This window comes from Chiroxiphia lanceolata, chromosome Z (genome assembly GCF_009829145.1).
Source record: "Chiroxiphia lanceolata isolate bChiLan1 chromosome Z, bChiLan1.pri, whole genome shotgun sequence".
Taxonomy (NCBI): Eukaryota; Metazoa; Chordata; class Aves; order Passeriformes; family Pipridae; genus Chiroxiphia; species Chiroxiphia lanceolata.
This window is the reverse complement of record NC_045671.1, coordinates 62,856,622-63,144,979: the sequence shown is the minus strand read 5'-3', so window position 1 is coordinate 63,144,979 and position 288,358 is coordinate 62,856,622. Positions and strand designations below refer to the sequence as shown.

Sequence of the window (288,358 nt, the reverse complement as noted above, 5' to 3'; positions counted from 1 at the left end):
AAAAAAAAGCATTAATTTAAGTAAAATACAATCACAGTGTACAGGAAGGAACCACAGTGGGTGGTGCAGGGGCAGAAATGTTTCTACTAGAAAACTCAATCTTCATTTTTCCAACTGCCCTGATTTTAGCTAGTGTAGAGTTAATTTCTAGGGGGGATTGAACAAGCAGGTGCATTGTGCTTTATCTCAGCTGGGCTTAAAATATGACACCAAATTATAAAACTGAATAATTTAACCTTACAGTTCTTTTCTGATAGCTTATATATAATATTGCATAACCAGATACATGCCAATTTGACTTACTCTAAATTTTCATAGAAAACGTAAAAATACAAAGTTTGAAGGAATCCAAGAAAGACATACTTCTGTTCTGAGACAGAATTAGATATGACTAAAATAATCTCTCACAATCAGATGTGCCATGTGAGTCATTTTCCCTTTAAGAATGTCTCAGAGTTGCTTTTCCTTTCTGGGTTTTAAAAAATAAATAAATAAATCAAGAGAGAGAGAAATCATAGGAAGAAAAATACATTCCCCAATTTTTAATAGAGAATGGAGAGAAGATAACAACAAATATTTGGTGTGAATACTCCCTACCAATGTTCCTTTCCTTTAAAAAAAACCGTGTGGGACAGAGTGAAATCCAAATTACCTCTTTAAAGAAAATTCTCTAGAGACTTCAATCAGCTATCAAAATCTTAGGGAATTGAAAGAAATAGAGCTAGAATAGCATAAATGGTTTACACTGTAAATATGTAATTTTCTTTTAAAATTGTCTATATATGGTTATTAGTTCTTCACGTCAAAAAAATCAAGTATAGTAGAACACACTTTATATGCTTATTTATAGAAGAGAGGTGAATATTTAAAGGAGGGTAATTACAGAAGAATAAATCAAGATTATTTACTACGGTTTGTGAAGGAAAATTTGGCTAACAATACTATACCTTTAGGAAAAAAAATCAGGATGTTATTTAAAATATGGCTATTATTCTTTATCAATGATGAGCCAGAAGAAAAAAAAAAAAACACAAACACAATCCTTGCTTCAGAAGACTGCAACATAAATTAAACTACAAACAGTTACATGGGAAGAAGAGGAGAGGGAAGAAACCTGTAAAACCCTAGATCTAAGACTTTTACATTTTTTTCTTCTGCGTATATATATATATATATATATATATATATATATGATCATCTACTACATACATGTACATGAAAATAAAACAGATTACATAAGACATACAGATAACATAAGAGTCCATCTATTTTAAAAGAGAAAACTATATATGAAAGAGCATAGTAGAGTTCACAGTTGAATAATTTCAAGTAAGAATTTACTTTGTTAAAAAGTCTCTCTCCAAAGTACCATTATTTTGTCAGAATTATTACAAGTTACATGGAAGAGATGCGGAATACAGACATTGTATTTTCTTTTAGTTTAGAATTTTTTATTTGCTCTGTTTTCTCAGCCATTCGGTAGATTTCTTGTTATGAAAAAGCAAATCCAAAGTACCATAGCCTTCACCTATCCCTGCTCTTTAAGGTACTTACAAAACTCCCAAGGAGACTGAAGATAAGAGCATGTTTCCAGTTGTCCTGGTTAAGTGCTGGCAATACCACCACAACTGGCCACAATCAGAGGTGCAAGGGCGTTTTCACATCCTGGCCACATAAGAGAGGAGTAGGGCTCTACAGGTGTTCCTAATACTCTCCTGTCCCCAGGTGGAAATGCACGTCCTAGTTTTCCTTGCTGAAAATAAAGTGTATTTCAGATTAAAAGTCACTGAATTAGGTTAGTACAATAAGAAAAACAGTAAGAAATACTAAGTCATGTCAGAGATATCAAAGTGACTGGCACATTCTACTCTTTTGAGCCCCACATTTTGCAAAGTTACAGCAGTTTAATATCTCACTGCTGTTGAAAACAATAAACAAAGACAATTACATGCACGGACAACATTGATCTTACCCTCCCCACACACAGTATTTAAACTGGAACTACCATCTTTCTCAGCCTTCCCAAAGGAAGGTTAATAAATGAACATAAGGGCTCAGCTCTACTTTACAGTAATTGTGTTTTATGGTTTCAAGGGGGATACAGAGAGGCAGATACCTGGCTAACTAGGTACTTTAGAACTATGGTGATCTTTACCTATTGGACCACAAAATTATTAGGAAGGAACAAAATCCTTTCCCTCCAAATAGACAAACAAGTAAGCAATAAGTTTCCCTCTATTGAAGCATCATAAAAGAAATACACTGCAAATCGTTACAGCAGTTCAGCAAGTACATCTCTCATGATTCAGAGGTCACAAAGAATAAAATCTTTTCATGACCATGCTTATCAATAAACCAAATCCTAAAATTCTATGATAGTCATAATGGGAATATTAGGTGGCCATAATGATGAAGAGGGTACTTTTTTTCTGCCGCCCTCTTAAATAAATGTGTAAAACACCATCAGCTTTGTTTTCATTAACCAGGTGTTGTATAAAAGGGGAGAGAAGCTGAAGCAGAAGGGTGAACAGATATATATATTATTATTGTAATCTTTACCAGAATGTAGAATTTGGTTCAGAGGGTTGCATTGGTTCATTAGAGACATAAAAGCCTGATATAAAATTTAGGTTTCTCAACACCCATACAGAACTGAGCAATATAGTTTTCTTTCCATCCCATTTATGCCTATTCAATGAAGTGTAAGGCCTTCCATTACATACATATATAGATACTCTGTGTGTCTGTAAATGCTGATGAATATAGTGGTCACACAGTTACAATTTGGTTTAATAGGAGCCATCAGGAGTGCTCGCTGATTATGAAATCAAGATCTATACAACTTTTATCAATACACAGGACTGACAGATCTGTTTCTTTAATGCTGATATACTATATGTATACTATTTATTTACACTTAATCATTCAGTATTACATTAAAAGCTTAGAACAGACATAATTATTTAAAATAACAACTCACAGCTAAGAATTTTAATAGTAACAGCAGCGAAACATGGCCACCAAAATTTGTTTAAACACATGAATTCAAACCACAAGTTTTATAATACCCCACTTAGGCTGTACAACACTTTCAAGCCTCAGCAGATACAGTCTCAAAAGACAACCCTAACCTTTAGGAATTTCAGAATAATTTTTAAAAGAGGTTAATCTAAATATCGGAACAAAGATGCCACCACGCATAATGTCCTACCAGTAGTGATTTTTGTGTAATTCAACATCATTTAAGTGATCTGTGTCTCCAACTAGTATCTGAAACTCTGCCCAGATATTTGCCAATAGACAAGAGAACAGATCAAATGGGTTGCTATCCTGGCAGTGCACTAAAGAAATTGAGTAATGCATTTAACACCAGCTTCCACTTCTGGATGAACTCAGGGCACTGGCTCAAAAAATGCACATTTAAGGTAACTTAATTTTGAGAAAGAGAAGGTCACAGCCTACTACTCAGTCTCTGATGGCCAAACAGTCGACCTTGCTGCTAAAATAATGCAGTAACGTAAATGCAAGAGATGATCTGAAACCACTGCTAAATTCCAGACTGAGCAACTCTTTGAGTTATTGAACACCTTGATCTTCATACAGCTGTGTTGTGCAGAAAACAGGTAAACTCTGTGTCAGTACCAAAAGAGCATTTGGTTCCACCCACAATGGGACCAAATGAGGTTGCCTACCTCATTTGACTTACATGATACAGTCTCGAATTTGGATATCATTTACATGCTAGACATGCTGTATTGTCTTGAACTTATTCAGTTATAACAGGAAGGGCAACATGATGCAATATTGTGATGTGAGGCACTTTTCAGGGCTCCTGTGGGTAGCAAAACAGGATTTGGATAGACTGGTTACGCTGTACCACTGAAAGAAGTAAAAGACAGTCTTGTCTTCATGAACTAAAGGCTGAATGGACATTCTGGATACTAAATCATCATTCATTACCTTCCAACTGATTTTGCCACAAGTATTTTGGGCCCAACTTGTTTACATTATCATTGCTTCAGATAGGCTTGATTTTGTATGTATGAGAATTCAGTGCCCATAATAACAAACACAGAATAAGATTTTATGAATGCTAAAATAAACATGCCAGAAAAATGCTCAACTCACTCAAACCAGTCTCTCAATTTTGACAAAATCAAAACTAGAAAAGATTAAACCCACAAACTTGTCATTCTCCTCATGGTTGCCAAAAGCTTCCTGTTCTCAAATAGTAATGCAAGGTGATGTCTGTAGAAGTCCCTGTCAGTCATGGAGACATATGAATCCATATATATTCAGGACACTCAAGTTACACTAAAATGGGAACATTTTAAAAGCAATATTTGCTTTTAATCTTCCAACATAACAATACCATATCATGACTGTTTTGTGGTGAAATTCTGCCTCCCTCTTTCTCACCCACAATGTTTTTCCCTCATGTGTTTTTGCATTATAATTTACAATGAAGTTTCCCAAACCTACCCCTAAAACACACAAGTCCACCCACTGGCTTCTAAAATTAAGGAATACCTGTTCTAGTCCTCAGTAATTTCCAACTTTAGCAATCAAGGCAATTGAAACCACACCAGTGCATAAAGGCAGACACCTAAGCCTACACAGCAGGGTTTTGGAAGCTCTCAGTACTTTCTTTCAAACTACCTATTGAGCAGAAAGGTACAAGTGAGGAGTTAAGAGGTTGTAGTGCTGTGAAGGTGCCAACCCTGCAAGATCAGGGTATGTAAGAAGTGAAACATTCGAAAGACTTCAGATGCAAAGCAGAAACTAGTACAGTGCTCTCAGAAGGTGGGAAATTTGCCAAGCAATTTTGTTCATTTTTTTATACTCTTGAGGCAGAGTTTTGACAAATTCGTTATCAGTTGAGGAAGTCAAAAGATCAATTTATAGTGAGGTTGATGTAATCCTACCTGCATGTGGTGAGTGCACAGACTAACATAATTTTTCTTATCGTTGTTGGAGAAATAGAAGACACATGCTATATATACTCTCTGCGTGAAATTCGAACATGCACATTTTGGTGCCTCTGTGATACTTGAACAAATAAGAATGTAGCTCCACTCAATTCCGTTTGACTGAGCTAAGTCCTTCCCCTGTAAAGCACACAGTTCTCACAATTGTTATTGTTTAAGAAGCCCGGTAAAGTTCATTAATTCAGCTGTCGAATATTAATGTATCATCAACTGACTAAAGGTTATGTAAAAGTGCTGTTTACCAGCTAAGTAGCTCAGAGAAGCCCTTCTGTTGACTGCTGTTGGCAGAAATCCATGCTAAAAGAGTACTGCCTGCTAAAGACTATCGTTGCCTTTGTACTTTGGCTGCCATGGAGAGTGACAGATTGAACAAGTAAAAGCTAGGTTCACAAAAGACTTTCTGGAAGAAAGAAGAAGAGCCATGCAAAGAACTTTACTGAAATGTGACATACTAACTTTGCTCTTCCTTGACCTTACCCTTTTTCTTCTCTCCTCCTCTGTCTCCTCCAGAAAACTGTGACTTGCCTTTCCATCAGGGACGTTCTTCTAGAACATAATATTTTTCTTTCTTCATTTATGAAGAAGTAGATGTCTCTTCCACACACTTCCTCACTGGTTTTCAGATTTCATAAAAGATTAATTTCCTTTCCTCTCAATGTCTTTCCTTTGTCTGTGATTTTTCAAAATTTAAAACAAGGAGTTTTCTCTCCTTGAAATGCAGGACAAAGTATGCAGGATTCATCAGTCAGGAAGCTGCTATCAATAAATGCCAACACAGGCACATAAGCACCTTCTTGCTTGGAAAATAAATCCTGATCTGGAAGGTTTCAGTGATACACACAGGTCGTCTCCAAGAGTAGAGACATCAAGGCTTTATTCTGGCAGAGCACAACTACCTGGGCTTCCAGAAGCCAGTTTTACCCTACAGATTGTGTCAGAGACCATCTGCACCCTCTCAACACAGCAGGCAGGACAAATTGGTCATGGGCACCTGGATCCTTAACAGGGCAGTGCATCTTCTTGTTTACTGACACTAATAATCTAATAACTGAGTAAAATATAGAGGTCCTTGATCAGTTTCCATCTGATCCAATCTTCACAAAGGCCAGTGGTAGGATGTCAGAAGTTCAAAAGCTGCATATCTTGGTATACGGCCAAAACCTCAAAACCCCATTCATTATGTTTTTACAAATATCACGTTTTCTCTCAGCATGCAACTCTTGTCAATGACAATAGTGCTCACAATTATTCAGCTGGCTACCAGTGAGCTCCTAAGCATAATGATGTGATTTACACTTGAGGTAAAGAGAGATGACATGCACTCAAATGAGATAAAGTCCATCCCACCCATTTGCTACTCATAGTAAGGAAATCTAAAAGAAAGCAATAAAGACTGTGGAATAAAAGATAAGGAACAAGTGCAATGGATCAAACCAGTAATATCAGGAAAGCAAATTATGAGTGTTTAACAGGTCACATTTCAAACTATAAATCATGATGTTCTGCAATTCAGGCCAATTCACAGTTCTCCCCTGACAGATTGCGTTTAGTTAAAGCTGTCCAGTTATTAGGTCTCACAACAACCTTACAAAGAGAACACTGCCCTATAATTTAACCTAATTATGGGCATGCAGATGGATCCTGCTCATTCTATGATATTTATTGATTGGGATTTCTGATTCAGAGCTGAACATGATGCTCAAGTAAACATCACAAGAATCACAGTTTGATTAGTTACATCATCCGCCTGTTTAATCTGCAGCCTGGCTTCACATTTTCCTTCTATGATTTATAATGCATATTACAAATCATAAGATTTGCCTCTGGTTACATTAAGCAGATATTACAAATGTTGCTTCTCTGCTTGCTTTGTCAAATGGCCGTCAGCAGACAGACAGGAGGCTTTAGACATGGTTAAAAAGAAATTAGAGAGATGCTGGGTATAAAATTTCAGTGACTGCATCTCTGCAAATAGCTGAAGGGGGGTGGATTTCACTTCAAATATTTTCAGTTCCAGAGAATTCTCTGGAGTACCATTTACTCCCAATAGTTTGAAAATGGCTCAAACCCAGTAGTTAATAGTCTTCTTCCATTCATGTGTTGAAAAGAAATTAAATTTTTGCTTTAGTGCAGAACTTTGTGTAATGCCATGTCAATAGACACATCAGGAAGAGGCTGAGTGAGAAATAACATGCAATTTTTACATCACATTTGTATTTCTGCAGTTGCTGGGTCTTTCACCAGAGGCTACTGGAGAGGACCCAGAGGAGGTCTGACAACTGGTTGGCATTGCTCTGTGTCCATCTGTTAGGCAGTATGGTAAAATAGTCCTGAATGAATACTGGTGACTGCAGAAGGAGGGCAGCAATGACATAAAGACAACATGGAAACAAAGACCTGAAATGCTGCTTTGGCAGCCCTATAGATTTATAGAACTTCACCAAAAGTTGCTAAAAACACCTCCAAGACTGATAAGGTACTTAAGGAGCTGATTGTTAAATAGTTCAACAAGACCAAATGCTGGGTCCTGCATGTGGGTCACAACAGCCCCAGGTAGCACAACAGGCTTGAGGAAGAGTGGCTGGAAAGCTGCCCAGCAGAAAAGGACTGCAGGTGTTGATTGACAGCCAGCAGTGTGCCCAGGTGGGCAAGAAGACCAGTGGCATCCTGGCTTGTATCAGAAATGGTGTGTCTAGCAGGACCAGGGCAGGGATTGTATTCCTGTACTTGGCACTGCTGAGGTCACACCTCGAATCCTGTGTTCAGTTTTGGGCCCCTCAGTTCAAGAAAGGCATTGGGGTTCTGGAGCAATTCCAGAGAAGGGCAACTGAGCTAGTGAAGGGTCTAGAGAGTAATTCATATCAGATGCTGCTGAGGGAGCTGGGGTTGTTTATCCTGGAGAAAAAGAGGTTCTTTGGAGACCTCATCACTCTCTACAACTACCTGAAAGGTGGTTGTAGCCAGGTGGGGGGCAGTCTCTTCTCCCAGGCAACTAGTGACAGAAGAAGACATAGCTTTGAGTTGCAAGAGGGGAGGTTCAGATTGGACATCAGGAAGAATTTCTTCACAGAAAGGGTTGTCAAGCACTAGAACAGGGGACCTGGGAGACTGGTGGATTACTTCATTCCTGGAGGCATTCAGGCAGTGACATTTAGGGACATTTAGCTATGGTCTAGTTGACAAGGTGGTGATCAGTCAAAAGTTGGACTCAGTGATCTTGGAGGTGTTTTTCAACCTAAATGATTTTATGATCCTTTGATTTATTTCTTCCCTACCGTATTTCACAATCTTAATGCTATGCTCTTTCTCTGAGCTCTTGATCTACAACCCATTCGGTACTTCCTGACACGACATCTTCTGAGTATACTTACTATGAAACCTTGTTTTGAGATCAGATTAATCTTGAAAATAACATAGAAGATGAAGTGGGCAAGGTTACAAAATCCAAAATATAATTCCAAATGGACCTCTGCAAAAAGCAGATATTCATTTGTAGATAATGTGAAGAAAAATAAAAAGAGCAAACAATGTATATTTTTATTGCAAATAGGTTGTTTAACTGTAACTATGACTACTACCTGATGGCTACAATAGGAACAGAAGGAAAATCCAACTGCAAAAACACATTAGATCTTATTTTTTTTTCAGAGATCAGATCATCAAATTTGCCAGCAAAATCTGGTTGAGTTTCAAAAGCATGTGCAGAGTTTTAGAAAGACAAGTCCTTTCATTTTTTTGTGAAGGGAGCTCTGTATATAAATTTCTATGCACCAGGCAGAAAATATGCTTCACAAATCACATCGTTCAGTTTTAACAGAAGTCACTGTCCCAACTACTTATATACTCTGTAAATCTATCCCAATCAGTTAGTCACAATATCTGACTATATGCCTTTTCAAATGTTAATTTTAGCTATTCTGCTTTATGTATGACCTATTAAAAAGTGGTCTTGAAATTCAATAAAGGATTAATAAAGAAAAACTTAACAATTTCTAGGAAAATCTAGAAGAGTTTGTGTTCAAAGATGCACAAAGTATTTCAATCAGTTTTCTCAAAATGTACCATTTAACTCAAAGATGAATATTTTTGCCATCTTTAAATATAAGGATTCAGTAAGGATACAAATTCAGAGGTCTTTGCAGAGCAGGTCCCCTAGTCATTCTATTAGACATTCCAGAGAATGCCAGATGATCTTCTAACTGAATCAGTGGCAATTAAATTTGACATTTTCCATTGGCCTAAAGCTAAAATATATGCAGTAAAATACTGTATGAAAATAAACAAACTAATAAAACAAGCATGTTTCCATCATTTATTTATAATAGGAGAAAAAAACACAAGGTCCTGGCTATCTAGCCGTCTTGGGTAAACTGATTGAAAATTTTACCAGCATTTTTTATTTTTACAAATAGGTAGCATGGCAAATATTTTCAATTGGCAAACTTATTTGAAAGAGAAAAGAGTCCTAACAATAGTTACCCCTTTTTTCCGTAGCTAACATCTCATCTCCATTTCTTACCCTTAAGCAGTTACTTAATGGTTCCCTCAGGCCTTAAAGGTCTCTTTTTCTCACTCTCCTGAAGAGGACTATTTGTCAATCTGAAGAGGACTGGCTTAAATATAAATGATTGTTTTGTCTCTGCACTTAATCTTGATAATTTGATTAATAACTTAAAAGTGCCCATTTTTCCTTTTTCCTGTTAACCCATCTACTGTAATGTTAGTCCCATCAGGGTTGACCTACATAAACCCTATAAAAAAAGAAGACACTATTTTGACCATCATTTAGCTAAAAGTTTTCCCTGAACCCTAAGACACAGAACATAACCTTTTTGCCAAGAAGAAATGAATGACTCATTCCAGACACCTATGCAGTGTGGTTGAGGCAGACCTGAGTGTTTCTGCCAAGATACTCTCCTTAACCATGAAAAATTCATTTACATTACAAACATCCACTTTACATCCAGTCGGAATCTCCAAGAACTGTTCATTGGAACCATCATCAAAATTGTCCTCAGCAACATTTTTGCCGATTTTTGTATCATTCTAGGATGCAATTTAAAACTGTTAGTTTTTGAAAGTTCATTCTAGCATATGTTCTTGATCCATTTCTCTTAGTTGTTCCTCGTCAGTCCATTTTTGTAAAACATTATATGCTGCAACATTGCTCTTCCTTTATAAAACATTTACTGAATACTCTTTTTTTTTTTTTCTACTCACAGTCTCATTTTAAATGTTTCAAGGGAGCAGATTTCCTCTATTCATTGACCCTATCTTATTTTGTTCGGAAGTGGAAGAAGATAAATATATGTATTATTTAACTCTCACTAAACAGTTTAATCCTGGAACACATAAACACAGCATACTCTTGAAAATCTCTCCGTAAGCCGTATGAAAATTACTTCTTTTTTTTTATTATTAGTGTTAATGTAATAAAAATTCAAGAAAGTGCTTCAAACTCAAGCACTTTTCAAGGTGAATAATGTGTCTGACAGGGAAGCAAAAGACTTGGAGGAGTGCTATGAACTTATTTCTCTCTATCACCTAATTTTCTTATTTTTCTCTATGCCATTGACACATCATATGACTGTGGTAATTCATCTTTTCTGTATCTTGCAGTATGGCATTTCTCTCCCTGCACATGACCAACAAAATAAAGTAGATTAAAAGAGTTTATTGTTACAGACTTGAATTTGCTCATAAAATAAAGAAATACTACCCCCAGTTACAACTAGTCACAAAAGCTGAAATCATGCTGATTATGTTTGTTTGAATTTTCGCTAGAAATTTCAAAATAAATCCAGGTATACTTTAGGAAAAGAGAAATTCTTCGTATGGGGAAAAAAAATTATTTGAAGGTTGTCATGTTTCAATTCTAGAGAAATCAGAAAAAACTCTAAAGTAACTACAAGTTTCCTACAACATAGAGCTGAACATGTTATCAAAACAAGAAATAAATAATGAGAAAAATATATGCAATGATCTTATTATTTCCAATCAGAGCAGAGAGCTTCATGCAATTCTACAGTGATATGTTTTGTAGCTCTGTATTTTTTTTCTAAAGTAAAGTTAGTCCATATTTACAATACTTTATATTAGTGACAGACAATCTATAGGACTGCTTTGTAATCAAAAACATAAGTAAGTTTTCTCATTGCATAACTTTCCAGATTTTGAATAAGGATTAGAAAAATATTTTCAGATTTTCAGAAATGATTTTCAGAAAGGAAAATGATTGTCTAGGAAATAGTATTTTTTGAGGAACATTAAAGTTCTGAGATTTCCACTTTCAGAAGTTATATTTCTAAAAGAACAAGCAAAATCTGTTCTGTAAAAAAGTTAATTTTATGCCCTACCTTTTTTTGAAACATCGACTACCTCACTAGAGAAGCTAAAAAGCCAATGACATGTGTAGGTTGGCCTTAAACCAAACTATAAACAGCATTAGATCATCAGTATGAGTAAATCTTATCTGCCTTGGTCATTAATCTTAATTTCATTAATCAGATTTGAAGCTGCGATTTTGTTTGTCTGTGTCTGGATGGTCAAAAAATCAGCCATAAAGATGACAGTAAGCAGATTTTTGAGCTGAAAACTTTGGAGTCATTATATGGACTTCCCTAATAAGGATGTCTTTAATTAACTCAGTTCTTCTACAGGAAACTAAGAATGATATAATGTTATAATCTTACTAAAAATAAATGTCACTGTTTCTTTTAATGAATACTGCTAAAGCAAAATGTCAGAATGTAGGAAGTTCTATGTTTTCGTTTTTCTGACCCAGTTTAAAAAGTAAAAGTTCTGCAACAACCCAGTAAATTGATATAAAATATCAATTGATACAAAATTGATATAAAAAATATTTCTGTCAACATAGCTTTTGTAATTTTGAAACTGCTATGACATATATGCTTACAAAATATCTTTTTACCACTATATAGTTATAGCGTAATATCAATATTAGGGCGTGTCAATAAGCTGTAACAGTAAAAAATGGCACACTCAATCTGTATTTTTTTACAGAATATAAGGTGGAAAACTTCTAACTTACTGTCACCACCTTTTTCTGTAACAATAAGACCAACAATGTTTTTCCACAGTGTATTATAGTCACTTAATGTACCAGAAATCCTTTACAAAAGGAGTAATTAAACATGGATGGTAATGGTTGAGTTACCTCAAAGTGCATTTCTACTCTACAAAGAGTCACAAAAAATAGCACCATAGCATTTGTATGTTTACTGATTTCCATATATAGCTTGCCTTTGTGAATTCCCTTGTGAAGGATTTTTTTTCCCTCCTGCATTCTCCTGCTACCAGCTCATAAAACTCAAATATTACTCAGAAAATTTAGCTAGCTTTTTTGGCTTTGGTTTTGTTTGGGGTTTTATGTTTCTGGGGGAGGGGAGTTGTTCCCATGATCTCAACAATGGTAGCAATTGTGGTCCAAGCTATGTTCTCAACAGTTTCATATGAGTGCTAATCTTCTTGTAGAAACTGCAGTAAAAGAATGCAATAAATCCTCTTAAACCAATACACATGATACCATATACACAGAGTTACATATGTGTATACAGCTATTTCATTCACATACACTCTGAGCTTTACCCTCCTCACAGCTACCGAGAAGGCCCAAAAATATTGGATGTGGCTGTAACATAGCAGAGAGCTTTCTGGGAAAGCAGACAAATGCAACCACTCTTCTCAATTCATCAAGGTTCCAGGTCACACACAGTGATTGTCAAAAAAAAGTAAGTTCCTATGTCTAGCTTAACAGTGGTTCTGTCCACTGGGTAGAACTGTAGCTTTTGAAAGGTTTATCTGGCCATTTCACTGCCTTGGGGATTGTCCTGAACATAAGTACCAGACACAGAAAAACTGTAGATCACCATGTGTGTCGCTCTTGTGTTAACCTCTCAAAACAAACTGAAGCTTTAGTTTTCTACGTCCAACTGTTTTCTGTTCCATCATGCATTATTTATTACCTTCTCTGATTCTTAGATTTTTCTTAATCCACAAGGAAGATTAATTGCTTATTTTGCTCTGTACCCAGTGAGTCCTAAGTCCTAAGGAGGTCAAGGATATGGGCATGGGAATCTGAGACCAAGACTGCTGAAAATTTGTGTTTTGAACATCTACATAACTAGGTATAGACAACATATTGCCTTTCTCACCCTACAAGCAGAAAGTATGAATGTCGCTTTCTTTTCTGCCTTGCAACTCTGTCCTTTAAGTACAGGTTATGCAGGTAGACAGTCTATATGGACAGCTGTCACTGTCACCAGCATGGCTCCACATTAGGTTTAATTATCCAAGTTTACATTACTCCCTACATAGGTTTCCAGATTCATGAGCCTAACAAATCACAGCTAATTTGTTAGTTAAACATAAAGAAAAATCATCACTATTTGAAGGAAGACATATTTTTTCTCTGTGGACAATTTAGTAATAATAAATTTCTAACAATTTACACAAGTAATTTAGTCACAAGTAATTGTGACTAAAGTAACCAAGGACATGCCACCAGGTAAAAGTTCAAAGATAATGAAAACAATAATGAGACACAGAAATATAAAGGAATTGTCATTTACTTCATTCCTTCCTGTTGTCCCTTATAAACTTAACTTCTTAATGTCTCTGTTACTGCTGTCATTAAGCAAAACCTTGCTTGTGGTAAAAGAGGGAAATTACAATGAGATATTTTCTGGCCTTGGCGTTGCTTGAAAGTGTAATGCCATTGAGAAATCCAGCTTGCAGAGGGTAAAAAAAACAAAAGAAAACAGCACCTCTTAGTGGAGGGCATACAAGAAAACAAATAAAATTAAATCATTTTAGCTTTCAATGCCATTAATTAATATATTAAAACCTTGACACAGAGAAATCAAGTTTTCCCTTATAACAATTACATTTGAATTCATAGAGACCAGCATCTGTTAACTAAGCAAGCCATTTTATTTTATTTCATCTTCAAAAGTATTACCATGTAGTCCTGACAACACCTCTGTTACCACAAAAAAAATCTATTTTCTGATCCCTGAAATGGCCAAAACTTATATATTTTTGTAAAACAACATGAGTCAAGTCAGCAAGACACATGCATGTACAAGATTTTGAGCAGATGTACAATCTTGTTTTCTTTTATGGGACTTGACAGTTCATGTGCCATTTAGCACATTACTGACAAAACAGAAGTTTTCTTTTGTAATATTGCCAAGTTCAGAAGTACAATTATAGATTAAATCTTAGTTTCAAAATAAGTGTTCATAAAATAATGACACTTCTAATTTTTTATTTTTTTTTTTTTATATTGTAACAAATTTTGTGGAAATATTTGTCCTTGACCAGTACCTCATACCAGGACCAGTTCAGTACCTTGACCTGAACTACTGCTTCCATCATGCTGAAGCACATCTCTAGGTTCATTTTAATTTGTACATTCTGTATTCAGTTAGATATATACAAGCACCAAGTTAAAAACCCAAATTGTGAAATCCGAAGGAAGAATATGCCTCGAAGTAAGACAATCAATTTAAATATACACATCTGAATTATTGTCTGAATAGGCCTCATTATTGTGGTGGAGGCTCAGTTTATGCAGATCATGTGCAAAGTGCCATTTTATGTTTGTGTGTAAAATAACTCAAGGAGGACCAAAGAAAGATGTCAGTAAGATGTCTTGTATTTGGATCATATCTTTTATTATACAATGAGATCATTTGGGGTTTGTAGACACAGCAATAACATTGCCCAGTCACTGAATAGAACCCATTTCTACTAATGCCAGGAAAAGGTAACGTTCACCTAGAAATCCTCAGAAAAACAAAGTTTCTGTTTGGTGATGCAATACTTTAGCAATCTCTAAATAATATATATCAATAACTTACATAAAGTTCATGTCTCCCTACGTGAGATATACAAAAGCCAACAGAAATTAATATATACTTCTGTCTCTTTTTCAGAATTTTTCTACCAATTTCTGGTATTTAAACAGAAAATTATATTCCTACTTAAGGATTTCATAGGCAGCAAAAAAAATTAAATTAAAACTAATTCTGTGTTAAATTATTTAGCACTTCACAGAAATTGCTTTAAAACTCATTAGATTTCTCTACAAGCTTTCTTTTTAATTCCATTCAATTCTACAGAATCTTCCAGAAAAGTATTGCTTTTGGCAATACAAGAAATGAAAAAGTTCCAGAGAAGGAACTCCTTTGGGGCCAGAGACAGAGAAAATACGTATTCATCTGAATACAAAGAATCAGAACACAGTTCTGTTCACTATTTCTTTTCCCTTCTCTCAACTGCTAGAATGGAAATGTGAGCTATTTCCATAAACTTGCCAGCATCTTATGATCTAAAAAGTTATTTTTGAATTTATTTCTCACTGAAGAAAACCTACATCTTCCAATCTAAAATTAGACTGTGAGACTGTCTTATCCTGCAGCCTATGTAAGGTAGGTGCTCAAATAAAAATGAGAAATCTGAGAACTCTAAAATCATTAGAAGTAGGTCACAGGGAGCCTTACCCATGCTTAAGAGAAACTTTCAGTAACAAAGGTATTCTTGTTAATGAGCTGTAATTTAATCAGCTTTTCCATGAGAAAAAATTGGCTCCATGTAAGCTGCAAATTGCCCCATCCAGAGCCAATTAATGAAGCTAGATGGTTTTTTATGTGCCCTATCAAACAAACTTATAGGAGAAGTCCTTGCATGTGGAGCAGTTCTCATCTCAGGTGCACATTAGATATTGCTGGTTCTACTGAGCTGCATTAGATTTAAAGGAAGGTGTTAAACTTCCATCAGATTAGTAGAGAAACACCGGTTCAGTGAATGACCCGCTTAAGCCATTTAGAAATGGAAAAGAATCACTAACTGGTGTCTTAATTGCACAAGTTTCATTTCTACAAACCTGAGACTATGGCAGCACTGCATCTGTTCCCTTTTTTTTCTTTTCAAATGAGGAACCAAGTGTAACATGGTATCTATTTTAAATTAAAAAGTACCAGGAACTGCAAAGATGTGGAGAATGCCCTGGTAACAGCACAGACTAGTGTAACACCTTTTCTTATTCTGAATCTTTTCCAAGTCTGAAAAGACAAAACCTGCCTGCAGGAACTGAAGGGCTGTTGCACACTCTTGACCTTAGCAGCTGTATTTCTACATTCAGGGGTCAATTTGGAGCTCATTTTCTAGCAATATCTGCCAAGATCTCAGGTACATTTGCAAGGCCCTTGGTGTTACTTCACTAGTTAGCTGTCAATAGCAGGAGGTGCTACTTCTGATTAAATTCAGACTAAAAGTTATGTGGGGATTACAATGTGCTTTTGCACAGAGGGTAAAGACTTGGGGAGAAATGATGAGCTACAGACTCATTCTTTCAGAATCATGAACAACATAGAAAAAGCAAATGCTCATGCTTAAAAAAATTGCATTTCCTAAAATTTTATAGACAGAGGTGAGGCATTAATTTTCTTCAGTGATTTCAAACCACTTAACTATACTCTTCCATTAAATTTCTGAGTTCTTTGCAGTGTTTGTAACACTTTTTTTGGCCTAATTCATCATTAGCAATTCTTTCGCAGCCTATACTAATTTCTAATCTAGATACTTAGTGTGCCTGTGTCTAATTTGATATTTATTTTGACATATTACTTGAAGAACAACATCCGTATCGCCTATAAGAGGTTTATTATACCATTATTTTTCAAATCTAATTATCAGACATTTTTAAAAGTCCTTTTTTTTTTTTGCACTTTCTATTTTGCAATATGGTATTTGTCTAGAGAAATCAAGAATTAATGCAACTCTATACCGTTAGCAAAGACCACTACGTTTTTAGCATTCAGTTGTACTTGCACACAATTAAAAATTTTGGTGTAATACCTATATGGGTGAAGGAAAAACTGTATGATTAAATGGAAGTGTTGATATTTCTCCTAGGATACTTAGATATACAGGGGAAATTCTTGCTATTTTTAAAGACTAATGACATAACTGCATTTTCAATTACATGAACCACTAAGTAAATTTGCTACTTCCCACTGCCCTAGTCACTTACATTGCCCTTATAAAAGCATTTCTTTATTTCTTTCCTAATTCTTGTTATTTCGACACAGGGAAAGCATTGTGCTACATATTTCAAATACTTTCATTTAAAATTTATTTGCTAATAATAGCACATTTAATGTACAGTTGTATTTAGTAGGCTTTCATGCACCATATTAAATAATAATAATACATATTAAAGAATAAGTAACTGCATTCATCCTTTACTCTTAGACATAATACTGTGTAGTACAATTTCACTTCTGAAATCCCCATGCACCCACTCTTTAGTCATTTCAGGATGTTTTTAGTGGTTGTTTTCTACCAAAAATATACAGTAAATAAAATATTGCTATTTCCTGAGAGTCTTTAGGCACTGAATTTCTGAAACAAATTTCAAAAACACATTCCCTGTAGCTGACCTCTACAGTAAGTCTCGTGAGAATAGATATCATGAACATCACACTGTAGCCATTATATAAATATAAATATTAATATAATAGTTGTACCATTATAGTATATTGAGATACTAATGAGGTCAATAGCTTAGCCATTTTCTTTTAAGAAATACTGAAATTGCATATTTTTATAAATAAGTAATGGCAATTGTCAAAGCTACACATATTAGTGCCTGATAACTTGGATTTTCTGATGCATAACCTTTGAGAAGGAGAACATTAAGAGAATTTTTTTTTTTAAATATCTAGAAAAAATAAGTTATAGAAATTCAAAAGGGCACAGGATAATGTGTCCATCTCAGGCTAGGAATTTTTAAGAGCCTACAAAACCTTGTCTGCTTAAGGTCATAATCTTATTACCACATTTCAGTTCCAAGAATTTTACAACATTTTTTCTTGATTCTAAGCCATTTCTGTTTAATTTAAAATATCTTTGTAAGGGGTTTTTTCCCCCATCAGTCTCCTTTGCCACTTAAAATACTACTCCATCACACTCAATTAGCTGATGAAAACATAGTATATAGACTTAGTCACAGACAGTGCTTGCTTTGTTCACTTTTTATGTAACAACTGCATTTCTCTTTTTCCCGTCAACTAGAATAATGGAAAATTTGCTTACAAAGGTACATGTCTCATGTCTCATACTTAGCATTAACCTTTGCATGATTGGATTATGGAAGAAATGGTGAAATACATTTCTGTGATAAACATTTTTGTTTCCAGGGGTTTTTTGTGGCATTTATGGAGCAATCAAATTTGGGGTTGTGTCTTCATTTCTATTTTGTGGCTTTATCTTCAAAAGATAAAGCACTGATCTTCAGAGAAAGAGCTTGCCTGTTGGGACTGTCAAACAACTATTTTGTAAATGGTTCATTATCAAATGGGTCCATAGGTACCAGATGGCAAAAGGAAAAAAAAAATCAAGTAGTTTCACTCTCTAGAGATAAGGATTTTTCTGTTCGTTAGTTCAATACTAAGTTTACATTCACTTACAGACAGCACAATTAAAGCTCTTCTTTGAAGTGATATCTTACAGAAATGGGAGAAAACATCCGAGGTGAAGATTTCCTCTTATGCAGGCAGAACATTCCCACAGCCTTATATATGCAAATACTTATAGCTCTTTTGTAGAGGTGAGAGCCATGTGATAAATTGCACAGTCATGTGATAAATTACAGAACCATGTGATAAAGTGATTTGTCATGTACCTCTGACTGCCTTACCTGCCCCTTACCCACTAATCTATCTTCTGGGACCTTCTTTAGCATTCAAAGCCCTAAACAGCTTCCGATATATGCCATCCTAGTTCTAAACCAGCCAGACAGTAAAAAAGAAATTTCTTCTTACTATTTCTAGCCAGAAAAATTAAATAAATCTACTATGAGTCACTGAGTATGATTTTAACTTCTTGTGTCTGTGGTATTTGGAAAGAAAAACATAGGTATGAGTGCCCATGTATACATCTATATGTATAAGAAACTAATTTTTCCAATTTTAAAATCTTCTAAAATAATTTATTCAAATTGTCTTGAGTCTCCACTGATATGTGATCAGTACAACAACTTTCAGAAGTGGAGACCTGCAAGTCATCAAGACAGAATGTCGCTAATGTGTGATACATTCCTCCATTCTAAAGGCCCACGTGCATTGTCCCAGACACATAGTGTAGTGCTTCAAGGATGAACAGCTGGTGGTGAAATTGGCCTGTACCCAGAAGAAATGCTGCTGGAATGCAACTGCTCCTGGCTTCACTGAGATCTCTGTGATCAGCTGCCAAATTCTGTAAGGGACCAGCCAGGCTTTAAAAGATAACATCTCTCCTGGAACATTCTCAGGTAAATATGTAGCCCCCTCATTATACTGTGACTACCTCAAATTAAATTCTGCTCCTCTCCTGTCTTTGCAGCACTTTGTAAATCCCTTAATGAAGAGAAATGCTGAGATTTTCTTTAGCAAATCTGGAGAGGGACTTTCATAACACACCTGCTGTAAGGGTTCTTCACAGTAGCTATCTCGTCATGTGCATATGCAACAGGGAGAATAAAAGACACAGCTAAGGTCCTCTAAGGCCAGGTTTCCTGCTGCTACATAGTGGATCCATCAACAAAGGCCATTGGATTTTTCTGACTAGGTGACTGAGCTGGCACTAATGGCTACCCGTACACCTAGCTGGGATTGCAACTGTTCTTGTACCTCTGTTTATTTCCAGCATTACCTTTCCTACATAAATTTTTATGGACAAATAAGATAAGGATAAGTGGCAGCACAACAGTATAAATTCTAAACCAGTTGTGTTGTTGCATCATACAATTCCCAAGGGCCTTGCTTTCCACACCTTCACAGTCAGTTCAACAACAACAGCTGTTGACAACAGTTCAACAACTGTTGTTGAACAACAACAGTTCAACACCTAAGGTACATCAGCAAAATAATTCACCTGTGGCAGGGGAATGATAAGAATGCAAGACCTCTGATACTTAATTCAGCTTTTACTACATTGCAGAAAGAATGAAATGTGGGAAAGCAGGCCAACACAGAGATTTTGTTTGAAATGAGGTTTGCTGATATCACTTGCCTTGTGGGCTGACTTTTCTAGACTGAAGAAATGCTGAAAATAAATTAAAATCAAGAGGTGAAAGTTCACACAGAAAAAACTTAGAAGTTTTACATTAACTGTTGCTAGTTTTTATTATTATTGGCGTTACTGTGATGTTTCTGCTTACACGTTACTTACTTATAGGTAACTGACCGTGAATAGTTTTCTCTAACACGGATTTGGCATTTGAGAAGGCACAGTTCACTGAAAACTGCAGTATTGTAAGAGCAACTAGTTCATTTTTTTAAAAATCAACAAGTTTTCAAAAAGTTTTCTTTGCTTATTTGCAGAGGAGACAGTTGAGCTGATGAACATTTAATAAATATCCTTATAGTGAATCTCTGTTATAGAACCTCCTAGATGACAACAGCAAAACACTCTTGGGTGTTATAGAAAAGTCTGGCAAATTTAGCCTGCCTGGACCATTTTCTTAGGCGGTTCTACCGTCATGATAAGGAAGTCAAGGCAGAGCTTGAAGGTTTTCCTTAAGATCACAGTACAAGCCTGTAGCAGGAATCTCCTTAATCCCATTCCAATTTTGGTTTTGTGTTTTTGTGGGTTGTATTTGTTATGCTTGTTTTATTTTTTTTTGGAAGATAATATGACAACCAAAACAGTAGGTAATATTTTCAGTGCCAACATTATTTTAGCAGTGATTTTGTCCAACTTTCTGACAAGCCAAAAATAAGAATCATGAAAACATTTTCAGTAGTTTAAGGACTTAAAATAAGGTATTGGGCTTAATTCACAGTATATGAGTAGGGCTGTGCATCAGTGAGGTCTACATTATGCCAGGAGATTTTCAGAGAAATATGACTGGTGGCATTTCTTAAACCTTAAAAATGAACGGTGAACAGAGAAATTTAATCAAAAAAACTTAGCTCATCTCACCTTTTGTTTAGGCTTTGATATGAAGAGGAAACAGAGGCATCTTTTATGGAAACATGAAGTATCACTTATGTATGTGCAAGCTTTCTTAGCTGACCAGGGTGGAACAAGAAATCTTCAAGCAAAGGAGTACAGGTGACAAACAAATTTTCTAAACTTGTTCTGTAGACAAAAGTGCCGTTCTGATAATTTGTTCTGTCCTATGCTAGTGTGCTACTTTTTTCCTAACCACACAGTGCTAGCATGTTGAATCAGTTTTCAACTCACAGGAAAGGACGATTCGTTTGCAATAGAAGCAAGGTGAAGGACCCCCAAACCACAACCCAATACTTGCTTTCATATGCAAGGTTCTTTACCAGTTTAATAAGAGGCTAATTGTGAGGATCCTGTCTAAAAACTCTCCATAGCTAAAGTCTATTCAGTCAACTGCTTCCCTGAATTCATTCATGATGCCAAATCACCTTGCTACATGCCTTAGCTCTGCTGATTGCGATAGGAGCTATTCTCTGAGGGGAACAAGCATTGGAAAGAAGAAAAAAAAGCCACTAGACAAAGAATACTTTCTCTTCCTTAATTTCTGATAGCACCTACATTCTGTCAATACATAGCATTATTTACATGTCGATAATGTCTAAAAATTAGTGCCAAATTGACTTGGAAAAAAATCCACAACCCATTTACTAGCCAAAGCTTTTGATACTTGTTTCATTTGCATTGAACTTGTGTACATAGAATACAATAAGCAATTCCATGTTTATGCGTTAAAATATAGTCAATTCTGTTTAAAGTGAATTTAAAGACAATTTATGGTGAGTTAAAACTAATGACAGACAAATTAAGAAGAACAACTTTTTGGCAAAGCTGAATAGGCTCAAAATAAATAAAGTACTTAGTGAAGTGAGTGGGAAAATTACACTAAATGATTAAGTGTTGAATCATCATCCTATTTATCTCACACTGCCATTTTTAAAAATAGCTTTCAGGGTACATGTTTGCTATTTTTCCTACTGTAGGAACATTGCGTCATATATTTTTGAAACACATTCTTTCTATTCACCGGACAAGAAATATCACTGTTAATCATAGCTTTGATCCATCTCTGAGACTACAGTTCCCTTCCACACAAGGGCCATAATTGGTGTAGTCTCACAATAATTGAAACACTTCAGTGTTCCTGGTAAAGTAGTGTGAACTCTCAATGCATCATCTGTGCTGTACCTACTGTAAAATATAGACTAGAAAGGTTCTCCCGACTACCTCTGCTCTATAACAAGCTCAAGCCAATCAATCACCTCACACATTACAAAAATATTTTTTATTTAAAAAAAAAATCCTCTTTTTTATTATTTTTACCTGACAGCTTGTCCTATAATACATGTCACCGTCATTTATATAAATGTTGGATTAATGTAGCCTGATACCACTGACCCTAAGGGGAGATTGGAAATGCTAAATTATCTTCAGTTTGTATTTTTAAACACAATTATGATAATAATATTTTGTGTCAATATTGCCATAGAGTTAAGCCTGTAGAGAAATTGAGCTCATTTTCTGGTCTTTTTTCCCTAGTCCATCAATGGAGGGAATGACCCATACATCTACAATCCATGTACAAATATCTAACAATCTGGATCATGTTCTGTTGGCAAAAATGCTTCTCATTTCATGCATTTCACATTCACTCAAACAATAGTTTTCAGAAAGGACACATTGCAGTCTTACTGAAGAAGGATCTATCATTCCTGAGCTCAGAAGAGAGGACTACAGAGAAATTGTAAACTAGAATAAAGATTACTGTGGATGGTTCTTGAATTCTTTGTGTCTGCTATGGCTTTATTAGGAATATACCACTTGCTTAAGACAAAAGTTGTATGTTGAAGGAACTCAACAATTTTTTATCTGTAAATATAAATTACTTAAAATCTGACATTCAAAGGAAGAAATTTCAAGAAGGGGTTTATGGAAAATGTTACCATTTTAGGCAGGTACTTAGAAAAGTTTAATGGTATGTAATAGAGATGTAGAGCTGTGTAAGTATCTGGTTAGCAAGAAGTCGACAAAATTTGAGTTATGTTAACACTATGCAAAACAAGGACAGTGTCCTATCATGGATGCTGACATTAGCTATGAAAAAAATCATCTCCCCTGCTACTTCTCCAAAGGAAAGAAATTTATAAGAAGCTGTTTAAATGGAAAGATGAGTGTCTGCCAAGAAATACAAATTATTATGCATCGTACAACAGAATAAATAGTTTGGTCTAAATTTATTCTAAGGAAAATTCTATTACCTACTAAAGAGTTACCAAGAATGTATAAAGCCTGCTCATTGTTAATATCTTTAATATATACTCTATTAGTATTTTTCATGTACATTGTTAGTTTTATGTAGTCATAGATGACTATGTAATTTCCTGCTGCATAAGACTGAAAATCAGATACCTTACCCTCACACGCTCATTGGTCTAAGTTTGGCCCTGTATGCACTTGCAGTTTTAGGGTTTTCCTTTGTATAAACTACTTCTTGGCACTACCTGAAAACAAAAATGAAACAGCTTTTAAAATTCTGCAAAAGTACAATGAAAGAACAAAGCATTTCTTGTAAAAGGATCTGTCATTACAGATATGTCTGGCACTATCTAAGCATATTTAAGTTTCACTTAATATCCAGAAATCTTGTACAATTTTATGCCCTCACATTTGCTTCGGCATTAACTGAAAAAAACCGCAACGAAATAGAACAAAATATTTCACAAAGAGTTCAAGGGGCTACAAAGTGCACCAGAGACAACTTCTCTAGTATTACATATTACTTTGGTTCCCTTAACATTGTAGCTTTTACCTTCTCTTAATAACCACAACAATTTGTGTAAAAGTTTGTCATGATCAGGAACTATGCAATTTAGAGTAAATGCTGTTTATGCATTACAGTGTCCCAGATTTGAATCTGTAAAGATCAGCATGGAGCTTAGCAGCATGGATTGCACAGGGATAATTTTGGAAAAGGCGCTGAGAGGCCTGTGTGGATTCTGCTGGATAGAAAGATAATGTCAGCTTTAATATTATCTCCAAAATATTTCTTAATTAAAACTATTCTATCTCAGAAGTGCAGAACACTTCCAATTTACTACTTAGTGCCTGACACATGAAAGAGAGCCATGGTCTCACAGAAGCACAGGGAATGCACTTACCCAATAGGAGGGAGGGGTAAGAACAGTTAATTTTTAAAAAAATTAATTTAATAAATAACAAAAATAGCTCATTTCATGTGCTTGTCAAAACAAGCAAAGAAAAACCAAGCAGAGTTTTGAGCTCCTGTAATGTCACTCCCTCAAAAATGAAATTATTACTTTTCAAAGAAAAACTAAATCAACATTTTACCAGCTTCCGGAAGAAGAAAAGAAAAACATGTTAACACCATTTCTGGATAAATCTCTGTTTGAGTTAGAGAAACACCAGGATATGTACCCTGGCTCAGGCTAGGATTCCCAGTGTACTTAATCAGACACACAACAGTAAGCATATGAATGGCTCCATTTAACCCTGTGAAAGTATTCATAAACTTTAAGATATGTACATACTTCAGTACTTTGTAGGTAGAAGCCTAAAGTCCTGCTCCCATGTTAAACACACTGTAGGAGAGAAGTGCTGAGGAACAAATTTGCTCTTTTAAAGCTGCTCTTGTGCTATTGAGAATCTTCCTTGACTGGCAGACTCGATTGACTTTACTAAGAACAGCATAGTTTTCCCCCAAAAAAACCTGATTGCTGCCTAAATACTCCCCAAATGTCAGTTTCATTGTTATGCTAAAGGTAAAGTTTTGTTTTCTGACAAATAAAAATTTTAAAAAATTAAATATGTAAGTAAAATAAAATATAATAAAAACAATTAAAATTGACTACAAAAAAACCCCACAAACAAATAAAATGCTATTTACCTAGAAAACATACATACAGAACTGAGTTCCCATCTCAGGTATTTCCATATACATTCAAACCCCATGATTAATGAATTATAACAGCTTTCAAATTTGGCTTTTTTTTTAGTTTCATGCATATTTAAAGTGACATATAACTAGAAAAGATACTTCTATCTGTAATTGTTGTGTATGAAGAGAGACCTATGGTAGGAAGGTATAAGCCATCTCGTATCTTCTGTTGACTAAATGAGAAAGAAAATGGTATGTACCCACCAAAGCAACCAAAAATTCAGAAACTCTTAATGGAGTGGTGTAATGAATTAAGCTTCACAGAGGTGCAAAATAAAGCCTAGGGAATCCCAAAGTATTTAATACTTTTATGCAAGACTTCTAGCAGAATGGTTGCAGAGAGGTGTGCGGTGGTCATGGAAACAATCACTTTGCCATTCTCCATTTTCGTAGTCATGTAAAGATTTTTCTGCTTTATACTCTGCCTCTCCCTCCTCCTCCAAAGGGACCTAAGCTGAGTAACAGAAAGTTTATATTGAATTTCTTTATGGATCACATTTTTTTTAATAAGTCAATAAATCCCCTTCCTTCATGGAGTGTCTCTAACCATACTGATGGGTGTTCATTTTTCTCTTGATATTACTGTGACTAACTCTCTAAGCAACACAGTAATTTCTTCAAAGCTTCAGAACTGAGCTGTAATTGGAGAAAAAATAATACTTTTTACATAGATGTGTGCTCTAAAAATATTCAGCAAGTCTGCATAGACAGCACCAGACACTGTGTTCTACTTACAGCTCAACATATTACACACCAAAATATAAAGAAAGGGAAATCCAACAGGAAATCTATGACTTAAAATGCAACACAGAAAACATTAATGTAAACTGCTCTCAGAGAACACAGAATTTATTACACTTTATATTGGAAGCACATGTTCAAGTGGAAATTCATCATACCTGAAATAAAAATTTTAAATATAGACAAACCTTCATTAATTGCAAAATAATCCTCTACCACTTTGTTCTGCACACTTCCGTTGCATATAACAGCTATCTGCAACTAAAAATAAAATAAATAACAATGCCAGTCTTTTTGTAAGGTTCAAAATGAAAAATTGTTAAGATTCTGTGAAATTTTGTAAAGATGCTGTAACTGTTTTCTCTTTATTAGGATACCTATTTTTTATTAGCTTTAAATTATACCATTATCTCACAGGGACTCTGCAACTAATTCTGTTGTCAGGTCATGGGTGTGACAATACATTTGTTGTCCACAGAAAACCATAAGTGACTTTATCTCATGGCTAGAGATAGTGTCCAAGACTCAGGACTTCTGATATCCATACCTGTCACTGCCCTTGCTCTCCTCTGCACCCAGGTTACCTTGTTATGATAACAAGGTTATCATAAAAATACAGTGTGTGGATGTACCAGGTTAATGTCTTCAAAGTGTCAATATAAAGTGTCCCTAAGTGAAAGATCACTAAAAGAGCATATTCTACTGACAAGTAGTATGATTTTACTTGTTTAGACTTAAATCAATCATTTAAATCATACAAAGTACCAATAAACAGCACAGTTAATATTTAATCTACTGTAAAAAGATTCGGAACATGTTCAGGAAAAAAATGAACTCAGAATAGGGTCGCATGAAGGCTCCAATTACTGCCTAGGTTCCACTTTCATTTTCTGTAGAACTATTTTGTGAGTCCCTAGGAAGTATTTAATCACCAGCTGTGATGATGTCACTCCATTTATGTGCCATCTCCTATCAGTACCAAGTCACATGGTACGGAAGGCGTACAATATCTCCCATAGGTTCAGATGAAAAGAAAAATTTTCTCTTGTATTTTGCCTTTGAATGATGTAAAGCAGGTCAAGTTCTTCAAAGATGTCTTCTGTATAATTCAAAGCAAAAGGGAGGGCTCAGATTGGATTTTTGATAGAAACTTCTTTTTAAAGAGCCCCCTTATCTGAAAAGACTGGTATTCACCAGGCTTTCAAACATATTTTGATGTCATCTCACCTCAGTATTGATGGTGTTTTGACTGCTGCAGGAAAAAAGAGAACAATTCACAGTATTTCAGCTAGATTTTATTGACACATTTGACTGTGCTTGGAGTTTTAAAGAGAAAGAAAAGTACTGAAGAGTTACAAGCCTCCCCTGTACATACACTGCTGATCAATAGTCTTTCTTGCAGTAACATCACTTGCTAAAAAAAGAGGAGAGATCAACAATGGGAATCAGAGTGACTGCAACACAAATAACTGTGGAACAGTACAAAAGGAGACTCATACGCTAAACTTGTGTTGACTGTCTCTGATTCCTTCCAGTCTGTGGGTTCTTAGTGGAGGTGAATTCTTAGTATAGCTGTTTGGAAGTCAGAGGTAACCCCCCTTTCGGAAGGAGCTCAGCTATGGTATTCACTTGGTAAGATGCTATTGCCTCTGCACTCACCGGAAGGCATCTGGAGACACAGATGAAGCTGCCACAAAAACATGCAGCTGTCTGGGTGGGCATCAGGCTGCAGGGAGTTCCAGAGCTTGGCATTAGTGTTGGATGTCAGTGGAGACAATAGCTGTGTGAGGCGATACCAGGTCCATGATCTGTTCAGCAGGATGGCATAGCTAAGAGAGGAGGTAGAAAGGTTAAGAATTATCAGGGACTCAGAGGAGATTGACTGATTTAGTCACTCCCTACCACCCCCGAGGCAAATATCTCAGCCAGTTGCATCACAAGAAGTGAAAGATCCCCTACCAGACAGAAGGGGAGGACTTAATGGATGGGGAGGGTGAGGGGGCAGTGAGAGGGTTTCGAAAAAGACCCAGTTAATCAGATTTCAGCTCAGGGTAGCACATGTATTCCCTTCCAGCCTCTGTGGTGCCCTGCTACGATACATAAGAACTTCTGGAACCGGAGGGCCTGGCACACAGCAACATGGACAAAGTTGCATCCAGGTTGTAGGGGCTGCCTAGGGTGAGTCAGTCTATCCCCACTTCTGTCAAGAAAAAAAGGAGGGTGGTAACTCCCTTCTAAGGGGAAAAGAGAGTCCAGCTCAATGTGCCAATGGGACCCAACCCATAAGTTGACTGCCTTCTTAGCGCCCAGGAAAAGGATGTTACCAAGAAACACTCCAGGCTGGTACAGCCCTCTAATTGTTATCCATTACTGTTTTTTCAGATGGGTAGCGATGAAGTTCCTACAAGAAGTCTGAGGACTTTCAAGAGGCACCTCAACTCCTAAGGATGAGTAGTTGAGGGACCTGGGACACATGGTGGGTTATCCTCTTTCCTACCGGTTACGGGGAATGACACGGGTAGAACCAAGAAAATTATACAGATTGATACTAACTCTGAGCTTGGAGCCCCCAGCAGATTTTGGGAGGTTTTGGTCATGGATTGGTTTACACAACACCAGGTCTGCTGGCAGCAGATGGGGTACAGCTCCCTCAAAGAGGGAAAAGAATCCTTGCTCAGGAGTTAGCAGGGTTCATTGAGAGAACTTTAGATTTGAAGGAGGAATATAATAATATCAGGACCATTGGAGATAAAACGGGAAGTGGTATTTCACTCTTGGAGGGACAGTGTGTTAGTGAGGTCCTTCGGTCTGCTGTCTCACTAGAAGTAGGGGCTGGAGATCCATGTGGCAGCAAAGATTCAAAGGTTAATGATGGAACCATCTGAAACAGTAATGCAGGAATCAATGTTTTCCCACTGAAAAGGCAGTGGAATTGATAACCCAGTTAAGTGTATCTATACTAATGCATGCAGCATGGGCAAAAACCAGAAGGAACTGGAAGCCCTGGTGCAATAGGAAAACTATGACATAGTTGACATCACAGAGTCTTGGTGGGATGAGTTACACAGCTGGAGTGCTGCAATAGATGACTATAAGCTGTTCAGGAGGGAAAGAGAGGCAGTGGGGTAGTCCTGTATTATAGAGATTAATGATGGTAATGCTAGAGTTGAGTGTTTATGGGTAAGAATCAGGGGACAGTCAACAAGGCAGACATCTTGATGGGATTCTGTTATAGACCAGCCAACCACGATGAAGAAGAAGAAGAAGAAATACTCTATAAACAGGTGGGAGAAGTCTCACAATCAGTAGCTCTTGTTCTCATGGGGGACTTCAACTTTGTCATATGTCTGCTGGAAACACATCACAGTGGAGGGGAAACAGTATAGAAAGTTACTGGAATGTGTGGAAGACAACTTCCTGGCAGGCATTGGTGAGTGAGCCAGCTGGACCTTTCTGTTTGTGATCTGAAAAAGACTGGTGGGTAACGGGATGCTTGGAGGACATCTTGGGCTCAACGACCATGAAATGATGGAGTTTCTGTCTCTTGGAGAAGTAAAGAGAGGGATCAGTAGAACCATCACCTTGGACTGTCAGACGACTGTTTGGGAGACTGGTTGAGAGTCCCTTGGGAGGCAGTCCTGAAGAGCAACAGAGTCCAGGAATGTTAGACATGTTTTAAGAAGGAAAGCTTTGAGGTGCAGAAGCAGGCTGTACCCATGTGCTGGAAGATGAGACAGCAGGGAAGAAGGCTGGACTAGATGAAGAGAGAGCTTGGGCTGGAACTTGGGGAAAATAAGAGTGCATCTGGACTAGATGAAGAGAGAGCTTGGGCTGGAACTTGGGGAAAATAAGAGTGCATCAGCTATGAAAGAAGGGGCAGGCAAATCAAAATGATTACAAGGATTTTGTGAGGATTTTCAGGGAGAAAATTAGAAGGGTCAGAGTCCAGTTAGATCTTCATCTGGTTACCAATATAAAAGACAACGAAAAACGGTTTTACAAATACATCAGCAACAAGAGGAGGGCCAAGGAGAATCTCCCATCCTTTGTTGGATCCAGAGGAAAAGACAGTGATGAAGGATGACGAAAGGGTTGTACTTAAACGCCTACTTTTCCTCAGTCTTTCATAGCAAAACCAGTTGTCCTCAGCGTACCCACCCAGACCCCCTGAGCTGGAACACATGATGTAGATGAATAGCAAAAATTAAGACTCCATAATGAACTAGAAAATGGTTAGCAAACTGCTATGCAACTGAGACACCACAAACCTATGGGGCTGGAAAGGATCTATCCAAGAGTACTGAAGGAGCTGGCCGAGATGTTCACTGAGCCACTTCCCATCATTTACCAGCAGCCTTAGCTCACTGGGGAGGTCCCAGTTGAATGGAGCTTACCAAATATGACTGCTCACCTAAAGAAAGGTTGAAAGGAGGATCCAGGGAACCATGGGTTCAACAAGAAGTGCTGGGTCCTGCATTTGGGTCACAACAACCCCAGGCAGTGCTACAGGCTTGGGGAAGAGTATCTGGAAAACAGCCCATCAGAAAAGGAGCTGGGGGTGCTGGTTGACAGCAGCTGAACCTGAGCCAGCAGTGTGCCCAGGTGGCCAAGAATCCAGTGGCATCCTGGTTTTGTATCAGCAACGGTGTGTCCAGCAGGACAGGAATTTGCCCTCTGTACTTGGCACTGCTGAGGCCACACCTTGAATTCTGGGTCCAGTTCTGGGTCCTTCACTACAGGAAAGACACTGAGGTGCTGGAGCACATCCGGAGAAGGTCAGCAAAGCTGGTGAAGGGTCTAGAGCACAAGTCTTATAAGGAATGACTGAGGAGCTGGAAGTGTTTAGTCTGGAGAAAAGGAAGCTGGGGGGGGATCGTATTCCTCTCTACAAGTACCTGAAAGGAGGTTGTAACAAAGTGGAGCTCAGTCTCTCCTCCCAGGTAAGTGACAGGATGAGAGGAAATGACCTCAAGCTGTGACACAGGACTTATAGGTTAGGTTTTAGGAAAAAATTTCTTCACTGAAAGAGCGGTCAGGCGTTGCAATAGGCTTCCCAGGGAAGTGATGAAAATCAGCAATTGGTGGAAATCTTCCAAAGGAGTGTGGATTTGGCACATGGGGACATGGTTTAGTTGTGAACATGGTGGTGCTATATTAATGGTCAAACTGAATGATCTGAGAGGTCTTTTCGAGCCTGCAAAGAGCATTCTCTTAGTGCTTGCATTTTGACTTTTCACTCAGAATGAATAGTAGGTTGACATTTTTTGAAAGCAATGTCTGATGCAATACAATACAGACTGCCTTGAACTGATATCCCTCAAGTTGTATCAGTCAGATGAGAAAGCTTGAAGAAATATGAAATAGAATTACACTGTCTTCAAAAGCAAGATAGCTTTCTGTATAAATGGTAGAAGAAAATAAATAAACTGGTATATATATTGTTCTGAACCTTTGTTTTCAAAATTCCCAAGTTTAAATCATGGATTTTTCACCTAATCTGACATAGAGTGTACAATCAACTCTCTAGAACTGCTGAGTGGTCTGAAAATCTCTCTGCAAAATCAGGACACTTAGAGAAACCAGCAGTCATCAACAACATGAAAAATGTATAAGATTAATATGTTTCTGTATATATGTATACAGATATAAATACAAACTGAAAAACGTGTATATATATATGCATGCATGTAAAATACTTTATGCGTGCTAGTTCAATAGTTACTGAAATTGATATGTTCTCAAGACTGCTATTTTGATGTTTGCCATGGAAAGACAGCAAAAGTAGTTAAGTAATAAATACTGGTATATTACAGCTATGTACAAGAAGCAAGTGCCGACTAATCTCAGGTAATCAAAAAACACATTACAGAGATTTTCAAAGTATTTCTCCAATTTTAAATGTAAAACTTTTCTAACTTTAGTAACATGTTCTAATTATATGGATAGATATGCATTTTCTATCAATTTATGAGAAAACAGATCTGCAGATATTTCCTTTTTTTAAATCTGCTTGAAATTCAATGGAAACAATTGTCAGACACTGGGCATTCAGCACCACTAAATGAGCAACACAGTAAAAACTAGCACAAGGACAAAAGGTAAAAGTAAATTGTTGCTATCATTGTGGGGAAAAAGAAAATATGTGTGCACATTCAAAGTCATTAGGAGAAAACGCTGTTATTACACTTTACCTAAGAAAGATTCTATAGGAAAATATTTGCAGTAATATTTGTCATACCAAAAATCACCTCTCAATTTTGTGCACATCCTTACACAAACTTCAATTTCACACAAGACCTGCCCTTCAGGCCCAATATCCTACCCATGATAGCAGCTCATAACACCATATGCTACAGGAAAAGGTGTCATAGCCCTGTAGTAAGCATATGTAGGATAATCTGTTTCCCCAGATAAACAGCTATAGACTCAGAAGGGTGAATGTTACAAGAATATCTTATGTAAATAATCAACATAAAAATCAGAATTTGGAAGACTGGCTGTTTGCCATTTGAATTCTGCATCTCTGCTTCTCTTCTTGTAACATTGCTAGAAAGGACGTTGCCTTATTTTGCAGTATTGCCAAATGTCATTGCATAAAGCACAGCAAGGCAACTATTTCACATTTTTCTTGTGTGCTTGCTTTGACAATCCCTGCAGACTATAAAGAGCAATTGTTTAAGGTGATTTGTATATTAGCATTTACTGTGTATTCAGCCCACTCCCTTTGTTCCATTACTAATATCTGCTTTAGAATGTAAAAGCATTTCCTAATCAAGTGAGAACAATACTCTAAAGTTGCAGTTTGATTTTTTGCAAATAGCAAATTATGCTATTTAAATAGCATAATTCAATAACATTATGTAATGCTGGGCTGTAAAAGAACAGAGAAGACAGTGTAAGACTTAGATTCACTTGAACATTATTAATATTTTTATTTATTTTTATTGGCATAAAAATAACCCAATTAAATAAACACTAAGCCAACATTTTTCCAGTAGTTAACCTCATTAATTCACACTACTCTAAAAATTAATTCCATGTCATTACTAAAATATTTTGATGATGTCACTGAGAATAAACTTACCCAGTTTTATATATGACCCAGGCAAGTTAATCAAATTAACCCTCTGCTCTTGTAATATGCATAACAAAGTCTGGGGTGGTAGGTGCATCCTACACAAATTATAAAACTAACATGCATCATCTGCTGATGATGTTGTGGTTGTGACAACAAGTGACAGGGTAGTCCCAGACCACTTGCCTCTCAGCCACACTGCTATCAAAGGGTCAGATCACTGACAAAAGGGATCCTGATTGTTGTGGTCTAGGCATGTGTTTTCTAGCAAATTCAATGAAAGAAACAGATTAAAAGCACCATTCGTGTTTTCTGGAGAACAAACAAACAAACCCCAAAAACACAAACAAAGAATAAAAAACCCCAAAAACCAGGAGATTCTAATTGATCTTGACCCAAAAAAGGACATTAAAAAGAGAGGTAAGGAAAAGTAAATGGCTTTGCATAGGCAGAAAACTTATGTTACTGAGTAGGTGATACACACTGCTGTAATCATGCCATCCAGAGATTATTGAATATTAATAAAACATCTATAAATTCTTATCAATTTATAATACTGTGATTTCAAAAAGATCTTGGAAAGAGGCACAAAATAATCCTTGTCACTACAATATAAGACAGCATGTCATTCCCTTTTATTACAGAATTTGTCATTTAGTTACCATTAAGAAAATTGCTTGTGGAACTCAATAGAAACTGAGCAAACAGCAGTATAAACAAGGTAAAAGAAAGGAATATTATGAAATCACAGACATTTTGGAGAAAAGAGACAAATATAAATAAATTATATTTCCAATTGCTGTATTGCTAATTCCTAGAAAAAAATACATTTCACTATTTCAGTATCTTCCATGCCTACAAAGGGGGGGGGAGGGGTGTCCCTAAGCAGGCAGAAAAAGAAAATGTTATAATTAAAAGTGCATTTGTATAAAAGAAGGAATCATGACAAATCTCCCATGAAAATAAAAATCCAGTAGGCAGAATCTGCCCAATACACTCCAGAGGTTTATTGGGAAAACAAATAACTTTACCTGAAAATTGTGTTTTGCATTTATTGATGTGATGAAGAGTGAGGATTCTGGCCCTTTTTTGCAGTTGTACTGAGTTGTATTATGAATAAAACTTGTACTGAGTTTATTAAGAATTTTGTTACTTCTCATGAAAACTTCAGGAGAAGAATAGACAAATCCAAAAAAATTTTTAGAAAAAAAATATAACAAAGGAAAATGCCTTTTCTGCCAAGCAACTTCCCTTTGTCCTTTCCTGCCCTCTTCCCACTCATGTTTGAATGTTCTAGTTTTCCGAGGTTATTAAAATGTCTGCTCTTCTTTCCCCCTTACCCCAACTCAAGGCAACTTATACTTCCTATTTCTTATTTAGAGGGAACAAGATGGGAGGGAGAATAATTAACTTCTCAATTTGTGTAATCCAGTAACAGATGAAATGTAACTCTGCTAAGTTACAACAAATCGAAGTTAACAATACAAATTCTTAAAATACAGTGTTGCTATAAGAAACATACATGATTGAATGTTTTATATATATATATATATGTGTATATGTATATCTATATCTATCTATATATATGTATATATGGGGGGATCAGTTGCTCACATTTATTGAATTTGGGCTAACATCAAGGCTTGACCTGCCAAAGGAATTATTTTCTTTTTATAATTTAATATCAGGGCAAATTAAACAAGCATTTTCTAAGTAGTAAGAAACCAAAAGTCATGTTTACTTGCTTTGGTCCAACACAACAACGCATTTCTCTGCCTGGAAAACTAAGGTTTTCTTACAGTAATAGAGGGACTTTGTTAATAATCAAATATACTTTAGGATTTTTTTATGATATAGTTATAGAATACCTGGAGGCAGAACTGACCCATAAGGGTGATCAAGTCCAACTGTCGTGGTTTAGAAATGGTATTCCCTAACTTAGTGTTCCCATTGAAACACTCCAAACCACACTGCTGCACACTCGCTCACCCGCCCCCCTCTCCCATGAGGTGGTGTGGTAGTTTGGTCTAGGCCTTCCTTGGTGACCAGTTTGTAGCCAAGGGAGGGCCCAGATTTACCCAGTATTCCCTACGATTTGTACGTAAATCAGACTATAAGAAGAAAGGAGGAGAGGCCTTCACTCTCTTTCCTTCCGGCAGCTTGGAGGTGCAGGTTCCCTGCTGTTGAGTCTGCCAGGTTGGGGAGCGAGGCCTGGTAAGGCCTTGTCGACCTTGGGAGGCGGAAGTTGCCGGCGATCGTCCCAGAGCGACTCTCGGTTGTCCCAAGGAGAGTAGTGAGATATTTATTTGCTAACTCTTTTAGTGGATAGATATTGGACTACTAATTGGGATATATATACATATATTTTATTTTGGTTTTGTTCCTTTTCCCTTCCCCCTTCCCCCTTCCCTTTCCCTTGTGAAATTGTATGTATTTCAATTGTATATAATTGTAACATAAGTATAAATATATTTATATATATCACTTTAGCTGTCTCTCTCTCGTTTCGGGTTTTCTTAGTTGTTTTTTCTCCCTCTTCTCCCTGAGGTTTGGGGGGCGGGGCTTCTTGCGGTAAGGTTTGGAGACTTTATAGGGAGCCAGCTTCAAACCATATCAGGTGGAATGGAGAGGAGAATTGGAGATACAAAAGGTAAAGGTTTTGGGTTAAGAACATTTACTGGAAACAGCAAGGAGATAAGAAAATGAATGGTAACAGCAACAATATCAATAGCAGAGCAAACAAGAGACGTAAAGGGTTCGCATACAGTCAGTCACCACACAAACGAGCATCACCCGACTGCTCCCTCTGTCACGCCTACTCAACCAGAAGGGACACCTTCCCCCTGCCCCATCGGCAATGACATGAGGTGGTATGGAATAACCTCCATGAGATGGTATGGAATAACCTCCAGGTCCTGGCCATCCCCTCCTGGCTATTGCAAAAATTAACCCTGTCCTGGCTGGAACCAGGATACCAACTCAATGCCTGTTGGATTTAATTCAGTTAGTTATGGTTGGGGGTTTAATTCTTTCTTGGTTGCATTAGAAACTTTTATGACTATACATCTAAAATCTTAGGACATTAAAAATTGGGAAGCTGAGAGTTACAGTCATCCACTTCTTTCCACATACTTTGGGTAAATCACAACGTTCAAAATTTCTAAGATATCTGCTAAGTCTTTAAGTTGTGGAGGTGTTGTCACATCTGCTGATGTTGCTCCCTCTACTGCTTTCTCCCTCGCCACTTCTCCACATATTATTTAATAAGCATCCTGTCTTCCAGGCTGCTGACTGGAGGGAGAGTACTGACCGCTACTTTATACTTGCACTCCACATATCCTACCAATGTCCACACTTCTCACAGCTCATAAACAGCTAGTACAAATTTAAATATCCATGATGTTATATAGAAACAGCCATTCTGTCCTTTCTAAGTAAGTATAGATTAAATTTGGCAAGGAAACCACTTTTCCTTGATCCTTCTATGGCTATGTTTTCATTTTGTACTTCAGAAGTTTGAATGCCAATGAAATTTGTTTGAGTGAAAATATTAGTTTAGTGAAACTATAAACCTTATTTAACGGTACGTAGGACAAGAACCACTGTATAAACTGGGGGGAAGTTACCCAGAAGAGAGGCCGATCTGGGTTAAGGAGGGGGATCTGGCATCAGTCAGCAGGTGGTGAGAAATTGTACTGTGCATCACTTGTTTGGTTTTTTCCTTTCCCCTTTTATTATCATTATTAATATCCCTTACCATTATTACTGCGTTTTACTTAATTTTCAATTATTAAACTGTTTTTACCTCAAGCTACAAGTTTTACTTTGATTCTCCTTCCCATTCCACTGGGGTGTTGGGAAGAGAGAGAGGTTGAGCGTGCAGCTGCTTGGTGCTTAATTTCCATCTGCTCTTGAACCACGACACTTCACTAAGTCCTTTCTAGGAACCTCTCTAGACATGAGATCTTTCTAGAAACAAGCAAGTGAAGCATGGTTAATATGAAACTACTGTGGGACCAAGTAAAACTTTCAGACAGACTGGAGATATGTAGTTATCAGTGGTGTATTATAAAATGTGAAGCAAAATTTAATCTTCTGCAGGTTTATGTTTGATATTATGCAATTTCTTAATTAAAATGTGCTTATTAAATTCACAGAGCGCAGAAGGACTACACACACTTCGAGCAAAACAGAATTAGAAATCAAAATTATCGTGAGAAATTGGAGAACAGATCTGACAGAATAAGACTAACATGAAATTCATACCTGGACAAGTGATCAATCCTGAAGTTGACAGATAGGGAAGAACTGATTGAACAGATCTGCTGAAGAAGATACAGAAGTTATAGTAAATTGCAAATTGAAGAACAAGTCAACAATGATGTGCTATTTAAAAAAAAAAAAAAAAGGTAAATATCAAAGGAAGATATATAGAAAGATGAGGAGAATTGGCAATAATACGTGTAAAGCAATCTTCCACTCTACTCGGAAATGGCAGGGGCTCAAACAGAGCAGAATCCACAGAATACATTCCATCAAATGGAAATGATCCAGAGAAAACTAACGTTCTAGAAAACATGAGGTAGGCAAAAACACTGAAGGAAGTAGAAATCTCTGGTTCATAGAAGTAAAAAGGAGAGGTATACATTTGTCAATGAAAATACGCAAAAAGAAATTGTAAGAAAAGGAGGAAAACAATTCTGCTCTCTTCTTTTACAGAGACCAGAAGTAATGGGCTTGGATTGCAATGCATGGTTGAAGCTTAGCATCAGGAAAAACTTTTAGTGATAAAAGATACTCAAGCATAGGCCTAAGTGGATTGGGAGATCTGCAAGCTGTACCAGTGACATTCCAGAAACCTGCCTTGGACCTGTCTTGAAAAAGATGAACTACAGCACCTCTCAAGGTCTTTTCCAAAAGGTCCTTTTCTGATTCTGTGATGAAATACACATGAAGGCTTCAGTAGCAGATAAATCTTCTAGACAGGTATGTCACTGGAGTTCTTCCCATAAAAAGGGATGGTGTGCTTTTATGCACATAGAGCAAATGGTCATTTGGGGAGCTTCTGATGAATTTAGATTGTAAGCCAAAACACATACTCTGGATCTATATCCTCTGTCACCACAAAAAGAGTGGCAATGACTGAGCTGATAACCATTCTTATAGAGATGGTGAAATGACCATGCCTCAAACTATCCATACAAAATATCTTATAATACAAAAAATCCTGGATATATCCTACTCGCTGAGATTGCCTTCATCTATATTTGTCTATACATGTTCCTCAGGGGAATAGTAAATAGGTAATTAAAAAATGTCTATTCTCATACTACTGGATTTGCCAACTCCTTAAATGCTGTTAATTGTGAAGTACTGTTGACTTAGTTGAAAACTCTGCTAGGGGTGTCCTAGTTGGAACAGCTGGGACCGATTCATCACTGGATGGGTGTAGCCCAAAACTGTGTATTCTATAGCCTTCCATGCCATTTCCCAGAAACTGTTATCAGTAGAGGCCTGCGAAATAGAAAGATGTTCCTGTCCTCATAGCTTTTATGGAATTCCCAGCTCTGAGGGAAGAACTGAGCATTCCTGCTTGAACTGGAGAATATATGAACTTGGAGTTTCCGAACCTTTTCCCACTCGTGGGATCCAGAGGAGGACTGCAGGCCACTGCTCTCAGCCAGACTGCAGACCACCACTCTCGACTGGACTGCAACCACCACTTTTCAACCAGACTGCAACCACCACTCTTGCCCAGACTGCAACAGCAGAGGTTTTTTCCCTCTCCTTTTACTTTGGACTCAGGGGGGCCCAACGAACACCACTCTGTTCATGCCCCAGGGTGCTGGGCTATATATTTGGGTTTTGTGGGTTAAAACCAATTCTTTGTCTGTATAATTGTACTTATTGTGTTATTTTATTAAATTGTTATTCTGACTTATAATCTCTCTTTTGAGTTGAGTTCATTTCCCCTGCTGGTTTACCTTTAAACCAGCACAAGGGGTTAACACAACTGTCTTTCAGTAAATTTATTCTTTTCTCTCCACAGTCTTCTGTCCAATTATTTTTCACTGTGAGTTCTGTATCATTTATCTGAGGATCTACTGGATATCATCTGTCTACCTCTGTGTCTGTAAGGTCAGTAATATTGTTAATGAAAAAAAACAAACAAAAAAAAAAGAAAGAAAAAAAAACCAAACAAAACCAATCAAAACAAAACAAACAAACAAACAAAACAAAACAAAACAAACAAACGAAAAAAAGACCAACCAAAAAAAAGAAACAGCCAACCAAAATCAAAGTGAGGACAAACTGAGAAAATCCTCTACATTTGGAAACACCCATTTGTCTGGGACAAAATGGGGTATCCATTGCCTTGTACATTCTGTTGTCTACTATTAGCCTGCATAGAAGACCTGTAACATGATTAAGGAAGAAAATTTTTTCCTTGTTATGTTATTATGATATAACAGCAATTTAAATAACGCTACTTAATTGTAGTGCCTTACATAGTGCCTTAGAAGCACCAGTGCCTGCATCAGAACCTGATACATTAAGCACAAAGGAAAAATTCCCTGGTTTCCTTAAAGTCTGTACGTTCTTTAAGACTTTCTACCCAAAGAAATATGAACATGCAGTTTACACATATATCTGGAATTAATCTGTAGACTACATTAAGCAAAGGAATAAGGAATCTCATTGCACTGAGTTAAGTCTCTGACTTCCATGTTTTTGAAAGGTAACCCGAAAGCAAGCAGTAAGTCCATTTTTCACCAAGACTCCAGGGCTCAGACTGCATAAAAACAGATTTCAGCCTTTTTTTTTACTTTAAATGTCATGATTTGTGCAGGTCTTAGGATGAAAAATATGTCAGATGAGAAACTTAAAGCACAGATTACAGGCATTTGCAGAGATAAAAACCAGCGGAGAACGCAGTTAAGCTTTGGATAGCGCCATGATGTGAACTCTTCATCTCCTGTTTCTTTCCTAACAATTTGCAGTCTCCTGATCTCCCTGGTGATGAGTAAACTGAAGCATATTGCTCTCTCCTCTCTTGTCTTCCTCCAGCCACTGCAGAAAAAGCAATGCACCATGCAGAGCTGTACTGATCAAGTATTTGGTTCTGAAGATGCTCTGCTGGAAATGTACCAAAAAAATTTATCAGTTCTATTCAGACACGACCAGTGTACAAAAGGTGCACTATGCAATTCTTGCTTGCTGCCAGCAACCTGTATTGTTGGCAGTGTACAAAGGGACAGGCCTATGATCCCATCTCTTCCCTATCTTATTTCAAAGAGCTCAATAAGAACAAGGAAGTAAAATGGCCTTAGCTGTGCTCTTCATTTCTGCAGTATGGCTATATATAAAGGACAAGGAATAAAACAGCAATTTCTAAACATACAACAGTTGTTGACCCAACAGTTTCAGAGAGGTACCACAACCCTGCAAGTGTTGAGCCATCATACATCAAAAGACAATCTAGAGCCTTTGAAGGTCAAAGGCTCAAGACATTTACTTTGTGATAAATTAATGTTACACAAAAAAGAAAGGACCTGCTAACAATATATGCAGATCAAACAGCAGTTTCCAGTCCTGCAAGATCTCTACTACAACTTTCAGATCATTGGAAGGACTATGGGATACCATTATTTAAAATACCACTTTGCAAGTTTTAAGAACTAGAATTTATTCAAACACTGATAGGAGGGAAAAAAATGCAGATAGGTAATTTTTGGGTATTTTTTGACCAGCTCTATTTCTAAGCAACTTTTTTTTATTAAAATGTCTGTTGAGTGTAGAGCATCTATTAATTTTTCATAAATGGTCACTGAACTGAAGCCACAAATTCTGCAAATAAACTTGTTCCAAATATAGCTCTGTGTACAGAAGAAAACTGATTTATTCATGATATTTGGCTGCTTAGAAGTGCTAGGACACCCGGGAGTGATGTTTCTCTTTAGCCAACAGCTATTGGGCTCTAGCTGTACCAAGCATTCCCTAGTCACAGCCATCTGTGTCAATCTCAGGCAAATGTTTTAAGATACAAAACCATTATGGCTTATCAATTATTAATTTTATTACAAGAATTTCATGAGTAATTTTATATATGAAGATTGGAAGGCTGAGTAGTTTGGGCACCTTTCCCACTACGGAAACATTCAAGTTTCCAAATACCTTTTTTTAGCTTGATTAGTGTTTTCTACAATATTGTAAAATACCCATGATGGTTCTATTTTTATCAGGATTTTTACCTCCAACTGTATTTGGTTTCATATATTCTAATGAGATTCACTTCTTCTAGGAGGATAGTAGCTTCTTGCCCAGGGATAACAGTATCATTGCTGAGATAGCAGGTTTAATTTTTATTGCAATATTTTAAGAAAATCATATTATTGATCCTCCCAACCAATCAAACACAACATTCTCTGTCCTCCCCTCAAATCTAACTAACCACATGCACTCGACCCCTCAATGCTGTTCAGCTCTCCCCACTCACACACCTTGCAGAATCTCACAGAGAAGAGTTCAGAATTCCTGCTCTGCTGAACAAGTTCATTCCAATGGTTCCAGAATTCTTGCCTGAAGAACTGATTTCTCATCACCTTTGTTAGGCACATCTCTGGGCACAGCCCAACACACTGCCCTGCTAGCATAGATTCCCTGAAAACATGTAAGCAGTAGACACCTGAAGATGTCTCCTGTACAGAGAGCATCAGAACCTAACCTCCACCACTCAGGAAAACCTACAAAACTGTCCAGAACCAATGGCCAGCCCCTTAAAGTTCATCTTCTCCGTGTCTCTGCAAGAACTAAAAGGAGATGGAGATTCATCAGCAAATAACTTGCATTTGAAGAGGAAATAAGCACTGGAGTGCTCTGTATACTGATGCTTAGCCCCGCTGTAGCCGAGGGAGCAATCAGTTCCTAATAATAGCTTTTGACTGGTGGCCAAGTATCCAGAAATATGGTTCAGCAAGGAGTAAGTGAGAAGTTTCATATCAGATAAAACAGTAAGTTGTATGGTTGTGTACATCTTAATTTGCTTACAATGAGAATACGAAAAATCCAGCACTAAAAACACTATTGAAAACAGGGGAGATACAAATTAACAATGTGATGTAAACTTTCATCCTTCACAATAACATATTTATCCTGGAAGAGTTTTGCCTTAATATCATTATTCCATACACTGTCAAAAGGACATTTCCCCAGATTCCCTCCAGTTTCTCTCAAGTCAAATGTGAGTGTTTGTGAGGGTTCATCACTGTTGCCTGACTACAGTAACTCACATGAGTTTCTGTCTCCAGAAAAGGCAGGGCTGACGTATAATGAGGGGTTAATGAACCCTCACCCTCACCTTGGAGTCAGGGCTGTGACATGGCCCTAATGATCCTCTGTCAGAGCTCAACTAATGCCAGCAGCCTATGCCATTAGCTGCTCCAGTTTTCAGATGAGGTTCAAGATGCCAGAGTATTGGTAGTGCTACATTTCTATTTCAAGTCCCATGATATCTGATGCTGGTTTTAATATCCATCCCATGCCATTGTGTAATTCCATGAGAATCTCTGCTTTCATTTTCAAGAAGGCAAGTTTCTAATCTGTTTAATTTTGAGGAAAACTTGAACACATACCTCAAGTGCATCTTAAAAGCCCAGAAGCAGGAAGGCTGCATTATGTAATCAATTAAGAAAAGAGGCTGACAGAAGTCAGGGGGCTTATGAAAGACAGGAGTGTACAGAAAATGGGGAAGAGATAAAGCCACCATTTCAAATGCACCTCCACGTTCTTATAACAGAGCTAAACGAGAATATGCCAACATATGGAGTGTTTTGACTGCATATGGAAAATTTAAAGACATTACTGTGAGTGATCTTTTATTAATCTTGCCAGTGAAGTTATTTTTTGAAACAATATGTTTGTGGACCAGATCCTCAAGAGATCTTAAAGACATTGTTTCAGGGAAGAAAGATGAACTACAAATAGGTAGATAGATTAGCTGTAGGACAAGGTCCTCTGGTCTTGTCATATTCATAGCTATCTCTGCAACAAAGATTGCTAGCAGAAGTCAGTTTAAAATTACAGAACAAAGTTTTAGGAAAAAAGGGGGCAGCAGGAGGGTCTAAGATGATCCAGGGGAAGTAGCCTATGGCCAGCTATGCAGGGAGCAGTCTGCATCTGGGTCGAGATTGCCCTTCCTTCCTGGGGCTTTTCAGGACACAGCAAAGGCATTTGGGAGAAGAGCAGGAAAGGTGCCGTGAGGCTTGTGGTTTGGCCTTGGAAAGGCAGTTCCTCTCTGCGTGTTCCTGCCTCTCTGCCTGCAAAGCAAAAGAAAAATCAATGGCTACTTTCAAGTTCTCTGAAGCTGGCAAGAAAAATACTTTTTCAGAGAACTAATTATAAAGGCTGCATTCAAACCATGAATTGTGCTGACCTTTGTCCATCATATTTCAGAAAAGGATGCCACAGCAAGACTTATTTAAGGTACCTTTTTCTACTGCTAGATAACCAAATCACCACTTGGACCTAGAGTGAATTGCACCATGTCCAAGCCTGAATTCAGTACTGATCTTCCAAATGGTGATTTGAACCTAAGGTTGCCAACAAGAAGTGAGCTGAGGAGATGAACCTTCAGGATAAAATTGAAAAGCTTAACAAATTGAACACGTTTCTACCTTGTCCACCAAACCACAATAAGAGCAAAGCTGCTGGGATGACAACTAACTGATGTAAGGGGAAGCCTTTTCTGTTTATAGAAGTAATATCTTGAGCTAGGTCTGCTAGCTGGGCCTGGAGGGTACTCCATAATACATGCATGCCTCCTCCTGTTGTGTCAGAAGGTCTAATAGGTGGTGCCTCTTCTTGAACTACACTCCTCCTGTTCTCCACATTATTCTTTTCTGCAATGCCTACAACAGTGACACAAACACTACTGGTAGGAAATGGCCCTACATTGGTGTTCCCTGATTTGAACTTTTTCCTCTGTGCAAGGGAGAGTGGCAGGCTCATCAGTAACAGCAGTGACTTCACTCCTTGACTTTTAACAGTGTCCCTGTGGAGAGAGACAGATGTGGGAAATATTACAGGGGTCATTGCAATATTCAAGCTCCAGATTTTAAGGCTCATTTCCAAATGCAAGTCCGCCTCCACCTCTCTGCCTAAAAACTCAGTCCATCTGTCTGTCTTTCCTAATGATCACTCATATTTTTATTTGTTTTTACTTCTAAAGTAGCTGGTGGTACAGAAAACAAAATATGTAAGGAGAGAGTTGGTTTGGGGATTTTTTTTGCTTATTTTTTTCTCCATCTCTCTTTCATTCTATCTGTGAACTTGCTCTAAGGCATTGGCTGAAATTGTTGCTTTTAAGTTTGGGTTGTGAAGAAGGATTTCATGATTCCTGGCCCCCAGAGAATTTTTCTTTACCCTAACACTTTTTTCTGCCATCTGGCATGTTTACTTGAGTAAATGTGCAGGGTCAGAGGCCAATGCGGACATGTGGAGGGACAGCTTTGTCATAAAAGCTGTAAGGAATGAGTGGGTGCTTCTGAATATAGCAGTGTGCACTTTATTCAGCTGTTGTACACAAAGAAGTGAGGTTAGTCATATTGCTGAAAGGAAATAAAGAAAACCAAACAGACAAGGAGAGCGTTAGATTTTAAAACATAGGTTAGTCAGTCCTTTTTACTTGCTTGTTTGTGTTTTTTTTTCTCTAAGCTTTTCTGGGCACATTTCCAAAAACTATGGCAAAGGGGACAATAAAATCTCCCTCTCTGCAATCTTTTGGCAACAGGGTTTATACAACAAGTTCAGTAGTGGCCTAGCGGCCTTGAACTGCTGCAGGTTCAGGTAGGCAGGCTGCAACAAGTGCCAATACCCATGTTCCAGCTGTCAAGCCACCATCCATTCAAATGCAAAATTCTGATTATGGCATCTAAAGACAGGAATTAATTCAACACAACTTAGAGGAAGGAAGGAACAAAGTTGAGTGGGCCATATGAATGCAGTTGTTTAAATGAGGGTGATCGTGCACCATGTGAAGGTTTCTAGGTAGAAGGGATAGGTCTGGGAAAGCCACAGACACCCTTGCTTTTTTCATTGCTAACTTTGTCCAGAGTGGGTCAGATTTGTTACTCCTATGTGTGTAGTACTATGTTAGCTCAAAGTCCACTCCCTCAAAGATTTTCTGCTTTCATGAACACTTCCCTATCAAACCTCATGGCATCTCTACTACAGAATTCAGAGCTGATTTTGTTGTTGCCTAGAGAGTGCCAGTATCCCCAAGAAAACCTACTTCGACTTGGGATCTTTTTGTGTGGAATTTAATCAGCAGCTTTAAGAGAAAGAGGTTTACTTGGAAGTGGTCCCCTCTGAGAGGTGAAGTCTTCTATGTGGCTTCAGTGGGGGTTGGTGGCAGCAGAGATGGGATTCTCAAACCCTAGTGAAAGAGTGGCATTGGGGTTAGATCACAAAACTGACCCCTTAGAATCCATCCCTGGGTCCAGCAGAGATGTTCAGCCTTCAGGGCAGAGGATAAGATCTGCCTCAAGATCTGCCTTCTTTCATCACAGGGTAGGTGCCAGACAAGAAAGACCTGCAAGACCTGTTTGACCTGCAGGATCTGCAAGGTTTATTCACTTCTACAAACAGGAGAGCAGAGACTGATTGTGGTGACCTCTCTGCACAAAGCCTTCCCACTATGAAAAGAGAGGAGGCTGTAACCACGGAAAGGATAGCACAAATTATTACTCTCTGAGAGCAAAGGGGAGCAGGAAAGGATACCACTCAGAAGTACAGCCACGAGCACTGCCCTTTATGAAGATTACTGGGTGAAAAAAAAATTCATCCGGCAGATTTCACTGCACAGCATAACGTCACTACATACTGTAAAGGGCCTTCAAAAGAGCAAAACCATCTGTCTAAAATTACTCCAACTACTTTCAGACGATATCTAAATCTGACCATATAGCAAATAACACACAGCTTAATACTGACATCTTATTGATGGATCCCTTTTTGAAGCTATGACATAATGTAATCGCTGAATCAACTTTACTGCATAAAGTCCCTTTCATTTATGTTTAATACATGAGCTCTATTAAAAGTTTGTATTAAGCCCAGACAATGAACAAATGGAAAATTTCATCTGAGATTCTATCAAATTATCCTTGGAAATAGATCAATCAAATAAACAACAAATGCAAAAAAAGCCCAAGCACTATATGTTTTATCTATATCAGCCTGAATGTTGACATCACTGTGAAGTAATAGCTTTTTCTTTTGGCTCCTAGTCGAAACTCTTTCCAGGTTTCAGACCACTTGTCTCACTGCAGTTCCTTTTTCCCTCTCTATCTTAACATATGTTGGTAACATGTTAAAAAAAAAAACCACCATGGACTGTTTTCTTTGAGGCATGATGGAATTAGAAGAGCCAAGTGATTATTCTGATACAAACCTGATATTCAGACAAGTAAAAGCATGCCTCTCTAGAGGCTAACCTACCTCTTAGAAGGTATAGCACAAGTTCTCCAGAGATAGATGGATCTATCACTACAAGGAAATTAAAAAAAAAAAAAAAAGCAAGTGTACGAATACAATTATATTAAATAGGTATAAATATTAACAAAGGTACACTAGTCCTCTCACGATAAATGTTACAAGAAAATCCAGGAATAAAAATTAATAGAGTGACTGGACATTTACAGTGGAGAAAAGAAATAGATGTACCTTTACACTGAGAAAGTACTAAACGACTGTTCTATTTGTGACTTAAAGTAAAAGACTAATTTCAGAAAAACAGCTTCAAAACCCCGCATTTCCATCAATTTGATCTCTTTGGGTACTTTCATAAGAGTAATTGTTATTGAACCAAGATGAGTAGGGAAAAAAAAAGGGAAAATATCAGTATTTTTTATAAACAAGTCCCAAATACATTGCAGGGAGCACATTAACTCCCTCAAAGATATGCCCTCCTGGTTTCAGGTGGGATATAGTGTTAATTTTCTTCTTAGTAGCAGGTACAGTGCTGTGTTTTGGATTCATATTCTCAGTATGATTCATATTCTCAGTATGAGAGTAATGTTGAAGACACATTGATGTTTTGGCTGTTGCTGAGCAGTGCTTACCCTGAGTCAAGGACTGCTCAGTGTCTCATGCTCTGCCAGCAAGCAGGTGCACAAGAAGCCAGGGGACAACATGGCCAGGACAGCTGACCTGAACTGGCCAAAGGGATATTCCATACCACAGAACATCATGTCCAGTACATAAACTGGAGGGAGTTGGCTGGAAGAGACCAATTGATTTTTGGGCATTGGATGAGCATTGATCAGCAGCTGGTGAACAGTTGTATTGTGCCTCACTTGTTTCTCTTGGAGTTTATTTCTCTCTCCCCTTTACTATTATTATTATTGGTGTTGGTGTTGTTAGTTTTGGGGGTTTTTTAATTATTAGACTGTTCTTATCTCCACCTGTGAGTTTTTTCTGATTCTCCTCTTGACCAGGACGGGGTGGAGTGAGCAAATGACTGTGTGGTACTTGGACATTGGTTGGGGTTAAACCACATCAGGAGTGGTTCACTTGTCTGCCTACACAGGAATTACATCATGGGTCCACCCCTACGTGTGTCATCTCAAATGAAATGTCAGCCTAACACATTTGTATTTGGGAATCTGAAGCACAATCCTAAAGAAGAGCTACTCTTCAAAACTTCTACACTGGGGACTTAGAAGTTGGTACATCAGATCTTGCTTACTATTTCATGTTTTCTTCTGAAATTCCTTCTATAACCTTTTGCAAAGTCTATCAGTAAATAGCTTTGTCTTAAAAGTGTATCTTCAGAAATCAGCCACCAATTTTGTGTTGGGCTAACTTTAACCTCACCTAACAGTGGTACTGGCAGTATATAAGCATGAGACACCAAAAAACCTTTTCAAGAAGCTTTGGACACTTCTGTCACTATGTCAGTGGCAGAACTGATTCAGTACCATTGCGACTACAGACATGCATGTAACTCTTGGATCACTTATTCCATTTGCAAGTCTGTGATGAATAGAAAGCAGGTTCTTCCTAATTCTATTTAGAACTCTAATTGGGTTGCACTGCCAAGGGACTTCAGTGACCAAACTTGCACATGTGGGGTAAAAAGGCAGAAGGAATCAAGTTTACTCATCTGAAAGAGTCTCAAGTATAAGATTGTCCCAATACCACTCTGTATTGACAGTTAATGTTTCACCTATTGGTGAATACTAATCCAAATGGATTTTGCCAGAACAACGCTCAGCATATGCAAACATCAGAAGGACAGTGAGGTAGCACCAAGGAGCAACCTCAGGAGGAGCCAGAAACCCATGGCAGCCAAGTAGGCTCCAGGGAGAGCAAGTGACCCAGAATGTGGGAACAGGAGCAGGAAAACAGGGCAGTGCACAGCAGTTCATGCAGAGTGAGAAGGAAGGGCTCCTCTCTGACCTTCCAGGGGCAGCCAGTAGAGGTAGAAAACAGACTGTAGCAATAAAGGAAGAGCAAAGATCCTTTCAGTCCCAGTCTTATTAGCGTATTAGTTAAAGCTTCCTCAGTTATGGTTTTGACTCTCCTTAAAGCTCAGTCCTCTGTAGCTGGAAGAGTCACTGTACTAGCTGTCAGAGGCCTCCAGCCAGACAGATCTGCTGATGGCAGATGCAGCTCTCCAGGTCACAGATTGCCAGGAGCACCTGATGCCTCTTTGGATAAACACATCATGCAGTAGGTGAGCAATTGGCTCATGGGTCAATCACAGAGGGTTATGGTCAATGGGGTAATATAAGACTGGCAACCTGTGGGGTTCCACAGGACTCCATTTTAGGTTCTGTTGCAGGACTGGAAGGGATACTAAGCAAGTTTGCAGACAATACAAAACTGGGAGGAGCTGTTGACTCCCTCAAAGGCAGGGAGGCCCTGCAGAGAGACCTCGACAAACCAAAGGACTGGACATTCACCAGCTGTATGAAGTTCAACAAGAAGTGCTGGATTCTGAACCTGGGATGGGGCAACCTGGATGCATATGCCAACTGGGGAATGAGACGCTGGAAAGCAGTGCCACAGAAAAGGACTCGGGGTTCCTGATCAATGGCAAGTTGAATCTGAGTCAGCAGTGCCCTCGCAGCCAGGAGGGCCAATCGTGTCCTGAGGGGCATCAGGCAAAGCATCACCAGGCAGTCAAGGGAGGGGATTGTCCTGCTCTACTCTGCACTGGGGCAGCCTCACCTTGAATATTGTGTGCAGTTTTGGATGCCACAATATAAGATACTAAGCTATTGGAGAGTGTCCAAAGGAGGGCAATGAAGATGGTGAAGGGCCTTGAGGGGAAGCCGTGTGAGGAGCAGCTGAGGGCACTTGGTCTGTTCAGCCTGGAGGAGACTGAGGGGAGACCTCACTGCGGTTACAACTTCCTTGTGAGGGGAAGAGGAGGGACAGGCATTGATTTCTCTGTGGTGACCAGTGACAGGACCCAAGTGAATGGCCTGAAGTTGTGTCAGGGAGGTTTAGGTTGGACATTAGAAAGAGGTTCTTCACCCAGAGGGTGGTTGGAACAGGCTCCCCAGGGAAGTGGTCACAGCACGAAACCTGACAGAGTTCAAGAAGTGTCTGGATGATACTCTTGGGCATACGGTGTGACTCGTGGGGATGGTCCTGTGCAGAGCTAAGGGTTGAACTCGGTGATCCCTGGGGGTCACTTCCAACTCAGCATATTCCATGCTTGTGTGACTTTGTTGGGTATCAGCAAATCAAATGCACTTTGCATAAGCATTCATATCAACAACTTTATTTTAAAATTTTAGCCTTTGTAGTCAATGTTAAAACAGTATCACAAAGTCAGTCATTTCTCTTAAGTAGTGCTTTGAATTTTCTATATCAATAGGCAGTTAGAAATGTGTGCTATTTGTTCATAAAAACGAACACAAGAAAATGAACTGATATCTATACAATAATTTATTTCAAATTGTTCAGTTAATTCTATAAAAATGCTCATATATACATGGAAACGTACATGCTGTCTCATATACTTACTCCTGCAGAAGTAAACAGAGACTTGTCCAGCAATTTATAACAGTATTTTACAACATCTTTAAAATATATAGCTTAGCTACTTAGTTCTGTTTTTTAAATGTTCCCTTTATCATTATTAGACAGTAATGATATTTTAATTACAGTAATTTTTATGTTTTCTTTTTATGTCTTGCTTACTCTTCAGTGATTGTGGAGAAATGGGGTTGTCATAGTGTTTAAATGTGGTATGAAAGAAAAGATAGTTCTGGAAACCATGATAGACACTCTGATAGACAAAATGCTGGATGTGAGCATAAGCAGCTAGCTCTCCCTATTATGCTGCTAGTTTGGGCTATGCATAAGAGTCAAGATCTTAATAACCTGAGTTTAGTTAAATATCACATCTCTGCAATTGCAAAATGAATATGTAACAAGCATGGCCTTGTTCCATTGTCATGATTAATACACATCAAAAGGGATCTATATTACTGTCCGGTGGAAATCCACATGACAGGCTAAAGGTCCAGGACTAAATTTCTGCTGACAATAGTGTTTGCTTATAATCTTGATGTGTATGTATGCAATAAGCCTTACCTTGTAATATTAATTTAATACTGCCTGGGGTATAAAGTACACAAACTGTGAAGGACAAAGGCATCACAGGGCAGAGATTTTCCATTAGATTCCTTTTTTTTTTTTTTTTTGTAATTTCAGTTGAGGAAGTTGAACAGCTCTGATCAATGATCCACCTCGAGTCTTGCCAACACGCAGAAGATTGAACCACTTCAATTTTAGTTGTTTTTCTAGTAAAATTAAATAAATGAATACTAGCTTGTTGGTAAATATCTCTTAAGAAAAAAATTTGCACCCATTTAGCTGAACTTAATCATAAAATACTTCTATTAACAGAAATAACACATTTGATTTCAGCCAGCTAATTTAGCTCTATTTATTAGTTAAGATCAGCATGTAATTATATAGACAATGATACATTAAAGGTACAGAGGTTTTCTAAAAATAATAAAAACCCAGTTCAAAGAGAAATTGCCACAATGTATACTGAAGAAGTAGTTTACATTCTTTGGAATCAGCTGAAGTGTTTGACAAAGAAGTACAAAAGTTAGCAAAGTTAGAATTTCAGAGTAAAAATGAAAAACAAGCTTCCATGAGGCATCAGAACATAACCTACTGATCACTACTGATCATCCGTTTCTCCACTTCAACTTTATGTTCAGTCCACTAAGTGCATGACAAAATAAGAGAATTTTGAGGATAAAAGACTGAATTGTATGTCTGATTGGCCTATGCCTCTAAATACCAAACACCATAAGGTAGCAACTTCAACCTCAGGTTTTTACAAGTGCATTCACAACTTGCAGCACATGTGCATGGAGGTCAATCTAACCATGTAAGAATGATTTGAGGTAGATTTGGTGCTTTAAGTGTTTGATCCTGTCTGAACTTTAACTCAAACCAAGTTGGAGTGGTCCAGACACTGCAAAAGTCAAAGAAAACCTTACTAAGGTTTATAATAAAGAGTAGAAATCATCTTCAAAGTGCCACAGTTTAAAACAACTCAGTTGCTCTCCCTCAATATCTTAGTTGAGTAAACACATACTGCAACAGAGCCCCGATATGTCTTAGATGAGAAAATCCTTCAGCCAAATGACTATCACTCTGTGTTATGATCTTTCATTTTAAAAAGTCTGGCATCGGAAAAATAGTTATATCTACCTCTGTACAGGCATTAAAGTTCCAAAAGATATGAAAATAATGGTGCCCTGAAGAATTAATCTCGTGGTCAGATCTATCCAGATGGACTCTTGCTCTCATCCAGACTCAATAGCAAATGTTCAGGCTTAAAAGCATAATTGCCATAATTTTATGCACAGTCACATCAAACTAAGGAAGTCATGTGTCATAGCCATTTCTGGCTCAAAATGGATAAATATATTCATAGAGTTGTCTTACAAATCTAGCTTGTAGCTTTTTGCATTTCACAAAGATAATAGCATTGTTTAGATTTGAAAAGACCTTGAAGATCATCAAGCCCAACCATTAACCTCACAGTGCCAAGACTAACACTATATCATATCTCTAAACTCCACATCTACACATCTTTTAAATATCTTCAGGGATGTTACCTTCCCTGGGCAGCCTGTTCCCATGTCTTAGAACCCTTTTGGTGAAGGAATTTTTTCTAATATCCAACCTAAAACTCCTCTGGCACAACTTGAGGCCATTTCCTCTCATTCTGTGGCTTGAAAGAAGAGACTGATAACCATCTCATTATAACCTCCTTTCAGGTAATTGTAGAGAGTGATAAGGTCTTCCCTGAGCCTCCTTTTCTCCAGACTAAACACAGCTTCCTCAGCTGCTCCTCCTAAGACTTTTACTCCAGATACTTAACTGGCTTTGTTGTTATCCTCTAGACACACTCCAGCACCTCAATGGCCTTCCTGAATTGAGGGACCTAGAACTGGACAAAATATTCAATGTGGGGCTTCATCAGTGCCAAGTACAGAGGGATGGTCTCTGCCTTGGTCCTCCTGGAACACACCACTGCTGATATAAAACCAGGATGCCACTGGATTCTTGGCCACCTGGGCACACTGTTGGCTCAGGTTCAGCTGCTGTCAACCAGCACCCCCAGCTCCTTTTCTGATGGGTTGTTTTCCAGATACTCTTCCCCAAGCCTGTAGCACTGCCTGGGGTTGTTGTGACCCAAATGTAGGACCCAGCACTTCACTTTGTGGGACCTCATAGGACTGGGCTCAGCCCATTGATCCAGCCTGTCCAGATCCCTCTGCTGAGCCCTCCTACCTTCCAGCAGATCGACACTCCCACCCAGCTTGGTGATATCTGCAAAGTCACTGAGGGTGCATTTGATTCCCTCATCCACATCATCAGTGAAGATATTAAACAGGGCTGGCCCCAATACTGATCCCTGGAGAATACCACTAAAGACAGGCAATGAAGGTATAAGTACCACAGACTTTTCCTCATTCTTTGTCAGTGTTTCCCTCTGCATCCAATAAAAGATGGAGATTCTCCTTAGCCCTCCTTTTATTGCTGATATATTCATAGAAACTTTTTTTGTTTTCTTTTATGACAGTAGCCAGATGAAGTTCTAGCTGAACTTTGGACTCCCTAATTTTCTCCTTTCCTGACCTCACAACATCATTGTAGTCCTCTTGAGTTGTCTGCTCCTTCTTCCAAAGACCTTATCTGATGCTAGAAACTACAGATAACACAAATTATTTATTTCCAGTTTTAATGTTACCTAACTCCACTCTATGCAAAAGTTCACTGTCTAACAAAGTAAGAATCAACCTCAAACTGATATTGATCCTCTCTGAAGGCAGAACTGAAGTTTTCAATACTCTTAGGTGAAGTAATAATGAGAGAGTTGAGTATATTAGTCTTTTCTTTAGACTCAAAAGTTTATTAATAGTTATTAAAAAATAAAGATGATACTTAAAATGAACATCAGAAATACATTATAGTGGTTGGACATTCATGTTGCTATAGCTTCAGCTTTCAATAACTCCTTTTTTACAGTATCAAGATAAACACACACAATTTCCTCTTCCCCTCCCCTTCATACTTTACTTTATAACCTCAGGTTCTGCATCAGAGACCTGTATTTCTGTTTTGATTCCCTTGCCACACAGGTAAACATTGTACTTTTTATTCAATATATGTCATTAAAGTCAGTAAACAGCAAAAATGAATAAAACAGCAACTCGTGTATTTTTAACACCTCTCTGTTAAAACCACTTTGCAATAGGGAAGAAGAACAGATGCTCATTTCTAAATGCTAAAGCCACCAACTGGGAATATGCCAGTTGTAACTGCTGCCATCTGTTTTCAACTGTTCTTTTTACCTAGCTTGCTGAGATTCATATCCAAATTCACAACCATACGTTCCACTAGGAAAAGGGCAGTGGGAATAGTATAAGCAGGATTTTTCCCATGTGCTCTCACCTGCATTAAAGAAGAACTTTTGGTAATTACTGGTCTGCAAGATCACTATGAAATGATAAATCGAGGGCACTTTTTTCAAGGATTCTATGGTGATAGCAGTTGTTTAATAACAATTTTTCATTACTGCTTTCCCACATTTCATATAACTTGTTTACTTTCCCACTGCTGCTGTTCATCTTCCTAGCCTCTCCCTAGTCAGGTAGAAGTATATATACTTTATATATATATTTATTTATATAGCTCTAGGCTTTTATAGGGGCAATCCAACTCCTGCTGGAAACAAAGCACCTTGTGCATAACCAAGTATCTGTTACAGAACCAAGTTACATTGTGCAGTTAATACCTATTTTTTGTGTAAACACATTCAGATATCCCTTAGGTGCATGTATTCATAGTTTCTGCAGTGTCTGAGACAGACTATGGAAATATCAAATTGACATAAGTACACTATGACATATATAATTAAAAAAAAGCCCAAACCTCCCATTAACACCAGCAAAACCCCTTTGAAGTGCCCAAATGTCCTTTTGTTAGTTAAAAAAAAAGTATATCCATTATTATTTCTTCTATTGATTCCCACACATATACAATAAAAAGCAAAAGAAAAAAAAATTCTTCATCCCCTCCTCACCCTCAACACCATTACTGGATAACTATTTGAAAGATTGTATGTCATTATCTGGGCTGTTCATTGCTGACCTAGAGTGTATCACTATTGGATATTTTATATATAAGGGTTTGCAATTAGTCTACAAAAGATGTGTGTCTGCAACATCTCCAGAGTGATTTTTGTTTTTCAGGGGAGCTGCTGCCTTAGCCAACATAGCTACTGAATCAGGCTCTTCAGGAGTAAACCACTAGAGATGCTGATATTTGCACGAAAAAGCCAAGACCTGTAGCTGGCCTCTGCTACAGACTACATCTCCACACCTCAGACAACTTTTCTGAGGTGTTTTCACAGACAGGCTGTCCTGGGATTCTGGCAGCATCTTCATTTTTCAATAAAAGATGCTGCTGTAGGATTCTATCAATGTTTACTGACCCATGTATCTTTTTAAAAGGTGGGGATCTCACCTCTCAAAAATGTAAGCAGTTTTCAGCAACATTGGTGGTATGAGCAATACTGAACTTCTACCTGCAATCAATCTGATCATTATCTTCTGTTTTCTCTCTCCATCATCAATTTATTGCAGTCTTACTAGTCATTTTAATGAGTAAACTTTGAGCTGTAACAAAACTGCCACTCCACCTGAAGGTGGAAGAGGTGGATAGAAAGGACAAAAATGATGTAAAAACCATGGGTCAAAGTAAGGTATTTCTCAAGACAATATGAATATGAAGGACGTCATCTCACTTAGTCTTTGCTTCTCATGACCATTTTTATCCTGAATGTTAAAGACACACAATTGAAAAAAGTTCTACCTAACTATACTTTTGCTTCCCTTTTATAGGATTATCACCTAAGAATAATAAAATTTAAAATTGTCAGAAGAAAGAAGTATTTTTCTCTTGAGTTCTGTTGTTACATTTAGTGCCTTTGACAGCACTTTGTTCCTCAATACCTTGTTTTGCTAACAAAAGTGTATCAAAAGAGAATGCAACATTTTGCACTCTACTTTCCTATTTTTAACGTGCTACAGTGAGCACCAAAAGGAGGAAAGGGTAAGTGCCACTTTTATTGAGCTACATCAGAACTGGTAGAAGTCTGTGGACCATAAGGAACAGTAGAAATCCTGTAAACAGATACAAAATGCACACTCTTACCATCTTTTCAACACACACTCTCATGTTCCTGTTTTGTAAACAATGTGGTATCATGTCTTAAAAAATAATTATATGAAAACCAACACTGATGTGCACAGTTCATGAGTCAAGTTACTGTGATACAGAGCTTTGGGGTCTGGAAGCCTCTGGAACAGTGGGTTCAACAGCATAGCACAAAGCAGGTGATTTTTGTAATGATTCTGACCTCATATCCCTCTCTGTAAAAAGGCTCTACTCTGCATCTTTTGCCATCCTATTTAATCTCAAATAACACTTTTGGGGCATAGACAATAGATGTGCATGGTATTCTAAACTTGTCTAGAGCTTCCAGACAACCTGTACAATACAAACAACAGCTAATTCCTGCTCATCTTTCTGATCAAGTCAACCTTTTATTTCATTGGTCTTTCAGGGGTTATCCTTTTTGTATTAAACAATGATGAAACAGTGAAACCCAAAAAATCTTCCTCCACCATCTGGAGAAAATCAAAACCCTTCATTATGCAAGAGCCTCAGCAGCAGTGTGGGACTGGTCAGTATGAGTTTATCATAAAACCTGGCATGCTAAAGGAGTGGTCTCAGAGTGTCACTGAAGACTACATACTGTATGGTTTGCTTTTCCTTCTGAATATTCCAGGAGAAAGGGGAGAAGGGAGACAGGGGTGAGTCTGTTGGACAGACAATGACAACGAGACAAAAGGAAAGGAAAAAAAGATATTTTTACAATTTCATTACTAAGTTCAGAGAGAGTTTAAGTGTTGTTTTTTACAGCTGCTTTTGGCCCCTGCATGACTTTTCTGAAAATTCATATTAAAGTGTTTAAAGGTTAACCACCACAAATGAATTTACCTCATGATAATTGAAATGTCAAGAAAAAGAACTAAATTAGGAGAGATGTCCCTCAGTAGTCAAAGTCATACCTTGCACTACCAAACAGATCTTACCAGCTCTAAATATCTTCTCTTTATTCTCAAAATAAGTTCAGAGCAAGACAAGACATGAAAGGGAAAGAATGTGAAAAGCTAATAATAATTACTAATCAATAGTTCTCTTGAAAAGAAGTCAGTGCATACCAAGAGCAAGGTACCAGATAGCATATTTACTAACTACAAAAACTTAATGTGAAGAACATGAGGGCTTCTTTATTGGTTTGAGTAAATTATTTCAAAAGTGGTATGCCCTTTAAGATGAAACTTAACTTTTTTTAATCGAAAAAGAAGATTTAAAAAGTTCATGTATTACAGTATCATGAGAAAATATATATAGAAGACATATCACTTGGGAAATCAGTTTCTGAAATGGAACTGCTTTGTAATTAGTATTTGGAAAAAGACCCCAAAAACTCACAACTCAAAACCAATCAAACAAAACCACCAAAACCAACCAAACTTAAACAAATAAACTAAAACCAACCAAACAAACAAACAAAAAAAAAACCCCAAAGCAGAACTAAAGAGGTGAAAGATGTACCAAGATCAGGAAACAGCCACTGTCATGGGAAATGTCAAAAAGGACTCAAGGCTGGTGAGCCAATGAAGACACAGGGAATGATTTATGGGCATTCCTAAATAATGCTATTGGCATCTTGAGGCAGACACCAATCTATATATAGACCTGGAAAATTTCTGTTAGTTCCCCGGCTAAGAGGCAGAAGCTCTTCCTGCTTTTTTCCCATGAGAAAAAGTGTCAGGACAAGCACCATCCTTCTGCAGAGAGCAGCTGACAGGTGGAGCGACTACAGGTAGTAGCAACACCACTAATTCCATGCCACTGACACCATGGCATGGCACACTTTTCCTCTGATGGTAACAGTAAGAAGCCACAAAAACGTCTGAGGAAAAGTAGCTGAAAATAGGAATCCCCTTATAAATGTTTTCTTCTTTCTCACTTTTTTGCAGATGGTGGTCCCGAGTAGGGTCTTTCCATATTGCCAGGTCATTAGCGAATGAGAGCAGTAGACAACAGAGAAAGGGGCAGAGGGATTAAAATCCAGGACAGAGCCCAGGAATTGCTCAAACAGAGCTAGCAGTGCAAATTGACTCAAGTAAATCCGAATCTAGGCTCTGAAGTTTGATGAATTTGCCTGGATTGCCAATGGTGTATGAAGAATGATTTAAAAAGCTTTCAACAGATGTCCTCACTGGGAACTGTCTCCTCCACAAAAGTAGCTGTTCTAGATTTTTTCTTCATCTGCTTTGGTCTAGAATACCTATAAAATATTTTTTTTAATATCAGCATCTGTGTATAAAAATAGGACTTTTTGTCTCCTTCTTGTGTCTGAGCACATACACTAGTTTTCACACACCAACCTCCAGCTCCACAGGCGAGCAAAACACTTCAGAAAAAAAATAAAATCTAAAGGTTTTCTTTAAAAGTATATGTGAGATTGAGACACCATTTCTTCAGACATAACATTACAACTGTTGTTTAACTTACTCCCCTCTTCAGAAAAATGTTTTATTATCGTCTTCACTGGCCCTTATGTGCCAAATGTTACCAGCCTGACCATGATCTAGAGTTGAATAATGTCACTAATGCTTCAGGCTTTTATTACAAACATAGAATTGATGGCTGAGGTTTTCAAAAGTTAGAAGTTAAATTTAGGGTCTTTCTTGCATATTTTATTATTTTAATAAATGGTTAGTTACTGATTACTGCTAATCAGCCAGAATTTTTGCTTTAACCAAGATTCTAAGTAGTGAGTATTACAAACATAGTCCAAGTATTAAAATAAATGTGGTGATTTCAAGCTCACAGTGTTTCTTTTCCATCTTGTAACAGGGAAAACAAATCTTGCTGAAACTGCCCTGAATTGCACCAGGGCAATTTCATGCTTGTGTATTTCATGAATTATTTACCCATATACAGTAAAAATGTGAATCATTCTCTCTTTAATTGCCAATATGTCACTGCTAAGTGTACATATGCAGCTGACAGACTGGCCCAACATTTGCTGCAAGGGGACAGTGTTGAGAAGGCAGCTGTCATGGTGATATCAGTGCTCTGGTCAGGCAGAGCAAGCAGACCAGGAATGCACAGATTCCATTATTTTAGCCTTATTCTTAATCCTGCCACCCTACAGAGAAGGGTTGTTACAGGCTCAGCAAGCAACGGCCTCAGCTGCAGTCTCCTGTTAGCTACTGGCCATAGTAGCCTCTCTGGGGAACTGCTAGTCCACTGCTTTCATCTGTAGATGTTAAATGCTTTTCAAATCTTTGGCATGGATTCCCTGGGGACTTACCAACTTGTTTTTATCATGTTTTTAAAGATTTCTCTTCAGGACATGTTTGACTGTACTTCTTTTCTACAGTTAGCTGAAATTCAGGAGGTTCATAGGTTCTGTATGGTCAGGATCACACAAAAAGGTGGGGAGCAGGGTATTTGGTAGCATTTATTGAATATTTTTCATTAAGGGAGCCTGGCAGCTTGAGGGATTGCAGGACAATTGGATCAGATAGACTACTGTGTTCACTTGGTTTTTTAAAAATCCCTTTAGCTCTGGAGTTGATGCATCTAAAGTACTGTTGCAGCCTTCTAGCAGTTATAGGTAAAGGATCTGCATAGCCTCATTTAATTTCTTTACTTCAGAGATCTGCATACTTTTATCAACTCCATTACTTTAGGGGCTGTGATTGGATTTCACTTCCTGCACACGAAATCAGTGTCAGCTGTTATTCTTTGTATATATTTGTTAAACTCAGTCTGATCCATATGGGGCTATGAGGCAGAGACATAATAGGTATATTACAGCTTACCACAGAAAGACTAAAGGACCTCAGATCTGGAATGATTGTTCAGATAAAGACAACTAAGGTCGTATTTTTACTGCAGTGCTTTTAAAGGCTGATATAATCGATGTAAGCCTCTACAGCCTACCCCTCCAAGTGTTAGGAATGGTAAGCGATACAGAACTTTCTCACGCTGAACTGATGTCTTTTTTCCCCTTAGTGCCCCACTGCTCCCCTCCCTTCAATATAATACCAGTGAGTTTGTGGATGATGCTGGGTTAGCATCTCTGGAAAAATATGGGTTTTGTCTAGGAAATAGGCATAGCAAAGACAGAGAGAGAAACTGCAGAGTAGATTCTACAACACACATAATTTTTCCTGAGCACCTTTTTTTTTTTTTTTTTTTTTTTTACCAAAAGAAGCTTAGGTCCAGGTATCATTGGCTTCCTAGCAAGGATTTCTGCTCTACTACTGGACTCCTAAATGGCTTGCTGACAAGTCACCAAAGCTTGCAAACACTTTTTGTAGTTTTACTTCTATTACATCTTCAATAATATGAAAATTGCTGGATTTTTAAGATAATTAATGTGTCAGATAAAATATTATTTCCAACTAACTTTCCTGAAATTCTTCTGATGCACATACATTGCCCAGCTCTGTTTGTTACCCTTTTCTGCCATCTGACTAGACTAACTTTCCTCCCATCCCATGCTTCCTGCTGAGCAAGTACAAGGATCATAAGCCTAGTCACATCTGATGGGCCTTCATGAGAGACTGGTGGTATGCAACACTTTCAAAACAGAAGTTAGGAACTCCCTTTCTTTTTCTGTGGCAAAATTAAAGAAATGGGATGTTATCTTACTCTGTGTGCTACTACTAGGAATAACTGAAACATGGTGGGACAATGCAGATGACTGAAGGATCACAATAGGGGGCTACAGGATGTTTAGTAAAGACAGGCAGTGAGGAAGAGTAGGAAGAGACATGCTCTATGTCATTAAGTAAAACCTGGAATGCATAGAAGTCAACTCTGGTGATTGTGGAAGCCCTATCAAATGCTCCCGGGTTAAGATCAGAGCAGTAGTCTTCAAGAGAGATCTTACAGGAGGTATCTGTTATTGACCTCAAAACCAAGATGATAAGGCCAACAAAGCAATATTTAGGTCACTTCAGTATGCTTCAGATCAACACAATCTGATTTTTATGGGCACCTTCATTTACCCAGACATTTATTGGAAGAACAGTGGAGCAGCTCACATGTCATGAAGTTCCTGGAACACATAGAAGCCTGATTATTCATTAAAAAAAAGGAGGGACTGGAAAGGAGGGACTGCTGGACTTGTTACTCACAAACCAAGAAGACCTGCTTTCTAATATCTTGGCTAGTGATAGTCTTGGCTGCAGTGATTACAACATTGTGGAGCTTGAGCACATTGAAGGTTTTAGATTTTAGAAGACCAAACTTGAGCTAGCTCAGAGCTCAGTTGGGAGAAATTTCCTGGAAAGACACCATGGAAGACAAAGGACCTGGTGAGTGCTGTGCATTTTTCAAGAGGTTCAGCAGGACAGGTGAATTACCCAGTCACCAACAATGCTGAAAAGACAGATGTTCTCAACACTTTCTTCATTCTGTCTTTACCACCACTGTTGGGCCCCAAGCCTTGGTACAAAATATCCAGGTTGATGCAAACACAAACCCGTGGCCAGTGAAGAAATAGTGGGCATATGAACTATTATAGGAGCTGAAAATATCCACCTGAAGGCGTTAAGAGAGCTGGCTGACGTCATTGCAAGGACTATCTCCACAATCCTTGAGAAGTTGTGGAGATCAAAGGACATCCCAGAAGTCCAGAAGAAGGTCAATATCATTCCCATCTACAAGATAGGCTTAAAGGAAGATCCAGGAAATTATAGGCATATCAGTCTTACTTCAGCCCCTGGGAAAGTTATGCAACAAGTCCTCCTGGGAGCTGTCACAAGTCAGACGAAGGACATGAATGTGAAAATCCAAGACAGACCTGACTTCTAAGACAAAGTAACATGCTCAGTTGATGTGGGGCGAGCAGTGGACATTGTCCATCTGGATTTCTCCAAGGCTTTCCATACAGTTTCCCACAGCTTCCACCATGAGAAACCGATGTGTGACAATGTAGACAAGTGGTCTGTGGGGTGGGTGGGGAACTGACTGATGGGCTGCATCCAGCTCCTTTTCAAGCTGGTGACTTGTCACAAACGGAATCCTCCCAGGATAAATATTAGGCCCAAAGCTGTTGATTACCTTCATAAGGGATCTGGACAATGGGATCAAATGTACCCTGATGAAGTCTGCTGATGATACCAAACTGAGTGGGGAAATAGGTGCTTTCAAAGAGAGAGCCATCCTGCAGGAAGACCTGTATGAGCTGGAAGAGTGGACCAACAAGAACCTTATAAAGTTCAACAAGACAAACATAAGGTCTTGTACCTGGGAAAACATAATCCAAGAGTGCAGCACAGACTGGGATCTATGGAGAAGGGGAAGATCTCTGTGGAAAGTGACCCAGAGGTCCGGGGGGACATCAAACTCAGTGTGAATGAACTGTGAGCTCCTGTGGCAAAGAGAGCCAATGGGATGCTGTACTGCATCACCTACAGAGGTAAAGAGGCCATTATCCCACTCCACTCAGTGCTTGTCAGGCCACACCTGGAATACTGTGCTCAGTTTTGGTCCCCGGTATTTGAGAAGGCTGGAGGGAGTCCAGACAAGGGCCATAAAGATGATCCAAGGACTGGGAAACCTGCCACGTGAGGAAAGGCTGAGAGAGCTGAGTTTATTCAGTGTTGGGAAAAGAAGGCTCAGGGGACACCTTGTCACCATGTTCCGTATTTAAAGGGTGGCTACAAAGAAGATGGAAACTCCCTTTTTGGAGGGAGTCAAATGGAAAAGACAAGGAATAATGGATACAAGTTACTCCTGAGGAGGTTCTAATTGGATACAGAGGAAAATTTTTCACAATGAGAACAATCAACCATTGTAATTATCTCCTCCACAGGGAAATGTCTACCAACACTGGACACTTTTAAGATTCAGCTGGACAGCGTGCTGGGCCACCTTGTCTAGACTGTGCTTTTGCCAAGGAAGGTTGGACCAGATGATCCTTGAGATCCCTTCCTAACCTATATTCTATGATTAAGCACATTTCCTAGTCATTTGGAGCCATCTTAAACATGTAACAGTCTAGAACAATGTTCTCACAACCATGGTTTATCAAGTCCTGAGATTCATTAAATAGAATTCAATATTCATTATACAACTGAAACCAGTCATTTGTATTCTGCAAATATGATTTGTTTTGATTTTAAAATGAAGATTTATAAAGGATGTGCTGTGGTTGAGAGAGATGTGTGAAAAGTCAGATTACAAAGTTTACATATCACAAAACTGTGTAGGTCACAGAAAAACTTTACACAGTCCACCAAAGCCTGGCAACCAGATAGGACAATGACAAATGAACCACAATGCTGAGAAATATAGGGTAGCATATATCAGGAGCAATTTTCACACGTATATTGCAAAATATGAAATGAGTTTTCACTATTCAGGAAGATGTACTGGGTACAACTGAGTATGCAGTGCACAATGCTTCAAGTATATTATAAAAGTATGGAAATGTTTACCAATTACAATGCTTCATCACCTGTCCTGAGAAAAGTGCAGAAAAGGGATTTGTTAATGTTTGGTCATTTATCAGTTAATTACAAAGGAAGAAATCTCAGTTTATTTTCCTGAAACAAACTCTTTCCCTAGTCTGCCACATGGTTGTACTGGCTGACCTGTTCAGGACTGGCAGAACAAGGAAGCAGTGGGAGCCTCTCTTCTGTGGCTTCCCTGGAGCTACCCTTATTGCAGAGCCTGCAGAGACTACGATGATATCTTAATCCATCCAGCTCTCAAGTTAGACCCCATTTCAGCATATGAATGGCTTTGAATGGCTAACTCAGCTCATCCTAATTGTAGAAACCACACTGTTATATTTTTATTTGTATGTTTCCAGCTCTAGGACACGGACAACACCATGTATCTTACTTACCTTCCCATAGCCTCTATACGTTGATATAGAACACATTTAGATTACTCTTTGATTCTTTTTTCATAAAAATGTGATGAAATTAACTATTTCTGTCATACTACGAAGGTTTTTGTTATTACCATTTTTTTTTGGCACACATAAGAGAATGCATCATGCATGCCAGCACCCATGGTTTGCTTTTGCAGCTGTGAGGTAAGCTGAAAAGGGATGATGCATACTTCTTTTCTTTGTTAAAGAGTAAATTGTATTTTAGAAAATTTGTTCTGATGTTATGGTTTAAAATGTCAAAAGTGGAGATATTCCCAATCAAAACTGAAAGTAAAAGGTAAAGGAGTTGGGTTGTGAAGGTTATAATATGCTATCTGTCATACCACCAAACACCAGAACCCTTTTCCAGTCCTGCAGTTCCTCTCCATTTTGGTCAGATATTCAACAGTGCAAGCACAGCAAACTATTGAAATAATACTTTTTTACTTCAGGGTGGAAAAGAAAAGACTTCTAGTTATCCCTTTAGCTGCTGATATATTGATGAATAAGTTAGGGCTACTAATCTGATAAAGGGACCCAGAAATGAGACTGATGAGATCGAAGGGGAGTGGTTTTTCAGGAAGGCTCATAATTTCTGAGCCTTGTTAAGATGTCTGAGTGAACACGGGGAGAGAAAAAAATCATTTTATGTGGAAACCTGGAGCAGTATTACTGGTTTCTGACACTGCTAGTTACATCTGTTGTCATTGCTGATTCCCAGATGTGGAATGCAACCTGTGGCAGAGGCATCAACAAGAGAAAAGCAAAGAAAGTACCTGACAAACAACTGAGGCAAGAGATAAAGAAGCTGAGACATACAATGAAGCTGACTCCTGCTTTTACCTCCATTTGTTGATTCATCCTTTCTTAGGACTGAGGTTACTACCTTCAAATAGTTCAGCTTAGTCTTGCAATCCTTGGATTTTCACCACTGCAGGGTACAGTGTGAGCTCTGTCTAGCAATGCAGGCATCCTCAGATGAAGGAGGTATCTGCCAAAGGCTTTCTGCTATCCTGACCACTGCCTGACTGCTACAAGGCCTGCAGAAGATTAAATGCCAGTCAGTCTGGTGATACTCCTGAGACGGCATAAGCAAAAGCAATCACACTCACAGACTTTTTTGCCTACCTTTCCTTCTGTTTCTGACGCCGGAAATAAGCAGCAGTAAATCCCAACCAAGTGTTTCACCTGAGGGACGTAACTGGCATGCTGGCTGGAGAAAACAGTTCTGCAGCAGAAGGCTCCGTGTTACCAGTTAAGAGCAAATCAAGTGTCAAACAAAAAGGTGCCTGAGCAGCATTGGTTAATTACTTACTGAACAGCATCTGCAAAGACTGCTGCCCTGTATTCACTTTCTGGGCCGAGAAGTCTTGTAGAGCTTGAGCAGTTGCATCTCTACTGCAGGGTAGATGTGCTCTGTGTTATATCCTAACTGCATTCCAAACCCCAAGTAGAAAGAAACCTGAGTACACACCTGAGAGGAAGCCAGGCTGTACAAGCTTTGTAAAGCCCCTAGGGAGTTCCCTACCCCTGAAGGTCAGGGGACTGGGCTGTGAGTTGTCTCCTACAGAACTCATACTGAAAAATGCTTATAGCAAAAGCACTTGATATTAACTTCTTTTACTTGAGTTAAACTAGAAAGGGGTAAAAAAGCCAAGGACTTAGTTGGGCTATAAAGTGTCAGAATTTAAGTTTCAGTGCATCTTTGTTCAATCCCCAAAAGACAACAATTTTAAGGCTATAGACTCACAGACACATATAAACAAAACATATTCCTTAAAAAATTAATAAACATAAATAAAATGCTCTTTTCTGGAACACGAATAATTGCATAAGTTACTTGTTCTCCTCCCAGTGGTGTTACCAATGGTCCTGTTCTGAAAAAGCTCAAATGCTGCTTGTTGGTGTGAGGAGAGATATTCTATTGTTCGATCTTCTTTTAAACTTCACAGTCCTGTCCTGAGAGATAGCACTGCCAAAATACCTCCTTCCTTCGGATTTTTTAAAGCTACTGCATTTTAAACTTTTCAAGATAAGAATTTTGTAATAAAGAGAGCTGCAATGTCTTCTCTAGAGAGAATGGAAGCTGGATTTCTCTAACCTGCATTGTGAATCATTTTAGTTTAAACTGGCCTGTGGGCTTAAATAAATAGCTGTATTGATTTGCCTCCTTTCAAAACAAGCTGCATTGTTTCACAGTAAGGCATGCCCCAGTCTTGTTCTCTTATCTCTTGTCAAAGCCTGAGAGTACACTACTGCAGAACAGACTGTTCAGAATACTGCAGAAGAAAAAATTGGTTATTGATGATATCTTGGGCTTGTTTTGTGCCATCGAATTAGAGAGAACCATGCTTGAAATCACAACCTTTGTTCAACTTTAGGTAGCATGAAAGAAAACTGCACTTCAGGTACTTCAGGATAAGTATTAACCTTTGGACAGTCAGACAAGGTCAAACCAATTTGGAAGAAATAGCTAACAATAATAAGAAATATCTAAAGGTCAGTTACCTCACCTTTACATTATTGGGTAAGGTACTAATAACAGCAGCAATACAGATGTGCTGTTTAAAGGGGTTTATTTGTACCAGAATTGAAGAGATTTCTCTTGTTTTGGCTTAGAGCTGTCTGGGACTTTAAGGGGAAAAAAAATACCACTTGGATGAGATATATTGGGCTACAATTCTGAAAGTATTTTCCATTTATTGTCCATGAAAGAATTTTAAAAGTATGAACTAAGTCACAAAAGACTATTTGGCTTTAGGAAATATGCAGTTTTAGGAAAAAAAACCAAAACAAACCACAAAACCAAACCACCAATCACAAAACCACCAAAACTGGGTTCCTTGTGGTCCTTTCGCAGTTCCATTTACTTTTCAGGTTTGTATTTTCAAAGTTCTCGAATTTTCAAAAATTTTCTTTAACTGAAGTCGGTGCACTTTGCACCTTAAAAATTGTAGAAATATTAAGAAATGTGGAAAATTTGCAATACAGCTGATTTCAATTCCACTACAGGTAATTGAAAGAAATTACTAAGTGAATCATACGAAAATATGATCCAAGAGCAATTATGAGATGTAAAAGATCATCCACATGTCTAAGATTTTAAAATTCTAGGACTTTGTCACTATGGCTATTAAATCAACCCCAGGATATTCACATCAGCATAATAAGTTTTCTGGAGAGTAAATCATTTGTCTCTATAGGAGAAGAATGATATTCACAGGTGCACATTCTGTGGACATGTTTGTATGTTTGAATGACCTTTTTTGCTGCTGTTTCTCACTTAATCACAGAAAATCTTCATAGCAGGGATAAGATACTATATGTCAGGCTATGAACTAAATACAGAATGGTATCATGCTGCTACTTGGATCAGTCAGAGATCCATAAGATACTCCTAAAGGTATGATACTGATTTCAACTTTTTGGCTAGCTAGCAATATTATTCTTTCTGTGGGTGTAATGTCAGGTAGCCATGACCTTGGGAGAAGAAATCTGTATGTAAATAGCTTAAAGGACAGACACCAAAACAAACAAATAAATACATTAATTATGAATTCAATTACACAGTTGCTTATGTAAGGTATAGAGGGGAATGTAAATTGAATTGTTGTTCCTTGTCTATCTTTACATGAAACAAGTCACAATGCTTATGTTGTTTGCCCTAGATCTCTTTCCAGCAGGCAGTCCTGAAACATGAAGGCACAGTGAGAAGCTGGGACACTTAGTATCCGGAAAGCTCCTGTGAACCTTGACCACAAGTTTCATATTATTGACAGGACTTTTTTCAGCAGCCAGTTTGTTGTTTTGCTGGTTAGAGAGTTTAAGGAATATGCTGAAATAAATTCATTGTCCTGTTGGAGGTAGCAAGGTAATTTTTTCCCTTTCCCACAAGACTTCAAGTATTCCTGTCTTTTGTGATGCACTACAGCAGGTCTCTCCATCTGTTTGGCGAGACCCTTGATGTTTGAAACAACCTGCAAATTTGCATAATTTTTTTGATTTGTGGTTGTAATAAAATTAAAATAATCCCTCATGCTCAGTGCAATCCCAGTGATCTCTGAGGATTGCGGACTACCCGTAGAGAACTGTTAAAAATAGGGAACTGATAAAGAGTAGCCTGTTTTGCCATTGCCTCAGCTCCATCGAAAAGACTTGGGGTTAGACAACAGTTGCAAAAACAGGATGTTTAGTTAACCACAACTTACTGGTTTTGTGTGCCAGAGAAGGTGTAGCATGTGAATGTCACGTGGATAGCAACACTTCAGCCTACAGACTTTAAGCGCATTATGTGAACGTGGTGTGAACACGAGTGCCTGCCTGCAGTAAACGCCTGTAGTGGTTTGGACCTTGTTTTCCCCCAGAGGCTAAGAAAATGGTAAATCCCCAAGGGGTGGAAACCCCTGGAAGTTTTGAAGTTTTGTCCAATGGGTGCTCCTGCGAAATGTAAACATACCACAAGCAAATGGAAGAGTTGTAGTTTTTTGGTTGTAGAAGAAGTGGTCATGTTGTAGGAGCCATGAGGAGAGGGCAGGAGCCCTCTGGGGGGCCTCTGCCCCCACCCCAGCCCCAGTTGGGGGCTACAGAGCCTTGGAACAGCGTTAAGCTGGACTATGTGTCTGTAGCTGTGAGCTGGGGGATGTTTTCCCACCATGAGTGAGCAGAGACAGAGCAGAAGCGGCGGCAGCGTCCAGAGGTTATGGTTAAGAGCCAAGAGATAACTGTAGAAGCAGCGAAACAGCATGCAGCCAAGGAAGACTCAGAGTTGCTCGAGCCGAGATAGAGAGCTGGCAGCAGAGAGACAGAGTTTTTGGGGTAAGAGCTGAACCAGACCCCCCCCAAAACCCTTGGAGACCCCTCCTAGAGAAGAGGAGTAGATGGACTCCTATTTGAGAGGAGTCCTGGAGTACAGCAGTACCGGAGAGAGAGGAGCTGAGAAGCTCAAAAGCGTCCTGAAGCTGGACCGGGACGGCCAGATGGAATGCAGGGAGAGTTGACCTTGGCCCCCCCGTTGCTGCTGACAAGCCTGGCAGCCTGAGACGGAGCACAGGAGCTCTGGTAGAACTCTTGAGCCAAAGGCTTGCAACTGAATGCTGCCCAAGATGTTCTGACTCAGGGGTGAACCCCTGAGGAAGGGACTTTCATGAAGATGCCCCTGCATTTCGTGATATACCTGTGGTGAAGCGAGTCTTGTTCCTGCTGGCAGTCCACAGGTGAGACCTTTGCTTGGACCGAAGGAGAGCCGAGGGGCTTGGAGACCCCTTTGTGTGTATTGAAAAGGGATCCAGCTACAACAACCAGTTGCAACTGCTGCATGGAAGACAGATGAGGAGAACCTGCTGCCTTAGAAGATACTGCTGTTCAGAGACTGGAAAGGGATCTGTCCTTCTTCCCACCTGGACTTTTATTTGGAGGGGAGAAGAGATCTGATCCATTGTAAATACATATATCATGGTAGAGATAGTTGTGATCGTGTGTATAATGTATTATAATATTTATTTGTATAGCCATTGTAATATATTCCCTTTTCCCCATTCTGAGTCTGGTGTGTTTTTGTCTGGGAAACCCATCTCACGTTAGGTTGAGATGTGGAAGGGGGCTTAGACTAGGGAATTAGGATTTTGGAGAAATCTCAAACCATGACAACGCCATTGCTGGCTGACTACATGGCAAGCATGCTGCCATCACCTGTCTCAAAGCGTGCCACTCAGACTCTATAGAGGTAAGTTCCCAATGTGCTCAGATGGAGATCTCCCCCTCTGATGGACAGAGGAGGGACCGCATGGGACGCTGCTGGATGGTGGTGACTATCCTTTACTTTCTGTAATTACTCTTTGCTTTTTCCTACTTTTTTCTCCTCTTTAATAGAGAATAAAAGTGAATTACTGTTTTGGTTACCAACATCTGACCTCGTTTGTGTCTTAATCTCTCTTCAGGTATATTCGAACTTTTCTGCTTTCCGCACTTGCGTATTGAGACAAAATTTGCCTCTCCGCACTCTGTGGATTGGAACATCACCCTGCAAGAGGTGATCAGCATGAGTCCTCTTCTGATTGTTTCCTGACTCGGATAGTAACAGCCCCATGAGGATGAAGACAGCTGCCTCTCTGCAGCAGCTGGAGTCAGACTAGAAAATGAGAGGGAGGAAAGACAAACACGTTGCTGTCAGCAGCCAGACTTCACTAGGACAAAAATTTTATTTCTGGACAAATTCTTTATGTCCACACTTGACTTTACCAGGTAATCAAGTGCAAAAGCAAACACACAGATCAGTGACTATCTACAGGCCGGGAAGAAGAGAGATTTTCTCTGCATGGGCATGATTTTGCACTCCAGCAGATCAACACTGCCTCAGAAGACGAAGTAGAGGGTTACGCTGAATCACAGAAATGTTAGAAGGTTATAAACACTATGAGAAGGAATAGTTAGAGTCAGATCTCAGCCTCTGTAGTAGCACCTAGACTCAGCAATCAGGCAGCAAGGGCTAGCGATACGAATTTCATATCAACCTTTAGCTAATGCAGATAAGAACCCAAAGCATTTGGTATTGATTTGAATACAAATAGGAACAGGCCTAGAGAAACAGCTATGAAATCACCTTACGTCTTACTGGGATGAAAAAAGCTTAAATTTAACACAGGAAGATAAAGAAAAGTCACCAGCCTTTATTTGACTGTGGAAGAATGACTCATTTCTAGCTCAATTAAAATAATAAATAATGTTACAGTTGGATAAGAAAGAGGCCAGTGGTCTGGTAAGCTATTTAACACCAGTTTTCATGCACTCCACTGAGCCGGCAATAGAAAATTCAGACTTTAACTCTGTGTAATGACTGTTCTCAGAGGGTATCACCAAAAAAAAATGAAATTCTAGTGCACTTTAGCAGAGGAAATAAGTAATAACTCAACATCAAACAGGAAACTATTTATAAAATGACTAAATGAAAATGGATGGCTTAGACATAAAGAGAGGGCCTGTTTAATGGGTTGGTGGCTGTATTGTGTTTTTCTAGACTGAAGATCTTTTCTTGTCCAAACCAGCAGAGGATTCCAGTTTTATGGAATTAAGGTGTCCAAGATAAAAATGAAAGTTAAAAGTATTGAATTAGCTGCAATACTGACTGCCAGAGAATGAGAGACTACAAGCTAATCAAACAGAACAATTTACATTCTATTTTTTATCTACATGCCAAAATGCAAAGAGTTTTTTTCTCTGTTCCATAGACAGGGAAATTGAGGCATAAACAAATCAAGGGATTTGTCCAGAGAAATATTATTACAAAAGACTTGTACTCAAATCTCCAACAGCAGGGACAGTTCTGGAAAGGGAAGAACAATATGTGAAAAAAAAAAAATTTTAAAACCAAGGTAGCTGAAAATTAAAGATGTAGCTACTTTGTTCAGATCTTATGTATGCAGTTGTTAGTTGGATAGGCTAGAGGAAACTGAGCAAAGCAACAGATACTGTATAGAATTGATACATGTACATCTTTTCTTACTCTATTTGTTCTCAGCAGTGGAAATCATAGTGATGTATATTACCGATACTTTTTGGAAGAGAAAAGGTGGCTAAAACTTTTGCAAAGACTCCTTCCTCTGTAATACCAGATATGTTCGTAACAGTTAGAACCATCTTTTTGCATCAGAGAAGAGGTCTGCAGATATAAAACCAGAAAAAGGTGTTTTTATGTGTATACTCTGGAAATATTTGCCATGAGAAATGAATTCTTTTCTCAAAGTTGAGGCAGCAAAGAGGCATATTATTTTTCAATACTGTCATGGTGACAGCCATCTTTTCAGGTTCTCACATAATCCCAAGAAATACTGAATGTTCTCTTCGCTGGCTCCAGCCAACCAGTTACTGTTCTTCCTCCGATTTAGCAAAGTCACGAAAGCCTCAAGCTATTGTCTTCTGTTTCTACTTTAGAATCCTCATCCATCTATTTTAGTGTCCAACTATATTGAAAGCAGACCTCTCTTAGCATAGTAGATACCCACTTTTCAGTTACAAAAGTTGCAAGTGGTTGTACAAATGATAATTCTAGTGTTCTTATGCAATTATGCAGAAGCTGATGGTACCAGATCGTGGTTTCCCAGTTGGCATCTAAGCCCCACATCGCCACTCAGTCACTTCCACACCAGCAGGATCAGGGAGAGAATTGGAAAGGTAAAAGGTAGAAACGTCTCATTTTGAGATAAAAACAGTTTAATAGGGAAACCAAAAGCCACACACACAAACAAAGAAAAAAAAGAATCGCTTCACTGCTTCCCATGAGCAGGCAGGTGTTCAGCCATCTCCAAGAGAGCAGGGCCCTATCACACGTTAACGGTGACTTGGGAAGACAAACAGCATCACTTTGAATACCTCCCCATTTTTTACTGCTTCCCCCCAACTTATGTACTGATCACGATGTCATATAGTCTGGAATAACCCTTTGGTCAGTTTGGGTAACCTGCCCTGGCTGTGTCTCCTCCCATCTCCCATGCATCCCCAACCTCCTTGCTAGTACAGCGGTATGGAAAGCAGAAAAGGCCTTGGCTCCATGTAAGCAAAGCAAAACCAAAGACATCTCTATTATCAACACTGTGTTCCTCTCAAATCCAAAATACATCCCCATACTAACGGCTCTGAAGAAAGTTAACTCCACTCCAGCCAAAATCAGCATACACCATTGTATCAACTTTCTGACTGTAAAATTATGACTCTCCTAAGAGAATAAAGTCATACCTTATCAGACTTTACAGCTTACAGCTACATGACAGCTTAGCCTAAATTTACCATTATAGAGCGGTGCCTTCAGATATCTTCTGTGGCCCTGTTCAGAGTTCAGCTAAAGCAGCCTGAAACCTTGCTCCATTTTATGATTGAGTTGATCACACTGAAGTAAAAATAAAAAATAAAGGGGCAGAGGGAGAGAAGAGTGCTGTGTTGATTTTAGTATCGGTGGAACCTTTATTACAGTGAGAAATTGCAAGAGTTCCTTGAACTGAAGGAAGGCTCTATGATAATAAGGGCTTTAAGAACAGTTTAATGTAACAGAATTAAAGCCACACTGTTATCAGAAACCTTCTCAAATGTGAAAAGCAGATCCAAAACCACCCACTTTAAGATTTGATCTGAATTCTGACCTGTACTTTTTGTTATTTATTAGACTAGGAATTATGAAACACTGTAAAATGAGTACAATAATTTTTCTGTCCCCTTCTGGCAAAGTATGGCCTTTCCTGCTGTAGTTGTAGCTACAGACCCTAGAATTAGAAAATAAGAAAGCAAGAAATGTTTTGACATTTAAATGTTATTTCATATATTCTGGATTGACAACATGGACAGGCAGACAATTGTATTTTGAAGCCGTAACTATTAAAATTATTACAAAGTCTTGAAAGAAGTTCTATGTCAAGAATAAAGAACACCATGCTGCTGTTTCTCGAGAAAAACACTTTTGAAAATTTTGAAGCTTTGAAAACATAATTCCCCCCTCTCTGGGTTTTAGTTGCTTGGGTGGGTAGGCAGGTTTTATGGTGTTTTACTTTTTCCTGTGAGAAAGCCAGTCACCATTAGCTTTCATGATCCCCCCCTCTTCCTGCACCTTCTTGTTGCTCTTGTTAGTGCACAATGACAGGTTTATATGTTCATATCACTACTTATCACTACAGCAGTTGGCTGAGGTATGTCCCTAACTCTGCCTGGCTGCTTGGCACCTCAAAATTGCTACTGGAAGCCTCAACATTAAAACATAATATCAGTTTGAGGTTTGAAGGCAAGAGGCCTCTTCAGGATTGCATGCCAAAGTGTTCTTCCAAGCTCATCTGTGAACAGGCCAAAGTCGAATCTCCTGAAGCCCAGGGTTGTGGTCATTCTTTTTTACCCTGAACTGTCCTCTCAAGAACACTGAACACTGTGTCCCATGGTTCCTGCTGACTTAACAGTTGCCCTATCTACCACATCTCCAAACAGGTCTTCAGAGTTTTTAAGTTTGAGGTACAGAAGTACATTTTCCCTTGTTGACTCCATGATCACTTGTCATGGAGTCAGGGATCTGCTGTCAGTATACTCCAGAAACCTACTTTGACCAGCTGTGTTGTCACTCCAGAAGACACTGGAGTGGTTCAGGTCCTCCAGGAAAACCAGAGCCTTCAGACCTGAAGCTCTGCCAAGATGAGTTTGAAGAAGATCTCATCCATTTTCTTCTTGACCAGATGGTCTGCAGCAGAGACTCAAGACAACATGACTCATGTCGATCTGCATTAATCTTCACACACAGGCTCTGAGCTGGTTCTTCATTAATCCTAAATTAGAACTCCATACATCTCAGTTGCTCTCTCACACAAAGAGCGTTCCCCCTCCTCACAGTCCCATCCCGGGTTTCCTAAAGCACCTGTATCCATATATGTCAGTTCACCACTTGTGCAAGCTATCCCACCATATCTTCATGATCTCCGTAAGTTCACAGGCCTGCAGCTGTATGCAGACTTCTAATTCTTCCTGCCTTTTCCCTTTGCTGCATACATTAGTAAAGGCACTTCAGACAGACACAATCTGTTGAAAAAGGTGCTTTTTCTCCGCTTCTTCAGTTGGATCCTGCCTCTTCCAAGCAGCAGTTAATCTCAAAGATCATGGTCACAGAAGTCAAAACCCCATTGCAAACACCAGGTGCACAATCAACTGTTGACTTACTAGAACTAAACCATCCTCCTCAGGTCCTTCCCCCTCTCCAGCAGGATCAAGGGAACACCAGCTGATCCACCATGCCCTTGATCACTGCCTATAGAGCCCTGTAGTCACACTTGATACTTCCCAGGTTATCCCTGGAAGTATCACTGGGGGAAAACCAATAGACAGTCATAATCTTGAGAGCTGCACCATCCCCAGCAGCCTCTTCCAAAAACAAATCCACAGCAAGCAGCAGATCTCCCTAGATGACAAAACAGGCAGACAGATGGGGACCTCTGTCCTCTGCAGCAAGGAGTCTCCTGCTGCTATGACATGCAGCTTCTTCTTGATGCTCCTGAGCAGCTCAGGCTCAGCCACTGAAGATGCACATTGGATGGCACTTACAGCTCCTAATCAGTTACAAGGGTAGTGAACCTTTCCATAACTGCATGTTTTCAGAGGGAGCAGGAACTTGCAACTTTCATCATAGTTGGAATTTTCACTTTCCAACTTCATAGTCAGAGACTCTTTCTGCCCTTCTGCTATAGCTGGAGGGCTGGGCTTTTGAAACTATGGGCACTCGGAGGAGACTCAGTCAGTCTCTTCCTTGTCCTTACTGATGCTCTGCACGTTGCTGACCTCTTCCCCCCTCTTCACTTGGTGACAAAGCTCCTCAGCAGCTGCTGACCTCCTCCAGGCCAGAAGATCCTGTGTCTCAGCCGTAGCAAGAGGGTTGACTCTCTGTAATCAGGGGTCAGCTAGCACAAAGGCTGCAAGCATCCTTTCTGACATAGTCCATTAGAATACACTATGTGTTACTCTGTTGTTACCTTAGCTTTATTTCTATCTTTATCTGGCTGCAGGTGGAGCCTTTCAGTTCTTCAGAGGGATGCTAAGAATACTCCAGTCATCCCATACAAAGTGACCGGAAGCTCAAGAAGGTCTCAAGAGGATCTCAAAGAAGTGGAGTACAAAAACTGCAGTGCAAACTGCTGCATCTGTCTGGGACATTTGATCTCTAGTCAAGTTATGACCATTGGGATCTGTGAAGACACTCCACCACCAGGAAGTCCCCCCCTTAGATCCAAGTGGTGAGAAGGGGTAGAATGCCTGAAACCATGTCCCTTTGGACCTAGCTCACTTTTCTTTAATATGTATGAAACACTCTATGGCATCCTGAAAAATGTACTTTCTGCACTCAAAGCAAAGTAAACAATGCATTTACAATAATCAGGTCACACAAAGCTTACGTGGAAGAGAAGGGTAAGGATACACCCTGGATTTAGCCAATGAATTGACTACAGCTTGAAAGATACACATCATAACGACATAAAAACCAATCAGGGTTCCCAGTTGACTGACATTTAGGAGCAGTGTTCTTATAGGGCTATTTAGATTTTGGTATATTACAGGGACTGACATTACACTTATCAACATAAGGCTCATAACACAAAATAAAAGGCTTAATATCCACTGTCATCATGTTCCCAGACAAGTCTGCACTTTGCAAATGGGTTTGCTTACATAGATCCAACTCCAAGACCTAATCCTGAACATTTGCAGACAGGACTATATTCTTTGTTTTCACTGCTGCACTATTTTCCCCGCTGCATCTGGGAATAAAAGGTTCATGGGAAGGTTATGGCACTGTCTGTAAGTCATCACTGCAAATTCAGTAGTAACTCACAGGTTCCAAGGACGGAAGGGTAGATGGGGTATACCCATGTGGAGACAGCACAGCAGGTTTTGATCTTTTTTTAATTCACTTCCAATACCTTCCAGGTTTAATTTATTTCATTTCATTTATTTGTGGGAACAGATATTATTTGAAAAGTCTTCCAATTTTACCATTACTTCATGAGCAGATGTAGTGTGGAGCTGGATTTTTTTTAGATGTGCTTGCTCTCAATTTCATATACTACTCCTGAACTGGCTGATATCAGCCAGAGGTCCTGCACCTCCACCTCTCAAGTCATTTGATATCATCAAACAAAACAGACAACAGACTCCCAAAGACTTTCTTTCAGTGCTGTGACTTAGAAACAAGGCAGTTAAAAGCCTCGGAGAAAGGCAGGCAGTACTTTTTGTGTGCAAAAGCACAGGGAATGCAGAAAGATTATGTGATCCATTGTAAAAAACTGGAATTTCTTAAAAGGTGTTTCTGTAATTTGCATCTACTCTTTGAAATCCTAATGGAAAATTGAATGTAAGACATTGGAGCACAGCCCACCAAACATACAGATATTATGTTGTACTGGGTTTGGACTTGGTATCCTATGAGTACTCTGAAATTGTTGAAAATTTCAAACTACGAAATGTGTCCAAATACTACTCCTAAAAATCTGAATTAATTCAGATTCTGAGTAAGCAATAAACATGAACAACCATATTCTGCTCAAGAGCTATGAAACAGAAAGTTATTGCTGCACTACACATGAAATTAAATAAAGTTATCTTTCAAATACAATGGACTCCTATAGGCAAGAGCTTATTCCTCTACTGGTCAATAACAACATGTGAAGATTTAATTATTAGTTTATGCTATTTTAGTATTTATACACATACATGCATCTATTTATATTTATTTCAAGTATATTTATTTGTTTGTATAACTGAGATTAAAAAAAATCATCACTATTTGTTTGATGAACATCCCTGGTCTTCTGAAATGTATTCAGAATGACTTCACAGCTTTGGCATTAACACATAGTATTGATTATAATTTTCTCTTTGTGAAGTGAGAAGTTAAATCATGGCAAGAGTTTTCTACTTCTGTTGGAAGATCCTTTGACCTCTCTCTGTGTCTACAGGTATATATACTGGAACCCAGCCAGTCCTGGTTTTGATCTTTGATTTTCTGTCAACATACAGCATGGGCTCCTGCAAACTATCATACTCTTACTCAACCTGTGTCTAGAATCTGTGGATAATGATAATTAGCTCTTTTATGCACATCATTTAAGTGAGAAAAAGAATTAAAAATGTTAAGATTTATGTAATGCCACTTACAAAATACATTATGTCAGGGAAATATATTCCTACATCTTTCTTAATTTATTTATCAGGCAGAGATTGGGAAAATAAACATGAGTTTATAGACTGTACATATTGAAAATAGCACAGCCTCCCATTTGCAGTCTCTATGTTGCTCTTTTTCCTTTTTCAATAAGAATTTCATTTCTATATTCAGATTGACATTTTGAATCAGAAGATTATAAGATTTTCACTGTATGGGAAAAATTAAGTGATTGACTATCTCAACATTTTCATTTTACAAATACAAAATGTAGATTTCACAGATAAAGCACTAAAAGCACTGTTGAATCTAAGTAGTATTTTCTTTCTACATTTTCAAAACAGGAAGGAAAATTAACTGCAGGTTTGTGTGGCACACAAGTGAGCACAAATAAGGAATATATATTGTTGTCTCCTGAATAGACTTGTCATATTACTATTCAAAGCTTTTGTCTAGTGACAGTGGAATATCAAAAAGATACTGAAAAATACAGCAAAACTCTATTGTGCCATGAGATCTAATCTTTGTCTGCATGTAATTGCCTTATTAAAAGATTTCCAAGCTTCCTCTTTCCGTGATTCTGAAGGAACTCAAAAAAACTTGTGTTTTTTAAAAAAATAGCTAAAGCTTCTGAAACTCCAGTCCCTGTGATATGACAATACTGTGTAACTTAAACTGATAATAAAACTACAGCCCTCTAGTACTATTGCAATGGTAAAGATGCTTCCAGTGCTGCAATTATCATCAAAGGTAGGAATGGCACTTTGCCACCTTCCCCCCTCACCCCATCTCCTCTGTGAGTCTCATGGGCAGTGCTGCAGGAGCTGTGTATGTAAACTTGACAGTCCCATTTATTTTGTAATATGTGTTATGTGGCACCTCATATTCTGACTGCTGCTTTGTCCCTGTCTGCCACAGCTCACAGAGCACAGATAGGACAGGACTCCCCAAATTTCTCAACTACTCCCCAGCTTCCTGCAGTGTCACAACCCAGAAGCAGAAGAGAAGTAATTGCACCTTTCTGTTGCCAACATCCATTACAAATTGTCAGCTTTCATAAATAGTATGACTGGATGAAACATTTCTTTCTGCCCTTCAACCTGTTTCCTTTTATTTATTGTGATGGTTTACCTTTTGATTGTATGGAAGGCATGGGATTGCTACCCTTAGCAACCAAAATGACTGCTTTTTTTTATCTGCAGATAAGGCAGCAAGGTATAATGCAAGTTTCCATACGCAGAGCTGTGTTAATTCAACTCATGTTTGGCCTGGACACACCGTTCTATTTAGCCAAGAGAGTAAAAGCCAGTTTAGTTGTTCTCGCTGTCCTAGGTGTTATTTCAGAAACAGCAGTTGCTTTACAGCTTTGCCTTCTGCACTTGATTTTCAACTTCAGAACATAAAAGCATTGTTTTGGCAGTGGTCACATATAGAAATTGTGGCATTATTATAGAATCTAGCCTGGGAACATTTTACTCCTTGATAACTATATTTTCCCTTTAAGATAATCAAGACAAACTAGATAAAGACTTGTGAATACCTAATCCCATGATTTAACAAGACAGTGAACATCTACTTCCAGGATCACAAATATGTACCCATGACTCAAACACGATGAAATTTGAAAATTAAACATAAACGTCTAATCATTAAACGTGGTTAATCATTTAAACTTCCTGCCATCCCATTCAAACTAAAATGATACAGGTATTTTTTTGTTCCAAAATTTTTTCCTTGTATTTTTAATATAACGAAATGCAAGCTGAGCCAAATGTCTAATTCACACAATGAGAACTGGGTAAACAAAAGAGATTAAACGTAGGTGCAATGGCATATCTTATTGCATATAGATGATGTGAAATTTGAAGTGCTTTTAAAAAAACCTGATAATCTTACTTTAAATTTGATACCTAAAATCTACTTTTAATTAGTATCATTAAGAGGAAGTTGAATAAAATATAATCGTAGATGTTATTTATAAGTCATGCAACCTACACTAGCAAAGGTGCCTTTTTATGGCAAGAAATTGAATAAACTGTAATGAAAAGTTCATAGATATATTTTTCTTTATTTGCATTCCATGTGACTGTGCCATTTGTAGACTACCAAAACATATAAAAGTCTACCAACAGTAACCAGCAGCTATGTAAGCTGCATAAAGAATGGGTGCTTTAAAGCAAAGTTTTCATGGGCAATGCAGTTTTCTCATGTCAAGGTAGAAGACGAAAAAAACATTCCTGTGGAAAAGAGTTTGAATCTTTTTGCTACTAAGCTGGAGCAGGTCTGGATGTGATTTATCCATATTTTTTTGCAATAACAGATATTGGCTGTTGTGAGGAAAGTGTGATTGCTCTGCTTTTCAGCCCAAGTCTTTGATATACAATGATAAGAAAATCCTTCATTAAGGGTCATTTTCTATGTAAAACTGGTATGAATTTTACAAAACTAAAAGAATAAAATAAAATTTCTCTCTCATATTTCATCCATGCATGTTTCCACCATGTGCTTCTCTGACAGAAGTATCAGGTGTTGCTTGGGGAGCATCATCACTCAGGTGTTTTCTATTGGAAAGAAGAAAAAAACTCTACTTATAAAACAATTTAGAAATTATGCAGGTTTGATTCATGATACTTTGATATCAGAGTGTTATTATCTCTGTTAAATCAAGACATGGTGTATATGATGAAATGGAGAATAAATGAAATCTGCAGAATTTGTCTTTCTACAAATCCATCACTCACAGTAGTAAAGATCAGTTCCAATTACTTTCTTTTGAGTAATTACCAATATGCAGAAATAAAAATGTCCGTTGAGATCATAACAAATTAACAAATCCTCTGGAAATTGCAGGGGTCTGACACTGCAACAAATTTCCTGGGAAACTTGCAGAAACTAGAAAGTCTAGAAAAAAGGACAGTTCCCAGGCCTTTAGACTGATTGTCCTTCAGGGTGTAGCCCCAAAATGGGAAGAGAAATGAAGAATTTCAAAAGTTTGGATTTTTCTTTGAAATGGAATAAAATCTTTTTTCTTCCTTTTTTTTTTTTTTTTAATAATAACCAAACATTCATCACTCACCTTTTTGCACTGACACAACAGATATATGATAAGAACACAGCCAAAAATCAAAGTCCCAGAGCTGTCAGTGGACCAGTGCCAGTGTCAGTGAACAGTAAAACTGGCAAGAACTTTGTCTGAGAAAAGTAACCAGAACACATACAAGCAGTCTGGACAAAAAAAAAAAGAAATTGGTTTTACTGTGTAATGATGAGGCAGTAAGGTCAAAAAACCCCCAAAACTCCTGAGCTCAAAGTCCTGACTTCTGGTCATGATTCTGCTCTGTTCTGACATGACTAAGGACAAGTCAATATTCATGGTACTATCTTGGTACTGTTCAACCCTTTTGCAGAAGAATTTGTCAAAACTTGTGGTCAGAGTCTTTGCTGCCAGACCAGGAAAACTGAATACCAGGAAGCAAATAAGTGAATGAAAGGTCTCTCTTTTTTATTATTTTATTATACTTTATTTTTATCATATTCATATAGCAGCCATCTCTCCAACAACTATAATTATCACCCAGGCAGATATGATATGCTTGGGGACAAATAACTGACATTTAAATATCTCATCTTCTATCATCAGAAATTTACTGACTTTCATTACCATTAAAAATAGTAATAATATAGTGCTAGCCTTTAGCTGTCATTTAACATTTTAGAGACCACCTTCCTCATTTACAAAGTTGTGTTGTTGAATATTCCTTACTCGCTTTTGAAAGATTGCCCTCTTTTTCCTACAGCAAGTTAACGCAGATTTTTTTTTTCTGTAGAGGAAAAACTACACCGAGAAAAGATGAAAGTCCTTTGGTTTACATTTATTCATCCAACCCTCAGGAATATACAGCTGTAGAAAAGCAAATTAACAAACTGCTTTGTCAACCTATGCGACCAGGAGAGCAAAAGTCTAAGATTTGCTAAGCCAAAGTCCTGAACAGCAACCAACATAGAAAACAAGTCTATTTTCAAGTGGCAAAAAATCTTTTATGCTGAAAAAGCTGAAGGTTTGACCCTCAGCCGGTGTAAACCGGGTAACCAATGCCTGAGAAAGCCAAGTTCTGATGCAGAGCATGAGCACAGGGAAGGGAAGAAGGTAAGAAGAGGTGCAAGTGATGGAGTACAGCAGCTGCTCACATGCAGGGCATCCACTGGTATCTGGGAACCTTTGAGAAAACTTTTACATTTTCATTTATCGGTGGTTTTTGAAGAGAAAGTTAGGAGTGAGTGCCCCTGGAGTTTCCTGGTCACAGAACTGTTATTTCTACAGTCTTAACCTATTGATGTGAGCAGGTGGGTGTCCATGTACAAAGATGAAGTATTAAAATAATAAAAAAGGTACAGGTCTTCTTTTTTCTCAGTGCGGGAAGGCATGTCGAATGGCAACAGCTTGAAGTACTACACTTGGATAAAACTATATTTAAACAGTAAAAATGCTCACTTGATTCTAGTATCTAAAAATTTAGAACAATCATTCATATTGCAGCACCTGGGGAAAGCAATGATGATTCACTTCCACGTATTTTACATCTGTCACCTTGTTAACCCCTGTCAATTCCAAATTTTATTATTTTCCTTACATCCTTTTTGTGTCCCTGCAGCTTACAGTTTGATGCACTGCGTCTTGACTTTGAAAGGACTGTCAGCTTTTCGGAGCGGACATAATGTGTTTCTCTGTGCTTAATGTAGATCATGTTTTCAAGATGGGTGCACATAGCAGAGATGTGCCCCTCTTCATCGTACCATATTTAGGAATTTCAAACTATGTTCACCGCTACTGCAGTGGCTCAAGTAAACTTTGGTTACTCGAGATTCAGCTTTGAAATCTCCCTTTTAATAACTTTATTTAAGAACACATCAAACATCAGCTTGCGTGTAGCAGGTGTCAGAGTATCACAAGTATTTCAAAGTACCAACTGTAAATACATAGACTTTTCTTTAATAGATTTAGGATGAATCTAACAGCACCAGAGAAGTGGCCTGAAATAAGCTCAGCTCCACAGGAGGTGGATGTTAAAGTTTTTGTTTTGGGGGGACACAGAGCCATGGTAATTCTGAACGTTTCTCAGATGCAAACTGTAAAAGCAGAGAGTTTATATCTGTGATATGAATGAAAGGATAGATCTGGAAAGTCATATAAAATCAAATCTGTAGGAGCAGCCACTGCCTAAATGGGTTTAGAGTCTGACTTTCAAAGGTCATATAGACCTACAGAATCTGCAGGTATTCAGGGCTTTGGAAAAATAATGACCTCTGAGCTTCAAGTCAGAAATAACCATAAAAGAGAGGACAAACACTCAACAACGGATCAAAAATGTGAGCCCAACTAGGTATTTCACAGTTTCAAGTAAAAAAATACTAAGTCTCTCTGGTACACTGCAATGCTTGATTTGTGAGAAAGTGCATCTTTATGACCCTCTAAGAAAGAAGTAAGACTAATAAATAACGTTGGAGGGTTTTCCATCAATTATAGTGCATTCTTTCAGGCTACAGAGATAACTAGAGGATATTTCCTATAGTCAGCAAAGGTTTCTTGGCATCTATTCAGCTATGTTAAGGGAGATTGCAGGTTTGTTTTATTATCCATCTTGTGTTATTCTTTCAGGATTTAATGTCTGACTTGTTACATGGTTTTGAAACAGGGATATATATACCAGAAGTATTTTACTAGTATAACATATGGTGAGGATACAGTTTTAATTTTAATCCTTATTTTTTCCCATGCTAATGATTTTTTTGTTGAATATGATTGAAACTATATTTATTCAAAACTATAACCTATTGGGATACTGAATGTTGTACAAATTCATGAAGCTGTAACTAAGACCAGAGTGACACAATCGCGTAGAAAGTGGTGTAAAAAAACCCTTCTGTCTCTAATGGGTACATTTCTACAATATTTCTCAAATAAGCATGGAGTTTTGAATTGACAGAGAGGTTGCTCGCCAACTCTAAATATGTCAAAATGTAAATTCAGACACATTTAAATAAATATGATTTTTAGTATCTGTTTCAAGTTACCATCACCAGTTTGGATGTCAGCAACAACATATGAGCCAAAATAAAAACAGTGGGTAGAATAAAATCGGTGCAAACAGATTGGCATCTACCAACTTGCAGATGCTGTAGTTTGCTAACTATCCGAATATTTTGTAGAACATGGCACATATTCAACGTAAACTTTTTTTTAAAAAGACAAACAAACAAACAAAATGCAGAGCATAATGAAAGACCAAAAAACATGTAGTCCATATCTCTCCTACTGTTCAGAAGTCTCTTTCTTCTACAGGGACATCAAGACATTTATCTTTTAGAGAGAGTAAAAACTATCTCTAAAGCTACCTCTTTATGTGCACCTTGAGTTGTTCTGCAAAAGACCAGAAGCTTTCAAAGATACTACTGGTTGCATCCTACAGTTAATATTAAAGCAATATCAAGAGTAGAGAAAGAGGAATTTCTAAAGGTATGACTTTTCTGGATTATATCTAAACATGGCTACAGCCCTTAATGAAGTCATTTTGAGCTGTTCAGATCTGCCCATTACAGGAGGAGCTCTGAATGACTTTGGTAGATTAAGCTGTTTCATTTAAGAGCAGTCATAAATCTACTAAAATACACAATCAGCACAGTAAATAAAGAGGGCATCCACACTGCTCTTTAGCCCTTATGTCCTTAACCTCTCAACCTTTGGTGAATTATGACCAAATCCTCATGGAAGAATTTTCCTAGGAATTACTATCCTCAATCAAGCGAGCAAAAGCAGCAGCTGATTCATTCCTCACATTGTGTGCACCACCCGTTCTACAGCATGGAATGACAGAAGACGAAGTAAACTGCTGAAGTGAAATCACATCTCTGCAGGGTTTGCACATTCACAGGGTTAAATCTATATTTACACTGGGTCCTTTGTAAAAGGCTGAGTTAAGTTTCATTGCTCCAGGGAAATAAATACCACTACGGAAATTGAAAGACAGCAGTTGTCCACAGTGTACTCATTCAAATCTTAAGAAGGAAACCATAATTTCTGAAACAGACTAATATTATTTCATCTTCAGAATACATAAAGCAACATAAGTGATTGAAATGGGATCAATTCAGGGTTTTTTTGGATTCCAACATAACTTTATTGAAAAGTTGATGGACTAGGATTATTGTACCGCTTCAACCTTTGTTCCAACAATGAGACAGTATAAAATGCATCAGCTGAAGCAATGAAGTGCTAAAGACAACAGAGGAGAAATACATATTTCATGCTGTATCAAAAAAAAACACCAAGTATTTTTTATTTTTTTCTCTTGATAAGGACATTGACATTTGATCATCATTTATAATACACATGCATATGTGTATTATGTGTACAAAGAAATCATAAATCAACAGGAAACTGTGTAGGATGCCGGAAATCATCTTAAGTGTAATTAACAAGAACCTCTTCAGAGTAATAAAAGAAAGATAAATATTGAACAGCACACTCTAAACCACACCCTAAAACTGAACTCTGTAAGAACAGGTGCTCTCTGCCATATACTTTAAACACGCACAAGAACTGGGGCTCCGCTGAGGGATAGAGAAGGAAACTCTGGGAAAGCGACCCATTGCAGAACTTGTCCCATGTCTGAGTATTCCAGACTGACCAGCAAAAGCAATTCTGCATGTGCTCCTTACTTATGCAGAACTCATGCATTTGGTCCTGTTCTGTTTCATAAAATTTCTTAGCTGAACTGGAGAATTAAGAGGATTATTAGAACGCAACAATTCAAAATTCAACCTGCATCCTTCCACTCTTTTTGATATTAAATTCTGAAATAATTCTGATATTGTTAGTGGCTGTTTACTTTAAATTTGTAGAAAATTTAGAAATTTTTTATTATTATTACTTTTATTATCTGCTTTCCAAACATGTAGTGAAAGAATACCACAAATATTGGCTTAGAGAATACATTCAGGTGAGGTAGAAGATCATGAAAACATAGACTGGTAGTACTGCTGACAGTTAGTGAGTTCTAAAGCAATTAAGTTTCTAACAGAGAAGGATAACGTTTAGTGTGCCTCCTTCTAAACTATTTTGGGACACTTTTTTTCCATTTTCATTTTGTTATAGCTGAGACCATCCCTTTAAATCATTGTCTTACCTTTCCTGCCAAAACGCACTTTTACAATCTTTTGTTTTCTAACTGAATCTGACTGAAGAAATATTCAGACATTCAGACTCTTGAGAACTGAACACCATTTAAACTGTTTCTGCAGCAGTAGATACAAATCAGGGATGGTATCAGTAGCTAAATCCTAACACAAACCTTTTAATTTCCCCTTGGCAAATATCATAGAAGGAGGGATTTGGATTACTCAGCAGAAATGGAAGCAATTCACCTGCAAATGCTTATCAAAAAGGTGAAGTGGCATTGGTATCTCTTGCCCAGAAGACAGAAGAATCATGGTCAGTAGTGAAGGTAATAAAATTATTCTGGTGTTATTTGAACAAAATTAATGTAAAAACCTAATTCTAACCATTGATCACAGCAAAGTTAATGAGCACTTAAAAATTTAAGTAAAAAGTAAAAAAAAAATAATTAATAAAGTCCTTCTCAGTCCTAAAACCAGCTTTCATTGCATTTTGAGTTCACCTTTTTTTAAAATCAAGTTTTTGCCTCGAGATTTGTAATCAGACTCCATTATGCTATTCAGCTCTTGCCAAATACTTGTTTGGAGCATTTTCTTAAAGAAATAACATTCTGTCTTCTGCTTTGCACATACACGTTTATACTCCTTACACATGTGAAGGTTCACACCTTCACTACTGGGATCTCAAAGCCTCTAGCAATGGCTTAATTTGAATTTAATTGAAGTTACAAAGGGGAATCTCTTACATTTCCTTAAATGGATGGGAGTTGCAATGGTGAATTATAGAGTTTCTTTATCCATCAGAGAAAGAGCTATTACTGCTATGTACACTAACCAGAATGTTTACAAATTTGAAAAATCTTGTATACACTATGTAACATCATTCTTATTGAGAGCCATAAATATTCATAAGCTACATAAAATTTCTCCAATGAAGAAATTGATCAAAGAAAATTTATAAAAGACACAACTGCAAATTGACTAAAGAACTGGTGGTTTGACCCTGGCTGGATGCCAAGTGCCCACCAAAACTACTCTATCAGTCCCCTCCTCAGCTGGACAGGGGAGAGAAAATACAACGAAAAGTTCATGGATCAAAGTAAAGACAGGAAGATCATTGAGCAATTACCATCATGGGCAAAACAGTCTTGACCTGGGAAAATAGTTTAATTTATTGCCAATCACATCAGAGTAGGATAATGAAACAAAAAATCAAATCTTAAAAACACCCAATCCTCCCTGCTTCACAGCCTCAGATTCACTACCTATTTCTCTCCCTTCTTCCTCTCTAGTGGCCCAGAGGGATGGAGAATGGAGGCTGCAGTCAGTTCATCACAGGTTGCCTCTGCTGTTCTTTTCTCCTCAGGGAATTCTCTCCTCAGGGATTCTTCACACTGTTCCTCTGGTCCAGTGTGGGGTCCCTCCCACAGGAGACAGTCCTCCATTAACTTCTCCAGCTTGGGTCCTTCCCATGGGCTGCAGTTCTTCACTAACTGCTCCAGCATGGGTCCCTTCCGTGCAGTGCAGTCCTTCAGGGGCCCCGGGGGTTACAAATCCTGCCAGCAAATCTGCTCCAGCATGGGCTCCTCAATCCATAGGTCCACAGGTCCTCCCAGGAGCCTGCTCGAGTGTGGGCTTCCCACAGGGTCACAGCCTCCTTCAGGCATCCGCCTGCTCTGACATGGGATCCTCCAGGGTCTGTAGAGGTGTAAGGAATCAAAGAGCACAGCTGCCTGTTTCAAACACTGTTAAGGCCACAGAGATAAGCACAGAAGGGAGGGACAGGATGGCACTAACTCCAGGTCTGGTAGAGGTGAGATCTGGTTAGCACATCCTGCATAATGCATCCAGACAAAAATTCCCACTGTGGCAAACTGTGCAAAGAAATAACTGCTCATACACATATCACAGGTCAAACAAAGACCACTCCTAGCTATGGGACAGACGGCATCTGAGACCATCAACGACCACCGAAGATTGCCCGAATATGCCTCCGTGGATACCTGTAACTTGGACTGTAAATTAAGCCATCCTGAGGGGAACTTGAGATAAGATAAAGGTGGTACCATTGTCCAGGTGTTATCTCAGACCTAAAGGAAGATTAAAAAAGCTTAGGGAGAAGAATGTATCACTGATAAAGGACACAAAAAACACAGAATTTACAGGCCACAAGGAAAGACAACTCAGCAGCTGTGCTGAAATCAGCTCTGACTGGGTAGAAGGTAATTCCAGCAGGGAGAGATCATGACCGCCAACCCAAGAAACCCACCAACTCAAGAGAAAAGAAAGACTGAGCATGTGGACTAATTACCATGAGAACTGAGGGAATCATTTAACCAACAGAATAAGAGAATCGTGTAGCCAATGAGCATTAATTCCTTTGTTTGCTAAGATGTACAAATAGTGAAAAGTTTGAATGACCGGGGAACCCCCACCATCAAGAGGCCAGGGTGAAGAAGGACCACTGGGATGCTGCTGGACCCACAGGTGGTGACTATCTCCTGCTTGATCTCTACCTCTCTCTCATCTCTTTTCTATTTCTTTCTATCTACCTGACATTCCTTGTTAAATAAAATCCATACTATTGACATTGGCATATGGTCTCATTTGCACCATAATTTGGGTGGAGGCATCTCTCACTGACTGGATCTTAACAGGAGGGACAGCCTGCCTCACCATGGTCTTCACCACAGGCTGCAGAGGAATTTCTTCTCTAGAGCACTTCCTCTCCCTCCTTATTCACTGGTGTTGGTGTCTATAGGACTGCCCCACTCACATATTCTCTCCTCTCTTCCCAGGCTGCAATTTTCTTCTGTCCTATAACTTTATTTCCTTCTTAATTATCTTATCCCAGAGGCAACAACACTGTCACAGATGGGCTCAGCCTTGGCCAGCGGTGGGTCCATCTTGAAGCTGATTGGCATTGGCTTTGCTGGGCATGGGGGGAAGCTTGTAGCAGCTTTTCACAGAAGCCACCCCTACAACCCCCTCTACCAAAACCTTACCACACAAACCCACTATAATAATGTCCGTATTGGAAAAGTCAAGAATGTATCATTTTTATGCAAAATTATATGACCTGCACCACTGAGATTAGCTGTTGTTTGATGGTTGCTGGTTTTGCCTCTTTTTTCCTTCTACTTAGCATTATCCTTTCATTTTACTTATCATTATTTCTGGGACAATGTTCAGTATTTAAATCTTGTTATAATGATCAACTGTTTCCATATCAACACTAGTTCAATTGTCACTGCTCTGTTTAGTGGGACATTTTGAATAACAAGAATGTTTTCAACACACCATTCATCCTACATATTTGCATAGGCCATAACTTAATGGTGCCACTCACACACAAGGCAACCTTATGGTCGTCTACTACTACTACTACTACTACTACTACTACTACTAATTGAAATGAACAGGAGAGGGAGAGAGAAATAAAACACAAGAAAGACAAGTGATAAACACAATTGCTCACCATCAGCTAATCCCCAAGGAGTGACCAGCCACTCCTGGTCAACTCCTCCCTGTTTATATACTGGGCATGACATTATATGGTATGGAATATTCCTCTGGCCAGCTTGGGTTCCCTGTCCTGTCCATGTTGCCCCCCGGTTCCTTGTGCACCTTCTCGCTGGCAGAGCATGAGACACTGAACAACCCTTAATTCAGGGTAAGCACTGCTCAGTGTGTGTTATCAACATTATTCTCATACCGAATCTGAAACACAGCACTAAGTACCTGCAACTAAGATGAAAACTATCCCACTTGAAATCAGGAGGACAGGTATGTTGGTCATCTCTGAGTAAATACTGATTTCAGTTAGACACCTGTGGACCTTACAAGGACAGGAACACCTTGGGGAATGTGATTATAAGAAAGAAGTGGTAGCTTAAAAACACCCAAAATTAATCCAAATCCAAGGAGAATGCTAGTGAAAACTACATTTTAGTGCCCATTACAAAGTTTGGTGCTCATACTAAAATCTCACTAAAGGTCTGTGGCTTTTTAATGGAAATGTAATTGTGTTGTGAATTTGTGCATTACCAGTTCCATTACATTTCCTAAAACCTAAATCATTCAAAATATTAATTAATTATTAAAATGTCCGTTAGCTATAAGAAAGAAGAAAGAGAAAAAAAAAGCATTCTGGATAGAGAAAATGTCCTTATTTTAAGAAGTCCAAACTGTGCAACCAGAGTGCTGAAGCATCAGTAGGCCATTGATCTGAGGTGAAAAAGAAAAATTTGGTCTCTAGGGAACAGTACAGTATTTATGTTAACGCAAAACCACAAAGAGTCAGAGAATGGAACCTTCCATATGTGCACAGCAAGCTCACTGTCCTTCAAATTAAGCTACTTTTCCAACATGCTGTGAAGAGTGCTTTCCGAGTTTTGTAAAGCATTCCAGCTTAGGAAACAAATCTTGTAGTCCACAGAGAAAAAAATTGATTATCCCTCCTTTCTGTTTTACCTGTGAATATGATTTCTGAATTAAATATAATCACAGACTTGGTGTCTGAGGTGAGAATGGAAATTAATAGCTCTTGTTATTGATCCTTCACACTTTGTAACCATTCACCAGATTGCTCACAACATCATTGCTTGGCTGTCAAGTCCCGCTGCAGCCAGACTCTCACATAAAACCCAACACTAGCTGCAGTGTGCTGCATTCCAGGCAGCAATTTACCGGCACACAGTTTTACTGTGGCTTGAAATGCAAAGGCCTTGTGACAGTCAGCCAGGATGTTGTCAACAGATTGTGAGGGCATGGGTTCATTGAGCTCTTCCTGCCACCAACCTTCTTATATCAAGATAAAGTCAAATTAAAGCTAAAGGGATATCAAGTCAAATTTTTATGTGGCACATGACCACCATGCATTCTTTCAACTTTTTCTCGATGACTATTCTAACATTAAAACATCCCGCAGAGAAATTAACTATGTATGCTCATACAATCTTTCTACATATTTCTTAGTTTTCGCCTCCTCAAAAGCCTGGTCAATCAGTATAAAATATAACCAAAAGCTGACTTCAGCAAAGTGACCTCTGTCAGAACAAATCACCAAATTAAGTTGCATCAGTAATAAATAATAGACATTTTAAATACGTTTAATTTAAAAGTAAGGCTTTTTCTGAAGAACATGAGGTACCTGTAATTCGAGTGGTAATCTTTTTTGATGCTACATCAAAGACTTCAACACACAGTACAAGTTTATTGCTATTAGCTGTAGAAATAAATGTATGAGATAGAAAGGTTTAGACACATACAATTTTGCACATGTGTCCTGGTACTCACCTTTGGTAGGAACTTCTGTCACTCAATTCATTAGCTAAATTAACAAATGTATCAATAGCAGGGTTTGTATATATTCTATTTGTTTCTTTTTCTTCATTTACTGTGCATATTGATGAAGTCTTTAAGTATGTCCGACACCTACTTTAGTTAGTGATGGGAACTGGCATGGAGGGAAGAGAGAATTTGTGTTTGAAATGAAGTACATCTGCAAAGACTTCTTTTTTTCACATTTTTTGAGTATATAGTAAAATCACTTTTTCAGATTTTCATGTTTCATGATAGAAATTTTAGTGATGATGATGAAACTAGACTTTTTCATGCATTTTGACTTGGTTTACACATTTACAAAATGGACTGTAAAAATGCACTTATCTCACAAGAGCAAGAAGACACCAAATTAAATTAATTCTAAGATGTTTGAGTGAAAGGTACTTTGAAAATAAAAAATGGTTTTACATTAGAAACAAATCTCTTGAACTGTGTTACCAAAATAAAACAAATACGCCAGTGTACTGATCTGTCTTTAAATCTTTCTTTGCCTAAAGGCAAGGACTTGTCTTCCAAAAACCTATCTTTCGTCAAAGTGTTTGTAAGTTTATCTCCTTCTAAAGGAAATAATGGATGCCCATATTCCCCCTAAGATTACAAGTTAGTGTGAAAAACAGGGTAAATTTCGTCTAGCACCACAGAGTGTCATGGTGATGACCGTACACATACTAATGCCCATATCTAACTGCAGTTCTCCTAATGAGCCTGCTTCATCTTCTGTTCTGTGACCAGACTCCAGAGTGGCTTAAGCAATTCCTAAAAGAGAGGAAAAGCTCTTTGCCATGTAAGTAGATAAAAAGGAGTGAACCACATACATTCAATAGAATGAAAAGCATTCCCATAAGGTGTTTTTTTATCTAATGGATGGAGAGTAAAAGGGGAGGAGAAATAAAGGCAAAGTTGTTTCTCAAATGTAGTGGTGTGATTCACATGCTTCTTGGTCGTTGTTACAACGGATAAATAATGCAACCCTTCAAAGTGTCCACAATTTGGATGTGCAGACATTTTATCAGCCATCAGCTACATAATCTCTTATCACAACTCTTGTCTATTCCCTTTCTGAGTGAAAAGTTCTTTTTTATAATTTTATACTCCGGTGATTTTTAACTACATCTTTGTGTTTTCTCATTTAGTGGGGTTCTTTTCATTTCTTAACTGAATCCAAAACCTGCGAGGATGGCTGTCATGGACTGACATAGAACATCAGCTGGAAGGACCAAAATGAAGGTTAACACATTTCCTACTCAGGTGCTCCCAAGTGAAAATAGGTACGACCTTCTAAATGAGCAACTCTAAATGAGTTGCTGAATTTCCACCCCCTCCCCCACATTTCCTTAAATACTAACTTTGCAGGGTGGACTATTCACAACAGTAGCTTTTGTAACATCACACAACAAACAGAGATATCAAATACTTTCAGCAAGAGGAGCGAGAGGAAAGATGGCATCTCTCTGACCATCATAAGGACATGAAGTGTGGTGAATCTCAGTGCATTTTAACCACTGGACTTGGAGTGAAAGGAGTGGAAACTAAATAATGTTGTATCTCTATCATTAAGCTGAGTAAGTATATTATAGCAATGTCTAAAAATGCTGATGCATCACCACCTATTGGCACTAATGCAATGGTTTAATGATTTTGTGGCTCTCTGTAGTACTGTTTGATGACACGATGACAGAACTCCTACTGCTCAAGACTGAGTAGCTCTCTGTTTAGAATAAGAAATTACACTTGTAATAAACAAAATTTACATATTTTATTCTGACTCTGCTTTCCAGATGGTACCTAATATGACCAGGCCCCAGAGCAGGAGAGAAAATTTAAAACTGCATATATAGAATCCCAAAATTAAAGACAGAAATAAAGAAAAAAGACAACTCCTGTCATTTCAGTTAGGAGACTCACACTCTTTTCTGCTACAGATGTGTCTGTAACTTAAGTGGGCATTTCACTTACACTAGGGATGGTAAACCAAAGTCACCTCAGGTACCAAGAGACATATAAAGCAAAAAGCCTAAGTCATCTCATCTGGGCAGAAAGCCAAGACCAAACATTTCTAATTTATTAATATTCACTTTCCAGAGTCCTGAATGAAGACATATTTCCACCATAATCCACAACGAACATTGTAAGGCTTAGATATATATTTTTTTAATAATGCTATTACTAAAGCACTTGAGTATTTACAGAACTAAGAGATATTCAGCAAGTTAGATCTAAAAATAAGTTCATACACATGAACTGAAATGACAAATATTTGCCATTTTCTTAGAGGATATAATGAGAAAAACATAGCAAATGGATTATATTCTGATGATATATCCATTGTTTGATTAAAATCTGAGAGCATGATATTTGCCTAGCAGCTAATGAAAAACTAATTGTTCTTTGTTTATCATATGTTCCATAAATAACATTGACCTAAAACTACAGATTTTGAGACCATAAAATCTGTTGAAACAGTGAAGACAGATATCCAAACGGGAGATTTTGGCTTTGAAATATGTCATAATCAAACATTGTAATGACCCAAGAGCTGAAACCTTATATCTCTACTTCAGTCAGATTCAGCTACCTGTAATCTGGTATAAAATCCAGAAAAGAAGGCGAGCAAGAACAATCTCCAGTAAGAAGACCAAAAAAACCCTCTCAGTCAGAAAGCCACGTGATCTATAGTAATCAATATAGCGGCATATTGTTTTAATTTTTATTCTCAGACACATTTATCAATACATTGGTAGGCTAAACAAAGAGAAATCTTTACCACCTACTATAATGTTATGCATTAATTAATTTTTTTAGTTTTTTATTCATTACATATTTGGAGGCACAGAAATATTGTTGGTGTAAAGGATGCATCTTGATCTCCTTGCATTCCTGAAAATATTGAGGAAATGCACTAATTTTCCAACTGTTTTCAGTAACTTAAAACTGGGTGAATATAGAAGCAGAATAGAACAGAGTAAAGAAACGTTACATTCAATTAAACACCCATTGCGGAGTACAGCAATCTCTCCTTTGACTTAATAGCTAACAGGACAGACCATCAATGAAGCAGAGTGCTTGTAAAAGCTGCAGAGAAATTAGGGACATTATAAATAGGCAGAGGAGGAGACATGGCTTTCAAAAATCAGTTGTCCTTGCAAGTACTACAGGACTCTTGCCTAGATGGTCTTTTGGAGCCAACATAACCAGTATATACTTTCTAAATAAAAAATAAAAAGCAGAGTATTGCTCAATATAGCTTCCATTTTTTTCATACTTTTAGAATTTCTTCCATCATGAATTCTTCTCTCCTTTCCCACATCTCTGTACAAACACTGAACACAACAACTTTGTGGCCACTAAATGCTTAAGGACTTTGCTGAGGGCTTTGTTCCTCCTAACATTCCATAACAAGCTATCATCCCCTTTCAGTGTGCACCAGGCCTCAAAATACAGGAGCAGAGCACCATTTCTGCGTGGGCTACGGGTAGAATGAGCCTTCCTCCAAACACAAACCTCTCTGTCCATGGGTGTGGGTTTCTGCAGAGATCAGTATAATGACTTACTGTGAAAACATTAAACTTGACTCTCATCTCTCAATTTCCCTGGCAAAACTGGGGTCCAAAACCCTAGCTGTGTCTCAAGCATAGTTGTCATACAGCCTATGCATAGTATATATATTTATGCATGAGAAAAATGCTAATTTTTAAGTATGCATTCTGTGTATATGATTTTTGGAAGAAAAATGGTTGAGTTTGTTTGCTTGTTTGTTGTATTCTGCTCTCCAGCTCAGGCATACAGAAATGCAGCTAATACCCACAGACTGTCCTTTCTTATTCTTCCCTAGATTCAAGGATCTCAGCAAGGTTAATAACAGAGTATTTGTTGTGCCCGTCATAGCTGGGGAAACAACAGAGAGAAGACAAGCTAAGGTAAATAAAGAACTTTCAAGAATTTCAACTCCTTTTGATTTGATTTATCCAAACTGGCCCATCCAAACTCCCACCATGAAGCAAGGGAATGAAGTGTGCCCTTGTGCCAGGACAGGGCTTGCCTACAGAGGACCTTGGGTCTTCGGTGGACAGCCCAGGGGCATGAAAGGAAGTTGTTGAGTGAAGGAGGAGGAGGCAGCAGAATGAGTTCAGGATGTGCAGGGAAGACAGAGGAGGAGGCAGTATTTTCCAGCCATGGGCTCCATAGCTCCATGAGCTAATAGACTGCTTGTAACAGAGTGCTGCCAGTCTCTAGGAAGGAAAGGACAAACAGTGTGTGAAGGGCGGGGGGGGGGTCAAAGGAGAGTGTTTTGCAGAGGTAAAAGTTTGTGTGGATGTGAATGTTGACCATCAATATTCCACCATGGCATTTGACAATGCGAAATCCCTCCTGCACCACATGCCCAAGCAGTATCTTCCTGGAGAGGTATCCTGGACGAGATTCACTGAACTGTTGGTGTCACACTTCCCAACCTCCAGCGGCAGAGACAGGTGCAGACGAACAGTTTCGGGCAAAGGGCAGAAGGCAGCCATCACAGGTCACCCAGGACAGGGGACGCCAGTCCCGCCGGGGCAGCGGCGCAGGACAGCGGGTCGCTGGTGATGCTGTTGCACCACATCAGTTGCATGGGAGAAGACGAGGAGATCAGGGGAGTAACTCTAGAGGCACTCTTAAGTAACCGGGGATGCTCAGATCTGCCGAGGTGACCCGCAGCCCGCCCGCTGGCTGCGCGGCGGGGACGCTGCGCCCCGACGGGGGTGCGGGCTCTGCCACCTGCGGGCTCCGCCAGCATCACCCCCAGGGCTGGACCGCTGCCCGCCCCGCACGCCGGCGGCTTTCCTTTTTTTTTTTTTTTTTTGATAAGGCGGATGTTTCCTTTAGTCGGATGGGAGAGTGGGTCCCTCCCCTCTACCCACGCCTCTCCACCCACCTTCCTCGCTTTCCCAGTGTGGTCTGTAGGGGCGTGGGGGAGCGTTCGGTCCGGGCCGCGTGGCTCGCCCTCCTTTTGTGCGCTGGTTTCTGGGTGTCCTCCGCCGCGCAGCAGTTTCCCCCCATCCCCTTTGCGACAGCTGTTTCGAGAACGCATAAATACGCGCGCGTGTGTGTGTGTGTGTGTGTGTGTAGATGTGTCTGTGGGCTTTTTTCATAAGCCCATGACAAAGCACTATGAGGTCAAAATGGTAAGTGTATTTTTTTTTTTTTTTTAATTATTGAAATGTCTTCCGGAATCGGGGTTAAAAAAGAAAAAAAAAAAGCGGCAGAAAGCACCGTCGGTGGGGGCGGGCGGAGGAGAAAATCCTCGCACGTAACATAAACCTCGTGTACAGGCGAGGCGCAGGCGGGGATGCTCCGCGCTGCTCCGCCGGGCCGTGGGCGGTGGGACGGGGGGCGGCGAAGCCGGCAGCAGGAGATGTACAGCAGGGACAGCGGGAATGCGGCGGGTGCCAAGGCAGCTCCGCGGCTCCCGGGACACGCCCGGAGGGTCGGCGCGGCCCGGGGGGGCGGTCCGGTCCGGTCCGGTCCGGTCCGGTCGGGTGCCGCCTGCAGGCGACCTTCACAGCGCCCGGTGCCCTCTGCAGAGCGCTGCGAAACAGCACCTTGGCACGCCGAGGCAGAGAACCCCCCAGCTCCCTCCCGGGGAGCAGCAGCTCACGAAACGAGCCGGGCAGTGCAGTGTGAGGGCTGATTTATTTATTTATTTATTTATTTAATCGTTCGAATTGATTTTATTTTTTTAAGGGATGGATACTTACAGCTGCTTGAGCCAGCTAAAGGAGTAGTAAGTTTCCTCGCTTCATGATTACCATAGGTAACTTTGCTCATTGCAATATTTAGCAATCGGTTAGAATTTTATGTCGGATGATAGGCAGTAGTAGTTAACTTGCACCGACCTTGTTCTGTGGATATCAGAATAATAGAATGATTTCTGTGGAAAGTAGCAGTAAGTCAGTGTGACTTAAAGCAATACAGATAATTTTCAGCAGTTATAAATCTAGTCACTGTTCTGATTACACTTTTAGGCAATTGAGTGTTGTTGAAAGGATCAGAACTTGCTTGTAGTCTAAAGAGAACTATTCCAAAGTGAGTCTGACATGGGTAAGGAGACTCCAAACTATAGACTTTTAGCTGTAGCTACAGTCCAGCTTGGTTTTTTCTATGATCATTTTATCTTTAATAAACAAATTTTTGGTTATTTTATTTTATTTTACTATCTATACAAAGGCAGTAATGTTTAGGTTAATATTTTCCACAATTACAGTTAGGTGAATGTGCAGGTGATGCAGTATTAGTTTTCCTTGAACTATCTTCTTTTCAGAAATACTCTTCTTCCTCTGAAGAAGGCAGTAACCTGTGAAATATAAGTATATGAGCATATTCAGGAATAGTAATTTCTGGAGAGTTTGAGCCTGCACTGGTGGCAGTTAGCTAAACCATTTGGATAAACTGCAGGTGGTAAGCTGTACACATTTCTGTACCTATATTTCTGTAGCCAGGCTTTTTTAAATTCCTATCAGAAAGGTTGTTTCTCCAAGGAAACTGAATCCTCCATGTGTGTTAAAATTTTCCTTTTATAGCAACCACACAGAATTTAAGTGCTAAAAGTATTTATAATTTTGTTGTCTTCACTAATGGCTCATTTACCTTTTATTTTCATCATATTTTAAGCTCTATGCAGGAAAAAAGTGGTGAACATGGAGAGGAAAAGATGTTGAATTTATCAGGAAACTCCTCTAACTCATCTAACTCACTTTCCTTGCATATAGTCTCCCCAAATGCCATTAAGTTCACGGGAGGGAATAGATAGATTTACCTGTGCCCATATTTATTCTGGTTTTGTATCCCCTCTCAGACAGAAGCAGTCAGACACAGTGGCAGCAGCCACCCTTTTGTGCTCTCTGCCCAGAGCCCACCTGTTCTGCAGCAGTGTCGTGGCGCAGGCAGTACCTTCATTTACCCTCACCTGCATCTGGTTGTGGAGATATCACAGGTGATGCATTAGTGACTCTGGACATTAAAAAAAAACAAACACAACACACCACCACCAAAAACAAACCAAACCAAAACCAACCAACCAACCAAAAAAAAACCCACCAAAAAAGCTAAGAAAGCTGTAGACCAAATTTAACCCAAACTGCTGATAAAATACTTTGGCAACCAAGAAAACTGGAAGACTTGAGGATGCAAGATTTGACAGAATTATCTTGCTTGACAATGGCTAAGAATTCGATTGTGTAGATGACTGTAGAGGAAAGATTTTATATTCTTCAGTGATTAGAAATACCTAGGAACAAAAGTCTGTGTGCTCGTGCAAACAAATAGTGTGTACTGCCTTCCTGAAGGATATGTGGATTGATGTTCCTGATGAAAATATTGCTAAAAATTAGTGCAGCAACAGTGAACAAAATGTACACAGGGACTTATGTATGAAATTACAGGGAGCTGGGTGGGAAGCCCATGTACACACCTTCCAGCAGGCAAGTAGGAAATGAATTTAAATTCTTCTGATGTCGTACTTTCTAACTTCAAAGTCCAGCTTTAGTGTGAAAAATGAGAGTAGAAATTGAAGGGCAATTGTAAAAGTACCAGAACTGCATCAAATAGGAAAGATTTTCTTGAAAATTTAAAGGTGATTGTCTGGAGCTTCCTGGTCACCCTCTTCTGCTTCCCCGTGAGTTTTTAAATGACGTGTTGGGATTATTTCCTTACCAAATCACTTAAAATCTGTGAAAATCCCTGGGAATTGCTGGATGCCAAGTTCCAAAAATGCACAGAAGGCATGCAATGTTTATTCTGTTAGAAGAGTTAATTGCAACAATTGTTTTATACTTAGGACACTTAACAAAACAAAGTAACAAGCACCTTTTATTTTAGCACCTTAATATAATTAAAAATTAAAAGTAAGCACAGTTCAATTTATTTCCTTTCTGCCAAAGTGTTTGTATGACTTCATTAGATCTTGATTTGTAATACTTTCCAAGTTTCTATTTAGAAGATTATATATAATCAAAACATGATTTCATATTGAACTACTTACTGGTTCAATTACTAATTTTCAGTAATGATTCTGCTCCTCAGAAAAGAGTTTGAAATTTTGGGAATCAAAATTCTAAATGGCACTGCCTTACCTATTTCTACAGAACAGATTGGAAGTAATGGAAAAATAAGATTGCAGTTATTGCAGGGTTTCCATATTCAGATAGTGCAGATGTTTATTAGTCAGAAGTGTAAGAATCATTTGAGAATTGCTCAGTTTCATTCAGGAAGCCAGTGCAGCACCTTAAAAATTTTAACTTAGTTAATAGCATGCTTAAGTCTTCCATCTTCTAAGATTTCACATGCAGGAAAATTAAAAACAAAAATAAAAAATCACATTGATTTGTTTAGGAGGTACCTGGGTCTTTTTGGACAAATACTATTCATGACAGTTAATTTTCCTAATCAGAATGTTTGGTGATTCTTGTAAGGAAAGCTGTTGACCCAAATCCTGCAAATAATTTGGCATGCCTATAAAGTAAAAAAAAAAAAGCTTTAGAAATGCTCTTAGAGAAATCTTTGATTCTCCTAACAATACTTGTAGGTAACATGAATCTGCTTCCATTCTGTAATAATAATAGGATATTGGTGGACACACTTACATAGATATGTGCCTCATATTTATTACAGAGAACTAAGCATTTGTAATTTTGCCTTGTCCTTGAAATTAAATCTTTAAGCGTCATAAAAGTGCAAAACACATTATAACAAATACTTAAGAAACTATCCTTTAAGTCACCAAGTCTCTTAAAACCTCAGTGCTTGAAACTTTTGCTTTTTTATGTATTGGTGATACTAAGATCAGTGCTTCAAATTTCAGGCATTCAGAGACCCCTGGCATTAGAAGAAAATGTACTTAAGTTTCTGTGAAGAAGAATAGGTATGGAAATGAAACTATTTAGGTGGTAGAGAGTGGCATTCATGAGAGCTGTGTTTTTCTTGGAAGTTCACAAGTTGTGTTGCTTGCCCTGGGTGTCAGTTGGTGACAAAAATGTCAGCCTAATCTAGCTTAGCAGAAATAGAGTATTTGTTAGAAATTGCAGGTATAAGAATAGGGTTAATGTGGTCAATGTGTTATTCTACTGAGTGGACAGCAAATAGTTTTACAGCTAGACAAGTTCTTTCTGTGAATTGCAGAAGGTGTGTTGAGAGTGTTGTGATGCTGTGCTTCTCTCAGAGTTGTGAGAAGACTCTCTTCCCCTATCACCTGATCCTTATGTTAAGTCTGAGAATTAAGACTTACTTCTCTTCCAGAAATTAAATCCTCACAGTCATCTGTATTTATGGCCACAGACATGCAAAATTGACACATTTCTGAGAACTATCTTTTTTTAAAAATATGAGATCTGAATACTTAATGTCATTAGCAGTGTCAAGAAATAAGGCCACATGTGGCCTCAGCATAAGGTCAGATCTACAAATATTCCAATTTCAAACACTTTCTCACCCCCTCTGCCCAACAGCTCAATTTAATGTGTATAAAGTATTTGCTGCTTGAGTGACTACTTTTTCTACGGTGTGTCTTAGCTGCTGGGATCAGCATGGTTTGAAATAAAGCTGGTTATTCCCTCTAGGCATGATTTCACACTTTCTTGTTCCTGTAGCCCTATTGACCATTCAGACAATCCACAGAAGTGATAATTTATAAACAGAGTGGCAGGAGTGGGCATTGAGACCCAGGGAGTACAGGATTCTTATTTTTAGCCAATATTTACCAGTCAATCAAGGTTTTGGTTCTGAGCTGTATGAAGATCTTAATGCCTGTTGAGTTCACTTTGTCTTTTATTTATTAAAACAGGCTGGGATACTAAACCCAGATGATGTAAAATTTAAATTAAAAAAATTACAAGGCAAATTGGGAGGGGAGAGGGGGAAACAGGTAAAATAAGTTCCCTGATTATTGTCTCACCTTCAGTTATGATTTCTTTAAAAGTGAGTGACCACTGGATTCCACATTAAACTGAATGTGCTGTGATGGGTTTTTACGTCCCATGGCACACTATGTTGTTCAAAACATGCAGAATATGAAACAGATGGCTTGGGAAGACTGTCAAAAAAACCTGCTGGGCCTTCTCTGGTATTACCTTAAAGCAAGAGAGAGGATGAGTAAGTGTGCTGTAATTTTTGGCCTTAACACAGCATTCAGGAAGCTTGGGCTTCCGAAGACATGCTTTCTCAATCACAGTAACATGTATAAAAACAGATATCTGTTTGAGGATAATGGAGCAATAAAAATTCCTTGCAATTGTGAGGATGAAGTAATGGAAAATTGCAGTGGGGGAGGGGAGGAGGGCAGACATTTGGTTCAAGGTGCTCATTGCAGGGCTAAGCAATGCAGACGAATTTATTCAGGAGTTTCACAGGCCATCTTTAAATATTTTTGTATATGATAGAGTGGAAGGTAAATCCAGCAATCTCTAGTTCATTTTTTAGAATTATTATTTCAGAGGTCTCCTTATGGAAATAACAGTTGTGCCTTCAAGACCTGCTTGGTTTTGGTTTCAAAATCTCTAAGCATGTGGAATCTTCTAACCAAAGGCAAACAATGTATTTTATACTAGAGACATGAAAATCAGACCCTACTGTATAAATGTGAATCCACAAGACAGTGTCTTTTTAGGAGATATTTCATGTACTGATAATATTATAAATATAAGCAACCCAAATTCCTAATCTTCTTGTCCTCAATAAATTTTTACAAGAAGCTGAGATACTGTCTTATTTAACCTTCAGTTAGAATAGCTATACCTAGTATTTCAAGTCAAAATTACTAAAAGTAATACATATTCAGTGGTATTAAAAAAGAATTCCATCTTTGAGTTCACAGTTTACTGAAATTAAGATTTATTTCCATAAGCTAATATTATGAAGTTAACAGTTCAAAATGTGGACATTGCAGCATAAGGAAAACAATTTTCTTTACTCATTGCTGAATCTCTGTTAACTATAGAAATGATTGTCTGAAACACTGGAAGTTTCACAGCTATTGTCATTTTTTGCAGCTTATTATTTTGTCGTTGGTTTCTTTTGGGTATTATCATTGCTCAGTTGTCTGATAAAGCTGAAATATGTAACACTGTCTCAGCTGTATTTTTATTTTTCAGCTCTGAAATATAGCGCATGACTTAGCAATACAGTTAAGTCAGAGCTTTGGGAGATTAATACCTGCTAAAATGATGGTTTAATACTTAAGTTTATCTGTTATTTTGAAAATGCACCTTTAGCCTATTTTTACTTAGTCTCTTTCTTGACGATGGGTTTTCATTTCCATGTTTTAGGAAAATCCTATAAATGTTGTTATGTTACTACTTCAGAAAGGGAAAAAAGGAAGAAACATGTGAAATACTCTTGTACTCATTTTGCTTGTGATTTTGAATAGCTTTCAAATTAGAATGATTTTCCCAGATTTTTATAGGCTTGCCCAATCCAGCTGTATATTTTATATGCTAATTTAAGTTCTATTTTTGTTCCTCTTGGGATTTTAAGTGATTATAATTGTTGCTCTTCAAAAGCCAAACAGATGATGATTGCTGCTTCAGGAATATACCAAAAGAAACCGGCTTTCATTAAACCTGCTCATCCACTTCATAATTATCTCCATTTTTTCTCAGTAAGAAGCAGGAAAATGGCAACTACAGTTCATTGAAACCAGTTCAGTTATTTAAACATCACTTTACTGAGATAACAGGAGGTGTTAAAGCGGAGAGGTTTTTCAAATGCTGAGATGTAGCCAGTTACTGCAGGGTTGCCAACTGAGAGATGAGACCCTTCGTGTCAGTTTGATATACAATGCTAGAGGCTAGATTCAGCAGAAGTTACTGTGGTCTCTGCTGTGGCTGGGACCACTGCTGGAGGACAAAATGTAAATTGGCAGTGATTTTGCCAGGCATCTGATGGTCTGACTGCTCCGGAAGAAATGAGAAGTAAGAGCAAGCAGAAACATGGGAGAGGAGAGAGAAGGTTAAAGCAGGCACAAGCATAGAGGCTAAAGAAGATAATAAATGGGGAAATAATAAGTTGGGAAATGATCATAGATCATGATCAATGGTCATAGGTTCACTTTTGATATCAGCCCTAGTGAGGTTTGGAATGAGCCAGGCTAGACCAGAAGGTTTCTCTAGAACTTTTCAGCAATAAATTTCAGTTCAAATCCATATTAAGAACATTCATAGGGAAGTTTTGCTGTGAAGATCAATGCTGGAGAGGAACAAATCCCTGTGAATTGCAACAAGATGCTGCAATGTCTGTTAACCCATGAACACTGGCATAAACAGGAGTAAAAAGACACAGAGGTTTCTTAAGACCTAGAAATATGTAAACAGTTCTTTAGTTCACATAATTGATTAAAAACCTCACACATTTAAATTTTTGCAAGTATCTTCTGATGTTTTCCTTATCTTACAAATGTAAACAGTGTTGCTGGGTTTTTTTCTACCTGCTTTGTGAAGTTTGACTCCTGCAATTTACAGAAAGAAGTCTGACCATATGTGTTGCCATTTGTCCTCTGCTGCTTTCTTTATGCAGGGAATCAGTGGCAGCGTCTCTGTATAAATCACAGCTTACCACTCAAGAGGGCCTGTAAAAAACCAGTTCCATCAACAGTTGTTTTTTTTTCAAAGACAGACTGCAGCAGCTGTCTTAAAGCATGGTTCTTTCATCAGAGAAAGCAAGAATCTTTTACAATTTTAGTCCCCCATATGACTCATTTAGGCAAAGGAGATGTCCAGGAAAAAAAGAAGGAATTCACAAAGGGATGAATTTGGGTTTTTATTTCTTAAACTTAAATGCCTGTATGAGAGCAGAGGTTAAACTTGGCCAGCCATCAGAAACTCCTTTCCATCAATTATAGAAACAAAACTTCTGTCAACATCATCTTTCTATTTTACCCAGAATGTTCCTGAGCTTTGGCTGTAGTAGTGTAAGCTGAGAGAAAAATGACGTGGCCTATAGACTGGAGGGGAAAAAAAGGTCTTTCAAATAGAGCTGTAACATTCACTGAGTGCAGTTTTGTTGGTACAGCCTGGGGATTCAGGCAGTCACTCTTGTAAACTAGCAATTCCTTGTAAACATCAGCAGTATGCTCCATATCTCCTTGAGACCAAAAGGCAGAGGATGCAATCCCAGAGCACAGGCAGCAGACTGCCAGGAATGTGGCTTGCTTTCTCAATTCCCAAGCAGCTTTGTTCAGTATGACCAGCAGTTTTGGATCAGTTTCATCTCCAGCTAGAGTGTCTCATAGAACCAGGCTGAGCATCCCTTGTTTCAGCACAAGTTTTGTCTGAACTGAGCTGTGTTTTCCTCCCTTCTTCGCCCACTGGGGCAGGAGGATTCCAGACGCTGCAGCAACGCTCTTCCTTGCGCAGCTGCTCAGGGAAGTGAAGTGGGTTGCCAGAAGAGGAACGGTGACACAGAGGTCAGTCCTATCTGTAAGGCAAGTAAAGAATAGGTGAAAAGCAGCTAATGCAAGAGTTTATCAGAACTATTGCCTACTTTTCATTCATTATCAAGAGGTGATTTATCGTGTCACCGCTGCCTAAAAATCAGCACTCAGTCCAGAACAATGGGGGTCAGGAGATCCTGAGCTGTGAATCCTGTCTCCATGTTTTAACTTCTTTGTTTTGCTTTCCGTCCTCACTTGCCTAATATGAATTTATATTACATCAAACTCTAAGTGTATTTAAGACTTAGTTTTCCCACTGCTGCTAATTCAGATTTGCGTTTGCAAAAATGTCGTGCACTTAACGAGAAAGGGAGCAGGAAGTAGCTTTAGAAAAGCAGATGGTAGAAAGAGAATTTTGTATTAATTCTTTTTATAAATGGTTTATTAAACAAACCACTATATCTAGGTTCTAAATTTATTACCTTGTCTGAGGTAGCTTCATTACATATCTGCTTCCTGAACTATTCAAGACGCGTTTTTGCGCTAGTGAGTTTATGGCACAACAACGTACATTTCGTTCTCAGACCAAGCTCTTTGCAGATGGTGCATTTTCACAATGGCAAATGGTGCGTCATAGTCCTCATTGCAAACTAGCCACCCTGCATACTTCTGGTAACAATGTTCTTAGATTCTGCAGCTGGAGAAGTATTTAGGCAGCTTCTGTTACTACTTGCTTATATTTCCTTCTTATTACATTATCATTCAGAATAAGCATCTTGAGCCAAATTAACATGGAAGGTATTGAAAACATATGCAAAATAAGCATTGACAGAAAACAGTGCAAAAGTAGAATATTTCATAATGAATCAAAAAATATAATATTTCATGTTAGGAGTACCTGAACAAAATGGAAACAACTGTAGTTTGTAGTTGGCTTTCTTTGCATTACTTTTCAGGTTTTTGTTTTATTTGTGCTAGATACCTGATCTTATCCCCACGTAGTCTGCTTCTGTTGTGATTTCCTTTTTTAATTAAGAAACAAAATTTGTAGAATTAGAAAACATTCTTAGAGAACCAGAAAGCACTAATAAATTAGCTGTGATGTTATACAGAAATTGATGAAGATGATGCCTCAGTACTTGACAATTATGAATATAAATTGACTAGGTACGTTGACGAGGAAGGTTTATTTTAAAAATATGATATTTTTATTTTTAAGATGTTTTTGCAGAGTTCTATAAATTGAAAAAAAAAATCAGAGAAAATTAAAGTCTACTGTAGATAATAGCAATGAAACCAAGGCAAGAAGAAAGAAAAGGCTTAACTGAAAATTCTTGGCATAATAGGAGTTAAAAGATGTAAGACTAGAAAGGATTCTTCTTTGTTCTGTAACCTAAGGGCAGCACAGTAAGAATAAAAAAGATGTTCCATGGTATATAATGTCAGAATAATTAATGAATATATCTGTTGCTACTCAAATAATATTAAAACATCTTCATTACATTTTACATTAAGGCAATTGACTTATGATTACTAAAGAGGTTCCTAAAGCAACAATAATATTTATTTCACATATGAAACTGCAAAATTAAGTAGGTGGTACATTTGATGTACATTGCTATTCCATTTGAGAACAGCTCTTACGAAGAGTACAAAAATTATCTCAGGCAAAATGGTGCATGTATAAGATATGTGTGTTAAGCAATAAAAGTTCCTAAACATTAAATATATGAGAATTGTTCTACACATTTGATTTCACATGCTATAAATATTTCCATTTATCTCGGTAAGATTACCATAACAAGGAGATCAAACTATATGTTGAAGCTACCACAGTATTATGGCTCTGTATCACTACTCCTAAGCCTTACCCAAATGGAAATGACGAAAGTCATTTTCCACAACAGCAGCAAAACTTAAAGACAAGAAAGAAGACATTCTGTCCACTCACTGGGTCTATGCAAACATTTTCTGGATTTGTAACTTCGTTTTTAAGGAAAAAGAAAAAAGCATAAAATTCTGTAGTTTACTCTTCTTTCTGTTCAGAGCATTTTGGTTTATCCAGACAATACTTGGGTGTGGCTGAATCAGCACTTTACAGTCAGAGCTGGGAGAAGCAGAAATTATGTAAAGACTAACCCCAGCTCTGTTATTTTGAATAACCTTGTTTCTCCTTGTCTCAGTATTATCAAGAACCAGAAAGACATAGTCTCATGGACTGATGGGAGATGTTAGGGAAGATGTCTCCAAACAGCAGAACCTGATCAGTTATTATGTGTTGTGGAGATGAAAGAAGGGCATCTCTCTCTTGTATTAGCTTGAGGATGAAGTTCCAGGGGAAAATACCTGTTCTGAATTCAGTGTGTACTTCCCCACTTCCCCTCCAAAGCTTTACTGAGGTAACAACTGTCTTTTTGTCTTGTTATCTGGCTCCTTATATGTCCAGAGTCTCAGTTTCTTGCTTTTCTTGCGCATAAAAAAGGTAGTATTTCCCAATTCAAATACCTGCAGCCTAAAATACTTTCTTCACTCGCTTCTTTCCCTATTCTTTAATCCCTCAGTTTTCTCTCAATAGAGAAGACATGGAATGACCTCACACACAACCACACTACTGTCACTTGTTTTCTACAGTGACAGAGGTTGATGCAACATTGCCACAAGTTAGCACCAAGTTATGGCAAACTGGGTGGTAATGCTGTAGAACCTGCTCTAATGAGAAACCTTTTTGCTTGTGACTTTAATAGCCTTTTTATCCCACAATGTGAAAGTGGACAGTACTTTAGTAAACCATCTTCCTCAGGGTATGCAATTAAATACTGATTCACTTAACCTGTATATATCTTACTTGTATATATCTAAATATCTATCTGTCTATCTGTCTTATGTATGTATCTTAACACACACTATATTGAAACTGTGGTGATTCCACGCAGGTACAAGCTATAAATAGTTCATCCGTCCATCTTAGTCTTTCGTGGAAAATGCAATTATTCCAAGCAGAAAAGGCTGCAGAGTAAGTGACTGTCTGAACATTGCATTACACAATGTATTTGCATGGCATAAAATGCTCATTTGCATAGTTATTGCATAGTAGGTTTTTCAGGCCTTAAACACTCAGTCAAGATAGAAAAACACAAAAAAGTATTAGCCTGTTTGAACACGCTAAAAAAATATGGGGGATCTGAATCCATAAAACAAAGACTGGGAGAAATAATAAGATCCCATTTGAGGGCAAATAAATATCACATATCAGACTGTTACAAAGTGAGAAGATGGCTGTAAGTTTCACAATTCATTTAGCTTACTGTTGTTCTGCGTGCTCAGCGACAGTTATAGGGATGTTTACAGGGATTAAGGAGGAATTGTAGCCAAAAAAATATTAAATGATTGGAGTGTTACCTGATATTTACCTTTTTTCCTTACTGTATCATGTAGGAACACTGATGAAGTGGTAAGTAGAATAAATATATCTGGTATGAATCTTGTAAATTTCCAGATTTTCCATGCAGGGAAAAAGAGGAAAAAGGCTGTGGATGGAAAGACTAAGTAAGCCTTTTTATAGGATTTTTAATAATTGTGGCTTAATTGCTTTTGTTGCTTACATCCTCTTTCATGCACATTGGAAATGTGGATCTTATGTCTTTCAGAACAGCAGTATGTTTCCAGAATCAAAAAGCAATATCCAGTCATCCTATAATGCTAATTCTCCTTTTTCTCACTGTCAGTGCATTGAAAAATTAAAAAAAAATAAAAAAAGGGAAAAAAAAGAAAATGAAAGAAGAAAATTAAGTTCTGTATGGTTAAAGGTGAGTTGAAGGAGGAAGGCTAGTCTTAGGTTTGCAATGCAAATTTGAGTAGCAAGAGAGATATTTTACAGCTTTTTGAACCATGACATGACTTTGTTTTCTGTTTTGTGTTAAGTATCGCATGGTTTAAATCAGCTTTAAGTCTCATAATGTATCTTCATCATTGAAGATACATTATGAGACTATGAGCATGACTGGGGAAACATTGTGAAGATCTAGTAGAATTTTGCACTACAGTGGAAGCACTGTTCAACACCAGTTCCCATCATTAGGAGCTATTTCTAGATCATGAAAATTGAATCCTGGCCCTTAATCAAATATTTTCCAGGATTTTGCTATTTGAAGGTAAAAACCAGATTTCTTACTGTAGTTTCACTTTGTACAGATTACAGGTACATCTCTAGCATTGTTGATCATGTCTGATAATGATGGCTAAAATGCAGTTTTTCTTCTCATAGAGAAGGAATTTGGTGTGTGCATTTATGCTTCTGATGCAGTTTTTTTTAGCCCGAAGTTCTCATTAATAAGTTAATATGTCACCATTTTAAGTGCCCAAATAGGAATTATGAAAGGATGCATGATTTTTCAGAATGCAGATTGTCTGCAGCTAGTTTAATTGTGGATTCCCAAGTTTCACGTGGACCAAAAAAAAAAGCAAATTGAGAGTCAACAGTCAAATGCTGGAAGGCACTTTGAAGATAGAGGTCTGGAAGATTTTTTAAAAAAAAAATCAGTCTTTGAATTTGTCTGGAAAAAAATTCTAGAATGCAAATAGCTTTGTTCATCAGACTCTTATTTGCTTGGTTTCAATGCTTATTGACAAAAGCAGAAACAAGTATAGAGAAGTTGTTTAGTACTTTACCACTTCTTTTCCTAGTGTCTCAGATCTATTTCTTTCTTGGGGTGTTTTTTTGGTTTTTTTTTGATCGGTGGATTTTTTTTTTGGGTGGTCTGTTTTTGTTTTTTGGTGGCTTGGTTTGGGGTTTTTTTGTGATTTTTTTTTCTCAGACGTTCAACTTATTTTAAAAGACAAAATGGAAAAAAGCACTATTTAGAACTTTAGTCATTTTGGTGGTGGGAAATTATACCTGATTGATATAAAGATCTTATTGTCCAAGGGAAAATAAGCTGTGTATCTAACTTTGAACCTCAGCAACTTCTTAAGTAATGTGGTCCAGTGCTTAACTACTCTTAGAGAATCTTTTCCAGTTGTTAAACTAGATTTTATGCGTTGTGAATTAAGCCATTTACTTTTTTAAATTACAATGCATATGAATACTACTTGATCATAATCTGATAATAATGATGATTTCTAAAACCATTTTCAAATATTCTTTGTCACTGTTTCTGTTTCTAAACAATCTCTCTCTTAAAATATATTAACGTTTTCTAAAATACTTTTAAATACCCTTTTAATGGACTTTCTTCAGTTTTTTTAAAACAAGGAAAGACTGTTCTATTTTCAGCTCATCAGTGTCAAATAAGAAGTGTATTCATGTATGTCTTTTCAAATTACACTCTTGTTTATATATCTCAGCGTGAAATCTCTCTTTCTTGCAACATCATATTCCCATGACTCCTGGTAGTATCTTACAACATTTTCTTCAGCACTGCTGTTATTCTCTAGTTTTTATTTGCACATTTGTTTATGATCTTACTTTTCTAAAAATCACATTCGCCTGCCACTTGTCCTTATTGAGCTTTATCTTGCTGGTAGGTGTCTCTGTTTTGAAAAGATCATTTTGTATTTAGCACTTAGACAAATGTGCAGTTCACAGTTTTCATAACCAGTTACTATGTTCCATCTTCCAAAATATGGACAGAAATAATATCTTGACCCTAAAAGTTATACTCCAGTAGGTCCTTATTTGATACAGTCATTCATTTGGCAAGGAACTGTCTCTAAGTATTCTCAAGATATATTTTTGTATAACCTTTTTTACAGCGATTTAATTAACACTATGCTTCTTTTTTATCCCATGAGATGAAATGCAGGTTGGCAACAAACATTTAAAAATCAACGTATATTACTTCTTCACTTTACGCAACATGCTGTGATTGTAGAATAAAATAGAACTTGCCCAAAAGGTTGTTCCTGGAAGATCTGTATTTCTTAGTGCTGTAATTCTGGGGGCTTCTTTTGAACTAAGAAGCAGAAATAGGACTGACTAGTGTCCCTTTTTCCTGAATACCTGTTACAAGGGAAAAAAATCCCAAAGAATATAGTAGCTTCATATCTGTTCTGCAGTGTGTATATTTATTACCTTATTGTCTAGTGACCAGATACACAAAAGAACTTTCAGCAGAGTAAATGTCCATGACATCAGTCAGAATAATTCACCTTAATTTTATCACGTATTTTATTGCACTAAACCATATTACACTGAGGTACACCACTCTTAGTTTGAATAACCTTTTAGATATTTGCAGCTACATGATCATTTACGATTTGGATTTTGCTGATGACTCATATCCAGCAGAATCAAAGTAGTACAAAGCTATGCACAGTACTTCTGATGTAAAAACTGAGTCGTATAAGCAGATGAAACGAAACCTCCAGCATTTAAAGACAAGAAAACAGGGCCAGCACCAGTGAAAGACCATTAAGTCATCTACAAGTGAGCAATTTTTACATTAAAAAGAATAAAAAGTAGTTATTTAGATACTTTTTAGATTGATGGTTCAAAGAAAAATCTTGATGATCTGTGTAAGTAAGATAAGGGAAGTGCTTTTTGGAAGTGAGATTTATTTTTCATATCTAGTAATTGCAAGGAGTAATTGGCAAAGTCTAATTCCACATCTTTTGAATATTAAGCCACTTCCTTATAAACAAGTTGTAACGTGTAACATACAGAAGTAAGCAAAAAGAACTATCTGAAGTTATGTGGCAAACATGGAGTGCTCATGAAAAAGGAGGTAACTGCCTTTAACATAATGTCATGAAAAAAGCATTTTTAATATCCTTTCTCAAGAGTGTGTAGGCACCTGTTCACTCACCACACTTGGGCAGTTATAGCAGGTGTGGATTAAAGATGAACTTCATTTGGAGAAGGAGAAGGATACACTAGTTTCATGCACCTTCTGAAATCCTGCTGGTGTGAGTGCAGAACACCATGTGTACCTGTGCTGAATCATAATTGCCAGCTGGAGTCATATTATCTTAATTGAATAAAACAAAAGATTCAAGTTGATACTTAAAATTTTGGGGAACGTATTTAAGGACTTTTAAGGTCAGAAAAATTCCATCTATTACCTATGTGATCTGATTATCTGAAAATGATCTAATTACATCTTATACAAACCCTTCGGAATTTACAAGGACTTTTTCAATAAAATAATGGTAGCAACAGCTACTATATTGCTTCACTGTGCTGTCAGCAGGAAATATGCTGGCATGCTAAAAAAGCTATCTTTGAGTAATACGTGCTTTCCACTTCAACAAATGAGAACAGACACAGGCTTTTGAAAAAAAGTAAAATGCTTCTTTTAAGACAATATTTCCTGTAGCTTTAATACCACGAGAGGATATACTAATTACAGTTACTTTATAACTATACATCTTTTTTCCTGGAGAAACTTATTGTTATGGTGGAAGTCTAACTGAATTGACAGTATTTGGGATGATTCACTGGAGAACTTAAAAGGACTTGTTATTTTTGGATAAAAACCAGCATTAAAAATATTGATTACATTCTTGCTTTTCATTGTCTCTTGTACACAAGGTTATTTCTCCTCACAATCACATAGTCTCACTGGCAAGGGTATCAATCACTTCAGGCTCTGGTTACGTATTCCCCACAAATTAAAAGGGGCAAGGGCAGATTGTTATAATTGAGTTCTCTGACTTGTGAATTTCATCAAACTACCTACCTACTTGTGAACTCTAAAACACGTCTTAAAAACCAAGTGTTTTGCTAATTTTGGGAAATCCACTTGGCACTAATTTGCGTGTGTTAAGACTGCACAGTGGACCTAAGTTATCCACACCTGCCTTCTGCTCTGTCACACTCACCCTGTATTTTTACTTTCTCACACATCATTAGAAAAGTCCCCAGATCTCAAGGACAAGCAAAAAGGTGTATTTAACAAAGTGCACATGCCAAAGATACTTCCCTTCTCCTCCCCACCTGAGGCTGCCTTTCCTCTTGGCTCTGTCGTAAAACATGAAATCAATGACTCATCTTCTGGGTCCTTGTTACTTCTCTTCCTCTTTTTTCTTGCTAGCTCCTGCTGTCAGATATGTCTAAGTGACAAGCTAAGGCCAAATAGATGTGGTTAGATTGTCAGAGAACAGAACTAGTCTTGCTTCTCTGCCCTCCATTTAACAAGTCTGAGCAGTAAGTCCTTAGGTTTCTCATCAGGTTTCAGGTTCCTCTTGGTTTTAGTACCTTATCTTTTGTTAAGAAATAAATTTAATCTTGTCTTAATTTATTATTCAAAGAAGATTGAAAGTTAGCCTTAGTGGCCAATAGATAACATTACAAGCCTGTGCAGTTACTCTGGCTCTTCAAGAATCAATCACAAGGAATTAAGTGAATGTAGCAAACCCTTCCTTCAAAAATAATGCTCTGTGACCTCAAGTTATATGCTCCAGCTGTATTCCTTTCAATTGCATTTTCTACAAAGCTTTCTTTGAAAAAACACAGATCAAAGGTAAGCTGAACTGAGTCTAAACAAAGTATTTCTACTGATAAAAGGTGGAGTTCCAGTATTCTAATCTGATGCCAGTAGTCAAACTGAAAACACAGCTTGAAAACAGGATTTTTTTTCTGCTGTAAAATGTATTATTGTGTACCATGGCTCATGTTTTGTCAAGTGAATAATTTCAAAGGTCATTATAGATCCTTTTCACAGCAGCAATTAATTTTTGTTTAGCTGTGGTCACAAACACATGCTTGTATTGTCTGCTACAGAATTGAGCTTGTGTGCTTTAATGTTAGTTTGACTGTTGTTTATTAAAAATCACAGTGCAGTTCCTTCTCCTGCAGAGGAAATGGGGAATTGAAAATAAGCTACTGCAGTTTCAATGTGGAAGTGTTTTGTCCCTTGTAAGGAACTTGACAGCCAAATGGATGGTTTTTTTCTGGAACTCAGACATGTCACAACAGCGAAACAGATGAGGAACCCTCACCCCAGTTCAGGTACTGCTGGGACAGCGATTTGGGACAGGGATGTTAAGGTGTTTTCATTAAAGCAGCATCAAGTAAGAGAAACCTATTTCTCTTTGCTGAAAAGATCGTAATGACAGTTTACTTCACTGGATTATCGGCAACATACTGGCTGCTGTGCCACCTGAATTTCAATTTCTTAATTTACAGCACTGATGAAATAGAATAGAGCTGGATCTCTACTGCTCTCTACACTGGGCTGGTCTTATCAAGCGTGAAGTTTGGCGCATTGCAAAGCTATTCAAGTCATTATCTGTTGAGGACCTCTTGAGCCATCTCTATCTCTGCAGTGTGCTGATAAGACAGCTGTTTCTGTTGCTGCAGTGTCTCTCGGGCCTCAGTCTTCATTCCGTGCAAACTACAGCTTTGTCACTGTGCCCTGATGCTGTCACTTTCTCTGTTGTGCAATAATTTGATCCAAGCACAAAAGAGGTTGATGGCAGCAACAGACTGGCAGGTGACACAGTCTTATTTTACAATTAAATGTGCATTTTACACCACTGGAAGTACAAATCCTCAATAAAGAAGCTACATAAGCTGTGGTGCAGCAGCAATCTGCCTTTCCCTGGTCACAGTAGGGAACAAGCAAAGATACAATAATTTGGATAAATAGACAGCTCCTTTCAGGTATTGTATTTTTCGAGGTGAAGTTGTCTATAGAAAATATGAGCAGTTGTGATCACCTTGTGTGAAACAGAGCTTTAAGATACCTTTTTAGTCTCAATTGAAAAAAAAAGTGAAACGCCTCCCTTACCTTTCCCCACCCAAATGCTAACCTCTTTTTGAAAAGTAGTTTTTATTAAGATTCAGACACTGCTGTGTAATAGAGAATGATACAGCAGCCTCAGCTGCAGTATTCATATTGCTGTAGTTTTGTATGATATCCGTATCTTATCACCACAGAGAGGCTCAGAGAAGAACTAGGTAAAACAACTACGGTCCTATACTGAAGGGCAGAGTGCATGCCCAGGTATGCTTTGACCCCAGGAGTTGTTTGTCTGAAGACTGGGTCTGAAACCTGCATGCCTATTGCCGTTTATTTGTCAAAGTAATGGGAACAAACATAAGTTGACACTGGAAGAAGGACCCCGTGGAGTCCCCCGGGGTGCAGTAACGCAAACACACACACAGACATACACACACACACACACACACGGACATACACGTACACATTCAAACACATCCGTGTGGCAGTAGATGATCACCACGAGTTTATCTGGAGTGCCCTCGAGAGAGATAAGCCCACATCGACATCCTGTGCGTTAGCGGGGTGTTTCCTGGGGGCAGGGCGGGGGGCGCTCCCCGTTGGTGCCATGGGGCCGGGGCCGAGGCCGGCGCTCCCGCAGCCTCAGCCGGGCCGCGCCGTCGGGCCGCGCCGCTGTCCGTGGTGCTGACGGGGCGGCCGCGGGGTCCGCTCGGCCCATCCCCTCCCTCGGCAGCCAGCCCTGCTTCGCTTTTTTCAGTTCTTATTTTTTCGTGGTGCCCACCCCCCCTCCTTTTTTTTTTTTTTCCTTCTGCTTTTACTGCCATTTCTTGAGCACTCAGGGGACTCAAGAAGGTTCAGCATGCCTGAACAAGCATCATCCTTTCCTCCTGCTGTAGCTCTTCCATGTCCAACGCCTGTTTAATAATCCATACATGTTTTAGCTAAAGGCTGTGTCCAGACAGACAACTACCGCTAATCATAAAGATTTCTTTACAGACATATTAACTAAGCAAAGAGGAACTTAACAAGAAAACGTGTTTTCCCTGGGAGAAGGGAGAATTTAGCTTTCCTTCTTCTGCCATTGCTGGAATCAAGGGCCTCTGAATAGAGATGAGAAGGGCTGATGACAAGGCAATTTGATTTAACAGCTATTTTCTGCCTAATTTCACTGTAACACCATATATTGACAAACATAACAGATGCAAGTACATTATCGGTAGAGATGCTACATCTCTAAAGAAAATGCATAAAGTTTGGATTTTGTCTCTAAGAGTTGGTCACTAATTATAGATGGAGATTGTTCCTTCTGAGTGGAGGAGCAGGGGGGGGGAAGATGAAGTCGGAATTCTGAGTATCAGACCTGAGAGGGAAGCTGTTGAAAGCAGAGTCCTCTAATTTCCTGAAGGTTCAGAAAGACATCGTTCTGGTTTCTAATAGCATACATTTTGGTTTTCCCTTAAAACTGAGTTTTTTTAGTTCTAAGAACAGCTGTATATGGTTTTTTGGGGGGGTAATGGAAGGGAGTGAGGTGTCAATGCATAGATAAGAATTTTAAAGAACTTTTTTATTTTCTGCCTTTCTTTCTCTCTTGTCATACATTGCTGATGTTCTGCTAAGCAACACTGTTGTTTACTTAAACACATTCAACACAAACTGGACAAAACAAGAAAGTAACCAGCAATTAAATCTAGTAATTCCGCAAACAGCAACACAGGGCAGGGGTTTTGCAAATGTTTTCTATTTGGTATAACAAATAACATTTTAATTTTTAAAAGAGAGATATATGTATAAAACTTTTTGATGTATGCAACCACAGCATAAAGAACCTGAGCAAGTTGAGTCTAATATCATTAGGAGACTTTCAGAAGCAGCTTTTTTGTATCAAAAGGTAAAAGTTGCCATAATTAAACAAGACTGAACATCAGAAATAAACAGAAGAACAGTGTAAACTCAGAGGATCTTCTTCAATACTAACAGACACTGCTGAGAGCACACTATACACATGCAATTCCACAAATTGTGTGTGAATAGACATCACTTCACGTAGGACTTTGTATAACAGCTTTGAAGAAGTAGCCACCCCCACCCCGTTCTTTATTCAGTCCTTAGAGCCAGTAGCTTGGCACTTGTTCCATCAGGGAATTATTCCCCTCTTTGGAATGCTGCTGATTCAAAACGTTGGTGATACATTGTAAATGATAAGACTCTGTGTTCTAGAAAAACATCAGATGCATTAAGCCTAAAACTAATTATATAAAATGTAAAATTAGTCCCTGTATAACTCTCAGTTGTTGTCACAGTGGTAGGACAGGGAGATTAGAATAAAGAGATGATACACGATTCATTGTATTAATCATTTATAAACACTCAAGGGCACTCTCATTGAAACACTATGTCTCTATTGGAAATTGCATTCTTCTTTATTTTTGCACCTTGTTAAACACAGATGCCAGAATTCTAATTTAGAATTCTATTCCAAATAAGCATTTCCTTTCTGCAGAGTGTTCTGCCTTTGCTGTTGGAAATACATGATACGCACTTGTGTGTTCTGTGTCAGAAAAGCCACATCTAGGAGGCACTTCTGATTCTGGAAAGAAATTACAAACTGTGGTGAAGGTCAAACAGTTAAAGGAGTAAAAGGCATGCTTCAGAACACCATGCAGAATTGTTACTTCCATACCACACAGTCTCTTTCTCCACAAACACTTATCTATGCAAGACATAGAAATTGCATAATGAATACAAACTTTTTTCAGCCTACTTCCCTTGTCTCTCCCTCCTTCCCTTCCCTCTTTCCTTCCTTGCTTCGCTTCCTTCCCTCACTCCCTCTCTCCACGGCCTTCTTCACTTTCCTTCTTCTCACCCAAAATGTTTGTTACAAGAAATACCACTCATTAATACACCAAGTCCCAGAAGGGCAAATGTCCAGAGCAGTCCCCGGGCGGCGATTCAGACTGGACACGGGCGGTGCGGACACACGCACTGCCAGAGCTGCGAGAGCCGGGTATAAAACAGAAAGGGTGGGGAGGGGGGAACCAACAAAACCCAGCCAAGCCACGTAAAAAGCCCCAAACCACAAAAAAACAACACACGCATAAAAAAAGGCTACTTTCGCGGCAGCTCGTCAGGCGAAGGAATGGTGGCACCGAGAGCCGGCCGCCGCGGGCGTGCCGTGATGCGCCGCCCCGCTCCCACGTGGCCGACCGGGAGGACGGGAGCGGCCGCGGCCCCGCGCAGTGTCGGCGCTGCGGGAGCGGCGGCCGCCCGACCCTGCGGGCACTGAGGGCCCCGCGGACCGCGCTGAGGGCGCTGGGGGCGGAGGGGCCGCCGCGCCCTGTGGGACGAGCCCGCCCGCGCGCGGCCCCGCACGGCGCAACTCATTCTGAGCCGCGGCGCCATGGGCCCGCCGGAGTGGCGGCCCGCGCGGCCAATGGGCGGCCGCCGCCTCGCCGGGGGCGGGCCGGGTGGGCGCGGCCGGGCCAATGCGGGCGCGCGGCGCCGCCAGCAGCCTGCGTTGCGCCGGGTGCGGGGCCGCTGCCGCGCGTGGCGCCGGGGTAGGCGCGGGGCGGCTGCGGCGCGGGGGGGGCGGGAGCGGCCGGGCGGACTCGGGACGGGACGCGGCCGCCCCTGGACGGACACACGCCCCCCGCCGCGCCCCCGCGGCCGCGCCGCCGGGCGCGGCACGCAGACGCACGCAGCCCGGCGCGGCGCGGCGGCGGGCAGGAGCCTGGCGGCGGGGCTGCTATAAATCTGCGGAGCGGTCCGCCTCCCGGCGAGGCACGGCGCGGCATCGCACCGCACGGCGTCCTCCCCCCGTGGCCCCCCGCGCTCTCCGCGATGCTGCAGTTGGCTCGGGTGGCGAGCCGCTAGGAAGTGACCGGCAGGGAGCGAGGGGGAGAGAGAGAGAGAGAGAGCGAGAGCGAGAGAGAGAGAGAGAGAGAGAGAGAGAGCATCTTTAAAATCGCCCTTCCATCCCTCTTTTCTTTGTTCCTTCATTTCTCCCTCCCCTCTTTTTGTTCCATTGGGTTGCGAAAGGAGAGTCGTCCTGTCACTCTCTCTTTTGAGTTCTCCCTTCTTTCATTTTTTATTTTTCCATTTTTTTTTTTATTTTTGATTTTTTTTTTCAGCCAGTATTGGACTGTCGGGGGTGGGGGAGGGAAAGGATTTTTTTGGTTTTGTTTTGGTTTGGTTTTTATTTGCTTCCTTTTAGAACTGTCCCCAATTTAGCTCTTGTCTTGAGAGAACTATCCATCTGCCTCTTACTCCTTATTGGGAGAACTGCACCGTTACTTTTTTGTTTTTTTAAGCCGAGGAGAGGAAGGTAAGTTGTGGCATCATTCTTTCATTTATTATACGTGTGCGATAGGGTCCATGCTTCCCATTCTAGCGGTGCATGCCGTGTAGAATTACATTGATCACCTGTGTTTGCTCCGTATTGACACCGTTCGTGCCGACGGCGCTGAATGAGGCAGTTCGTGGGTATGGCAGCGTGCCCGCGGAGCTGAGTTGCTGGAAGTGTTTGCAGCGTGGGGAGGGCAGCCGCTGAAACTGGGGGACCGCATCGCGGCCACGCAGGACGGCGTGCGCATCCCCACCTGGGCTGGCCCAGCTGTAAAGTTCCAGCGTCTCCGCGCCCCTCGGTCTCTGGATCCGTGTCTTTGCGGGGAGCATCCGAGGGGACGGACCGGCACCGCGCGGGTGAAGGGAGACGGTATCACTTTGAGGAGATAAACCCGCATTTGCAGATTAGCCGGGATAAGGCTCCCCGCGCCTAATTGCATTAGAGCCGCACGGCATTTCGCGGCTTCCTGCGGGGCTGGGAGGCGGCTGCGGGCCACGGCGCACAAAGACGCGGCCGGTCGTATTGTCAGCGGGCGCGGAGGGCGGGCGGCGGGGTGGGGAGAGCCGCTGAGCTCTCCCGGAGAGAAGTCGATGACCGTCTTTGAAGGGGGGCCGCGTCTTTTCGCGGGGATGAATAACCCGCCGGGGAAGGGGGCGCGTCCCTTTGTTCGGGGCGTCGGAGCGCTGCGTGGCGGTGCTCGGGCGGTGTGGGCGGGGCGGCCCCGATCTCTGTCCGTGGTCCTACCGGGGTGGCGGAGACGCGGACAGCGGTCACCGGCGTGCGCGGGGGAAGTTTGCATCCGGCAACCGCGGCGGGGGTCCCAGCGGGGCTCCGGGCAAAGGAAGGGACAGGGCGTCCCGTCCTCGGGCGCGTCTCCCGTCCTCTCGTCCTCCTTCCCCGCGGCAGTGGGAGGGTCTGGGTAGAAGGAGGAGGAGGAGGCGGCGATGGTAAACGCCGGCGCTGCGGCGTGTGCGCTACCGGCAAGGACCGGCCCCGAGCACTGCCGTTGTTGTTTAATTTATGCCCAACACGTTACACCGTACCCACCTATTTCACGTACGAAAATAACTAATGTGAGAGCACTATAAGCGAGGCAAATTGGTAGTTGAACGTGTTCCGTCGTTTCCAAGGACCGGCGGTGAGAAGATTTATTTTCACTAGTCTTTGGAGCGCCAGGAGGGCGGGGAGCACACCAAGCCATGCGCTCCCGCGGGGACAGGACTCCCCCTTCTCCCAGTGACATTCCCTCGGGCATTCGCTGGAACGCTGCCCGCGCGGGATGAGCGGTCCGAAGGAGCGTAGCCTTGGAGTGCGGCCGCGGGGCTCGGCAGCCGAACCTTGCGGGGGGCGGAGGGAGGTTCCCCTCGCTGTCGGACGCCGCCGGGAAAACGGGACAGTGCTTTCGGAATGGCTAATGCCCGTGGCGGGAGGGGGAAGTCTGAGCCAGCACGGCTGCTCGTCGCGGGTCGCTCGCTCCCGCTGCGCCCCCCCGTCTGACGGGCGAGTTGCGGGTTCGTCTGCCCCACCGAGCCATTTTCGGAGAGGAGGCAGCGTCTGACCTCCGGGGTTCGGCATTTTACAGGGAAAGGCGGCTAGTCCGTAACCTTGGGGAGACGAGCAAGCATTGTGGGGGTCCTGCCGCTGATCCCACCGGGGACTCGAAAGGCAAGCTCCCGCCCTATCCTGCTCAGCGGACTCCGCTCCTCGCTCTCCCCAGCGCCCGCAGGTGCTCCGAGATAGTGGTGGCATAGGGCCCGCCCAGCCTTGGCTCCGCGGAGGGGAGCGGGGCGGCCGCCGTGGGGTGCCCGCACTACCTGGGGGCGCGGCCCCGAGGGCGCGGGGCTTCTTGAGTGGCCGCCGGCAGCGTCACTCAGGCGGCGGCCAAGGGGGCGGGCTGTGGGGCCTTTATAAGCCAGTCACGGGGCCATTTGCCTTCTGGTGCCGCTAGCGTGGTTGCGTCGGTGGGGCAGCGGCCGCACCGGCATCACCGGAGCCATCAGGTGAGGTGGCTGCGGGGCGCTCCGCGGCTCTCTCGGAGCAGCAAACACCTTTCCCCCGCTCCGCTCGGAGCATCGGGCGGCAGCAGCGGTGACCGCGCTCCCCCGGGACAGCGAGCACGTGCACCGCCGGTCCTGGGTTGCTGAAGGAAGGGCAGGTGGAGGGGCTGGGGACGGAGCTGGGGCTTACGGGGAGCCGTGTGGTCCTGGCCGCGGGGCGGCGGGACGCCGGGCTCGCCGTGGGGCGGTAGAGGAGAAGTGGAGCCGGAGGGGGCTGTATCCCACCCGGGGAGTGCGGCGGGAAGGGAGGCGGCCTGGGCGGGGGCCGCGGGCGCATGAGCAGGGTCCCGCCTGGAACAGGGGTAAAACATGGCGCGAGTGGATCACCCTCTCCTGCTGCTGTAGGTGGCCGGGAGCTTTCCGCCAGGACCGGCTTGGTGCGGTGTCGATTGCAAACTCCAGGATACTGGTGGTGTTAGATCAAGAGGGGCTTCCTGTTGCTGGCAGTGGGGCTTTTTTTCTGCCATCAGTTCTTTTATCTCCTTCCTCCTGAGTCATACTGTATGGGTTTAATCGCTTTTTGCTTTACCCTTTAGGATTTTGTGACTGTTTGCTCTGCTCCGCTCCCCTCTTTCCCGTGTGGTGCTAATCGGGCGAGTCAAGCACCTGTTCCTCAGACAAAAACTGTTCAGTAAAGCCTTTGTTTAGTCTGCAGCATCCGTTGAATGATCTTTCACCCCACCTATTTCTTTAGCGTGGCCCTGCCACTGGAGCGTCGCTCCTATTTTTCCCGCAGGCTGCAGCTCCCCTTCCTCTTTGTCCGTGCCTGGCCTCGCACTAATCGGAGTGCTCATGTCCACCCTACTGTCTGTACCCATCCTCTGACCGCGCCCCCGGGCCTGGCGGGGCAGTCGAGGGGCGCGGTGGAGCCCCTCGGGGGCTGTCGCTGGCTGCGGAGGTGCTGCCGCCAGGGCTGCGCGGTGCCCGCCGCTCCCGCCGCACCGGTGCGACCGCGGGGCTCGGGGGGAGCCGGGCCGGGGGCGCTGCGGGGCTGTGGCAGCGCTGCCGGCGATGGGGAGGGGAGCGGCGACCCCGGCAGAACACGCGGTGCGCTCTGATCGCCGCACCCCGCCCTGGGGGGGAGGTGCGGAGGGTCCCGCCCTGGGAGTCGGCCCTGCCGGGTCTGAAAATTGCCGCGCTGGCGAAGAGAGCCGAGGGGTGGAGGGGGATGGGGGCGGCACGGCGCGCGGTTCGTCTGCTTTTATTTTATTTCGGGGGTACTTTGTGCCCGAGGAGGCGCGGCCGCCCTGGGTCTGGCTGAGCGATCGTCCCCCCGTCGTCGCTGCTCTTTGCAGGGGTGTGTATTGCCCGCTTTTCTTACCACTGGAAGAAAAAAACCAACCAAGAATCCCGTTCCCACGTCGTGTGCATGAGGAGTGAGTTGATTTCGTTTAATCGGCATAGTTCTGGTGGTGAGAACTCTAGCAGCCAAGCAGCTTGGTACCCCTTTCACCTTTGCAATCCCTATGTGCGCCCATTTAAATACAGGTGTAACTTGTTAGGAGAGGAAAGCTGATATATATTAAAAAAAAAAAGCTATCCAGAAACCACACAAAACAATAGGCAGCAAAATTTTTTTTTATAAAGTAGTCTTGTTGTAGTTGTAAGGCTAAAAGGCATTGTTATATTTATGAAGTTTTGAAGACAGCTTTGGTAGTATGGTTTAGTAGCTGCATAGGGCAGGACATCGGTAGCTGGTTTTCTTAAACGCTGTATTTGGTAAAGTGGCAACACCTGATGAGGTGGGTATTTCAGGAGATATGAGTGTTTTCTTGAAAGGTGGCAAGTTTCTGATTTTTTTTTTGTGCTGAAAAACTCCGCGCCACTTGACTTGATTTGTGTCTGCTTTGGTGGCCGGTTTTAAATTAAACCGAAGGAGCCCAGGAAGTGTTCCAGTAAGTGGGTGCATGTTTGGTTGAGTAAACAGACACCGGGGTATTAGTTAGAGCTTCAGTTTTCACTTTTTTCTTTTAATCCCACACATTTTGAATCCTGAAGTTACATTCAGTTTTTTCATCCCTCTTTTATCTGACCTTTCAGAAATGTTGTATTAGAGCTGGTAACTCTAGGAGTGGACTTTGAAACTGGTTTATAGCTGTTATACATAAATAATTTTGTTTGTGAATACAGAATTGGTAATTCTGTGTGCACTGTTTAAAATGGGATATTACTTAATCAGAGAGAAATACAGATATTTGAAGTTTTGCTACGATATATGGACCACTTGTAACTATGGACACATACAAATGACCTTGAAACTGCTAAGGAATTTTATCATACATGTTATAATCTGACAAAGTGCATCTTCAATGCCCCTTTCAAATGTCTTCTGTTTGTACTTATGTGGATATTTCTGCTTCAGCAATAGATGTCTTAATTTTGTGGGTTTGTTCTCGTGGAGTGGTTGATCCTTTATATATGCAGTGGAGATTTCTAATTGCTTTAGTCTTTGTGATGGGTACTTCTTCAATATATTCCTGTTTACCTAAATCTCTTACTGTTAGTGTAATCATGCTAGTATAATGTTTCTGCATGTAAATTTATTGTGACTATACCATACTAATGCAAATGTGGAGTTTCATTCTTTTCTGGATTCATTCCAAGTGCTGGTTTTTAAGTGAGAGAGAAAGATACTTTTATCAGTATTTTGTTGTCATTGATTTACTTGCTGCCTCTTCAAAAATTGGGATCTAGCGTATTTCAGATTGAGCTGGGTGATCCAGATGTTCTGAGTTGAAATTGTTCTAAAAAGCCGCTAGATCAGGAGCATCTGTATAAAAAAAGAGAGAAAACGCTTTCAAATTATGTCCCAGGTTTCTGAACGGCAATATTCAAACTACAGTAGAGGCTTAGGCTGAGTTGTATTAAAGTTCTTGTAATAATAAGCTAGATTTTTGGGGGAACAGAGCTAAGCATGCTTTATTTGGGGACTAAGTAGGAAATAGATGATATGTGATCTAGTGTTCTAAAAGCCCAAGGAATAGTTCAGCTTTTCTGTCCTTCTTAAAATAAGTCAATGCCACTGCAGAGGTGGACTTTACAGTTAAAAATAGTACAAGGATGCAAGCACAAGCTCCTTTCTAGTAACAGTGATGCTGAAATGCTGCTTTTATAAGTAAAACTTGCTGACTTACAGTGTAATGACTTCTGATTATATTTGTGGCCACTGATGTTCTTCACAGCAATAAAACTGATCGTGAGCTAATGGATAAACTGAGTTTGTGATGAATATACATTTCAGTATGGCTTTATTGCCATCTTTACTTTTACTGAAATGCTTTTCTAATAGATGCTAGTATCTACAGAGGGCAAGTGAGTGTTATCAGCTGTTGCTAACACTTGAAAAGTGAGATAATGTTACCTTAGTGCACAGAAATTTCTTCTCCTGACAGCCCTCAAATCAGTTAAAAAATCACGACACTATCCAGCAGGATTAGCTGATGGTGTTTTGGGTTTTGACATCTGTAGTTCCCGTTCTGAAGGAAGATGCAGCATGTTTTTTTGTTCTGTTGCCTGTAAATCTACCTAATTTGATTTACCCAGAAGGATTAGTTCTAGACAAACTGGTGTAGAAGAACTTGTAAGTTTTAGCTACTACAGCTGGTGGGGCAGATCAGGATGTCTCGTGGCTTCATCCTTGTTGAAATTTTGAAAGCCATCTTGAGTGTGTTGTGGCTAAAAAACATAGGTAGGGTTCCTTATTGATTCCCACTGAAGCTCAGAGAAACTGCCAATACCGAGCAAGCTGCTTTTGCCCAGTAAGCATTATTGTTGATTTGTAGGGACTCCTTGCATCTAATAACTTTGCCACTGAACAAATAAATGTAATGCTAAATTTGACAGTCTCTGATCAGAGAACAGCTAATAGTTGGTTTTCGTTGTGTTTGGAAGTGCATGTGTTTCATGCAGATTTTTTGGCATACAGTAACTACATGTTGGAAAGATGACCTCAATGAAACACTTGGCTTTCATAGTGTTTTTGTATGGAGTGCAGTCTTTGAGCTTTAAAACCAAGTGAAACAGAAGCAGCTCATGGCAGAAATCTTAAGCACGCTTTTCAGAAGCTTATTTAAGGATTCTAACCCCACATTAAGTTTTTGAAGTAGCTTGCAGTCTAAATCTGACTTGGCTGGCAAAATATGTGGAGTTTTAAGAGCAGTAATTATGTAATGTGAAAAACTGTGATGGGGAGGTCTTACTTGCATGCATTTGAAAAACTCAGGTTGGCAACAAGCTGAAATTTTCCAGATGGAGATTAAACTAGTATTGTACTATTTCCTGTTCTGTCTGATCCACTGTTCTTCATGGTCCTCCTATACTTAAGCAACAGGGGTTTTACTTTGTTTTAGTAGTCATAGTAAGCCTGGATGTAATCAGGGTTTGAAAAAAGCTATATTTCCTTAATAAAAGTTGAGATGAGAGTTATGTGTTTAAATGTGCTGGCGGTGAGTGCACCAGCCTAGGATCAGTTCCCATTCACTTTGTAAAACATTGGTGATAGTGATTCTCCATTCCCTCACATGGTCCTGATATTACTCATGGCTCAAGTAGTCCAACTGGTGATTAGAAACAGCTAAGAGATTCTTGGACTAAATGAGGCTGTCAGAGATTGCAACAGCAGGTAACTTGGATTGCTGCATTTAGCAAAGAAATAGGTATATCCCAGTAAGCCTGCAACACCTGACTATGACTCAGAAACTAGAAAATGCTAAAGTGCTGAGATGTGGTACTGTGGTTTTAAGACGCCTTCCTGACTTCTTCAGCTGATCATGAAGTACAGGTAGAAAGTGTTATACTGTGAAAACCAACTGAATTGCTATAACATACTGTAGAGTGTGTATATGCAGTTTTGTGAATGCTTACTGCCTAAATACTGGTAAAACAGGGAATTTTTTAACATTCAAATATGTTGCAAAACAGTCCACACAGAGGTAGGAAAAGGTATTCAGGGTGTACTGGAATATTCAGTGTATTGACCAGCCTTTCTGGTAGGTCTGTGCTAGCTGCATTTGCTTTCAGAAGTCATCAGGATGAGTTTCTTTAACTAGGTACTTACTCAGATTTATCTGAATAAGCTTTATGCATTTTTGTGGAATGAAATTGCCATTGCATGGCTGTGGGACTACTGACTTCAAATCTTGTGGTCAGAAGTGAAATTAGTAGGATTTATTTTAGAGAATGGATGAACAGAGTTGATTTCTTGGAAATGCAATTAAATACTTGTAGACAAATGCCTTAGTCATTTTAAGTTGTAAGGTTTGAGAGGAGGAGATTCAGCCATGGAAAGAGGAAAGTAATGTAAATTCAGCTTCTCTACCAGTAGCGTCCCTGCTGATTGTATTTTCCAATACTGTTCTTATATATTTTTTCAGGAGTAGAATTATGTTCAGAAGGAGGTAGTTAGAGTCATCTTTCCTGTGTGTTTTTTTTTTTTATAGTTGCCTGTTGTTTATTATAATGTATTGATGAAAATTTATGCCATAATACCTGAAGTGAGGTAGAGGAGGAGGCCTGACAGAAGGTACTTGGATAGTCTGTGCCATTTTCACCTTGCTGAATTACCATGATGAGGTAGTGATTCCAGTGGGTTTTTCAGGTGCTTGGACTGTACCTACATGCCATGGGGCATGAACATTTGAAACGGGGCTCCTTAGGCTGACCTTGTCTTTAATTTCAGAGTCAGTAGTGGGTACGTTCCAAACATTAGCATTCATGGTATCTAAATGGAGTTTTGCTGGGAAAAATGTTTTTTGACAGTGTTGAACCTAGACCTGTCTCTCTGTACAGTGAAATTTGGGCAGTCAACCTTTGCGAGTAGGAGGCTGCAGGGTTTTGTTTTTATGTTATGTTAGCTCACTGTTAACGTATCTTCATGTAGACAAAATCAGGTAAGGATTTCATTATAATGTCTCTTGTTAATAATAGAACTATAGAATTCCTTCAAGAAATTGAATTCCCTGTTTTAGATTTGTTGCAATGGATACCAAAAATGAAAAAAATAAGTACCTAAACATCAGAAAAAAGGTCAAGGCTTTGTATGCCTACTGTTCAAACTTGGCCTTGTAAGCTTGCCAGTTCTGTTTTTTTAAGTGTTTGTGGCATGCGATTTTTAGCTTCAGTACCAAAGTGGAGCACTCCTTCAGTTCTTATTTGTTATTGACTTATTTTCAGGGTACCTCTGAATGCATTCTTGAAGTTAGTCTTCTCCCTTACATGCTGCGGACACCACTATGCCTGGACTTAAACAACTTCTTTGGAGAAGAGTGTGCTGAATGGCCTTATAGCTTTTGATAACTCATGGAACAGTGGGGCATGAATGTACTTATTTACCTACAGAAGTAGTTAAGGTTCCTGCAACACTGCTCCAGGTGACCCTGTGACAACTGCATGGAAGTGGTGAGGAGGAGAAGGTGGTCCCTTGAATCCCTGGTCTACTAAAGAGTGTTTCTGGCAAGGAAGATGAGTGCAGGAGGGAGTAGGTATTGGGGCCATCCATCATAGCAGAGGAAGAGATTGTGAGTGCAGTGTTTGGATTTCTGAATTTTCTTTGAGCATATACGTGCATAACCATTGCACTGAAATGGGAAACAGATTGCAGGAATGCTAGTAGCATATATGCCTTCTTTTTATGTTCCCATTTTAGTTTTGTAATGGACTCTTTGTTTCAGTGCCATCCATTTCATTTGTCCTGTTGAAATGCCAGAAAACTACTGTTCTGACCTCTGTTTTTATTTATCCATTAACATTAAATATGCATCAACTCAGTTTAAAGGCAGAGTAAGATCTTGGGATTTATTTAAATTTTCTGTATCTACTGTTCATCTCAACTCTTGAAGCCAGCAAGCATAACTAGAGGTGAACACTTATTGGTTGTGTCACAGTTGATTTAAGAAGAGCTTTTAAATCTTTATATTTAAATCTTAGAATTGTAATACCCACTATAATTGTAATTAAGGCATTATTTTTATCTCTGGTAACGTGTAGAAATCTCATCAGACATCCTGCTGTGGTTCATTTCTGCCCAAATAAGCATTAGAAGCCTCTTTCTGTTTCCAAAAGAGGGATAGCTAAAGTCATAATTCTAAAACACCATATGCTGCTTGTAACAGACTATGTGTGTACTGCTTGCATGCAGTAGAGAAGAAATTAGTTTATTAATGAGTGGAACTTTTTAATTTTGATGTGCTTTTACCTTGAACTGCAAGCCCAAATTGAGATCGTGACCTAAAACTGCTGTTGCTAATCTGGCCAGAGCACCCATTCTGAAGGGAACTGGGAAACTGCTGACAAAGTAAACTACATAAAGTGAAGAAGACTTTAGAAGCTGCTTTTGCATTCAGATAGCTAAACTGTGAAACTTGGCATAGCAATAGCACTTGCCTTGGACTGCATCCATGGTTGAGATGTTGATAGGCAAGATGAGAATTACAGCCTCATTAACCAACTGAGTAGCTGAATTTTTTCTGTAACAGTTGAGCAAACTGAAAGAAAATTTAATGGAATCATGCTTGTCTTTTGATAGAGGCTATTTTTGTAAGGAGGTGGTTCTTGTAGTGAAATTCCGCTGAACCAATGCAGCTGAAGGATATAAAACTAGCCATCGTGGTGGTGACCAAGGCTCTTTTTTTTCTGTTATACCTCTGATCAAGGATTTCTTTGCTGAAATTATAACTGGGCTGTAGGGTTTCTTTTTTTATGTGGAAGATTTTGTGTGCAACTCAGTGTCTGACATGGTGACTGCTTCCACCTTGAGTAGTGGAACACAGATGACACATTCAAAGGTTTGAGCCACCTCATCCAGTGGAAGATGTCCCTCCTTATGGCACAGGTGTTGGAACTAGGTGATTTAAAGATCATTTCCAACCCAGACCATTCTGTGAATCTAGGAGGACTGCATCTCTGAGGGGTACTTTCTGCATGAGTTTGTTAGCATTAGGAGAAATGTAGATTTCAGTATTAATTGTTAGGTTTGATAATCTAGTATTTTAGTAGTATCTGTTAGAAAAGAAGTAGATACTTGCAGACTTCTGCTGTGGTAAAAATACAGCCTGTTTTTCTTTTGTGGATATGGCTTTTTGGACCTTTACAAACACTGCATGCTGTGTTAGCAAGTGGAGTAAACATTACTTGTTTTGAAACATGTTCAGGTGTTCTGAAATGAGGGATGTCAGTGTTCCTAAAGAAATGCTAAGGGAAATCGCCTGTCTTTGGTGTGAATTGCATAAAATGATCAGGTACATCAGGTTTCCTGTTTGAAACAATGCATGAGAACAGAAAAAGAGTTGATAGTTTCTGTAGGAACAGTTTTTCCCTTTTTTAACTTAAATTAAATGTACAGTAGCAGATTTAGCTTACACTTGTGCATACCAATTTTTCATAATCTTTACATGTCCTGAGTGAGTGACCAAGATCAGGGACCTAATTTTTGTGGCTGTTGCTACTACTTGCTCAAATATTCAAGCTCTGAAAATCAATGATCATCTAATTGTAGCTGTCCTCCTATTTGATAAATGGGGTTGACTTGCCCTTTTAAAAACTGATTTATGTATCTCTTCATGACTTGCTTGACCTGAGAAGGCTGTGCTGTTTTTATCTGAATACATTTTAAAAGATCTGTCTGGTTGTTAGGCTCTTAGGAAGAGCTGCAGACATGTGATTTTAATCATATGTTTAGTCCAAATTAAGAAAACAATGAGTAAATTGCTATCAAATGCAGTACACGTATGCAGGACTTTACATTGACCTACACAAATGCGTGTCAAATGGTACACTCATGTACAGTATGATAGTGCCTGGGCTGCTTTGAACACTTGAATGTGAATGGTACATGTTTGCTGTGCAATGTGTAGGGACTGAAGAGTTAGTTAATTTCTGCTTGAAAAATATGGAAGTTATACAGCAGGATTAATAAATGGGAATAGGAGCATCACTTTCTCGAAATGTAGAAGTATTGTGGATGTAGCAAAGAGATGAAGATACTTTTCATATTTGAATGCAAGATGAGTAGTTTGAGCTGTATCTGTGACCCAAATTTGTGGACTTGTAAAGCTAATCAGCCTCCTGAGACATCTGTTTAAGGTATGCTTGACTACGTGTAACTCTTAATGCTCTCTGAAAACTCTGCAGGTGCTCACTACAGCTCATGAGGCCTTTGGTTCCAGATGACCCTTTCTTTCAGGTACCTCTTAGTCATGTTTTTTCTTTCCTGACTTGAGGCAAATGATGAGCTTACTTGCAGTCTTACGACACTACCATATTAAGTCAGTGACAATCTCCAAATTGAAACTTTGGTGGCTTCATCATGCTCACTTTGTGAAACATTTAAAAAGATTTGCTTTAAAGCTTGTGTTACTTGATGGTCTATTCACTACAGAGGTTTTGCCCTCCTTTGACTTGAAGATAGATGGGTGGGCAAACACTGAAGATTCTTTCCAAATCCTAGGTGATAATGTTTTTTTAAGGCCTTCAGGTTTGGCCAGGGAAGTAATGCACTGTCTCCTAACCTGAAGAATTATTTTCTATACCTTTTTTAACAAAAAAAAGTATCAGACCAGGCTTTGAGCTACTGGGTCAAGAAAAAGTGTTCCCTGAGCAATTTCCCACAGGTCACTCCTCTGTATCAGTCAGTTTTAGTTGAAAGCCTAAGCTTTTCTTGAAGCTCCTGTTCAGAGATGGATGCTTTGTGTAGCACAAAGCTAGATGGGACTAAATAATAGTGAGAAGCTATTTCTATAGAACAGTGGCCTCTATGGCCAGCTTCTACTGTAGACAGTTTTGAAGTAGGCTAATTCCTTGCTTTTTCTTTCATGGGGGTTTCTAAAAGTAGATTTTCTTCCCCTTACTCTTGCCCCTCTCCAGCAAAATAAGTCATCATCTACACATTGAGGGTTGAGATTAAGTGAGCTTGGACATGCCTTATTTTTAACCAGCTGGTGTTGGTTCTCATAGAGACTGTTTGGTGTAGCTGGTGTGTGACAAGGAGTAGAGGTGCCTCCCCTTTCCCAAACCCCCTCAGGACCTACTGTGATGGTGTGGGATGTACTGAAGAAGTGAGAAAGCCACTAGGAGGAAATTCTGGGCTTGAGGAAGCAGGGAGGAGAAAACACCGTAAGTATCACTGTACCATCCAGATCTTGCTTCCCTGAGGGAGCAAGGGCAAAATGACCTGCTTTAGTCGCTGAATTAGTTTGAAGTTTGGAGCCACAGTAATGTGGGGAAGACGATCTTTGTCCAGTTGTTTTGTGTGCTGCGTGTCAGTGAAGGACATCACATGGTGGTAGGCACCCAGATGGGGTACTTAGGCCCAGGAAAATACTTGTGTTACTGCTTATGTAGCTCTGTGCTGGCTGAGAAATAGGAGTTTTGTTCAGAGTCTTATCTTAACCAACTTCATAAATAGCTAAGTCTCTCCTGAACACTGCAGGAAAGCAGCAACCAAGGAGTCTTTTCCAGGAAAGCAGCAACCAAGGAGCCTTGAAGATTTTGAGGAGGACCTGGGAACTTTTTTAGTTGGCTGGTGCCAGTCTGTGCCTGGACTTGGGTGAGACTGGCTCTTTAACTTCGTCTCTCTGGAGTTGTAGCTCACTACTTTGGGTGTCTGAGGCAGGGTTTTGAGGCAGCATGAGTTCTCTGGGAAGAGGTCCAGGGCTGTCCATACTGGACATGGTCAGTACTAGCCAGATCCGTGATGGTCTCCCTGCTACAGAACCCAGCCAAGCCTGTTGTGGAAGTCTGTGGTGCCTCTGTGAACACCTGCTTAAGAAAGGACAAAATGTGGAGAATGGGTGAAGAAGACTGATGGGGAGGTGGGGGGGGGAAGCGTGAGGAAGCAGCCCTGCAAGCACTAGGTTCAGAAGAGGAGAGGAAAACTATGAATCTCCTGGGCTGGGGCAGGTGTAGTCCTGCAGCCTGGGGGAGGTGACCATGGAGGAACAGGCTGTTGCCTGCAGCCCATGGAGAGGACTATGCTGGACGTGCACTGCAGCCTGTGCTGTAGCAGGGGGGTGTTTCCTGCTGCTGGTGGTTGAGGGCCCTTGCTGGAGCACGGGGTAAAAGCATCTGTAAGCCTCTGTCCTCCTCACTTATTGGGTTGTGGTGGGCAGGAGTTGGGAATGAAGGATGGAAATTGATCAAAGGAAGATGGGAGTGGAGGAGAGTGGAAGGTGCTTTAATTTTGCTTTTGTTCTTACTAGCTAAATCCATTTTAATTTGCAACACACTAATTTCCCTCAAGTTGAGCTGATTTTGCCCATGACTTTAGTTGTTAAATGGTCTTTTTTTTGACTCAAGAAGTTTGTCATCCTCTTTTCTTTCCTGGCTGGTCCTGTTGTAGAGTGGATGTCTGGCAAGGCACCAGGTAGGTCACCAATCAGTGGCGTAGTCTGTCAGAGGGCATTGAATCTCTGAATTCACACCAGGTGTGTACTGGTGGCTGGACGTAGTTGGCTAAGCAGAATGATAAATAAGGGTGGAGATGGCTGTGCTATTTGTTAAAATGCTTGTGAGTTTCAGGTGTGTGTGCTGTAATGTTTGCCTGCCTGTGAGATACGGCTTCTTCAAATTCTGTCACCTAATTAACAAGGAATAACTAGGCTTTAAACTGGACCAGGAATATGCATACAGGGTATTATTAGTGAAAGACTTGGATTTTCTTCTGTACTCTTGTGCTTGCAAGAAGGAATGGTTGATGTGTGTAAGTAGTGCGTTTCTGTATGATTACCTGACTTGAGAACAGATTTGTCTTCATTCATACTGGCGTTTGATAAGGCTTTTAAGTGCTTGTGGAGCAGGTAATTCTGACACTCACAGATCCTGTCCTTCCCAAGACGGAGTCAGAAGTTGGACAGTTTCTTAATTTTTAGGTAGGAAATAGTTCCATGGTATATGACTTGCTCCATTTTTCATTTATTTGCTAGGCAAAAAAATCAGCTATTGAAGTTTGTCCTACAAACAGTTTATGGCCCAGGCAACTGTTGTTACTATCTTGTGTTCACTGCCACGATTAAAGATAGGCAGTCATCCTTTGCCAGCAGTGACAGTCTTTAAATTGTCTTTGTCTGCCGGGTCTCTGTCCTGTGTTTTGAGCAGTGAAAGAGTTACAGTTCATGTTATGTGGTATACTCAGATGCACAGTATTTGCAACTGAAGTTTGCAAGTCGGTCTCTGTTAATAAGTGACTGGATGGTAAAACTTTCCCATTCAGGTGTCTTTTCTTTTTAGCCAGTGATATACTGATGGTAAGGCCCCATTCCTGTTCATGTCCTGTTTTTCAGTATCCAGAGTAAATGAATGATGATCTGAATCTACAGTGTCAGTGCAGAGCCGTAATAACCAGGAGTGTATAAAAGTGGACACTGATGGTAGGGGTCAGAGATTGACTTTAGTGAGCTGCAGAGGTATATGCCTCACAGATGTGCTGTTCTGGAAGTGTCGTGGCTGTCAGATCTGTGATTCAAGGTGCTCTAGGGGTCTTGGTGAGACTCATCCAGCTCCTGGACAATTGCCCAGTACTTGCTGCTTATCCCTTTGGGCCATAGTGGTAGTTAAGGGAAGACTGAAATAAAACAAGTGGGCCACAGAGCTCTGGGAGTGCAAGCAAAGGACATGGGAGTTCTGGAGGAGGTCTTCTAAATTCTACAGTTGAAGGATAAGAGTTTTGGTGGAAGTAAACAGGGTTTGTATCAGAAATGGTGTGTCCAGCAGGACCAGGGCAGTAACTGTCCCCTTGTACTTGGCACTGGTGAGGCCCCCCACCTCAAGTGCTATATCCAGTTCTGGGCCCCTCACTGCAAGAAAAACATTGAGGTGCTGGAGCGTGTTGGAGAAGAACAAGAGAGCTGGGGAAGGATCTAGAGAGTTAAGTCCTATGAGAAGTGGCTGAGGGAGCTGGGGTTGTGCAGCCTGAAGAAAAAGAGACTCAGAGGGGACCTTTTCACCCTCTACAACTACCTGAAAAGAGATTGTGTCAAGGTGGGTGTTGGCTTCTTCTCCTTGGGGAGCTAGTCACAGGACAAGAGGACATAGCCTCAGCTGGGCCCAGGGGAGGTTCAGGCTGGACGTCAGGAAAAATTCATTCACAGAAGGGGTTGTTATACGTTGGAATAGACTTCTCAGGGAGGTACTGGAGTCACCATCCCTGGAGGTGTTCAGGATACAACTGGATGTGACACTTAGTGCCACAGTCTAGTTGACAGGGCAATGATCAGTTGAAGTTTGGACTCAAGGATCTTGGACATCTTTTCCAATGTAAATGATTCTGTGGTTCTAGCTCTTAGGAAGATGAATAGTCATACGTAGGCTTGGTGGTACGAACAACTCATGACTGAGTTACAGTACAAAAAAGAGGTGTACAGGAGCAGGAAGTGAGGGCAAGACATAGAGAAGCATAGGCAGTGAATAAAGACTGGTGTTAGAAGGAGTTAGACAAGCTGGAGGTCACTTGTGGTTGGTAAAGGATGTTAAGGGCAACAACGTGAGTTTCTACCAATAATGTAGCAGCAGAAGAATAAAAAGAGGAGACTGGGCTTCTGCCTGAATGGAGCATATGAATTGCTGGCAGCAGGTAGACAAGGCTGTGATATGCCATATTTTTGCCTCAGTCTTTGCTGGCAGGGTCTCCTGAGCTCATTTTGCTTAGGTAGAGGGTGCAAGGCTGAGAAGGGATGCTGGGAGTAGGAGGAGGATCAGGTCTGTGATCTCTTGAGAAATCTCAACTGCTCTAGATCCATGGATCTAAGGGTATTGAGAGAATTGTCTACTGTCATGATGAGGTCACTGTCCAGTATTTTTGATAGATAAGACAATCAAGAAGGTTTCTTGCAACTGGAGGAGAAAAAGTTTTGCTGCTATTAGAAGTGAATTCAGTAAGGATTATATGGGGAACCTCACTATTGTCCCTGAGGAAATCATTGAGAGAGTCATCTTTGAAGTAATTTCTGTGCAAATTAAAACAAAAGTAGCTAGCATTGATTTACCAAGTCTTAGAAATTATTAGGTCTGTGGATGAGAAGTGATAAATGTCATCTGCATTGAGTTGAGCATAACTCTTCATGTGGTTACCCACAGTATCTTGGTAGCAGAATCTTTGAGATAAGACTTAAGTGGACAACTAGATAGGTGGAAGACCGGTAGGATTGTTACAATTGGAGGTCTTGGGGAGTCTGTGCCACCTGTTGGATTTACTATTTAGTGATGTGGGGAAAGGGAGAAAGTTGATCTTCATCAAGTTTGCAGAAAGCAACTGAGAGGTGAGGCTGATGTTCTCGAGGTCAGGGCTGCTGTCTAGAAGGAGTAGGGACCAGTGAGAGGAAGGGGCTACTGGGGACCCTATGTAGTTTTCGCAGGAGGAATGTGAAGTCCTGTCTTGGGCAGGCAGAGACGTGGCAGTGATGCCATGAGGATTAGGGGTAAGAGGCCCTGAACCTGGTGGGCAGCAAGCTGAGTTGGGCCAGTGAGGCAGGAGAAAAGGGAAAGCTTTTCCTCCTGCAAGAGCAGCTGGGCTGTGGGGCTGGCTTCCATGGAGATGGTGCTGTCTCCCTTCTTGGAGGGTTTTTAACCCTGAAACATGGCTTATTTTACTGTGGGTGGGATGTTAGTCTGGAGACCTCCTTACGTTCCTACTGGCCCAAATTCATCTCTCTACCGCTTTTGCCTACAAAATGCACTTACTGGAACTGAGGCATGGCAGTGTTTGAGGCTTACAGAGGAAAGAAACATTGAACCAGAAATGCCAGCACAGTGCCTTTCAAGGTGAAATTCATTTTTTCTGTGCTGTTTAACAGCTGTAACACTGCTTGGACACTCTTCCAATCCTTCAGAATGTAGACATTTGGGGTGGTTACTGGACAATTAGTATTGTTACTGCCCTGTGAATCTGCTTTACAAATAATACATATCATCAGTTAAGAGTTTTTCCACAAACTTTTTCATTGATGTTAGTATAGCTAAATGTTCACTAATTCTGAGGGGCTGTATGCTACTGTTCTTTTGAAATACAAGCATTTAGTAGTCTCTTTTCCTAGGTAAGTTGGCTTATTAAAAGAATAAACAATGATCTGTTGGAACATATTTTCCTTGTGGGGATCAGCCTGGAGGCAGACAGGCTCCATATTTAGAATTTAAGTAGTTTTAAGAGCCCTCTTGAAGTTTAAAGGAATCACCTCTGCATGAACCACTTGAGAGCAGTGGTTGTCTGGAGGCTTTTCTGAAAATCCTTAAGGGCAGTTCTAGGCCGAATGGCAATCCTTTGACAGCTGGAATGACAGGGTAACAATGGTTGTGATTGCCTCTGTATAAGAGGTGAGCTGTAGTGAGAGAGCTACTGGCCAACGCTGGCCCAGTAGTAGAAGATATTCACAGGTGTTGCTTCTGTATTGGTGTGAGAGGTTTGCTGCTTTTTTTTTTTTTTTATTTTATTTTGGCGAATACTGGTCCAGATGGCAAAGGGTGTTTTGGATGCACCTCTGGGAGAACGTGCCTGAGCTTTGGCCTGGTTCAGGCTTTTTCAGAGGCAGATTTTATGTCTTGTGGATCAGGGTAATATGGTGTAGCTAATATCTGTCTGCTTGTTAAAACAGCTTTTGGTGCAGTAGGAGAGGCAATGTGGCTTAAAAGGAGATGAAAAATGGGAAGATTTGGCAAATAACTCAGAAGACAGCTGTAGTGATCAGAGTAAGCCTGTTCATGCTACTTTATTTTATGGTGTGTTAGACTTTGATATCCCTGTTCTTCCAGACATAACTTTTGCTGCTTTTCTGGTTTCCTGATTTGTGGCACTGACTGTGGCATCACATATGGCAACTTTAACAGGGGAGGCAAAAGAATCTTATATGTGCTTTTATGCAACAGGGATTTCTGTATAGCAAATAAAAACTGTGAAAGCTTTGTCTGTAACTACTTATTTTTGACAATAATGCTTCTGGCATGTACTTCTGTTCCCAGTTATGAGCTGGTAATGTGTGAAAGGCATGCCTCTTCGGCAATTAACAGTATGTGGCCAACTGGTCACAACTTATTTGGATCAACAGTGCCTTACTTGCTGTCTGTTCTTCTATACTGTGTAGTACTGAGTGATCTCAGGAGGATTAGGGTGCAGAGATACAGTGAATTACTTCTCTGACCATGAAAAGCACTGGTGTCAGAGGGGGTACAGAGGGGTTGTAAATAGTTACGGTATTGCTTCTAGCTCAGATGTTTTAACAATAGCCAGCCATCCTTGTTCTGTGTTTACTTCACTTTGCAAGTTAAATGTTTTTTGAAGCAATATAATGTGGACAGTTTTCTTAGGCCCTGAAGGTAGGAAGAAAAGGAATATTTGTTTAAGCAGCTTATGCTGGTGTTTTCTGTGGGACGAACCATGAAAACCAGATAACTACCTGGAGGGTTATAAACTATTGAAAAATGTGACTGTTTTAGTGTGAATGGCTATTGATTGTGCTTCACATTCTTCACCCTGATACTGATGTGTTCTTCCCTGCCTGCTGTCCTTTGAGTGCACTGTGTATCTTATGTGAGTGGCCTCTAAAGGCACTGAAAAAATAAGGATCGTAGAATGGTTTGGGTTGGAAGGGACCTTTTAAAGGTCATGTATCCAAAGCCTCTGCAAAGAGTAGGGACATCTTTGGGTTGTTCAGAGTTCCATCTTACCTGACCTTGAATGTCTCCCAGAATGGAGTACCTACCACCTCTCAGGACAACCTGCTATAGTGTTTTACTCATCCCTCAGGTGTGTCAGCCACACCACTTGGCTTGGTGTTGTCAATCCTAAACTGTACTTCTGGTGCTTTCCACTTCATAACCGTTCTTCCCATGTAGCTATTGGGATTATCTGTGCAGATCAAAACCAAAATGATTGCTGTCTTCCACAGTCATGTTACTTCTTCAAATGCATCTTAAGATGAACAAGAAATTTTTCTCCTTTAAGAGGAGGAACTGTGTGGATCTAGAATTCTCACATAGGACTGCTAGTAACTAGCCATTGTTTTGTTATCCCAGAGGGTCATAATTAGTGGCGTGAGGTCTAGCTGGAGGCCTCTTGCTAGAGGTGTCCCCCAATGGTCAGTACTGTTTTAGGTTATCCATCAATGCCTCCTCAGCAAGTTCATTGGTAATACAAAGCTGGGAGGAGTGGCTGATACCCCAGAGGGCTGTGCAACCCTTAAGAAGGACCTTGACAGGTTGGAGAGATGGGCAGAGAACTGTCTGAAATTCAACAAAGGCAAGCGCAGGGTCCTTACCTGGGGAAGAATAACCATATGTACCAGCACAGGCTGGGGGCCAACCTGCTGGAAAGCAGCTCTGTGGAGAAGGACCTGGGGGTCCTGGTGGACAGCAAGCTGTCCATGGTTCACTATGGCCACTATGTCCACGTGGCCAACAAGGCCAGTGGTCTCCTGGAGTGGAATAGGAAGAGCATTGCCAACAGGTTGAGGGAAGTGATCCTTCCCCTTTGCTCAGTCCTAGTGAGACTGCATCTGGAGTGCTGTGTCCAGTTCTGGGCTCCTCAGTACAAGAGAGACATGGAGCTCCTGGAGCAGGTCCAGTGGAGAGCTGCTAAAATGATTAAGAGACTGGAGCATCTCTCTTGTGAAGAAAGGCTTAGAGAGCTGGGCCTGTTCAGCCTTGAGAAGAGATGTCTGAGAGGAGACCTTATCAATGTCTCTAAGTATGTGAAGGGAGGGTGTCAAGAGGAGGGAGCCAGGCTCTTCTTAGTAATGCCAAGCAGTAGGATGAGAGGCAGTAGGTAGAAACTGGTGCACGGGAAGTTTCAGTTGAATACAAGGAAGAACTTCCTTACTGTGCAGGTGATGGGGCACTGGAACAGATTGTCTAGAGAGATTTTGGAGTCTCCCTCACTGGAGATACTCAAGAACTGTCTGGATTAAATCTTGTGCAGTGTGCTCTAGGATGACCCACTGTGGTCCTTTCCAGTTTCACCCATTCTATGAGTTTGCGTTGAAATGTGGCACTTTCTGTCTTGGCCTTTATAGAATTAAAACATTAACTTCAGTTAATGTTTCGGTCTAACAGAATTAGTGGTAAAGCCTTGTGTTCTCTACCTTTTTGATTCTACTTTTCTGAGGAGAAACCTGTTGGTCAGGATTTAATCCTGAGGGTAATTTTTGTGCATTGGAGTGAAGTAGACCCAGCAGATGGTGGTGGGGCTAGCAAACATCCAGCTGTGCAACCAGAATGTGGGAGTGATGACGTGGAGAAGCTTGCTCTATGTATCCAAGCTGCTGAATCCATTCATGTGAACAATTACAAAGGAAACTTGAGAGGCTTGGAAAGAGGCTGATATTGTAAAGAAGGATAAACCTCCACAGCTATGGCAGTCAGATGAAACTCTTCCACGTCCATAGTTAATACTTGTTCTGTGACTAGATGTTCAGAGGTAGTTCTGTCGCAGAGGCTGCTCGCTAATAAATATGTAGGAGAGATCATCAATCTCATCCTTTCCAAGCGATGTCAAGAAGGAATCATATAAAAGGAATTCTTGATCACCCTCTTCTAAAATAGCTCACCTGAATTTTCATGAATCTTTTCAGTCCAGTGAATTGTAGGAACTTTTCAACTGAATTAAAAATAGCCTCTTCTCAAGGTCAGTATCTGTAGTGAACTAGGCTAATGTCATCTATGTATTAAGGAGAGTGGCACTTGGAATATTCTTAACTGCGAGCAACTGGCAATCTCTGTGGCTCTTTCTCTAAAAGCACACTTCCCGATAGTTATCTGCAATATATTTTCCTGGAACTGCTGTGCTGTTACTTAATTAGGAAGTGCTTACGACTTACTGTACTGTGTGGGTGTAGCCAGGGCACAGCTTTTTGCTGTCTAATCAATATTTTCCTTTTTTTTTTTTTTTTTTTAATTACGAAACTCATCCTGCTCAGGCTCAGTCTGTCCACCCTTGAAACCCGCAGTACTGCTGCTGTGTATCAGTAAAACATCACTGGAAATGATGCAAGAACCCAGACCTGTGCTTATTGTCTTTCCTTATTTTTCCACATCACAAATACTTGGGTAGGAAATTGTGCTAATATATAGATTGTAAGTGACCTGGGATTTACACATTGTCCACTCATTTCTGAGAAGCAGAATGTAATGCTTTCCGCTTTGGAGATGAGTGAAACCTGTGAGGACTTCAGGTATCTGTGTTTGCTGAGGGACCTCTGACCAATTAATGAACTGTTGATATTGCAGTTGTGCGATAGCAATAAACTGTTGTTGTTCCTATTAAGGTACTAGCTTAATAAGGTACCATGTAAATCTTCTGCTGAATTAATACAGGATGAATTGAGAAGTTAAATACACTGCTGTGGTGGTGTTCTCTCACCTGCCTGGTACACTGTGTGGAGCTCCTGGAAGTAGAGGTGACCTCTTGTGAATCGCTGTGGTTGATTCTGATATGTGTTGTTTCTCATGACAACTCTTTGCATTGGCAAGAGCCAAGCTAGCAAGATACTGGTAAGGCTAAGAAAGCCATTGGTTATGTTCCAGGATTGTTTCTACTCTGTTCTTAATGCCTCCTTGTGCATAATGTGTCTGGCATTTCAAAACTGTATTCTATGTAAAAAATATGAGTGCACTGAATTACCAGCAGAGTTATTTGTTTCGAGGTATGATTTTGTTAAATAGGCATATTTGTCTTTAGGGGTAGGTATGTGGTGAAAGTCAGGTTGTAGACATTAAGGCAGAAGTAATTAGGAGATGTCTGATTTGAGTGATATCACTGGACTGTTGTCCAGTCATTTGGTCTGTCAGCACTTTGAAACACTGTTTTAAAGTTTTTCATTATTGCATCCATCAGGACGGAGGGTCAAAGCAAAACCAATGTCAATAGGTAACTAAAGTTGGAGGTGCTTGGTAGCTACAGCACTGCAGATGTGTTTGTAACAAAAGAACACAGGTGTGCTCAGTCTAACAAGTGCTCCAGGCAAGAAGCAGATGTGGGTACTAGCAGTGGAATTATTTCAGTGTAACAGCGCTTTCAAGAGATGTTGGTGCAGACTCTGCTTGATGAAGAATTACATAGGCAGGACTTTGATACGTGTGTGGCAAAAATCCTAGAAAGCCAAAACGGTGATGATGAACTTGCACAGTGGATCAAGCAACAGTTGCTGTTTGAAGCAATTTCCTTCTGCTTCAATTCATTCCTAAGTGTGTTTTTTTTCCTTTCTTTTTATAGCTTGCATACAGCTGTTCCTCAGCATTGAAGAATTCAGTTCTGAAGCCTCTGTAAAGGCATGTCACATCTTGTCTGTCTCTGGTTCATAAAGACGCTGTCACAAACAGCCTTGAGGAGGTAGCCTGTGCAGTAGAAATATCAGAGCAGAACTGGGGAGATACTGTTCCTTGTATATCAAATTGACACGTCCTTATAAAAAAATTTTGAAGCATAAAGCCTTATTTTTCAAACTTCTTTGCTAAGTCTATTAATTCATGATTTGCATTGCCTTCCTTAGAAACTAAGGGTAGTGTTGGCAGGACTCTTTTGAAAAAGAAGGGTTGTCTTGACACAGATCTTGGATTCACTTACCTGTTTATTCTGGTAACAGTGGCAAGTCTGTAAGCCTGGGGAGAAAAAGTTCGGCTTATAAGTTAAAAATGGGCTATTCTCCTGAGTATAGATGCAATGATTTAATGTACTGTTGAGAACACTGTCTGTGTTCTAGAATGTATTTTATGTGATAAACTGGAAAATGGAATTGCATGGTAAATGGAAAACTGCAAAGAACTGTAATCTAATGAGTTCATAATCAGCAACATTGAGCTCATTTTAAATGTTGAATGCTGGTTTACTAAGTAGTTTGTTCTGGAGTCTTTTGTGTGTGAATTCTTCATCCATTTGTGCTGGTTAATGGTGTCACACAACTAAATCCTTTGTTTTATTATTAGTGCTTTCCCTGAGAGTAATTTTAAAAGTATTAGTCCATGATGAATGTATGGGTGATACGCCATCTTTCTGTGCCAAAATTCATGTGAATTACATCCCAATGCTAGTTGGAAACTTCACTAAAAAATAAAAAAACCTCTACTAAACCAAAAAATACTAAAAGCATGACTTTGGTCTGGGAAATAAGGTCTTGGGTATCCCTTAAAGTTCTCTTTTCCTGTTTCTCATTGCCTTATCTTGCCTGTTAAGCATTGTTGCTGTTGACAAAATTGAGGAAGGTAAAAGTTGATGTGTAAGTTTGCCATAAGGTATTCCAGTACCTGCAGATCCATTTGAATGTTAATTAAATACAGTACAAATGAATTCTATTTGTAGTGCCGGTAGAATAATAGGATGGCACAGAAACCTCTCAGTAGCTCTTTTTCTAGTTGCAGGAAAACAGAAGGGCACAGATGTGATGTGTTCTTGTTGTGTTCAGTGCTGTTTTACTGACTAGAGCTGATCCTAGTGATTAATAAGCCCTCTACTACATACTTTTAACTTTTTTAGTCTATTAAAATCTATCAAAGGTACTTGAGTTATATTAGTGACTGAAATGATTCAGATTTGCAGTGATTGGCAGGTACCTCAGGAGACGTGTTCTGGTTCAGCCCCCAGTTTAAAGCAGGGTCAGTGGAGTGCAGGCTGCTCTGGTCAGTGCCCACTTGGGTTTTGGATGTCATCTGCTCTGCCCAGACAGGCTCAGTTCTCTATGGGTGAGTTGTTTGCACTTGTTAGTATTCACTGTGGAAGTAACTTCTTGTATGTTAAAACATAATATGTTGTCCTGATACTGGATAACTCTAAAAAATGTGTCTCAATCTTCTTTACCCCCCTTCATCTGGTATTTATGCTGGTCTTACCAGTATAAAGGTAGACTCTCTCAGCTTCTTCCCTGCCCTGTTCAGCATCAGGCCCACATTTTTTTGTAGTCTTGCCTTGCTTTTTCCAAACATCTTTCTTAAGCTGGCATAAGTCTCTAGCAATGCTGAGAAGTTGAATTAACTTCAGCAGTTAAAAAGTACAGAATGTGTAATCATCCAAGTTGCTAGCAGTTTAAAAAATGCACAGAATGATTTTTTTCCTCATTCTATATTAAGATACAGGTGCTTGCTTTATAAGAGTTTATTTGACTGGTTGGTTTTAATTTTGCTTTTTGCACTCTTATGAACAAAATGAGGTGTGAAGTAAAGAGCTACAAACTAAATTTTTCTAAAGTACTGAAAAGTTAATGTTCTTTCCAGCTTATCTGAGAGCAGTTAATATGCTTGTATTTAAAGATGCAACTTGGTAGTAGTGCAGAATTTTCTTCACCATGAATATTTACTCCTTTTTGTTTTCTCTGCAGGATGCTAGGTTATAGTTGGAGACTTACTGTGGTATAGAGTGACTGGTTGAGTATTTTTTAAGTTAGTGTTTTATTTGTAATCTACTTTCCATATTGTGAGTTGCATGAAAAGGATGCAGTAATTACTAGAGATCTGGTTTTGGGAAAGCTCGAGAGGTACAGTACCAGCTAAGTTCTTTTTTTGAGAACTTGCCTAAAGAATGTGTCTGGTAGGAGCTATAAAGTAAGGTCCTTTTGACCTTGTCAGAATGCCAGTAACAATCAAGTGTATCTAGAGTTTACTTTTCATCTCAAACCTTTAGTGGAAAAACCTTGCACTGTCTAAGTGGCTGTTTAGATGGGGGGGGGGGGGAACTCTGGTGCTGCAGAGGAGTAAAGTGCATTATTTTTCAGCAGCAGCATTGTCTAATAAAATGGTGAAGACTCAAGACAATTGATAGCTGAATAAATGTGCACTAGGCTTGTTGTCTTCGATAGAGTAGAAGCTATTGCTAAATTGCAAGGTAGGCTTAGACCACAGCTGTCTCTTCATGATTTTTTGCAGCCTTTGACTGAAAGTGCTTTGGGGTTAAGAGATCTTCTGTCTGTGTAGTACTTCCCAAACATGTTAGAAGACATTGGTTCTGCTATGTTAAGGCTTTAACTGCTAACATGTAATCATCAGAGTCCTAATCTGCCTGCAGGATTGATTGAATTGTAGTGGAACCTGAAATCACAGTAGGTGGTTCTTATTTAGAAAGATGACTGTTTCTTTTCATAAATTTGTGTTTTAGTTAAGAGCTTAATGGAAGAAGTCCTGATTTGTAATGTTCCTTGAAAATCTCATTTGCATGTTGGCATTTATCTTTTCCATTTGTAGTGTTTGCTCTTTCTGCTTGTGTTTTGCATCAGGGATGCTACATGATGGCTTTCTGTCTGTGAACTGATGTGCCAGTAAAAATTACAGATAATACTAAAGGCCCAAAAAATTTCCTTGTTACAGACGTAGCTAGATATCTTTCCTGAGCCAGTTTTCTAGTATTGCTCCTGTTTTTGACTAACTCAAGCATTTTATCAACTTAAACTAAATGAATTCTAATTAAAGGGCAAAAATACTAATGATGAGACCAGAAATAAACTTTTGGAAGTCTTTGAGCTCAGCCAGAAGATTCTGTAGTGCTTCTCAATGTCACCTCTGTAAGAATCACAGAACCATAGAATAGAATGGTTGGGGTTGGAAGGTGCCTTAAAGATCATGAAGTTCCAACTCCTCTGCTGTGAGGGGTTGCAGCAACCTTGTTGCAGCTTTCCACTAGATCAGGTTGAATTCCATCAAGCCAGATCTTGAACACTTCCAGGACTGGGGCATCCACAACCTCTCTGGGCAGCCTGTGCCAGTGCCTCACCATTCCCACAGTAAAGAATTTCTTCCTAATATCTCATCTAGACCTACTCTCTTTCAGTTTGAAGCCATTTCCCCTTGTCCTGTCACTACAGGACCTTGTAAAAGTCCCTCTCTGTGTTTCTTGCAGGCTCCCTTCAGGTACTGGAAGGCTGCAGTTAAGTCACCCTGAAGCGTTTTCAGGCTGAATAAATATGATTCTCTCAGGCTTTCCTGACAGGAGAGGTGCTGCATCCCTCTGATCATATTGGTGGCCCTCCTCGGGACTTGCTCCAACAGGTCAATGTCCTTCCTGTGCTGTTGACTGAGGATCCCAGAGTTGGATGCACTCAAGGTGGGGTCCCCAAAGTGGAGTAGAGGGGCAGAATCGTCTCCATCAACCTGCTGGCCATGCTGCTTTTGGTGCAGCCCAGGATAGAATTGGCTTTCTGAGCTGCAGGTGCACATTGCTGGATCATGTCCAGCTTCTCATCCACCAGCACTCCTAAGTCCTTCTTGGCAGGGCTGCTCTTGATCTGTTCATCCCCCAGCCTGTACTGATACCAGTGGTCACCCTGACCCAGGTGCAGCACCTTGCTCTTGGTGTTGTTAAGCTTCATGAGATCCCCATGGGACCACTTCTTAAAACCTGTCCATGTCCCTCTGGATGACATCCCAGGTCTATTTTGATAAGTTTAGCTAATGGTGACATGTATGGGAGAAAATGGTACAGCATACCAAAGGCATGATTGTTAGAAGCATCTCTTTGTACCTCTGGGAAAACGTTATAGAAAATACCATAGATTTTGGACTGTTACTCTATGAGAGTGTGCTGGATTTGGCTGGATAGTTAGTTTTCTTCATAGTGGCTGATGTGTGGCTGTGTTTCAGATTTCTGTTAAACACCATGTTGATAGTATTTTTGGAATGTTTCTGTTACTGAGCAGTGCTTGCACAGAGCCAAGGCCTTTTCTACTTTCCATGCTGCCATGCTAGGAGGGAGCTGGGGAGTGCATGAAAAGTTGTGGGGAAACACAGCTGGGACAGGTGACCCCAACTGACCAGAGGGATATTCCAGACCATATGACATCCTGCTCAGTACATAGAGCTGGGAGAAGAAGGGGGAGGATGTTTGGAGTTAGGTTTCATGTCTTCCCAAGTAACCACTGTGCATGATGGCTGAAGATGGCTGAACACTTGCTTGCCCACTGGAAGTGGTGAATGAATTCCTTGCTTTGCATGTGTGGCTTTTGCTTTGCTTATTAAACTGTCTCTGTTCAACTCACAAGTCTTCTAGCTTCAGCTTTTCTAGTTTTCTCCCTCGTCCTGCCAGAAGTGAGCAAGAGACTTGGGGTTAAACCACAACAGGGAGAAAAATCCAAAGAGTTAAACCCGCCCTTCAGTTATCTTTGTCCTTAGTCATCCAGAGTTTGAACTGGAGCTACTGTTTGCATGGGTTGAGCAAGACTGAAATACTTTTGACAGAAACTCTTGTATTGGCTGACTCAATAGATGTTGGCCAGCTTAGCTTTTGTGACATGAATAGGAACTCCTGTGCTTTAACAGGTTTTGACTGAAGTAGGTTTTTTTGCATACAAGAAATAGCAAAGGTCTCGTATCTATTTCTGTAGTAAAAGATGGTGATGAAAAGGTAGAAGATGGGTTCAACCTGTGTGTGGCAGTCTTTCAGAGTAAGTCTTCTAGTCTTACAGCTTCAGAAAAACAGGCCCAGTGAGCACATCGGGGCTTGCACGACTCTCTCTTAAGTCTTAAGCTCAGAGGAGAACTGGCCATCTGTTTTAGGTTGTTTGTAATAGTCAGTTTTTAAATAACTTTGTTCTGTGCCAAAATTTTGTGTCCTGTGTACCACTTGAGCTGAGCTGATGCAAAGAATAGAAAACAGAATTAAAAGCACTTTGGCAATCTGTACAAAAATGAAGTGTTATAAGCTAAAGTAATGTTACTATTCTGTGCCTCATGCCCATTAACACTTCCAATAAGCTTGAATCATTCATTATGTGAGATTTCCTGGTTGTGAGACAGTGTTATCCCCTGTATGACAGATTGTGCTAAGGAGGAAGGTAAGAGTTTAACTCACTGAGGCAATGGATGAAAGAAATTCAGTATAAACAAATTTGAATGGCAGTAGAACATTTGATGCATGAAAATTACTCTAAAAACTGCTTTAACAAAGGGATTGGATAGGGTGGTAATTTGGGAAAGATGAAGTTGATGTAGCATGTTGACATAGCCTGGCATGGTTTTCTTTTCTTTGTGGCTGGGTTTTTTTTGAGGTCAAGTTTCTTTTCAGACACCAGGTGGTATGGTGCACAGGGTGCTGGGTATCTGGTGTGTTAAAGCTGGATATTGAATACATACAATTTCTGTGAAGAGCAGGTAGTCTAAATATTTTCAAAGGTAGAATGAATGATGGGTCTGGACTTGCTTATTTTTGAACTCCAGTTGTCTCCTGATGAAAGCAAGTGTTCTTAAAGTGAGATTTTTTTTTTTTTTCCAGAGAATAAAATTAGGAACTTTTTAGAAGTCTCTTATGTGACAATTTATCTGCTTAGAAATGGATGAGATTATTAGTACTGGTATATGAAAGGTGAGAGAAAACCTACTCGAAGAAAAAGCTTGTCTGTTGCAGCATTTCTGCTGCTAGAGGTTTATTGGAGCAGTACTGTAAGCAAATGGTTTGTTGTAGATTTGAGACATAAACTGGTGATGCTGGTAATTATCAGTAACTCTTGATGCCTGTAAATGGCTACTGCTTACCACTGCCACATTTTAGATTTCTCATGTTTGTGCAAACGCTATACAGTTGGACTTCTGAAACTTCAAGTGTAAAGAAAGTTGCCTTTTGGTCACGTTTAGAGTTGTGCGTGAAATGTCAGGGGTTATTGTTATGAAAAGACACAAAAGAACTATAAGGCTGTTGGGGGTTTCACATGATAGTGCCCTTGGTAATTAACACAGAGTTATGGGGGTTCTGTCCCAATTTGTATCTTTTGGTGTATGTGTACTGCTTGTAAAAATGCAGGGGGGTCATTGTGAAGCTCCTACACTTAGCATGGTGCCCTATGGTTCTCTTGTGTGGCAGCAGTGAAAGAAGTGCTCTTAAAGCACCTAGAATGAGGAGAAAAAAGATCTTGGATGAATGTCTTAGCAAAGCCAAACAACTGAAATCAGGTATAGCTGTGTTCTGCCCACCTTTCAAGGAAACTCCTTGCAAGTAGGTCATGGGGATTGCCATTCAAGTCTTCTGGATTCTGGTTCCTTGTCAAGCCACTGAAATGGGAAATATTCTAACTGTCATGGCAGGGAGAGCGCTCAGATAACTTTTGCCCACAGTGGGAAGTTAGAAAATTACTTATCACTTAAAAGCAGAAACAAGTGTCCTGAAGTTATTAACTCTTCAAAACTTGACCAGAAGGCTCTGATGGTGAAATAATTGGGGAGTAATAGTAGAAGGTTGAGTCTGTTGCTTTTCCTTTTTTTAAATGGTGTAAATTTTACTGAAGTCCAAAGTTAGCAGCCACTGGTATCTTACAGAATCACAAAATCGTTAGGGTTGGAAGGGACCTCTAGAGATGTTCTAGTCCAATCCCCCTGCCAGTGCAGGGTCACATAGAGCAGGTGACACAGGAATGTGTCCAGGTGGGTTTTGAATGTCTCCAGAGAGGGAGACTCTATGACCTCCCTGGGCAGCTTGCTCCAGTGCTCTGCCACCCTCAATGTGAGGAATTTCTTTCTCATGTTGAGGTGGAACTTCTTGTGTTTTAGTTTATGGCCACTGCTCTGTGTCCTGCTGCTGGACACCACTGGAAAGAGTTTGGCACCATTCTCTTGCCACATGCCTTTGAGATATTTATATGCATTAATGAGGTCCCCTTTGTCTTCTCTAGACTGAACAGGCCCAGGTCCTGCAGTTTCTGTTAAAAATAGAGGTGGTCCAGACCCCTGATCATCTTGTTGTGCTCCACTGGACGCTCTCCAGCTCTTGAGACTCTCCTGACTAGGCAGGCTGTAATGGTTGATAACTGATTTTTAAAGAGGTAAATGAAACTTTTAAATATGTAAGGGTTGGAAATCAGGATTCTGTGTATTGGAGGGCGCCCAGCATCCTAGAACTCACCTGATGAAGATTTTGTTGATTTCTCCCTTATGACTTACATTGTATTTGTGTGGTTTAACATTTTATGTCAATTCTGACTTGGAATTTACTTCTTTTCTTGGTGCTTCTTGTAAATATTGATAATGCTAAGCTGTTGAAGCTTCAGTTAATTTTTTTAAGCTTTCAGGAGCACCTGTTTTTAGCTAGAAAAACTTAACATTCTTTCTATTTTGTGGTCTTGTGTTTGGGGGACACAGCTTCATGAGATGGGGTTTGTTTTATGGAGGTGGTAGTAAGAGCATTTACCTCCATAATCTTTTCCCAAATCTTTGTTCGCAAAGCCCAGCCATGATATTGGACTCCCAAGATCCCATGATTATGTGCAGTTGAATCACTGAATCACAAATACCTGGCTGAAAACCAGAAGGAACAAGCAGTCCCAGAAGCAGATTGCTCCTTGAGGTGAACAGAATCTCCTAGGTCAGCTTACACTGGTGCAGTTTATTCTGGATCAGGTAATCCAGTTGTGGTAAGCTTGCAAAACAATTGATGCCTCTTTCCTCCTCTTTGCTTTTCAAGTGAGCTCTCTCTGGAAGCTGAATCACTTATACTACTTAGTGCTTCCTTAGTTCTGTTGAAAGATTCCTGCTGCTGCTTTTCTGTACCCTGTCTCAATAAATGCAGAAATCCACCTTCAGAATCATACCTCTTCGTAGTGCTTCAGAGAAGATTCCTGCTAATAATGTTAGTCTGTGTAGCTAATCCACTTACTGTAATGGTTTCTGTAGAGAAATATAGCAATCCATATTTTGCATAAGCAAATTAGAATGCAGAAAAGTGGTGTGACAGTTGGGAGACTCCACCACTTACTGTTTTTTAAAATATTGGAAATAAGAATAATTTTTGTGGTTTCTTTTTTCCCCTCTCCCATTTTATATTAGTTTTTGAGTTACTGTTCAAAGACTGTTTCTCATCTGACTCACTCTTTCTTGGTTTTGGGAACCTGTGGGAGGTAGTAGGGGAAGAAATACTTGCTACTTGTGTTGTAAATTGTCTGTGAGGAAGGGCTTCACTGAACAGCTGTTTGGTTTGTTGTTTTTTGTTGTGGTGTTTTTGTTTTGTTTTTTTTTTTTTAATTCCAGATGAATAGAGCATAAAGTGGTTTTGGTACTGTGTGAAAAACTAAAGGGGTAGAGAAATAAGAGCAGTTCTGAGGGAAACAATCTAATTTTAGCCTGTAGTGGTTGAACACATACTGAGATATTTCCAAAATACCCATTAGTGTCTCTTCAGCTGGAAGACTGTTTAGAGGCACTGCTACTGTGTGTTACTATTTGGTGTGTGGTTGATTTACCTCTTTTCCTTGATGTTTACCTGTCTTCTTCCAAAGGGTTGTTTAAGGATGCTGACTTAATTGTACGTTTTCTTTGACTAATGAAGTAGAAAGTTCAATACTCTCTGTACTGTAGCACAAACAAAAAAAAAGTAGCTTATTGTTAAACTTCCTGGGAGAAAATGCTTTTTGGTCCTTGCTCATTCTGTTTCCCCAGCAGATTTTTGAATACTGCTGTGAAACAGGAGTACAGCTGTTGAGTTAATTGTGAAGTTTCTTGTTTTCGGTATGTCACTCTCCTTTTACCAGGATTGGATGGGAGACCTTCTATCTTACTGATTTTTTTCTTTAGACAGTGCTTTTTGGAGCACCTGGTATGAATCAGGCATTGTCAAAGTTGAAGACATTGAGTAGCTTCTGATGCTTCTCCTATACCACCTCCCTTCCCTCTCCCCTTTCTGACATAGGAGGAAGGTGGTGAACCTAATGCATTTAACTTAATGTTAATACTTAGATCAAAAAACATAATGAGTAAACCTATGTATTTTATGTACTATTCTATTTGTGACTAGATAACTTGCAGTCAGATACTTGGGAGACACTGTGGAGACCAGGTGTTCTGTTAGGCTGTAAAAATGCACATAAAATTTTGGAGGAGGATATGGATGAAGTTCCTGATGTAACCCTGGTATTAAACAATCACTTCCATAAAAACGTATTAGTATATTAAAGGCCAGTTGATGACTTCCAGTTGTTAGTAATAAACTCAATCTCAGGACTGAAAAATTCCTTATGGGGAGAACTGACAATATTCCAGAGTCTTAAGCTTGAATTTAGTAATCTGTCACTGAAACTTAGCATGCACTGGACACATCTATTCAATTTAAATGAAACTTTTACATAGTTCAGTGTGGAAATCCTAAATGACTTTTTGTGTGTAAGGTAATATGTGGATCTGTTCTTAACCAATATTTAACCAAGTTGCATTAAGACCTGATGTTTTTAGATCACTCATAGTCACCAGTTATAAAGATGAGCTTGGAAGCCTTGCAGAGGCAGCTCAGGATGCTCACCTGACTTCAGTGTGGCTGATTATAGTCTGTGTACATGTCCTCTTTGCGAGGACCCGTGAACTCTTGTTCAGTGTTTAAAGCAGGTGAGGAATGCAGACGTTCTCTGCCAGCAGCCAACTGTCTGAACATACATGGTAGCATACCCTGCCTGATACCCTCTTGATAATATTTCCAAAACATTACAATTTGGGGAGGGGACAGTTGTCTGTGGTGGTTTTTTTCATGCTTAGCTACAGTACAGAGATCATTCAGTAGCCGATGCTGAGTACAGCCAACTGAGGGATGTTGGAAACTTGGAGGGTGTTCAGCCACAGAGCTCTAGTGTTCTATTATAGTAATAGGCTTTTCTTTTTGGTTCATTAGATGCAGCTGCAGTGAATTAGAACCAGGTTAAGTAAACTCAGCTAATCTGCTTTTAATGCTCTAGGTGTTTTTGTCAAAAGTTACAGGCTTGCTTTCTTTTCAGGTCCTTCCTACAAAGAATGGGTAGTTATGGGAGCTAAACACACTTTAAAGAGGATAGAGTTTCTGAGTTTGAGCTGTGTTAGTTCTAAAAATTATCCCAACTTGCCTTTTCTTTATGCAAAGGATAAAAATCAGCTGAGGAACTGGTAGTTTGGAGACATCCATGTGATTTCTCTAACCTCTGATACTTTACAGTCTAAAAATAGTTGCCATATGGGATGTCTTTATTGTGAGGACAGCCTCTGCCAGTTGAGAACCTTTCTGTGTTTAAGCACTTTCTGTGCCTAAACATTTTTAGCTATTTCTTATCTAAGTGAAGTTGTCATATGGCTTTAAATCAGAGCTGCTGTCATTGTCCACAGATCTAGGAGGAAAGGGAGTTATATTCTCTGAATTTAATAGGGATGGTTATGGCACCATTCTGTCTTGGATTATTTCTCTACTGGGTGTTTTAGATCTCAGTTAAGAACAAATTGGTGTTACACCAGTGAAAAATGCAGCAAATTAAGACTAACACCTGGCTTGTTTGTTTCAGGCCTTTCTGTTAAAATTGTTTAACCTTCTAGCAACCTACTGAGCCTTTGTAGGTCCATTGGGTGTTATTCAGAGATGTACCTGCCAGACCCTACTTCAGTAGTTTTTCTTCCTTCTGTAGGGAATTCAGAAACTGCTGAGAGAAGTAAGAGAATACTTGATACTTGCTTATGCTGAGTCCATTTTCCAGTAAGCTGTTGTATGCAAACCAAATAATTCTTACAGTGTAGTTGCGAGTCCTTTCAAGATGTGCAGTAAAGAAAGCAAAGTCAAACTTGTAGTTGGTTATAATTAGTATGTGTAATCTCTGGTGTTTTTCTGCTGGGAGATTGTGGTACATTTGGAAGATAAGTTACTAATAGTCTACTTTCTGCAAAGGGAAAAATTACTGTATTACAAGTTCTTTTCATAATCAGTCAAATAATGCCATAATCAGTCAAATGATGCTTGATGGCAGGTCCTCAGTGTCAGAATGCTGACATTTCCTGATCTCATCCTCTTTGTCCCTTCTCTCCCAGTGTCATGGACGTTAGATTTAGTGACTTGTAGGTTTGTGACTTTACCTTTGACTTTAACTTTTTCAGCCTTTCTGTACACTGACTTCTTAAAAGTCTTCTCAACATAAGACTCCAGAGCTTTGGTGTGGGTAAATGAACTTCTGTAGTCACATGATTCAAACTAGTGTTCTTTAATATTTTTTCTATAAATTCATAGAGTCATTAAGGTTGGAAAAGACCTCTAGGATCAGCAAGTCCAAATGTGGACCAGACAGCCATGTGAACTAAACCATAGCATGAAGTACCACATCCAGTGATTTCTTGAACACTTCCAGGGATGGTGATTTCACCTCTTTGAGCAGCCCATTCCAATGTATAACAGTGCCTTTCAGTAAAGAAATTCCTCTTCATGTCCTACCTGAACCACCTCCCTGGCCCAGCTTAAGACCATTTCCACTTGTCTGTCACTAGTTGCCTGGAAGAAGAGGCCAACCCCTTCCTGGCTGCAATCCTCCTTTCAGGGAGTTGTAGAGAATGATAAGGTTTCCCCTGAGCCACCTTTTGTCCAAGCTAAACCATGCCAGCTCCCTCAGCTGCTCCTCATAGAATTAGTCTCTAGACCCTTCACTAGTTCTGTTGCCCTTCTCTGGGCACACTCCAGCACTTCAGTGTCCTTCTTTCAGTAAGGGGCCCAGAACTGGATACAGTACTCGAGATGGGGCTTCACCAGTCCTGAGTACAGGGGGACAAGCACTGCCCTGGCCCTGCTGGACACACCATTTCTGATCCAAGCCAAGGATGCCACTGGCTGTTTTGGCCACCTGGGCACACTGCTGGCTTACGTTCAGCTGCTGTTCACCAGCACCCCCAGGTCACTTTCTGCTGGGAAGCTCTCCAGCCACTCTTCTCCCAGCCTGTAGCACTGCAGGGGCGTTGTTGTGGCCCAGGGGCAGGACCTGGCACTTGACTGTATTGAACCTCATGCCGTTGGCCTCAGCCCATCGATCCAGCCTGTCCAAATCCGTTTACAATGCCTTTCTACCCTCCAGCAGATCAACATTCTCACCCAAGTTAGTGTTGTCTGAGAACTTAACTGGGGGCTGCACTTGATCCTCTCATCGAGAGCATTGATAAAGATACTGAACGTGACTGGCACCAGTTCTGGGCCCTGCAGAAGCCTCAGTTCTGATGGGCTGTCAGTGGGATGTGGCACTGTACACCACCACCCAGGCCAGGTTTTACCCCAGCAGAGGGTGCACCTTTCCAAGCCATGGACTGCTAGCTTCTCTGTGTGGAAATGACAAATTTTGCTGCAGATGTAGCTACTGCTAGGCAGCTTACCCTAACGTACTCTGTCTTCCTAGAGTAGAAGAGCTGTAAAGCTACAAGGTCTATGGACTTACGGGTAGTGGTAGTGTCTTGCAGAACTGACCTGTGTGTAACTTTTGACAGTGCATTTTGTACGGTATTTATGCAGTAGGAAAAGCTTAAATTCCTTTTTCCTTACTTGTGCTCTGAGGAAGCATACTTGAACATATTTTTCTACTACTTTGCCCAAAATCAAAGCAAGAAATAAACTTTTGAAGGTTAAAAGTCAAGCATTGACTGAAAGGTACATTTAGTGTAGAATGGTATAAAATATCTGCAGACTGAAATAAGTAGATGAAAATCCTGTTTGACTTGTTGGTTTAAAAATAACCTAATGACCCTGTGTTCTTTAATGTTGTATCTGTATAATGGGACAATGAAATACAGTTTTGATCTTTGAGGCAGAGATGGGTCACTGATATCAGGGCTCCAAGCTTTATAGGTGCTGGTCTTTGTTTTAGAAAATGGGTGGAAAGTAGTTACCTACAGTGCAAAAAAGAAAAATCCTGGCTTTATGGCTGTGAGACAATATAGCACTTCTCCTTTCAAATTTTACCCATTCTGACTATGAGTTCATTTCCAGAAATGGGTGATTCTTATGCTGATGTCCTTATGTGCTTGGTTACACTGATCTTTTAAATACCTACATTTAAAATGTGGGCAGAAAAGTTTCAATTAAAAGCCTATCCATCTGAATAGTGGGAACTAAATACTTTTCTTCCTGGTAGGCCTTCTTTTAGACCTAGATTGGGCTGACACTGAAGGAAACATACTTTTTCAAACTGATCTGCTTCTATTATAATTAGAAGAATGTGTTCCAGTGTAATAAGGATGGCACTTTTTCAGCAATGGAATCTATGAAAGTTCAACTCATACAAACAAAAGCAAACAATGCAAATAGTGTACCATCTACCTCTTTAACTGTTTTGGCCCTTCCTTTAATGGGAATATGTGACATAGGACAGTGAGAGCCCATATCTGAGCAAGGGTGAAACTTGCTGCTTTTTTGGAAGTAATTCATTATGAAACAAGGTAAAAACATACAGACTTGGAGTCATCTCTCTGTTAGTTTTTATGCTGCAACATTCCTCTGTCTGTTTATTTCTGAGGTATTCCTTAACACTTGAGAGGTCAGCTTTGGGTGCCATGACAAATAATGTGATTTGACGAGTCTGCTACAAAGGGTAGCAGAGATAAACAAAGACTTAACTTTCTGATCTCAAACTTCTGTGCTGTGTCAAAGTAGATGCCCTTCTGCCATGCTTCAGATTTGGTGCATTTCTGTAGTGAAATGGTAATAAAAATACACAAAAAAGTTTTTACCATATAGAAAGAAAGGATATTGTAAATGAAGTAGCACCAGCATCATATCTTTCACCTGTTAATGTTCTCAAAGTAATTTTTGTACTTCTGTGTGTGGTTTGTTTTTCCAAGCTCTTTTTTTGTCCTCTACTAGATATTACAGGGAGATTTTTGGGGCATTGGTGATTTTGAAGAGCTTCATATGCATTGATAGAGAGCAGAAAAGTGTAAGTTTATTCAGAGCTGTGTGCTGTTGGTGTGACTTTGTCCTTGCTTTCATGCCATCTTGAAACTTCTCACCAACTCTTTTGCAAACAATTCACTTGATTTCCCTTTGATATTAAAGCTTGAAGAGATATTAAAGCTTGTACTCAGGAGAACAAAATAAATTGGCAAACATATGACTCAAAGTATTTGGGAGCTCTGCTACAGTGATGTACTTTTGTGACTTCTCTTTCTCTAGCAATTGAATTAGGCATATAATTAATTTTACTGTGATCTGGGGTATTACTTCAGTTTTTTGATGCAATGATAAATCTTGTAACACAATGAAATTAGCTTTTCAAAACCAATTTGAAAGAAAATTGCCTCATCTAGAATTTGTTGTTAAAATTTTAGATTTCAGTAATACATACATACAATGTTAAGACATAGCAATATCTGTTGCATAGAAGTTGAAGTTTTAATAGGTTTGGGTATAATACCTAGCATAGGATAATGCATGAAATAATAACGCATGAGAGTAAAAGTAAAACATGTGGATTGGACTATGTAAGAAACAAGGGTATATTAAGTCAGTTGAAAAAACTAGAAGCGGGAGACAAACTAGATATGACTTTCCATTAAGAAAAAAATAGAAGAGGTAGAACATACGGAAGCCAAATGGTCCCAGAAACTTCATATTTATGGACAGAATGATAGGAAACTGACTAGCAGTATTAATGATGATGTATTAAATTCCTGAAAGTTTTAACAAAGGGTTTTGGCATCTTGGCTGCTGTGTTTCTCTGTCCTTGAATTCATATTTGTGCAAAGATTCCCATCCCCAGAGGTCAGAAACCTTAAGACTTCGACAAGATTTTAGTGCTAACTGAAAGCAAGAGCAAAATTGTTTTGAAGTAGGAAAACTTTAAAGTATTGATTGCTCTACGTTTTCAGTTGTATTATAGAAATAAAGATTTCTGCACATAAGTCAGCACGGCATATGGATCTGTCATGTTATATCTGTGTTGCATTATTCATTACTCGTATATCAGGATAAAGAAATAGAAGGTTTCTTTGTCTGCTGTGGGAAGCCTTTGCAGTGCTTTCATGGAACCACAATGACTTCTACTCCAGATGAGGCAGGAAGGGAGAAGTCATGACTGCCTTTAAACTTGTTGGTTTTTCTAAAAGATGTGATTATTAACTTCAGACCATTAAGAATCCTTCTTAGAGACTGAATAGTCAGTCTTTATTTGTAATAGATTTACAGAGTAAATTGGCCTTGGCCATATTTTTTTTTTGTATTAGTTCACTGTGAGTTGTTAACAAGAATGGTTTGTAGATATCTTCACTCTTTATGGTTGATCTTAAATCTTTTTTAAAGAAGTGATTAAAATGGAAGCCTTGCAACTGTAAGTGAAGTCTGAGCTTCTCTTGACTGAAGAGGGCAGAATATACAGACTGGAAGTGTTTTGGTTTGAACAGTGTTCTTTCTGTTCTTCCAACACTTCATACCCACCTGTGGAAAAAAAAAAGGCAACTCAAGTCAGTTGTTGCCACAAATTCCTTTTTTTTACCTTACATGCTACTTTGAGGCCCTTCACTGAAGAGTGAAAGCAAGTATTCAGTATTTAAATAGTGTTTAACCTCTGCAAGATGTGATCCTAAGCCATGGAAACAATTTTGGACATCATATTGAAGGCTGTTGAGGTAGTTTTTTTGGTGTCATATCTCCTGTAATGCTGAATACATGACAAACCCCAGTACCTCTTGCCCTGTGTTGCTAGTTGAGCTCTTCTCTTAATGAAGGTCTCTTCTTCCCCTTGATAAGGAAGAGCTTGTTTTTCAAACTTTTTTGGTTTTAAATTTGTGTATCTCTCAGTCAGACAAACCTGGTTTGCTTCTTCCTGTCTGGTGGTAAAAGGTCAGATTTTGAAAATGCCATTGGGGCAGAAGGATGTAATTGCAGTGTGAAAGGGGGAAAAGTTGTACACAGCCCAGCTGGAATAGAGGTAAATGCTGAAAAATTGAAGTAGGCATCCTAACCAGTTCAAGCAGATGCTGAGTTTGAAACCCTTCAACCTATCAGGATGCTGTATTTGAAGAGTCATCAAGTTGTCTGCTTTTGCTCCATTGAACCTATTCTGTTAGTAGGCTCAAGACATCTGCAGGTGTACAAAGCTGAAGGGAAATGTTTGCAATAAGATGCTGTTGTTACCTCTTGAAGAGTATATATGCATTTTGACAGAATTGCATTTCCTTGGAGAGTACTTGACTAGAAGGCTTAGAGCTAACAAAGGAGACTGGGATAGCAAATAAGAGCAAAAAATGTAATTTGCAAGTTTTTGTAACTAGTAGGGTACAGTTGAAAAGTCTTTTCTCTTAATCAATACTCTAAATAAAACTGGTTTTTAAGTCTAGAATTCTTCACTGGTTGCTCATGTGAGGCCCAAACAGCTGTTTGTGTGATCTGGTGATAGTTTTGGTGGAACTCTTGCTGAATGTCAATATTGGCTGTGTTCAAACAGGCACTTGACACTGACATAACACTTAATTAAATTTCAAATATAACAAAAGTAATCATTTTCCTTCAGCTGGCTTTGAACTTTTTTATATGAAAGAGAGCAATGAAGAGAGAGTATAACTTCATGCTAATTAATAGTGCATGTTGATGCTATCTTGCTCAGGGAATAAGTTATCTTGGTAGAAATGGTTGTTTGTCTAAATTGACCTGAATAACTAGGAACATAAAAATGGTTATGCTTCATTGGAGTCTCACTTGAACTTATCACTTAATGGGCTGTTTCTTTTCTTTACAGAAGACTTAGAGTTCTTTCTAGTATGGTTTCTAAGATAACTTAAATTACCCTGTATGTTTCTCTCCCTTTACCCCAGCTGATGCAATAATCAGTAATTGCAGTCAGAAGAGTTCCTGTGTGGTCTCTAGACTATTCCATTGTCAATCGATGTCCTTGCCTTGTTGTACATACATTATTTTTTCAGAACTGCTTGCAAATATTTATTGGCTTTATTCCTATTAGTAGTTTCAGTGGGGCATTGTTTAGAGCAGTATTAGAATACCCTTAAGTATTTTGCAGGAATGCTAAGAGTTTCCAAAAGCATTTCATACCAAGTGGAGGCTTTTAATCTGTGTATATGTTTTCAGTGTTCCCTATATATCTTTTTTCTTTCTGTCCTTTTAATGTCCTTTCATACCTATACTAATGGCTATTTCTGCTCAACTGTCTGCAGTCGTCCACTTGTCTTCTCATTGCCTGGGATGCACAAGTCTGCCTTACTACCTCTTTGTCCTTGCTTAGAATTTCTTCAGAATGACTTCTGCAGCTCAGAAGTCACAAGGGTGAATTGCAATCCTTTTTCCCTACATCCTGTATGATTTTTTTTTTCATATCCATCTTCATTCTTAACTCACTGTGACTTTGAGGCCAAGGTATGGAAGTATTAGGTGGTCTTACTTGTTTAGTGATTCATTCAAGAATCGGCGTGAAAAGTTTCCCCTTCTAACCTCCTACTTTTGAGAGCATATATAATTGCTTTTTACTTTTGGGTAGAACTCCTGCTTTCTGGTCTTACTTGCCTGTGTTTACACCAGTAACTTTAAGTTAATTGAAAATTTCGAGACCACCTTATTATTAGAGGAATTCTGAGTTTTCCGTGAGGCTTTTTGGTCTTTGATGTGTATTTTATCAGAGTTCTTCCGTATAACTTTGCATAAATCAAGAGGTACTCTTTTCATTGGTTTTCTTGAACTGCATGAGTTTTCTCCTGAAGCAATACCCTGATGTAGTTTGTGCTGCAGATTTTTACCTAGTGCAACGAAGGGAACAACAAATGAATGGACAAGCAAGTGGGGAGGGCTGAGAATGGAGAAATGCTGGTTTATACTATTAAAGAAAAAGTGAAAATACAGATGAAGTAGTAAATATCGTTTTAGCCTGTTTGTGCAGACTCACCAAGTTGTGCTGTTAATTTGTGGATAGTAGAGTAACCATCAAGCTTTCCTTGACAGCTATCTTTCCTGCAGGGAAACTGAAAGAATGAATAATGTTTTGTACTGACAGGCAAGGTTCTGAACTGAAGAGGTGCCCTCTGGCCTATATGTCTCTTTAACCGTAAAGAAGTGTGGGCTATTCTGGTAACCTGTGTAATGGCTTTTGCATATGCTGAATTGAACAGCTGCTGTTGTCCCTTGTTTTTTTGAGCAAACAAAAAACCAATTTTTGCTTTTTTGAGTATGCATGAATGAATGCAGTGCTTTTATGCATTTCATGAATCATCAAATAATGAAGTTTTGGGGGTTTTTTAAGGCGTTTGGGGTGGGAAGGGGGGGGGAAGTTTTATACCCGAACCAGTTGTGTAAGGACACTGCCATGATTAAAAGCACTATCCCACCTCCACTGGGTCTGCTTCCCGTTGGCCTTCTCCCTTCACCCAGCTTTATAGCCTTTGGTGCTGGGTGCTCACCCCCTCTATCTTATGCGGATCAGAGGTTTTGCCACCGCACACCCAAACCCTTCTCATCCCCCCCTTGGACAAGGGGTGCAGACCCGGACCTGTTGCTTTTGCAAATGACCCATTGTTTTGAATCATTAAACATTAACATTTCAACCTCTCACAGAAGCATACAGCTTAATGAGGGCAGGCATCTGTGCAGTGATTTTTTTATTTTTTTTTTTGGTGTGGTATCTATAATAAAAATAGAAATAAATTCTGTATATGAAACCTCTGTGAAATCACTTTTTGCCCCCTCAGTGGCAGGGATGCACAGGTGTGAATCAAACCAGTGGTAGGAAGATTTTGGCCAGAAGTGTGAGGCACTAAAGGTTTCTCCCTAGCATATATATATATATGTGTACGTGTGTGTGTGGTGTGCATATATACATATATATATATATATATATATATATAAAAAATGTATGCAGGTGAGGTAGTGACGGTGGTTGAAGGCTTATCTGTTTTGTCACCTCCTTGGTTCTGTCACAACACTGCCAGGATCCAACCTCAACCTGCATTTTCAGCTAAGCATGAAAAATTCAGTATGTTACACTACAAAATACATGTGTCACAGGGAAAACTAATAGCCTACTGTGACTACTGTTTTCCCCATCTTCATCTTGCTACCTCTGCTTTGTTTTCTAAAGCTCTCATATAAAAATCTACTGTTACAGTTGGAACTGTTCTATGGCAACCAGAACTAATTGCATAAATCATATGGCTTTTGAACTCCTGATGTCTTTGCTCTTGAAAAACAAAAAAGCCTACTTGCTTTTTTTTTACCTTACTCATGACTGCAGCTAATTAGAAACTGGGATTCAGTTAATGCTATAAAGAGTGTTTGGGTTTAAAATCTTAACTGTACGTGGTGAACTAAAAGTAAGTTTGAGAAACAGATGGCTCCCATGCATTGCATGTTAACAAAAGAAACCACTCCATTTGCTGAACTGAACAACTTTGTCTCTAGCTCTGTTTCCTTTCATTATTGTAAAGAAGGAGCAGATTGACTTGGTCAGCTTAACTTTGTTGTTCTCCTCTTAATTTGAATGCATTTTAAGACAAGTTACATTTCCTCAGTAGGCATATAACCCTGTTTACTGAACTTAATGGTTTCCTAGGTTTTGAATGGAGTAACTGCTGAGCTAGTTTAACAACCTGAAGTGTAATACTGTCTCTGAGGCTAATAGTCAAAAACTGAATTAGGTTTTTTAATGGTACTAAAGTTTCTTCAGTAGTTCAGTATTTTAAAACTTATGTTGAAGATTACTCACAGCTCAAATTCTTTGGGGTTGTGCCATTTTAGTACAGTGTTTAGGCTGAAAACTGCTAGATATAAAGAGCAGTCTGCAGCTTTGAAAATAACAAAAATGGTCAAAGAGCAAAATACGGTTTGGAGACATAGTGGTATGGTAGTTAGAGAATTGACTTGCACATTGATGCAACTACCTTATAGAATTTTTCAGTAAAGATAGATGTGTTACACAAACCGGAATTGCCTCAAATGAGAGGTCCTCTTCTTCTTTTTTTTGAGAAGTGCTGCAGTGATCGAGAGTATAGTGAAGTCTGTAGTGAGTACACAAAGGCCTGTACATACAAGTGAGCTGTCCTATTGAAGTTTTCCATCTATATAGCCTGTGGTTCATGGGAAGCAAATAATCTATGGGGTTACACTGCTTTGAGAGCCACAGAGATCCACATATGTCATTTTACACACATCAGTACAATCCCTGTAGGACAGAGAATTTTGGAAAGTGCTACTTTATTTCACTCTCCTTAATAAAGCTTGTCTGGACTTTAAAGAAGTTGGTTGAGACTCTTAGATTTTCTTCATGTAATAAGCAGTTCATCAAAAGTACTTGGCTGTAAACAAGAGTGCTTCAGCAGTGCAGTTGTTACTCTTGATGCTGGGTTGACACCAGAGAGAATGGCATGCAAGTTTGTGGTTGATACCAAAGAGTCAGTATTTTGCATAAAGAGATGATTGATGGTCTTTATTAACCTAAGTTAGAAATAAAGGCCAGATATGAAGTCAGCTAACCCTATGGACTTCGTAGCAAACTGAAATGAAAAGTAACTTCCACCATTTTAAAACAGAAACAGAGAAAGTTTTGAAGTGTATCTTTATAAACCCTAGATGCACCAGCCTTCTGAAACCTAAGTATTTTCTAATCAAGTTTAGACTTGCCCTATCTGCTAACCAAGGGCAAGACAGTAGTCTCAAACTGTGGCAAGAATCAGGAGTCTTCCTATTTGTGCCTGTTGTTCCTACTGTGGTTATATTTCATGTCTGGACTACTTGTAATCATCTGCAGATGGCCTATTAGCTTTTGTGGTATCCTCCTAGCACTGTTCAGTGTAAATCCAACTGGATTTGCAGCAGTCTTTTAGTTAAAACAGAGAATGTTCTTGGGGACAAAGATACCATTGCGAAAAACACTTGCATGTTTTGCTCCAGTTATTCACTTGAGAAATCCTTGAGTCTACTGCCAGTTGTATGTCCAGTGGTACTTTTAAACAGCTATTGCAAGGAAACAGTGAATATCATCTGTGCAAGATTCTAATTTACTTAATTTTTAAAACCTGGAATTTTAAGAACAGATTGGATTCTAACAAAGTAGTTTGGTGTAGATTTTTTCTGTGGGCTGGGAAAGACTTGCATGTAAGGGGAGCTGTCTTTCAGTGGTGCATGGTCATCTTATGTACTGATGGAAAATCAACTCACTGTGGTTTCTTTCTTTACTCTTCAGTCTTGAAGATTTAAAATTTTCTTTGTGATATAGTTTCTTTTAGGCATGCTGTGGTTCTGGAGGTAGTTTCCAGGGTAGACGCAGGGGTAACCAGACTGCATTATCTTTTAAATCTTCTTAAAAATAAGCATCTTATTTCATTTAAGAAAAATAATTTTAGAACTGAATTTGGAAAGATTAGATTGGAATTGCCTCAAATCCAGTTAAGCCACACTGCATGGACGTGCTGGGAATATAAATGCAATTACTGTAAATTTGTACAAACTGATTTGTTGCATTATCTTGCTAATCTAACATACGGTACTTTTTGTGTCCATATTGCAGACGGCAACTCCAAACTAACATGGCAGTCAGACTGTGTGATGTGGCTTCTCTGCTTAGAAGTGGTTCGTGGGCAGCAGAGCCTTGGACTGGGGTCTGTGGGACTTTTTTTAAATTCCGTAGGCTACTTTTTTTACATGTTAATAGTGCTGAGGCCATACCAAAGTCTTTTAATCTTCCATTTGGAATGCTAACTTATATGTTCCATTATAGGCTGTAGGTTGTGTTCTTATTCTGTGATAGCCTAGAGCACACTGACATACCAAGACAACCTTTTTCTATAATATGGTGGTCTCGTGTAGACATTACACTGCAGTGGCTTGCCTGCTTTCTAATGTCAATTAGATTTTAGTACTAATTCAAAATACCCGGTGGATAATTGAAGAGGAGTATTGTACTCAAATGGTTTTGGTATGGTCTGAATACTAAGTTGCAGTAACTTTGAAAACCTGTATACTTTGTGTTTATGATTACTATCTTAAAAGTATATTTACCAGTCTTATTCTAAGAAATTGTTCGAAAACTGTAAATTTATCTCAAACTATTTTTCTGAGTGAAAAATATTTAGTGCTTTGTGCTTTGTCTTTTATGAACAGTTCTATTCAACCTATTAATGGGATATGCATTATTTGTAAAGCATACTAGTATCACTTTATACAGAGCAGATGGTTCTATAGCTGAGAAATGCTGTAATTTTCAGCACACACAGGCTACTGCAGCGGTTCACTTGACTTAGGATCCTGTTCTTGCCACCTGAACATGAAAATAAATGTGCAATTAAGTGAGAATTGTTTGTTGTTCTTGCTAAATCCTGCTAATTTTGATCAGCGAACACTTCAAATTTGAGAGTAAAAGACAAAAAGGGGAAAATAGCAATCCTAGAGAGCCTCAGTTGCAGCACAGCGTTTGTGACTACTAGCTCTACCAGATATGTTAGTCTTTTGAAAAGTAGTTTATCTTAATTGTGACCATCTTTCCAGTGGACTTGTTTCATCAGTGCCAGGAGCAGGTTATCCCTTGGAGTTTGTCACAAGAGAAGAAAACATTGTTCCAGTTGCAGCTCTTCAGGGAAACTAGATCACGCTTTTTTAATAAATGTTCTTAGCAAATGCATCCCTTTTTTGCATTGTGTTGAAGTAACCTCTTGTAAAATACTTCTGTATGCAGAACATAGAAATGTGTTCCTGGTAATGTCTGAAATGTACTTTTAGAAACTCAACTTTTACCCCCTCTCATATTTTTAGGAAGTTAAATTATGCACTCCCTGAGCACAGTTGACCTAATCAGCTCTTTGGGTATGCATTGACTGCATATTGTGCTTTAAACCTGACTGTTAGTGCAGAATCTTCAGAGGTCCTGATGCTACACTGTGATTTTACAGGAGGCTTTTGTGTGAGAACTCCTCCCTGCACTTAATTATGAGGTTGGATTTCAGTGATTGATGGATTTCTTTAGTAAAGTTCTTGCTAAGTCTTGCTTCTGTATTGAAATGTGTGTCACTGGAGAATTAACTTAGTAATTTTCTCTTGAATGTTGTCCCTGAATAGTTGGTCTCAAATAGGGTAGGCTGCCCAAATCTTGGATATTAGGCTGCCTTTAAAAATCCACTGTATTTACCAACTGTTGCCATTCAGTCACTGACTGGGATGTCGGAGAGCGTTTTGTATATGTGGCAGCTGGTGACAAATACTTGTGTACAAGTACAGTCCTCCAAATTACTTCTGCTGCATCTTTCAATCATATGTCAGTTACTTTGGGGTGAGACACAGAATCATAGAATGGTGTGAGTTGAAAGGTACTCTAAAGATCATCTAGCTCTAATGCACTTTGCCATGAGTAGAGACACCTTCCACCAGACCAGGTTGGTCAAAGCCCCATCCAACCCGACTGTAAACACTTGCAGGGACAGGGCATCCACAACCTCTCTGGGCAGCCTGTGCCAGTGCCTCACCACTGTCACAGTAAAGAATTTCTCCCTAATATCTAGTCTAAACCTACTCTGTTACAGTTTGAAGCCATTTCCCCTTGTCCTGTCACTACAGGACCTTGTAGAAGTCCCTCTCCATGTTTCTTGCAGACTCCCTTTAGGTACTGGAAGGCCACAGTAAGGTCACCTGGAAGCCTTCTCTTCTCTGGGCTGAACAACCCCCATTCTCTCAACCTTTGCTTGTAGGAGAGGTACTCCATCCTTCTGATCACCTTGGTGGCCTCCTCTGGACTTGCTCCAACAGGTCGATGTCCTTCCTGTGCTGTTGACTGAGGACCCTAGAGCTACATTCAGCACTCAAAGTGGGGTCTCACCAGAGTGGAGTAGAAGAGCAGAATCCCCTCACTTGACCTGCTGGCCATGATTCTTTTGATGGAGCCAAGAACACACTTCCTGAGCTGCAAGTGCACATTGTTGGATCGTATCCAGCCTTATCCACCAGCACCCCCAAGTCCTTCTTGGCAGGGCTACTTTTGATCTGTTTATCCCCCAACCTGTATTGATACTCGGAGTTGCCCTGACCCCACTGCAGCACCTTGCACTTGACCTTGCTGAACCTGATATTACCATGGGCCCAGTTTTCCAGCTTGACCACATCCTGCTGGATGACATCCCATCCTTCAAGTGTGGCAGCTGCACCACTTAGGTTGATGTCATCTGCAAGCTTGCTGAGGGTGCCCTTGATCACTTTGTCTGTGTTATTGGTGAAGACATTGAATGAGACTGGTTCTGGTGTGGACCCCTGAAGGACACCACTTGTCACTGATGTCCATCGAGACTGAGCCATTTACCAGTATCCTCTGGATGCAACTATCCAACCACTTTCTTCTCCATCTAACAGTCCACCCATCAGTTACCTCCACTTTAGAGATCAGGATGTTGTGGGGTGCAAAGCCTGCGTCAAAGGCTTTACAGAAGTCCATATAGATGATGGACATTTGTAGCCCTTCCCTTGTCCACTGATGCAGTGACTACATCATAAAAGGCCTCTTGGTTGGTCAGGCAGGACTTGTGCTTGGTGAAGCTGTGCTGGCCATCTCCAGTTACTTCCTCATTCTCCCTATGTCTTAGCATAGCTTCTAGGAAGATCTGTTCTATGTTCTTCCAAGGCATAGAGCAGTTCTTGGAGTGGTGATCACTCCCTTATTCTGATGTCTAAAAGTAAAAGATTCAAATTTACATGTTTTCAGAGTTCAAGGGAGGGAAGAACTGAGAACCAGGAATTGTCAGTTTAGTCAAATAAGCATTTAGAAACCTAATTCCAACCTGTGGTAACAGAAGTTTGACGTAGATGTTGACAAGAAAGAGTATGTTTTTCATTCCAGCATGTTTATGTATCCTCTAGGTATCTCTTTAAAGTACTAATCTTGATTTCTGTTATTGCTTATGAGACTTATACTCAGGATGCAGTTAATACCCACGTTTCTGAAAATAGTCAGATACTACCACCTTAAAAGCTGCATTTCATGTTGTTTCAGTAACCAGTTGTAAGTTTATAGAAATGATTACCCTTGCAACAGGCCAATTCTGCTTGGTAACTTCTATAATAGAAAGGCTATAATGCCCTTAAATACAGGGACTGGCAGAGGATAGATACTTAAGCTTTGAGTGTTGGTGTCACTGAGTGAGCTTCTAGAAGATACACTTCATTTGCCGGCAAGTTTTTAAAGTATTGCCTTGACTAACACTTAACATCCTTCTGTATTGGTGGGGAGGGTTTTTTGCGTGTATAGGCATTGTATGGCCTTGGCAGAACCGTTTCTGCATAGTGGTAGGTCTTATATTGCTGTCTAGACTCTCCTACTGTATAGTAAGGTAGGAGGTTTGATGCTTCTTGTTTTCTGTGTTTTTCAGCAGGTAATTGCTGCCATGGAAACACAGCTGTCTAACGGACCAACTTGTAATAACACAGCCCATGGTTCAACCACCATAAACAATTGCTCATCACCAGTTGATTCTGGGAACACAGAAGACAGCAAGACCAATTTAATAGTCAACTACCTTCCACAAAACATGACACAAGAGGAACTGAAGAGCCTGTTTGGCAGCATTGGGGAGATAGAATCCTGCAAGCTTGTCAGGGACAAAATAACAGGTATGTTGGTTTTGGAGTTTTCAGAATCTTTTCATTTTTCCAGGCAGTGAACTGTCAAATGGTGTTTTACAATTCTCTTAAGTCATGGAATAAAGGCAGAAGAAACCAATGCTGATATTGCTAGTCAGAAGGACTTAAGATTAATTTTTTAATCATATACACCAAAATTAAGAGGATGTATTTGCATTTCATCCAGGTTTGTGTAAGTGCTATAAATGCTAACAGGACACTTGAAGCTGAGCTTTTGAGCCTTTGGAAAGATGACTCAGATGTGGAAAAGCAGATTTTTATCCAAGGTTTCCTTGAGTTTTAATTCAACTTCATTGGAGTTAGATTTTAGCCCTAGCTGATGCAAAGCTTCCTTTTTCAGGGATGCAGGTAATGAAACTTGTACCTTAGAGAAAGGGCAGATTACCTTAGTTGGTAGGTAAAGCTGATTTTGCATTGCAGCACTTCAACAAACTCTTTAGAATGTGCAGTTGAATCAATATATGCTCTTTGACTTCCTTCTAATTGAATTGTCTCTGACTTCTGTGCTGTTGGATGAAGGTGGCTTTGCCTCCCCTTCAGCTCTCTATGACCAGTGCTTCTTACTGATTTGTTCCTAAAATGTCAGGTAGTGGAATGGGTAAATCTTTAAAATATCCTACTTCAGTGTGGTAGTCTGGGATACTGAAATCGCTGCTTTTTAGTCCTTCTGGGTTGACAAAGCCTCAAACCAATCTCTGCTCTTCAGTGTGAAGAATGCTGAATGTTTTAGGGAATGCCAGAGAAACTAGGCTGGGCTGATGCTACAACCTTCTGTTTTCAGGTGGGGGCTGGTTGATGCAGAAAACAAGCCTGTTTTCTTTATAGGTCATGACTTCAGTGCTTTTAAGCAAAAGGTCCTTTACTTGTTTCCTGACCTTTTGTTCTGGGAGTGGAAGGTTGTAACAGATACTTCATCAGCTGGTGGGATGGCTGTTCAAAGTGTTTGCAGATCTCAGTTCACATATTTAGCATTCCTTATTAAACTTGCTTCTCCCAATTAAGAGGCTCTTGCAGGCCCAAAGAACTGAGTCTCAAGGTCTTAATGATAAATGGCCAAATTGCCCTGTCCTTATATTATGGTTTTGATGTTTTGTATGCTAGAAGTGCACATGGCTGGTGCATAATTTCAAAGGAGTCCTTATCTGGGAATTGAGCAAGACGTAATTGTAGACCTCTTGTATTAAGGCAGGATATTTTCTGTATAGCATGAAATGATGCCTAAGAAAGATCCTGAATTCACAGGAAAACTTCGTGGAAATGACATTCTCAGTAGCTGAGAACTCCAGAACTGGAACTATTGGAGATTGAGCTGGTTTTATTACTTTATCAGAAAGCAGCTCCTCATCTTTGAGCCATACTTTCAGCTGCCAGGAAAAATACTGCATCGGTCTTGTTCCAAAAGGCTTTAATATTATAAGTGAGATTAAGAAATATGGTGTCTTACCTTATAACTGCCTTGGGAGCAATACTTCTGATTTAAGTAGCCTGGAGCAAGATTACCTTTTGTTTGTGGATGCTGAGGAGAAAACTCTATAGCTTCAGTCCTGTTCTTACTCATTTTCAGGTCTTTTACAGAGTTCTTGAAAAGCAAATTTTTTTTCTTCTAAATTCAGAACAGGGGTTGTAACCAGGTTTCTGTGAAGAAAAAGATTTGGCATGAATTTCAGAATTTTATTGGTTTGATTCCTATGTTAAAGCAGAAGTTTTTTTCCTCCTTAAATGAACTGCCATGAGAACTAGATACTTTTTGAGTACCTTTAAATGATGAGAAATTTAGGGGCGCATAGAAGTTGATATACATTTTTATGCTGGCAGCATCACCAAGGTCTGGTAGGGCTTGTCTCCACCACCCCAGGCCTACTAGTGTGCAGACAGAGTGGAGTTTGCTGGTGGCAGCACACAGCAGCCAGTCCACTGCTGGCCTTGGTGTAGACCATCCTGCAAGCTTGTTTTCAGAGACTGTTTTACTTTTTGGGGACTGTCACTTGTGAGCAGGGCCAACAATAGGGAAGAAGAAAGCACAGCCCACTGATCACTGGGGCAGAGATCAACTTGGTTACCGAAAAGGGCACCTGGTGGGACCATGTGGAACTGTGATCTCTGCAGCTATGCCCAGTTAGCAGCCACGGTCCTGTCCTGAGAGTCAGTTACTCCTGCCGTGGTTAACTGGATCACCAGTTCTATGTGGTGAAATTTAGAGGAGTCAAAGGCCAGTTACTGTCATCTCATTAAAGCATCCTGTGAATTTGAACCAAACTTTTTCCCACCCTATTAATGAATACTCACTCTGTGGTTACATCTGCAACACTGGAGTGCATTTAAGACTGCATTATCATAGAATCACAGAATGTTTTGGGTTGGAAGGGACCTTAATGAGCATCTGATTGCAGCCCCCTGCCGTGGGTAGGGGCAACTCTCACTAGAGGTGGAAGTGCCCCAGTTACTTAAAGCTGTCTGCACACTTTAGGATTGAGTTGAGTTGAGCTTGAAGCCCTTCCTGCATCTGGAAGACCTAGTTGAGGCAAAGAAGGCACCTTGGAGTTCATTTACTAATTTCGTGTGAGCAGTCTGAAGTCCTGTTTATAAAAGGCAATTCCAGTAGTTTCAGTAATGCTTTTTCCACGGAGTACAATTTGTTAGAACATCTTAGTTGTGTCAACCAATGGTTATAGTTCCTTTCAGTGTACTGCCAACGTAAAGTTCGTGTCCCTTATTGATTTTTAGCTAAGGGTTTACTTGTGAAGGGGGTAGGGGAGAAAAAGCTGACCTCAGAAGGTTCCTGCTGGTCATCTTGAAGCGTGCACCTCATGGGCACAACTTGCTGTTGGGGCAACACTAGCAGTTGAGGTGGAATTTACTTTCTCTATTAAAAGAAAAACACTGAAAGTGCTATCATTAAGAATTAAAATAACTGTTTTGTTGTTTTACTGAAGGTAAATGAAACATTGATATTAATGAAGATTTTAAAGGGTGCTGAACAAGGGTCTCTTCACTTGATAATCCCACTGGCAACATAAATGATAACATTTTACATAATCTAATGTTAAGCATCCATGTGTAATTATAAAAAATAAGCTAAAAAGACTCTAAAATTAATTAGGGAAGAGAGTAAAGTGAGTTGAAATTCAGTTACCTGAACTGCCCTTGTGCAAGCACCTGAAAGCACAAGCTTTCCATTAGCATGAGACAGATGGATTTAGTAGCTTTGACAAAATACGAGACAGTAATAATTACCACTTAATAGTTACCTTAGTATGACAAACTGCATTTTGTAGGCCTTCTTTTCTGAAACTTGAATATAGGTAAAAATGTGATGAATGTGGTATCCTTATAAAAGAACACGAAGTTTGTTTGTTTTTTTTTAGCTCCCACTGCCTTTAGTGCATGTTCAGTTGTACATGTGGAAGATAAATGCATAATTTTCATATTGTGGAATAATTTCCATGTTTTCAGATATTTGCTTCTTTGTCATTCGCCCAGTAGTGTTTGTGGAGTTGTTAGCTAAACTGAAACTTGTGGAATTCAGACTCTAGTTTCAGAAAGCATTTGGTGACTTAAATCTGGGGAAGTGTCTTAGTTTTCTTGGCTTAGAACAGAACTCCTGTACTGTTCTCAAAATAATCATATGCTCATAAAATTCGTAACTTATTTGATCTAAAAGAGAACCTTTTTATTTATAGGTTTGGTTTTCTTTTCTCTTTGACTGTGTTTCAACTAGTAATAATGCTTATATGTGTATTTCATTTGCAGTTCAGCATGCTAGCTCATTCTGTCTAGAAAATGAGGCAGGATGTATTTAGAGACCTAGCCAAGAACAGTGTAGCACATCTGTAGACTTGTGTGGTCGTGAAGCTGTGGTACTAGACTGTGCCATTTAGCGCGAGGAGACAGGTACTCCACATCTGAAGGCTTCTTTTTGTATCACTTCTTGCTGCCAAAATTTCAACCATCTCTGACTGAAGATAGAGTAAATCTACTTCAGGACATTGTTGTTAATCACCGTTATGTGGGCATTTCTTTCAAACTTGATCCAACTGCCTTACTGTGAAGCTTACATATTGGTTGAAAGCCTGATCCTCTTACACATCTTTTCCCAAAATATCTGTGCTCCTGCTTGGACTGTGACTGGCAACTATCTGTCATGTGGTAGGGTTTCTTTATGGTCAGCATTACAGCCTCACAGAGTACAATTCTTCAGATCTTACTATGTGACCCTTAAAAAATTTCATAGACTTTTACAGTCTAGAGTATTGTAGTCTAGTCTCCAGTACACTGTGAGGGACAGTTGTGTAGAGGAAGGCTCATGTTTCTGTGTCCTGTCCTGTCAGCTTTAGTCTTATGGAAACAGGTGTACCTTATTTAATTTTGCGGATTTCTTCTTACCCTCTGAAAATTATTTTTCAGATCCTTTGAAGTGTTGTTTCATACCTGTTCTGCATATAAAGCAGATATAAAAAGCAACACACAATTGAACAGGTGTCTAGAACTGTAGTTTAAAAAACTGCCTGGAAGTTGAGTACTTCCAGAAGATTGTACTTATGTTTGCAACTGAAGTTTGTATGGAGAGCTTCAGTTGTTAACATGGAAATTTCTCTTGCATATTCTGTTTTCATTGAAGTAGTGTGGTAATAAATGCAAAGGATTCTGGGTTGGTCACAAAAATAGGAAAAAAAAATGTATGGAGTTGGACATGATGTCATCAAAGCATGCTTATGTTGTTCACCATGGTAACATTGGTCATAATTTAGTGTATACCATGTATATATATGTAGTCAGTGCAGTGTTAGGAGACTGTGTTGTAGTATCTGTGCTGTCAGATACTTGGTTATGGAGCACTCTCCTGCAGTGCAGAGAAACTGAGGAAACACTTGAGACAGTGCTGAATTACAGTCTACCCAAACAGCTGAGACCATGAGTGGGAAAAGGATTTTTCTTTCTGTAGGTTAGGTGCCCTGTTTCAGCAGAGCATGGGTGAAACAATGATGGCCCTTATGCTAGCTGTGACTTTTACAGCAATCTCTTGGTGATCAAGGGAAAGCTATTTGTGTCCTGAGTGGAAGCAATATGAAGTGTGTTGTTTGACTGGCTGCTTGAATCTAGAATATATGAAAATTATTAACCTATGTAGTGTTCTCTACCTCTGTCATACTAGTGTAAATGTTACTATCTGGCAAGAGCAGAGCTGTTGGAAACCTATGCTAGGCTGGCAGTTTCTTTCAAGTCTCTTGTCACTGTTACTTAGAGCAGTGTTAGCTTTCTCTCGAACCCGAAATATTTTACTTACCTTATTGCAAGACTAGTTCTAGGGTATTTAAACTAGCCTTTCAGGAATATGGGCGAAAAGTATGGTCATATACTTATGCCTTAAACTGAGACTTTTAATCTGAGACGTTTTGCTGCCTTAAGGTAGGACACAAACTTGGCAGGTCATTTTCCTTTTTCTTTATGTCCCAGAGGAAGCTAGAGGAGAAAAAAACCACGACATATCTGTGAAGCGGCTTAGTCTTCCAAGTTACTTTATTTGGAATGTAGAAAGTTTTAAGAAGTCCCATGACAAAGAAAGAAAAAAGAAAATTTTGAGGATGGTAGGGCAGTGAGTAGCTGGAATTTCAGGTATTTGCTTGTATAGTAGAAGTGCCTAATACAGGGAGGACCGCATGAATGAACGGAGTGCTGCAACTTTTGTCACTTGGCAAAAGAGCTTTGCTAGTCTTGTGGAACACCCCAGCGGTTACTCCAGTGTGTTCGATATTTTCAGTCCTCTAGCACTCTAATCCATGAGATGTTTTTGCAAGGTTTTGAATGCAGTTGGGTGGGAGAATAATTTGGCAGCTAAAGGAGGAGCTAGCTGAAGCTGCCTGCTCTTTTTGGTGTATAGAGTCTGTGAGATGCAGGGGTACTTGCTAACAGCTGCTAAGTGGTGTGTTCTGAGAAAGGAATGAGTTTTGTCGGCCTGACAATAGAACAGGGATGTGGACAAAAAGTGTTGCTTGGCAAACTGTGTCTTGCCAGCAGAATGCCTTGTGCAGAACTTGACTAAAATCAACGATAAAACCAAGTGGCATTGGAGGCAGTATTTATATATAGTGACTGTTTGATCTCTTCTCTGGAGCGACTTCCTTTAAGACCTTGAAGCATAGCTTTTCGGGGGGGGCATGAAAGAATTGTTCTTAACATCACCTTCTTAATTTTCAAGATAGTACATGTTTTCAACTCTGCAGATGTTAAAATGCAGTCTCTGATATGGGCTAGGGACTTGGTGTGCTGTAGCACAAAGTTAATAAATAATTTGGAATTTTGTGTGCTTGTTGGAGAAGAGTGCAGCAAGAGTGTTGGTCTACTTAACCATCTTGGGTGGTTAAAGTACTGTCCTGTTTGGACTGCAGGAACAGTCCTGAAGGAGTTAGGTTTCAAACAAGCCTTATGTGCGGATCCAGAGCCCTGCTAATAGTCTTATATCTATTAAGGGAGATTGGAATTAAATGTTCTTTAAGATCCCTTCCAACCCTGGCCATTCCATGATTCTGTGAAGATTCCGTGAGACTGTATCCTGTAGTTACTTTTCTCTGATTCTGCGTATTGCTGTTTAATGTTATTGAAAAGGATTTAGGGGCATTTACTGTGCCTTTACATAGCAAACTGCGTGATTTATTGCACTTTGCATGTCTCCTGGAAATGAGTCATAGAAACAGGTGAGGATTAAGAAAATTGTTTCATCTTGTGTTATGCAAGATAGCACCTGATTGTCTTTGCACTTACACATGCTTTTCACTGTTCTGCAGGCAAAACACTGTTTTGACCTTTCAGAAGTTTATTTATCAGGCTTTGTTTTTACAAGTAAAAAAGGTAGAAAAGTCCTGTTTGACTAAACCTGCATGCTTGCTTCCAGGGATTCGTTCTTACTGCCAACATCACGGATGCAAGTTATTTGTAAAATGATTGTTCATATGTATATTAAGCGGAGTTAATGGGCTGATCTCAAGGTACAGCATAAGCAGAGACTTAATGGTTTAATAATGGAACTCTTTTTCTATGACTGAATACGGTTAGGGACCTTTCTGAATGTAGTGAATCAGAAGATCTTCATTAAATCACTTTACTTTACCCCAAGCACTGTGCTTTTTAATGGGGATTATTGTGATACACATTCTCTTGCACTTCTCTGCAAACAGATTCACTCTTGTCAGTGGTTCCAATAACTTCCAAAAAGCCCGTGAAAACCTTCGGTCTTGAAAACTGGCATTAATCCTATAGTGATGGGGAGTAGCTTGTGTGTTCTTAGCAAAGGTAGTGCTCTTTGCTTCCACATTGGGAATCACCTGGCTGCCTGTCTGGCATATCTTATCACTGCTCACCTTTTCATATGTTTTTGTAGGTATGTATTGCTGTTATGTCATAGTGATTTTAGGCCAACTGTTTGAATAAATGTTAATTCTAGTGGAAGCTAGTGTGTGTTAGAGACTTACAGTGATCTGAAGTTTTTACAGTGTAAGTGCCTTTCAGGGTAACTGTGCTCTGAGATTAGAGCAAAGTATTTATAATAATGAAGGCATGATTCAGTGAAGTCTACCTCGATATGGGTACACCTGCACACCCTGAAGCCCTTTCACTCCAAGGATGTCATGTGAAGTATAAGGGCTGGACAGAAAGTAGATACTTCCTTTCAGCCTGCACAGGCTGAGTGGTAAGTGGTAAGACCTCAAGGCGCAGATGATTTACTGGGTTCATGGTTGGTCCATTATGTGTTGATGCAGCCAGTATATTGAGTTACAGAAGCAAGACCTTAACATACATACAAGGAACTTTCTTTAGCTTCATGTATTTATTTTCTATTATATATATATATATATATATACATATATATATATATATACACACATCTTATTTTCTTCTATCACGGTACACTTCAACTGTCAATTACAATGAAAATTTGCCAGATTGCCATTATGGTTTTCTGTACACAACTGCAGAAAAGGATTTATTATACTATTGTCTATGGAATTTTTGTCTTCCTGGAGTATACCAAGTCAGAGTAGAAGTAGCTAGAAGGCTGTAGAATGCAACAGAAAGAAGCAGAATATGCAAACTTCTGGTTTTAGTGACCTGATGCTTTAATCTACAATAAAAAGAAAATATCTGATAGGGCTTAGATCCTGCATTTCGTTTTATACCTTTAACAGTTTCTGTAAATGTACAACAGTTATCAAAGGCACAGCCATGTTAACTTCAAGATTTCTACACTATTGACCAGCTGTTTCAGTTACTGTGTAGCTACCTTTTCTTTCTTACTTGAGACATTTGGTAGAACTGAATAAAACAGAAAGATATTTGTAATCTGAATTTCTTTCCTGTCTTTGGACTTTTTGGAGCTATTGAAGGTAAAAGTTGCTAGCTTTCTTCTGGTCTTTCTAGTACCTGTGGCTTCATGCAGGTTAAACCAAAGCCCTTTTTGAAATGCACTTGAAGCCTAATAATGCTGCATAATGGTAAATGAAGTTTTGCATCTATAGCAAGATGCAGTGATTATCCCACTTCCCCCCTCCTCCCCACCCCGTTTTAAAATTAAAAAAAAAAAATGCCTTACCAAAAAATTTTGCTGTGTTTGTGTAAGAATTAACTTGTGGAGACATACTTGAGTTTCAAGTAATGAAAACTTCAGCTTTACTCAGGATATTCTTTTCTTGTATGTATTTACCAATTGCAAGGCCAAATGTTTTTTTCTTGCTACTCAGTCTTGCAGATTAGTAGTTGTTCTTGTTTGTTAATTAGAGCTGTTAAAATTGGAAGGATGGTCCCTTCAGACAAATGTGGCAGGACTGACTTTTTGAGTTGACAGTTAAGACTTATGTGAGGGAAAGAAAGGATGTTTTGAGTACAATTTATCACCTTGTTACTGTTTTTCAATCATCACTAAGGACCAGAAAAAAAAACCACCTTACAAAGCAATACTGGAAGTTAGCTTCTGAAAAATGTTCCCTAGAAGGGGGAAATATTTTTCAAACTTGGGATCATAGCATGTTTCAAGAAATCTTTCAAAGCTCTGAGATTAAGTGGCAAATAGAGTCTGAAAGAAACAAAACAACTCCCACAAAATAGTATATGTTACTGTGAAGTTTGGGAAAAGAATTTATGTTCAAGTATGTTCTGGTTTCAGCTGGAAAAGAATTCATTTTTCTCACTGGGTGTTAGAGCGCTGTGTTTTGGAATCAGTATGAGAATAACGTTGATAGCATACTGATGTTTTCGCTTTTGCAGAGCAGTGCTTACCCTGAGTCAAGGACGGTTCAGTCTCTTGCTCTGCCAGTGAGCAGGTGTTGGAAACATAACCGGGATAGGGGACCTGAACCAGCCAAAGGGATATTTCACACCACAGAACCTCATGTGCAGAATATAAATTGGAGGAGCTACCTGGAGTGGGGGCCGATCACGTTTAGGGGACAGGATTTGGCATCAGCCAGCAATTGTGTTATCCATCACTTATTTTTCTCGGGGTTTATCTCCTTTTTCCTTTAGTGCCATTAATATTGGTATTATATTTTACTTTGTTTCAGTTATTAAACTGTTCTTCACTTACAAGTTGGTTTTTTTTTTATTCTCCTCCCCATGTCAGGGTGAGTGAGTGACTGCTTATTGTTTACTTGCCAGCTGGGTTTAAACCACAACAAGGCTTTACACCACTTTTATACTTGGATGAACAAATTACTTCAGGTTTTGAAACACCCCAGCAGTAGAACAAAGTGCTTAATGTCCACTTGGCTATTTAAGGTGACTGGTTGTTACAGCAGGGCAGAATATTTAACACTGCTGGCTGTATTCCTGACAATTGACTGTAAAAGACAAAACTCTAGGTACCTAAAACACGTTACTACTAATTGTGGTAAAAATTAAAGGGTAAAGCTAACTTTATATCTGACCCTTCGAAAGTCATTCTATAGATTCATTCTATAGATCCCTCTCCTGAAACACTTTGGCACTGTATTAAAAACAGCATCCTGCAGTCCTCTGAAGAATCCTTGGGGTTCTCCTTTGAGAAGAACAAGGACTGGTTTGATGAAAACAATCAAGAGATCCAGGAATTGTTGAGGAAGAAGAGATCCACTCACCAAGCACACCTTGTACTGCCATCCTGTCACATAAGAAAAACAGCTTTTCGTCTTGCATGCAGCAGGCTCCAGCAGAGACTCCGTGACATCCAGAACAAGTGGTGGATCGATCTAGCTGAAAAAACTCAATTATGCGCAGATACAGGTGATCACAGAGGATTCTATGAGGCCCTGAAAACAGCCTACATACCAGGTCCAAAGCCCCCTACTCAGCGCTGATGGTCAAACACTTCTAACAGATAAAACCTCCATTCTGAATCGATGGTCTGAACACTTTCAGACTCTCTTCAGTACCAACCCTGTAGTCCAAGACTCAGCAATTCAGTCCATCCCACAACAACCGGTGAAGAATGAATCGGATATTGCCCCCACTTTGGGAGAAACTCTTAAGGCCATACAGCAGGTGAAAATCGGCAAGGCAGCTGGGAGTGATGGAATTCCACCTGAAGTCTGGAAATGTGGGGGCCAAGCACTCCGTGCTAAATTTCACAAGTTTGCGGTGCGCTGTTGGGAACTCGGCAAACTACCATCGGACCTTGGTGTTGCAGCCATCATCACTTTGTATAAGAAGGAAGGAGTTAAGTCAGACTGTTCAAATTACCGTGGTATTATTCTGCTCTCCGTTGCAGGCAAAATCCTGGCAAGAATACTCTTGAACAGACTAATACCCACTATAGCAGAAGGAATTCTACCTGAAAGCCAATGTGGTTTCAGAGCCAACAGCAGTACCACAGACATGGTGTTTGCTCTCAGCAGCTGCAAGAGAAGTGTAGGGAACAGAACAAAGGTCTCTGTGTAACCTTTGTTGATCTCACCAAGGCTTTCGATACCATGAGCAGAAAAGGTCTGTGGCAGATTTTGGAACGTTTAGGATGTCCCCCCAAGTTCCGTAAAATGATCATCTCACTCCATGAGGATTGGCACAGCCAAGTCAGATATGGCAATGCACTTTCTGAGCCCTTTCTAATAAAGAATGGTGTGAAACAAGGCTGCGTTCTTGCACCAACCCTATTCAGTCTTTTTCAGCATGATGCTCCAAAAGGCCTTGATGATCAGGACACTATCTACATTCAGTATTGTACTGATGGAAGCCTTTTCAACCTAAGGCAACTGAAGGCCCACACCAAGACCTTAAACCATCTTGTCCGGGAGCTGCTTTATGCTGATGACGCCGCCCTTGTCGCCCACACAGAAGCAGCCCTGCAGCGTTTAACATCCTGCTTTGCAGATGCTGCTGAGCTCTTTGGGCTGGAAGTCAGTTTAAAGAAGACAGAAGTTCTCTATCAACCCGCACCTCAGGAAGTCTTCCAACAACCCCATATCACCACTGGCAAATCAGAGCTCAAATCAGTCCAGCAGTTTAATTACCTAGGTAACCCCATCTCCTCAGATGGTAAAATTGATGGAGAGATAGACAAGAGGTTAGCAAAGGCATACAGTGCCTTCGGAAAGCTTCATAAAAGAGTTTGGTGAAATAAACACTTGGAGAAGAGTACCAAGATCAGTGTTTACAGACCCATAGTACTGTCTACTCTTTTATATGGATCTGAATCATGGGTCATCTACCGCCACCACCTGCAACTCCTCGAACGCTTCCATCAATGCTGCCTCCGTACAATCCTAAACATCCACTGGTCAGATTATGTGACTAATACGTCTGTTCTAGAACAAGCAGCAGTCACAAGCATTGAGGCCATGTTACTGAGAACACAGCTGCGATGGGCAGGGCACATCTCCAGGATGAAGGACCAACCACCGCCTCCCTAAGATCTTGCTTTATGGTGAACTTACCACTGACTGCTGCAAGAGAGCAGATACAAGGACTCCCTGAAATAACATCTCAGCCTTGGCCATATCGATCTTCATCCCTGGTCTGTTCTGGCCTCTGACTGGGAGGTGGAGACACACCATCTGTAACGCTGCTGCTTCTTTTGAGAACACACACAGGATCACTCTTGAGGAGAAAAGACAACACAGAAAGAATCGTGCCTTGCAAAATATTTCACCTAAGGAGTCTTTCTGCTGTGCCTTTTGCAACCAGACTTGTCTATCTCGTATTGGCCTTTTTAGCCACCAGCATGCTTGTAACAAATGTAGGTAGAGCCCTCCCCAAAATCTTCATTCGCAAAGCCTAGCCATGAAAAAAAAATGAAAAAGGCTAGCTTTAAAAAAAGTACTTGATTTGGCAATTTTTGTGGTATTTTTTTCACCTTGTAGTGGTAAGGAGCTTCTAATTGTAATATGACAAGTTAGTTTTTAAGAAAGCATGCATGTCTGGGTCAGTTATTATTACAAGAAGCAGTAACAGGCAGGATTGTCAGTGTTCAACCTCCTGTAGTGTCCATAAGCAAATGGTGTTTCTTTTGCTTGTGCAACAGCATACCCCTTTTCATTCAACTCTTACTTTGAACTCTGCTTTTTCGAGTTGAGAATTTCCTATTTTGACATGGTGTCTCTGTTTGTAACCTTCAGTTAATGTCTCTCCTGGCTTACTGTTTTTGTGGAAAAAGTGATTACCTGGTATCATTAATTATCTATTCTGTATCGCCTGCAGACCTCAAAGTAATGTTGAAGAATTCCAGACAAGATGCAGGATTATCTGTGTACTTTCGTAATGTAATCGGTTGCTTCCAAAAGTTAGCTTGCTCAGCCCTTGCATTGGGTATTTGATAGCTCTGATGGGAAATGGCAGCCAAGGACTCCCTCGTGTGGTGGGTGTCCCAAGCTTCCAAAGGCATCGTGCTGCATTGTCAAAAGGCGACTGTTCTGGTTCGTGCGACCAGAGAGTGAGTGTTGAAATAATGCGAGTGGCTGACTGCAGGAAGAAATGCAGCAATGGAAACTCTTCCAGTACAAAGTTGCTGGGTTTTTTAACACCTGTTGATCGTCTGATAATACCATTGCATACCAATGCAGAAGTATTGGGGAGGGGAAATGTACCAGCTGTGTACTCAAGCACAGATAAAGTTCTACAGTACTGGCTCTGGATTTTGTCAGGGAGGACAAGCTTCTTAGTCATGCGTGTAGGAAAATTGTCTTCAGCAGTAGCTATTTAGAGAGAGAAATCATGAGAACACATATTTTAGTAGCCAGCTGGATGGCAGGAGACACCAGGAGCTGGTGTAATATTGGCCAGAAATTTCTGGCATCAAACTTGATGCTTCTGCCCAAAAATTATTCAGAGAAGATCTAGAATACCAAGATGCTTTAATCAGTCATGAAACAAAACTACTATGTTAATCAGCTGCTCTCCAGTCATGGTGTTATGCAGAAAGCAATATCCATTCTTTTCAGGAGCTATAAAATATTGCAGGACTACTGAAAATGCGGCACTTAAATTCACTGTGCTTCTATGAGGGATTTTGCCTACTCTTGAAAGGACTTATTTAACAGTTGTTTGGTTAAACATCATATTTGTCTGCCTTTCAAGCCTTGAGCACTTTCAGGCAAACTCAAGAGTTCAGGTAACTGAACTCTCTTAGAATGGTTTGGGTTGGAAGGGACCTTGAAGATCATCTAGTTCCAATCCCCCTTCCATAGGCAAGGAAACCTTCCACTAGACCAGGTTATTAAAAGCCCCATCCAGACTGACCTTGAACATCTCCAGGAATGGGGCAGCCTGTTCCAGCACTTCACCACCCTCACAGTAAAGAATTTCTTCCTTTCACCTTATGTAACCCCAACCTCTTTCAGTTTAAAGGTGTTTCCCCTTGACCTATCACTACATACCCTTGTAAAATGTCACTCTCCAGCCTTCTTTTAGGCTCCCTTTAAGTACTTGAAGGTGCCATAAGGTCTCCCAAAGGTCTCCTAAGAGTCTTATCTTCTCCAGGTGAACAAACCCATCTCTTTCAGCCTGTCCTCATAGGAGAGGTGCTGCAGAATCACCTCCCTTGCCCTGCTCTTCATGCTTCTTTTGATGTAGCTCAGGATACCATTAGCTTTCTGGGCTGCACCTGCACGCTGCTGGGTCATGTCCAGCCTCACTTCCACCAGCACCCCCACATCCTTCTTGGCAGGGCTTAATCCATTCTTTGAGCAGCCTGTACTTGTCCTTGGGACTGCCCCAATCCAGGTGCAGGACCTTGCACTTGGCCTTGTTGAATTTCATGAGGTTTGTGCAGACACACCTTTTGAGCCTGTCCAGATCCCTCTGGATGGCATCCCTTGCCTCCACCGTGTTACTGGTACCACAGAGCTTGGTGTTGTTGGCAGACTTGCTGAGGATCCCATGGTCTGCGTTGCTGACAGAGTTAAACGGTGGTGGTCCCGGTACTGACCCCTGAGGAGCATTGCTTGGCACTTGTTGTAGGCCTCTATTTGGACACTAAGCCATTGATTCTTTGAGTGTGACCATCCAACCAATTCCTTATCCACCAAATCCATGTCTCTCCAGCTTACAGACAAAGATGTTCTGTGGGACAGTATCAAACTTTTTTGTGAAACTACAGATAGGTGAAGTCAGTCGCTCTTCCCTCGTCCACCAGCATTTTAACCCTGTTGTAGAAGGCTTCCAGATTTGTTAGGCATGATCTGCCCTTAGGGAAGCCATGTTGCCTTAGCATGGTTTCCAGAAGGATCTGCTTCGTGATCTTCTCAGGCACAAAGATGAGACTGACCAGCCTGTAGTTCTCCTACTTTATCATATCATTATTTCCCTTTCTGAAAATGGAGCTTATGTTTTCACTTCTCCAGTCAGTGGGAACTTCATCAGACTGCCACAACTTGTCAGATATTATGGAAAGTAGCTTAGCCACTTCTTCCACCAGTTCCCTTAGGACCCTTGGGTGTATCCTGCTAAGTCCCATGGACTTGTGCACCTTGAGGTTCCCTAGATGGTCTTGAACTTGCTTTCCTACAGTCAGTGATTCTTCATTCTCCTAGTCCCTGCCTTTGCCTTCTGCCAGTTGGGTAGTGTGGCTAAAGCACTTGCCAGTGAAGGCTGGGACAAAAAAATTTCCAGTACCTCAGACTTTCCCATATCCCTGATAACCAGGTCTTCATTCCAGAGAGGACCCTCATTTTCCCTAGGCTTCTTTTTGTTAGCAGTATACCTGTAGAAGCTTTTCTTGTTCTCGACATCTTCAGTTCCAGAGAGGACCCTCATTTTCCCTAGGCTTCTTTTTGTTAGCAGTATACCTGTAGAAGCTTTTCTTGTTCTTGACATCCCTGGCCAGATTTAATTCTTTCCAGGTTTTAACTTTTACAGAATCGTAGAATTTGGCTACTTGGACAATATTCTGTGTTCCTCCTAGGCAACCTGTTCTTGCTTTGACCCTCTGCAGGCTTCCTTTTTGTGTTCAAGTTTGCTCCTTGTTCATCCATACGTGTCTCCTGACATTTTTGCCTGACTTCCTCTTTATTGGAATGTATCACTCCTGAGCTTGAAGGATGTGATCCTTGAATATTAAACAGGGTACTCTATTGTGCAGATCCCAGAAGAGGCCAAAATCTGTTCTCCTGTCTAGGGTAGTGAGCTTGCTGTGCACCTTCCACTCTGCCCAAAGGATCTTGAACTTCACTGATCTCAAACTCCACCATTTCATGGTCTCTGCAGCCCAATCTGCCCTTGAGCTTGACATTCCCCACCAACCCCTCCTCATTGGGAGAAAAAATCCAGCTTAGCACGTCTCCTTAATGGCTCTTCTGTCATTCAGAGAAGGAAGTTATCATCAGTGCATTCTGGGAACTCCTGGATTGTTCTGTGTTGTCCCTTCCTAAGGTACTGGGTTGGTTTAAGTCCCGCAGGAGAACCAGGGCTTGTGAACGCAAAGTTGCTCTGATCTGTCTGTAGAGGGCCTCATCAGCTCAGTCGTTCTGGCCTTATTATGCACCCTGCTGCCCTGTAGCGTTGAGTAAAGAGCACTTGAAGATGATACCTTTGCTGTTGCTATCTGAAACAGTATTTTTTACTTTTCTTGGTTCTGAAATGCCCACAGGCTTTAGGGAATATTGTTCCTGAAACTGAGTGATAGCTCATAGGTGGAAAACATAAAACAAACATTTTGCAGCATTTCAGCACTCCAGTGCCTGCTGTAACATAGGCTGCCGTTCTTTGGCCAGTGCACAAGGGAGCAGCTACACAGACAGTCCTCTGCATCAATCTAGTTACAGAAGTTTTCTCTTTTCAGGTGTTGTATTCCCACTTTATTTACTATCACGTGTTTTCCTGGTTTATGAGTATAGTAGTCAAAGGGAGAGGATCTCTTCAACTTTGCCATCAAAGAAGCTGTCTGATTTAAAGACTCTTGTCCTTTCTGAGCCCCCTTTTTTTGTTTTTTGACAGTACAGCAATGGAAGAATTAAGCTGTTATGGTCTATTAAAGCTTTAATAAGCTGTGGCTGTTGTAACTGCTTTCAAAGAGAAAAATGAAGGAAATTATTGTTGGAAAGTATACTTATTGTTGCAAGAGAAGTTGTCAGGCAGGCAGATGTTCAGAAAATATTTGAATTGTTGACCTGATGTGGTTGGGCTAAATGGCTTGATCTGTGTAACTTTTTAACATAAAAGTAGAATCTTTATTAGAGGTTTGTGGGAAAGAACACAGTGTGCTTAGTGGGGATAGATAATGAAGTCTGGAATGTCTTACAGGTTTTTTTGTTTTCAAACAGGGACTCAAATACATGGGAACATAGGTTCTGGAGTTACCCGAGAAACAGAAGCTTAGACACAGAAAGAATTATTTGAAAAGAATAAACTGCTAAGACATGGTAATTGTGTATGGATTATCTAAGGAGAGTAAAGCCCTTGTCATCTTACCATGCATCTATACCTTCAACTGTTCATTTCTATTTACAGGTGCTACCCTCAGTCCTGTTGAGGCATAAATTGCTGCCTTGGATGGGTGATCACCACTAGCAGCCCAGCCCTTAAAACTGTCTTTCAGTAGACAGGCGGTAGCAAAGAGACACCACCATCTTTTAGAACTCACTTCATTTGAATCTAGAAAAATAATTTTGCCTCATACTGTAATCAGAATACACGGTCTTTAAATTGATAATGAAGTAGAGAGGGCTTTGTATGCTGAGAACAGCAGCAGACTCTGCAAAGAACAGTGATGAGCTGTGTTCACTGTGGAAGTGGACTACAGAGGAAATGTTTAGACTACAGTAACCAGCAGAAGAAAAACACCAGACGTGTCGCTTCATGCTCATAAACAATAATGTCCTATTAATTGTGGTATCTAGAGCAGTCTCTAGTCTTACATGACAGATTTCACTAGTTGATCTCCTAACACTGAAGTGGGGGATGCCTCAGGACACCTGGGCTGTTTTGTGCAACCAAGCACTTTATGCATGAATGCTTTTTCAGCAGGGGACTTCTCTAGGTAGTAAGATACATCAGTATTCAGAAAGCTCCAGGACTTAGTTTTTCTTTCTTTCATGTCACCAACTCTTATCTTTTATGAATAATTGGGTGGTAACAGGGCAATAAGAAAAATTACCTTGTCTCTAGATCTTATTCCTCCGAAGTTCATGAGAAGGCTTTGCATAGGTCATTAACAGTGATGAAGTGAAGTCAGCTGTCTTATAATTTCCTTTGAGCATTCAGTAATTCAGTGCTTCTCCTACATGGTGTAAATAACTGTACCTCATGGAAATGTACAGTGCAGTGACACATCTTTTTTGTATCCCACAGTCTTTCTGAGTTACCTTAAAGTAAAACTAGACTTGGCTTGGATTTTGCTAAATAATCAGTTAAGTTTCTTGATCTTTTTGTCATTTATTCGAGTCTTGTCTACAGTAATCCAACCTAGGTCTTCATCATGATTTTTATTTCTAAAATTGAGTTTTTGCAACAGGAATGTGCTGTAAACTTCTGCTTAAATATGTTGAAGCAGTTGCTGGAAATAACCGAGGAGTCCTTTCACATAAGTTGAGTTCTAGAGTGAAATTATTTTTATTCAGGAAGTTGAATTATTTTTTGTCAGGAGAATACTGGTTTAGAAATTCTATTGAAATGGCTGTATTCTGCTTTAGGGAAATTGCTGCTACTTTTAAAAGCAAAACTTTGAAAATGGACAGGTGTCACTTTTATCACATCTAGTTTACTTGACCTCTTTTTCTGTAGACAGCACTTCTTTGTGACTTTTTCTGGATATTGTATAGCAGAGAATTTTCTTTAGGCTTTTACAACTGTGTACATTATTTATAGTAAATGTTTACAAAACAACTTGGGCAGAATAAAAAGAATTTATTTGTGATTCTTTTCTGATAAGATTATCTGTGAATTACCCTGTGCATTTTTCATCATTTTTACTTTTCCTACTTTGGGTGACTGTTGTAATAATAATTTAGTTAACTGTTGCATTTTTCTGCACCATATTGTCTAATATTTGTAGTGTTCCAAGCATAAAATCTGGTAGAAAGTCTACAGAAACAGCTGTAAACAGGTCTATGAAGTAGCCACAAGAACTGTCAAAGAGAATAATCTCAACTGACAGTTTGAGCATGTAACTTCTGAAATATTGCTCACCTGCACATGAGCACCCTTGAAGGTGGTGAATGTGTTCTTCTTAACAGCACAAGTACAAATTCACAAAAAAGTAAGAAACTCTTGTCACTCCTTTGTTTAGGATAAGCTAAGTTTAATACTGCTTGTAAATCTGTTATGGCATAAAGAGCTGATGTGCTCAGGTAGTCAGTCTCTTGTCTGTGTTAAGGTTGAGTAGGCTGTAATTTTGAAGATCAGCAAAAGGCTAAACTGACTATTCAGAATACCTAAACATGTAATAGCACTTGAAAACACACTTGGAAACAAGTGTGTGTTGTGCAGGGGATTTCTGTCTTGGTGAGTGGAATTTGGTGCAGAAGAGGCACAGATGAAAGAGTCCAGAACTATTTTCTGTCATTGTTTGTCTTAACTGTAGAGTGTCTCCAGAAGAATGGTCATTAATTAAATCCTTTATAACAGCAGCGTATGCTCGTTGTCTGCAGTGGTCTGGGTGTTTTTAATGTGAAAAGTAGATCACCTCGACAGAGGGGTAGTAGAAATAACTTCTGCACATCTTTCTCTTCAGTTTGGAATTAATGAGTGGAACATCTTATCTGAAATAGCTTTCTCTTTTAGAATTTAACATATTTTAAGGTTGTGGTTTAAATGGGTTCCTTAGGAGATTAATAACAACACCTAAAATCAGCATTTCTATATTAGGATAAGACTGAAATAAGTCATGCACAAAAAGACATTCTCTCTTTTTTGGAGACAGTGTTGAGAAGAGTTCCTGCAGACGGTGGGAGTGATGGAGGTGACAGGTATAGAAATTGCTCTACTGTCATCAAACTAATAAGGAAAAAGTCACTTCCAAGACAAGAAACTTAGATATATCTAGGTAGAGGTGTAAATGAATACAGAAATGCTTCTGTATATTTCCATATGGTTTGTTACAGGAGCCTGAAATTGTTGAGGTTGAAGGCACTTCTGAAGATCATGTAGTCTAACTTCCTGCTCAGAACAGGGTTCTCTAGAACAAGTTGCTCACTACTTTATCCACTTCGGGTTTGGATTCTTTGTTGATGCATATATTAACCTATCTTCTGATTTCACCTGAGGAGGAGATAGAAAAGAATGGAGGCAGCTTTGGGGGGTGGGGTGGTGGTGGTGTCTGTGTTTCTTTGGTACCATGGTAGGCATAATTGGTACAAAACTGTGGATGCCAGAGGTGATGGGCTTGTTAGTAAGCCCTCTCTTGTCATAATGAATCAAGTACCAACTTCCCATCATGGTTTTGCATTACACATTGTTTAATACGTGCTGTACAGATACCATACAAGAACTTGATACAGCATAAGTTCTTTTTTGAAAATAAATTGCCATTTTTGCTTTATATAATGCTGTTTATCCTTTTATATTGTTCTGTACCCAAAATAATGTTTCTAATTAGCATTTTGTGAATTAGATATGTTGGATGCTTCTCTATAGCTATTTTTCTAAAAAATGGTCAAGAGTATGGGTGTGTCTCTGAAAAGGTTTGTGCTAATAAAAGGGTAATATTCTTAAGTGGTATACTATCACTATGTTAAAATTTTATACCTAATTGCATTCTTATGCACTAAAAGTACTTTTAAAGGAGAATGCTTGTTAGGGATGGCATACTATAGGTTTTGAAGTTGTTGAGAGGACTCTTATGCTGAACTCAAGTGTTTAATAAGTGCTTAGACAGAATGCATGGTTAGAAATGGGCTGTTGTTCAGAGATTAAGAGCTAATTAAAAATGCTTTATGTCCATCTGCCATCCGAATTTCCATCACTAAAACAACCTGAAAATAATGCATCTTTGACTGATATTTAACTCATAAACAGTTACTATTACCAGTTGTTTTGAATATTGTAATAAAAGAAGCCTTTAAACTCCTTGTTACTGAGAGGCTATATGTACTGTATGAATGACACCTGTAAAAATGTTTGGCTTCAGATTTGGCTCAAATTCTGACACTGAAGAACATTTTGAACTCACTTGTTTTTAAGTCTTCCATTGAACTGAATGTAGCCATTTCTGCATTGAACAGAGAAAGTACTGCAGTACACATGAACAGAGAAACTACTTAAAATCTGTGAGCCTTACTGGAAAATGTTGTGACCATTACAAATTTTGTATTTGTGTCTGGAGTAGATACCGTTCTTCAATACAAGCAATGTTTGCTTAGTGTGTCTATGTAACTTTAGAACAGTTAGCTACCCATTGTGTGGCACTGCAGTACTAATGATGACTTTTATTCCTTCTTTTTAATCAGGACAAAGCTTGGGTTATGGTTTTGTGAACTACGTTGACACCAAGGATGCTGAAAAAGCTATCAACACTCTGAATGGATTGAGACTTCAAACTAAAACAATAAAAGTATGTAGTGTTAATATGATTTAAAGAAACAGAATTGTTTTGAATTCCTGATTTGTTTTACTTTTTCAAGTGTAACAAGAATTCTGCTAATGTCAGTAGAATAGACTAGGACTTCATGAAGCAAATGTTAGTCCTTTCTAGTCTTCTTAGATTTGGAGAGTTAGATTACAATTCTTTTTTCTTGACATTCTGGATGTACGTTTGACTTTTTTTAACTGTCAAGTTATGTTGCATGCTTTAGGCGAAGAAATGCGATTTTGCATATTGTCTGAACACTGTGTGCTTCCTCCTTACCTTCTCAGAGATGGTATAAATTCCTTATTAATATTTCCTTTTTTAAGGTTGCTGGTTGTCTTGTTTCTCTTACAAATCCTTAAAATTAAATGCTGAAATGACTATTTCAGTTATCTATGAGTTAGTGGATTTCCAGGGCCCTAATCTCTAGGTCTCTAATGTTTGATATTCCTATCTTTTTCGGTTGTGTTGTAACTCTTCCTGCCCTTGTTTATTGAATTCAGTTTCTCTAATTTCTAAGAAACAGAAATCTTGAGAGTTGTTTTTCTTATCTACTGTTTTAATCCATTAATAGAAGAGTGAGGATACTCACTCATTTTATGATCCCTAAAAGGGGATGCCACTTCCTGTTTTCTAGAAATAAAATACGTTGAAAAGGTGAATTTGCAAATGGTAGCTTAAGCTTTTTTGTAAAGGTAGTGATATAAAAACCTCTTACCTGTTACTTTTTTTAAAAGGAACATCCTGTGGAAAGCTTTATGGAATACTTCATTGAATAATTTATAAAGTATCTTAAACTTTCAGATCCATACCTCCAAAGCAAGTCATAGCAGTCTTAGTCTTGTACCTGGTACCAGTTGTGTTGCCTTCTGATTTCACCTGAATATTAAAACATCAGAGTGAGTATACATTAATGTTGAAGGCACTTATAGGTGTGTTGGATACCTGAACCCTGCTCTGCTAGACAGTATGCCTCCTCATACTGTATGGTGCCCTCTGTGGCATAATTTATGGTTCTTTGCAATGTAAACATGGTTACATCGTGTATGTAGTGAAGTTTGGGCTTCATTTAATTGTGCAACTTCAGTGTGAAAATGAGTTCTATCTTATAAAAGGTAAAGTGTTTTCTGTGGATTTTTCTCTTTTGGAAGATGATGCTGCTGACAGGCACTTTGTTCTGTTTGAGACAGTAAAAATGTGTATTTCTGTGCATGGAGTGATTTTTCTGGTTACCTACTTGTTTGTCCATGGCTCCTTTTTTCATTTGAGTTGTCCTGGAAAGATAAGTTCTTCCCAAATGTGGAGAACTCAGAGAAGCAAGAAGGTTATGAATCACTGATTTACACATAGTGATAAGAAAATTCAGTGCATGTTTTTGTTGGATTGGCTTTTGCTCGAGAGAGGAGAAATCCTCAGTGGCTTCCCTCACCGTGTTCTTAGGAAAACTCTTAAAAAACAAAAAAGTTAATTTACTGAGAGATTATATAAATAGGAATATCTTTCAAGGGAGGAGTAAAATGTGGAGTAAAAGACTCCTGCATTAACAAGAAGGTGTACTCAGGTTCTTGGTCTGAAAAGGAGTGGGCAAACAAATGGCCTGTCTTTAAACTGGCTTAGAGCTGTGCAAGGTGGTGAATAGGAGGTAGCCTTTTACCTGCACTGTTAGAGGTGGCAGAAAGACACAGGAAAATATCTGGCTTTTCTTCATGAATGCTAGGCTGCTTTAGTGCTGGGCACAGTCCTTTGTGGATTGTAGCTGCCAAGGGGACACTGAAGATGACAGTGTCATCACGTGGTGCTCCTTCCTCCCTTTTAAGGTGAACTAGAGCTGAAGAGCTTCCACTGTTCTATCCCTAGCTCACTAGTGTGAGAGGGCCTGAAGTGGCAGAGCCCCTGTGTGCAAGTTTTGTTAATGAAGAATGCCATTGAGATGCATAAGCATGTATGCAAATACGTGTTTGAAAGCAGAAAAAAATAGTCTGTCCAGCTAGAGGCCTGGGAGTAGACCTTTTATTTTAAGATAGCATTGATTATCTAGCTGTGTTTTACCTAGCCTAGTGCTGCTTAGAAGTCAGATTTAATAGGGTTTTCCTCCTCAGAAGCTCTTTGGATTATTGGGATGTTTACATGGGTAATTATTACCTGTCAAGGGAATAGAGATTTAAGAAATAATTTATCTAAAGTATTAAATCTGTAGGTTTTCTTCCCACTACTCTGTAAATTTGCATATATTTAAAATAAAAACCGGCTTAACATGTAACATTCTGCCAACCTCGGTGCTGGAATGAAGTTCGACAAATTCTTTGGCTACAAGTACAAGATATTCTATTTTGCCATCATCACCTAACTGACTCTCCTCCTGTAGAAAACTGTGTAATGAGAAGAGCTAGTTAGGACTTGAGTAGAAGAGTGAGTACTAAAATATCAGCTTTATGAATGCCCAAAGAAGTGCAGTACAGCATGGGAAGACTTTTGAAGTGAGGGATGTGCTGCAACTTCATTAGTGTCCTTTGAGTCAGAGTGTCCCTAAAAGTTGGCATAATGTAGTGCAGTTTCACTTGGTGCCCTGAACCATTACTGAGATTTACAAGAAAATTCATTTTAAAGGAATTATGCTCCAATTTAACTGGTCAACAGCTCCACCCTTAAATTTTACCGATGGTACTGCTCTTGAAAATGCTTTTTACATTTAATGGAAAATAAAAAAATACTAAAAAGAAACATGATGGTTTGATTTCTGAGTTTAGTGCAGCATGTAAAAGATTGAGATTGTTCCTGTCTTTGCCGCTGATACTTGTGGAGAAAAAATTTGGTAGTATCACTTTGTAGTAATTTTTTCATTAAGTAATGTCCCTGGGTAGCAATGAAATACAATGAATTGTGTAAAAAGTCTATTAAAATGCCAGAGGCAAGTGAACTGTGAAGGTGAGAGAAACCCTCCTTACCTTGTTATTCCTCACCCCCACTTCCCCCAGCGTTAAAGAACATTGTTCTAGTGCGGGGCAAAAGGGAATTCTGTGTGGAGGTTTAATTAAAGCCAGTGATTTTTACTGATGTTATCAATCAGCAAATATTGAGAGAGGCTATCTTGCCAGAACATGTAGTGGTCTTGACAGGGTAACTACATACTCAGGACTGTATTCTTAAGGTAAAATTTTAACTGCTCTAGCAGATCTGAGGCAGAAGAACAATTTGTCTTGAAACAAAGGTAAAGGTAGGGTTTTCTTCTTAAATTTCTGCAGGAGTTTTGTAAACTGTAGTTATGCAGTTTTTTAGCTGTGTTAACAGTTAAAGCTTTGACAGCATTTTCATTTTAATACTGCACACACACACACACACACACACACGCACACACATGCCTTTTCACCCCCAGGTAAAATTTGTTCTTCGCTGAAATTCAAATCTCCTCTGACTTTGAATGTTACTTAACCAGCTTAAAGTGGCTACTTGTTTTTCCCGTAGCTGAATAATACTGAGAGGAGGATTCACTTCTAAAAGCATATTGCTGTCACTTCCTGTAAACCACATTATGGCCACACGGTTGTTCATTTGTATACAGCGTGTCAGACCAAACCATAAAATGAGCTAATCTCACCTTCACCAATGACATAGTCTGTTTTCTGTTTGAGCCCCAAGGGCCATGTTGCTACTGATTGGAGCTTCTTACAAGAGTCCATCCTTGCTTTCTCTGAGGAAGAGAATCCTTGGACCAGGGCAGATCATTGTAAAGCTGCTGAGCAGGTTTGCAGACATAAAGCCTCAGTAGGTGCAGTAAAGTCCTTTCTGAGCTGCATTGGGTGTTTCTAACACAGAAGTGGGCATATTTGAAGGGACCAGCAATACTGTATGGAGCTGAAGGAAGACTGCAAGCTTTGCTCAAAAGCCAAGCCTTAAGCAAGCAGAAAAATGCCAACAAAACTAGTGAAAAACTGCTTCTTACTGCTGAGGTTGATGGTGCATCTTTTGTATTCTGCTTTTCCCAGTCCTCTAATTAGGCAAAATCCTTTAGGTAGGCTAGGGCTTTCCTAGGTATGGAGGTTTTTTACATTCTCTTTGGAAGAATGCTTTAAATTTTGTAAAATATGGTTTTGCTTACCTTTGAGGAAGTCTTGAGATAAACAGATCTCTGTTAATCTAGCAGCTTCCAAGTTAGTGTTTTGTTTTGCTTGGTTTTTTGTTGTTGTTTGTGTTTTGGGTTTGTTGTTTTTTTTTTTTTTGACATATTAAATATTGACTCTGGGTGTCTTCTATCTATGCAGTAATAGTTTTTCCTGAAAGGCTGTGAGATACTTCAGTGAAGTGATAACTGTGGCAGTAGATGTTTTGTGTGCCTTTCTAGGAGATGTGCCCTTGGAATAGTGCAAGAGAGACCCAGGGGTTGAGCTTGCCACAGTTTCTGTCAATAGTAGCATCTCCCTCGACAAAACACAGAGAAATTGAAGTTTATTTATTTCCTTCAGAAGAAGGGAAAATGTGTGAACAAATCTACCTCAATTCCAAAAGCATAAGGATAATTGGGGTCTGTTGTTCAGAGACTTTGTTCTGTTGTATTGCGTAGAGGGCTTAATATTATGCTGCATACCCTTATTCTCTATGAAATCTGACTGCTTTTTCCATTCTAAGTATCTGAAATTCTTGGTGCTCTCACTGTTTGGGCATGAGTGGGAAAAGGGGGTGTTACCAGATCCGAACTATGAATGTAAAGTGTGGAGAAAGGTCTTTTGACAGTAAAAGTATGTGAGAAGTAGGAAAATGAAAATGTTTGGAGACTGAATCTCCTTTTGTTTCATATCTTTTATTTGTACTTAAATTCTAAGTTAAATGCTTATTTTTAGTAAGACTGCAGATTTTAAAATATTTTTCTGTATTGATCCCTTTAAAGGCAAAACAGCAGAACTACTGTTCTGTGATTGTAGCGCATAATTCCCATCTCATGTTTTAGTGTAGAAACTGAACTTGAGCAGCTAGCTCATTTTCCTAGCTTTGGTGTGGTGATAGAGCTTTCAGCTTGCTGCATGCTGGAAGGTGGGGTCAGTGCGAGTATGCTGCAGGCAAGTAGCTCAAGAGGTTATGGTGGTGGTTTCCTGACTGATGAGAGTTAAATAAAGAAACATGGTCAAAGAGGAATGAAAGTAAAAAGTCTTTCTGAGCTCCAGCACTCATTGTTGTGTCAGCAGGCTATTCTCTGTCCAGTAACTAATTTGGTGGAAGGCTCAGATGCTGGAGACCTTTTAGCCAGTATGCTAACATGCTTAGAGTGAAGGTTCTAAATATGTAACATTAGAAGACTTTGCTGTAAACAGCTACTAAGAGCTACAAAGGACTATCTGTAAGGAGACTTCACTTTATTTCAATGGAAGTTACCTGCAGAGTGCTCATTCCTTAATTTTGTAAAATAAATACTTGTGTTATTTTTTCCTCTTACTCAAAAATTGGTGTTGGGTTTATATTTGGGAGTCTTAAATAGTTATGATATAGTTGGGGTACAGCTCTTTGGCAAAACCATGTTATTCAGGTAAAAATTGTTCCAAGAAAGAGCTTTATAAAATACGGGTACTTCTGTGTTGTCTGGTCATGTTCATGTGAACTGCTATGCCCATCAGGAATCACTTTGAACGTATTCTAAGCCTGCTACTACTTCGTGGCCAAATCTGATTCTGATAGTCCTTATAGAGGAGCAACCTGTCAGGTTGGTCCATTCATGTCCTCAGCTGTTCCCTCTGGTAACAGAGCAGATGTGGATCCCATGACCGACCTCAGATTGGTGACACTGGCACAGGTTGTAGTTGCCACAGCTGGAGCACTTTTGGGATGTGGACTGAAACAGTGAAACCTCTTCTGATAATACTGAAAGGCTGTGATTGTGGTGTCCATTTTTTGAATGCATTGCCTATTGCACAACAGGCTGTGAAAGCAGCAGCTTTATCAGATATGGTTATACTGATTATCTTAATCTACATACATAAGTGAAGCTGTGTTGAGCAGTATCCACTTGTAGTTCTACAGAGTTGAGTGTAAGTCACCTTTGCAGAGGGAAGTCTGTGTCTGAGTGTCTTTTCATTTGAGGGGATACAGGAAGTAAACTTGATGAATATACAGCAATGTGCTCTCCTGTTTCAGATGATGTATTGCTGGCTAGTGACAGCTCAGACCTCATCTCTGAGGTGTGCTGCAGCATCTTCTTACTAGAAATTGAATTAAGAAGAGGTCTTGAGTCATTGTGTCTCATACAAATTTAAGTGCGCGGTGCCTGGCACAAAGGCCTCTGAGAACATTGCTGTAACAAAAATACATCCTTGTTTTTATTATACTTGCCAAGAGGGCTTACATATTCCTAATGTATTCCTCTTCTCAGTATAAATCTGTCTGCTTTGCAGATAGGTTTAACCCATTTTCATCTGCACACACTGGATGGTAATTTTTTACTGGATTTTTTTTTTTCCACTGAAGCATGCATTTTAGAAGAACTGGATACTGTCCTGAAGGGCAAGCAGTGTTCTAAGATGAAAGATTACACTGGTAGTTAATGAATGTAAACACTGACTGAAATCCTGATTTTAATATTTAAAGATTTCAGATTTAAAAACTTTTGAGAATATGTTAAGTAGAGGTGCTTAGGAGAAAGTGATAGTAAATTCTGAAGTTCTTTGAGAGAATACAAATACTACTTCTATTTGCGCTTTATACTAATAGTAAGCTATAAGAAAAAAGAGCTTCAAGCATGGTACTGAAGTGTCTATAGGAAGTAGCAGATAGTAAGAAACCAAAAAATTCATTTGTAGAGATTGTGTCTCTTATTTTTGGCAACTTCTTTGCTTAACCTGCCAACTCCCACAGCTATCACTTGAAAATTGTAAATCGGTTCATCGTGATGTTAAATGAAATATTAAAGCAGTGCTGAAAATGCTTGAATTTGGTGGTGTAATGTTTGCATTTCTAGAAACAAGTGTCTTTCCTAGTAACTGCAGTGGAAAATTTCAGTAAAACTGTTTTTTAAATTGATATCTCCAGAGTAGTGCTGTTCAGTGTTGTACAGTGTGTGTCATCATTAAATATTTAAAACCGTAGGCTTTCAGTCGGTTTCTTGACTTGCTTTCTGTTCAGTGGTTTTGACATTGCATAACTGTAATTGTTCACTTGTTGAAGTAGCTGTGGAATTAAAATCTTAGCACAGCTGTTAATTCAGTCTGTATGGAAATTGTTTGAAGAGACTAAATCTAGAACTATCAGCAAGTAATTACGGAATGATCAAACTGACAGGATACAGGTAGGGAGATGAATATAGAGAGTCTCTGCTTTAAATTTGTATCACAACTGAAATCACTGGACTTTGACATCAATAGAGAAAAAAAACTGTATATCCCATACTCCAGGCAATGTTCTCCTGCATAGGAGTTAATTCCCTTACACCAGTAATATTTTATGGTGTCTCTGTTTTTCTCTAGTGGTGCTGACTTACAAGAATCAAAGATAGCTACTAATATTTTGCCAAAAAAAATCAAATGAAGTTACACTGGGTTTCTGAAGTTATGTTTCTTTGATTTCTTGCCTGGCCAGAACTTCTGGTGCTTAGCAAGATGGCTAGATATAGTGTTTTGATATTGGTGATGAACTGCTGATTTTGGTTTAATGTGTGTTATTCCTGTGACTAATCAGCCCACATTCGAGTATATGTCAGTTAGGATACATGAGTAGTCAGTGGGGTACTTTCCATGAAGAGTAACCTGTGATTGGTGTTATATCTTAGGTATAAAAAATATCTTACTGCACTGGGGAGCCCAGAGCTGGCGGCAGTCCCATGCAAGTGTCTCACCACTGCTGAGTAGACAGGAAGAATGACCTGCTGGTGATGCTTTTGCTAATTCAGCCTAGGTGGCTGTTGGCCATCTGTGTCACAAGGGTACATTCTGCTGGCTTATGATCAGCTTGATGCCTACGAGGACTCCAGAGTTCGCTGGCAACCTGCTTTTCAACCAGTCAGCTCCCAGCGTGTAGTTGTACATGGGATTATTCGCTCCAGGGGGAGGACTCTGATTTTCTTTAATTTCTTTGAGTATCCTGCTTGCCCAGTTCTCCAGTCTGTTGAAGTCCCTCAGGATGTCTGGTCTGTCAGTCGCTCGTCCAAGTTTTGTAACATCTGTAAAAGTTTGTGTGTGCACTGCCCTATCATATAGTGAGGATGTTATCTGGTATTGGATCCAGTATCGATGGAGGCCAGTGACGAGCCTCCAACTGAACTTCATGCCACTGATTGCAGCCCACTGAGCCTGGTAGCTCACCTGATTTTCAGTCTCGTCACTGCCTCCCCTTAATTTTGTATGTATTTACAGAATCACAGAATCACTCAAGCAAACATTAGGTGTGTACTTAATGTGCACTTAGTGAGCGTATTTCAGGTCAGGTACAGTGTCAGGTCTCTGTACTGATGATATAAACAACATCCACTGTTCTCCCGTTGTTCACCAGAGTAGTCATATCAATCTAGAAGACTCTTAGATTGGTCAGACATGGCTTCACCTTTAGAAATCCATGCTGACTGCATCCAGTAACCTCCATGACATTCATGTGACTAAAGGAGACTTCTATGGTTAGTTCCTCTGTCACCTGCCCAGGGATTGAGTTGAGTTTCACCTGACTGTAGTTACCCAGAGGGCAAGAGAGTTTCACCTGACTGTAGTTACCCAGAGGGCAAGTCACTCTAAGATGGGTGATACTTGCTTCTTTCCACTCCTCAGAAGCCTCCCCTCTTCCCCATGACCTTTCAAAGGACAACCAAGAATTGCCTTTCAGTGATATCCATCAGCTCCCCCAACACTTGTGGGCACAGCCTTTCAGGCCACGTGGACTTCTCTGTGCATTTTAGGTGTTCCTCACTGTGATCCTCTACCACTAAGAGTACATATTCCTTGTTTCAGGCTTTCTACTGCTCTTGGGCCTGGGATCCCTGAATGTCAGTTGTACTGCTAAAGACTGAGGCAAGGAAAGTCTAAGTGTCCTGTTCTTTGCTGTGTTCCTAGTCAGCAGTGGGGTTGTTTGTCCCCAGTCTTCCTTTTGGTGATAGTATATTTCTACAGATCTTTTTTTTTTTGTTACCCTTCAGGTCTCTCATTGACCAGAAGGGAAAAAAACTTTGGATACGAAGTATTGCCTCACAGGTCAATTACTTTACTTAAGATTTTTCTTTGCTTTTTGTACATCTCTCTGTTCATACAGATCACAATGTTATTTCTACTTATGTTTTACTTCCTCAGTTTTATTCTATCTTGTGTGTCAAATTAGAATGACAGTCAGGAATGGGCAGCTGGTTGGAAACTCCAATTACTGCATTGGACTACTTAGGAACTGGAGCTTTTTGATCTATCAGTATCTGTAGGAACTACCTCTAGAGTAAAGTTTAGATACTTTGGATACTGGGAAAACAGTGGCACCCTAAGGTATGACTTAAGGCTTTTGGCAGGCCTTTGGTGTCTTCTATTCATACAGACTTATTTTGTCCTGTTTGAAAAGAGCTTATACTCTATAACCTCTGTTGTGAGTACTTGCAAGAGTGCATGTAGAAAGGAGCTTTGTAACAGATATTTACTTAAGTTCAAAGCTATTGTAAAGTCCACAATACCTACAGCAAACCATAGGGGTTTTAGTTTCTCAGTAGTGAAATATTGATTAGCAGTTGCGGAGCTGTTTTGTTAAATTTAAAGAAAAGTCACTGTTGTTCTTCCTTCCTTAGCTGACAGTTACAGGAATTTGAAATTTTCTCCGGAGGACTAGACGAAATGCATATAGGAAGAAAAACATCTGACAGCTTAAAAAGGATTGGATAGGACACTGTTCAGTGTATCTCAATTCCAAAGATAATTTAAAACTATAAAACAGTTCATTGTGTTCAGTTATAAATGGACTTTGTTGCTGTCCCTGCCTACTGTGTAGAGTTAAATTCTGAGGTGTTGGTGGAAGGGTTCCTTTTGAAAACAAACATTGACTTAGCTATTCAGAACTCCTTGGTTTTGCTAATACATGAATTTATGGTGTCTAGGCCTGTCCCCAAGGCAGTCTGACTCTGTTCTTTGGCCTTCAGTCTCCTGAAAGTTATCCTGCCAAGTTCTAAGACATGGAACTTTGTTTCTTAAAGAAACTCAGAGCCAAATGGGCAAGTTTGTTCATTCTTTAGCTGTTGTTATTTCTCTACCTGGTAGCAATGGGTGGCCATCACTGTCCTTGTTGCTACTTTGACTGAATGCAGGCAAGCTTTAGTCTTGTGCTGTAACTTTGAGCATAGGTCTTCAGCTGTTGTGTGGCTGTCATGTAGAAAGAACAAGGCAGTGTGGCTCATGAGGCTGTGTGTTGGATAGCTATAAGTTTTTTAGGTCAGCCCTGTTCAACCAGCACAAAGGTACCTTGCATAAAACCTCTGGGCAGAACTTGAAGGATCACGGCAGTGTTCACAATAGTGCTTGTTTAATCTCCAGGGTGCTCTCTTTTGTTTTGCTTCCACAGGAGTCTTAGGAGTCTGCTGATCTGCATGAAAATGAGACAGGATTTGAAAAGAAATGTCAGAGTTAGGCAAAAGACAGATTTACAGAATCAAGTTTCAGCTGCCCAGTGTTGGGTAATAGTGCAGGCTAATTGCAGGGGAGGGAAGGAAAGGACATAAATCTGACTACTCCTTCTTTATTTTTACGTTTTCCACAGTGAGAACCCCAGATAAAAGCATTTTGTCATGTTCAAGAAGCACAGATGTTCTGTTTTAATCATTCCTGTAGCAAGCATAAGACCACTTGTACAGACTTCAGTGGAAAGTAGTGAACATGCTGGTTTTGTAACATGTCTAAAGGTTGAAGGATATACTTGATCATCTTAAAATATTTCTGACTGACACTTGGAGGCACCAAGTGAAAAACTTTCTATCCAAAAGGATCTGAGAATCTCACTGTTAATTGACATTTAGATGTAAGACCTCTGTGTTGCTAAAATTGGCAAGCTGCTGATGAACAGTCAAAATAGAGGTTGGATTCCTGCTTCTGCCATTCATTCTGAGGCCTGTGAAAGTGATATAGCAGAGTTCATCTTGACCTCATGAATGATTGTGTCATTTGACAGGATGCTCAACACATGTACAAAGGTCACAGCATTTGAAAAACATTTGGAAACCTTTAAGTGCTTCAGACTGCCTTTTCGTGCTTTTTGGCCTAGATATCACACTGAAATCTTCATTTCTTGTATGTTTTAGTGCTTTTTAATGAGAATTAAAAAGACATTCTTGGAACTTCTTAAATTTGTCTTTTTAATCTTATAGTAAGCTAACAGAGAACATTTTCTTCACCAAGACTTACTGGAGTGTGTACCTAGCTTTTTCTCACTTATTTGAAAGTAATTCTCTAATTACAGAGAGTCCATGCAGTCAGCTTCTTCTATGTGGTCTGTGTTGCATTCCGTCTGTATTTTCAGAAGCCAACTCCAGAAAAATAAAAAACAAATCTAAAGGCCCAGTGACCCACGTTCAGAACAAATTACTAACCTATTTCATCTGTTTTTAAAGTGTTGGTTTTCTAGGGGGTTTTTGTTGTTTTTTTTTTTTTTTTCCCCTAAGGTTTCCTATGCGCGACCAAGTTCGGCTTCTATCAGAGATGCAAATTTGTATGTTAGTGGACTTCCAAAAACAATGACCCAGAAAGAACTGGAACAGATCTTTTCCCAGTATGGACGCATTATTACTTCTCGTATTCTAGTTGACCAAGTCACTGGTAAGTAGGCAGTTTTGCTTGGCCTCTCCTTTTTGGACTGGCAGTTTAAGAAATATTTCATCTTTCAGTACAGAGGTCTTGTTTCTATAATGTAGACCAGAAAATGCGTTTTTCTCCTGGAATTGTTCATAAATATGCATGGGCAAAAATAGACTGTGGAGTGTACTGAGCCAGCTTGAGTCATTTCCACCCTGAAGGTGCAGGTTTGAAGACTGTTTGATGACTTGTACTAAATCTGCAGCTGCTATAATCTTCCTCGCCAAGCTGCTGCATGAAAATAGTCTCTCAGCGCCTTACAAAATGCTATTAAACTTTATTTTTCTAAAAAAGAAAACTTTATGCAGAAATGCACAGCTGGTTCTCTGAGGCTAGGATTACAGAAGACCCACACTTGTAATTGCTGTTAAGACTGTTTTCAAGGTTGACTCATTAACTTTGGGCAAATGCATGAACTTTGAGTTCCTCAGGAGCAGGTAAGTTCTGTGATTAGCTAGGTTTGACTTTTTTTATAGTTGTACCTTTTCAAAGTCAGATGTCCTTGTGTGTGAAAAACAGCTTTCAGCTGTAGGAGGTCATAAGCTTTGCAAACTGTCTTACTTTGAAAGGATTGTACTGACCTGCAGAGGAACTTGTATGTAGTCCTTTGCAGTTAAAAGAAATCTCAATATTGACATATTATACAGTGTTTTAATAGTGTGAATTGCTGAGAGTGTAGAGAGGCATGGAAAGGAAAGCTAAAGACCAAATACTGATGCGTAGAAGTAGCAGATTTGTGGGTCAGATTTCCAGTCTTTGCAATAAATAATCATTTACAGTATGTTCCTGTATATTCTTGCATAGAAATAGATGGGGTCTGACAAATGGGCCAGTAAGTAAATGTAATTAAACTTCTAATGTGCTGGGTAATTCTGAGTATTAATAAATCCTGGTATTTGCACAGTGGTTTTCTAGCATAGAGAACGTTGTTCAGGTTTAAGCTTGCTTCCTTCCTTCTTAGTAATTTGGGAGAGGTAGGCTCAAAATGAAATGAATAATAAGGTTGTGACACAAGCTGACAGATAAAAGATGTGAAGTTGAAACTGTGACATTTACCTTTTTGAAGCTTTTTTTATACCCGCTTATTGTCACTTTGGTGGTTTAAATCATCATTGTTTATGAACCAAAACATAAAGGGCTTCTAAATGGCACTAGGAATATTACAACGAAGCATTCAAGTAATGTTGGCTGTTAGTAGCTTTAACGTTAATTGATTCAAGTGTTGACACCTTAGTGTTTATGTCTAAGACAATATAAATTTTTGATGTGCAATGTTCCTAAGACCTTCCTTCACTTTGCTGATCCCCTTGCATGTTGTCTTTGACTTCTCTATACCAAGAAAAGTTTCCTTCAAAAATAACACTTAATGGTGTATGGTGATACACTGAAAATGAATCTTATACTTAAAGGTAACCATGGACTGTTAAGACATACCCGTAATTCCTGTTACTGCAGTCTAGAACGTGCATGTCATCATCTTCTCTACATATTTGCTCCAAAGGGACCTTCAAGGGGTACTGCAGGAGGGCATATGCCATTTTTTGCTGCTGGAGAGCAGATAACTAAGCTATTTACAGAATTTCTGTGAGTGTAGATACTGCAGAGTAGTGTATACTGACCGGAGGTTACAGTGCAGCTGGTTCTGAGTTCATCTCCATCCTCACCAAAATTGCTTTGTTTCAGAGTTCTTCTTTGACTCACTAGGTTTAAGTTCTTTCCCCTGTTTTCCCTCAACCTTCCAAGCTTTTTGCACCAATGAGTCTTACATCAGTTAAATTAAAAATTAAAATTACAGTAGAAAATTTTTATTCTGAGCCGAAGCTCGGTTCTCTTATGCTCAAAATTTGTCATGTCTTCACAGTGATTGACCATTAACATAGCAATTGGCCTTGAAAATAAAATGTTAACAACTAATATTCTGGAGTCTCTGAATTAATTATTATATGCTTCCTTCACGTTGTGCAGGGGTATCAAGGGGCGTGGGGTTTATCCGGTTTGACAAGCGAATTGAAGCAGAAGAAGCTATCAAGGGCTTGAATGGCCAGAAACCTCCAGGTGCCACAGAGCCCATCACTGTAAAGTTTGCTAACAATCCAAGCCAAAAAACCAGTCAGGCCGTTCTTTCCCAGCTGTACCATTCTCCAAACAGAAGGTATCCAGCACCTCTAGCTCAGCAGGCTCAACGTTTTAGGTAAGTCAGATAACGTGTACAGCTGTGCTGAAACCTGCATGTTCCCACAGACGTGTTTGTTTGCCTCCACTGTGGCGCTTTCCCGCTTCTCCAACTTCTGCGTGAACTTTAGCTCTGCTCCTACAGTACAGCTAAAGCAAAAAATGGATGCCATCCTACTGATAGCATTTCACTGTCTAATAAACCTCCTTAGCTAAAGTGTCATCTTTTTCTTCTACTCGGTCACTAAAAACTTTTTCGAAGATGACTTTTCATTTCCTAGATTATTCTTGAGTAATGCACAAGTTGATTCAGTTAACATTGACCTAGGCAGTTTAGTTTTCTTCTTAGCCATACAGCATGCCACAGCCAGCCTTCTCTTCCCCACCCTCTATTTTTCTTCCCTATTCAGGCTTTGTTTTTTCCCTTGTTGGTTGTCTAAGCCCTCCATGCTACACTTTATCTTATTGCAAAATTTTCATAATGAAGATTAGTCAAATATTTTTTGCATGTGTTTTTTGGGGATATATGTTCCCATCACGTTGAAACTACAGCCATACAGTTCCCTGTGATATTTAGTGTGTTGAAAAGGACAGATGGCGAGAACAAAGCAAAACAAATACTGTATTATGTACATTCATGAGTACCTTGAGTTTTGTTTCAGTGATTTTGATTGTTTCTTCCCTCCTTCTGCTCCTAAAGGATGTGACTGGAATGTGTTAAACAGTAATACATTTCAGCAGTTTCTATTTTATTTTTTCAAGAAGTAAAATCAGCTGGCAGTTTTCTTCAAAGAGAATGTACCAAATTTTAAAAGCTATGCATTGGCTACCCTCACTTATAGGCTGAATATTCAGAGTTCATGGACTGCACTTCATGCTGACTGTGGTAGCTATAGTATTTAACTGATACTCCAGGTAGATCTATCACCATTAGTAAAAATTCTCCAACTTTCAGAGTTTTTTCTTTGGATAAGACCTATTGATTTGCACTTGAGTAATTTCTGTAGACTACCCCTGTCCTTCACCTTTAGGCTTTTAACCTTAAATTTTGATTGGTGGAGGCTTATTTTTGTCTAAAAGGCAGTGTATTTTTATGAATATCGCTGGCAAGTTGATTTTTTTTTCTGAGATATTCAGTGTAAAGTAATGCTTTAAACCACCTTTAGAGATACTATGATAGCTCCACGTTACAAGTATAATTGTAACAAAAAGCACTGAATAAGTACCAAGTCTGTAGTAAATAGGGGAGAGAGAATAAAATCTTTTATCAGTGTTGAAGGAAGGAAAGGGTTTAACTGACTGATCAAAAGGTAAGCTGAAGTTGCAGACAAAATGAATTTGGTTTTTTTTGTGAAAACCTTAAGACTTATCCTTCCTCGCTAAAAGACAGTCTTTTCAAATTTTTAGGTTTTTTAACTGTAAAGGGAAAAGTCATCTTTTCTTGGTATTTTGGTCTTTGCTTTGCATTGTTGCAGCATTCCAGGTGTGGTGCTGACTAAATAGTTGAGGTGGCACCAATGCTTCAGATCTTTCATTAGTTACATGTGAAAGAAATCTTAATTCTTGACATTTGTTGATGTTTCAGACAGGATTAACCGATGCAGTTGCCCCATCTCTGTTAACAGTTGACAGAGACCTGAAAACAATCAGCATAAACTTGGATAGTAAAAGCAACAGAATCAATACAGTGCCTCTTTTTTTCTTACTAAGAGAAAACTTGATCTAGACTTTCAAAGACTGCTCTACGTAATTGTTCTATAGGATGTGTAAATTAAAGCATCTTTAAAAGTTTCCAGTGGAAAGTCCCTGAGAATTTCTTCAAAATATTTTCAAATCTTCGAGGTAACTGATAGAAAATCATAAAAGTGATTCCATTACTGAATGAAGTCCTCATCTGACTGCTTTATAGCAAGGACCTGTAAGTGATGGTGTTTATAGAACCCCTCACCTTCCTCTCCCTCTCCCAGGATGTCAATGACAGTAGACCTCTGTCGTTGACACTGAGTGTACTGATGGTAGTCATGTATTGTTTAAATTCCTCTTTTCTGCTCTCTTAGAGATTTGGTGGCTTACTTTCTTGACAATGTATTACACAAACCTGGCTTACTGCAGAATGCTCTGTAGTTTGAGAAAACTAAGTCAACTGTACTTTTTTTTTAACCTAAGCTCATATTTTGTGGAGTCCTGAAGCAAATCTGTAATAAGACTTTCTCGTCCCATGTCTGGGATTTGCCAGGAAGAAACAAGAGCTTCTTCAGGGTAGATGTTTTCCTAAAGAAGCATTTTGAGGGACTCCATGAATAAGAGTAATAGGAGTGGTAGGCACTATGTGTCCCAGGTGTTGGCCAGGTAATTTCAAAGGGTTTAGAGCTGCAGTGTCATACTACAGTTTTAACAGCTTGGGGAAAGGAAAGAAATACATAGAGAAAGCTTACAATCTAACATATATATGTGTGTGTGTATATATTGAAAAAACACTGGGACCCTTTTAGCCCCATTTTCGTTGTTGAAGACAGGCAGAGAAATCTCTGCCTGTTTTGTGTCCCTGTTAGTGAGGTGAACATCCTCATCCTGTAATGGTCTGATGTCACTTTTGAACTGCTCTTTGTGACCGACATATTTAGAAAAGCACTTTTTGTTGTCCCCCACATTTCTGACCAGCGTCAACTCCAATTAAGCTTTGTCACAAATGCACTCCCTTTAGTGGCCAGCAGCATCTCTGTATTCCTCCTGAATATTATCACCCGACCTTGCTTCCACTGTCCATATACTTGCTTTTTTGGCCTTAGCTCCAAAAGCCCTAGCTAGCCTTCTGCCTCACCTGCTTGACTTCTTGGAATTATCAAAAGGAGTAAGAAAATGAAAAATCCTTTTTGCAGTTTATGTTATGATGTTTGCTGCTGCTCAAAAATACTGCATCTGTCTTGGTAATTATATGTGCAAACTGTCAGAAGCCTCAATAAAACTCTTCATCTAAACCAAGTTAGTAAGGTGGAAAACTTAACTAATGTGCTCACTGACTGTAACTTAATGCTAATGCTATTTGTTTTAGGCTAAACTTGTGGTAGTGGTATACTTTGTGAAATGAACTTCTTATGGTTGTGGTTACTACCCAGGAACTATTTTGTATTCATTAACTGTATCAGGTGTAGTAAGGTGGGACAGCTCTTTCAGTGGTGATACATTAACATTGCATGAGGTTCTGTAGGGTATAATGGATGTGACCGTAATATACCAAGTTTCCTTAATCTTAAAGGATAGAAAAGTCTGAAGACTTAACATGTTGCTAAATGTTTTGTAGGTTGGACAACCTGCTCAACATAGCTTATGGAGTAAAGAGGTAAAAAAGAGCTATTTGGTTTATAATAACCATATTCAAAATTATTTTGAAGTATTTTGCAAACTCTTTTCAGTAAGACTTATGTTGGATTTTTGCATGTTGAGACTTCAGCTGAGATTGTTCATTTTGTTGCTTGTGCATGAAATAGATAAACGATTTGTAGCAGTTCCACGGAATTCCTGTTTCAAATTACTAACCCTCACCAGGTTTATAGCATGCTTTCCATTTGATTTTCTATGTTACATCATCTCAGACATACCTAGCACAGTTCTCCCTACTTGTGTATAATTTTTTACACTATATTTGTCCAGTTGGGGGGTAGAAAATGTTTGTGATGTCCCCTTATTAGCCTGAGCAACACGTTCATCCTGTGAAAAGCTCTGTATCATTTTCTTTTTTATTTCAACATTTCTTTGCTGGGATTTTTTTGTGAACAGTCACCTTATGATTCTGTTTTGCTTCCCCTCATTCGTCAGTAGGTTTCCTCCAATGACCATTGATGGAATGACCAGTTTGGCTGGAATTAATATCCCTGGGCATGCAGGAACTGGGTGGTGCATTTTTGTGTACAACTTGGCCCCTGATGCTGATGAGAGCATCCTCTGGCAAATGTTTGGACCCTTCGGAGCAGTAACCAATGTGAAGGTCATCCGTGACTTTAACACCAACAAGTGCAAAGGTTTTGGATTTGTGACTATGACAAACTACGATGAGGCAGCTATGGCAATAGCTAGCCTGAATGGATACCGCCTTGGTGACAGAGTATTGCAGGTCTCCTTCAAAACAAACAAAACGCACAAAGCCTAATAAGTTATTCTCAGTGCATTAATACATGAAAACTATACAACAAAGGCAATTTACAAGAAGCTTTATGCATTAGTAAATGCCTTTGTTGTATGTCAGTGTGGAAATGGGGATAAAATGACTACTTAGCATCCTAAGAATATATGAGATTTTTTATTGCTAATATTTGAATTAGAACTTCTTAAATATCTTTTGTGTTTGAATATTGACAAGAGGTACAGGGTTTTTACCTGTTACAATACATATTCTATTGCCTTCTTTGAAGAAGGTGGACCTTTTAAAATGTTTCAGCTAAGGGAAGAAGTTTTTTTCTTTATACATGACTGCCTTGAACCTATGAGTAAATACTGAGGCTTTGTGTAGTAGTTTAAGTTGTTGTTTGGGTTTTTTTAATTTTTTTATTTGCTTCGTTTAATTTACATTGTAATGCATTGTTGTTTTGGTTTTTGTTGTTCAAGAAAAGTATCTGAAGTTTACATTTTATTTATAAAGTTGTAAGCAGTATTTATTTTATAATTATCGTTTGGGTTGGGGAATGGGAACTCATTATAAAAGCTTATTGTAAGAATACTGGAGAACTTTTCGTAAAGCAGTACCTTGCCAAAGAGATAAGAACCTCTTTGATGTGGGTTTAGAAAAAAAAGCATCTATTTTTGTAAAAAAAAAAAAAATTTGGAGAAACTTTTTACTGGTCCTGGAACAAATATTTTGACTTGAATACTTTGAGAAATCTCTTCATATGACACCTAGTGAGCTTTTAAAACTTACCAGGAAATTTACAGTTGTTGGGAAAAATTTAGAAAGATTTATGATGTAGAAATACTTTTGAGACCTTTGTATTAAGAAGTAAAGTCAATGGGATGCACTGTTGGTTTCATTTTTTGTAATCACCAGTGGAGTCATTGATCATCCTGGTTATTAAGTGATAGGTGGCTCACATTAATTTGTGATTTTGAAACAAGTGAAAATTTAAAAAAAAGAATATAAGAGCAAGCAGAAAACTTAAAATACTGAGAGATGGGGGAAAAAAAAATCTGTTCTTCCTAAAGAATTCCCTTCAGATAGAGCTCACGGTGTTTAGTGATGTACTTGCTATTGTTTGAAGAATTGTTTTGTCTTAAAAGACATTGAGCATGGTTTGCACAGTAGCAAATCAGCAGAAGTGGCCTGAGTTGGGTATGTTAGGAGGTGTTTTGAAGGTTAGGTTCAAGGCTAACACCTGAGCTTTGTGTAATGTAAATAAGACCTTAAGTTATGAACCTTTCAGCCAATTTTGATTTTGGTTTATTTTTTAAGTTACATGCCAAGTGATGTTCAATTTTGAATGTTTTTGTATGAGTTTTTTCTTTGTAAATGGCATTAACATTGTTACTTGAGGTCTGCTTTTTTTTTTTTTTGTCCTGAGGACTTGAATTTACAGTGCATCAAATCTGTTGCTCTTTTTGTCTGTAGATAGTCTAGCTTCAGCTGTTTATGGTGATGCAACATTTTTGTTTATAAATATGTTTGTGGTAAAAAAAACAAATATAAACATATGTTTTGAACAAATTTCCTTACATTTTTCATATGAAAACCATAAATACCTGTATGCTATTGAAGTTTAACTTTGTATGATGCTTAAATCACTATTTGGGGAAATAGAAAAAAAGTCTTTACCATGTATTGAAGAAATTTAAGGAAAACAAATACAGAATATTTTCTGATTAGCATCTAGCTTATAATTAAATTTTTCAAAAAAAGCTGAGGGTTTGATGCCTTCACCAGGATGCACTGACAACTATGTAGTTACGTCCTGCTTTTGTATAAACTGAGATGCTCATACGCTTCCCCTTAGAAAAAGCAATGTTCTATGCATAACATAGTTGTACACTATATTTGCAGTTGGTTTTGGTTCTTATTCATTTAAATTGTAGTTATAAAATTTTCAGTATAGTACAGTACATATACTGTGAAGCGCGTGCTAAAGTGAATAAGCGAGTTTTCATGCTGACCCACTCAATGCTATTCAAAAGTCAATTGGCTTCCTGAGCACTTCCTCATTCTTAGGTGCATTTAGATTGTTAAAGCTACTCCTCTGCATTAAAAGTTGTATATAGTATATCAATCACAAACTTTCCAACGTGGGGAAAATCAGTAGCTACATGCTTCTTTCCTATACTATTGTAGCAACTAACGGCATTGATGAGAAGGCATGTAAATTGGGCTTCACTTTACAGTGTTTATCAGAGCACTTAGTAAAATATAAGGCTGGTATTTATTTGAAGTTGTATAGTATGACTTAATTCACATTTGTTGGAATAGAGAATATATTCTGTTGAGTATTTAAGAGGTTGTACATGTTTTCTTTTGTGTTTGGATTCTTTGTACTTTTTCATGTTCAGTACATCAATAAACAAAGTTGAAGGGAAAACAGTGTCATGAGCAGGTCTTTTACCATATTGTTCACTGCTTTAAGGAATAAGCAGTCTGAGTGAAAGACTTTTTTGCAAAGCTCTCGAGAGCTACTTGTAAATTAGCTTAGAATTTTAGTTACCAACAAGGTTCAATAGTATGGGGCTCTGGATGTGGTAAGGCAATCACGAAGGTCCTACTCCAGCAGAGGTGTTGCCAAGTCAAGAAAGGACTATACCTCCTGTCAAGTCCAGTTGCATGAGGAAGAAAAGAAAGATTGTAGTGATACGTGATTCCCTTTTAAGGGAAACAAAGATTCCAATATGCTGGAAGGACCATCCCCTCAGGGAAGTCTGCCTTCCTGGGGCCTGAGATTAGGATGTCACCAGGAAACTTCTTAGCCTGGTTCAACCTTCAGATTTCTACCTGTTGCTAGTCCTCCATGTGCGTGGTGACAAAGTGACAACACATAGTCCAAAAGCCATCAAAAGATTTCAAGGCCTTGATATAGTTGGTACGGGAATGAGGGATGCAGGTTATTTTTTCCTCTTACTTTTCCAGGTGCGGGTAGTGACATTGAAAGAATCAAGCTGACCCAGTCTATTAATACATGAGTCTGTGGCTGGTATCACTGCCAAATTTTTGGTTTCCTTGATAATGGGATGGCCCACATAGCACAGGGCATGATGAATTCAGGTGGGATTTGCCTCAAAAGGAGAAGAGGACTAGTGGGACTTACTGATAAGGCTTTAAACTGGATATGGTGGGGAAGGGGAATGTTGTTTAATGTGATGAAGTGTGGAATGATGTGCCATCCCAGTCATATCAGCTAGATTCCAAAGTCAGCAAGAGGTACGCAGAACCTGGAGGGGGTGGGGTGTTACCCCCTATATCAATGACCAGTGCTTAGAGCTCTGCCTGGGCATGGATGAGGAGCTAAGTGAGAGCCTATGGGTCAGGATTAGAGGCAGGATGGGGACAGGTGGACATTACAGTGGGAATCTGCTACAGTCCATCTGTAGATTGACCAAGGAAGACTGAGCAGACAAGGCCGTTTACAGACAGATAGGAGTGGCCTTGCATTCACAAACCCTGGTCCTCAAAGGGGGTGTCAGTTACTCCAGTATCTGTTGAGGGACAACACAGCAGGCCACAAACCTCTTGGATTAGGAACTTCCTCTAATTCATTGATGATAACTTCCTTCTACAAGTGATGGAGGAGCCAATAAGGAGAGGTGCTATGTTGGATCTTGTTCTCACCAACAGAGAGGGCCTGGTGGGGAATGTGAAGTGCAAGGACAGCCTGGGCTGCAGTGACCATGAAATGGGGGAATTTGGGATCCTTGAGGCAGAGAGAGGAGCACAGAGCAAGCTCACTGCCCTGGACTTCTGAAGAGCAGACTTTGGTCTCTTCTTAGTAGAGTACCAGGGGGATAGAGCTCTGGAAGGAAGAGGCCCAAGAGAGCTGCATGAAATTCAAGGTTTGTCTCCTACCTATGAAGAAGAAATTTGGCAAGAATGACAGAGGGCCTGCATGTATGAACAAGGAGCTACCGGACAAACTCAAAACACAGCTTACAGAGGGTAGAAGCAGGGACTGGTAGCCTGGGAGGAACACACAGAGATGGTCGGAACAGCCAGGGAGCTGTTTCACCTTGATGAGTGGTGATTCATAGCAGGTAGATCATATTTAGATCAACCACCACTGTTGGCTCCACCAAACATGGTTCCCCCAGCTCTAGAAATTTGCCCTGCTTCCCTCAATCACCTGCTCCACTGCAGATGTGCCTATAGCAGGGCTGTTTGCCTTGGTGAATGACAGTTAATGATCTTAGGGTTCCAACCCTAACCTTTCTATTACTTCATTAAGTACAGAGAGAGAGGATTTTCTCTTTATTTTGATGTCTATTTGTTGTTTAATTGCTGTATTAATTGGATATTGAGTTAACTATAGCTTGCTGGTTTTTTCCCTTCCCAGCACTTGAGTTGACTAGCTTTTAAAGATTTACTTCGACTGTCTCTTGTCTTTTTAAAGTACATATATACCTTAATTCATATGCTTTGCTCAGTTGAATGAGAGTGAACTTCCACCAGTGAAAACACAATTCCAAAAGTGGCTTATACAATATAACTTTTATTTTTAACTGTTTTCTTTCACCTTCTCTTTTACGTCTTTACTGTGAGATTTTTTCATACAGAATCTTGTAGCACGTGTTGTTGAGCATCCCACTACAGTGTGATGGAACTGCATTTACTTGGATGATGGGCTCTGTGAACAGCACACATAGATAATAGCACCTGTGGTGGTTTGGAAAAAAAGTTTTCAAAAAAGCTAATTTCAAAAGGTTTTGTACAATTTGTTCTAATGTGAGAGAGGAGAAGTTTTCAGACAGGCACACTTTAGTATGTGGGAAGGGAATTATATTACAATTTATTACTTACACAATAAATACTATTTTTCATATATATATATATATATATATATAACAATTTTAACTATCTCTTCTATGGTGAAACAATATATATACATATACTGTCTCTCCTTTCCTTCAAAAAAAGTCCAGAAAGAAGAAGTCTTCTTTTCACTTTTAGGCCACAGCTCTTCCAAATTAATTTCTGCAGCACTTGGAAGTGCCTCTTTAAGGCAGCAGTTTCGATTTGTCGTAGCTAGAATTATTCTTTTTTCTAAGAGGTGGGGGGGGGTCTGCCCCCACTTCTCACTCCTCAGCCACCTCGTCCGAGGGTATTACCGTGGGGTTTGGGGGGACACCGGTGTCAGCACGTCTGCAGCACGAAGAGCAAGGGGTTAAAGTTTAAAGTCTTTATCCCCTGCTCTTGCTCCACAAAGGTTCTGTCCCCAGGGGATGAGCTCTCAGGAGACTTCTTTGGGGATTTCCACCCCTCCTCCCCGGGGTCAAAGAGTTCTAAGGGCTTTTAGTTTAGTCCTTACCCTAGAACTGGTTCCAACTGACTCTCTCTCTCCTTCCCTCAGACGTCCTGTGTCTCTTGGTCTGGTCCGGGCCTTATTTGCTTTTGCTGCTGCTTTCCTCTCCCCCCGCACTGCGAGAGGGAAAAGAAGATGCAACCCAAGGGGTCTTCCCGATCTTTCAGGCTTCACTCAGTCACTGTGCTGCTGAGGGCAAAGGCCCCCTGGCCCCACACCACACGTGACGTTTCAGGGCATGGCTGCTGCTTCTTCCAGCTATGCAGTTAAAATTAACCTCTTCCAATTCTGTGAGTATGTAATTTCCTCAAGGGCACACAAAGTTTTTAATTGGTCCGGTATCAAAAACACCACCACTGGGGCAGACTTGTCACTAGCCCCAGGGGGAGAGGTTTTTTTTCAAACCACCACAGCGCCTCAAGGGGTCAGTCATAGCCAGTGTTGATAAACTGTCTCTTTACTTACAGAAACAGTGTGTCCTAATGGCTTTTTAAATGGTTATGTTCTTTGGTGGCTGGACTAATGAGAGGATGCAAGACACTCTACTTGGCAGTAAATGAGGAGTTATATTTGGAATTCATATTCCAGCAGGGACATCTGTGTGTTCAGCTTGCACACTTTCACAGAAATAGCTTTTCGTTCTCAGCTTACGCCAATTTGAGTATAGCATAACTAGCCACAGTTGAATTATTTTGTTATATGGAAATGAGGACAAAATATGTTTATGTAAATGTCTTCAGTTTAAAATTATAACTGCTTTAGCTGTAGAGAAACTGGCAGTCAAGGAGCAGCACTAAAATGTATCATTTATAAATGCAGTTGCCCAGAGGAAATGTCAGTGCTGAAAAATACAGATTTGATTATGTGTAGCTGACCACAAGTAAGAAAACCTGATACAAATTTATACAAAGATAGTACTTTTCTTACTACAGTAAAGTTTTATTATGAAGCTAAAGAAGAAGATGTGAAGGTACCTTATGCAGTTTGATGGAGGACTAATTCCTTTTGTATGTAAGTAGTAGGAGTTCCAGGAGTGTCTCTAAATATCTGTGAGGGACTAGTAGTGGTAGATAAGCTTGGAAGCAGGATCATGACAGAGAATGAGCTGTAACTGGGGGGACATGAGTGTTTGCTCGGACACTTGTGCAAGGGCTTTGTTACTGCCAAACATGCTTGAGGGTTGTGGGGACTCTTCTGCAAAAGATGTGTGCAACAAGATTGGTCATGACAGGTGACCTTCCCACCTGCATCTAGGAGAACTTTCCTTTGGCAAGAGAGTATTTTCCCATCATGAATGAAAAATTTGCATTTTTGAAGTGGCTGGCTGTCCACTGGTTTTGTACGTGGTGTGTGTTCTCTGCATAACACCCCGAGGCATCAGGTACGAAGAAGTCTGTGATACTCTTACCTGCACTGCTGAGCAGGCCTGACCAGTGTTACACACCTTTGTGTTGTCACTTCAGACACACTACATGAAGGTGACTGAGCTTATAGGAATGGTGACTTTAGTTAAGTCTTGAAAAGCAGCAACTAATTAGGACTATCAAAAGGGTTATGATGTATTTTGTTACTAGAGATAACATCTCTGTTTTTTTAACAGTTTGAGAAACAAACACAATTTGAGCTATGCTCCATCACAGGTAAAATAATAGCCTGGGATTGTGCAATTTCAGCCATGTCAACACTGTTGATCCAATTGTGCTTGCACATCCTTAGATGTTGGGCTTTGCCCCATTGTGGCATTTGGACTTTAACATTTCAATGTGTACATCTCAAAATGCATCTTTTTTTTTTTTTTTTTTTTTTTTTGCACTGACATTTCCCTAATTAAACTTCACTGTAAAGGCACCTGTTTGCAAAACTACTCCTATGATGGCTAGTGGTTTGGGCTAGCAGATGTGCTAGTACATGAGAGGTCAACAAAACAAAGCTGGGGGAGAGATCTTCTCTTTTGGTGGGATGAGGTGATAATCTGGGATAGTCTTGGAAAGCCTGCTTTTGGGGCAAAGAGCAGTTTTAACCTGAAAAGCTTGAATTGTTGCCTATACCTTTAGTCACTATGACAAAAATTGAGTAAGCAATGTAAACTTCTGGGTACTTTTAAAACAACATGATCAACTTCTGTGGATTAGGAAGTTTTCTAACTTTTTGCTATGAAGTCTGATGGATTACTGTTTTACCTTATAATTACTCTCCTATTTTCAATCAACGTTCTGTTCTGAGACATAAATGGGAAAAAGGAGAATATTATGGTTTTTTTTGTATTTGTAATATCGGTGTAAAAACCAACATAACTGCAGAAAGTTAATAAAATGTAATTTCTTATTGCATGTACTAAAATCATGTCATTCCTGTACATGAGTCTATATCAATGTGACCTTTTCAGTGACCCTGTAATACTGTAAAGTCACTAAGAGTGCTGTAAGAGTATTGATTATAAACACTGCATACTTTACAAAAACATAAGAGCTGAAATTAAATTTGAAGTAATTCTTATTAAATTATTTTCATTTATTCAATAGGACACTTCACTAGTACAGAACATGTTTTTCTGTTGCTTTAAGTGCAAGAATGTTCTTAAATGCAAGTGCTTACTTGAATTTTAACATTCTACTGCTCTTAAAAGCTTCTTCTGTTAAAAGCCCTGATACAACAGGCCCAATTGCCTGCACTTATGAAAGGCAATGTTCTCTAATAAAAAATTAAATAGCCTTGAAACCTAGTCCACTGCTTCTTGATATCTACTTGTCTCAAAAGTTTGGTATTAGCTTTTAGAAATACAAGATACTCTGTAGCAACCTGTTCTGTCAAAAGGAGTGTGAAGATAGGTCAAAGTGAAACACTTCTTTCCTGCTGCAGTCTTTGCTTTGTGCCATCATTCAAAATACAAGCTAAAGAGTGGTGACTTTATTTTTTTTGTCCTTGATTAATATTGGCAGTATATCTGATGGATCCAGACCAGTTCAGTTGTAGCCTTCAGTTCAAGCTGTCTGCCTTCCCTGTTTAACAGTTCGTGTTTCTGAGGAGTTAAGACTCCAGAGACTTTATGGTTGAATTACTCTTTTCTTGAAGTATTCTGTAGCATATTCATTGCACATAGATGCAGTAACCAATTTCATTGCCACAAACTCAGATATGTTATAAATCTGAATTTTGAAAGTGAATGTAATGCTTGCCATAAATTATGTCTATTCTTAGTGGGCTTTTTTTTTTTTTTACTAGGAAAAACATTTAATAAAGTGAATTTAGGCTTCCTTAGATTCCTGTTTGTTGTGCTTACACTCAGCAGTCACACATGACATGTTGTGACCCATCCCATCTCTCTGGCCTATTGTTAACCAACCCATGCACTGCACATCGAAGCCATGCAAGTAGATTTGTGCAAGTAACAGAGGAGAAGGAGTGTAGGTGTCTATGTATTTTACAGATTTCAGGGAAGACCAGAAAGGTCAAAGTTAATCTTCAGTTAGTTCCATTAGGTTGCCTTTCCAGAACTTAAAACAAACTGATCCACAGCTGATTAACAACTTACTTTCAAGTGTACTCATTCTGGGATGATACTGGTTGCTTTCCTTATTGAGAAAAGGGTCTTCCATATTCTAAATAGCTTAACAATATTTGTCATAACCCTGAAGTTAATGCCTTAGGATCTTATGTGGCCATCCCTCAGAACAACAGGGGAAAGAGAGGAGGGAATCCCAAAAGGGACAATTTGGGACCAAAAAAAAAAAGCTAGCAAAGTTGTTGAAAATTCAGGTTATGTCTGAAGATCATCAAGACTTCTCTTATTTCAAAGACTACCCTCTTTGGTCCTTGGGCTTCTTCTGACTTACTCTGGGAAAACAGATATTTAATTTCCTGATGCCAAGATAGGTTCTCCAGAAAAACAGAAGCAAAGCTAAAAAGGCTGTGAAAAAACTATAAGCAGAGGCAACAGAAGCCTTGGAAAAGAGCTTTCAAATTCTGATACCAAAATTCCAGCAGTTCTGTTAGTTGATGATGTGCTTCTTTGAAACTTACACAAAATATGAACAGCAGGGAAAACACCTAGAACTAAAAAATTCTAATAAAATAAATTAAAAGTGAACTTTTTCTTGGGTTGGCTGTATTTCCACAGTGAACACAGTGAAGTGGTGTAAATTTCTTGAGAACTTCATCGTAAGTCTTGGAGAAGACTTTGAGAGCCTCTGTTCTAAGCTCTTCAAAGTAAAATTCTGTAGCTTTCACCTAGAAAAGGAAATGAAGAGGTGCAAGAAAGTGATGATCAAATTTCCTTGCTCATGATGGCATTTGAAGTCATTATTAAATGGATCAAAATAACTTACCTTATACTCTGTTCCACATGAACATTTTACCTTAGCAGTGGCTCTAGATGAGAATTTTTATAGTACAGTGAAGAAATTGGACCATCTTAGGCACTTAAAGGCAAACTTGGTTTTCTTGGAAAGGGAAAAAATCTTTCTAAAATTCCTGAAGATGCTGCTGTAAATCGTTTCTTTCACCTCCTGTCTCAGAACTAGCAGGTACTTTGTTCCATTGATAAAGATCTATTTTGTGAAATACACCACCTGGGAATGTTTTTGTTTTACTTTAGTGTGCTGAACTTGTGAACATCTTGTAGCATTGTCTGGTTCTTTTGCTTTTATAAGCTTTGAAGTGTAAACAAGCCTTAAAAACTTTAATTTGAGGAATATGTGGTATGATTTCAGAGAATCTTGTCAAAAGCATTATGTGACCATGTTTGCTGCTGTTTGACAGAATTTTCTCCATAGATGGTTCCTGAACATGAAAGGTCTTTCAGTAGTATGGCAGTATTGTGACAGATGTCACAAAAATATTCCTCCTCAAATTCTGATTGTTAGTTTTTCCACTTGCCCTGTTTAGAAATCACGTAAATCTGGTGAGTCTGCCCTCTGTCAAGTATTCCTTCAGCAGAAGGGATTTTGAAGAGTTGAGTAAACTTGCAAAATCAAAGTTATTTGAAGAAATAGAATCCAACAGTAGTCATAGTAACAGGTGCCAGGAGATTTTTGGACTAGAAGCTTGTTTGAGATTGGATGATTCTGGGCAAAGTAGTCTTCTCCAAGTGTCCACACACTGGAAGTAGGAAGTGTCAGGCTCTGGGAGAGACCTTGTTCCTAAATAATCTTGTTTCTCTTAGCCCCCAAAACAGGTGGAAGTTGCTTTGAACTTCTTTAGTGTTTCTCCAAGAATTCATACACAATATAGTGGAAGTCACGAAACTGGCAGTAAAAAATTAGATGAAGTGAGCAACTCTACACTTGGTTATAGGAACCTATTTAGCCAGAAGACATGCACTTCAGCTTCTTAAACAGCTCAGCCTGGTGGTGGAGGACAGGAGACAGAATCTGTTGGAGACATTTAGTGTGAATCTTCCATCAGACATGCTGATATGCTCTTCTTGGATCTATTTGCTCACCAGAGCTTTGGGAATGTAGATACATTTTTCTTCACGTTGATACTGATCTTTGGATATTGGCAAACCCTACAGATTCTGGACTGTTCTTCCTTAATCTAGACAGCTGTTCCCCAGCTGGGCTCTATCAGCTCTCTTAAAATTCAGATTTTTTTGGGGAGTATTCCTTTGTTTCATCTCTCAGCTGCCTATGTATTGTTGCTTCCACCTTTGGCATGATATTTTGTGCATAATTCTTTATGAAAAGAGCATTGCCTCATGTTGTGATAATATTAGTATGTCAGTATAACCAGTGTAATGTTTTCATTTCCTGGAGAAGAAAGGAACAGAAGGATATGAGAGTGTCATTTCACTTTTAACACTGGTATGTTTCTCCTTTTGGCTCCTAGCATGAACCTGCAAGCCAAGTGTGCTTCACCAAGACTGTGCTCTTCCCTACTGTGTGGACTGAAATGCAGCATTTGGCTCAAACAAGTCTATATTCTTAATTCCTTCCTGTCCTAAAATTACAGAAGTGCCCTATTGCATGTATTACTGATGCAATCAGTAACTGCATCAGTAAGCTCAAGACTGTAAGCTCAAGTTATGAAGGAAATCAGGTGCTTTGGTACTACTGCAGCTTCTGTAGATATGCAGAATAAAAAGATAACTCTCTAAACATGAGGGAACATTTAATGGGGGTAAGATCTAGGAGGGAATGAGTTACTTTGATGTGTAAATACTAATTTTTTTATCCTTCAATTTAGACTGCACATGCTTTTTCTATTGCTGCAAGATATATAGTTGCAGTTGACAAGATGCATGTATTCAAGGTGCCAGTAGGGAGAAGACCCCAGGAAAGAAGATCCAACCACCTGTTGACTGAGAAGGGTCAAAAGACGCTTCTTAAACAGTTGGAAACTCATCTCAATTCCCTGCCAGCAGAGGTCTTTACAGGTAAGAAAAGATTGCATTGTTCACATCTTCAGTGTAATTTAATCACAATCTTTTCACTACTCCAGAGTTGAAAGGAAGACTGGGAGGAGTGTAACACCAATAAACCAAGTGGTTTTAAATATCAAGCATAGAATCATAGAATCATTAACATTGGAAAAGATCTCCAAGATCATCGAGTCACAGCCAAAACTGAATGCCACCTTGTCAGCTAGACCATGGCACTGAGTGCCATGTCCAGTCATTTCTTGAGCACTTCCAGAGATGATGGCTCCACCATCTCACTGGGCAGACCATTCCTTTCAGTGAAGAAAGGTCCTTTCCTAATGCTCAACCTGAAATTCCCCTGGTACAGCTTGAGACTGTTTCCACTTGTCCTGTCACTAGTTACCTGGGAGAAGAGACCAACTCCCACCTCACTACGACCTCCTGTCAACAATAAGGTCTCCCCTGAGCCTCCTCTTCTCCAGACTAAACAACCCCAGCTCCTTCAGCCACTTCTCATAAGACTCATAAGCCACTTCTCCAGACCCTTTACCAACTTCATTGCTCTTCTCTGGATATGCTCCTCACTGTCTTTTTTTGTTGCGAGGGGCCCCAAACTCAACACGGTACTTGAGGAGTGGCCTCACCAGTGCTGAGTATGGGGAAGAGTCACTGTCCTGGTCTTGCTGGCCATGCTGTTTCTGATCCAGGCCAGAATGCTATTGACCTTCTTGCCCACCTGGGCACACTGCTGGCTCATATTGAACCAACTGTTGACCAGCACCCCCCAGGTCCTTTTCTGCTGGGCAGCTTTCCAGCCACTCTTCCCCTAGCCTGTAGCACTGCCTGGGATTGTTGTGACCCAAGAGCAGGACCTGTCAGTTCTCCTTATTGAACCTCAAACAGCTGACCTCTGTTGTTGGCCCAGATTCCTCTCCAGAGCCTTTCTGCCTTCCAGCAGATCAACACTCCTTCCCAAGTCGGTGTCATCTGCAAAGTCACTGTAGGTGCATTCAATCCCCTTGTCAGTAAAGATATTAACAGGACTGGGCCCAACACTGATCCCTGGGGGACACCACTAGTGACCAGCTGCCAGCTGGATGCAGCACCGTTCACCACCACTCTCTGGGCCCAGCCCTCCAGCCAGTTCCTAACCCAGCAAAGAGCACAGTCAGTTTATCTAGAATACTGTGGAAAAGAGTATCAAAGTCTTTACTGAAAGTCCAGATAGACTACCTCCACAGCCTTTTCCTCATCATCTAGGCAGGTCACCTGGTCTCACCTGGTCATAGAAGGAGATCCGGTTGGTCAGGAAGGACTCACGTTTCCTAAACCCGTGGTGGCTGGGCCTAATCCCTTGGTTGTCGTGTACATGCTGCATGATGGTACTCAAGATGGTCTTTTCCATAACTTTTCCCAGTGCTGAGGTCAAGCTGACAGACCTGTAGTTCTCCGGATCCTTCTTCCAGCACTTCCTGTGGATGGGCGTCACAGTAGCCAATCTCCAGTTATCTGGGACCTCCCTGGTTAGCTAGGACTGATGATAAATGATAGAGGGTGGCTTGGTGAGCTCTTCCAACAGCTCCCTCATCACCCTAGGGTGGTCCCATCTGGTCCTATAGACTTGTGGACATCTAAGTGGTTCAGAAGGTCACTACTTGCATCCTCTTGGATTGCAGGGGCTCTCTTTCTGCTTGCTATCCCTGTCTGCCAGCTCAGGGTCTAGTTGTCCTGAGGGTACCCATTCTTACTGTTAAAGGCTGAGGCAAAGAAGGTTCTAAGTACCTCAGCCTTTTCCTCATCCTTGGTGACAATGTTCCCTCCCGTGTCCAATAAAGGATGGAGATTTTCCTTGGCCGTCCTTTTGTTGTTAATGTATTTATAAAAGCACTTTTTATTATCTTTCACAGCACAGGCCATATTGAGTTCTAGCTGAGCTTTTGTCTTCCTAATTTTTTGTCTACATGACCTAACAATGTCCTTGTACTGTCCCTTCTTCCAAAGTTCATAAGCTCTCTTTTTTACCCTCCATTCCAATGAAAGCTCCTTATTCAGCCAGGCCATTCTTCCACACTGTCTTGTCTTTTGACACAGGGATGGCCCACTTCTGCACCTTTAAGATTTCCTTCTTAGAGTGTGTCTGGCCTTCCTGAACCCTTTGTTAATAAGGACTGTTTCCTAAGGGAACTCAGAACCCTTTTTTCTATAGCTATTCATACATTCTACACTTCAAACTGAGTTTATAAATATATTGAAATTTTTGAAAGCTGCTAGATTATTACTTTTCCTGAAGGTAGGACACTTAAATGTGTTTCAGCAAAGGTCCTAGAAATTGTATCTGAAGAGTTAAGGTTAAAACTTTGATTAATGAAGCTACTAACCTGTGTGGTGGTCTAGCCTCTTGATGTTCAACATTTTTCTAAGATGTTAATGATTGTGAAATCAAGAAGCTGATTTTCATGAAAGAAAAGGTATATAGAAAAATCTTTAAGGTTAAACTAGTCTTTAAAGGCCTATATCTATGAAAATGCTTTCTCCTTACCCAAGATGCTGGATCAAAGGGAGATGCACTTGTTTAAGATTAGGTATTTGGAAATAGTAATTATTCATTGCCCTTCAGTAAGAATGATTATCAGTTGTTCTGTTCAGTAGAGGTAAGAAGATTCCCTATTTCCCAGCATAGTCAAGGGAAAAAATATTTTAACCCTGTCTATGTCAGGAAAATAAACTGTGCAAAAACAAACCACCATGTATTTTGATCTCTGTTATGTAAATTCCACTGCTAACGATTTCCTTACTGCACATTGTGGAGAGCAAAACCAGACTTCACACCCATTTCTGCTGTACCATTGGCAAGTGAATATATATGCAGTTTTGTTGGAATTGCAAGATCAAAGACAAAATGAACCTTTCACTTCTGTGCTATCAAAACAGTGGTTTTGTGCATACCAAGAGATGTTATATGATGAGGTGGGTAATCAGCTGAGACAATCAGTTGAGTTTGATGTTAAATTTGTCATCTGGGAACACTGAAGCAAATGTTCTGTGTAAAACCAACAGGAGGTAGGAGAAAAGAGACAAAGAGGTTAAGAAAATGAAATTTTTATCCAGGTATATGCAATTCCAAACGGATTTGTTCTTTATGAGATTCATTGGAAAATTGGCCTATCACATGAAACAGACAGATTGGTGCAAGCAGCTAGAGGCCTACCCATTAGTGGAAATCATGCAAGAAAACAAATGGGTTTTTGGGGAAACATTGTTCTCAGAAAGCTATGTGCCTCCTTTTCCTGATCAAGAAGACCTCCAGGCTTTGAAGGGTAGTGCTGATCAGCCATGATAGTTCAGATAATGCAGATAGTTCAGATATTAATCTCTAAAAACATGTAGTAGAATAGCAACTAACAGAAGGAATTTTACCTTTGAGAAAACTTGAACCAAGATTCAGGGCAAACAGCTGCTGCCTAAAAATGCATTAATATTTCACTGGCAGAGAGCCTTCTTCCTGTAGTGATTGTTTACCTTTTTTTGTTGCTGGGAGCAATCACTTGCAGCTGTTAGATACTCTGAGTTCCAGCAGAGATCATCAAGGCTTTGTGTGCATTACAGTTCTGTTTGGAAACCACTGAGTCTCAAGAGTAGTTTACATCAGAGAGTACTTCTGGCAACTGGATGGTCCACTGAAAGAAATGAGATAAACTTATGCTTTTAATTTTTAGTTGAGCAGATGGGGTCTTACTGCACAAACCAATTTGGTGCGTGTGAAAACAAAAAACTGCAACCAGATTGACCTGTGTGAATTTCCTAGGTTTTACCATCTGAACATCTGGAGTATGTGTGGGTTTGACAAACAAAAATATCTCTGACTGCCCACCAGGCCAGGTAAACAGCTTTTTCACAACATCTCCCTTTTCCCTTGGGTGTACAGAAAGACATTTGCATATGAAAATGTTTTCTGGAGTGATAGATATGGCTCTTTCTCACCTGGAAAGAGGCAAACATAAGCAGGACTTGCTGGTTTTCTTAGCTTCCTGCAGAGTTTGAAAACAGAGCTAATAGAAAGCCATTGTTTAGTTCTAGTCTCATGACCTCTGGTTTTAGTATGCACTCAGAAAACAGGCGAACTTATTTACTGTTCATGGACCTATGCAGCAGCTAACTGCAACAAGTTACATGTATGAAACTGAGTTTTCCTTGCATGTTATTCACACAAGCAACATGCAAGTTCTATCTTGAGGTTCCATAGTTTGCTTCATATTGAATTATCTCTGAAGAAATATATTGTGTGAATCCATGATAACTTCTTTAGCTATTCAGGTTTAGTTTAGCTGCCAGCTTCTTTCAAAAAGTGAAAGAACACCCAAGTCAAAAAGTCTTCATGCTCTTCAAGAGTGTTAAAAGAGCTGGTGGAGTTGCACCTTTGATTCTTTTACTACTTTCATTTTTACAGCTGTGTGAGGAAGGAACCTCAGCCCATCAGGCTACCAGCCAGTCAGTAGTGGGGTTCCGCAGGGCTCCATTTTAAGCCTATTTCTCTTCAACATCTTTATGAATGACTTGGATGCAGGACTTGAAGGAATACCAAGTAAATTTGCCACTGACACTAAGTTGGGTGAAGCTGTTGAATCCCTTGAAGGATAAGAAGCCCTGTAGAGAGACCTTGACAAATTAGAGGACTGGGCAATCCCCAACTGTATGAAATTCAACAAGGGGAAATGCCAGATTCTGCACCTGGAATGGAGCAGTCTGGAAGTACATGCAGATTAGAGAATGAGACACTGGAGAGCAGCACTGTGGGAAGGGAGCTGGGAGTCCTGGTCGATGGCAAGTTGAATCTGAGTCAGCAGTGCCCTGGCAGCCAGGAGGGACAGCTGTGTGCTGGGGGGCATCAGGCAAAGCATCAATCCCCTCGAGGGAGGGGATTGTCCCTCTCTGCTTTGCACTGGGGCGGCCTCACCTTGAATATTGTGTGCAGTTTTGGGTGCCACAATATAAGAAAGACATCAAGCTATTGGAGAGTGTCCAAAGGAGGGCAATGAAGATGGTGAAGGGCCTTGATAGGAAGCCGTATGAGAAGTGGCTGAGGGCACTTGGTTTGTTCAGCCTGGAGAAGAGGAGACTGAGGGGAGATCTCATTGCAGTTACAACTTCCTTGTGGGAGGAAGAGGGAGGGCAGACACTGATCTCTTCTCCTGTCCAGTGACAGGACCCCAGGGAATGGTATGAAACTGAGTCAGGAGAGGTTTAGGCTGAATATTAGAAAAAGGTTCTTCACCCAGAGCATGGTTGGCCACTGGAACAGGCTCCCTGGGAGAGTGGACACAGCACCAAGCCAGGCAGAGCTCAAGAAGCATTTGGACAATGCTCTCGGGCACATGATATGATTCTTGGGCTTACCCTGTGCAGGGCCACGAGTTGGACTCGGTGATTCTTGGGGTTCCCTTCCAACTCAGGATGTTCTATGGCTGATTTTCCAGGATTAAGTTTTTAGAATATACATACAGACAAATGTTAGACTGTAAGCTTTCTCCATGTATTTCTTCCCTCACCTTCCCTCAAGCTGCTAAACTGTAGTATGACACCTTAACTCTAAACCCTTTGAAATTACCTGGCCAATGCCTGGGACACGCAGTGCCTGCCACTCCTATTACTCTAATTTATGGAGTCCCTTAAAATGCTTCTGCAAAATTTGAGCATTTGTTTGAAACATAAATGTTTGGGGGGGAGAGGATTTGTTTGGTTTTATTGTTGGTTTGTTATTGTTGTTGTTGGCTTTTAATAGGGCAGTAACTGTAGCCTTCCTAACCTGACTTCTGGTCAAAGAACTTAAAATTCTAAAGTACTTGTCTTGATGGAGAATTTGTGTTACAATTTATAAGCATGAAAATTTTTTAAAGTATTTTGAATTTTGTGAGAGATGGGTTTCTCATCATTTGTGTTTCTATTGACATAATACTTAAAATAATTTCAAAAGGAGAGACAGATAATGTATGTGGAATGATCTTGGAGAAAATAACTCTGGTTGTTTGAGATTGAAAAACACTGAGAAAATACAGAGGAGTTCATAAAACTAATATCTACTGATGTCTGGATTAAAATTCGTAATAGTTTATATGTATGATAGGTTAGTGTATGATTTTCTTGTGGCTTTTTAAAGGTGTCTTGGTTACAAACCCATGTGTATGCTCAATTGTTGCACGCACAGTAATGTATTTTAATTTATCCCTCCTTTTTGCATTGAAGTTGTAACAGTTGTAATGGCTAAACATTTAAAAATTTAGAAGGTGTAGTTTTAATAAGCTATAGACATATTTATTTATACTTTAAAAAGGACTGCAGTTGCAGCAAGTAATAGTTTGTCTTCATTAAAGAAACATTTGAAATATGATTTATAAAGAATAGAAACTGCTCACTCAGTTTATATGTATCTGCTTGCTGTATATAACAAATATATCTACAGAGAGCACAATATAAATTAAAATATGGATTATCCTTGAAAGTGGTATTACCATATGTTGTGTTATCTGTAAAATATAAAGCAAACTTTACTCTGCTGTAAAATAGAGCATTTTATATAGTTTCACATTTTGGAAGGAGTTACTTTTTCTCACCAGGATGAGAAAACAATGTCACTTGTTTGAGGTCTGTACAAGCATTTCACAATGCACAAGAGAAAGGTACTATAGCTAATTACTTCAAAATTAATTACATTTTAATTTTGGCTGCTTTCTTTTTCAAGATACCTACTGATCAGACAAGCAGATGATCAGTAACACTGAAAGGGGTCATGGTTCTAGAGCTTATATTCTTCTTCTGATCACAGCAGTTTACATTCCCAATCAGTTAACCAGAGTGTGTGTAGGAATTAATGAGCACTGGAGACTAAATGCCCAGAAGTCCCCTCCTGGTGATTTATGAGTATGGCTTCCACTTCCTATTTCATGCACAGTTAGTTACTCAGGACATCTTCTATATGGCTGCACTCAGTGGTGACTAGCAAGTAAACATCTGACTTGTTTAACACTGCAGAAAAATTTACTTTTAAGAACCAAAATCCAAGAAATTTCTTCATCTTTTTGTTCACTGAGCATGCTTTGGAGAAGACAGTGGTCCAAACTAAAGATTTGTTTTAGTAGTTGTCTTTACTGCTGGCAAGTGAACTATCACTTAGAGGTGCTGATCTCATATTCCACTAGGGTTTTCCAGGAACTGTCCCTGGACTTTCAGAATGCCAGTTCCTATATTTTGCTTAAGCAAAATGCTGTATGGAAGGATATTGTGAGTGCTTTGTGAACCCTTCAGTGAGCACCTAGAGGTTAATTTGACTTGACCTCTAATGTCTAAGTCCTCAGGTTTTTTTCCTGTGATTTTTCTTATTTTCTACGCTCAGGAAAGTCAATCAGAAGTTGCACCTCATTAACAGCAAACCACAAACAGCAGCTTCTGTCCTTAGATTAGAGCAAAACCTACAATAAGCTGTCAAAGATGCTTGACTACCATATGTAGCAATACAATCTCTCCTCCCTACCCACACATGGACCCTGCAGTGAGGGGGGGACCTTTCTGAAAGAATAGCACCACATCCAGATCCGTAAGAAAGCTGAGGTCCTTCCTTTTTTTCCTCCTGTGTAGAAGCTTGTCTCTTACAGTATAGCATGACACTTAATGATAATGTGTTGTGATTGATCCCTATTTCAAGTTTGAACTGTGACTACCTGCCAGAAGTACGCAAGCAAATCTGTGTTAGTTTTGGAGACAAGAAGTGATACTGCAATGAGACGGGGAGGTGTGACTGTAATTTGCACCTCTACTTCCTTTGCCCAAAGGATCTGTGTTTTCTTTGTGAGTATTTCAGAAAAGTGACAAGGGGACACCAGCCAAATGTGCTGTTAACAGATGTAGCAGTGGCACTCAGTCAGACACAGAGTCTATCATTAGTGCATAAAGCTTTCCTCTTAAACATATGCATTGCAGGAGGCAACCAGCCGAAAATATTTGCTAATTGTCAGCCAAAGGCTGAGTTGTTTCACTTGTTGTAGCACTTTTAAATCCAAGCTGCTGAGTTAAGGAGGGAAGGGTCAGCATTTATTCTCGACAGTCTTCTGTCAAACATCCTGGTTTCCAGTCAGTGCACGTCTAACACAAATAGGGAAGTACCATCAACCCTTGCTGAACAGCAGATCTAATTTTGCTATTAAGTCTCTCTCATTAATGCATCAGTCAGCTTTTGTTAAACTGATATTATAGCCTTTGCCCCTGTGAGGGACTATGTTTAATGGAGAGATTTTAGCAGGAGCAGTCATTATTCATTACTGCAATTGTCAATTTTGCTCACATAAAAAAGATCACAATTTGAACAAGGAAAACAAACTGTGGCTGTTTTGAGGGACAGATCTGTGGCCCTGGTTTGCTTTGTTCAGCTACGATGGAGCAGATGCAGAGAGGATTATTTTGGGCACTCTTTAGTGATCGGTGTTATTAGGATGCCTAATGATCTGGGTGCTTTGGCACTTACCTAAAAACATCCGTGCTTGCATGGATATTGTCTCAGACTTTCCAGCTGGACACAAGCTGGGGCAATTCCTCTGGTTTTTAAGATTGCCGTGCAGGTGACTGACTGGGGAAGGAGGCTAGGGGGAGACAGGTCCCACAGGACATCACCTCTCTGGGTGTCCTTGGTCAGGCTGTGAGCAGAGCAGCCCTGCTTTGTCAGTGGCTCAGTTTGAAGAAGAAGGATTCTGGTTTGTTTCTTAAAAGGAATTTCCGATCTTTTACTTAATTCAAAGTTACTCTGGTATGGATTGTTACAATTTTTTGAACTGGCACTGTATAGTGGGAGAAGTCCTGATGGAGGTAATCTGGTAACGTAATGATCTCTGTTTAACAGGTATCCTAGAGGCTGTAGCTACTTACTTCTCTAGCAGCTTGTGTGCTCATTGTCATGCATGTAAGCTCTACAAAGTGCTGGCTTTCCACACACTTTTCCAGCTGTGCAAAGTATGTAAATTATTCAGACTCATTCCTGGAGTGGGGAAAAAAAGCCTGACATACAGCCAGTATGTCACACACATGCTTTTGTAGAAATCATGCTAACCAAAATATCTTTGCTGATGTCTGCACACGTGTGTATGTGAAGTTTAATGTCACCAAATGTTTTGATTTTGTTGTGTTAAAGCTAAGTAACCAAATGACACCTGCAAATTTGGAGCACCTCTGTATTCTTAAGCACAAGATCACAAGCACACTGTATTCTTAAGGACAAACTAGCTGTTCTCCTTCAATGTGTCCAGGCTGATGGTGAATCCTAGTTTGTCTTTGCATGATCATTTGAAGACAATTTTTGTAATAGTACTGCATACCTCTTTAGATCTGTAACACCAAAGGGGTTTTTTATGAATGACTGAATAATTCATTGTGCAAAACTTTATCAGTAAATGATGAAAAATTTTATTGCTATGGGATCATATCTGATCACTGTGATGCAGGAATTATGGTATCATCTACCAATATAGCTTTCTTCTACTGTCCTGAAATACCAGTGCTTCCTTTGCACGCTGCTATCTAAGAGAGTAGCTACTTCTCACGTAATTAGTTAAGGTGCATGGTTGAGAGTGGAGAAGTGGGAAAAGGAGTACTTACACCTATGGTTACATGTAAATGACACCAATAAATCATGTTTGAAATAGTCCCTTAAACTGAAGTCCATACATTCACTAGGAAGAGGTTTTTCTATACAGAAATGAGGCTGAAGGGAATCCTATGTACCTATGTATTCTGGTTTGGGTTCTCCAAATATTTTTGTTACTGTCCATAGGAGTAATTTGGAGGTTTTGTGTATATGCTCTTCCTGCATTTTCCATGTTTGTCTGTGCAGATTAGATTGTCTAGGCCAATACCCAAACCCTTAGATTTATTGAAATATGTTTTCGAACATTAAATGTTGCTTTATTTCAACATTTGAAGATATACTGTTTGAAGAAGGTATACTTAAAATAATTCAGAAGCAAAAGCTTTTTTTGGTTTAAGAAATTATTTTGAGTATTTTAGGAAAAGAGCAAATTTGACACCTTTGTCTTAAAATTAAAAAATCTTTTCATAGCAGGGCAATTTAGATACATTTAAAGCAATTCAACTAAAAATAAAGCAAGTTGTTTTTTGCACTTATTGCTTAAAGAAAAAAGACATTTTTGTGACATAGTGGGTTGACCCTAGCTGGGTGCCAGCTATTTTTTAAAGATTTTGTGAAATGACCTTTGGTCCTCTTGATTACTTTATGTTAAAGTAGAATTTCAGGCACAGAACTCCAGAAATGTTTTATTTTTACCTGAGGTGGAACTCTGATTTGTTTGTATGTGTGCTCCTGTGCTGCAGCCTTTACAGTAAATGAAACAACAAGATTATCATAGTTTTTGTGTTCTTTTTCCTGTTGTCAACAGGAGCTAACTGTATGGAGGAAAATTGAAAGGTTCCTAAAGGAATATATATGTAAGCGCTAGTGTTAGAAACTTCTTGTGAAGTTGGAAACTTCCATCTATATTAGTAGAAAGTAATTAAAAATGAGCTAAAATTGCTTATAGAATTTAAAGCTCTTTAAAATTTATATAAAAATTCACTGAAATTATATAGATGTGATGTATATATAAAGCTAAGTTTGAGCAGTGTTGGACTCTTAATGATATTTAGAAATAAAAAGCATCTGTTCAGTCTAAGTACATAATTAAAACAACATATGTGATCAACTTTTGCTGATTTTATATTTATTTTTTCCCCTCACGCTGTTTGTGCAAGCCAGCTCACTCTTTAGGAGGCTAAGGGGGTAAAGGTCAAACTCACTAAGTCAAATAGATGTTTTAAAGCATTATAGTATATACAGTTTACAGTAGCCACTGACATATGCTGATATCAGTCATGTGAATGATCATTTTGCAATGACTTAAAGCCTCTCTTAAGAACAAATAAATGATATAGTTTATATTTGGGTGACCAGAGAAGCTGTTTCAGAAAAGATTGCATATTGCAGTTGTTAATTTACAATAAATCACCAGCAATAGGTGCTGTTGGAGGTGTAGGAAGGAACTAACTCTTACTCTCTTCTGTGCTTAGATCTATCTTTAAGCCTGGGAGGTTTTGAGGAGGAAATCAACGTTACTGCTGGAACGGGGTTAGGATGAAAATAAGAAATGTCTTTGTATAATGGTGTTTGCAAGGGGCCTCATTTTGTCAACAAAATCAGTCTATTGTACCATTAATTTTTTAAAATTTTGAAAGTGGCAGGGACTACACTGAGGAAAGCCACAGGCCAGAATATATGACTGCTGTCATTTTTGTTCAAGCAACACTTTCCATTCAATGTCTCGGCTCAGCTCCTATAATTGACTTCTTGTTCATTCTATCTTCTCTATGTGGCAGGAAACTGAGGCACAGATGAAGTGAAAACTGTTGTTCAAGGTCACACGGGGAAACAACCCATCTGAAAATATAATCTTCCACTGCTTTAGTCACTGGATTGGTTTGAGCACCTTGCAAGAAGAGAAATGGTGCTAAAGGTGGCATTTTAAAACCATTTCCACTTACTGATGCTCTGTTTTACAGACTGATTTGTTATTTCTTCACTCTAAGAAAGTAAATTTAAAAGAAGTTTGCAGATGAAAATTTCTTCACAGAGACATTAGAATTGCTATGTTGATGTAAGATGATCCTTATAATTTAATCTGTAAATGTTCCCTGCAAATGTTAGGTAAACTGATAAATTACAATGCAGGGTATTTTTGCTTTTAATCTTCAGGAAAGTGGTAATGTTTGTGCTTTTTTTCTGCAATTTCTTTCCTTAAATGCTTATCAAGTCTCAGCTGCTGCTTTAAATATGTATGTTTGTTTGTGTTGTGGTTGGTTTTTTTTTTTTTTTAAATAAGATACTACTGTATAACATTTCCATACAGATGATGGACAACTTTATATCTGCATTCATAGACTGATGAAGAAGCTGTACTGGAAATACAGGTTAGGGAGTGAGTAATGTTTTTCATTAACAGTGATGTAGGATTAGATACAAGGAGTCTGAAAGCTCCTGTTCTGTTTCCAAGTGGGTTTGAAATGCTTGGTGCTTTTTAGTCATAAATCATGAAGCCCACAAGTTCCATTACTGTTCTTTGTAACAGTAGAGGCAATTCTAGTGTTATCCATAACTATAATTATTTATACATCAAGACATTTAATGCTCTTTTTCCTGTACCTGGGGATAAATAAAAATATTCCCCTTAAAAAAGGATGCATGTGGATGCACTTTACTCCAGAATAAGTAAATAGCATTCCAATTTGTTTAATTCTTTAAAATTCTTCAAAGTTATTTTTACCCAGCTTGAAAAGAATTTTTGAAGACAGACTCCATCTTCTCGCCTAAGATATATTTATTCTTTTTTTGAATTGAATATACTGAGAGGACACTCAACTCAGTATTGGTTAAAAGACTGTGAGGATTCAAGTGTAAGTGATGTGCATTTTCTCCTGGATCAGAGGAAGGAGATCATTGTGGATCTTGTAGTAGTGTAACATTTAGTCATTTTATCATTTCCTGTTACTGACATTCATGCAATCATTCTAGTCCTCTTGGTGCTCTTGAGATTATTTGTACCATGTTATTGAGGCAAATATAGGATTGTATTTTTCATTGTGTGAGATGTTTAAATAATCTTTTTCCAACCTGGGGGTTTTCCAGTCTGGGGAGAGAATCCCAGGTGATGACAGGCTGGTCAACACCTCTGTGCCCTTGAGAAGGCCATATTGGAGATACTGAAAGTTCCTGGTGAACCTGATCTGGATGAACCTTGTTTGAGCAGGGTGTTGAACCAGGTGATTTCCAGAGGTTTCCATGTAAATTCCAGTAAAATTCTCTTTTTTACCTTGACCTCACTTCAAAGCCAAAGGTGTTTGGAAGCACCCAAGACTGACTTTGGTCTGCCTGGATAAACTGAGCACTTCACTGTCATCATGTGCACACAGCCATGGATGGTGTGTCGATGCAGTTTCTAATGCCACATTCTGCTGCTTCTAGACTTATAGTAGCTTCTACAGCAATGGATTGCAGCTGGAAACATGAGACCAGCTGCTTCAATGTCTTTTGCTGACCGCTGTGTCATTTACTTGTACCTGCTTTGTAACAGGGACTATATTTGGACAAGGAAACTACTCTTACAGTTTTCTCCCAGCAGCCTTTCCTTTGACCCTCTTCTGCCTTTTTCAGGTATATGCTTGTGTGTTACTGAATGCATACTGTCATTGCATCATTTTAACAAATTTGGTGTTCCCTACAGACAGCTGATTTTCATGTGTCTTGTGCTTTAAGGCTGCACATCTGCAAGGAGTCAGTTAGCTGTGAGTCTAGTGAGTGTACCATCTCCTCTATGAAGTGTTCAGAAAGGGTCTGTGGTGCACTGTAATAGTAGGTCTGATACAGGAAAGTGATCTTCACACTCAGAAAGGGTACTGTGCTGCTCTCATCATGTGTCATGGAAGAATGTTCTAGGTACTGCATGAGAAGAGGGATAATTGTGCAAAAATGGCTTTTGTCTTGCAGAAAGCTGCTGATAATTTATCATATATATATAATCTTGCCATTAAAATGTTGTGGGAAAGGAGCTAATTTTAAGCTATTCTACTTTTTTAGCCCAAGTCCATTATCTGACATCAATGTCAGATTTTTAAAAATATGCATGTGTCAATTACAGAATTGTAATTTTAATGTCTTAAGTTAATTCATCTTCTACAAGCAACTAAGAACCCTCTTTCAATAACTTAAAGCAATTTTACCCTAGTTATTTTGCTAATGCTAATCTAGGTTTCAATACACTTTTCACAGCAGTTCTGCCTTTGCAGGAAATGAGCCCCAAAAGGATGTTTTGCTCTGAACTTTGCCCTGAACTTTTGTTCCAGCAGTCCCTTCTGCAGCCCTTGTGTCCTACCTTCAGATCTCCTCCACACAACTAATCCTTTACTTGATGTCATCATTCTCCCATACCTCCATAAAACTTTTATGGGAAAGGTTGGTGCATGATCCATAATGGAAACATCAGCTTACACTAGAGTTTCAGCAGAGGACTTAATGTAGAGGAAAGTAATAGCATGTTTCTTGTTTCTTTAGGGCTAGGGTGAGGGGAGATAGAGAAGGGAGAACTGATATTTTATCAGGAAAGTAATTTGCTGGTGTTCGGATTCCACCTTCTTTATAAGCCATTGAGCAGGCTTTTGAAAGACCTAGATTTAGAGGAAGCTGTTAAAAGATATTACATTTCTCTCTGAGTTTTGCAGAAACAGTAGACAATAGAACTTTTAAATGGAATTAATTTTATTTACAAGTACAACAATTGTTTTTCAATTGCTGGTGTTTTCCACTGTGGGCATCTTCACTCATCTCAAATTCAAACCAAAACCAAGAGTAGAAATGGCTTATTCTCTGTTGTCCTGACAGGTTGAAAGGTTTCTTGTGTGTGTGTGTGGTTTTTGCTTAGACTGTTACAATCCCTTTGAAGACAGAATGGCAGTCTGATATGCTGGACAACTCACTGCCCTAAGTAGGGCACTTTTATAACAGTTCATATGTGACACCTGCAAGAAATGTGAAGCTTATCTGTTTTCAGATAATTTGTTTAATGGCTGGCATCTGAGGAAACTAATTTTATTGTACATACACAAGAGGACATTTTGTCTCTGTGCAACAGAAGAGTAGGTGACAGACTACCAGGTAACATAGTGAATGCTCCCTCCTTTGTTGGCTTAATCATTCTTTAAATGGTTATAATTTTTTCCTGTTTCAGCTGCTTGCTTGATATCTCTGTTTATACCTATATTAAAGGGTAGATAAAAAATTCAGCCTCTTCTTGAACATGCACACATCTTAAAATTCATAACAAATGTTCACATTTGCTTTGAGTGTTTTATCTATGTTTTGCTGAGAAACCAAGTACCTGTAGTTCCATTTGAAAACCCTGTTTGTCTTTTCTAAGTGTAAAACAGGCTTTGTTTCATAAAGAACACCCTGCTTATTTCCTCCAACTCTAGCTGTGAGGCTTCCTTAGTGCGAAAGCACTCTAGTTTCAGGTGGTAAAATATTTCAAGCAACTGAAAAGACTGGGAAGGGATAGACATTCCTGTTATAAAGCAACAGAGAAAATGACATTTAATTTCTTTGTTATAGATGGAACTGGACTTTAAAAAATTAAAATAAAATCAAATGCCACTGAAAGAACAGGTTACTTCTAGTAATTTTTGTATGGTCAAAGCCTGTTCTTATTCTGAGTGAGTTCAACATTACTGTCTAATCTCCATGGGACTGCTTCTAGCATAGAATAAAAATCACCTGCACTGCTGTCAAATTGGTAGCATATTGTTCAGAGATGGTAATATCTACTCATCTTAATATAGTTGTAGAAAATAGGTCAGTTCTGGTTACAGAAACTATCATTTGCAACTTTTTTCTGCCATCCTCCAGAAATACACAAGCTATAGTTGGAAGAAAAGTTTGGCTAGCCTTTACTATTTTTCAAATGCTTCGTTTATGGACACAGAATATAAAGGATCTGGAGGAATTTACCAGCTGATAGCAAAGACAACCTAGCCCTGAAAGAGCTGAGTTTCTTTGCTACAAGGTTTTGCTTAAGCAGGGCTCTGTTAGCCTAAATACTGAATCCTGCTATGTTCCAGAAATTAGGACATAGTGCCTTCTTTGTGGCAAAACAGAGCTCTGTCTTTCCCCAACTGATCTCCCAGTCTAATGGAAACATCTGCAAGAGACCCCAGTATTGGCTAGCCTTGATTCAAAGAGTTTGCAGAACTTAGAAATTTGAGGCTTCTATCTCTAAGACTGATAAAGGCTCTGTGACCTGCTGTAGATTTGTATCTTAAAAAAGAACATCAGTGAGCTTCCGACAGCTACCTGAAAGCAGAATTACATAACACAACTGTTTGTGGATACATGTTAAGTATAAAACAGAAAACGGCAGTCTTGTAAAACAGCCTCCCAAACTAGCAGAGAGGTATGAAGCTTTAAAAGCTGTGGAAGAATAACCTGCCTGAAATACAAAGTAAAGTGTTGTGCACTGCAATCTTACCCACATTGTTGCTCCACGGATTGCCATTTCTACCTTTTGGAGGTCCCACATCAAGTATAGTCTGGCCTAAACCTATCAGATTAAATAAGGTGATGGTTCTTCTTCCTTTAATATACAAAGAGTAGCATTAAAGAAACGGTGAAACCTGGAGCTCAGTATCCTTGGAAATATCGTCATTTTAAAAATGAGCAATTAGCATTTCCTCTTAATTGCATATAAACTTTTCAACCTTCAGAATTACTCATAAATTTTTGGTTTACAGTATTTATGCTGTGATTTTTGTAACTGATGTGCTGTAGCTGCATATTAATGGTGAAAGATTTTCTACCTGTGCAGATCAGCGAACACTTTGTAAAGGGAAAGGTTGCTTCTGTATGATGCGTGCAGCAAATCTAACAATGAGGGTTAATACTGAAACTTTTACATTACACCCCCAAATCCTTCTGGTCAGGACTGTTCCCAGTCCCTTCATCCCCCAACCCTTGTTCACACCAGGGGTCGCCCCAACCCAGGCGAAGCACCTTGCACTGGACGTTCTTGAGCATCATGAGGGTCACATGGGCCCATTTCTTGAGCTTGTCCAGGTCCCTCTGGATGACATCTCATCCTTCAGGTGTGGCAAATGCACTGCTCAGCTTGCTGTCTGCAAATTTGCTGGGGTGCAGTTGATGCCATTATATCATTGACGAAGATGCTAAGCAGTACTGGTCCCAGTATGGACCTCTAAGGGACACCACTCATCACTGATCTCCATCTGGGCATTGAACAATTGACCACCACCCTCCATTGCAACCATCCAGCCAATTCCTTACCCACCAAAGAGTCCACCCATCAAATCCTTTTCACAGAAATTTAGGGAGAAGGATGTTGTAGGGAACCATGTCAAAAGCCCTGCAGAAGTCCAGATAGATGACATCGGTAGCCCTGTCCAAAGGTAGGCAACAACAGAATATTCTACGAAGGTAGTGCCCACGTAACCTAATACTAAGTGGTTTTGACTCAGAGCAAGTGCTAATATTTTGATAAATCTAGGAGACCTCAAGGGAGTGGAACAGTAGAGGTTAGAAAATTTTTTGTTTTACAGATAGTATGTTTCTAGATTGTTTTTGGTTTAGCTATATATATGGACTGAAGTTATGGATAAAGCGGGAACTGATTCAATGAAGGGAATTGATATAAATATTGCAACCAAGTTTGTAAAGACAAATCCGACTTTAGTTAGAGCTACCAACAGTGTTCGTGTTAACAATGACCATACAAATTCACAAATTTATTCACTTTATATCTGTGACTACACATCAGAATGGGCTCACTTTTACCCTGAATATTTATGGTCTGCAATAATCTGATTAATCATAAAATTAACTCCATGACCTGCTAATTCTTCATCCTTGCAGGGTCAGTGATATGCATTTTCATTGATATGAATGATCAGAATTTACTGGAGGTTTTCCGTGTTTGCTCTGTGACAGGAATATAACTAGCTAAATATGTTGTAATATGAATTACTGAAAGCAGTGGATTTGTCTAGCCAGTGCTTTTCATTTTTTCTTATCATTTCGAAGGAAAGCATAAATTCTTCAGAAAGTACCTCCTTTTGGATTGCTACATAGAATATGCAAACTGATTTTTCAAAATTATGACTCATTTGACACCCTTTGAATTGTATTCTGAAAACTCCAGGATTCTGAAAAGCACAAACTGAACCCACACTATTGTTAGTCAATTGTTTGCATGAACAACTTTTTACTTTTTCAAAGCTTCAGTTTACTGGCTGATTCTAGAGGACATAGATATCTTAGTTGTTTGTTTGTCAACAGGTATTCAACACAGCCATCTGGCTCAATTGTCTGGCACTGAGTTTTGTCAAGTGATATTGCAGTTTTTCAGGTACAGTCCTTTGAAGAGTATTGTCTTCTGTCTCTGCTACACCTGCAGAGTGGCACTGTTGGCCTTGCCCAGAGTCAGAATATGATCAGTTCTCAAGTTAAAGAGAATAGAGGAAACATTGAGGAGCAAGAAAATTTGTTTAATTCAGTCTAGATTTTCTTTAAGAGAGGCAAATTAGTTTAGGAAGGCAAATAGTAATGGAGATGGATTTTTCTACATTTCGAATAGATGATTTTAAATAATCTGTAATATCTATCATTCTCAGAGAATGTGCATGAAATGGTGTAACCTGAAATACTCTATTGTATGTCTTAAATGAAGAAACTTAACAGATAATTACACTTTTTAAAATTATATTGCTTTTAGTAAACAAATTTGATAGCTTTAACCCTCTTAACATTTTTTAGACCTTCAGTGTCAGGCAGAGAATTTCTGGTGGTACTTTTCTTTGAAGTACTTTCTCCAAGCCATGATGAACAAATGCTTCTTAAACATTCTCTGTAGTCTCCGTTTGTGGAGTAGGGAGATTGCCAGATAGACAAACTTGGAAATTTTATTGTAGAGCACTACAAATGTAAGTGTAGTTTCAATTATACTTCATAAGTAGGGCACTTTCTGGTAGTTCTGTATTATTATGTCCATACGAATTTACTTTTAAAGCTAACTATTGTTATTTCATTTCATCTGTATAATACAATGTAAATTTGAAATTAAAAACTAAAAGTTCCCTCTTGATCTTTCTCAGTGTGCTGGTAGAATTCTTGTACAGCACACAAGACAGAAGTAGAAGAACAAGTAGTTCTACTCACACTATTTTTTTCTAAATATAAAAGAATAGCAACTTGCTAATACAGCAGTCATTGTATGCCTTCATGGGCTCCTAGAAAAGCAACCTGAGAAAACATTCCTAGATTTTGTTGAATACATAAAACCTCAGGAAATTTAAAATGTGCAGCAAAAGTAAGTCACAAGTCTGATGGATTCCACAATTTCTTTGGAAGCAGTTTTTCGTCAGCACAGGCCCATCATTAGAGAATAGTGCTTAATCTTGTTCCAATTTCTTGTGTTTTTGTAAAAAGATGCATGGCTCAGAAAAATGAATAAGCACAAATGGAGGGTTAAAGAGAGAGACTAGTGCCATTTTCTATTCTTTTATGAAGATGCATGAAAGTCAGTGGGATTGCACACTTGCATGTGTTTATCAATGTGAGCAAATCTCAGCTGCCTGCAGTGCTAAGCAGGGCTGTGGTCTCTGCTCTCCTGAGACCACCTTTCCTAGCAGATGAAGTGCTTTGAAAGGAGACAGGAGGAGCAAAAGGAGGCAAGAGTAGCAGTTCAAATACTGCTATTCATGGACTCCATGTGCCATTTAAAACACCAGGAAAACTGAAAACAACTTTTATTTGTCCTGAGTAGTGAGAGGGCACCTCTGGATGGATGACTGACTGTCATCCTTTTTTTTTTTTTTGGAAGTCTTGCTGGGACAAAATCAATGCCACACTCAGTGGATGCTCCATGAGTAATATGTGGAGTTGCATTAGCATGTAGCTGTGAGCATTCACAAATCAGGAAGAATATGAAAAGCATAGCTTGTACTTGATCTGTGGCATCAAGCTTTTGCTTTTGCTCTCTCTGGAGGTTGTGATGAAGTACTCTGGTCCCCCTTGGTCAAACCAGAAAGAAATAATTTTCTTCCTGCTAAACTATTTTAAACTTGACAGGATCATATGAGCTTAGCCTAGCAAAGGCAAGACAGTAAATAGAAGTATGAGAACAAATTAGTCAAGTCCCCAAAGATAGTATCATCTATTAGGTCCCCTCAAAAAAAAAAAAAAAAAAAACAAACGAAATTTAACATCTAGTTATCTTACACTTAGTGAACTAAATGAAGTTGGATGGAAAAAAGAATCTTACAGAAAACTGAAATAAACAGTCTTAACCAGAAAGATAAAAATTTTCATTTTAAATGAGAATTCATTCTGTCTACCTCAGTGAAAAGGAAGATGCATCTGGTTGATTTTTTGTTGCTTTTGAATAATTAGTTAAAATACTATCACTTCCGAGTAGTTTGTTTTGTAGGTTTAAAAGGTGCATTTATTTAATAGCATTGTGATGTTTATTTAATAACTTTGAGTTGTTATTTATTCACTAGTGAGAGGGAAATAGTAAATTTTGCTGTTAAAAAGCTTTCAAGCAAAATCAATCTGCATATAGTATTCTGAAGTGAACAACAAATATTCAAGTTATACTATAAGAGCATGCAAGATACATTCAAGGGTAGAGAGAAGAGGATTGCAAAAACTGCACAGTACAATGTAGGGTTGTCCCACACTGTGTTGACTTTATATCTAAATTTGTTTATTATGTTTAACTACACAAAAAGGAAAAAAAGCTATTGGGTAAACCAGGTCTCTAAAGCTGATTTTTAACAACACACATCCCATCTCATACCCTCAATTAAACTGAGTGCTATTAATGGAAACACTATGTATGCATTAGCTCTACATTACACCCATGCTAATTGCTAACTTCTTAACAGAAGTGATCAACTAGGAATAGAAGCCTGTTTTAAAGTGTGGTACTTTGTAGTTAATGTAGCTTGCTTACCTCTACACAGTTTTATGATGTTGCATAGGCATACCCTTAATAATGTCATTCTGTTCAGTCTGTTATCTTTGGCCTATTATGTACTCTGTCAAGGAAGATAAAAATCTCAACTTCATGACCAAAGTCATTATTTTTGACCCTCTAGAACCAGTAAAAAATTTTCCCTTAAATCAATGAGCACACTTGCAGAGAGAAGCAGTCACTTTTAATTACATCTGTTTTGTTCCTGGCTTAAGATATTTTTATAACTATGAATTTTCACAGTTAGCATGGAAAAAAATTGAAGTCAGTGTGTCACTAATGACAGCACTTTGGACTGGTAGGAAGTTAAAGGTCTTATCTGTGGTAGCTGGATACTGAGCTGCCTGTAGCTGGCCAGGATGCATTACTCATTCCTGTGTTACAGGCATGAAGGAAGACAAAGAAAATCAAATTCACGTGTAGCGATGGCAGCTGGTCCACAGAGGCCAACTCCAAGCACCCAGTTAAGAGCCCTCCTTGAATATACAGTGACACAAATAAAGTGAAAGCGGAGGGCGGCTTCTCTGAAAGTAATACATCTTCTTAGTATTAACCTCTGCTCTCTGTAGTCTCCAAAAGAAGCTATAGCAGGTAAATGATGGTAAATGTTTTGCTCTCTATCTGCTAGTGTGATAAAACATTACCAGATCAGTCAATTTTTTGATTGGAAATACCAGCTTCTCTGTACAGAACTGGGGTATTCACGGCAAACAAGGAGTCTGAGTACTTGCTCAACTAACTTACCCCACTATTATTTTGTTGTGCTTTAAACACCTGCCTTGTAGACAAAGGCAGTATATTCCTCATGGGGAATTTCCTAGTTGGAGACAGTGCTATTTGACTAAGTAAAGGGAGAGCTTTACTGATGCCAGTTTGACTGGCTTTGACCAACTGTACTGTGAAACTTTGGGCGTCTTTATGCATCAGGCTATGTCCCGGGAGAATTAGGAAGTTAGCAGAGTGCTTTTAGATGTTCCACTGAGTATGTAATAGCACAGCGATGAAAGAAGCCTACTTATCTGAAATTACTAGGAACTTATAGACAGCAAAGTGTGTTCACAAATGCAAGGTTATGCTGTTTGCTGATCACGCTGTCCACCACAGCAGCCTCTATGCAGTGCCTTGATTCTCTCCTTGAAGAAGCCTGTATTGTGGTCTATAAATTCTTTAGGCTCAGACATCTCTTGTGGTATATATAGCATTTATTTTTAGTAGGCCATTATCTCAATCTCTATAACTGCTGCTTTAAAACAAACAATTAAGAACAAAATACCGGTTATAGAGTTACACGGAAATTTATTATTAAATGTAGAATTCAATCGATAATTATATAATAACAGAGCACAGTAGCTGGTTTAAAGATAGGAACAATATGAGCTGGTGTAGGATTCTTTAGTGATAAATGGGTTGGCTGGATTTGTGGGTTTTTTTAATCAGGAATACTACATGTTCCACTACTTCTGCAACAGATATTAAATTAAATTAAAGTCGAGCATCAGTTAAGGGATCCTTGGAGAACGGATAAATTGTCTACCATAAATATAATTTAAACACATTAATTTTAACAGTTTAACAATCACAGACCTCCCTTCACAATATGCAATTTACTTGAAGCCTGAAAGTGGATTTTATGGGTATTTAAGTTACGTATACCTCTTCTCCATTAAATTACAATGAAATTGCCTCCTACAACTAAAATGCTGCCCACAGGTGTAAAATAATATGATTTGTTTTGTAAACAGACCAAACAACCTTTATTAGGTGACAACTGTGAGAGATGCAGTATTTTGTTAACATTTGAGTATGTACATCTTCCATTTGTGATATTTAATCAAAGAGTGAATTCAACAGCAACATAATGATCAGAGTTAAACTCTCCCTCTTTCATGCGCATTAGCCACTGCAAATTTTAACTGCAAAAATTGCCTTTCTGTCTTCCTGATGGTCATATGTAACATGAAGGACCTAAAAGAATAAAAAAAGGGTAAGGATGTGAAAATCAGAGAAGTTTAGCACCTGTCTAGTCTCAGGTGGTAATTTCAGGAACTAACTGATGCTGAGGTTTTCCCTGGGGGAAGACTTGTGAGCAAAGGGGAAGCAGAGCAATGCATGAAAATGAACTTTCAGGAGTGACTAGCGGCTCCCAGAATTTCTGCAGGGTTTCTTTAATGTTTGTGTGTTACATTCCTGGTTGTAAAGTTGTGTGTTTAAGAGCAGAAATTTAATTCCCACATTAGTGCAAAATCCAGATAACACCACTTTGTCCCCAGTAAACTATAATAGATTCTTTTATTAGTTTTCCTTTTGAAACTCTTTGGAAAAATTATGCTGTGCCTTTACACATGAAGCACAGGCCATTCTGTGATTGCAAAAACTTAGCATTTTGTGGTGGGTTGACCTTGCCTGGACTCCAGATGCCCACCCATCTGCTCTATCACTCCCCTTCCCAGCTGGACAGGTGAGAGAGTTAGATGGAAAACAGCTCACAGGTTGGGATAGGGCAGTTTATTGAAGCAGAAGCAAAGAAAAAGCTTGTACACACAAAAGCAAAGCAAAAGATAGCAGGGTTTGTTCTCTACTTCCCGTCAGCAATGATGTCCAGGCACTCCTGAGACACAGGGCTTTAGCACATGTGATGGTTCCTCAGCAGGCAGACATTGGAGACAAAGCAGCCTTCCTGCTCCTTGCCTTGGTTTTTATATCTGAGCTGATGTCCTATGGTATGGAATATCCCCTTGGTCGGTTTGGGTCAGCTGGCCTGGTTGTGTCCCATCCCAGGGTCTTGCCCTCGACTGAGGAAGGAATGTTACAGTGCTGATGCTGTGCTACCCTGCTCAGCAGGAGCCAAAACACAGGTGTGTTATCAACACCCTTCTGGCTACCAATGCAAAGCACAGCACTTCAAGGGCTACTGTGGGGAAATGAGCTCCAGTTCAACCAGACCCAATACACATTTTAATTCTAAGTCTTTTAGCAACCCTGTGAGATACTCTCCAGCTGATCCCTGGATTACACATCTACACCCTGAACATCCTTGAGATGAGAATAGAAGTAAATTGTGATTAGATTTTAGCCTCTTTGACAGATGTCTGTCTCTTACTGTCTCTTGGTTGGCTCCATTAAGCCCCCTGAGTCAATGCTGAACTGTGAAGATACTCCACCAGACTAAACACAATAGTTGTTACTGCATCAACCTGGAGGGACACATGCAAGTTGAAAGAGGCGACATATGAGGTTTATAATGACTTCATAAAAATGTCCTCTGAGAGCTATATGAAACTGACTTTCCATGGCTGATTTCCTCACCAGAATTTTGGAGTATGATCAGAGACTTTAGGAGCATGCCAGAACACACTTTCTATGGCTAGGTTAGTTCTCAAATTAAAGTGTAATCATGGATTAAAACATCTGCTTCCTGCACCCTTGACAGGCATATGAGGCAGAGGGCAGAAAAAAGATAATCATAACGCATAGGGATATGCAATTTCATGAGTCAAGTTAACATTCTTAGCTTGAATATAGGTTCACAAGGTTTTCACAGGTCCTCAAACTGCAAAAAGACCTTATCAGTTTAGTCAGTTCGCATCTGGAAACTGGAATTAAATTTCCAAGGTTACTATCACCCTTACTGTCTGGTGAGGGAAAGGCAGATTGAGCCATATTGTTAGCAACAACAACATCAAAATGGGGTATTGAAGGATAGTGCATAATCACAGAATAAATAGGAGGTTGCCATTTGGGTATTTCATTTTGCAATCTTCACGCTTTCTCAGAATGAAAATTTACTTTTCTTGGGTAACCTTACATAGGTTGCTGCCTTGCAGTGATGAATACACTGAGGGGAATAAAAATGGGGACAATTGATAGTGATCTCCCTGGTTCCTGGCACACTGCATTATAAACCCCAAAGAAATCTTAATAGAAATATATGAAGTGACTGCTTCATTAATACTTTTATGAAATCCCACGGTTTTCAGGAAGAACAGCTGTGGAATAAAGAAGTGTCTTTCTATCCCAGAGTTCAGTTTCACTGGATTTTGGACACTTCAGAGGTAAAAAATGTTAACTTGTGCTTTCATTCTTTCTTCAAAGTTTGGCAACATCTCAAAGCATCAGAGCGTTTGAATACTAAGACTGAGCTTGTGCCACCACTGATGCAGGCTCAGAGTCTTGTGCTGCAAACAGCTGGAGGCCTGTGACTGCAATCATGAGGCCCCAAGGACTCAAGGTTTCCAAACATTGCCAAGTCCATGCTGCTTCCAGTTCCTGTCTGGAGCTGCAACAGTTTTACTGCCAGGTTCAGTATGTAGTGCTTGCTGCAATCAGTTATTTTTCCTTTTCAATGAAAAGTATACAGCACATATTTGAAAAAGAAATTTAAGGCTGCTAAATCCAGGTCATAATGGCAGGAAAACACAACCTTGAATCTTTTACTAGGTCCTTCACATTCTCATTAATTCCATTGTCACACTTACCCTAGTAAGTGCTCCGTCCCACAGTACTCAAAGGTACATAGGGTCATAAACAGTATCAGATGAATGTTGTTTCCTGATTTTAAGTAAACTCTCCTGCGTGGTTTAAAATTTTAGTATGTGGGTTTACTGTCCAGGCATGTAATCTTATAAACTAATATCCAAAACACCAACATACTACAAAGTAGTCCTCATATTAGGACCCAGTTTTCCTGAATCAGGCAATTAAAAATAGAAAAATTTAGATTTATCTAGGTATGTGAGTTTTATTCTCTTGTTTCAAGTGAGTGGTTCTGAATTGTTTTCTGATATTCAGAGTATTAATGAATAAAAATAATAATAAATAATAATAATAAAAACACACACACAAGAACCCAAACAGACAAAAAAACCCAAAACAAAGAAACAAGCAAAAAAACCAAACAAACAAACAAAAAACAAAGCCAAAGAAAAAGTCCACCACACTAAAATTAAGCTGTTATGCTTATTCTGATAGATTTTTCTTGTCTGGGAGTGTTATATACTTGGCCTGTACTGCTTTCTCTATTACCTAAAAAAAAGTTGTTTTGAACAGGAAGAAAACTGCTTTAGTAGTAAATTGGAAGTCAGCCAGCCAACAGAACATTTATCAAAGGGATGTGCAAGGTGCTGTATTTGCCTTCAGACTGGTGCATGAGAAGTAGTGATTTTTTCTATTCCTTGCACCAATAAGAATAGACTCAAAAAAAAAAGGCAAGCAAAACAAAACCACTTCTACCTAAGAAAAGCAGGACTGTACCATGTGTGAGAAAGGCTTGTGCACTTTGTGGTGTTGAATCCTTAATGTGCACAACCAAAATAGGCAGCAAAGCTGAATGTGGTGTTTCTGTGCAGGGAGGAGGCCGGACAAATTGACCCTGAAGTGAAGCCCTCTGGAAGTGCAGAACCTACAGCGAATGTTGTTTCATTTTTTCTCCTCCCCTGTGCTTCTGAACATCTATACCCGCCTTCACTTTGTTAATTGTTACTTTATTTCACATCAATACTTACTGCAAATTGTCAGCTGTAGGAGTAGAGACTTTTTGACACCATTGAGCTGATCAGATTAGGAACACAGGTACTGCTGTCACCAGCTACTGAACGTGAGAAAACACAAATGGAAAAATGCTCTCTTAACAGTGCTTGTAATTAGCTGTTGCAGTAAATGTGTGATTTGTCAAGACTCTGTCAAGAGACTGATCTTTGTATCTTGTCTCCATCTATGCACCATGATTCAGGGTTAAGAAAGCCTCCGTCATGTAACAGGAACCACTGTTGCTATGGTTAATACTAGAGGTGTTTCAATAAGCAGCTTTTTACTTCACCTGCTATGTTGTTTTGCTGCTGATGGCTCTTTGGTAGGAAATTTTTATTAGGGAGACTTTTAAGAATACAGTATCTTTCAAAGGGCATTAGCAGTCTAAAATATGTTTAAATCCTATGCATGTTATTCCCTGAAAATTCAATTAATTGGGCAATGTGTTCCAGTGCCTCACCACCCTCACAGTAAAGAATTTTTTCCTAACATCTAATCTAAACCTACTCTCAGTCTGAAGCCATACCCCCTTGTCCTGTCACTACATGCAAGAAAATTTAAAAGCATAACATCATTTTTCCAAGGTTTTGCTGGAGTGACTCAGATCAATACGAGCTAATGTAATAGAAAGTAAAATGGGAACCATGGACAACATTAAAGGGATGTGCTTCAATTTGCAAGCAAATATTATGTTTAAGCTGAACCAACAAATAAATTTGTTGTTGGAAATGCTAGTACTAAAAGTGAATTTAAATTTAGTAATAGGTAAAGAAATTTTCGGGTTCACTGAGGTTAGCTTATTCTTGCAAAGAATCTAGATGATCAGAATGTATGAAAAAATAGCACATGGCACCAACATGGAAGACTTCTTTTTAAGAATATGGAAGCTGAATATACTGCAGAACTCTAAATGCCAAACTGTCACAGCCATCTCACCTGTAGGAAGAGCCTGGAAGAGATGTGTCTAATTGCTTTCAGCATCATAGGTGAAGTAGAAAGAAATGGCAACAAGGCTTCAGCTGCACAAGGGGCAAAGATGAAATTTTTCTGATATGTGTTTCCAAATTTGTTAATAGGACATTGACCTCTGAACCATTTTCTGTTTAAATTGTCACTTGGGAATTCTGATGGAATTCTGTGTATTTGTGAACAATCACACTTGTGAGAGACAGCCTTTTTAGAAACATGGAGCAGAAAATAATGAATGCTGTTTCGATAAGTTGTTCTGTTTTATTTCCAGCTTCTACTTAATGCATTGTGGTGGGTATTATTAATATATGAGGGCCTCTGTCTTGGTGCTAACAGAAGTTTTGTTCAGAAAGCACCAGCCTGGTTCATGGACACTACTGCAAAAAGTGTTGAACAAGACATGTAATCAGATGCAAGAAGACTGCAAGACAGCAATGTTTTATCTTGTTCTGAAATGAACAGTGACACTGAGAATGCTACTAGTACTTCTCATGTATGCCAAAAGATCAGAACAAATTAAGGAAAAATGCCTATGTAGAAATTGTCAGACACTTTTTTCCTACTTGGAGAAAGCTGTATACTTTTTAGAGACGATTAGAAACTATTATAGACTATTGTTGTCATTTCCTTCTGATGATCTTACTAAACAAAATATCATCAAAAAGGTGAATGAGTGACCAAATGCTAGAGTTTAATGGGCATGAGTTCAAGGGCCCTAAACACTTTCAGCTGCATGGTTGCCATCCCCTGTAAGCCCTGGTCCCACAGAATGGAGAAATGCTATAATATAGAGCTGTTAAAGCTGCAGAAGGGTGCTGATGAGGCATGAGTTGTTCAAACAAACATTGATGCCAGTAAAGGCAACTTTGACAGCATTTATGGGTCACCAAATACAGAGTGGCATGAATGCTGTACAAGCAAATTTGCCAGAGAAGACACCAGAATGCCAATTACTGGGCTTGTCAGTGTCATCATTCATTTTGGTATGTACTTTCTTTTGTTCCTCCTACTCACGCATTCCCCTTAGTGCTGCTTCGTAGAGAAATTGAGCTTTCTATGCTATTAAAGTATCTTAGCTAAAGTGTTCTGGAATTTCAGGACTGTATTTGAGCACACTGCACCTCACAGCTGTGTTTGTTGCCCCATTTCTGCAAGCAAAAAGAGATCCAAGAGGTAGAACCATTCATCCATTGACACAAAAAAATTACCTCTGTAGCCTATTTATTTGCTTGCAACTTGGCAACAACAAACACAGTTTATGTAAAAAGAAACCACGCAGCATGGGAAATTATCTGGAGACTACATTTCTCTACAGAGTTATTTGTTTTTAAAACATTTTTGGAGTGTATTTGATAAGCATAATAAGTAGATCACATTCCGTAATTTTAACTTGCGTTTTTATTTCACCCAGTCAATATTCATGGCTGCCTTTCACCGTAAAAAAAAATAGAATGAAAAGTCTCACTTCAAATATAATCTTTGGGCTTAGAACTCCTTGTTGAGGCAAAGGTACTGTTTTCCACTGGAGTACCATTTAAGGTAGTTAAGCTTGCCACTTACGTTGATTTTCTGGGCTTAAATAAAACACTATGTATTAAAGTCTCTAAATCTTATTATCCACCCAATTCTTTTGAGTTTATTTTTGCAACAAAAAGGTGACAGTGTCGCTTACTACAATCTTCTCTATTAGCCTTCCTTCTGTTCCCAACTTTTTACCACTGTTTTGATGCTAAAGGTAATAAATGGGAAAATTGTGTCTGTGGCATACAAGCCAAGGTATTAAAAACCTGTGAAAAAGTTTGGGGTTGGCTCATTTACTTTTATCTCTGCTAAATAGGATGTAATAAATAAGATAAAACAGGATCAGCTCTATTTTGTTGGCTGGTGTTTTGTTGAAATAAAACTAATAATAGGGAGAAGAAATCAGCTTTAATTATATGATTGAGATTTGAGGGGGAAAAAATCTAATGCTCTCATTTTAAAATTTAAAAAATGTCGTGGTTTTATTAATCTTGCCATCTTTCTTAGAAAAGCAGAAATCACATGTTTACTGTTCTATTTTCTCTGGTATTGTATATATATTGTATATATGCTCTTTATATCCTCTGGATTTTTTATGTTGAAATAGAAAATTCTTATCATCTGTTGCATCAGTTTTAACAGTGTTACATCAAGTTACATCTCTGTGCAAATGAGTTTTACTTAGCTGTCTTTACTGGTCCATCTGTTCTGAGCCCACTTTCTGCGACCTTTTGATTTTGGTCTCACACTCTTTGAACGGTTTCTTGACATCTGCTGCCTAATTAACATGAGGATTGAACGCTTTCTGTTTATCAACAATTTCTAATAATGATTTTTTATGTCAAATCTTGTATATATCCTACTGAATACCCTTCAGGAGCTGTCAGGGTCCCCACATCTGCTAGTAAACTTGGGAAAGAAGATGATTGAGCTGTAGCAGGGATAAACAATATATTTGTCTTTTTCTTCTTTTAGATTGTAGGTAAATAAACAATATTCTTAATATGTAAAACTAAGCCAAACTCTCCTGTATTCTGATTTTGTAGCAAATTGATATTGGCTTTTTTAACAGCTGCAAACACAAGTCTATTTTTTATGCAGGTAAGTAGGTTGGTATTCTAGAGATGTGCAAAATTAAATGTGTCTTTGCTAACTAGGCTTGTCTAAGGCATACCTATGTTTTCAGGTGCAGATTGCACAGTCTTGCAGTGATATCTATTCATGGTGTTTCTAAGTCTCTCTCACCCCTATGCACGACTGAATCAAGTGTTTTTGATAGGAATGTCTTACAAACTGTGTGGGAAAGAAGGGGTCCCCTTTTCCTGTGAGCAGAGAAACTTCTACATACCAATATGTTTTGCTCTGGATGCACAATACTATTACCATGGTGTGAGAGGAGGTGGTATTGGACATTGATGTCTCCACTTATGATCATGTAGAGCTCACCTACATTGGTCCTGTCCTCTCTGGCAGCTTCATCACTTAGCTGTTTGATTTTGCATATGAACACAGTAAATGGGTGTTATGCTCCAGCAAGCAACCTGTAAGTTGTGATTAATAGTACTGTCACCTTTGCAAATATGTGTTCTGTAATACTCTGCTGAACTGAGATTTAGACACGTAGAAAGGTATGACTCTCGTGAACATTATAGCTTGGATGCTGTAGCACAGCAAGGTTTATCCTACTAAATACACTTTCTGATCTCTTTTAGAAGGTCCTAACAAATCCAAGACAAGTCATAGTCTGGCTATGCTGATTGTGCATTGCTTTTATGTGAAACACTAGTTTTGTGAGACATTAGAGCTGCAAGCAGGTCAATAGAAAGGAAGGGAAAAACATTACTTATTTAATCAGCTGTGCAAGGGCTTGAGGATCACTAGTGAGGAATAACAGACTGGAAGCATTGCAACTATTCTGTTCTACTCCTTGATGTCTCGTAAACACAGTACAGACCTTATTTTTCTTTGTGTTATTTCTTTTCAATGTGCCAGTTATGAATCCACAGCATTTTTTAAAGAAAAAGGAAAATGAGCATTTGATATTATAGTACAATATGTAATTACTATATTAATAGAATATGTAATTACTATATTGCTATATTATTAGATAGGGGGTGGATGAAAAGTGTGAAAGCTGCTCTGAGATGCAAGCAATATTCCTCAAGCAAACCTCTGCAGAATTAATGTTATCACAAAAAAGACACGGGTGAGGCTCTTACAGAACAAAGTAATATGCCATATGGAAACCTAATGGATTCTGTGCATATTTTAATACTTCTTTCCATCTTGATAATCTATATTTTGAAAATGAGGATGGATTCTTCTGTGTAGATACAGCAGTAGTAAATGTGAGAATGGGAGTGGGCTAGAAAAGGTAGTAGTTTTCTGTTGTCTCATGTTCTCATGGTGCAAGATCTACGGGTAAGCCAAGCAGGTTATTCTGCAGAAACAAGAAAGGTTCAATCAATCTTCTGTGTTTTGATCTGGAAGATTATTCTGAAGTTTCCATTCCTGATAATTAGTCGATCAGTTTTCTGCTGGAGATTTTAAATCAGTTTGAGATGATATTGACCTGGGAAATTGGTTCCACTGAGCTATCTTGTTTATGAGCTAAACTGACCCAGTTAACTTAAAGAATTTATGTAAGGAATTTACAGGTTCCAATTTAATCTTCTCAACCTATTTGCTCCTGTTTTTTTCCAAAACCACCCTACCTATCTTTTCCCACAATTGAGACATTCTTCCCTCCTCCCCCAGGCGGAGGGACATTGTGTCATATCTGGAAACAGTGGCTCCCAGGTACAGAATACAGCAGATGAGTGTTTCAGTGGAATACAGGCCAACTCTGACAATGCCAAATGTGTCTCATAATCTGGTCTTTGTCCATTTCTAGAACATAATTGATACATGAAGGAGGTCAACAGAAACCTACATCTAGGATAATTTCCAGCTACCTTCTGTAAATGACAATGCTTTTCCTTTCTCCTTGCCAAATCCACATGTTTCAGAACCATCTATTTCCATATATTTTCTTAGATAATAAGACAGAGTCTTCAAGTTCACTTGTTAATAGAAACTTTAAAAACTTTTCTCCTTTTTATGCATGAGCTGGGAGCTAAATTCTATTTGAGCACTTCATATATATCAGATTAACCTCACAGTACTCAGTGAAGCTGCATTAGATTTATGGCATCATTACTGAAAGATAATTTGGTCTCTGGCCACCAGGAATGCAATGTGTCATGAAACAAAGCCAGTAGGGAGATATTCTAGAATCCATCTCTGGTTGAAGCAGAAATTCATGAAGAAGGAGGCAAATGCCAAGTGAAGTTTAGGGTCTTTCTAAAATATTTTGAATTTGTCTACCTAATTTCCAAGTGTTACATTTACTAAGAAGATAATATGCACAGCTATTTGCAAATAAATTGTTCTGTCCTTTGTATGTAGTTATACTTTTAAGGCAGCTGCTAAATGAAGTATCCTAGCTTTCTTGTGATGCTAACCACAAGAACAATGCAACACTCTCAGTTCCCATGTAGCTTGTGTTCTACCAATATGGAAATACTTATTGTAATTGAAGTAGACCTACTAGTGTACAGAGTAATTGGTAACATCACCCTATATTTCAATATAACCACACCATCTCTAGGGCTTTTTTTAATTGGTGGAAAAGGACAACTAAAACCCTAAATTAAATAGCTACTGGCATCCTCGTTTGAAGTCCAAATGTAGATGAATCCTTGAAAGTTTAGGAGCTTGTTCAGTGCAACTTCCATGTCCTTGCAAACAAACATGAAAGGCGAAGTCAGCTATTTGCCTTTTCATGATTCATTGCACCAGATAAATGAAAGAACATTTAATTTTTTTTTGATTGAACACTTCTCATTTGAAGAACTTTGCACACCACTCTCTGGCTACCTACTGATGAAGAGAAAATAGTAAATGAACAGATTTTTCCTTATTGAGAAGTATCTTTGAAGTACTTGAATACTCACAAAGTTTCTGAAACAAAAAATTTCAGTAGATTCCATTTCAAAATTGCGCATTGTGGTCTTTTAGACATTAGCCAAACTTTTTCCTGTCTCTTTTTTGTTAAATATTCTGTATTAGCAAAGAAATGACATTTTGACTTCATAGTCTCAAGTTGCGATTTTATTTTTTCTGCAGATGGGAAAGGAAATCTTGGAAAATCACAAATTGCCACAATGTGGTAATGCACTGTTAGCTTATTGAAGTCTCAGTGCTTTGCACCAAAGCTCCACTGGCTGTAAGACTGCTATACCACTCTCCATCATTCATCATCAATCTTGGCTAATCAGAAGAGGCCCAGACAAATGGAGGTTGGTTGGACACTCATCCGCAGGTGTGGCCCAAGAAGGGCCAGAAGGAGAATATGGGGGATATGGGGAACTACAAGTTTGTTAGTCTGGCCTTGGTGCTCAGACAGGTTATGGAAAAGATCATATTGGTGTGGTCACATGGCACGTACAGAACAACCAGGGGATGAAGCCCCGCCAGCATGGGTTTAGGAAGGACAGGTCTTGCCTGACCAGTTCAATGAGGGAAATGCTGTGGGTGAGGGAAATGCTGTGACATTCTCCTGGAAAAGCTGGCAGCCCATGGCTTGGACAGGTGCACTCTTCACTGGGTATAGAACTGGCCAGGTGGCTGAGCCCAGGGAGTGAATGGTGTTGCACTCAGCTGGGAACCAGTCACTAGTGGGGTTCCCCAGGGCTCCCTATTAGGTCAAGTCCTGTTTAATATCTTTATCACTGATCTGGACAAGCAGATAGAGTGTACCTTCAGTAAGTTCGTGGATAACACCAAGTGGGGTGGGATTCATGTTTTGGTGGAGTGTTGCAAGATTCTGCAGAGAGATCTGGACAGGCAGGATCAGTGGGCTGAGGGCAATGATATGAGGTTCAACAAAGTCAAGTGCCGGGTCCTGCACTTGGGTCACAACAACAAGCAGTGCTACAGGCTGGGGGAAGAGTGGCTGGAAAGCAGCCCAGTGGAAAAGGACATGGAGGTACTGGTTGACAGCAGCTGAACATGAGCCAGCAGTGTGCCCAGTTGGGCAAGAAGGCCAATGGCATCCTGGCTTGTATCAGAAGTAATGTGCCCAAAAGGGCTAGGGAAGAGATTGTTCTGTTCTCAGCACTGATGAGGCTGCACCTCAAGTCCTGTGTCCAGTTCTGGGCCTCTCACTACAAGAAAGACAGTGAGGTGCTGGAGTGTGTCCAGAGAAGGGCAACAGAATAAGGGAAGGGTCTAGAAAGTAAATTGTACATGGAGCAGCTGAGGGAGCTGGGGTTGTTTAACCCAGAGAAAAAGGGACTCAGACAAGACTGATCTCTCCTTACAAATGCCTGAAAGGAGGTTGTAGAAAGGTGGAAGTCAGCTCTTCTCCCAGGCAACTAGTGACAGGACAAGAGGAAATGGCCTCAAGTTGGGCTGAGGGAGGATCAGGTTGGATGTCAAGAAGAATTTCTTCATGGGAAGGGTTATTTTACTTTGCAATAGTCTTCCCAGAAAGGTGGTGGAGTCACCATTCCTGGAGGCGTTTAAAAAACAACTGGACATGACACTTAGTGCCATGGTCTTGATGATAAGGTGTTGACCAGTCAAAGGCTGGAGTCCATGATCTCAGATGTCTTTTCCAACCTTAATGATTCTGTGATTTTCTATGAAAGCTAGGCTATCACACCATATGGAACTGCAATTCTGTTCTTAAGAAGAGGAGTTGTTAAGGTAGGTTAGATATGTGCACTCTCCATTTCATGAAGAGTGGATACTTGTTTTAGGAGAGAGATGGATGACATCTTCAAGAATGTTGCTGAGCTGGAAAAAGATAGGCAAGGTACCAGCTGATAATAGTGGTATCTTCTTTTGTGAAGTTTATGATGACAACTCTAAAAGTAATTCAGGACTTCTACTTCATTTTTGCAGTAGAAATAAGAGGTTACAGGGTGAATCTGTGGTTTATTTTCTTGTAATCTAGCCTGACTATTGAGTTTTCTCACTAGATCTGCAAACTGGTTTCCTTTGCTAAAGGAATGTGGGCCTAGAAAAAATTATGTCATTTTCTTGTGTCCTGTGAAATTATATGCAATGCCTGTTCAGGTTTCCTTCTGAAGCAGTGTTAATATCCATAAGCATACATCCACAAAATCAAAAAGTCATGCACGCTATCTCTACATTTCTCTGGTTGACGTTTCTTTCATAACTTTTTTCTTCAGTGACCTTCTGCTGCCACCTGCCTCTGAAGGATTTTTATAAAATCTGCAGTTGAAGAATGAACCTGAGGAGGACTCCCTACAGTGTGTGCAGAGCTGGCACTAGAGATTTACTAGTCAATCTTTTAAGCTTTTCACAACAGAATAATAAATGTTACACCTGTTGAGTACAGAATTTCTACCTTTATCAGAGATGAAATATGATATGATAGAATGACTACACAACATGGATGTGAGTTTTGCATGGCTATTTTTCTGTGACTTTGTGTAAGCTGTGAAGTGTTCAAAAGCTGAAGCTGATGTTTCTATTGTAATGGAGGATGCAATACATATGAAAAGGCTGATTGATCAAGATTTCTATATGTGAAGCAGGTGTGAGGTGCTTCTAGCCTAACTTTTCACTTCATACAAACAGAAACAATCCTGCAGAAATGGTGAAGGAGGAAAACTGTGGTGAGCTAACACAGGGCAGAGAGCTGTCTGTCCACCTCAGATGTTTGAGTCCCCTGTACTGTGGTAGCCGAGGTATTCTTTGTCATTCATTAATCCATTCTTGCAAAACTTATTCTGGGCTAGACTGTGCAAATAAATGATACATATAACATTTATTATGGGTATAATTGCAGTTAGAGGCATGTTAGTTCAGCAGTAAGTCTGTTCTAAAAAGAGTTAGTACATTTGAATTCCTCTGTGATAGGCAGGTGTGTAGGGACAGCAGAGATCATGCAAAAAGGTTTTTGTGGTTATGTTAAAAAATGTTGCAGTTCAGGAGCACTGGAAGTCAGTGCTTCTCAAGTGATGAGATAATAAGAATGAGAAACAGATGTCTGCACACACACAGAGACATGCAGTGCTCAGAGGATGAATTGTTAACCTGTTGATGGGTTAACATGCCTGAGAGGTGCTGCCAAAGCTTCTTTAAGGTCAAGTGGCTGCACTGGATAGAAATGCAAGATATAGACTGAGAAAACTCAGCTCTTGTGGTCTTGGTTTAATGGCAGAATCACTAGATTTTACAGAACATTAGACCACACAGATATATCTTTCACTAAGCCTTGAACACATTTTAGCTGCAGGCATCCTAAATAACATACCTAGTTTTTTTCTGAAAGTAGCTTGTTGATGAATTCTCTTCCATCTGCTCAATACAACATCCAGATGAACCCAATTACATTTTTTTCTTGGTTGTTTTTTTTTTGTTTGTTTGTTTGTTGCTGGGGGAGCTACTTAGCATCAAGTAATGAGGTTTCATAATTTGATAATCTGAATGACTTTACAAGTATAATCCAAACACATATTGCTGGTCTGTAACCTGGGGTGGTTGAATGTAAATTCATATAACTATGATATATTAATATGTGTGAAGCATAAATGGATGCCCCTGGAAAAGTGCCTGTAAACTTTGTTTGTATGAGATTGCTGAACAGGCTTATAAATAAATAAAAAAAAAAGTTAAAAAAACTATCTTATATGAGTGTGGAACACCACAGATAATGACAACTCCAACCGCCTTTGATAGCCCTTTGAATTGAAGTGTCTGCAATCCTCTTTATATCCATTGCCCTACTTGTTTTGGCTCTTTCTATGTGAGACTTGTTATTTCTCCTTTTCTCTCACTGCTTCATGTCTCACCTCTTGTGCCTGGGAGTTGTTTGCTCCCAGTTCTTGCTCCTTTCAGGTGTTTGCCCTCTCTTTCTTTGTCTTACCTTGTTTCTCCACGTCTGACAATTCTACTGCTGCAGAATGACTTTAATCTTACTGGCCTTCAAATCCATTTCTTGCCCAGACATCTCTGTTCTGCACCTTATGTTAACTTCCTCAATGGCTAAAAAGTCCTCTTCTGCAGGTGTTTTGGTGTGAAAGGAAAATCATACGGTCACGTGGTGCAAGGTCCACTGGTCTGACTGTTGCCTCGATATAGTAATTTTGGAGGGCCTCTCTCACGGATGGAACACTTGTTGTTGGGTGCAGGGCTTGTCAGAAACGAGGCAACAGACAGTTAAACGAAACAGTGGCAGATGTTATACATGGCCCACTTTTTAGCAGCTGCTGCTTCAGATAGAACAACCAGGTGCTTTCATATGACAGCAACAGATGATTGATGTATTTGCCAGCACTTGGTCTGTTAGCAATTTTTTTTCTGGATTTCAAGAAATCCATGCAATGATCTTCGAAGAACAATATGTAACTATTTTTTCTCTCACTTTGGAAGAGAGTAAAATTCTGCAATAAATTTGCTCAGTGTGTTGTTCTTCCATGGATGACTTGGCAGAGTTCCATTTGGCAGTTGGTGTGGAGTATGCTGATTCTTTATTGAGAAAGAGGAATATCAGGAGCACAATAACTTATATCCCCTTTCTTCCCCTTCCCTGTCTATATGTTGCTTTGAATTTTAAGCTGTGTATTATTAGGGTTGCACGGAGAAAGGAAGAATGTGAATTTTAGCTTTTTTGGATATTTACCCATCAAGGTGCACCTAGATTTTCACTAGAGACCCTCAGTTGCCGGGTGTTTGACTGTCAGCTTTGGCTTTCTCAGCTGCTGCTGTTTTCTTCCATGACAAAGCCACTGTATAAGCATCAGTACATCCTCATATTTTCACTTAAGAAGGCTTTACAAAATATTTTGTTACAGGTTTGGTTGAGATGTTTTTCTCTGGAGATGTTATTCATGTTGTATTACTGGGGTTTCAATCTACTCTGTTTAGAGGCTTTGGGATATTTTTTTTGTGTATATGGTTTCCTCTATCCCAGGAAAAAATGCACATATTTAAGGCTTGTGCAGAAAATATGCTTTTGTCAATTTTATGCACAAGAAAGCTTAAAAGCTGTGGAGGATGGAGGCTTAAAAATACAAAATAAATTCTTCTCCATTTAAAATCTATAATGCCTAAAAGATAATATCCAGGCACCCCTTTTCATTTTATTCCCATTGAAATTCTATGGGGAGTTTTTTGTTTTCTCTGCCAATAAAATCTGACTGCCCATCCAGACCATGAAATAATGAGGAAAGGAAGGTATTTCCTATAAAACCAATGTGGAAGGTCTCTTTGTCTTTTGTGAGTATCCATTTGTATCAGTCATGCAAAATGTTATTGAAATTGGTGGGATAAAAGCAGAGGTCCTGCCAAGGGAGTACATGAAAGATTTGTTTTCATGGATGGCTTATACCCACCAGACACTTTCCATTTAACTGTAATGATATGAACATTGATAGCTCTTTGCCAGAAACACAGAAACCTGTCATTTGACCTTCATTAATAGCATTAAATGTTTCCAGGACTGATACAGAACTTTCTGGGTTATATCACCAATTTTCTACATAGATAGGAGTATGAACCAGCAGCAGCCACTAAGTCTGATTCTTTTCCTCCCATTTTCTCCTTTTCCATCTGAGATGAATTGCCTAGGACCTTCTTAAAACCACAGGAGTATCTTTCCTTACCCCTCTGAAACATGGTCCAGGTTTGACATTGGGCTGATATTTTGCTACCCCTAGATAAGAAAAATTGCTTTGGGGAGCCTGATTCCCTGTACTGCTCCTTGAGCTTGCTGTTAGTGTGATTAATGTAAACTTTACTTTACACCTTCAGTCTTATTTTATCTTTGCAATACAACACAAACTAGATAATAGTTATGTCAAAGCAAATTAATTCCCCAGATATTTTCTAATTTTTAACTTGCACAGAATGCATTTGGTGAGAGAACATAAAGTGTATCAAGGAATAATACTTATGTCTGTAAAGCAGGATGGGTGGTTGCCATAGTAGAAAACAATCCACCAGAGTAATATAAACTGATGCAAAGACAAAGACTGATTTAGGTCAGGGAATAACACTTCATAAAAGAGAGACTTCTATGTGACTTGTGATGGTTGTTTCATTTTTGTGAGTGCAGTTACAATGCATAGTGAGAAAATGCCCATTTGCCACAACAAGTGTGTTAGGACTTGAGAGCCCTTGAATACTGTGAAGAACCTATACTCTGGGCAGCTCTAGTGTCAGCTGTAGAAAAATGTAGATAAAGCAACGATGTCTTGCTTGTTGTATGTTATTTGTAAGTTCCCTCCTCTCTAAGTGAAGGAAAAAACCATTCCCAAGACATTACGTGAGTGCTGGCCTCTGCTAGAAGTTGGACGAGCTCATGCTGAAATGTTTGTCTGCTCTGACTTGTGGGATTGCCTGCTTACCTCTCATAAATGTCAGTGGTATTTTTGGTAGTTATTCACATGTGTGTGTGTGTCTGTGTCTGTGTGTGTATGTCTGTGTGCACATGTAGACAAATTTTAAGGAGATTCTGGAGAAATGAAGTTGAGTCACAGTGAAATCAAAATGATAACCGCTCCCCACACCTATTTGTATAAGTCTGGAGGTGTAAGTACTGAGGATATCTAGTAAAAAAGGCTCCAGGTCCATGATGTGATCTGTCTGTGATGTGGCAGCCACCGCATCATGACGTGAAGGTCTTGTGCCGACAGTTCAGGGCAGAGGTAAATAAATGGGATTGCTGAAGCCTCAGCAGTGATGTATGAGTTATGGAATTAGGTAACCTCCATTACAGGGAAAAAATAAAGTCAATCCATTCAGATTGTGGAAGGGAAGATTAATGACTGTCTTGGTCAGTCTTTTAATTGAATATTTACATGGGGAATAGAAACTTAATAAGAAGGGCTCCTCACTCTACTAATCAAAATTATAGCAGTAATTGAGGGAAGTGGAAGGTAGACAAATTCTAATTAAAACTCTGCACACAATTTGGGCAATAATGAAGTTAATCAGAGGAATAATTTGTAAATTCCTCCATAAGGTGCTCTATCATGGAAAGTTTTGCATTGAGACTGTAGACTCCTCTAAAACACATACTTTGTATTAAGTCCTTGCTATAGAAATCAAGATGATAGGGCTCAAAATAATGGTATACTATCTACAGAGGTAGGGTTAGACCCTTCTCAGTCCATGTCCCGAAGGTCTACTTGTTCACACTGCTCTACAAACCAAAAGTAGGCCTAAAAGCACAGCACATCCATCAGCTTACCTGGAAAATCCTGCTTTGGAGAGGTTTCTTGATCTAGTTCAGCTTCCTCGCCAACTTAACCTCTGCTCAAGTTGAAAGGAAACACATCTGTTATGGTGATGTTTTTGTTTTTTATTTAGGCTAAAAACATCTGCCTGTTACTTTTGAGGCTCCAGCTACTAGCTTGGGTTACGGTGACTCAAGACCTGCTGACAGTGAATTTAGGCCTGGCTGACCTCGTCTGGTATCAAACTACTGATGTAATGTGCAAGCTGTGTGTCTTATTTTGTCCTATTAACTACCCCCACAACCATGAGTGCCACATACTGCTTCTTTTTAGTAATTCAGTAATTTATTTAGTAATTATCCCTCCTTCCATTTTTGTATCGTGACATGATTATGGTTTACCTTTACATGTGCATGTATAGTAGAAATACAGATTGTAAGAAGACTCATTTCCTAGATAATATATTTTCATAGGAGCAGTATCCTTTAGTACTATTCTCTTTAGTAGCCTGACTACAAATTTGACCTAAAAATTCCACAGAGAGCAGAGGATGCCAATTGAGAGCACCCCCAATTTAGTTATTTCTTTGTCCCTATAAACCGCCCTCTATAACATTTATCTGTGAGTGCTCTGCTAATGTGGTGAATTTTGTGGTATAATAAAATTGTCTGGACTTCCTAATTCTTGATAGCAGTCTTCATAGCAGCTCATAGATTTTCTTCCACATTGCAAGAATTTTGAAAAATGGTGCCTTCCTCTATCATCTGTGGTGACAGCTTAAATGTGAGATTACCGTATGAAATATCAGTCTCTGTATTTTACCCAGTAATCAGTTATAGTGGTGAGGTTATTTTTTTACCCCTTCATTTTTATGTACTAGCTCCTGGCAATGTTTACTAATTTATACTTTATCAAACAAAAATGAAAAGCTCTTAAGAAGAAAACAAAATGAAAGGCAGGGTGGAAGGTAAATGAAGTGGCTGAGAAACTAGAGCTGTGAGTTGATATTGCTCTTCACTGCTGTTTCCACCTCTTTTTTCCCCAAATTTAAGGATTATTACAAGAAGAAGTCGTGTTTGATGCTAAGGCACTTTCCTAAATTTAAATCATACTGGGAAACCAGATACTCATCCATATTTACTGATATTTGAGCTAAGATATCACTAGATTACCCACTCCCCCCTTCACCCCCCCCCAAAAAAAAATCACCACCACACATAGACTAATGTCATGCTTATTCCTTTGGAATGAATGTGTTCCCTATTCTAAAAAAATTCTGATGCATGCACTCTTGACAGGTGAGGAAAATGGCTAAGCAGAAATGATGCCAGGCTCAGCAGCCGGTCACTCTGGGGAACATAGTCTCTTCCGTGACCTGCTCAGCATGTTTCTTCCCTAAATCCCTTTAAAAATTTGTTTGGTTTTTGTTTTGGTCTGATGTTGGATTTTTGAGGGGTTTTTTGTGGTTTTTTTTGTTGTCGTTGGGGTTCTTTTGTTTTTTGGTTTTGGTTTTTTTTTTTTTCCTCAACTTGGAGTAGAAAGGTTTTGGATTAGTATCCTCTGCCTCTGATAGGGAGATTGGTTTGGTAAGAGCTCTCACTGCTCTCATCACTGTGTCCCATATCCTGTGCTTCAAATATCTTCTTTGCCTTTACCAACTCAAGTCACTTTTTCAAAACTGTTTATTATAGTTATTAATGAGAGAGATGTCATTGAACTATTGGCTCAGTGAGCACTAAAAACATCCTTTTTGTGGATGATTTTACTCACATTACTTAGCCTTCGGGTATCAAATCTTTTCAGTTCTTGAGACTCACAAGCCATCTCCCAGTCATTACTGTGCTTACTGTGTATGAGCAATAATTTATCTCTTTACCTGGACCCGGTCAGTCCTTGTTTTCATATCCTGCCTTTCATTTGTTATAGTAGGTGACAGAAACAACACTGCAATAAAATTTGTTTCAGCTCTGTGATTAGAGTTCCTGCAAGGCATTAGATGTTTATCAGTTGACTACAGTTATTGTTCTGGTAATTGAAGAGCCACTCTTAATCCTGACAGTGAATAATTTCAGTCTTCTTTTTTTAACATGCTATTTGTTTGACTCTGTCCCTTCTCCATCTCTTGGGAATAAAAAGAAGAGAAAAAAAAAAGGCTGCTTGTGGACCAGGAAGAATCAACAGCAGTTTCCTAAAACTGCTAAAGAACTTTTAAGTAAATTCACTCTCTACAATAAGTTTTCAGCCATTACCCTGGGGATGATGGGATGGATTGGAAAGCTTCCACGAAGGTCTGGCAACCTAAGGGGAAAAAAACCTCATTTCTTCTAATATATAGGTAAGTCGTGCAAGCATGAGATTTTCTCTCTGTGGAGAAAATTACCTGTCCACAAAAGCAGTATTCTGACATTTGAAATTGAAGAATAGTCAGAGATTTAAAGCTTTATCACCAAGATCATTTGCTCTGTGCTGTTAAGCTTGAAAGACACTTAACATAACTCAAGTTATAAAGTACGCTTCAGCTGATGATGGTTTAGGTAATCCCATCATTTCATTTGAGATGCAGCTTGTACATTGTGTTAGGCAAATTGCATGTGTGCTAAGTGTTAGCTCTCATGGCCCTCTGTCCCATCTCCCATGTAGCTGTATCAATGATGTAAACCAACCACACCCAGGTGAGAAACTCAAAAAACCCAGTTTACGTTTGTGGGGACAAAACATCCTGCAATATCAGGTCCTTTCTAAATCTGTGTAAAACTGATACAATTCCAAACCCATGTTTGGTTTTTTTCCCTGCTTTCATATTTTGATGGTGTAGAACCATTAGTTACAGTTTCCCAATACAGTAAGTTCCTGCAAATGGATGTGCAGTTAAGCATAGGCAAAGTGTTCTACTAATATTAAGCAACATATCATTATACTTACCTGCAGGCATTTTAACATATATTAAAATTTTTTATTGCATAAATAAAATATAGTGGCTTCGGTGCTAGCTGAACTGATTGGCCTAATTTTAAAGTTGTTTCTGCCAGTCATTGTGCTTTGGAGAAGGTGACGGTGAGACTGACAATGTGATTGAGTGCATTCTCAGCAAGTTTACTGATTACACCAAGCTGTGTGGTGCAGTTTACATGCTGAAGGGAAGAGATGTCATCCAGAATGGATGTGGGTTGATGCAAACCCCATGAAATCCAACAAAGTAAACTACAAGGTCCTACACCTGGGTCTGGGCAATCCCAGACACACCTACACATTCTCTGGAGTGGTGACTGAGAGCAGCCCTGCAGAGAAAGACTTGGGTGTGATGACTGATGAAAAACTCAACATGGGCTAGCAGTATACTCTCACAGCCCAGAAAGCCAACAGAATCCTGGACTGCATAAAAAGCAGCGTGGCCAGCAGGTCGAGGGAGGTGACTCTGTCCCTCTACTCTGCTTTTGTGACACCCCACCCTGAGTACTGTGCCCCATTCTGGTGCCCACAACATAAGAACATGGAACTGTTGAAGCAAGTCCAGAGGAGGGCCACAAAGTTGACAAGGGGGCTAGAGCATATCCCCTGTCAAGACAAGCTGAGAAAGCTGGGACTGCTTAGAGAGGTGAAGGTTATGTGGAGACCTCATAGCAACCTTCCAGTATCTGAAGGAGGCCTACAGGGAAGTCAGAGAGGGACACTTCATCAGGAACTGCAGTGACAGGAAAGAGAGTAATGGGTTCAAACTGAAAAAGGGGAACTTAAGTTATATATATATAACTTAAGTTATATACATTAGAAAGAAATTCTTTACTGTGAGCATGATGAGACATGAACAGGTTGCCCAGGGAGGCTCTGGATGCCCCAGCCCTGGCAGCGTTCAAGGCCATGTTGGAAGGAACTTTGAGCAACTTGGTCTAGTGAAAGTTGTCCCTGCCCACAGCAGGGGGGTTGGAAGTAAAGGGTGTTTAAGGTCCCTTCCAACCCAAATCACTCTATGATTCTATTCTATAATTCTAAGGTAGAGTTTGATAGTCCTGACTTTTCCCAGTATTAATACTACAAATTTCAGAGAAATAAAGCTTCTAAATTCTTCTTTTTGTTTTTCGTACTGTTAAGAAAAATTATTTTGGTCGTAACTTGTCATAGTTCAGGATAAATAGAATTACTATGAATTCTTTCCTATTAAGAAACACAACCAACATTTCAAGATTCATAGTTGTGAACTGTTTCATAGCTGGAGGCACAATGGGTTTTTCTGAGCAATGTTTTGTGATTTCCAGTTTTACATTTGGACAATCTGAGTTCAGTCACTGCATCTGACCTTGGACAAATCTGAACCCATTATAAAGATCTATTATCCTTAAAGATTTGAACAATATTTTTTACTACAACCCAGGTCTTCAGTTTCGCATTTTGGATTCTTTTAAACCTCGCTTTTCCTGCGTTATCCCAGGAAAGTTACATCTCTCTGGATTTCTGTGGATCCACCTGGAGAATAGGGAGAACTTTGATTTTGCAAAGACATCATAAAGCTTGAGACTATAGGATCTGAGGACAATTCAGGCCAGTAGGGAGTTCAGAAGGTCTTCAGTCCAACCTCCTGCCTAAAGCAGACTCAGACCAGATTTCTCGGGGATACGTCCCATGACGGTAGAAAATTCTCCAAGAAGGGAGATGGTACCACCTCTCCAGGCCACTGAGTTTTGTTTAACTCTGGAGAGACTGCCCCTGGTTTCTGCTGCTGCTCACCCTCCTGTCAGGCGCCTCTGTGATAAGCCTGTCCCATCCCTGGATGCACTGGGGTCTCTCAGTCACTGCAACAAAGCCAGAGTTTTGTGGCTGCATGTGGACTTCCAATCCCTCCTGATTCTGTTCCCCTTCTGTGTGCATTTGTGTGCATACACTGGGACAGGAGACTTCCACTTGAGATATCCTTCCTGAGTTCTCTTGCTCCTCTTGCCCTGTACCCTATGCTTTCCAAGCAAATTGCTCCATGACTTTCATGTTTTAATTGACAGACCTTCTCACCAGTTGCTTCCCTAGGCCTAGAACAGTTTTTGTAAGGAGGTTTAGTTTTGTTATCTGTATGTCAGTGTTCTTGTGCTGAGTGTAGGAGAAAATATACTTAACTAGTGGAACTTTTGTTTTCTGTCAGTTACCAGTCTCTCTGGAGCATCCTCTGCCTAGCCCTGGGCAGCTTGCAGTTTTCTAAGCTCAGCAGTGCAGCCCAGCCATTCATCCTCACCCCTATGATATGGTCAACCATGACACAGGTTCCATCAAGTTTTGTAACAATGCTCTTCAGCAGATCAAGAAAAGGGGTGAAGTTGATATGTCCATATATTACTTTAGAAGAGAGCAATTTATCAGTGTAATTGAGTCCTGAGGCAAAATAACAAGACTGAAGTGGAAAAGGTGAGTAACAGTGAAGTGTCAAAATAAATCACGAACATGGTTCTCTGTGTAAATGCATCTCTTTTAGATTAAAGGGATTGTGCCCTGGGGATTGCTCTCTGCCAGAGGGGTGACTGATACTCTCCTGGCTGTCAGACACTGCTGCAGAACCAAACACACCTGGCTCACAGCTCACACCTGATCCTGAGGCTGCATCCCTTGTATCTGGCAGTTTCGTGGACCATGAAATTTAGCTATACTAAATTGCTGTTCCTGTCTGGAAAAACCAGCTGTGTCAATTTCAGCTCCTTTCAGAACACAAGTTAAAAATATCCCAAACCCCAGCATCCAAAGGGACAATGTGCTTAGCAGAAAAGAGTGTTTTCAGATTTCTGAGAGGAAAACTGGAAGTAGAGAAATGCACATGGAAATAAACGGTGTCTTTTGGTGGGTTCAATTTGGTTTTTTGTTGCTTTTGTTTGTTTGTTTGAAGTAAAAAACTGCTAAAAATGTATCTTACTAAGCATATTTACAATACCTATTTTAAACCCAATACTTATTTTTAACCCAAAGTGTAATCTTCACATTTTTCATTTTCTGACTGTCATAAAGCACAGAAAGAAACACTGTTTAGTTGCTTTATCTCAGTGTGACTAAGTAAAAAAATTGGAAGAGAAACTAGCAAGACTGTTTCCGTGCATGTGCGCGTATCAGTAAACATTCTTCATCCAGATGAGGGAAGAAAGGCTTTAGAAAGCCTTTGAATTATATTTTTTTATCAAAGTTATTTTTATCTCTCAGGTCGAAGGATAAATACTTGGTATCTTAATGTGACTGTAGCAAAATGGTATTGAAAATTGTTATTTGTGATCAATGTTCTCTTTTTTACCTTATCTTTTTTACCAGATGAATACATAGTAGGCAACTTCACTCAAGCAGTGAATTTGAAAATGAAAATGAAAAAAACCCTTTATTTGTTTGGCTCATAATTTCGTTATTATTACAATGGTGTATTTGTACATTCACATGATGGGAATGCACACAGAACAGTTTGGAGTCAAGCGCTGAATATTGTAGAAACAAGACAGAGATAATTCATGTCCCACAGAGAAAATGGGCATTCTCACTGCTCTCATCCACACGAACTAATGCAGTTCCCTTGAGTAGAATGAAGTTGTTTCCGTAGCTCTGGTTCAGATCTCACAGTGGTAGAAGAGACAAAAGCAAACAGAAGAAATTATACTATTTCCATACACTGCTATGTACCTGTGATTTGCTCACCATGGAGATGGCAAATGTCTAATTAATTTGTTTGTGTTCCAAGTGATATGAAAAAGGCAATAGAATTTGTCCCACTAAAGAGAAATGCTGTTACAGGCAATTACAATGCAGTTACCCTGCAAGACATACAACAAGTATTAATTTGGTGTTCTTCTGGATTTCTGGCAGTGATAAGTTAGCGTATACCAGTAGTACCATGGCAATTGATCTGAATTACAACAACCTGGTTTCCTTTTACTATGTTTTGGAAAAATACTGAATTAAATGAAAATCAGCCAATCTTAGCATTTCAAAATATTTCTCTTTAATTTGCCTGTGACTGAAGTAATACTCTCAGTTTACTGAGGTTTTCATTCAACTTTTTTTTTTCCTCCATTTTTTTTTCTCATGTTGCTTTCTGTTCTGTAAAAGAGCCATATGGCTTATTGAAAAGTGAAATTTTACACATTGTGAATGACCACAGTACAGATGGAGTTACATGTACTTGTCAGTGAAAAGTTTGTGCTCATAATATTTTGTTGATAACTCAAATACCACAGCTGTGCTGAGAGCGATACACTCCTGTTAAAATCCATATCATCCAAACTACCTTCTTTGTGTTATTTTCAAGCAAATAAACACAAGCTAATACACTGTTTTTCTGATGTGTGCTCTTTGATGGTTCCAGTGGCTTCAAAGAGAGGTTTGTCAGACGTTAATAATTCAATCACTCAGTGATAATTTATTCCTGGGAAGCAGCTTTGAGGATCACTGTTGAGGTGGGAATTTTGGCTTCTTACAGCATATTTTAATTTGTAAGGGAGGAAGTGTTCTGTCTTCTTCCTGGTTCCTGCTCAGAGGTAATAAGATACCTGGTCTGCTTTTCAGGCCTATTCAATTATTTTGCATCTCAGAATACCTGTCAAATGTCTCTTCAAACACCTTTTCTCTTTCTAAACAGCATAAATGTGACTTCCAGTTCTGTCAACAAATGAAAATTAATGTCTGGAGATCTGTTTTCCAGATACTTCTCATACATTTTCTCTAGCCCTGTATTTTCAATTTTCTCAGAAGTATATCAATTTTTCACACCTTTGCAGCCTGTATAATTGAGAAAACCACTCTTTCATATGTTCTGAATAACAGGGTAACAACAAGCCTTAGAAAGCTCCTACTTGTCCTTTCATTGTCTCATCTGTAATATGAGAAGTTAGTGGTTTGATTGTTATGAATCAGATCACCAGGCAGAAAGAAATATATATAAGATTAAGATATATCTTATATATAAGATAAATAAGATAGATAAGAAGGTTGTGCAGTATTTCTAGCAAAATATGTGAAGAAAAATCTGCAGAGTTTAGCTTTGACCCCAGGAGAGTTGAATCTAGTTTCCTCCTCTGTGTATACAATGGGTACATCAGATGTCAAAAGTTGAGCCTATATTTCACAGTAGGTTTTGAATGATATTAAATTTGTAGAAAACTGAAAGACTGTGATTGCTAAATTATGTTACACAGAATAATCACATAAATGGATAAAAAGGAAAGGGTCTGAAGGTCATGGACATGTCTTGATTACTGGTGTGCCATTTCTGTTCTCATTCCAGATATGTAACTTTATTCTTCTTAACAACTGATATGACAGTGTATCATTGCTGATAAGCAAGGTTTCCCTTTATCAGTATTTCTACCTTAGAGAGTTTTTCTATTGTTTACCTTTTATGAGTATTTTGTATTCCCCTCTAAGATATCCATTGCTTCCTATCTCTGTTCACAGCATAGGATGCAGTCTAATTTACAAGTGACCATTAATTTTAATTCCCTGGTAATCTTACAAAGTATTGAAAGCAATTTTCTGACAGATCAATCAGAAATTGTTATTTAAAAACAAATAAAAACAAACAAATAAAACCAACCAACAACAAAACCCCAACCAAAAAAGGCAAACAGAAAACATACACACAAAACCCCCAAACCGACAACAATGAAACCCCCCCAACAACTAAAAAGCCAATGTTAGAATTAGCTGCATACTTTTGGAGATATCCTAAAAGTGTATAAGACCTTGACTACTTCTCATGTGATTTAAACTCACTGGACATTCTATATTCTTTTGCAATTTTCTGTGCTCTCACTTTACTTTTATATTTATGTTAGAAAGGTGGGAAATACAGTCCAGATGAAACCTAGACTAATTACTAGATAGAGCTGATGGAACATTTTACTTTTGGCAAAGAGTGAATTTTTTTTGACCAAAATGAATATTATTTATGAATGAACAAAAATGAAATGGTATAGAATGGAAGGGGTTTGAATTTTAAAAGATGAATTAATGGATCCAGCCTGAAAGGAAAAGATGCTGGCTTTTTTTTTTTTCCTTTTTTTTAAAACCCTTTTGTAACCTTTTCTAAAGAAGAGGAGAGAGAAGTTTAAAAAATATTAAGAAATTAAAAAGCTCTTCTGTTTTATCCAAAACAATTTAATGTGGTAGGGAAGTGTGACAGAATGTGTGAAACTGACAGTCTCTGGTGTTTTCAAATCTATGCAGTGATTTGAGTGTTCAATTCTCATTAGAATTTGATGGGAGTTTTGCTTCAGACACTTTTTTATATTCTTCCCTACTGGTAGAAAAAGCAATACTGTATACAAAATAAAAATCTCTTCAATACACTAATTTTTCACCCTGACTCACCTCTTTAAAAAGTATATATCTGTTGGCTTTCCAAGAAAACGTGCAGTTTTAAAGGTATGTTTAACTCCTGCTGTGCAGATGACCTGAAGCAGTGCAAAAACGTTGTGAACACTACTGCAGTAAGGCAGACATGCACTTTGACACAGCCCTGCTCTATATGCAGGCAGTGACTCATGAGATGCATGTTTCAATTCTTTAGTTACCTGAGTTTTCTTTCCACATTGTAGTGACTTTTATTTGCACTTTTTGCCTCCGAAGTTTTATATGTCATTTTCTGAGTAGCCTCTCCAGGCCAATGGGCTACTCAAGGCTTTTCATGTTGAGCTGTCTGTGGATGTGCTGGCCAAGAACATTTACTGGGATTTTCCTCGACTTCATCACTACCCATGCCTCTTTCCTTGATTTGCTTAATTTGAAAATCAGCAAATCAGGCTCCTACTCTATGTCCTCTGGCTGAACTTTTCTGTGGCTAAGATACACAACTTCTGCACCACTCCTGTTGCACATCCAGATTTGCCAGCGCTGCTGTGGCCCCCCTGTCAGGTCCCCTGTTCCCCAACAGTACCTTCCCCTACAGAATAACAGCAGTAGTCACCAACTCTGCCTCTTGTCAGAGCGTCAAAGCAAAAACCTGAGCTGTGGACAGTGGGAATGCGCTGTTTCTGGGGTGAGGTTTCCTTAGAACAACAACCTCCAAAGTTTGTTTCCAGTTATCCATCACCCAGTTGCTTCTCTTCCCCCCACCCCCCCCTCCAGCAGAGGTAACATCTACAGTATTTGTATATTAGTATTGGTATAACCCCAAGTATTTATATTAGTATACCTCAAATATTTTCCTGATTTTGCCAGCTTGTCAAATCTCTTCATGTTTGAATGGCTACTACACATAGTTGAAATTTATCTGTGGACATTTTACTCACCTCATTAAAGAGCTGAGTTGCAAAGTTTGCATTCAGATCCTAATTTCTTGATTTTGAAGAGTTTAAAAACTCATTTTTTCATAAAGATGTTCCTTTCTACTTGCAGAAGCATGAAAACAGCTTTTAAAGATCCAACTATTTGGGTCCATGATAGAGATATTGATCAAAAATGTTTAGTGGAGAGGAATATATTTGCAGAGATTATACTTCCAAAACTTACTATTACGTTTATCAGAACTATTAGAACTGTTGAATCTTGGACATTATATAGGTTAGGGTCAAATAAGAATAACTGTTCATGGTACTGTGTAAATTGTAGACAATAAACATGCAGAGGGTAACTGTGCTTCAGCTAATATTCAGCATTTACACTGAATCACATTGTTATGGATTACAAAGCCCAGCTTTCAAGTCTTACACTTCAAAAAAATTATGGTTTATATAACATAAACACAACTAATAGGTTTATGTAAATATTGGTATGATTATGAATATGAAATAAAGGCAGCTTCAGCCTTCTAAGCATCATCTTCTTGCAATCTGATTTCATCACACAGGACGAGCCTATACACATTATTAAAATTAGGATTATGGTGGTGTCCAAGTGAGCATAGGTATCTTGGAAATGCTGGAAACTGCAGAATAGGGTGTATTTGGCTCAGCTCTGGTTCTCTCGTATTGTCTCATGGTTTGCCTCAGCATATTCCTACTCAACAGGAGGGCTAAACCCAGTAGGAAAAGAAGACAAGTTACTGGCACTTATGATTTCTTTCCCTTAAAAGTAAATAACCCCCTGCATTCTCAAAAGGAGATTAGTGGAAGCTATTCCTGTAGAAATACTCATCAGCCAGTCCTTCCTCTTTCCCCTGCCTTCTTTGACAGATGCTGGATTTAGTCTTGTACTTTTGCTGCAGACAGACTAAAGAATTATATACTGCTTATCTTGGTCGAAAACCTCTTTTGCCAAAAATCTCTCAGAAGTTCATGGTGTCTGAGGAGCACTGAGAATATTGGAACTACATTTGTAGAACTCTAACTAATGTGTGAAATCTCCATTCCCCTCCCAGAGAAATCTGTTACAAATTAGTTGACTTTAATAGGAGTGTGCTTGGTCCAATATAATTTGCAGTCCAGCACCACTTTCAACATTATGGTCATACTTCTTACAGAAATTGGAAAATTTTAAAGCAGAGTTTTAGAATTGAAAATAGCTTTTTACTAGACCTGTACATATATATTGTACAGCCTCTTTAAATACAGTTTATGTACATTTTTTAAAATGAGATAGATGTTGAAATGGAAATTAAATGAGTTCTGTTTATGTCCAGAGGACATTTAGCAACGCCTATACAATATACATGAAATGTGCTTGATAGAACTGTTCACTTTGATAGGAAATTAATATATATTAACTAAAGCATTATTATAGTTGTATCTAGAAGACTTGAATAATTGAAAAGGTAGATTATTTACAGCTTGTGCTATAGTAATTGTATCTGCTGTGTCTTTTTTCCCCTTTTTAGTCTAGTTAATAATATATCAGAACTCTAATGGCATTCTAAAAGTGTTACATTAAGTATGTGCTTTAAGAGCCATTTCCTGCTAGACTTGATGACGTTGATTCCAGGAAGATTTGAGTGCACTTGATCTTTCACCATTTCTCCAATGGCTGTCTTGCTATTTCTCTTATGATATAGCCATGAATGCCATCTAAGTGGATTTTTACTGATCCTTTGTCCTATTTAATCCTTTGTTGCCCCGGCCAAAGGCAAAACCAATTGCTGCACATCACACAGAAATGAGGGAAGATGCAAAGATGAAGGGAAGATGCAAAGCTAGAGCTCTGGTTCTCACTCTACTCTTTCTGAGTAATGGTAAAAGTAGTGAGCCCCATGCTAATGGATGCAGGAGATACTCTGAGTACTAGTGCATCCTGAGCAACTGGAGTCAGGATCTAAAATAACTGCCACTGTAACAAGAAGGTGACCAGATCCCTTATTACGCAAAAAATCTGCAAAGGCTGCTAGAAACAAGATTTCATTAATAATGCAGCTTCTGGGGATGCTGTGGAAATTTGTCTAATGATTCTCTTAAGACATCACCTTGTTTTCTTTGGTCTTGGTGACTTCTCCCCTTCGCACCATAATGTGGCTGGTGCAGCTGAGTCAATCCCTCTCTGACAGCTGTCTAGTGCTCAAGCACCTTGAAGGTAACAGCCCCACACTAAGAACTGTGTATGTTACTACCTTTTTTCTGCTCTTAGTGCTTTGTGTTAGGTAGAGCTGGAAGGAGGCATATAGGACTTCCAAAGCCAAGTCTGCAGTGCAAAATAAACATTCGGTTGACCTGGTTGGTCTATGTAGAACTGGACTCAGCAGACACCCACTTTGCCTGCAGCAGGAATGAGTGTTGTGCTGGTGATGGAACTCTCTCCCTCCAGGTTTGGTTAAAATGATTACTCTGAAGCAAACTCCATTTTTGCTTTCAGATTTCAGTCTGCTCTTCAGGGGCTCAGATTGAGCGAACTAAATACCACTGAAGGTGGCTGAGAGAGCCTCATTTATCTGCCTAAAGACTGAAGTGAATTCAGAATGGTCTGGAACCTCAGTGGAAAAAACCATGTTTTTCTGGTGTACTTCTGTTAAAATTAGGTTTTCCAACCTTTGTAGTTTCCTGTTTTGGCACACACTTAGATGGTTTAAATTTTGTTGTCTTTATAGCATGACATGAAGCAATACACAAACCCTAGTATTTCAGCAACTGCAGACCAAAGACAATCCATCAATCAATACAACACCTAAAGATCTTCGGTCTTTTCTAGCTAGGCTCTGCTTTTGTTCTTGTTGTTGGTATTTCATTGGTGGTGGTGGTTTTTTATTGTTGTTGGTCAGTTGGTTTTTTTTCTCTACAATCTGCTCAAGGACTTGAAGGATCACCTAATAGATCCAGTAAGAGGATATTTTTTTGATCTCTACATTTGCATTTAGAGTGTTGTAAGTTGTTTTTTGCTGTGCTGCAAGGCTCTTGCTTAATATTTTAAGTCATGTACTGTATATATGCCAAAAGTATTGCTATTTGTAATAGAAGATTATTGCAATTGGAGGTTGGGGGAGAGTTTGTTGTAGGGTTTTTGTTTGCTTGTTTTTGATTGATTTTAACATGTCTAATGAGGAGCCTTTGTTTACTTTAAAGGTGTCAAATGTAACAGAATTTTTTTTATAAGGGCACTGTTTCTTCACCTCCTTCTTATGCTTTATGATCTTTCTAGAGACGGATGTATGTGCCTCCATTTCCTCAAAAACTGCTTGATTGCTTATGATTGTTTAACAGAGTAGAATTCTTGTGCGGCTGTAAATTTTGTAAGTAGAGTAAATTCTTCCACACCACTGGAAGTGTAATAGAATAATAATGATATCTTGCAGCACAAAACCAATGAAGAATGGGCTAATATTAACTCGATGTGATATGTTACTCATCAAGATGCTGTGAAGTCCCCAGTCAGCTGAAATTCAAGGCAGATCCACAATAGCTTTCAATTGCACCAAAATTTCACATTTGGATTAATTTTTACCTTATCAGGGGTATTTCTAGGTGTGCAAATGTATATTCACAATAAAACGGTCAAAGTATACAAGCTAATTATTGACAAATAATGGCACATATAAAGGCCGCTGATCAATTTTAATTTGGTCCTGTGACTGTCTTGCATAAAGATATTGTGACTTCCTTAAACACAGACTTTGGGAAAGGGCTCAGAAAGATTTTTCAGTCCATAGGTGGGGCCTACTCAGACTGAAAACATAGCCTTATTTTCCTGGTCCAGCTTCGTGTTCACTTCTGTCAATCTTTAATTCCCAGCCATTTATCCTGGTTTGTTCTTTTTGCCACTTTTGCACAAGTCCAGGTGTTATCCTCTATTCCTTGCTTGGATGACTTGAGGCATGCATGGTGGCAGGATGGTCATTCAAAGTAGAAAGGTAAGTTCCCTTGTGTTAGGATTGGACGTGGATCCAATGTGGCTCTACAAGCATGGAACTGTGATCATGAGGAAAGTGTAAAGATTGGAGCATTCATGAAGTAGAGAACTACCCTTACTGCTGGGCATATCTCTGCTGAACAAGTGAGAACTTATGGTACAGTATGCTGAAAATAAAGAGCATATTCTTGTCAAAAGCTTAACTCCCCAGCAAAATTGTGCATCCTTGCTCCAAAGAATAAGAGGATAATGCTTTCTGTTCAAGGATGAGTCATAGAGAGGTTTTCTCTTTTTTCTTTTTAAATTGGCTAAACTCCCTTTTTTCCTTTGTCTCTTTCTCAGAAGCATATGAAACATTTAAACTTTCCAAAAGCATTCAGCCTGAGAGAAAGCCTTCAGCATGGAATATTTCAGGCTGAGATATAAACAACAGAAAACAATCTTAAAATCAGGATTTCTGTGATCAAGTGTGTGTATTTGTGACTGATACACCAATTCATCACGAAAATTTCATATACTCATGGTTAAAGGAAGTGTGTATGTGCACATTTATGCATAGGTGTTTGTTCCAGACCAAAAATTCTTATTACAAATGTTAATTTTTATATATATCACATGCACATCTTTCAGAAATATAACTCACAGATTCGTGCTCTTATGAGGAAACTTATAGAGATGAAGTAAGAATCAAAGTTTAAGTGTTTAGCCAGATAAAAACACAAGAAAAATAGTTTCTACAGGTTGATTCACTGCTAATTTTTCAGTATGGATAATCCTAAGACATATTCTTATTGATATGTTACCTATGAAAAGGAAAATTGTATTGACAGAAAATAGTATTACAACTCTACTTGAAAAGACTGACACTTTTCTAAGAACCTTCCTTACACTTAATTGCTATTACCAATTTTCCCTAGACTATTCTCACTCACAGCCCACGTACAATGTCTGAAGATAATTTCAAACAAGGTTATGATCGTTCAAAATTTAAAACACTTACAAGAAAAATGAAACGTAGTTTGACAGTACTGGAAGTGCAGGTTGGAAAGGTGTCAGAGAGAAACTAGGAAAGGGCAGTAAGAAGCTGCTTTTAGGGCTCTGAGCACTGCGGACATCATGTGGGCTTTCTCTACATGCAGTCATTTTCTTTTCTTAATTGCCCAATCAGGAGTCAACAATGTACAGGAAGCTTAAGTCACATTTTTTGGATTCGTCATCTCCCACAGTGCATTCTTAACCTTTATTAAGGCCACTCCGTAAAGATCCCACTCTGTCATATTTCAAAGTATAGAACCTTTCTGGTGCTTCATACCTGGAACTGAGGGATTCTTCTTTCTCGTCTCCCACCATTTGCGTTAGGGAGAGGAGGAGATGCGTCTTTTCCTTTTCACATACTCCTCTTCATTGTGGAGTTGGTCATGATGTCTAACATCCTAAAGAAGTTTTATGTGGATACTGATTACATGAGTGAGAGTCACACAATTTGACTATACTGTCCAGCCAAATGAATTACTAATACAGAAATTTCTCTGAAGAGTCTGAAGTCCCTCTGTACCAGATATTCATAAGAGAAATATTGATATCTTTATAGATATGAAGATAGTATGCCCAGCTCATTTACTTATGAGTAGGAATACAAGACAAATAAAAGGTAAGAAAATATGCCATACAACTGAGGTTGGAAGGAGTGAGGAATGAACAGGACAGTAGAAGGTTTGCTGCACTTTACAACATTATGACACTTTGCCTGATGATTTATATGATAATTATGGATGACCACATTAAAATTACTCCCATTAAGTGTACAACATGAAGTCACTTTGTTTTGGAGAAGTACAGATGTTAGTAGAAGCCCAAAGGTGTACCAAACCCTGCATTGTCTAGAGGAGGAGAGATTAGGAGGAAAATGCATGTAATCTAACATTCAACTTCTGCACCAGAGAAATCAGACCCTAGCTCTACTTCAGGTTTTAGGCTGACCAAGCATGGCTGACCAAGCATGGCTGTGGGCCTTTTTTTTTCTGTTACTTCTTCCTGCTTCCTGGCACTGGATGGACCTCACCAGCTTTTCAGCTCTGTTTGAACTCTTGAAGGCTTGAGTCCTAGAGGATATAGCATTTATCTGTCTCAGGAACACCTGAAGGACCCTTCCTTTCCCTGGCGTGTTTTTTCAGAAGTACTTCCTTGCTTGCTGGACTCTCAGCAGTACAACTGATTTCTGTAGCACTCTGAGTGGATGAAGTGAGAAATCCTATTTGGAGAGAGCTGATTTTTGGTGACAGGTAATGTCTTGGCTGAGGAGATGTGTAGTGGTGGGGTATTGTCTTATGTCTTCTGTCTTACAAGCTACCACTGCCAAGTCTGTTCACTGTGCACAGCACTAACTTCTTTGTGTGATATTTTGCCAAAATTGTGCTATTTTTCATGAACAAGATCAGTGTAATGAAAATGGTCTTGGTAGACAGGAGCTGTAATACATAAAAACAGCTTATTCAACTGACATGCTTTTTTATACTTCACAGGTACTATCAACAAGGCCATTTGGTTTCCTGTATCTCAAATGCATGTATTTCTAAAACTTTCCTCCAGGAGAATTCTTTGAAGGAAGTCTGTGAGGGCTCAGGTAATGTGGGACCCAGCTGGAGGTGATGAAAGGCAAATTGTCTTGAATTTTGAAATTAGTTCCATGGCATGACTTACCACTTGGCCTTTGGGTAAAGCACTTACTGTTCTGATTGCATTACAAAGCAGAAGTAGTAGTGCTTCCTCAGAATGATGGTGTTTAATGAAAATGAGGAAAACTGGCACCCAAAACAAGATGAAAGTGACAGTATGGAACAGAACACAGTGGGAATCTGAGGGCCAGGAGGGGAGTGTATGTATTCAGCAGGGACTCTATAAAGTAAAAAGGAAGAAATATGACATAGAATTTTTGTAACATGAGAGCTACAGTGTACCTGATTGTCTCAAAAGTATTTAATGATAACAGCTTATGAAAAAGATTTCATGAAAAAAATTATTTTAAAATGAAGTGCTGTGGATTTTGCTTTACAACAAAATGTTATTTTTTATCAAATATGGCTTTTGATGCAGATAATTTTTTTGTCAGCTTGTCTATATTTGTCTCTTTTTAAACTCTGCCAAAAAAAATAATCAGAGAAATATTTGTTTAAATCTCCATGTGGAATGTTTTTTAATGTTTTGCTGTGTAACAATGCAGGGAAAAAAACAGAAAAGAACTTTAGAAAGCATGATGTAGAGCTAAGGAGTAACAATGACAATGCCATGCTTAGAGTTCAAGTATTTAATCTTTCCAGGAACATGAATTCTTTGATGAATTGAAATCTAAAATTCAATTTTTATCTTTTTAAGGTTTTTATTTCCTAGCAACACTTAGCTTTGAATGAAGTCTCTAATGATTTAAACTCCCACAAGAGATACAATTTTGTATACTGTAACACTAAGAACTGTGATTTTGAAGACTTTCTTTCCCCTCAATTATAAGATACGCCTGTTGTGGGATTTTGCACAAATACTGCATAAATATGGGATCCATTTCAGACAACAGAAGGCAAGGTTTTCATTGCAAAGAGCATCAAAAGGCAGGGCAATGATTCTGTCTAAGAAAAGGTAAGAAACAGGAGAAGTTTGACCCACCTCACTCTGTTGCCAGTTAGGTGATAAAGTTACTTGAAAGAGTGCAGAACCACCACTGTAAAGATTCTTCCTTTTCTCAAGAACAATGTTTCATATTCCAGGGTCCTTGGCTTGCTTTGTTTGGTCAGAATAAAGATAGGCATTAGAGGACATTTCAAAATTATTCCAAATCAAATTTCCAGTGGTCAGAGGGAAGCCATGATTCTCACTTTTAGTCTGTCTTCATCATCACCATGAGGAATGAAGATGTCCACAAAGCTAATGTTGTGCTAAGCCCACTGGCAGCCTTGCTGCTTGCATTGTATTTTGCTGAACCACTTGAAACAATCAGACATGAGCATTTAAGAGTGAAAACAGCCTGGGAGGGGCGGACATTCATGATACTCTGATTTCTATTGTTGGTCCTATCTCACATGCAATGTTAACAGAATGCAGTAATTTGCTACATCCAGGGCTATGTCTGTTTGTTTGCATGTGTGTGTGTTTGTGTAATCAGAACTAAATAATATTAAATGAGGTTTTCTTGTCCTCCTGAGGACTCTCTATTGAACACTTTCAGATAGCTCAGTGCTGGAGACAGAAGAAAGTGTAACCATAGTGATGGAATGGAAATTATTTCTTTGTTCCTAGCTGCAGTATCCTACAGACACTGTCATTTCCAAGGTCAAATATATATTAGGAAGAGATAAAAATTGAAAAAAAAAATGCTGGCTTAACTACAAAAGCTAATTTAGTTTATGCATTTTAAATTATGTTAAAAATTACTAAAATGAGATTTCTCAGCAAGAACTAAATGTGTGGTTTCACAAAACCAATTTTCAAAGATGAACATGATTACAGAATTTAGCTTTAAAAGCTTTTCAGGCCATCAGAGAAAGCAGCAAAGCTATCAATTAGCAGATTTCAGTGGTGCTTCTGTCAGAAATATAGTGGTAATTTTAGCATTCTCCTCAGCATTTACTAAATTAAGAATGTCCGCTAAAAGATCAATTAATTGGAACATTATTTAATTTAATGGAAAGTGATCTGTCAAGGAATGGTAATCAATCTTTAAAATTAAACAGTCTGAAATCTCTTTCCAAATGGCAGAAGTAGTAGGGCCCTGACATGATGAGATGACAGCCGTAATTTTGAGAATTTGAGAGTAAGGTTGAGGATTCTTCTGAACAAGCAGAACCCCTTCTCATCAAGATATTGCCCAACGTTGAGCTCTGACATGCAGTATTGCTACGCTCTCCTGAAAAGGTACAGGTTGTAAAGGTTGTTGAAATGAATCCCTTTCTGCTGAGTGCCCTGTGGAGACAATCCAGGCTCATTTTCTCATGGCACGTTCAGACAACCACAGTTCCATTCTGGAGAAGGATTTAATTTGATTTTTTAGTACTGTAACTGCCACATGATCCTTCATGATATTGATTTCCTAAATCAAAGACGGCTTTTCTCTTTCTGCATACTTCGATAAAATTTGATGTGTTTTATTTAAACGGTATTTTAGAAATACCAAACCCAGATGTTTTGAGTCATATTATTTTCAAAAAGTGCAATAAATTGATTTTGAAATAGATATGACTCTCTTTGCACAAGAGCAGACCAGCCAAGTATCATCACAGTCTGGCATGGATCAAATGATCAGAGATTGTCTGAGACAGACTGGTGGTCTTTCTGTTCCTAGTCAACCTGACATTTCAAAAGCAATTAATGGCCACCAGTGCCATACATTTGTGGCTAGAAAATCTGAAGACCCCAAATTTTTCAGAAGCTGCAGCACAGGAGGTATGAGGAGAGACTGAGGACCTGGGTTGGTTCAGCTGTGCAGAAGTGAGGTGAAAGGGGATGCAGCTGGTGGTCCTCACCATATTGATGTGCAGGAGGTTGATGATGATTGCCATTTGTAGCAAAGCTGTCCTTTGCACCAACAGGCTAAACTTATTTCAATGTACCATGTGAGCTCCAAAGGTATCTCTCTGTGCAACCAGTCAGGATGAGGCAGCCACTGCCTGACTTTGTTTCTACTTCTCACCTGCACTTCATATGCCTCTGTTAATTTAAAGGAGCTAGAGAGAAGATACCTGCATGCCATTATGAGTCTTAGCAGTGTTAATTTCCTGTTATTTTGCTAGATATGAAGTTGGAAAGTATCGTGGGATTTAGTATGCTCTACATACAACTCATTATTATGTTAAAAACTCATTTTTTTTCTCCACAAAGAGATTGAAAACATAAGTATATAATCCTTTCACAATTTGAGTAACTTCTTCATTGCAATAAGTTACAACTGCTATAGTAAATTAATCCTGGGATGAATACATAAGCAGATGGGAGTGAGAGAAAGGGAGGGGGAACAACGTGATGAACCCTCTCTGGTAGGGGTTCCAATTTCCACATCCATCTCCCATGCTGTGACTTCCGTGGGTCCCCCCCATGGCCCTCCGTTGTGTGGAGACCTGTTTGGTGACACAAACAAAGAGCCTTGCTTTATCTCAAGGAGATGGACATCCATGTGTGAGATGGGAGTGATTGCTCTGGCAAGAGGGGTCGGGGAAAGGCAACAATGGGGTAAGATTTTTTCTGAACTATCACAATGGATAAGAGGTTTAGGGACAGAGTCAGAAGCAACACAAAGTATTTTGTCTCTTCATCAGCTGTCAGAACGTATGTGGCAGTGCTGCCTAGTTTCCTCACCAAGTTAGTTGGTCCATTTGCTACTTAAAAATAATTATTCACTTTCTAAATATGTTATAAAGACACTGACAGTGCTGTCAAAGAATAATTAATCTCAGACTCTGCTCAGAGAAATTGTTACTGATACTTCAGCTTCTGTATGGTATCAACAGATAGAGCACTAGGCTGTTGGATGTCTTTATGCAGCCTATGCTGCAAAAACACCTCTTTGTCATGAGCTTCAGCAGCAAAGAGGAGTGTGGCAAGGCCAACATTGATGGAGTGAAAAAATATTTAAAGTGTTCAGTTCAGCTGCATGAAGTTTAAGCTGCTGGTGGTATATTAGAAAGGTTTGTCATTAAAAGGTTATGGAGTGGGAATGTTTAGAGATAATGAAGAAAAATTCTCTTTCTCTGTTTTTTTGGTTTTTGTTTTTTTTTTGGTTTGGTTTGGGTTGGGTTGGGTTTTGTGCAGGCATTATGAAATTAGGTTAAAGTCAGAATTTCAGTGCAAACACATTAAAGACATCCAGGCACATGTCTAAATCTCACAACCCCAAAAGAAAACTGATGATATTTCAAACCTCCAAGGTCAGTTGTCTTCTCCAAAACTGAAAAAAAGAACAAAAAAAATGTACAAAAAGCAAGACTGAGAATCAAAGCAAGATCTCGGTCTGGCAGCAAGTCTTGGGTCTGTAGACAGCAGTGGTGCAGGCTTCCTCATGCCCAGTGGGACCCTTGGTGGTCCATTTAAAACAACGTGGCAGCAAGACTTCAGCATAACTTGGGAAAAAAAAGTGAAAACAATAATGCAAATTTATCCTGCTATAACAGAGCCATCCTCAAATATTTCTTTCCCTTCTTATCATTGATTTAACAGCACTGGCTTGTTAATTTCATTGCAAGCTACTATTAAAATTGAAATGCAGGTCAGTTGAACATGCTTTATCAGGATTATAGACAGTCACTCCAATTAATGCAAAATCAGGTGCTGTAAAACTGAAGTGAATGGTCAACTACCCATTTACTTGAACCATAAAATCACTGTTAAATGTGCTGCGTACTTCTTCCCTCCCTCCAACCCCTCACACACATGCACTTTCTTTCATGCTACAGACCATTCATAACTAAAATAAAATTATTTCATTTTGACATAATTATAGATATCATTTGGCTATGAGAATTTGTTCCTCTCTTGAGAACACGCTAATCATGAAGACTTCAATCTGACTGGTCATAATTGTTGATGGAAGTCTGGTTTTAATTCTGCCTCAGGCTGATAGAGTATGAGACTGTTTCTCCTTTTCTCCTAAGTTTTGATGCTTCTAGAAAAGACTGAAAGATCCCAAGACACAACACTGTTATTGACAAGTGCATAGCCTGGCACAGGGAGAACTGAGAAGGAATGAGTTCGTGAGGATGTTCATGTTCCAGTGAGAGCTCACAGATTCTGTACAGACACATCTCATATTTCTGCAAAGGGGTAATGATGATGGTAAAAAAACATTCTTATGTTGCTGCAGAAATGGAATACATATTTCGGCATGCTTTCAGGGATTCAAAGAGTGCTTTTATAGAGATTGAAGAAAACTAACTGAGTTAGTGGAAGATGAAAGAGTTCTGAATTGGGCTATAACTGTTCCATTACTGTACATGAGAAAATACATAGATTTTGTTTCTGCTGATGGTTGTATCACCAATCCCCCGAACACAACCTCCACGAGACTGATAGGGAAATGTTTTGGTTCTGATGCTCCAACAAACACGTCAGCCAGCTCTCAACGCTGTATTCTCTACAAAGGTTTCTGTCTATTCCTACATTCTTTAGGTTTAAAAATATGGTTTCAGGACTGAGAATGGATTTATTTGAGACAGTGACAGTGATGCAGTTTGTTACCATAAGCGTGTTTCTAACTAGTTTTCAAAATTGAAACACAAGTCATTGGGGATGTAGAAAGCAGAACTAAGTCTTATTAAAGAACTATGTAGCAATGAAGAGAACTTGAAGATATTTGGTGGGGACTAAAATTACAGATTTTGTAATGCCATGTATTGACTTTTTCATCTCTCATCTGAATGTAGTTGTTGTTTCATTGATGACTGTCTCAATATTTCTTGTCAGCCTTTCTGAAATGAGCCTGTGGTATTAACTTGTGTCTTCAAGTAGAACATCTGTCTTGAAGAAATCACTTGGCTCCCAGAGTAGCTGTGCTTTATTTTTCTTTTCTCTAGGCCTGTTCATTGGACCAGAACTAAGCAAGGTAGTAGGAAGATGGCATGGGGATTGTGGTGCATAACTGTACAAGATTCTCCTTATTATCTTCTCAGGTCCTAGCACACTACATGAACTGTTCTCTTGTTATGTCCATTCATGATTTTATTCGTAGGTTCAGCCATGTGCAGCAATGTGGCAGATTGCTGATGACATGGACACACAGAACAAGGCTGACTTTACACTTCTTTACCTCCATGCCCTGTCTCCACGTCCATTTGAATAGAAATATTCACATTCAAGTGTGTCAAAGACCATTAGCTCACACCAGAACATGAAAGATATCTGGGCAGAAAAGAGGTTGGTGTTAAAGCGGAACATATATTGAAATATTTTACTCTGGTTTAACTATTCTTGAATGAAGTATCTCTGCTATTCTTACTTATATGTGAGTTAATGCTACAAAACATAATCCTTTTTGTTGGAATATTTTGTCAGGAAAAAATAGTCAAGCCTCATAGACCTGAAAAGAGAATGCCAGAAAACAGCATCCAGGGCTGGAGAGAAAAGAAATTCTCTTAGGTTGTCTAAACCATCTCAAAAAATGCAGAGAAGCTGTGTATAAATTGTATTGAAAATCCTAACAATCACAGTGTCATTCATTGTTTGCATTTGCATTGCAGTTTTTTTAAAAAAATAATGCCTTCTCACAGCATGCTATTTCACAGATCCACAGATATTAATACCATTGTGATAATCAGCTTTCAATTTCCTTTACCAAAATGTATTCTAGTATAATTTCTTGTATGTGTTAAATAGTTCCTTGATCTGAATGGAATTAAACATTCATATACTTGTAGAGTATTAGTTAAGCACACAGGAGAGAAAAAGCTCAGATGCTTTTGTAGTTACTTGTATCTTGAAGAAATTAAGTTCTGGCAACTGTGGTCATATCTGCAAATTCTCATCTCTCATATATTTATTGTCTCTCTCTCTTAAGGCACTCTTAACTTGCCAGCTAAAATGTCAAAAGAATTTGCAACAATTATGCCAGCATCCCTTTTGGGGTGATAATTTGTTTGGGTTTTTTCTTTTTTTTATTTTTAGGAAAATATACTTTGGCTGGATGGTGTTAGGACTGGATAACTCATTTATTCTCATTCCTTCTTTACAGGGAGTATCAGCAGAAATTAAGTGAGGGAAAGACTGAAAGATCCTCAATAGCTGGAAAATACAAAAGCTCTTCTTCCTATAATTTCCTTAGCCATCTATATTCGTAACACCTTGTCTTGCCTTTAAGTGCTTTTCATAGTGGGAAAGTGCAAATAAAAGTGACACTTTGTCTGCAGAAACTTTACTATGTGGAGCCTTCCCTGCTGATAAGAAATTGCTGGAGCCAAGAAGCAGAGAAGCAGCATGAAAACCTGGGATAATCTGGGACAACCTGACCTTCGTAAGTACCACTAAAGGACACCGGTGCTGTTTTTGAAAATTAAACATAGATGCAGCTGGCAGGTGTGTTACATGTGCTGTGGTCTGCCAGTGAAGGCGTCAGTGTCCTGCACCCAAGAGTCCTTGTGAGTGTGAGAGTCCATGCCAGAAGACAGATGACAGGACTGAGTTTCTGCTTTTAAGCTAAGGCCCCAGAGTCTTGTTCTCAATATTTGCCAGAACCTGTTGCTAACTGACTTTTTCAACATTTGGAATAAGGTTATCACAAACAAAGGTGTTGAGACAGACCTCTAGGAACCTTAACAAAGGGTATTCCTCCCCTCCTGGCATTAAGAACTGGAAACAGTGCTGGCTATGGGGCCAGCAAAAGCTGTTCTCATCTTTTCTATCACACTGTAGGTCCTGATTCCTCTATGAGGCCCTCACTGCCTTACAGACTCTCATCTCTGTTAGGATTTTTTCAGCTTTGTAAAAATTTGTCTATTCATTTTTGCCACTCTAAAATGAAACAAAAATGTGTTTCAAAACTTCTCATAGAAACATGAATCTTCCCATCCGTGCTATGCAATCACTCAAAACATTCTCAATATTTTACATGGTAGTATTTAGGAAAAAAATATTACCTGGAATAGTGATTCTGAAATAATTTTATTTTAAAATACCTTTGTTCTGCTGTCCATATCATAGACTCTAGGCATAAAAATTGTACCCTGGAGGTAGAACTTGCTAGTCAGCTGCCTTAAAGATTACCCTGAAGATGAGCTACCAACACCTTCAACAAAGTCTGAATCCCTAACAGAGTGGTGCCTACTGACCTATCTGTAGAAGTTAATCTCCCTTAAAACAACAGCCTATTTTGGAGTCCTCTTTTTTTTCAGACTGAGTGGATTCTTTACCACATCATATAATACTTCAGAGATGATGCTGTATCACAACAGAATAGCCACAAGAAAGTGAGATACAAAATATGCTATGTAAAAAGAAACAAACCTTTCTTTTATTTTCCAGATTTAAAACCTCCTTTGCTCCAACTCTGCAATAAAATAGATTTCTCATAATCAGACTTTTAGGAGAAGTGAGTGAGTTCAGCTGTGCTCTATCAGACAAAATAAGGATTATCTGTAAGGAAAATGTACATATTTACTCAGATATCAAGTTTTACCTCTCAGTTTCTAGAAAACAAATTAAACAAAGCGTTAGATTGGCTTGACTCATTTGGCTAAGGAAGAAGAGTAGCCCATCAGCATTCATAGAAAACAGAAGGTGTTTATTTACTTCTTAGCAGTGTTCTTCATCTTTGAAATCAAAATAGAGCCAAAATTGTTTCATTCTTGTTTATATCAAGCTGAGTGTTTATGTTGAGTGTAAAGTAAATCTCTGTTGCCTCCTCATCTTGAAGTAGAAACCAGCAGTATTACCAAAAAGTGTCTTCGAATATCCTCAGATGTTTGTTGGTATCTAAAAAAAAAAAGTTAATTTGCTTAGATTAAAAGATATTTACTATGCCTTTTTTAACCTCTAGTTTGAAAGGAAAAGTGTCTGTTTGTTGCACGTGAATAAATCAGTCTGTGTGTTTATCCTACCAAACTAATCTGTCAAGACGAAATCTATAATTTTTTTGCATTTATAATGCATCTGTCTCCACAGTACCTGGGAAGTGAGAAAGGCCCAAAGCAGTCATGCTTCCCAGTCTTTATGGGGTTTTGATGGTTTTGCTTTTAAGATCAAGATTCTTCCAATATTTTCTGGAGAATTTGTGGATTTTCTGTGGTTGATTTTACCCCCAAATGTATTTTCATTGCTCTCTGACAGAAGTAAAGCCTGAGTAGATCATTCTTCTCTCTAGGTCTACCATGGCCAGTGTTTTACTAAATATTTTTGCTGCTAAGGAAAGAAACCTTTACGATTGACCCAAGCTGTAAACCAGGACCTTGCACTGGTATCTACCCTGGGCTGGGATTGGTTGGAAACTTCATACCAGGTGTGCTCTGAGTACCAGGTGTGCATGTCTTAATTCAGAACCAAGGGAAACATGGACAGTGGTCACAACTGGACTAAACGGGAACCTGCCGTACCTTAGTTGTCGGCATTAAAATGTGAAGAAACTCACAACGTTAATAAATGCTGTGCAAACAATAGCAGTAGGAATGAAAGCCAGAGTTGCTCCAGCTTTCAAGTACTTTCCACCTTCTTTTGTCCTTTCTTTCTTAAGCATAGGCTGGGACTGGAACTAACACAAGTGTCTTTAGTCAAAGCTGATGAAGCAGCTGCATTTTAAGGAGTTTTTAAGTTTTCTGAGGCTTTTCAGCTGACATGAATTCAGGAATGGTTTCTTTCTAGGAGTTTTCAATATGTATTTTGATGAGAGGATGTTACATTCATAAAGCTGGAAGCAGTTTTTGTTCAGTCCGTTTTGGTAACGTAAAACAGAAGAGCATTTTTCCAGCTGTTTTGTACCAACAGGCTTGTATTTGATAATTCTTTCTCAATTGTAACATTTTAAACCCTTTCTGCTCTCATGGAATAGAAGTGCATATTTTGGATTCATGGTGAATACTCTTTAAGCAGTAGTAACACTTTCAAGCCTGGTCATCTGTGTGTTATGTACAAATGCCCCCACAGTGATTTTGCATCTATTTGGGATTTTGGTTTATACCTTTCTTACTGGTCAGTCTCACTCAGTGCTTGTCTTAAAAGAACACTGAGAAACTGAAGATCAAGGAATCAAGGGTAGGGGTTGTATTTATTCAGGAAGTTAGAGTTAAATTTTTTATCTATTTTTTTATGCGTTGAGAAAGTAAATTTGTTTTCTTTAAGGAGGGTGGGAGCATGCGACAGTACTGTTGAAAATGTCAAATTTGCATTTTACGCACTGTAGTTTGGGTAGCAATTTCTTTCTTCTGAAATGCTTTTCACATCACGGAATATGATAAAAAAATTTTCAATTTTTTTTAACAAATATAATTTTGACTAATGAAGTCTGATTTCTCTGGCAACTGTGCATGTGAACAGAGTCTTCAATGAGCAAGGCAATGTATTTCATTCAAAGAGTATAATCTGTTGTAAATATTATAACCTCGTCATCCTTATCATCAAACTAACAGACTTTTTAAATTCCTTGTTAAACAATGTTTCGCTTTACTCCATTGGAATATTGAAAAAGGCTAGGTAGACTTGGCAATATAGGAGGTGGGTAGCTCCAGAAGTGTCTCATGCATTTGCAAGAAGCAAAGTGATTAGTTAACTCTGTAGTTGTGTTTCTACTTGATTCACAAGCTTGATTGGTTCACTCTAGTGACTGATTTGCACGAATGTTCCTGAGACTGCATTACTGCTTGAATCTTTATAGCCAAGTGGCCTTGTTTCCAGATGGATGCTGCTTAGAAAATTACATTCAGTTTCATCATGGGGCATATGCATAGGACATCATGGGGTGGAAAGGCTGAAAGGAGGAGTTCACCCTCCACTCTGAATAGGACCAAACCTGAGGTTAGTTTTCATGTGGAGAAGGAGGATATGATCCAGAGCCACACTACAGACATGCAACATCTTTCTGTGTAAAACACATAGTCCTGTTTAGCTAGAATAGGTGAGGTCAGAAATTTATTTTGTTCACAAATATGAGCTACTTTTTCTTGAAGAAAACTCTCTTAAACCATAGCTGTCATACCTGCAGGAAAAAAAAAGTTCTCTTAAGCCTCTGAAGGTAACAGCTTTCCTTTTCTTGCTGTGTATTTACACTGACCTCTTGCAAAAATTCTGTTACAGGAAACGATTAAAACAAATCCAGCTTCCTCTAAGTAAAGACAGTTTTTAGCTGTCCCTGGACTTTCTCTGTTAAGTTGGTCTCTGCTAGTTCTCAGCTAAAGAGAATATTTGAAGAGGTATATTTCAGATTCCACTGTCTACTAAAAAAGCTGCTAGAGCAAACAATTGCCAGGCATTCTACTGACGAGACTTGGGGAATATTTACTTTTTTCCTTTCTTTTACACTTCAAAACTTTCCAAATTTGGCATATTTGGCAATTCATACTTTTGCACTTGAGATCACACCTTTAAATTGTGAAAAGGAGGCTTAATTCTTCATTTAAAGTCTTTCAACAGATTTCAAACTGGCTTGGGATATATTTGTTCACAAATGCCTCCAGTTTTCCCAATCCACTTCACTAAGGTTACCAAGATAGTGGTTAAGAATCTCTACCAGCTCAACATGGCAATCGTGGAGGTGGTAACCAGCTTTATAGAATGGTTTAGGTTGGAAGGGACCGTAAGGTCATCTGGTTTCAAACTCCTTGCCATGGGCCATGACACCTTCCTCTGTCAGGGTGGGATGCTTAAATTTTCATTAACAAGGAGCTGAATGAAGTCAGTCTTTTTCAGTCTCCGCTTGCTGTGAGATCTGTTTGCAGAGCAGGCTGCCATACAGTAGACGTGAAGAATTTAGGTATGTAAAGTCTCTTGCTGGGTAGTTCTTTAGCAGATTTCAGAGCTGTCTCTACCTTTCACGTCAAAATGACCCAGAAAGGAAAGAAGGCCAAGTCAGCTCAGGTCATCATCAGAGCTGTAGCCTTCACTGAGGTCTCCTGTTTCCCTAAGGTTGTCCTAGACATAAATTCCACTTTCTTGAGCAAAGTGCATGAGGATTTATTTTCTTCTTTCTTCATGTTTTGTCAAAATACATTATTGAAAACTTTGTCTACAGCAGTGTCATGAAGTTCAGAATGATGAACACAGTCTGGGATCAACTGTATGGAAGGACAATCTTAATAAGTGCAGGAAAGTTGAGTCACTTTGATCAGTGGCTGCTGCAGAAGAGAATGAATTTTTAAACTCTGAATCATTTCACAGAGGATAGCAATTGTCAATTATTATTCTTTTCTGAAGGCTATGCTATTTGCCAAAGGTTTCTACTTAGCTCTCTCAGTCTGACAATTGCTGTGAATAAAATATGGTCTGAAGTGTCCTGGAGCACTTAGTACAATTTTCATATTTGTAGTGTTTTGGACCTTGTTTTCCTCCAGAGGCTAAAAATGTGGTAGCCCCCAAGGGGTGGTGGCACTTGAGCTTTGAACCAGTCTGCACTCCTGTGAAATATAAACATACCACAACCAGACCAGAAGAGTTGTAGTTTTGTAGTAGTAGAAGGTAGCCATGTTGTAAGACCACGAGGAAGGGGGCTCAGAGCTCCGTGGGGCCTCTGTGACCCCCCAGCCCCAGCTGGGGGCTACAGAGCCTTGGAACAGTGTTAAGCTGGACTATGTGTCTGTAGCTGTGAGCTGGGGGATGTTTTTCCACCGTGAGTGAGCAGAGACAGAGCAGAAGCGGCGGCAGCGTCCAGAGGCTATGGCTAAGAACCAAGAGATAACTGACGGAACAGTAAACAGGATGCAACCAAGGAAGACTCAGAGCTGCTCGAGCCGAGATAGAGAGCTGGCAGCAGAGAGAGAGAGTTTTTGGGGTAAGAACTGACCCAGACTCCCCACAAACTCCTTTGAGACCTCCAGGAAAGGAGGCACATGGACTCCTATTAAGGAGAAGAGTCTTGGACATGCAGCACCAGAGAGAGAGAAGCTGAGAAAGGAATGTGGAGGAGGGCTTTGCCCCCCCTCCCCCCCGCTGCCTTGAGACAGAGCACGGAGCTCTGCAAAGGAGAATTTGAATCCCCTGAGGAAAGGGACTGCCATGAAGACCTCTGAGCCTCGTGGTATGACGTGGTGACGCAAGCTTGTCCCTGCTATGCAGTCCACGGAAGAGAAGACCCCTCGCTGGAAAGACGACGGGATCGAGGGAGCTTGGATACCTCTCTCGTGAGTGCTGGCAGAAATCCAGCTATCAGCTGCTGCATGTGGAGAGGACAGGTGACTGCTGCTGTAGAAGATTCTCCTGCTTAGAGACTGGAAGGGATGTCCTTTTTTCCCTCCTGGACTTTTATTTGGAGGGGAGAGGAGATCTGATCTACTGTAAATACATATGTCATGGTAGAGATAGTTGTGATTGTGTGTATAATGTATTATGATATTTATTTGTACAGTCATTGTAATATATATTCCCTTTCCCCCATTCTGAGTCTGGCGTGTTTTGTCTGGGAAAAAACACATCTCACACTAGGTTGAGATGTGGGAGGGGGGCTTGGACTAGAGAATTGGATTTTGGGGTATCTCAAACCATGACAATATTGCTTAACTAGCTAGTCTTGCTGGATGGGGAACAATTCCACTGCTGTGAAGAGCAGCAAAGACAACACTAAGTCTTGCAGAGGATCTTCCTTATAGCTTCCTCTGGCAGATTTTTTAGTGTCTGATTTTAGAAAAATATTTCTTCTTCTGTCATATTGGATTGATATAGTTGTAGAAGTTGTGTAATATAGAAAAAATAAGTTAAACATTTAAAACATTCTTGCTGCTATTATGATTAGATTTGAGCAACATATGTCTTCCTTTTGAATCATACAGACATGGAATTATGGTCAGTATTAGCCTTATATACTTTCCCTGCAGAAATTTGACTGCATCCTACAATAGCTTGGCATCTTGATGATTCTTGCAAAACAACAAAAATTTACCACAGTGTACCTTTCCTCTCCCTCGAATATTGATAGATACATTTCTCAGCTTTCCTACATCTTCTATGTCTAGAGGTACTTTATTTCTGGTTTCATGGTCGATGTGCCTGCAACAGTGCAGTGTCCCTTGCAGCAAAGTCATGAGAGCTGGTAAGTTCCCAGGACCATTACCAACATCGGTCTGGGAAGTAAATAAAGAGGGGGTTGTCTTTCTTTGTGCTTAATTTTTTGGCTAATATATTTCAGAGATCCTTCAAAAATTTGAACAAACAACTTGAGATTTCTAGAAGGATTGCTATCAGGTGTGCTGAAAACAACTTATGAGAACAAAGTCTCTTTAAAGTGTCACAATTGCTGCCTGCTCAGAAATGACTGTTGAAATTCTGCCATCCAGAGATCTTTGGAAATCACCAGTTAAAGTATATTGCAGCTGTGTGTACAAAGTTATAGCTGTTCAGAATTTGGAACTATTCCACATCCAAGAGCATGAGTTATAGGCAGTGCTGAGTTCTCAAATTGTTTTTTGGTAGAAACCACCTGTTTGATCGCTTTTATAGCTCACCCACCTCTGAACTACACTTGAAAGCTCATTACATGGTTTAATTGTGGATTCACTGACACAGTATTGTGTACTGAATCAAAACTCCAGTGAAGACTTCGTGCTTGTGCCCTTCTGATAAAGAACATAATAATCTATATCACAAAGAGTTTCTGA

General features: G+C 39.3%; 1 protein-coding gene across 18 annotated transcripts; it reads left to right on the top strand.

Annotated features, from left to right (window-relative positions):
* Positions 1-95,497: 95,497 nt before the first annotated feature.
* ELAVL2 (ELAV like RNA binding protein 2) lies at positions 95,498-207,714 on the top strand. 18 transcript variants are annotated; one of them, XM_032675408.1, is made up of 8 exons: positions 96,326-96,343; positions 162,147-162,237; positions 165,985-166,225; positions 187,093-187,196; positions 198,799-198,952; positions 200,954-201,179; positions 204,462-204,500; positions 204,977-207,714. In XM_032675408.1, exons 2-8 carry the CDS (start codon positions 162,166-162,168, stop codon positions 205,305-205,307), a joined length of 1,167 nt encoding a protein of 388 aa, XP_032531299.1. In that variant the 5' UTR covers positions 96,326-96,343; positions 162,147-162,165; the 3' UTR covers positions 205,308-207,714. The 18 variants fall into 18 exon arrangements, with proteins under 18 accessions (XP_032531303.1, XP_032531309.1, XP_032531302.1 ...); XM_032675406.1 differs by lacking the exon at positions 96,326-96,343 and adding an exon at positions 117,149-117,182; XM_032675422.1 differs by lacking the exon at positions 96,326-96,343 and adding an exon at positions 117,752-117,949.
* Positions 207,715-288,358: the final 80,644 nt, after the last annotated feature.

Coding starts and splice junctions, on each gene's coding strand:
- ELAVL2 (XM_032675408.1), top strand. CDS start 162,166: ATGGCAGTCAGACTGTGTGATGTGGCTTCTCTGCTTAGAAGTGGTTCG. Junction 201,180..204,461: donor CAGCAGGCTCAACGTTTTAG/GTAAGTCAGATA, acceptor AATGTTTTGTAG/GTTGGACAACCTGCTCAACA. Junction 204,501..204,976: donor ATAGCTTATGGAGTAAAGAG/GTAAAAAAGAGC, acceptor CTCATTCGTCAG/TAGGTTTCCTCCAATGACCA.